Below are 282,583 nucleotides of genomic sequence, written 5' to 3' on the forward strand. Positions count from 1 at the left end.
TGGGGTCAGAGATGACACTGGATGACACATGAAAGGGGTTCTCAATGAAGATGAAAAACTCCTTGTACTCCATGATATCCTTGAATCTTGACTCAAACTCCAACTTCAACTCTTTCAACACATGCACAAATGCATTATAGCTAAAATGTTGCAGTATGTCTGGGTTGGATGTGGTGACTGCTCTGAATTTTGGTAAATTAACAAACTGTCTGTCAGGTATGAACAGTGTGGTGATTTTATTTTGAAATGCTTTGACCACACGCAGCATTTTCCCCGGACTTTTAGCTTTCCCTTGGAGCTGGAGATTCATCGTGTTCACGTGGCAGGTGATGCCAGTTAAAAAAGCCACTGTTGATCATCCAGCTCTGGCTCCTCGCTCCCCTTGCTTGCAAAAAATTCACAGTTTTGAAGGAGGAGAGAAATCTTTCCAAAACTTTGCCACGAGACAGCCATCACATGTCATTGTAAAATATCAAGTCCCTGTATTCTGTCCGGTATTCCGGTGATTCAGTGCCCTTGCAATAATAATGTTCACCACGTACACACCTTGCTGCATCACATTCTGTAAATCACAGTCTGAGTTTAGCCACAAGTGCTTCCTAATGAATGCTACAATGAAACGTAACAAATTCGGGAATATCCTCTCTCTTTCTCATCAGGCCTATGAGTCCTGTCTCCTTCCCTCGCATGTTTGGGGCACTGTCAGTGCACATAGATGCCAGATTTGACCAGTCAATATTATTATCAGCAAAAAAAATTACAAGGGCTTTCAGAATATCCTCTGAAAAACACGGCGTCATTTGTTGTTGTCCTTTGAACTTTCCTTTGATTTGCTCTATGTTGTTGTTTCTGAAGTTGCTTTGTGGCGGATGTTTTTGTCAAAGTGGGCATGATGTTACTGGACATGTCACTCTAAATGTGCTCATTTAACAATTGACTGCCATCTGGCAAATAAGACAAAGTGAGCTAGTCCCATCATGCAGTACAAAACAATTATTGTCTGTCCATTTCTCACCGTAGCTAGGTTAGCTAGCGGCATTTCCCAGCGGCCATCTTCCTGATATTCCTGGTTCTCGTTGGTTGTTCGTTCATAGCTGTCACGTTGTTCTCCAGCTCCAGCACTCATTGTCAACAGATTTACGTTTCTTTTTTTACAGTAAATCGATCCATGTCGACCAGACTGCAAAATTAGCTAATGGCAAATAGATATGTGTAGGTCGCTGTAGCTGAGCAGTTGCGTTCTATTTTGGCTAACATTCTATTTCGGCCTTTCTGTTCAACAGCTGCGTTATACTGCCATATATCTGCTGTCCATGGAACAGTAGATATATTCAATGAAGTGATGCAGGCCTGCATTAAACACATTGAATTTAAATTGTATCATTGTTATGTATTATGAATGGAAAATAGGAAAATCACTGCGAGCTGCAAATTAAGGGCCCGTAGCAGTGGCGGTTCTAGCTTGTATGGTACCCCCCCGCCCCCCTTCAACGGCCCTTCACCCCCCCAAAAAAACACCATTCTCAACTAACAGTAATTTTTATTCAGACATTTGGAACAACACAAATAAATAATCATAACATTTAAAACTATATAAATATAAAAAATATATACCAAAATAAGAAATATTAAAAATAAGAAATATTAAAAAGAAGTAACAAAGACTATTAGAAACAAATTTGTGTTGATTTGGCACTCAAGCATCAATACATTATCCATCCCTCAACACTGTCAACCAAGAGTCAAGACTAAACCAATTCACCTTGGTGGTGTGCAGACTGGTTTTATATTATTCTTAATGATTTCGCACAAACCAGAAAAAAATGCAACAATATGTCTGTGCAACTAAATATTCACAGTATTATGAATGAATTGTGGGTTATTTGGTAGCATTTCGTAGTGTGACTGATTTTACTAATTGCATTAGTACCGTACAAAGTTAAACGTGCGCTATTTGATAGATTCCCCGCTCCCCTTACCTCGGGCTTCTAGTGGGGAGACCTGAGGTCAACCTCCGTCCGCCCCCCTCCCCATCTCGTACTTCTGAGTGAGAGACCTTCCCAGACAGTAGCCTGTCTAGCTCACAAACTATAATCAGGGTGCCCACTCCGTCAAGGTTAATTGACCCACAGTCCCACACGGTGGCATGATATCATTGACATGACGTGCAAATGAGCGATAGAAAACCAATCGTGCAAATGTCACCATTCCAAAAAATTATGGTGCGGGCATCCTGTGTCGCCACCGGCAAGATGCCGCCACCGGACAGCTGCCCATGTCGCCTATACCTAAATCGGCCACTGGCTCGCAGGCCGCATGCAGCCAGAGGGCTGTGCAATGATTACCACTGCTATAGGCCAATGCAACAGTAGGCCTATAACTTCCATCATCAACTAAGTAAAATACATAGGCCTAAAGCCGACAAATAAAAACAGTAGAAAAAATCCTGATGAAAATTCTGTTTCTTTCAATCACCTTAATCTCTCTACTCCACATGTCTGCCTCCCTTTCTACCTGTCTTGAGTTGAGCTATTGCTAGTGAAGTGCAACATTGTATTAAATCATCAGCTGGATCCGGGAAAGCTGTCACTAGCGAACTTGCAACAGTGTACCCTGCACCAGTGAGCTAGGGACAGACAGCTGTTTCTTTTAAATTACATTTCCACTGGATATATCATGATAGTTTACACTTTCACACTGAGGCTTACTGCGAGCCTACTGAGGAACTATCGTTTGCAATGGATGCTAAAAAAAAAACAGACTTCGTTTACAATGTGTGAGGTTAAGAAAAAATGTCTGACAAACTCAGATTATTAGTGGTGGACATGGTGAGTTATGACAATCAGAAATCACACTGCCAAATGGGCACATTCCTACATTTGCATGCAGCAGGCCTGGTAGGGCTACGTCTATGCATGCTCAGGCGTGCGCGCCTCCTTTACGTTATCAGGACATAGAAACCAGACACATACTCATTTCTCAAGGAGCACTCCAATCAAAATACAATACAAATATTGACAAAACTCATAATGTTTCTGAAATAAACCAAAACCAGAGATCTGTATATAATGACGAGATGCCCGCCCTAGCAATGTGAATCGTTGTTTCAAAGGCGGAAACTGTTACGAATTTTGTAGTGTCAATTTGTTGTCTTCTGTATTTACACGGTCAAATAAATGATCAATATTTCTATATTTAATTTGGAAAGGCACAGAGGTACGGTTCCTGCCCATCCATAACGCCGGCCCTGGGTCTGTACCTTTTCAGACAGTAGAATTCTTCTCCTGTATAAAATGTTTGTATTTTTTTACCTGACAACAATAAAAATCGCTATGTTATGGTAGCTACAGTTGAAGTCGGAAGTTTACATACACCTTAGCGAAATACAATTAAACTCAGTTTTTAACAATTCCTGACATTTAATTTTAGTAAAAATTCCCTGTCTTTGGTTAGGATCACCACTTCATTTTAAGAATGTGAAATGTCAGAATAATAATAGATATAATTATTTATTTCATCACATTCCCAGTGGGTCAGAAGTTTACATACAGTCAATTAGTATTTGGTAGCATTTCCTTTAAATTGTTTAACTTGGGTCAAATGTTTCGGGTAGCCTCCCACAAGCTTCCCACAATAAGTTGGGTGAATTTTGGCCCATTCCTCTTGACAGAGCTGGTGTAACTGAGTCAGGTTTGTAGGCCTCCTTGCTAGCACACACTTTTTCAGGTCTGCCCACAAATTTTCTATAGGGTTGAGGTCAGGGCTTTGTGATGGCCACTCCAATACCTTGACTTTGTTGTCTTTCAGCCATTTTGCCACAACTTTCGAAGTGTGCTTGGGGTCATTGTCCATTTGGAAGACCCATTTGAGACCAAGCTTTAACTTCCTGACTGATGTTTTGAGATGTTGCTTCAATATATCCACATAATTGTCCTGCCTCATGATGCCATCTATTTTGTAAAGTGCACCAGTCCTTCCTGCAGCAAAGCACACCCACAACATGATGCTGCCATCCCGTGCTTCACGGTTGGGATGGTGTTCTTCGGCTTGCAAGCCTCCCTCTTTTTCCTCCAAACATAACGATGGTCCATTATTGTTTCATCAGACCAGAGGACATTTCTCAAACAAATACAATAGCCCCAAAACATCACTGCTCTAGAGGAGATCTGCCAAAATACCAGCAACAGTGTGTGAAAACCTTGTGAAGACTCTGTCCACTGTTCAGCAAATGTCCCACAATATCTCTCCCTTGTCCCGCAGTTTTTTTAAAGATGTGGTCACCCTACAGTAATTCCACCAGTGGAAACATCGCGGAAACATGTTAAGTTCACCTTTATTTAACCAGGTAAGTCAGTTAAGAACTAATTCTTATTTTCAATGACAGCCTAGGAACAGTGGGTTAACTGCCTGTTCAGGGGCATAACGACAGAATTGTAAGGTTTGAACTTGCAACCTTCCGGCTACTAGTCCAACGCTCTAACCACTAAGCTACCCTGCCACCCCGATGTTAACCACATCTTTTAACATGTAACGAGAATAACATTATTTCAACCCCACATGTGAATTTGCCATTCCACATATGTGAAAAAGTGAGATTTTCACAGTTGGAGTGTCCTTACATATGAAACTGCACATTTTCTCATGTGATTGTTTTTTATATGTGCACTTGCAATTCCACATGTGAAAAACAGTCGCATGTAAAAAAAAAAATATATGAAAGTGTGGAATTGCAAGTTGTGGAAGTTTTTCGAATATGAAACAGCAAATGTGATTTTCACATGTGAATGTACAGTGAGGGAAAAAAGTATTTGATCCCCTGCTGATTTTGTACGTTTGCCCACTGACAAAGAAATGATCAGTCTATAATTTTAATGGTAGGTTTATTTGATCAGTGAGAGACAGAATAACAACAAAAAAATCCAGAAAAACGCATGTCAGAAATGTTATCAATTGATTTGCATTTTAATGAGGGAAATAAGTATTTGACCCCTCTGCAAAACATTTTTCACGTGCAATTCACATGTGAGGTGGTGTTACCATGGGAACTCTACATTTAATACATGTGAAAATATGGTTTCATGCGTGAAATTTAAGATCAACACCATGTGAAAACATATATTTTTGGAAGGGCAGACAGGAACATGCAATGAGGAGGACGATCATCGACAGGCATGGCTTTGGCGATGGTGCCAGCTGTCCAAGTACCATTCAAAATAAGTTGGAAGGCAGGTCAGCCAGTGGCCTTGGCCCACCAAACATTGCATTACTGAGCCAAAGAAGCCCATTCATCTATAGACTAGGCCTGTTACTCTTCCATTGGTGACATAAAACAATATCTAATAGAAGGTCTATAGTCTTCTAAAAGGGTCCTGTGTCTCCTACTACAGTTTCACGCTCTTGGGTTTCTCTACTCTCACTTATGAACACCACAGTTTGTTTGCTTGCAGCAAATTTCCAAGTGTTATTCTGAGAAAAGGACATCCACGGGTTAAAATCAGAATACGCAGCCACAGAGAAATAATGAGTTAAAGTTCCCCACAGAAACAGGGTTAACGGGTGCAGGTCTTGTGGCAGACAGTCACCCAGGCAGTGGGAGGAAATAAAGGCATCACTGACGTAGAGCATTTTGGCTACATAATGAAAGGAGGCATTTGAAGTGTAACTCAGATAGGCCCAAGCCCAAGCTTCTGCATGTCTCCAGAGAGCGTCTGCCTGCTCCGTTGGAGGAAAAGCCCCAGCAAAGATGCAAGGCACGCTTCTTGTTCTTTGTTTTTCATGGATCAATCTTGTAAGATGCTTTCTATTGTCGCATTTCCGTTGATACAAATCCTTGAAATTCGTCATCCCGGTATGAATCAAAACCAGCTCTCAGTAGCCCTCCTCCTACTCCCTTAGGAAAACAAGGCCTAAGTGAGTATAGCAGAAAGATAAGCCCATCTGCATGTGTTCCACTTCAATTGAAAACATAAAAATATTCAATTCCAGTCAATGAATAAAGGTGAGATGTTACAATAAGTGTAGATGGACATGGACTAGACATGGAAAGAGAAGGCAGATACTTGAAGGTTCTGGACATTGGAGAATGTGTGGCCTTCATTTTTGACAGCCACACATTGTGTGACTGCTGCTTCAGATAACTGATAGGTTCATTCTTATCAACTGCTCATGTGCACATGGCCTTGTTTAAAATTAGAGCATGGGGATGGATGACCATGACTCACCTTCCAGGACTTTCCTTGGATTAGGTCCAAAATGTGGTTGGAGTTTATTTAATGTGAAGTTTAACCACATTCTAAGCCTCGTCGTTTTTAAGACAATAGTGATGGAATAGGGTTCAGCTTAATCGGAGCATTGGGCAATGACGAGAGGGCCATTTAAAGAACACTCAATGAGAACATCTCTGACAAGAGCAACTATTGAGCAATGCATTATTGAGACAACGAGGCTGGTGAATGAGGCTCAGGAGTATATGCATGAGCCCATGTGTAAGAAGTGACGCTGGAGAGGAGAAGCAGGTACGGGGAGTCAAACATTTAATAGGGAACAGACATGGAACAAGACAGGAGTCAGAACACAGGTAACACAGACATATGACAATTAATCCCGAAGCAGGGAACAGAGCTTGGGAACAGACAGATATAGGGAAGGTAATGACACAAGTAATTGAGTCCAATGATCGCTGATGCGCGTGAAGGGGGAAGGCAGGTGTGCCTACTGATGGTGGCTTGAGTGCGTAATGCTGGGGATCCTGGTGCTCGGAGGATCCCCAGCATGACCTAGTAATACATGGAGTAATTGGCTTTTCTTCATCTGTAAATTTGCCCTGCAGCTTTGTGTTCAGAGGTAAAGCAAAGCTATAAGCTCCGAAAACCTATGGAAGAGGTGGGGGGACAACTAAGCTATGAGTCAGGTCATGAGTTTACACATTCTTACTGCAGGTAACATGTTGAATATTTAAATAGGAACCTAACCTGGGCAAATAATGTTATCACTGTGAGTAATTGTAATGTTTTACCATAATCTCACCATGTTATTATAATGTATCCCATTCTGTAATTTGCTTCCATTTCAGAGGACAATGTGACCCTCTAATGACTGGCATCCTTGGTTTTTGATTTAGTGCACAATACAGGACCTTTCATAGTATCCACCCCCTCTTTGTTTAAAGCCATGTCTGTTATTGTTTTTAATAGATTTCAAAGGAAATTCTTAAAAGACAAAAAAAAACAGAATTCCTAAATCTGTCAGTCTTTCCCAGTCTCCCTTCCTTTTCCCATTCCGCTCTCTTGGCTATTTTCTTTCTATTTAAATGACAGGACGCCTCCCCGCCATTTCTAACAAAAGATTGGCACATTGTGTGTGTTGTAATGAAGTGACTCTACACCTTTTCCCTCCTCCCCTCATCCTGTATCTGAGTGCTGCGGACCATGAGGCTCAGAGGATCAGAGAGGAAACACACTTTGACGTCTCAATGCTTCTTTACATGGTCAACTGTACTCTAACATGACCTGAACACTAGCATACTCAATGCAGAACTTTTCAGGTCAGAAATTGTTGCTAGCCTCATGTCAATTAGACACGACCCAGTCTCTTCACACAACCGCTGTGGAGCTCCATGAATCTGGAAAGCAAGACTACTAGACATTACTTGGTCTGTTTGATTCAAGATTAGTGTTTTTTTTACGTATTAATTTTACATAGTAAATTGACTAAGAACACATTATCTGCCAGGTCAACCAGTAATTGGTAAGACTATGCAAATAAATTAAACAGCAACAAGCAACAATCAGGTGTTCTAGCACTGCATTATAACTCCTGAACGTGTATAACACCTTTTGACAATCTTTGATGATCTGTTAATTGCTCAGCCTTGACATTCCTACACCATTCCTTGGTAAATAACCTTATGATTTTGCATCACAAGGTTAGGGTGTGATGAATATAGAAAATAACTAGGCTATTTTTAGTGTCACCAGTGGAACTAGTTTTGAGCGACAATTTTTTATTTCACAAATCAGAACTTAGATTGTTACCTAAAACCCTCACAAACTTTTACAGATGCACAATTGAGAGCATCTGCCTGGTATGGAAAATTCACCACCCACAACGAGAGGGCTCTCCAGGACACCCTATAGCCCCCGATGTCACATCTCATGTGTATATACTGTATTATATACTATCTATTGCATCTTAGCCTATGTCGCTATGAAATTGCTCATCCATATATTTAGATATTATTTTTCTATTCCTGCCTTGTTCAGGAGCAGAACAACAGTTTTACCTTGTCAGCTCTGGGATTTGATCTTGCAACCTTTCGGTTACTAGTCCAACGCTCTTACCACTAGGCCACCTGCCGCCCCTAATGTTCACATATTACTCATCTCATGTGTATATAGTGTATTATATTCTATACTATTCTATACTATCTATTGCATCTTAGCCTATGCCGCTATGAAATTGCTTTTGCTACAATCACAATAACATCTGCTAAGCACGTGTACTGTATGTGACCAATAACATTTGATTTGATTTGAGATTGCCTCATGATTATTCAGACATGACAAACCTCCAGAATATGTGAAATACCATGTTGGTCTTCCTCCACCTCTGTACTGCAGCCTGTTGCTTTAGGACAGGTCGGTCCAAATGGCATACTCACCGGCCTTTGTCTCTGTATTTGCCTGTTTTTGTTTTTTCAAGGTTTCAAAGGGAATAGATGAAACTAAAAGGGAACACATTTCTTCCATTTCTATCATTTTTTATCCTGTTCCGTCTCTTTCATTTCCACTGTATAAACACATGCATTTTCCTTTCTGTTCTAAAGATTATTTTTGTAATTTTTTGCATGCACTCAGACCGGACACTTCCCAGCCATCTCAAACAAAAGGTATTACGCAGTTTCATTTATTCACATGAAAATATTTGTTTTTACACGCCTCTAATAACAAACATCTCCATCACAATATGGTTTTGAATAGAGGGCACCCATGTCACATCACCAGCGTTGGTCAAAGATCAGATGTTGGATGTTTGAAACATTGTTTATGAAGGACTGAACACACAGGGATACAGCAAGATGCTTAGAAACAAAGGATGACTGACTGGATGCTGTCTTGTGTGTGCCTAATAATCAGGACTGTCCTTCAAAGTTATCATTAGAAGGCCTGGGCTACCTGTTCTCTGTTAGTATTGGGATAAAGTACTGATTATTAAGTATTATTAAGTATGGAGATGCTATCCTAATAGTGGGCAAGATCACGTTAGCCTATAAATAGCCTACTTGGGGGTTGCAAATTAGATGAAAAGGTGGCGCATCATCCACTGTCAGTGTCATTTCACGCCATGAACTAAAACTATCAGCAATGGTGGGTAAATTTGCGCCCCCTTGGTGCATGAGTCGGACCAGTATAATAATAACCATGTTATTACATGGCTCGCGCCTCCACCAAATTGTAATAACACCAGAAAATGTATCAGTGCAATTAAACAGATTAAGGAGGATGTGCTTAACACAACTACCTACCCTATTTCTTCAACACAACGACGTGACACTATTCGGAATTAATGTCGGAACCTCGTGAAAGCGGTGCACGTTTAAACCAATAGAAGTTCAGAGATAGAAACCGGCCTCCTACACACCTCCATGGGCCGAACTAAACTCTTGCGTCAGCCAATCACTGTAGTCGGACTAGAGGACATATATTCACGGTTTTATTTCCATAAAGAGCAGTCTGTAGGCTACTCGAAGAACGAACTACTTCAAAAACCCAAGAAAACTTTGGGACATAATTAATCTTAAATTTTGAGCTGGCAGAAATAACACAGGGGGAATAAACAAGATGAACTGAAGTCATTTTGGAAACAAAGAATTACTCTGAAAATAAAGAAGAAGCTACTATTTTTTATGACCTATTGTATCAGTCATACTTTTTTTTACGGGAATCTGTAAAAATGAGACACGTCGTCTGAGCCAAAGGAAGACCCGCGGAAGTTACCCAAACTAAAGTATTGACATTTACAAATTTCCAGCAATAATATCGACAAGCCACGCTGCGGCGATGGATTCAGGCGGCAAGGTAATTGTGACTCTTAAGTGAGGCTAACGACTAGTTAGAAGCATTCTTAGAAACCAATATACAAAACGGTGTGTTTGTGTGTCTGTCTGTGCCTCTGAGAGAGAGAGAGAGAGAGAGAGAGAGAGAGAGAGAGAGAGAGAGAGAGAGAGAGAGAGAGAGAGAGAGAGAGAGAGAGAGAGAGAGAGAGGGGGACAAGCTAGCTTGTCTGAAAAACTGGTTAGGTTAGCTTGTTAATGTCAATGGGTTCAGAATGGTAAGACTTTTTTTCAAGAAGTTACACTAGCTGACTCAGCATTTCATTGTTTCATTCAATTGAAATGTAAATCATGTGCGCTGTGCTGCTCACCAGCATATTTGGACGCAGTGGGATATCCGGCTGCTGGGGAAATGAAGCATGCGCGCCAGCATCAAATCGTATCGTGCGGTATGCCTACGTGTGTGGCCCCTAATTAGCTATTCATAATCCCTTTTTAAAGATGATAAATACCTGTATCCTGGCTAATAAACCTGCATCCCCCTCTGTTGACATCATGCCTGTATCATGTAAACATGATGCCATTACTCACGGGAAGGCAGTACATTAATGTCTAGATTGAGATGATCTGTTTTATCACAGTATATGAGGTCTTCACTTTTTTATTATTTATTTATTTGTCCAATGTAACATTTGCTTATTGTTGGTTTACAGTAGTAAAAGGAAGAGACGTGACTCATCTGGTCTCTGATATGGCTGACTCTTACCGCTGATCCTGTTTGGTTAGTTAACCCCCTAACAATTTCAAAGTCCCTCCCAGTCCTCGCTTACTGTTTACTTCTGGTTGACATGGTGAACATGTCAATTGTTATTTTTCTGTATCCCCTTTTTTGGTTTGGCAGAGCTGTGTGATTTCCTGGCGCTCAGCTGGAAAGCTATGTCATGGACGTGATGGGAATGGTCCTGTTCTGTTCCCACAGATACCAGGACTGCAGATGGCCAGGGGCGGTCCGAAAAGGGGAATACTCACAGTAGGAAAACACCAGGGGGTCAAAGCCATAATTCCCATTAGGCTAGTGTTTTGCTTTCGACAGGCAGCTTGAGCTTTGAGTGTGCGTCCAGGCTAATACCGCGCTGAGCGTGTTATTAATCAGCATCTCGTGGTTGGGATTTTCATACCGGGCTGGTTTTATGATCTTTGGGTGTGTGCAGCAGGGCAGGGAAGGTACAGTCAGCGTGTGGGTGGAAGCAGGTGTTGGTGACCCAGGGTGTGGTTGAAAATGAACAGCCAAAAAGCCATCAAGCTGTCACCAGCCATGGTTCAATCACGTGTGCATAATATTAAGCATTTGTCCTTACTCACCTCTGAGCACACATGATGTTCTGTCCCATCTGTCTGCAAAGTAGTACCTTTTGACCTCACTTTGATACACCTATTCAGATAGACATCTCCCATGTTTGACTGCTCACCTAGTGGCTGTTTAACTTCCTCTCTCCAAATAACAATACAGTCTAACATCTTTGTTCCCTTTATAGACTAGATAACAAGCATTCAACTAATAGCGCTTTTCCCCTCCGGCGCAAAGCGTAACAATCAAAACATGACTGAATTCATGGGCAGTTAGGGCACAAATTGTGAGTCCTCTCAAAGCTCGACTCTAAACAATAGGCTTTGTTTTTAGTTCAGTGGAGGCCTCTTTTTTTCTTGGGTAAGAAACAAGGTAATTGGGATCAAGCATACAGTTGACCTGGTCTGTGTTGAGTGGAATAACTCTCTCAGAAACAGTTACATTTTTGGCAGAGCTGACAGTTTAGGCTTTTGATTAAGCCCAAAGCCGGCATTCAGTTCCTTCCTTCTAAAAGCTTAATTCCACTCAATCCACTGCCTTCCTTCAAGACGGTCCACTAGCTGTATTTCCCTCTGCATGACTGCCCTTTCAGTATGCCCTTTAATGTATGTGTCAGTGTGTTTGTTCTAATGAGGCCTAATGACTCTTTTCTATAAAATATTGGATTAAGAGATCTGGGAATGCTGTAATTGAAACTGGCACAAACGTAGAGCCTAATTAGTTTCCTAGAAGAAGTGGAAGGCATTGTACACACTGTACTGACCTCTCTGCTAATTGCTATTCATGTGAAGGAGAGTTTGGTTACATCTGTAAGGCCTATTCTCTTGTTCTCCTGAGAGCTATACTGTATCTGAGATTGTGTTAGGTTTGAACCAACTCTTGCACCAGAATCAGTGTGAAATGAGATGGATCTTAAATACACACGTATGTCTAGTATCAGACAGTCTGACAACAGTCTGTCTGTATGCTTACCACCCAGTCTATCCATTGACCGCTATGTATGTTTAAGACCAGGACTCAAGCCCAGCTCAGTTAATCCCTACCATTGTGTTGCTGAGTTGTCATAGTGCTTCAGCAAATGTACATTATCCTAGGGGCATTGGAAGACACAATGTAAGTAGCATAATTTATGTCCCTCTAACTGCCCTGAATGGCTCTGCTGATCCCACAGCTATTGCATGCAGTAATCATGGGCCTATGAATCAGAGTTATACTGTTAGCAATGAGGCGATGTGCCTTAGTAGGAAGACCACTGTGTGCAGCTCACCCTGCACTAACATAAATAACATGAGCATGTCTGCCTCTGCCAAGCTTCCCAGTAAAGCAATGAAAACAATCAAGTCTCCCAGAAAGTGCTAAAAATAGCCCACGTTAACATATGTTGTTTAAGAACAAGGTTCAGGAAATCAATCATTTGCAAGTAAAAGATTCTGACAATCTCTGAAACTCACTTAGATAATACCGTTGATGATACAGTGGTAGCAATACATGGTTATAACATCTACAGAAAATACAGAAATGCCAAAGGAGGAGGTGTTGCCATTTATATTCAGAACCACATTCCTGTAAAACTTAAAGAGGATCTCATGTTAAATGCTGTTGAAGTAATATGGCTCCAGGTCCATCTGCCTCACCTAAAGCCCATTCTGGTGGGAAGCAGCTGTAGACCACCAAGTGCTAACAGTATCTGGATAACATGTGTGAAATGCTTGATAATGTATGTGATAGCAACAGAGAGGTATATTTTCTGGTTGATTTAAATATTGACTGGCTTCCATCAGGCTGCCCACTCAAGAAAAAGCTTCAGACTGTAACTAGTACCAGCAACCTGGAAAGCTTCAAACTGTAACCAGTGCCTGCAACCTGGTTCACGTTATCAGTCAACCTACCAGGGTAGTTACAAACAGCACAGGAGAGATGCAGCAGAAATTTGCTTTCAAGCAGTATCCAAATCCATTGGATGTAATGATCACAATATCGTAGCCATATCTAGGAAGACCAAAGTTCCATAGGCTGGGCCTAATATAGTATATAAGAGGTCATACAATACGTTTTGTAGTGATTCCTATGTTGTTGATGTAAAGAATATTTGTTTGTCCGTGGTGTGTCATGAGGAGCAACCAGACGCTGCACTTGACACATTTATGAAATTGCTTATCCCAGTGATTAATAAGCATGCACCCATTAAGAAAATGACTGTAAAAAAATGTTAAGTCCCTGTGGATTGATGAGAAATTGAATAGTTGAGAGTAGAGGTCGACCTATTAATTAGGGGCGATTTCAAGTTTTCATAACAATCGGTAATCAGCATTTTTGGACACCAATCATGGCCGATTACATTGCACTCCACGAGGAGACTGCGTGGCAGGCTGTTATGCGAGTGCAGCAAGGAGCCATGGTAAGGTGCTAGCTAGAATTAAACGTATCTTATAAAAAACAATCAATCTTAACATAATCACGAGTTAACTACACATGGTTGATGATATTACTAGTTTATCTAGGGTGATTTAACAAGCTCATTAGTGAAAAAAGCACTGTCGCTGCACCAATGTGTACCTAACCATAAACATCAACGCCTTTCTTAAAATCAATACACAAGTATATATTTTTAAACCTGCATATTTAGTTAATATTGCCTGCTAATATTAATTTCTTTTAACTAGGGAAATTGTGTCACTTCTCTTGCGTTCTGTGCAAAGGAGTCAGGGTATATTTCTTCCTAACAAAGACAGACAACTTTGGGGATGATTTATTTAACAAAAGCGCATTTGCGAAAAAAGCACAATCATTGCACGAATGTACCTAACCATAAACATCAATGCCTTTCTTAAAATCAATTCACAGAAGTATATATTTTTAAACCTGCATATTTAGTTAATATTGCCTGCTAATATTAATTTCTTTTAACTAGGGAAATTGTGTCACTTCTCTTGCGTTCTGTGCAAAGGAGTCAGGGTATATTTCTTCCTAACAAAGACAGACAACTTTGGGGATGATTTATTTAACAAAAGCGCATTTGCGAAAAAAGCACAATCGTTGCACGAATGTGCCTAACCATAAACATCAATGCATTTCTTAAAATCAATTCACAGAAGTATATATTTTTAAACCTGCATATTTAGTTACAAGAAATCCAGGTTAGCAGGCAATATTAAACTAGGGAAATTGTGTCACTTCTCTTGCGTTCATTGCACGCAGAGTCAGGGTATATGCAGCAGTTTGGGCCGCCTGGCTCGTTGCAAACTAATTTGCCAGAATTTTACGTAATTATGACATAACATTGAAGGTTGTGCAATTTAACAGGAATATTTAGACTTATGGATGCCACCCGTTAGATAAAATACGGAACGGTTCCGTATTTCACTGAAAGAATAAACGTTTTGTTTTTGAAATGATAGTTTCCGGATTTTACCATATTAATGACCTAAGGCTCGTATTTCTGTGTGTTATTATGTTATAATTAAGTACATGATTTGATATTTGATAGAGCAGTCTGACTGAGCGGGGGTAGGCGGAAGCAGGCTCGTAAGCATTCACTCAAACAGCACTTTCGTGCGTTTGCCAGCAGCTCTTCGCTGTGCTTCAAGCATTGAGCTGTTAATGGCTTCAAGCCTATCAACTCCCGAGATTAGGCTGATGTAACCGATGTGAAGTGGCTAGCTAGTTAGCGGGGTGCGCGCTAATAGCGTTTCAATCGGTGACGTCACTCGCTCTGAGACCTTGAAGTAGTTGTTCCCCTTGCTCTGCAAGGGCCGCGGCTTTTGTGGAGCGATGGGTAACGATGCTTCGAGGGTGGCTGTTGTTGATGTGTCCCTGGTTCGAGCCCAGGTAGGGGAAAGGAGAGGAACGGAAGCTATACTGTTACACTGGCATTACTAAAGTGCCTATAAGAACATCCAATAGTCAAAGGTATATGAAATACAAATGGTATAGAGAGAAATAGTCCGATAATTCCTATAATAACTACAACCTAAAACTTCTTACATGGCACATATTGCACTTTTACTTTCTTCTCCAACACTTTGTTTTTGCATTATTTAAACCATATTGAACAGGTCTCATTATTTATTTGAGGCTAAATTGATTTTATTGATGTATTATATATTGATGTATTATATTAAGTTAAAATAGAAGTGTTCATTCACTATTGTTGTAAATGTCATTATTACAAATAAATAAATAAAACCAGCCGATTAATCGGTATCTGCTTTTTTTTGGTCCTCCAATAATCAGATATCGGTATCGGCGTTGAAAAATCATAATCGGTCGACCTCTAGTTGAGAGGGATGAAGCAAAAGGAATGGCAAATAAGTCTGGCTGCACAACTGATGGGCAAATGTACTGCAAATTGAGAAATCATGTGACTAAACTGAAGAAAATGAAGAAAAAACGACACGATGAAACAAAGATAAATTACATAAAGAATGATTTGTCCAAATAACCAGTGATGAAAAAAGCCAAACACAGGAACTACTGCTGCTCATTATCCCAGGCATCCCATTCCTTCCAGACAGATTCTACGATACCAGTTATGTTTACGTAGATCTGTTCACGACAGTTTACTCACAGACTATCACTCAATATGATGCAACGTGTACCAGCAGTAATTTTAGAAGAGGCTAGGGTGTTAGAAGAGAGGGACCACTGACAATTATAGATTATAGACAAAGGTGATTCAATTCACTGGAACTAAACTATTGCGTATTAGGTGTCACTTACAGGCAAGATGTGGCTGTAAACATTACAGAGCAGGAAGTAATTCTATTTCACCAGACATCCTCCAAAAACCAGTAGTGTCTGCTTTAGGGCTTTGGTCACAGACATTAGGCAACAAAGTGCTTATGTGAAAAAAGGTTATATCTTACACTTGGAACTCTACATACAACTTTGGTCCAACCCCTGTTCCTCGTTCCTTTTAAGAACAGTCTCACCATCGTCATTCATCAGTGCAGTATAAACTGGCTACTGCGTCTGGACTGCTTGTGTTGATCTTATGAAGTAGATCTCATTTACCTAACTACCTCCAAGAATTTAACTATTGGACTTTGTTGAGTAAACTGTTGCTCAAGGGACAGGCTGAATGATCAATTTAGATGTTTGCTCAAGCCCAGACGATCTCATGCATCATCACATCGTTGTGAAGAGGTATCACCGATGAGGCATTAGATGAGGCAGGCCTGAAACGTAAACGTTGATTGTAATCATGCAAAACACTTTTTTGGAAAAAGGTTGTATATTTAAATATTCAATTTGTGTTTTTCCAAGTTAGATGAATTCAATTATAACCAACTAAGCCTAAAGCCACAGTCAACAATTCGCCAGCCACATCACCGTGACTGGGCAGAAATTCACAGACTCACTCATGAGGAGAAGGAGATTTATTTGCATGGAGGTTCGGTTGCGCTGACAGAACCAGGAAAATGTTAACATAAACAAGTTCTAAAAATGGTAAGAGATTTTGTATGCTGTCAGTATGCCAGTTAAACTCTCCTGATTTTGTTGTCTCACTGAAAGCTGTTTTCATTGACAATGTTGTTTTATTATATAACCAGTACCTTTAGTTCCTTATTGAACATGGGCATGAGTCATCAGTCATCATGTGATAACAAGGTCTTTTTGTATAGCTTAACTAATCAAAAGACTCAAAGTAAACATTTGAATGCAAATTAATACATCTTTATCCGGAATGTTAACACGGCTGGTGACGCCAGCTGTTTTAAAAAGATGGTGACATTATGTGTTAAAGGGCCAGTATTAGTCTGTAAGGCTGCGACAACCATCTCCGAGCTGAAGGGTGTGACTTCATTGTTTCCTAGGTAAATGATACATGACCATCCCCTTTCAGGAAGGAATGTTTTCTGATAGCATAGAACACAAGATCTGCCCTAACTCTTCCTCCTTGCAGTGTGTGTGTTTGTGTGTGTGTTTAGGCCAGGGGAAGGCATGGTCTCCCTCTACACACTGGTATCTAGTTTAAACGCAATGTCACAGAGGAGTGTTTCATAGTTCCTCACACTCACACGCACGCGCGCGCACACACACACACACACACACACACTCCAGTGAAGTTCCATATTTATGGAGTATTTGCAAACCAGTTTGGCTGTGTTAAAGAGTCCCAGACTCACTCAAGCAGTGGCCATTTAAAACTTGCACATCTTTTGAGTGAACAAGATGGAGGTAGCCTATGAGTGTAGTGTTGAAGGAAGACTGTCTCTCTTGATAATTTCGAAACTGGTGTTTTTACGAAAGTGAGTTATTGTCTATATAAGAATGACATAACTGGTTCACTGAAAGGAAGCATGGCTCCTTTAAGAACCTAGCCAATAGCTTTAAAACCTCTGGATTCCTGAACATGTGTATTTGTGTGTGGTGTGTGTTCACATCCTGTACTTGGGCTGGTTATAACAACCCAGTGATGCACTCGTTGAACCCCATCTACTCATTGATTGTGTGGAACCTTATTGGTCAACATGCTACTGTGGGGTGGGCCCACAAAACTTTCAGGCCTGCCCTTTTTTGGGCTTCTATTACTGAGCTACACTGTACAGAGTGTTTCCAAACTTTCTAGCTTCCTACCCTCTTCATACCCCCAGGCAAGAATCTCAGAATTCACAAAAATGCTATTCCTCCCCTCTGTTTAGAATAGCCTTGAGTATTTCTTCTCAACAAATATTTTAAGGGAGGTAGGGTTATTTCACTAGTGCCCTTAAAAGCTGCCTTATATAACCCCTTTTCCCCTGTCAGATAGTCCTGCTAGTGGGCCTAGTTTAACCCATGAATAAGAAACACATTTAGGCTATAACAACCAATGACGCAACGCTGAAATCATGAAAGTTCAATATCTTAGTTTATATAGTTGAGTGCTTTTTGTAACAATGTGTTAAAGCGTATGTGTCATAGTTTTGGGGTGGTTCACTTTCACACACATTTTACAGACATGTGGGACCTTGTCATAACTACACTGGCTTTAAGTTTGGAATCCCAATATAGTCACATCACAACATGAGTAAGAAAGAGGATCTCAGCTGCCATCACAACTGGTGTGAACCACTAAGGCTAACTTTAACAGAACAGCCATGTCACTATAAAAACATCACCACAGATACAGACAACTCCCAAACAGTGGAAAACTCCCATTACCAGTATAAGCATGCCTCTTCTGTTCACGATTGTAACCAACTCAAAAAATCGACTCATGGGTAGCCTAAACCCCAATATGACTACAAAAAAAAAAAAAAATGACTACAATACTGACTTAGCCACAGACACACTACATGAAATGTGAAAGTGGCATAATGGCTCATCTGAAAAGGATTATGTGTGATGTTAACTTGATGGCATGAGGATAATCTCTGCCTGTCTTGGGGCTCCACTGGGATTAAGCCCATCAAATGTTTTTTAGAACTAACCGGAACAAGAACAATGCCTGGGACTTAACCACCACTCCTCTGAGAGAGTTGGGTGTGGACACATGATCCTAATGCACCAATATTTACATTCAACCACCCGAGGTGGACAGTTTGAGGATGAACTCTCCCCTCCTGTCTGCTTGGACTGAGGTTAGATTGCCTTCTTGCAAGTTGCGTCACTATCACACACATTTGGTGCAGTACAACCACCTATTGCACAATGTCGGATACTAGCCCATTCTACGGAAACTGCAGCTCAAGTTAGGCAAGTTATTTTTACATTTTGGAGGAGGTCGAAAAGCATTTAGGAACTTAAACATTACCAGGGCCACATTCATTAAAGTGATGTGTAGTCAAAACAACACAGAAGGTCCATGCAAAGGACATGAGTCAGGAGAATCAGGGCATTGTGCTTGTCACTCTTCAGGGTGTTCATAGTGAAATGACTTGTCTAACTAGTAGAACAGGATGAAGTCAATGGTTATTGTAAAACTAAGTTGATTAACCCTTACAGTACAGTACCTAGGTTCTCACTCAAATATTCCTAAAGGCCTATCTAGCCTAGGCCTATATGGAATGGCATCAATGGGATAACTTCGCCTACAGATTTGTTATCATAATACAATAAGCCTGTCAACTCTAGGTACCTACAAGATTTGGAGGATAGGTGATTTCTAACTGAGTCTCTCTCCTGTCTCTTTGCAGCAAGTAACCTTCCAGTTGATGCTAACAGTAGGAGCAGCGGTGATTGGCTCACTGCAGTTCGGTTACAACACAGGTGTCATCAACGCCCCTCAGAAGGTGAGTCCATAGGGATGAGATTGGGGGGGGGGGGGGGGGGGCTGATGTGTCTGATCGGAATTGGGCGTGGAAGGCTTGTCTATATTTATCCCAACGACACCGTTTTCAAATCGTCACTGACACCTTTTCCCAGACAGGACTGCCCCTGTGCCTGTCTAGGCCAGACAAGATGTTCCCTGCAACACGTGTAAAGAAGGGGGCTAATAATAACTTGACGTAGGCCTATCTCATCCAAGGCTCTCTCCGTTAGAGGACCTCTGTGATGTGATTCATGTGTAAAGGAGTGTTTCCATGCCCCAGAAGGGCCTGCCAGACTGTAGGTGAGGAGAAAGCCAGGAGAGTGCTACTCACTCCGTTAAAGGAAACATACAGTGCCTTGCGAAAGTATTCGGCCCCTTGAACTTTGCAACCTTTTGCCACATTTCAGGCTTCAAACATAAAGATATAAAACTGTATTTTTTTGTGAAGAATCAACAACAAGTGGGACACAATCATGAAGTGGAACGACATTTATCGGATATTTCAAACTTTTTTAACAAATCAAAAACTGAAAAATTGGGCGTGCAAAATTATTCAGCCCCTTTACTTTCAGTGCAGCAAACTCTCTCCAGAAGTTCAGTGAGGATCTCTGAATGATCCAATGTTGACCTAAATGATTAATGATGATAAATACAATCCACCTGTGTGTAATCAAGTCTCCGTATAAATGCACCTGCACTGTGATAGTCTCAGAGGTCCGTTAAAAGCGCAGAGAGCATCATGAAGAACAAGGCACACACCAGACAGGTCCGAGATACTGTTGTGAAGAAGTTTAAAGCTGGATTTGGATACAAAAATATTTCCCAAGCTTTAAACATCCCAAGGAGCACTGTGCAAGCGATAATATTGAAATGGAAGGAGTATCAGACCACTGCAAATCTACCAAGACCTGGCCGTCCCTCTAAACTTTCAGCTCATACAAGGAGAAGACTCTGGATGAACTGCAGAGATCTACAGCTGAGGTGGGAGACTCTGTCCATAGGACAACAATCAGTCGTATATTGCACAAATCTGGCCTTTATGGAAGAGTGGCAAGAAGAATGCCATTTCTTAAAGATATCCATAAAAAGTGTCGTTTAAAGTTTACCACAAGCCACCTGGGAGACACACCAAACATGTGGAAGAAGGTGCTCTGGTCAGATGAAACCAAAATTGAACTTTTTGGCAACAATGCAAAACGTTATGTTTGGTGTAAAAGCAACACAGCTCATCACCCTGAACACCCCATCCCCACTGTCAAACATGGTGGTGGCAGCATCATGGTTTGGGCCTGCTTTTCTTCAGCAGGGACAGGGAAGATGGTTAAAATTGATGGGAAGATGGATGGAGCCAAATACAGGACCATTCTGGAAGAAAACCTGATGGAGTCTGCAAAAGACCTGAGACTGGGATGGAGATTTGTCTTCCAACAAGACAATGATCCAAAACATAAAGCAAAATCTACAATGGAATGGTTAAAAAATAAACATATCCAGGTGTTAGAATGTCAAAGTCAAAGTCCAGACCTGAATCCAATCGAGAATCTGTGGAAAGAACTGAAAACTGCTGTTCACAAATGCTCTCCATCCAACCGCACTGAGCTCGAGCTGTTTTGCAAGGAGGAATGGGAAAAAAATTCAGTCTCTCGATGTGCAAAACTGATAGAGACATACCCCAAGCGACTTACAGCTGTAATCGCAGCAAAAGGTGGCGCTACAAAGTATTAACTTAAGGGGGCTGAATAATTTTGCACGCCCAATTTTTCAGTTTTTGATTTGTTAAAAAAGTTTGAAATATCCAATAAATGTCGTTCCACTTCATGATTGTGTCCCACTTGTTGTTGATTCTTCACAAAAAAATACAGTTTTATATCTTTATGTTTGAAGCCTGAAATGTGGCAAAAGGTCGCAAAGTTCAAGGGGGCCGAATACTTTCGCAAGGCACTGTAATTTAGGAGCTCTCAGTGAGATGTGACTCCATCAATTAAATGAACCTCTTTTCCATTAACTTAAACACGTTTCTTTGACCCTACTCCTTCAAACTGTTGCATATGTAAGTGTATCCCCTGGACAGCTTTTTACTGTAGGTGCTAATTCTACAGAATGGTTTTGTTTACTGAAAGCTCCATAAGAATCTCTTAGTTCAGGTAAAAGGGCTAAGCCACACAATATTTCTCTTTGTCTGAACAAACCTTGTGGCGCTCAGCTCTGCTCAAAGTTCCAGGTGCCTTGTTGCCAGTATACTAGAGCTCGACCGATATATCGGTTTACCAATAATATCAGATGTTATACCACAGCATTGTTGAATACTTGTTTCTGATTGGCTAGAAGGACATACTAGAATGGACACAAGCCAAAAGAAGTTTGAAAAGATATCAGGACACCTTGCAATCATGACGCAATATCCACCTACACATGCAGACAGTACTTGCTACAAAGTTACAGAAATCTAATCCAACAACCACACAAGCTAAAATTGAATACATTATAAATGCAGGTCCAATGAGGGAAAAAAATAGCTGGCTTACTAGCATTGATTTGTTTTTGCAGAGACATATTTTTTGGGGAGCATCTGTTGACCTGACGTGGTGAGTGATGAACATACATTTCTCCTCTGCCCTCCGCCACGAAAGTTGTCAAATCCTCCCACATGTTTCTAGTTTGACCAGCTGATTTCAGCAACTGATATTTTAGAATTCGGTTGACATTGGCACGTTTACTAGCAACAAACTATTTAGCTAGCTTCAAGCCTAGTGTTTGATATGCAGTGCGATCTCCTTGTAACTTGCAGTCAGTGTCAACAAGTGTCCTGATGAGAAGGCCAACTTTTCTAGCTATGGCAGGCAAAATGGGGGCATCATCAGCTCGTTGTTATGGGTGTATTGAAATGAATGTCAATAGAAAATGGCTTAAATAAACATAAATGCAGCTACTTTGCTGAATGATGAGAGCAACCAAATGATAAGAAAGTATGAATTTGCTTATAAAAAAGGAAAATATATATATATTATTTTACTGGTAAATGTGTGCGTAAGTATTGTTTTCTTTGGCAATTGTGGTATAAGCGGGATAAACACTACCATTCTGTACATTACTTTGGAAAAATGAACTTTGCAAAGGGACTCAGCTCCACTTCGCCCCGCTGTGTTGTCCATTATTTCCAAGGTAATGTATCCCTTACATATTGGCTTTTATTGCTATATCAGTATTGGACAATAATTCCACCGATAACTGATATTCAATAAATAGGATGATAAACACGAATCTAATGCTTACCATTCTCATGATATGTCATTATTGTCACAATGTAAGAAATCAACATTTGAAGCATAGTTCTTGGACAGTTGTTTAGTTTTTAATTTCCCTGGCGTAAAACAGTATATCAGCAGATATCGGTATCAGTAAGTTTTGTCCCCCCCCCAAAAAAAACGTAAATCGTATCGGACCCCTAAAAACATATTGGTCAGCCTCTACTCTAGATACACGGGACACACAGGCCCTCTACCTTAACTTTGTCAAATGAGGGCTCTGTGGACATGTCCCTTCATCCCACTAATCTGCAGTCTGAGCTTACTCCTGTCCTGGTGTTCCTCTCAGGAGACAACTTATTGCTCCATTACACACTCATCTGTCTGTCATTATGTCTTAAGTGGCTACCTTGCGCTGCCATTGTTGTCTGTGATCCAGCACTGTTTTACATTATTTTATAGTACTACTGATATTGATTACTGCATACAGTGCCTTCAGAAAGTATTCAAACCCTTTTAGTTTTTCCACATTTTGTTGAGTTACAAAGTGGGATTCAAATTGATTTAATGGCCATTTTTTGTCAACAGTCTACACAAAAGACTCTACAATGTCAAAGTGAAAGAACAATTCTAATAAAACAAGCACACTGACACATGCTCAGTAATACCACACCATGCCACAGCTGTTTAGGAGCAACATACAGAGTGCAGGGAAGTGTTCACAGAAACGACAGTGTTGCTGAACATAGAGACACATCCAGATTTAGGGTAAATGTGAGAACAGCGTTGCTACTATATATGGAAACCCTAGATTATCCCCAACCTACCTCCCCCTCCCTCTCTCTCTCTCTCTTTCTCTATGATTAGGGATGGAGTGATGCTGGTTGTTGTGACGCAGGCCCTCCGCTCTAAAGAGTGCAGCACTGATTAGATTAGGTGTCTCTCAAGGGCCCTGGGCTGCTGTCCTGTTTGTCCTTCTGCCTCCCTGCCCGCTCCAAATTGGGCACCTTGTAGCACAGACAGACCTGACTGCCTGCCTAGCCAGGAGTCCACAGAGGCATTAACACTTTAATCAGAGCAGGGTCAACGGTCATGAATGAACAGTGTATTTCATTGTGGCCAGGTGCTTGCTAGGTCTTGAGTCAGACACCAGACATTCTCTATCTGTAAGAATGTTGATTTTATTGGACAGTGTTAGGCTGACTAGGCTAGACTATATTAGATTTGTCATCACTTCTTTGCAGAATAATTAGGATAACTTTCTGGGTCTGTATAAAATATGATATACCCTATGCCATATCTTGAACAGCCTACCACTCAGCTGACTTATACATACATTATCAGTTCTATATGACTCACTCAGCGTAATGTAAGTATCGGTAAAGAAGTATATTGTATAATCTATCAGCAAAGCACATGACAGGAGCCAGCGGTGATATTTGGGAGATAAGGACAGGAGGATTCAGGGCTCAGTGCTGAGTGCTAGAAGTGCTAGATAGAGGGCACATTCTTCCCAGCCTGTACAGCTTAACTTCCATCACAAGCTGGGCGGACTTATGTATTTTTGTCAACACTGATAAGTCACTGTGGGGGAAGGGGCTGAAACCCAACACTTCACTCTTTCATAAACTTCCTTGTTGAAGGAAAACGAGGGGCGTGTTCAGCAGGACGCAACTTTTTGGAACGTTCAGATAGAAATATACTATGTAGAACAAACATGCATCTCTAACATGTAGAATAAGAATGCCGGCTCTATTTGTGGCAATTCTATCTACAACGTTCAGAATGTTTTTCGTACGAAACATGGCCCTGAAAACCAATCCTATACCGTCATCTACTGGCCAGACACCAAAACAGCAGTCACCTGGCCAATGGCAATGAGGACAATAATCTTCAATAAAAAAACTAGTGAACAATTGACAGTGATTTCTTTCTTTGGCACTGTTTCGTTTGCCTTCTCTGCTAGGTTATTGAGAGGTTCCTCAATGAGACATGGTTCAACCGCTACCAGGAGCCCATCACCAAGACCTCCCTCACCACCCTGTGGTCCGTCTCCGTCGCCATCTTCTCTGTCGGCGGTATCTTCGGCTCCTTCTCCGTGGGCCTGTTTGTCAACCGCTTTGGCAGGTAAATACGTAATTTTACAATGTTTATTTACAACTGTGTTATGTGAGATTATATGACGTGGATGGCCTATGTACTGTTTAATATGTGTGACATGTAAAGGTTTGTACAGTAATTGTAATTGACTATTTCTGTGGTACCCACAGGAGGAACTCCATGCTCATGGCCAACGTGCTGGCCTTTGTCTCCGCTGCTCTCATGGGCTTTTCTAAGATGAGTGGCTCATGGGAGATGCTGATCATCGGGCGCTTCGTGGTGGGACTTTACTCCGGCCTCTCAACTGGCTTTGTACCCATGTACGTGGGTGAGGTGGCCCCCACTGCCCTTCGAGGAGCCCTGGGTACCCTCCACCAGCTGGGCATTGTCACGGGCATCCTGATGGCACAGGTCAGTGCCAGTGGCCACAGGGATATTATATGGAGAGTAATGGATAATACAGTGCCTTCGGAAAGTATTCAGACCACTTAACTTTTTCCACATTTTGTTATGTTACAGCCTTATTCTAAAATGTATTAAATAAATACAAATCCTCAGTAATTTGCACACACTACCTATAATGACAAAGCAAAAACCTTGTTTACAGTATTCAGACCCTTTGCTAAGAGACTCTATGCATCCTGTTTCCATTGATCATCCTTGAGGTGTTTCTACAACATGATTGAAGTCCACCTGTGGCAAATTCAATTGATTGGACATGATTTGGAAAGGTACAAACGTGTCTATATAAGGTCGCACAGATTACAGTGCATGTCAGAGCAAAAACCAAGCCATGAGGTCGAAGGAATTCTCCGTAGAGTTCTGAGACAGGATTGTGTTGAGGCACAGATTTGGGGAAGGGTGCCAAAACAGTTCTGCAGCATTGAAGGTCCCCAAGAACACAGTGGCCTCCAGCATTCTTAAATGGAAGAAGTTTGGAACCACCAAGACTCTTCCCAGAGCTGGCCGTCCGGCCAAACTGAGCAATCGAGGGAGAAGGGCCTCGGTCAGGGAGGTGACCAAGAACACGATGGTTACTCTGACAGAGCTCTAGAGTTCCTCTGTGGAGATGGGAGAACCTTCCAGAAGGGCAACCATCTCTGCAGCACTCCATCAATCAGGCCTTTATGGTAGAGTGGCCAGACGGTAGCCACTCCTCAGTAAAAGGCACATGACAGCCTGCTTGGAGTTTGCCAAAAGGCACCTTAGACTCTCAGACCATGAGAAACAAGATTCTCTGGTCTGATGAAACCAAGATTGAACTCTGTGGCCTGAATGCCAAGCGCCTGGAGGAAACCTTGCACCATCTCTACGGTGAAGCATGGTGTTGGCAGCATCATGCTGTGGGGACATTTTTCAGGGGCAGGGACCTGGAGACTTGTCAGAATCGAGGGAAAGATGAACGGAGCAAAGTACATAGAGATCCTTGATGAAAACCTGCTCCAAAGCGTTCAGGACCTCAGACTCGGGCGAAGGTTCACCTTCAAACAGTACAACGATTCTAAGCACACAGCCAAGACAATGCAGGAGTGACTTCGGGACAAGTCTCTAAATGTCCTTGAGTGGCCCAGCCAAAGTCCGTACTTGAACTCGATTCGAACATCTCTGTAGAGACCTGAAAATAGCTATGTAGCGACCATCCCCATCCAGCCTGACAGCTTTAGAGGATCTGCAGAGAGGAATGGAAGAAACTCCCCAAATACAGGTGTGCCAAGCTTGTAGTGTCCTACCCAAGAAGACACAAGGCTGTAATCACCGCCAATGGTTCTTCAACAAAGTACTGAGTAAAGGGTCTGAATACTTATGTAAATGCAATATTTCCGTTTTTTTTATAGATTAGAAAACATTTCTAAAAAACTGTTTTTACTTTGTCATTATGGGTTATTGTGTGTAGATTGATGAGGAAAATAAACAACTTTAAACATTTTTGATTAAGGCTGTAAAGTAACAAAATGTTTATTTTGACAGGGAGTCCGGCTGAGACCAGGGTCTCATTTACAGATGAGCCCAGTAATTACAAAAAAATCAATACACTACCAAAGCAAAACAGAAATACAGAACACAATCATAGAAAATAAATATATGTTTTAGTAAATATGTCCTCAATCAGCCGTCTGAATTGCCCTAGAAGCACCAAATCATAAAATGTCTGATTTTGGAGATTATTCCACACGTAACATGCAAAAAAACTAAAAACGGATTTACCGCTCAGTTGATAGAACATGGCGCTTGCAACTTCGGGATAGTGGGTTTGATTGCCCGGATCACATAAAATGTACGCATGCAAGTCTCTACGGATAAAAACGTCTGCTAAATGGAATATATTATTATTATTATAGGTCGAGGGGTCTCCAGAGTTAGCCATCCCTGAGACCGGCTCGGTCTGGCTGCTCATACGTCTTTAGGTTAACAAATAAGTAAGGTATGGCGGTAGTTTGCACAAGAAGGCTTAATCTGATGGTGGTCTAACGATGTGTTTTGGTTCAGGTGTTTGGCATGGAGGCCTTATTGGGGAACGCGTCTCTGTGGCCCTTCCTGCTGGGCTTCACCTTCATCCCAGCCCTGGCGCAGTGTGCCCTGTTGCCCTTCTGCCCTGAGAGCCCCCGCTTCCTCCTCATCAACCGCAACGAGGAGAACAAGGCCAAAACTGGTGAGTAGAGTACATTTACACACAAACACACATTCATATGTCATCAGTTCAGCCAATTTCAGGTCTGTCAGATTGAATGACTTGAAAATATTCTGAATCTAAAATAATGGCTTATTTTCAATTCATTAGTTGAATTTAAACTCATCCCTGAATTGTCTGAATTTACCAGGTATGGAGTGACCCAGCCCTAGCAGACTGTAATGTAACCTCCGTTCTCTCTCTGTCCCTGTCAGTCCTGAAGAAGCTGCGTGGAACCACAGACGTAAGTGCAGACATGCAGGAGATGAAGGAGGAGGCCAGGCAGATGATGAGGGAGAAGAAGGTGACCATCCTAGAGCTGTTCCGTTCGCCACTCTACCGCCAGCCCATCTTCATCGCTATCATGCTCCAGCTCTCCCAGCAGCTTTCTGGCATCAACGCTGTGAGTTACTTCTCATACTTCTCACCACTAACACACACTCCACATATACAAACACCTATACTGCCATGTCTATTTTGTAACTTTAATCTATGCTGTTGGTTTCCTCCAGGTTTTCTACTACTCTACCCGTATCTTTGAGAAGGCCGGAGTTGCTCAGCCTGTTTATGCTACAATTGGTGCCGGTGTGGTCAACACGGCCTTCACTGTGGTGTCGGTGAGTAACTATGGCAGATACGGGTGTGTTTGTGTCATTTTTGGTGCACATGATGCATGATGCACTTAATTTGTGTTTAGACAGTATAATTTAATCCTCTCTCCGTTCCTCAGCTGTTTGTGGTGGAGCGTGCTGGACGCAGGTCTCTCCACCTGCTGGGGCTGATAGGAATGGCAGGCGCTGCCGTCCTGATGACCATCGCTCTGGCTCTGCTGGTACTTAGACTAACTATAACACACTTCACATACTGGTAGCAGCTCTCATAAGGAATCAATGAGGAAAAACACTTGTTTTTTCATACTAGTCCTTGTCAATGTAATATGTAGAATGAATACCAGTAGTTTAACCCCCTGCTGTCTGTTTGTCCTCCATCAGGACAAGCTGCCATGGATGTCCTACGTGAGTATTGTGGCCATCTTTGCCTTTGTGGCGTTCTTTGAGATCGGCCCGGGTCCCATCCCCTGGTTCATTGTGGCTGAGCTATTCTCCCAGGGTCCCCGGCCCTCGGCCTTCGCTGTGGCTGGCTTCTCCAACTGGACTGCCAACTTCATAGTGGGCATGGCCTTCCAGTATGTAGAGGTAAGCACTGAGCACAATCTTGTTAGTCAGATGCTCAACATGGTAAATGTTGTAGAAATACTAATCTTGATATATATGAGCTGGTAGTTTGAATACACGTTTGTTTGGAGCCCACTGCTTAATAAACTGTGTCATCAATGTTCTCTCTTCTTCTCTTCTCCGTCTCACCCTACAGGAGTTGTGTGGCCCTTATGTCTTTGTCATCTTCACCATACTGCTGCTCAGCTTCTTCATCTTCACCTACTTCAAGGTGCCTGAGACCAAGGGCCGGACGTTTGATGAGATCTCGGCCGGGTTCCGCCAGTCGGCTGGCACTGGTGGAGAGAAGCACTCGCCAGAGGAGCTCAACAGCCTGGGGGCTGACTCTCAGCTCTAAGCACCTGTCCCTCCCCTCTCCTCTCGTTCCACTCCCGCTGATGAGGCCCGGCCCTGAACCCTCTCTGGCCACCCCAACCTGAGGGGAACACTCACTAACTGCGTGCAAACTGACTACTAAACTGACACACTGGTTGTCATTACATTTCAGGCATCTTCACCAAGCAGAGAACAGATGCCCCGATCCCCCCTCCCGATCCCCTGTCTCAACGTCTCTAGCTCCTTTCTCTTCTTATCACAACACTAACTTGGTGGGAGCAGGGACATGGGTGGCAGAAGGTGGGTTGGAATGGTAGATGGTTAGTAGAACGAAAAGGGGGGTCTTCAATTATACAACGGTCACCGCCAAGTTACTTTTATTTTATCTTATTTTGTCTGTTGCCTTAATCATTTTGTCAGTTTAGATATCCATGCGTATGTCTCTTATGTAGGTCTCAGTACTTCTCATTGAAGTAAGGGATGATTTTAAAGTTCAGAATTTGTGTTTTTGTTCCCTTTGTTACTTGATGAAACAGAGCATACTGTGTAGCAACACTGTAGCCACAGCAAATTTGAGCAGTTGTTGTGGAATTGAAATATGACATTTGTACTGTTTTCCAACAGGGGGAGCAGTACCCTCAATGAAATGCCTTCTACTGTATCGTACCACAACTTGACTTGCTTTGCCAGTCCAGAGACTAAACCACAGCGAATCGTTATTGTGTTCCACATAGGGGATGTCTGAGGCTACATATAACAATATGTATCTTTGTTACACAGACCCTCTGTTTATGATCTACATTATTTACTGGATCAATCAAGACCCTCAAGACATTGTATGCCATGTAAATATTTTTTTTACCAACTAATTTTTAACTTCTGTCCAGATAGGTTTTTGATTATTTTAGAAATATTTGTTTCTTTTGGAAAAATAAATCAAATCATAAAGAGTCATTTTTTATGAGGTTTATTTCTTAGTGAATTACAGCACTGTTACAAGAATGTTATCAAAGATTGGGTGCATACTTTTTGGCTGTAAAAGTACTGTATGTGTACATGTAATATTTAATTCCCAAGCAATACCCATGAGCATGAATTTTACACTATGAAATCATAGGACTAGTTGAAATATGTTCTACTCTGACACTAGTGATGGTAGTTGGCGCCTTGAATATGACAGTAGATTTGATCATTGGAATCACTCATCCGCTTCTTCATAAGAGCAAACTGTTGAAAAGCAACGTACGCCTGTTTCACTGCATGCTAATATGAGCGTAACCCCCCGCTAAAACTAAACTGAAGTCCCTCACAACAGGCTTCCTTTCAAACAGGGTCTAGTATGTAATGTGGCTTCCAGCCATACCAAGGTCTACTTCATCCTGAAAGTGCTTTTACACCCTTTGGGGTCAGACTCCCAACTAATTATCCATTTTTCTAGAAAAGTTGTGATTTTTGTTATTGTAACTCCACAATGCCTTTGCATAGTTCAGCACTGTAGGGGCTGTTATATTGTTCAGTTATGTTTTGTGACACAGCTGACAACCCTGTATAGTTGGCTGATTCAGGCGACTCCACCTCTTGATGTAGAGGTTCCTGTCTCTGACTGCTGTGCCACTTCAATAAGTTTTCCTTTCATTTTATAAGGCATTTTGAGAAGTGTTTTTAGCGGCATTTTTTCATCCACAATGTTGGTTGTTTTGTCACAAAAAAATCTTACGTAATAGTAGTTGGAGTATGTCTCAAAATGTTCTACAAAATGTGGAACCCCGTTATGTTACTGAAAAGAGATTGGGTTAGATGTCATTGTTTTTTTTTTAACTACATGATTAGCCTAACCTATCCCTACATTCACAGGTCTTTGTTATTTGAAATCAAAAGGTAGGCAGAATATGTTATACAATCTAATATAGGCTAATCCAGCGAGTCTAAAGTGAATATGGTTTTAAAGTGGTTTAAATGGTTTTCGTAATGGCCCTTGACCCAAACAGAACTCCACAAGAAACATCCATTGTAATCATTCCATGATGACTTTGTGTGCATTCGCATGCATGCAAATATATGTATGCGTCTTTGAAATGATATGGGACTCTTTAGTACAGTCTCCTCCACAAACAATCTGTCGGTTAAACACTGCAACCTCCTTGACTGTAAGTCGCCATAAGTCATCAAATGTCAGGATCAATGTTGGCACCGAAGACTTGGCATATGTCGGATTGAACTCCGACCCTGTGATGGAGAGAAAAAGATGCACTTATGGACTGAATTCAAATGCAATGTACTTTGTGTGTTTAGTTTTTGACAATTATGTTTGGGCATTTTATAAACACATTTATTAACACATGATGTATGCATAAAACAGTTGAAGAAATCCATCACTGCACATAATGAGGCCACACGACTTTTAATGTAAATACAATAGATAGTAGAGAATCCAAATATATAAATATTTTATTTTAGTTACTACTCGTATCGGTAGTTGTACATCTATTTTTGCATAATAAACACACCTGCCTTTATTTTCTCTGATTTGCTCTCTGAAGAAATATTTTTTTTGAGATAACTATTAACACAATCTTATTTCAGCTTTGTACATGAACCATTGAATGATATATACTATTTATTAGATGTCTAATTTATTAGATGTTTTTATTTTCTCAATTTAGTGCAGTATTAATTTACATTTTGTAAAAGCACCTGTGTGTATGTTGGGGGGATATGAACCTCCAACAGAACAATCTTTTGTAAAACAGTGTGCTATGATGTCAGTGTCCTGATGGTTTTCTTTTCTTTTGTAAGATGTGTGGTTGGATTTTTTAATCAATAAAATAAAACAAGCATACAGGGAAACATGGAAATTAGCTGGGTTATTTATTTTCACAAGAATTGAGTTCAGATTTTAATCAATGCTTACAGATGCATAATCTATTTTTCAAATAATTTATGTGCTTTCCGATCTAAATCATGTAGTAAATAATTTGATGTATACTACAGTATTTTGATAAGCAAGTAAGAGAAGATCCTTATTGGTTACTGAGTGCCACCATGCTATCGCCAGGGAAACAAAAGTGTCTCGTCCTATGTAAGTGTAGATGTGTGTGAGTCTGTTTGTGTGTACGAGCGTTCCTGGGTGTGTGTGTCTGGGTAAGTGGCCAGACATCAAAGGAAGAAAGCTTTGAAAATCACGCAGTCAGAGACCTCTCTCTCTCTCTCTCTCTCTCTCTCTCTCTCTCTCTCTCTCTCTCTCTCTCTCTCTCTCTCTCTCTCTCTCTCTCTCTCTCTCTCTCTCTCTCTCTCTCTCTCTCTCTCTCTCTCTCTCTCTCTCTCTCTCTCTCTCTCTCTCTCTCTCTCTCCACACTCAAAATTAAAGTGGAAAACCACACTACAGGCTGATCCAACTTTGACATAATGTCCTTAAAACAAGTCAAAATGAGGTTCAGTAGTGTGTGTGGCCTCCACGTGCCTGTATGACCTCCCTACAACGCCTGGGTATGCTCCTGATGAGGTGGAGGATGGTCTCCTGAGGGATCTCCTCCCAGACCTGGACTAAAGCATCCGCCAACTCCTGGAGAATCTGTGGTGCAACGTGGCGTTGGTGGATGGAGCGAGACATGATGTCCCAGGTCTGGGGAACGGGCGGGCCAGTCCATAGCATCAATGCCTTCCTCTTGCAGGAACTGCTGACACACTCCAGCCACATGAGGTCTAGCATTGTCTTGCATTAGGAGGAACCCAGGGCCAACCGCACCAGCATATGGTCTCACAAGGGGTCTGAGGATCTCATCTCGGTACCTAATGGCAGTCAGGCTACCTCTGGCGAGGACATGGAGGCCTGTGCTGCCCCCCAAAGAAATGCCACCCCACACCATGACTGACGCACCGCCAAACCGGTCATGCTGGAGGATGTTGCAGGCAGCAGAACGTTCTCCACGGCGTCTCCAGACTCTGTCACGTCTGGCATGTGCTCAGTGTGAACCTGCTTTCATCTGTGAAGAGCACAGGGCACCAGTGGCGAATTTGCCAATCTTGGTGTTCTCTGGCAAATGCCAAACGTCCTGCACGGTGTTGGGCTGTAAGCACAACCCCCACCTGTGGACGTCGGGCCCTCAGACCACCCTCATGGAGTCTGTTTCTGACCATTTGAGCAGACACATGCACATTTGTGGCCTGCTGGAGGTAATTTTGCAGGGCTCTGGCAGTGCTCCTCCTGCTCCTCCTTGCACAAAGGCGAAGGTAGCGGTCCTGCTGCTGGGTTGTTGCCCTCCTACGGCGTCTTCCACGTCTCCTGATGTACTGGCCTGTCTCCTGGTAGCGCCTCCATGCTCTGGACACTACGCTGACAGACACAGCAAACCTTCTTGCCACAGCTCGCATTGATGTGTCATCCTGGATGAGCTGCACTACCTGAGCCACCTGTGTGGGTTGTAAGACTCCGTCTCATGCTACCACTAGAGTGAAAGCACCGCTAGCATTCAAAAGTGACCAAAACATCAGCCAGGAAGCATAGGAACTGAGAAGTGGTCTGTGGTCACCACCTGCAGAACCACTCCTTTATTGGGGGTGTCTTGCAAATTGCCTATAATTTCCACCTGTTGTCTATTCCATTTGCACAACAGCATGTGAAATTTATTGTCAATCAGTGTTGCTTCCTAAGTGGACAGTTTGATTTCACAGAAGTGTGATTGACTTGGAGTTACATTGTGTCGTTTAAGTGTTCCCTTTATTTTTTTGAGCGGTGTGTATATATATATATATATATTAGAAGAGATTCAGACTGAGTGTACATTCCCCTCACACACATGTAATCACATGGGGACAACAGAAGACAGTAGATTCTGAATGACCCCTATCTACACATAAACTCAGCAAAAAAATAAACATACCTTTTTCAGGACCCTGTCTTTCAAAGATAATTCGTAAAAATCCAAATAACTTCACAGATCTTCATTGTAAAGCATTTAAACACTGTTTCCCATGCTTGTTCAATGAACCATAAACAATTAATGAACGTGCACCTGTGGAACAGTTGTTAAGACACTAACAGCTTACAGACGGCAATTAAGATCACAGTTGTGAAAACTTAGGACACGAAAGAGGCCTTTCTACTGACTCTGAAAAACACCAAAGATGCCCAGGGTCCCTGCTCATCTGCGTGAATATGCCTTAGGCATGCTGCAAGGAGGCATGAGGACTGCAGATGTGGCCAGGGCAATAAATTGCAATGTCCATACTGTGAGATGCCTAAGACAGCGCTAAGACATCCACCTCCCTCATGTGGTACCCTTCCTGCAGGGTGATCCTGACATGACCCTCCAGCATGACAATGCCACCAGCCATACTGCTCGTTCTGTGTGTGATTTCCTGCAAGACAGGAATGTCAGTGTTCTGCCATGGCCAGTGAAGAGCCCGGATCTCATTGAGCACGACTGGGACCTGTTGGATCAGAGGGTGAGGGCTAGGGCCATTCCCCCCAGAAATGTCCGGGAACTTGCAGGTGCCATGGAGGGAGAGTGGGGTAACATCTCACAACAAAACTGGCAAGTCTGGTGCAGTCCATGAGGAGAAGATGCAGCTGGTGGCCACACCAGGTACTGACTGTTACTTTTGATTTTGACCCCCCTTTGTTCAGGGACACATTATTCGATTTCTGTGAGTCACATGTCTGTGGAACTTGTTCAGTTTGTCTCAGTTGTTGAATCTTGTTATGTTCATACAAATATTCACACATGTTAAGTTTGCTGAAACGCAGTTGACAGTGAGAGGATGTTTCTTTTTTTGTTGAGTTTATAATGGGTGAATATACTGACTATACGGTTGGGACTTTATGGCTATGGAGTCTCACCACTCTCTCATGGTTTATTCATAATGCTGGATAGGAAACCTTTAGTGCACCTTTTTATCTGATATATACAGTGCCTCCAGAAAGTATTCACACCCCTTGATTTTTTCCACATTTTGTTGTGTGGATTTAATTGGCATTTTACTAACATTAGTAAAAATAAAACAGTAATATACTGCATCTTGATTAGATAAGTATTCAACCCCCTGAGTCAATACATGTTAGAATCACCTTTGGCAGCAATTACAGCTGTGTCTTTCTGGATTGTGCAACATTTGCCCGTTATTCTTTTCAGAATGATTCAAGCTCTGTCAAATTGGTTATTGATCATTGCTAAACAACCATTTTCCAGTCTTTGCCATAGATCTTCAAGCAGATTTAAGTCAAAACTGTAACTCGGCCACTCAAGAACATTCACTGTCTTCTTGGTAAGCAACTCCCGTGTTGATTTGGCCTTTTGTGTTAGGTTATTGTCCTGCTGAAGGTAAATTCATCTCCTAGTGTCTGGTGGAAAGCAGACTGAGCCAGGTTTTCCTCTAGCATTTTGCCTGTGCTTAGATGCGTTCCATTTATTTTTTATCCTGATTTTTGCATTAGATGCGTCTCAAAGCATTCCAGGTGAAGATGGTTGAGAGAATGACAAGAGTATGCAAAGCTGTCATTAAGGTAAAGGTTGGCTACTTTGACTGGTACTGTATATATATATATATATATTTATTTATTTTTTTATTTTTTTATTTCTACTTTGCCATATTGTATTTACTTTGCCACCATGGCCTTTTTTTTGCCTTTACCTCCCTTATCTCACCTCATTTTTCTCACATCGTATATAGACTTGTTTCTACTGTATTATTGACTGTATGTTTGTTTTACTCCATGTGTAACTCTGTGTCATTGTATGTGTCAAACTGCTTTGCTTTATCTTGGCCAGGTCGCAATTGTAAATGAGAATTTGTTCTCAACTTGCCTACCTGGTTAAATAAAGGTGTTCTCAACCTGCCTACCTGGTTAAATAAAGGTGTTCTCAACTTGCCTACCTGGTTAAATAAAGGTGTTCTCAACTTGCCTACCTGGTTAAATAAAGGTGTTCTCAACTTGCCTACCTGGTTAAATAAAGGTGTTCTCAACTTGCCTACCTGGTTAAATAAAGGTGTTCTCAACCTGCCTACCTGGTTAAATAAAGGTGTTCTCAACTTGCCTACCTGGTTAAATAAAGCCGAAATAAAAATAAAAATACATTTAAAAAATATATAGCATTCTGAAAATATTCAGACCCCTTGACTTATTCCACATTTTGTTTCTTATTATTTTAAAATGGATTAAATAAAAAACATTTCCTCGTCAATCTACACACAATACCCCATAATGACAAAGTAAACACAGGTTTTTAGACATTTTTGACTCAAATATCTCTGGAGAGACCTGAAAATAGCTGTGCAGAGACACTTCCCATCCAACCTGACAGAGCTTGAGAGGATCTACAGAGAAGAATGGGAGCAACTCCCAAATACAGGTGTGCCAAGCTTGTAGCGTCATACCCAAGAAGACTCAAGGCTGTAATTGCTGCCAAAGGTGCTGCCAAAAGTACTGAGCAAAGGGTCTGAATACTTATGTAAATGTAATTTTTCTGTTTTTATTTGTAATACATTTCCCCAAAAATTCTAAAACACTATTTTCACATGTCATATGTGTCATATCGCTGCAGAATTCTGTGGTAGCCATGCTGGTTAAGCGTGCCTTGAATTCAAAATAAATCCCAGACAGTGTCACCAGTAAAGCAACACCACACCAAACAATTCGTATTCAGGACAAAAAGTTGATTGCTTTGACACATTTTTTGAATACATTATTTAGAGCCTTGTTCCAAACAGGATGCATGTTTTGGAATGTTTTTTTTTCTCTACAGGCTTCCTTCTTTTCCCTCTGTCAATTAGGTTAGTATTGTGTAGTAACTACAATCTTGTTGATCCATAATCAGTGGTCTCCTATCACAGTCATTAAACTGGGCTTGAATTTTTCATTGGGTGTTTTGATATCTGTAGCGTTGCGCACCATGTCAACTTTGATACTATGTAGATCATCTGCAGATGGGAGGCAAGCCTTTTCCAGCTGCCATGTCTCTCTCCTGTAGCTTCTTGGTCATGCACTTTCCAGAATGGTGTTTGCAGCTGGGACCTATTTACATAAACACAGGATTGGCCATTGATACACCTTTTGTATCTGCGTAGCCTACAGTACTATAGCAGTAATTTACTAGCAGCATTGAGGACCTTGGTTCAATGCTGATAAATGTTACTCTAACCTGCTGATCTACAAACATGAACCTCTTCCCCTTGCTTTATCATCAAATCTAAAATACCTGGAATATTTTGTTGAAATACTGAACCTCCTAAAAATCATATCTTCGGGTTTTTGTGGACACATTTCTATTTTCACCTTTGTCTTGGCTTTTCTGAAAAATCTCAAATGTGCTTTTGGGTTGTTTACATTAAAACCAGAAGATAAAGCAATCTGAACCCCCACACCATCAAACCTCCTCCTCCATGCTTCACGGTGGGAACCACACATGCGGAGATCATCCGTTCACCTACTCTGCGTCTCACAAAGACACAGCAATTGGAACCAAAAATGTCAAATTTGGTGTCATCAGACCAAAGGACAGATTTCCACTGGTCTAATATCCCTTGCTCATGTTTCTTGGCCCAAGCAAGTCTCTTCTTCTTATTGGTGTCCTTTAGTAGTGGTTTCTTTACAGCAATTTGACCATGAAGGCCTGATTCACACAGTCACCTCTGAACAGTTGATGTTGAGATGTGTCTGTTACATGAACTCTTTGTATTTATTTTGGCTGCAATTTCTGAGGCTGGTAACTCTTATGGACTTATCCTCTACAGCAGAGGTAACTCAGGGTCTTCCTTTCCTGTGGTTAAGCCAGTTTCATCATAGCGCTTGATGGTTTTTGCGACTGCAATTGAAGAAACTTTCCATGTTCTTGAAATGTTCCGTATGGACTGGCCTTCATGTTTTAAAGTAATCATGGACTGTTGTCTCTCTGGCCATGATTTTGGCTTGGTCTTTCACCAGATAGGGCTATCTTCTGTAAACCACCTCTACCGTGTCACAACACAATTGATTGGCTCAAACGCATTAAGAAATTCTACAAATGAACTTTTAACAAAGCACATCTGTTAATTGAAAATCATAGCAGATGACTACCTCATGATGATTACTTTGAAGAATCTCAAATCTCAAATATATTTTGATTTGTTAAACACTTTTTTTCTTACTACACGATTCCATATGTGTTCTTTCCATATGTGTTATTTTATAGTTTTGATGTCTTCACTATTATTCTACAATGTAGAATGCTGTATATATCAGTGGAGGCTGCTGAGGCGAGGACGGCTCATTTATTTTTTTATTTTTGTTATTTCACATTTATTTAACCAGGTAGGCCAGTTGAGAAGAAGTTCTTATTTACAACTGCGACCTGACCAAGATAATGCAAAGCAGTGAGACAAAATCAAACAACACAGAGTTACACATAGACAAACTGTCACGACTTCCGCCGAAGTTGGTGCCTCTCCTTGTTCGGGCGGCGTTCGGAGGTCGTCGTCACCGGCTTTCTATCTGCCACCGATCTACGTTTCTTTTTCTATTTTGTTTTGTCTTGATTGTACACACCTGGTTCCCATTACATTAATATTATTTTCCCTATTTAACCCTCTGGTTCCCAATATGTTTTGTGCGTGTTTGTTCCTTGTTGAGTGTTAGACTGATGTGTTATGGTATGTTTCCCTGCGTGGAATTTATGGTTGTTTCTTTTCGGGTAAAGTACGTTATTTTACTCAGTTCTGTGTCCTGCGCCTGACTCCGTCCTCACCGCTGCACACTGACACTTAACAAAAACGTACAGTCAATAACACAAATGTGCAAATGTAGAAGAGTAAGGAGGTAGGCAATAAACAGGCCATAGCTGCGAAATAATTACAATTTAGCATTAACAATGGAGTGATGGATGTGCAGATGATGATGCTTCAGTCTGGTTTTTAGACCCCATCATAGCACTGAGACGGCACTTGTGAAGGTGGTAAATGACATTTTAATGGCATCGGACCGAGGCTCTGCATCTGTCCTCGTGCTCCTAGACCTTAGTGCTGCTTTTGATACCATCCATCACCACATTCTTTTGGAGAGATTGGAAACCCAAATTGGTCTACACGGACAAGTTCTGGCCTGGTTTAGATCTTATCTGTCGGAAAGATATCAGTTTGTCTCTGTGAATGGTTTGTCCTCTGACAAATCAACTGTAAATTTCGGTGTTCCTCAAGGTTCCTTTTTAGGACCACTATTGTTTTCACTATATATTTTACCTCTTGGGGATGTTATAGGATGGTACGTTGGTGGTTGAAGATATCCCTCGAGTGGTGTGGGGGCTGTGCTTTGGCAAAGTGGGTGGGGTTATATCCTTCCTGTTTGGCCCTGTCCGGGGGTGTCCTCGGATGGGGCCACAGTGTCTCCTGACCCCTCCTGTCTCAGCCTCCAGTATTTATGCTGCAGTAGTTTATGTGTCGGGGGGCTAGGGTCAGTTTGTTATATCTGGAGTACTTCTCCTGTCCTATTCGGAGTCATGTGTGAATCTAAGTGTGCGTTCTCTAATTCTGTCCTTCTCTCTTTCTTTCTCGCTCTCGGAGGACCTGAGCCCTAGGACCATGCCCCAAGACTACCTGACATGATGACTCCTTGCTGTCCCCAGTCCACCTGACCGTGCTGCTTCTCCAGTTTCAACTGTTCTGCCTTATTATTATTCGACCATGCTGGTCATTTATGAACATTTGAACATATTGGCCATGTTCTGTTATAATCTCCACCTGGCACAGCCAGAAGAGGACTGGCCACCCCACATAGCCTGGTTCCTCTCTAGGTTTCTTCCTAGTTTTTGGCCTTTCTAGGGAGTTTTTCCTAGCCACCGTGCTTCTACACCTGCATTGCTTGCTGTTTGGGGTTGTAGGCTGGGTTTCTGTACAGCACTTTGAGATATCAGCTGATGTACGAAGGGCTATATAAATACATTTGATTTGATTTGATGTGCAAGTAGAGATACTGGGGTGCAAAAGCGCAAGAGGGTAAGTAATAATATAGGGTGAGGTAGTTGGGTGGGTGGGCTATTTACAGATTGGCTGTGCACAGGTACAGTGATCTGTAAGCTGCACTGACAGCTGATGCTTAAAGTTAGAGAGGGAGATATAAGACTCCAGCTTTTGCAATTTGTTCCAGTCATTGGCAGCAGAGAACTGGAAGGAAAGGCGGCCAAAGAAAGTATTGGCTTTGGGGATGACCAGTGAAATATACCTTCTGGAGCACGTGTTATGGGTGGGTGTTACTATGGTGAGCTGAGATAAGGTGGGGCATTACCTAGCAAAGACTTATAGATGACCTGGAGCCAGTGGGTTTTGCGACAAATATTTGAGTGAGGGCCAGCCAACGAGAGCATACAGCTCGCAGTGGTGGGTAGTATATGGGGCTTTAGTAACAAAATGGATGGCACTGTGATAGACTGCATCCAATTTGGTGAGTAGAGTGTTGGAGGCTATTTTGTAAATGACATCGCCAAAGTCAAGGATGGGTAGGATAGTTAGTTTTACGATGGTATGTTTGGCAGCATGAGTGAAGGATGCTTTGTTGCGAAATAGGAAGTTGATTCTAGATTTAATTTTGGATTGGAGGCCCATAATGTGAGTCTGGAAGGAGAGTTTACAGTCTTACCAGACACCTAGGTATTTGTAGTTGTCCACATATTCTAGGTCAGAACCGTCCAGAGTAGTGATGCTAGTCGGGAGGGAGGGTTCAGGCAGCAATCGGTTGAAGAGCATGCACTTAGTTTTACTTGCATTTGAAATCAGTTGGAGACCCCGGAAGGAGTGTTGTATGGCATTGAAGCTTGTTTGGAGGTTTGTTAGCACCGTGTCCAAAGAAGGGCCAGATGTATACAGAATGGTGTCATCTGCCTAGAGGTGGATCAGAGACTCACCAGCAGCAAGAGCGACATCATTGATCTATACAGAGAAAAGAGTCGGCCCGAGAATTGAGCCCTGTGGCACCCCCATAGAGACTGCCAGAGGTCCGGACAACAGGCCTTCCGATTTGACACCCTGAACTCTATCTAAGAAGTAGTTGGTGAACCAGGCGAGGCAGTCATTTGAGAAGCCAAGGCTATTGAGTCTGCCGATAAGAGTGCGGTGATTGACAGAGTCGAAAGCCTTGGCCAGGTCGATGAAGATGCCTGCACAGTACTGTCTTTTATCGATGGCGGTTATAATATCGTTTAGGACCGGTGAGGTCACCGCATGTGTGGGAAATGGAACAAAAGGGCTAGCTAAGGCATATTGAGCAGGGCTGAAGGCTCTACAGTGAAATAAGACAATAATAACTAACCAGAACAGCAATGGACAAGGCATAATGATATTAGGGAGAGGCATGCGTAGCCGAGTGATCATAGGGTCCAGTGAGTAGCTAGGTGAGCTGGAGGCACGGAGATTCAGACAGCTAGCAGGCCACGTGTAGCAGGCTAGCAGATAGGCCTTCAGGGGACGTCGCGACAGAGGAGCCTGTTGAAACCCACTTGAGCAGATTACGTCGGTAGACCAGTCATGATGGATCGGAGGGGCTCCGTGTCGGCAGTAAAAGGGGTCCAATTGGCAAAATAGGTATTGTAGCCCAAGAAGTGGCCGATGGACCTCTTCAGCTAGCCAGGAGATGGGCCTAGCTCGAGGCTAGCTCCAGGCTAACTGGTGCTTGCTTCGGGACAGAGACGTTAGCCAGGAGTAGCCACTCAGATAGCTAGCTGCAATGATCCAGGTGAAAAGGTTCAGAGCTTGCGGTAGGAATCTGTAGATGTGGTAGAGAAAAAGCAGTCTGATATGCTCTGGGTTGAATTGCGCTGTGCAGACTGGCAGGAGTTGACCGGGCAGAGGCTAGCTGATGACCGCTAGCAGTGGCTAACTGACTACTAGCTAGTAGCTAGTTAGCTGGCTAGCTACTGTTGGGTGTTCCGGTTCTAAACGTATAAAAAAATAGCAGATTCATACCACATTGTGTGAGGCGGGTTGCAGAAGATGATGTTGAAATTGAGGTTAAAAATAAAAAAAATGTACATGACATATATATACAGTATATATATATATATATATATACGAAGAAAAAATATATATACACGGGACACGACAAGACAAAAGACGTCTGACTGCTACGCAATCTTGGATTCATAATAGTGGCTGGAACAGAGGGAATGTAATGGCATCAAACACATGGAAACCATTTGTTTGATGTATTTGATACCCTTCCACTATTCTCCTCCAGCCATTACCAAGAGCCCGTTCTCCCCAATGAAGGTGCCGCCAACCTCCTGTCATATATATACAGAGGGTGGGCGTGTTGTCGGGGGTGCCGCGAGAGTAATTTAAGATACTCTTCAAACAGGTAGTGTTTCAGACATTTTTGGAAGATGGGCAGGGACACCGCTGTCCTGACTTTAGGGGGAAGCTTGTTCTGCCATTTGGGTGCCTGATCAGAGAAGGGTTTTGACTGGGCTGAGCAGGAGCTGGCCTCCTATAGGGGTGGGAGGGCCAAGAGATCAGAGGTGGCGGAATGGATTGTGTTGGGATGTAAGGTTTGAGCATAGTCTGAAGGTAAGGAGGGGCAGTTTCCCTTGCTGCTCTGTAGGCAAGCACCACTGTTATGAAGATGATGCGAACTTCGAGTGTGGAATGGGTGGAGGAGTGGGATGACATGGGAGAACTTAGGAGCTTGAACAACAGTTTGATGGCACAAGCGGGGAGCCCAGCCAACAGAGAGTTGCAGTAGTCTAGACAAGAGATGATTAGTGCCTGGATTAGTACCTGTGCCCCTTCCTGTGTGAGGCAAGGTCGTACTTTACAGATGTTGTAGAGCATGAATCTGCAGGAGCAAGTTACTCCTTTGATGTTTGCAGAGAATTTTATTTTTATTTTTATTTCACCATTATTTAACCAGATAGGTTCGTTGAGAACAAGTTGTCATTTCAGAACACATACAGACAACTCAACTAAAACATGGTGCTTTTTGGTTTTAGAATGTAAGACAGTCTGACAGTGGTTTGCAAGAGGGTTCATTCAAATTAGTTATTCTTCATTCAAATCCAAGGCATATTCAGTGGGATAGATGTATATGCTTTTATCATTCCAACTGGCATTTTCCTTCTTTTGATGTTCAGTTGTTTCTTCCATGAGGTCTGCAGACACCATACATCAGCTGTGACAAACTGTGGCAGTTTGAAATGCTGAAAGATGTCAGGGAGTGACACAATCCCAGCAGCAACAATTACGTAAACCTTGAAAGAGAGAAAGCGAGGCTACCAGATCTGGCAGCAGCAGCAAGCAGGGCAGCAGCATGGCAGCATTGGGTGGATGCTGAAGAGCTGAAGCAAACATAAAGGGGTGAGGAGGACATGGGGGAGGAGAGAGCTTTACAGGGAACATAATGGAGGACAATATGATGTGTTGAAAGCACTGCAGGGAATACGTCCTAATTATGTCACCAGTGCTGGGATTTGAGTCTTGGGTCGAAAGGGCAATCATAGACAAAAGGTGGTAAAGTGGCACTGAATTAATGTGACCATGATTCCCATTCAAGTGAAAACTGTAGAATGTTTTTTTTTCACTACCGTTCAAAAGTTTGGGGTTACTTAGAAATGTCCTTGTTTTTGAAAGAAAAGCAAATTTTTTGTCCATTAAAATAACATAACATTTATCAGAAATACAGTGTAGACACTGTTAGTGTTGTAAATTACAATTTTAGCTGTAAATGGCAGATTTTTAATGGAATATCTACATAGGCGTACAGAGGCCCATTATCAGCAACTTTCACTCCTGTGTTCCAATGGCATGTTGTGTTAGCTAATCCAAGTTGATCATTTTAAAAGGCTAGTTGATCATTTTAAAAAGGTTAATTTATCATTAGAAAACCCTTTTGCAAATATGTTAGCACAGCTGAAAACTGTTGTCCTGATTAAAGAAGCAATAAAACTGGCCTTTAGACTAGTTGAGTATCTGGAGCATCAGCATCTATGGGTTCAATTACAGGCTAAAAATGGCCAGAAACAAAGAACTTTCTTCTGAAACTAGTCAGTCTATTCTTGCTCTGAGAAATGAAGGCTATTCCATGCGAGAAATTGACAAGAAACTGAAGATCTCGTCCAACACTGTGTACTACTCCCTTCACAGAATAGTGCAAACTGGCTCTAATCAGAATATAAAGAGGAGTGGGAGGCTCCGGTGCACAACTGAGCAAGAGGACAAGTACATTAGAGTGTCTAGTTTGAGAAACAGACGCCTCACATGTCCTCAACTGGCAGCTTCATTAAATAGTACCCGCAAAACATCAGTCTCGACTTCAACAGTGAAGCGGCGACTCCGAGATGCTGGCCTTCTAGGCAGAGTTCCTCTGTCCAGTTTATGTGTTATTTTGCCCATTTTAATCTTTTATTTTTATTGGCCAGTCTGAGATTTGGCTTTTTCTTTGCAACTCTGCCTAGAAGGCCAGCATCCCGGAGTCACTTCTTCACTGTTGACGTTGAGACTGTTGTTTTGCGGGTGCTTTCAATTGTTTTTCTATGGGGAACTAGATTTAGGAGGCTCCTGTTTGAAGTTCCTATGGCTTCCACTAGATGTCAACAGTCTTTAGAAATTGGTTTATGTTTTTCCTTTGAGGAATGAAAAAGTAGCCCTATCCTTTCTGAGTGTCAAGCCAAGTGTACTTTTTTGTTTGGTGTGCGCGACCTGGAACTCGCTCCACTTTCATTTGATCCGCTATTGAACACTGTATATTCCGCCTTAAATTTGATTGATTATTTACGTTTTAAAATACCTAAAGTTGGATTAGGAAAGTTTACAGGTAACTTATTAGATATTTTGTAGTCATGTTGGGCGAGTTGGAACTTGTGTTTTTCTGAATCAAACACGCCAAATAAATTGACATTTTGGGGATATAAAAAAGGAGTTTATCGAACAAAAGGACCATTTGTGATGTTTCTGGGTCCAACAGAAGACGATCTTCAAAGGTAAGGCATGAATTATATTGTTATTTCTGACTTTCGTGTCGCACCTGCTTGGTTGAAATATGATTTTTATGTGTTTGTATGGTGGGGTGCTGTCCTCAGATAATTGCATTGTTTGCTTTCGCCGTAAAGCCATTTTGAAATCTGACACGGTGGATGAATTAACAAGATTAAGCTTTATTTTTAGGTATTACACTTGTAATTTTATGAAAATGAAATATTTATAATTCTATAGTTTGAATTTCGCACTCTGCAATTTCACAGGATGTTGGCCAGGTGGGTTGCTACCATCCTGCCCATAAGAAGTTAATAAAATGGCTATTTGCATTGTCCCCGTCCCCTGAAGGCCCTTCCCCTGTCACGCGCTTCAGCAAATATTGGACTCAATCACCTCTTACATTATCTCTCCTATATTTGTCAGTTCCCCAGCTCTGTTCCCCGCTGCTGCATTGTTTGTCGTCTGTCCTTATGTTACCCGGTGCTGACGCTGTTGCTTGTTTGTTCCATGTCTGTTGCAGTTAAATGTTGACTCCCCGTACCTGCTTCTCAGCTCCAGCATCGGTTCTTTCAACTACATATAATAATCCGATTAAATTATATCTTTACATTAAAAACCAAAGTCTATCAGAATTCCAGTCATTCCAATAAATTTTATACCCCTTGATCTTGAAGAATAGGACTTGGAAATATGGAAGTATAGATTAGCCAAATTGTTTTATCTTAGCATGACCCCAAAACTTTTTATTTTGCGTTATTGAGTGTATGTTTGTTTATTCCATGTGTAACTCTGTGTTGTTGGCCAGGTCGCAGTTGCAAATGAGAACTTGTTCTCAACTAGCCTACCTGGTTAAATAAAGGTTCAATAAAAATAAATGTTTGATTTCTCATCGGAGGTTGTAGCAGGCTTTTTTGTATGTGTCCATGTCCTTGTCTCATTCATTGTAAGCGGCAGCTCTAGCCTTTAGCCCAGCGCAGATATTGCCTGTAATCCATGGTATTTGGTTTGGATACGCTCTTATAGTCACTGTACGGACAACATTGTCTATGCACTTATTGATGAAGCCCATGACTGTTGTGGTAAACTCCTCAATGCCATCGGATGTTTCTAGAAACATATCCCAGTCTGTAATAGCAAATAGTCTTGTAGTCTCGCGACTGCTTCATCTGACCACTTCCGTATTGAGCACATCACTGGTACTTCTGGTTTGAGCTTTTGTTTGTAAACAGGAAGCAGGAGAATCGAGTTATGGTCAGATTTGCCAAAGGGAGGACGAGGGAGGGCCTTGTATGCATTTCTGTGGGTAGAATAAAAGTGGTCAAGAGTTTATGCACTCCAAGTTAAATTCTCCACCCACCAAAAACTATGCCTCTGGGTGAGAAGTTTCTTGTTTGTTTATGGCCCCATGTAGTTTGTTGAGTGCCAGAGTGGTGTTGGCTTGGTGCGGGATGTAGACAGTCATGATAATTACAGATGAGAATTCTCTTGGTAGATAAAAGGGTCTTCAGCTTACCATGAGGTATTCTATATTCAAAGAGATGGCAGCTTCGCTTCAAGTCCTTAGGAAACTGTGCAGTATTTCATTTTTATGTATTATTTCTTGCATTGTTATCCCAGAAAACCTTAAGTGTTACTACATACAGCCGGGAAGAACTATTGGATATCAGAGAGACTTCAAATTACCAGCACAAACAGCACTACGACAAGGAATACGACTTTCTCAAAGAAGATCCTTTGTCTGCACCTCCCAGGGCATTTGAACTGATTTCAGAGGCCGACCCCAAACCAACGCCGTCGGAGGAGAGGGTGCCGGAGCGGACTTCTTATGAGGCTTCGGCTGTGCGCACACCACCCACCACTTTAGAGTAAATTACTCGCTAACGTCCAGTCCCTAGTTAACAAAGTCGATGAAATTAGGGCAAGAGTTGCTTTCCAAAGAGATATCCGGGATTGTAACATACACTGTTTCATGGAGACATGGCTAGCTGGGGACATGCTGAAGGAGTCCGTACAGCCAACGGGATTTTCAGTGCATCGTGCCCGACAGGAACAAACATCTCTCTGGTAAGATGGGTGGGGATGTATGTTTCATTATTAACAACTCATGGTGTAATTGTAAAAACATACAAGTCCTATTGTTCACCTGACCTAGAATTCCTCACAATCAAATGCCGAATGTATTATCTCCCAAGAAAACTGTCCTCGATTATCGCCACAGCCGTGTATATCCCCCTACAAGCGGAAACCAAGACGGCCATCAAGGAACTTTGCTGGGCAAACTGGAAACCATACAGTTGAATTTGGAAGTTTGCATACACATTAGCCAAATACATTTAAACTCAGTTTTTCACAATTCCTGACATTTAATCCTAGTAAAAATTCCATGTCTTAGGTCAGTTAGGATCACTACTTTATTTTAAGAATGTGAAATGTCAGAATAATAGTAGAGAGAATTATTTATTTAAGCTTTTATGTCTTTCACCACATTCCCAGTGTGTCAGAAGTTTACATACAATCAATTAGTATTTGGTAGCAGTGCCTTTAAATTGTTTAACTTGGGTCAAACGTTTCAGGTAGCCTTCCACAAGCTTCCCACAATAAGTTGGGTGAATTTTGGCCCATTCCTCCTGACAGAGCTGGTGTAACTGAAATAGGATTGTAAGCCTCCTTGCTCGCACACACTTTTTCAGTTTTACAAATGTTCTATATGATTGAGGTCAGAGCTTTGTGATGGCCACTCCAATACCTTGACTTTGTTGTCCTTAAGCCATTTTGCCACAACTTTGGAAGTATGCTTGGGGTCATTGTCCATTTGGAAGACCCGTTTGCGACTAAGCTTTAACTTCCTGATTGATTTCTTGAGATGTTGCTTCAAAGGACCTTGTGAAGATGCTGGAGGAAATAGGTACAAAAGTGTCTATATCCACAGTAAAACGAGTCCTATATCCACATAACCTGAAAGGCAGCTCAGCAACGAAGAAGCCACTGCTCCAAAACCACCATAAAAAAAGCCAGACTACAGTTTGCAACTGCACATGAGGACAAAAATCATGTAACGGCTGTTTGAAGAAGTGGACCAAAGCGCAGCGTGGTAAGTGTTCATGATATTTTAATAGAACTGAACACTGAATAACAAAAACAACAAAGAAGAGTGGTGCCAAGGCTGCGCTCCAGTGCTCCCCCACAGCCCGGTTCATCCGGTGCCTCCTCTACGCACCAGGCCTCCTGTGCGTCTCCTCCTTCCAGCGACGCCCTCCAGTCCGGAGCCTCCAGCGACGCCCTCCAGTCCGGAGCCCCCAACAAGGGTGCCCAGTCCGGGGCCCGCAGCGAGGGTGCCCAGTCCGGGGCCCGCTACAAGGGTCCCCAGTCCGGGGTCAGCGGTGAGGGTCCCCGCTCTAGAGGCGCCACCTAAGTGGGCCAAGCCAGAGCGGGGTGTACGTCCCTCACCACAACCACCACCGCGGAGAAATGCCCACCCAGACCGTCCCCTATAGGTTCAGGTTTTGCGGCCAGAGTCCGCACCTTTGGGGGGGGGGGGTACTGCCACGCCTTGGCCTTAGAGCTTTTTATGTCTCTATTTTGGTTTGGTCAGGGTGTGATTTGTGTGGGCATTCTATGTTATTTTTTCAATGTTTTTGTATTTCTTTGTTTTGGCCAGGTGTGGTTCTCAATCAGGGACAGCTGTCTATCATTGTCTCTGATTGGGAACCATACTTCGCTTTTTCCCACATGGTTTTTGTGGGTAGTTATTTTCTGTTTAGTGTTTTGCACCTGACAGGACTGTTTCAGTTTTGGGTTATTCTCTTTGTTATTTTGTTAGTGTGTTCAGTTTCAAAGCATGAACACTTAACACACTGCGATTTGGTCCGATTCCTCTTCTTCAGTTGGCGAAAACTGTTAGACTCTGGTTATTGGTCACCTCCTTGACCTTCTCCCCCAATTGGCCGGGCGGACAGCTCTAGGAAGAGTCAACCTCATGGCTTGGTTTTTGCTCTGACATGCACTGTCAACTGTGGGAACATACAGTGCCTTGCAAAAGTATTCGGCCCCCTTGAGCTTTGCGACCTTTTGCCACATTTCAGGCTTCAAACATAAAGATATAAAAATGTATTTTTTTGTGAAGAATCAACAACAAGTGGGACACAATCATGAAGTTTATTGGATATTTTTTAACAACTTTTTTAACAAAAAATATCCATAAAAAGTGTTGTTTAAAGTTTGCCACAAGCCACCTGGGAGACACACCAAACATGTGGAAGAAGGTGCTTGTTGTTGATTCTTCACAAAAAAAGACAGGTTTATATCTTTATGTTTGAAGCCTGAAATGTGGCAAAAGGTCGCAAAGTTCAAGGGGGCCGAATACTTTCGCAAGGCACTGTATATAGACAAATGTGTGCCTTTCCTAATCATGCCCAATCAATTGAATTAACCACAAGTGGACTCCAATCAATTTATAGAAACATCTTAAGGATGATCAATGGAAAATGGAAGCACCTGAGCTCAATTTTTTGTCTCATAACAAAGGGTCTGAGTACTTATGTAAATAAGGTATTTCTGTTTTTAATGTAATCCTTTTTGAAAAAAGCCTGTAACATAACAAAATGTGGAAAAGGGGAAGGTGTCTGAATACTTACTGAATGTACTGTATGTGGTAAAATTTCACAACTCTGAGTACAAAACTCAAAACAGATTGTCATATTTTCTCAAAACTTCACACACATTTTCAAGTACAACACTCAAAATCTCAAAATCACACAACTCAAAATCACACAGTTACTCTTTCACCAAACCTAAATAGTGTTTCATCTACAAATAGCTTTCATATAAAGTAATTGCCTTTCACAATGAAATGCTCACAATACTTTTCATGTTTTGGGGTCATGCTAAGATAAAACAATTTGGCTAATCTATAGCCCTTCCTGCTACTCATGCCAAGAATATAAGATATGCATATTATTAGTAGATTTGGATTGAAAACACTCGGAAGTTTCTAAAACTGTTTGAATCATGTCTGTGAGTATAACAGAACTTATGTAGCAGACAAAACCCAGAGGACTAACCATTCAGAATTATTTATTTTTGAGGTCACTGTCTGTTCAATGAGTTCTCATGGGGAAACGATATTCATTTGTCACTTGTTTACAGTTCCTACCACTTCCACTGGATGTCACCAGTCTTTGGAATTTGGTTGAGGTTATTCCTTTGTGCAATGAAGAAGTACGGCCATCTTGGAAAAGGGTAACACTGTTGAGAGTTGGGCAAGACTAGAAAAGTAGCGTTAGTTTCCTCTCGTCCTATATTGAAAACAGATAGACCCGTCTTCAATTTGATCGATTATTAACGTTTAAAAATACCTAAAGTTGTATTACAAAAGTATTTTGAAATGTTTTGGCAAAGTTTACAGGTAACTTTTGAGATATTGCTGGTTTTTTCTGGATCAAACTCGCCAAATAAATGGACATTTTGGATATATATGGACGGAATTAATCGAACAAAAGCACCATTTGTGATGTTTATGGGACATATTGGAGTGCCAACAAAAGAAGCTCGTCAAAGGTAAGGCATGATTTATATTTTATTTCTGCGTTTTGTGTAGCCAATGCAGGGCTGAAATATGCTACTCTCTTTGTTTCCTGTTGTGCTATCCTCAGATAGTAGCATCTTATGCTTTTGCCGAAAAGCCTTTTTAAAATCTGACATGTTGGCTGGATTTACAACGAGTGTAGCTTTAATTTAGTATCTTACATGTGTGATTTAACGAAAGTTAGATTTTTATATAATTTTATTTGAATTTGCCACTCTGGATTTTCCCTGGCTTTTGGCCAACTGAGACGAGACTGTCCCCCTATTCTAGAGAGGTTATTAATCCAACTGCCCTTAATGGTTAATCACTTAACCGTTTAGTAAACCTTTAGATTTTAAACTGGTTTGACTGCTATATTTGGATTTTGAGAACTTCAGAAATAAAATGTGTTTGTAAATTGAAAACATCTAAATGACATGTATGATACATGATAACCATACATAATGACCACTCGTTATTGCTAATTGATTTCACATAGTGGTAACCACAATCGGTCACAATATAAAAGGGTGTGTGTGTGAACACCTGCAATTTATTTCAACATGGAGCAGCATAGACAGCAAGGGAGAGGAAGAAATCAAAGAGGTTGTGGACAAGGGGCCCGTCAGTGAGGTCAAAGTGGTGGGTAAATTGCCCCATCAAAGAGGTCAAAGAGGTGGGCATGGGCCTCATTAAAGAGATCGAAGAGGTGGCCATGGGCCCCATCAAAGAGGTCTAAGAGGTGGGCATGGGCCCAGTCAAATAGGTCTAAGAGGTGGGCATGGGCCCAGTCAGAGAGATCTAAGAGGTGGGCATGGGCCCAGTCAAAGAGATCAAAGAGGTGGGCATGGACCACATCAGAGGTCTAAGAGGTGGACATGGGTCTCAAAGAGATCAAAGAGGTGGGCATGGACCCCATCAAAGAGGTCTAAGAGGTGGGCATGGGTCTCAAAGAGATCCTAGAGGTGGGCATGGACCCCATCAAAGAGGTCTAAGAGGTGGGCATGGGCACGGTCAAAGAGGTCAAAGAGGTGGGCATGGGCCTCGTCAAAGAGGTCGAAGAGGTGGGCAAGGGCCTCGTCAAAGAGGTCAAAGAGGTGGGCATGGACCCCGTCAAAGAGGTGGAAATCAGAGAGGGAGGCAGCTGGCAGGGAACTGTTTTGTCTAATGAAGCCCAGGTCATCGTCATTGAACGTTTGTTAAACAGAGTCCTTACCATTTCAGAGACTGTCAAATTAGTTCACCCCAATCTGAAAAGATCAACTGTCTATTCGACCATGAGAACATTTAGCCAAGAAAACCAGTAAGTGTGCAGGATATGCACTATGCTTAACCATTACATTTACAGTAAATGACATATTATAATGCATGTAAATTCACAAAACGTTACAGTAGTCTTACAGTATGATCTATTGACAGCATACTCTGTTCTACCCTCAGAATTGACAGAAAACCCCATGGTGGTGGCCATGGCCGTGTGTTGACCGACCAGCAGGAGTGGACAGTGGTGGAAATGGTGAGGGCCAGGAATGGCTGTCGGCTGTCTGAAATAAAGCAGGCCTTGGAGAACGATGACACCTTTGCCAATGCGGCTTCCATCAGCCTACCAACAATCACCTGCCTTTTGAAGAGGCAGCATGTATTTCTGAAACACATTTACCTGGTGCCACTTGAGAGAAACAACGAACGGGTGAAACAACTCCGGGCCAAGTTTGTTCAGGTACAGCACTATATACTGTATTACTGTTACTATTTGATGCACATGCTACTTCAAAATATCATATTGGAACTATACTGTAAGACTATCTAATCAAAATATATTTTTAGAGGGTGATGGTGCTTGATTCTGCTGTGAACCATCACAAGTATATCTTTGTTGATGAAGCAGGCTTCAACCTGGCCAAAACTTGACGCCGTGGGAAGAACCTCATCAGCCAATGGGCGACCGTCCAAGTTTCTGGACTACATGGGGGAAAAATCTGTCATGATGTTGGCCTGGGGGTAGGTTTATGACAGTCATAAATACCTCTTTCTCCCTTTTTCCTCTCTCTACCCTACTGATGTTACATTTGCAAAACCCTTGGTTAACATAGAGATGCTGGGAACATCAGAAGGTGGGGGTTAATGAACTATATTCTGGTAATCCGACCAATTGAACATATGCGGTGGTACTTAATGAATATGATGTCAGTTCGGTTGTCATCTGAGACATTCTCATCAATGATAAGATGACATAAACTCTACAGTGGAAAGTCTGCACATTGTAGTTATCGGATTCACATGGAATTGTTGTTCAATGTAAATGTTTGAATATTAAATAATTTGTTATGGGATGAAATGTGATTTTAGCTTCTAAAATGTGAGAACTGGGTTTTTATAAGGTTAGGGCTCTGCTCAATCAGTGGCCCGCCCCTGTGAAGGGACATGGGCTATAAAACTTTTCAAACACGCCCTCTTCTCCCTTCATATATAAAGCCTTGACGACAATATAACCTTCTGTGCCGAGTATGTGAGGACGACGGTCCGATGTCAGAATGGTTCAGATAATAACTACAGAAAGAAGCCAACATCAGCGTGAGCTTTGGTTGCGAATGGTATGAACTTTGAACTCTTATTCACTACAGAAGTGATACCTCCTAGCCGTTGAGTTAGCAACCGCTGCTGCAAACGAGGGTTAGGAAGGAACAGACAGAGTATCCCGTCTATCACACAACGACGTTACTACAACGTATCCAATTGACCACCAGAGACATTCTTCAAAGGACAAAGGACTCGGTTTGGCAACAGGGCCTTCCATCTACCACCAACCTACCGAAGCACAGCTCAGAGTAAATATTTATTGTATTTTCCTTTTCCAAATGGGCGGTAATTTAGAATGCATAAGATATTGAATTTACGATAGCACAGCTTCGCCCTTTTTTCCTCAGTCTTCCCGCTCTTTCACTCAAACCCAGCCCCTTTTATTTTGTGTAACAAGCTGTCATATCTGTTCCGCCCGCTAGGGACGTTTTCCTTTATGACGTAATTCGTAATCAAGTTATGATTTCATTATGTGTATGTGTAATTCTGTGTGATTAGTTAGGTATTTAGTAAATAAATAATTAAACCCAATTTTGCATTGCTGATTCAACTTGTTAGCCAGGGTTCGTGCAGATAACCAAGAATTTACAACTTTCAGATGAGACTGAATTAAGATGACGATTAATATTGACTGCTATTGATATAAAATATTACTAGGTCGTTAAGAGTTTATTCGGAAGATAACAGCTCTATAAATATTATTTTGTGGTGCCCCGACTCTCTAGTTAATTACATTTACATGATTAGCTCAATCAGGTAATATTAAGAAATTATTTTATAGAATAGCATGTCACATCACTTAATCCGGCATAGCCAAAGACACGACACATCTCTATGTACTGTACACAGTTATCTCTGAAGATGGTGTGGTAGGACGTAGACCATTATTTGGATCCTACAACGCTGCACACTTCATTGTGTTTCGCTGAAATTGAGCAGGCCTGTCAAGGTGATGGGGTCACCTATGTCATTGAGTGGACAATGTCAGGTTCCACCATGCACAGGTGGTTCAGGCATGGTTTCAGGCCCATCCCCAAATAGTGACCTTATACCTTATACCTGCCCCCATACTCTCCTTTCCACAACCCCATCCCCATGAGCATGCCACTCTCCTTCTGGCCACAGATGAGGCATGCGACGACATCAATGCAGAGTAATGTCAAGCTCGGATTCGCCATGCCAAAAGGTTCTTCCCACGGTGCATGAAAAATGAGGACATTCACTGGGATGTGGATGAGAATTTATGGCCAAATGCTCAAGATGGGCTTGATGCAAATGAATGCGTGCTAAACGTTGTTTTATTTTCATTCAACTTTAATTTCTTACATTTGATTAGACAGTACACCTATGTTGCAATTATATCAGAAAAATAAAATGATTGTTTTTGCACCTTTGATTACATATTGGATAGATATTATGGAAATGATAGATTTTCTCTAAATTCTGTTGGGTAATTTAAGTGTATTGCCTTATGTGAAAACTTTGTAATCTATCTGTTATTACTTTCAGCATTTCTAAGGGTGATTTGAAACACGTACAGTATCTTGCATTGTTTGCTATTGGATTAACTGGTAGCTAAAACGACTCAATTGATAATATATAATTATGTTGTGTGTTCTCATTACATTTCACAATAAATATATTTTGAATCAATGGTTGTGGTGAGAGATAATACAGGAACAAAACTGTACCACATACTTGTGCTCATGATTTTATAGTACTGCATGACCATCATATTCTAATGAATGTTACTAATTAGAATGAAACCCAAAAGTACTCTTAAAGTGTCTTTGCTGATGAGGTCATCCTGTCAATGGTACGATAAAGTAATACCCCTACTAGGAAGGCAAATGTCTAACAGCTGCTGGTTCATTTTCTTGGTGCTAAGAACCTACGCCTCATTTCAATGAATGTGTCCGGATGTCTCTATCGTGTACCTATGTTTTTATTTTACCCTTATTTTAACAGGTAAGTTGACTGAGAACACCTTCTCATTTACAGCAACGACCTGGGGAATAGTTACAGGGGGAGGAGAGGGGACGAATGAACCAATTGGAAGTGTATTTGCAATCCTTTTACAAATGGCTGCACAGAATAAAGAAATGCTTTGCTGAAGTTTCAGTGAGGTGTAGAGAGAGATCAAGGCTGTCACAGTCATGACAACATGGCTGTGTGGTTCTACTGCAGGGAGGAAGGCATCCATAATTCACCAGGGTCTGCCACAGAGAGATGGCTGTTCCGTCCCACAGGAGCCATATTGAGTTTATATGCTGGTGCCTGCTCTCTCTCAGTGCGGAGGAGAAACACCCTGTCCCTCTCTGGCCCGGCCTGTGGCAGACCTAAGGTGACATGCCTGGTGTATATTGTTCCTGAACCCAGCACCCCACAACTGCTGGGACAGGACCTAACTCAGTCACTATGACAACCAGGACAGGACTTTCTGACTCTGAGCCCCAGCTCAGCCATAATGTAGAAGGACATTCAGCATGCTGCAGTGCAACGCACACAAATTAGAAAGGAAAACACAAAGGTGGGGTAAAAGCACTCATGCATTTCACAACCAAAATGGGATCAGTGGCATTTTGACTCTATAGACATGGGTGATTACAAAACATCTTAATCTCATCTCTGGTGTATAGGGATTGTAGTTTCATAGGATGAGTTTTCCTGTGGAACGTGCGTACAGGAAAAATGATCACTGCTCACATTTTAAGAGGGCTCAACACACAGTACGAACAAATCAAAATATACAAGCTAGCTGCAGAAAAAGAGCAGACGCCCAGCTGAATGTGTGTTGCATGGTGCACACTAACTAACCCATTAATTAGCAAACAATGCTTGCATAGTTGAATAGAAATAATCAGAAGTCTCCCAGTAATAGCACATTTCCTGTAAATGAGCTATGCACACATTGGAGTGACTAAGCACTCAATTAAACACCCCCACTGTCTCTTCATGGGCCTGCCTGCTTTTCAATCATGGGGTGCACCAGACAATGAGGCTCTTTACCCAGGGTTGCCCACCACTAATGCACTAGCTGATTATACAAACATACATATTAAATTGGGACATATTGATCCCCTGCTCAACGGACCAAGCAGTCTGTCTCTCCTCTCCAAGTCCCTCCTCCTCTAAGGATTTAAAATGCACTCATCCAGCCCTGGAGAGGAGAGAGGACATCTTCGAAAAAACAACTGATCTACGGCCATTGACTAACATACAATAAACGCTCATTGACTGCAGCACTGTGTGACATTAGGGTTAAATACTGTTGGATAAGCGTGAAGTGGGGAGAGTTATGAGGTGTATTTTCAAAAGTAAATTATAAAGGTTTTTGTTAGAATTGGCTCATTTCTACAGTATGATTCCTCTTTCTTTCCTTAGGTCTTCCCTGAAAGACAAAAAAATCACCGCAGTTTTGGTCGACAGACTGGCTGGAGCTTCCTCACTGCCAAGAGGATTTCACAGCATGTTCATAGAAGTTAACATTGTCAATAATAACAAAAGTATATTATAAACATGAATTACATGTTGATTACAGAGGAATGTTTAAACCATTCCACTTAGGCATTGTGCATAATCACATTTTAGGGAAGACCCAGATGCAGACAGTGTCGAAGTAACAAAAGTTTATTCGTAGAACATGGGGCAGGCAAAACGACAGGAGCAAAAATGTTTTTTTTTAAACTGTTTTTGCTTTGCCATTATGGGGGTACTGTGTAAATATATATTTTTTTATACATTTGAAAATAAAACTAACATAACAAAATATGGAAAAATGCAATAATCCGGCAGCAACAGGAATTTAAAGTTTTATGGTGATTATAATTAATGGACATTTTTGTAGGGGTTGATCAATTTTTTTGTTACAGCAAGTCAAGTCTGAAATTTCAAAGTAGAAATGACAAATTACACTTACAAATACACTACAGGTTTGCATTTCCTGCTGTGCTAGACAATTTGCAGCAACAAAAGAGTAATCAAATTAAGATCCTACATCTAAGCACATCCTGGCTAATCAACAACCTTGATTGGAAGAGAATCTATTAATACTGTACCATGTTCCTGATGGGACGTAATGTTCTGTAATAGTACAGCGGGAGAGTGCTGTGGAAGAAGAGCGTGACTCATGCTCAGATCTTTGTTAGAGGCAAAGGCTATTTTTCCTCATAATCAGATAGAGCTCATGAACATCACAGTGGTGAATTAGGTCAGTGTGAGTGTTAACTTCATTACCCCAGTATTGAGTTGAAGGTATGGAGTGGAAAGACATTATTATAATCAGCCCCTTTGATTTGGCCCAATTAGTCCATTAAGGTGATGGAATACTGAATGCTTCACATCAGGAAGAATGCATATAGTACTATTGTCACGAACGTCGTCAGGGAAATGACCGGACCAAGGTGAGCGTACATTTCTTTTATTTATGAATGTCGCCAACAAAAACAACAAAACGACCATGACGCTTACTAGGTCTATACAGGCCACTAACAAAGTCAACTACCCACAACTAAGGTGGCAAAACAGGCTGCCTAAGTATGATTCCCAATCAGAGACAACGATAGACAGATGTCCCTGAATGAGAACCACACCCGGCCAAAACATAGGAATAGAAAACATAGAAATAAAGAAACTAGAATGCCCACCCTAGTCACAACTATTGTCATGGTTGTTGTAAGAACGGGACCAAGGTGCAGCGTGTGTAGAGTTCCACATATTTATTCCAAAGTGAAACTTAGCAAAACAAAATATATCAATAAACGAACAACGAAACGTGACTACGTGGTGCATGTGCACAAACACAAAACAATATCCCACAAAGCCGGTGGGAACAGGGAACCCTTAAGTGTGATCCCCACCATAGAAAAAACCTAGAACACCCCTAGTCACGCCCTGACCTACTACACCATAGAGAACCAAGGGCTCTATGGTCAGGGCGTGACAAATATATAGGGGAACATCCTGTAGGATCTTTAAAACGCTATGCATTGTCACTGTATAACATATTTTTGAGATCATTGAGACCTTTCTGAGCTTATGGTTGTTTCATTAGGGTTTATATTCACAGTACGCTGTACTTACATAGTACATGTAAAATGTATTCAGAAATAGATTAAAACCAGGAGTGTGTAATAAAGTATGTGAGAAGCCCTCTCCTAATCAAGGCTCTACTACCTCTTGTTTCATAAGCCATGGTTCCAGTGGAGGCTGCTGAGGGGAGGACAAAGCAAATGGAATGGCATCAAACCATGTGTTTGATATATTTGATACCATTCCACTAATTCCGCTCCAAGTCATTACCACGAGCCCATCCTCCAATGAAGGTGCCACCGACCTCCTGTGCATGGTTCTAAATGGGATGAGAATACATCTCATTTCGGGGCAGATGATGATGACATATCACTGCATATCTCTCCACTGTAGCCAGGCAGGGCCTGAATAATGAATCCACAGCCTTGATCCACTTCTGACAGACTGTGTTCTGTCTCAGCTTGTAAAATGCACTTTAATAGCATGTTACATTAATACAGTACATTGTGGTACTGTACATCACAATGCCAGTCAGACTCTCCAATGGTGGCTGACCGCAGTAGCAGAAAAAGAGTGCAGCAAATGTGTTTAATTTCACAATGAAGATGTTACCAAACCAAATCCTCTGATATCCGTATCAGGCTTACAGACACTTACATTCCTGTAGTGGCTCCAGCCACATCAAATTGCTATGAGCCTTTAAAGCAACTTATGGAAGACCATTGAGTGCTGTTCGTCTTACAGAGACATTCAGTAACCTTGGTACCAATACTCAGTGTATGGTAGGCCTACATATTTTGCAGGTCTGCTTCCCAAAGTATGGAATGTACACTAGGTGTGAAATGTACCTTCAGTGAACACTTACGTTTAAAACGTAATGACTTATTTCATGTTGCAAGCAATCAAAGTTTATTCATCAAAGTTAATTGAAATGTAATTTCTTTCACTTGGCAACAACTTTCAAGATGACATTCATCCATAATCTCCATTTGTGTTCTGAATTTCGAGCTTTGATTTCTGAAATAGAATTTGACATAAATAAAATATAAAATCCAATAACAAGAAGGGCAATAACAAAGGGAATAGCAATCAGGTGAGGAAAGAAGATTCATTTGCTTTGAACAAGCAATGGATTGCTGCCTCTCCATTAAGGTTTGGATAATAGCATTGGCCTCAGTCCTAAGGGTTTCAATGTCCAGCCATTGAACAGGTGTTGGGGATAATTTAGTTGAAGTCATCCTATAGGAGCTTAACCCAGGTATTAGTTCTACGAGATAGCCGTCATCTTTACTCAGACAAAATATATAGGATGGAAAGGTCTGCATTCAAAGGTAGTGTATCTGCAGGCAGGTCTGTCAGATACTGATGCAGAGAGAGCAGTGTTGCCATTGTTGCACAGCAGCCACTTATTATGGCACAGCTGTCATCACAGCTCAGTTGCTTTGTTGTGCAGCAGATGGTAGTTATTTATAAGGGTCAAATATTATATTTGTGGGTGGAGGTAAACCTTTTTTAACCAATCCTTTCATGAGCGTCCCAGTCAAACAAATAAATGGTTATTTATTGTAGAAAGCTGGTTACCAGCTATACCTGGCAAGGATTTGTTATTGTAATTTAAAAAAAAGCTTGGTTTCTGAGAAAAGCTGCAAATGATTCATCTGGGTATATATTGATTTGACATGATTGTTGATGATCAGTACCATACCTCAAGCCAAAATCTATTGCTGTGTGGGAGGACTGAGTGGGCCGATAGCCAGAGTCAGTGAGAGAGAGGGCGTGGGTTGGTGCGGGGAGCAAGAGAGAGAGAGAAAGAGAGAAAGGGAGCAGGCTCTGCTCTGGAAGGATTACAAGGACACATCCTGCCTGACCACTTTTACAGAGTTTTCAAAGTCAGGGTGATCAGGCAAGAGGCTGGTCTTTCACTTCACATTTAGATAAAAAGGGACCGGATGTTTCCCAAGTCACAAAGTTGGTTCTGAATGAAGTAAGAAGCTTTTTATGAACTTCCACACATAGCACTGGAATGAAAGAGCTTTCAAAAAGGCCAGTGTGCATTTTGTACATTGAACTGTGCAGTCATTTCCGAGCAACTTGTGCAGGTGTAAGCACCCCTCCAGGCCTCTTCAGTGACAAAAGTGGAACCACACAGAGGGCAAGCAGCAGGTTGCTGTAAATAATTAGCTTTCCATTAAGTTGCCCGTAAACCTTGCACTAATTGATGTCATGACATGTAGAAAGGCTCCAGTGCACGTTTGTGCATGCATTACAGTTAAGACAGTCAGCAAGGCATTTGCCTTTCCGCTTTTTAATGACCTTTAAAATGTTTGGGAGCTAATAAATTGAGTCCTGGAATGGGACAGACTTTATCATACATTAGAGGGACAACAAAAAAGTATTTAATAATAGGTTTAAAAATGTTATATTTAACCAAAAATGAAAAGCTTCAACGGCCTTTAACCTCACTTATACAGTGCCTTCGATTGTGAAAGCATTCAGACCCCTTGACTTTTTTCACATTTTGTTACGTTACAGCCTTATTCTAAAAATGATTACATCAATCTACACAAAAAACCCATAATGACAAAGCAAAAACAGTTTTTTTGCTCATTTATTAAAAATGAAAAACAGCTATTTTCGGGTCTCTACAGAGATGTTCCATTGGGTTCAAGTCCGGGCTCTGGCTGGGCCACTCAAGGACATTCAGAGGCTTGTACCGAAGCAACTCCTGTGTTGTCTTGGCTGTGTGCTTAGGGTTGTTGTCCTGTTGGAAGGTGAACATTCACCCCAGTCTGAGGTCCTGAGAACTCTGGAACAGGTTTTCATCAAGGATCTCTCTGTACTTTGCTCCATTCATCTTTCCCTCGATCCTGACTAGTCTCCCAGTCCCTGCCGCTGAAAAACGTCCCCCCAGTATGATGCTGCCACCACCATGCTTCACCGTAGGGATGGTGCCAGGTTTCCTTCAGACGTGACGCTTGGCATTCAGGCCAAAGAGTTCAATCTTTTTCACAAGACCGGAGAATCTTGTTTCACATGGTCTGAGAGTCTTTAGCTGCCTTTTGGCAAACTCCAAGCAGGCTATCATGTGCCTTTTACTGAGGAGTGGCTTCCGCTTGGCCCCTCTACCATAAACGCCTGGTTGGTGGAGTGCTGCAGATATGGTTTTCCTTCTGGAAGGTTCTCCCATCTCCACAGAAGAACTCTTGGCTGGGCAGACAGCACTAGGAAGGTTCTCCCATCTCCACAGAGGAACTCTTGGCTGGGCAGACAGCTCTAGGAAGAGTCTTGGTGGTTCCAAACTTCTTCTATTTAAGAATGATGGAGGACATTGTGTTCTTGGGGACATTCAATTCCTTCGGCTTGGAGGAATGGCTTGGTTTTTGCTCTAACATGCACTGTCAACTGTGGGACCTTATGTAGACAGGTGTGGGCCTTTCCAAATCATGTCCAATCAATTGAATTTACCACAGTTGGACTCCAATCAAGTTGTAGAAACATCTCAAGGATGATCAATGGAAACAGGATGCACCTGAGCTCAATTTCAAGTCTCATAGCAAAGGGTCTGAATAGTTATGTAAATATGTTACTTCTGTTTTTTTTTTCTTAAAACCTGTCTTCGTTTTGTCAGTATGGGGTATTGTGTGTAGATTGCTGATGGTTTTTATTTAATACATTTTAGAATAAAGCTGTAACTTATCAAAATGTGTAAAAAGTCAAGGGGTCTGAATACTTTCCGAAAGCACTGTTTCTTGAAAGAAAGATTACAAAGGAACTCAATGGTGAGTCACTCAAAGGCCCTCATCTTAGATACATAAATATCTTCTACTAATAGCAGAATATCTGTCTCAAAGCCTTCCATTCATATGATGATAAATATACAAGACACTTGAAAATATATTAAAGGTCTTGAGTAGTTTCAAGAGAGCTAATGTGGCTGTGGAAATGGGACTTTGATATCAGCATGTTTTGTATGTTCACCGGTAGCAGACGAGTTTCACATCTCTCTATGAAAAGCAGAGATCAAATACTCTGATTAAACTGAGGTTGGGATAAAATGATACAGATGTAGGATCTCAATTTGATCACCCTGTTGCAGGAAGACATTTTAAAGTTGTAGGGTATATTGAGGTTGTAAAAGGTGAAGTTAGACATTTCCTCTCTGAAATTTCTGACTTGATTTCCCCTTACGAAAAATGTATAAGCCCCTATAAAAATGTACATTAATTGACATTCACGTAATAATTTACATTTCCTGTTGCTGCAGGATTATTTTCCTGCTGTAGCAAACTGGCTCAATTTAAGATCTTACATCTGTATACACTTTATGAACATTTGTGCTTTTAAGTGTGACACTATCATATGAAACAAGTCCAAGATTCAAATCAAGATTATCATACGTTGTAACACAGCCAGGGAAGTACATTTACTGTTCTTATCTTTGATTGACAGGGAGAGTGGGAGAAAGGAAGATGGATGAGACTTATTTAAGAAAAGTCACGGACAGAGGGGTCATGACATTGAAAATGACTCACTCTGCCTTTCAAGTGTTAAAGGAGAGGGATGTAAAAGAACATAGATATATTTAACAGAGCAGAGGATGGGAGGACTGAATAAAAGTTCTCATCTGTAGATCACCCTGCACATGTCCTGCCAAGTAGTCTACATGATGAGACATATTCCTCACCAACTGAATTTGGAATGAAAGTCAGATCAGAAGAGAGCCAGTATCCCCCTGGGCCAATGGGTGTGTCAAACTGGGCTGTTTTTCTAGGTCTATAGGTATATATATATATTTTTTTGGGGGGGGGGGGGGGGGGGGGGAGTATAGAATATTAGCAGCCTTCTTCTAAAGGGAAAATAACAATTTTGTCTGTCCCTCCCCACTGCTTCTATTCTATCAAGGAGATTAATGATTATCAGCAGGTAGCCTGTATGTTAACATAAACATGACTAATCAATCAAGATTTTAAAAGGCTAAAGCCTACAAACACATCTTACCTTCCACAGAAGTGCTGGTGAGATTGGACAATTGTTTTTTAATTGGCTATAATAAAATATGATAGTCTTTATTCTTCCATTGTAGGGATGTCTTTTTTTCTTGCTGCCTTACCATTTGGCTTGTATCGAACATTGGGTATTGAGGGGTCTGTGGGGATGGGCACGTGACAGTGACAGCATATTTTATAGGATCTCAAGGAAAAACTGTTTATTTTTACTTGCTACGTTAGGTTACACTGTACTACATCTGCGCTGATACGGCGAGAGCGGATTTGTCGAACATCACAACTGCTCTGCTCAGGCTTTCTGAATAGAGAAAATTGGCCAAATTAAACATTGAGAGCTACCCAAACGCTTGAGACATGAAGAAACATCGATGAACTGGTCGGTTTTTTTTTTGAGTAATGCAAGCAGCCTTCCTTCAACGAGTTCACCTGTATTGCGGTTAGTCGCGCGCCAAGCATACAAGAACCGATTCATCCAGTGGATGCAGCCGTACTGGCTCCACCAAAAGGTAAGATATTGTTTTTGTTTATTAAGAGTCGGCATGTTGCATTTTATAGTGTCCATATGGTTGTAGTTTTTATTTATCTGATGATCAAGTCTCATAAAGCGCATAAAGCGCATAAAACGTTCAACCATCTAATTTGTCTTCAATGTTAGGCTATACTTAAATTAGCGTACGATCTGCCGAAACAACCCTTATAGTCACGTGTTTATTTCACTGACCATAACACGCTCCACTGATGTACATAGCACAATACCTTGTTGCGCTCTAGTAGTCTGTCGAGAGAGTAGTAAGGAGTGGCAACTCCTTTATTTATGATGTAGCAGCCTACACAGTTTCTTACTACCTGGTATATCAAGTTGTGTATCACGACTCTGCTCTATGAGTCCCAATGAAACAGAACAGTTGAAATAATGTTATGTAGGCATGTTACCAGGTAGTTAACGTTGTAAGTCTGTAATAATAACATTTAGAAGTATGACCCGCTGTAAAATAAAGCCCATATAGCTGGTGTCACACAGCTCCTTATTATGCACATGTAATAGTACTGTCCATGGCCTCTAGTTGATCATGCATACCTATTACCTTACTATGATGGCAACTACAGTTGATAAATACATGATTTGATTTCCAAATATATCCATTTGCAACAAGGAAGGTCTATTAACTAAGGTTAAAAAAGACAGCACTCTCCAGAAATTCATGGATTGAGATATTTTATATTGAGAGAAAAATGTAACACTGTCAATGTCTCCAAGCCTTAACATCAACATAGTATTCCCCTGTTGCTTATGGCTGGATAGGCTTGCATTGTCCCCTCCTCTCTGTGAAGAAAAACTGACAGCTGCTTGGGTGTAATGTAGTCCAGGGTCCTAAAGCTATTTGCTTTTTGTTTCCTTCTAGACTGACCTTCTGGATGTAATTAATGGGTCTCTACACTTCACAGGAATAAAACAGAAAAATTCCATTATTTTCTGATGAAAGTGTGGGAGCCTACTGACGGCTCAATTTTGCCGCAGGCCAATGCTGATTGTCTGTTGGCCTAGTTCAGTTTTTGGTTTGTTTATGTAAATTCCACTTGATGATGTACCTATGAGGCCGTGTATTTCAGGGACAGGCTGTTGTCATTGGTGATGTTGTCGTCGTTGCTCTTGTTACCATATTAAGACGTTGTCATGAGGTACCTTGAAAACTACAATGCTCCCTCCCTCCAGCAGTTTTCTATGCAATTAAGTAAGTTAAGGTCATCCAGATGATCTGTTGGCAGATATACCAATACTTTTGTAGCCATCCGAGCATCCCTCATTGGTACCAGCCCAACATTTTCCTGAAATAAATCTGCTAAATAAGCAAAGATATAAACTAAGATTCCATTGCCTTGAAATTTCCCAGGTTTGTCTTTAAAAACACTTGAGCTGGCACCCATGTACCCCTCTTTCTATATTCTGGAACATGCCTTTGTTCATTCCTCTATGTAAAATGAAAATTAGAGTGAACTCAAGATTTACCATAAAACATTGTGACCTACTCAACACTCTTAGAATCTACACTCTGTGGTGCACTTGCAGTTTAATCTAATTGATCATTTTATTCCCTGTTGTTTTGCAATTCTAAATTTAGGGAAAGGGAATTTGGAACAATAATCACAATGAGAAGTAGCGTTCGTTCCCCCTGATGCTGCAGCCCATGCCAAACACCTCAGTTCTTTCTCTTCTCCCAGAGTGGTATACTACAAAGCACCTTTTCCTCACTCCTATCGATCCTTCTTCTATCTGTGGAACAGCTTGTTTCATTTTGGCCATAGACATAATCAATGACTGAATATGCATATAATCTATAGAAGGGTTTTGTAACCTCTAAACCTGGAAATTTGACTGTTAAACTCATGGGTACACTATAGAGGTCGACCAATAAATTGGAATGGGGCCGATTTCAAGTTTTCATAACAATCGGAAATCGGTATTTTTGGGCGCCGATTTGCTGATAATAAAAAAAAGTTTATTTTAAATTTTTATTATACCTTTATTTAACTAGGCAAGTCAGTTAAGAACATATTCTTATTTTCAATGACGGCCTAGGAACAGTGGGTTAACTGCCTTGTTCAGGAGCAGAACGACAGATTTTCACCTTGTCAGTTCGGTGGATCCAATCTTGCAACCTTACAGTTAACTAGTCCAACGCAATAACGACCTGCCTCTCTCATGTTGCACTCCACAAGGAGACTGCCTGTTACGTGAATGCAGTAAGCCAAGGTAAGTTGCTAGCTAGCATTAAACTTATCTTATAAAAAACAATCAATCATAATCACTAGTTAACTACACATGGTTGATTATATTACTAGATATTATCTAGCGTGTCCTGCGTTGCATATAATCTGACTGAGCATACAAGTATCTAAGTATCTGACTGAGCGGTGGTAGGCAGAAGCAGGCGCGTAAACATTCATTCAAACAGCACTTTCGTGCGTTTTGCCAGCAGCTCTTCGTTGTGCGTCAAGCATTGCGCTGTTTATGACTTCAAGCCTATCAACTCCCGAGATGAGGCTGGTGTAACCGAAGTGAATGGCTAGCTAGTTAGCGCGTGCTAACTAGAGGTACGGAAGCTATATTGTTTCACTGGCAATACTAAAGTGCCTATAAGAACATCCAATAGTCAAAGGTTGACTATGAAATACAAATGGTATAGAGGGAAATAGTCATATAATGCCTATAATAACTACAACCTAAAACTTCTTACCTGGGATTATTGAAGACTCATGTTAAAAGGAACCACCAGCTTTCATATGTTCTCATGTTCTGAGCAAGGAACTGAAACCTTAGCTTTCTTACATAGCACATATTGCACTCTTACTTTCTTCTCCAACACTTTGTTTTTGCATTATCTAAACTAAATTGAACATGTTTCATTATTTACTTGAGGCTAAATTGATTTTATTTATGTATTATATTAAGTTAAAATAAGTGTTCATTCAGTATTGTTGTAATTGTCATTTTTCCAACACAAAATATCGGTATCGGCTTTTTTGGTCCTCCAATAAATCGGTATCGGCAATCGGCGTTGAAAAATCATAATCGGTCGACCTCTAGTACACTAGCAATGGCTGCCAGTCTTGACTTGAATGGGAACTGCCATTTATGGATTATATGTCTATGATTGGTTGCAGCTGTCATCTTTTTTCAAATTTCTAAATAAAATCACGCAAAAAAAACTGTATAGTTTGGAAAGCAACTGCTTTCATTACTAAATGACTCCTGTGTTTTAACATGACAAAATATTTTACCCCTCCCAAAAACATTTGATTAATAAAATATTTAATCAGTCGTCTTCCTTAAATGAAGGGGATGATGACACAATCTTTGCGAGAGGGAGGATATCTTTTTAATTTTATTTATTTATTTTACCTTTATTTAACCAGGTAGGCAAGTTGAGAACAAGTTCTCATTTACAATTGCGACCTGGCCAAGATAAAGCAAAGCAGTTCGACAGATACAACGACACAGAGTTACACATGGAGTAAAACAAACATACAGTCAATAATACAGTATAAACAAGTCTATATACAATGTGAGCAAATGAGGTGAGAAGGGAGGTAAAGGCAAAAAAGGCCATGATGGCAAAGTAAATACAATATAGCAAGTAAAATACTGGAATGGTAGTTTTGCAATGGAAGAATGTGCAAAGTAGAAATAAAAATAATGGGGTGCAAAGGAGCAAAATAAATAAATAAATTAAATTATCTGATTTTATTGGTCCTCAACTCGTGACTCAGACAATTCAGGATAAATGGAGTTAGCCTACCCTGGAGCAGGTTAGTTCTGAAGGATTCGTTGCCATAGAAATGTACCTGGCTAAAAGATGAGCAACTTTCATATGAGCAGTTATCCCAAGTTGACCTCAGAGTGGATCAAAGTTACCTCGCTAAATCCTCAAACCTAATACGTAGTATACCCCTATGGTGTCTCGAATTTGCTCTTTATGAATGCTGCTTGTGTGAGGGGCGGGCCCACCTGCAGTAGCGCTCTCCCCTGCCATGGTGCTAAAACTCGCTGTCAAGCAGCGCTTTCTACCGCTAGCCACAATCCTGAAATCTCTGGTGCGCTATTGAATAGGCACATTTCTGGGTCCACAGGTTAACATGACACACTTTTTCATTTTAGTTACAACACGCTCCTTTTTGAGGAGTGCACAAACAGTACATAAGCACTCAAGAACAAAATACCCCTAAGAAATAACCTCAGGTAGGCTTATTTGAGGAGTTAGCTAAGTAACTTTGGTCAGCTCTGAGTTCTATCTGAGGTCGTACGAAAGTGACTCACCTTTTAGCCAGGTACATTTCTATGGCAACAAATCCTTCAGAACTAAACTGTTCTGGGGCAGGCTAACTCAGGGCTATTTTTTTGTCTCTGTCTTTTAGCAGGCCTATCATATTTAACCAATTAAAAAAACATATATATTTCACCTTTATTTAACCAGGTAGGCTAGTTGAGAACAAGTTCTCATTTACAACTGCGACCTGGCCAAGATAAAGCAAAGCAGTGCGACACAAACAACAACACAGAGTTACACATGGAATAAACAAAACACAGTCAATAACACAATAGAAAAAACAAATATATACAGTGTGTGCAAATGAGGTAAGATAAGTGAGGTAAGGCAATAAATAGGCCATAGTGGCAAAATAATTACAATTTAGCAATTAAAAACTGGAGTGATAGAGACTGGAGTGATAGATGTGCAGAAGATGAATGTGCAAGTAGGGAGATATGAGTCTCCAGCTTCAGTGATTTTTGCAAATCATTCCAGTCATTGGCAGCAGAGAACTGGAAGGAAAGGCAGTAAATATACCTGCTGGAGCTCGTGCTACGTGTGGGTGCTGCTATGGTGACCAGTGAGCTGAGATAAGGCAGGGCTTTACCTAGCAAAGACTAGATGACCTGGAGGTGGGTTTGGCGACGAATATGAATTGAGGGTCAGCCAGCGAGAGCATACAGGTTGCAGTGGTGCGTAGTATATGTGGCTTTGGTGACAAAATGGATGGCACTGTGATAGATTGCATCCAATTTGCTGAGTAGAGTGTTGAAGGCTATTTTGAAAATGACATCACCGAAGTCAAGGATCGGTAGTCTAGTCAGTTTTATGAGGGTATGTTTGGCAGCATGAGAGAAGGATGATTTGTTGTGAAATAGGAAGCCGATTCTAGATTTAATTTTGGATTGGAGATGCGAGTCTGTGAGTCTGGAAGGAGAGTTTATAATCTAATCAGACACATATGTATCTGTAGATGTCCACATATTCTAAAGTCAGAACCGTCCAGAGTAGTGATGCTGGACGGGCGGGCATTGGACGGGCGGGAATTGAACCCTGTGGCACCCCCATAGAGATTGCCAGAGGTCCGGACAACAGGCTCTCCGATTTGACACACTGAACTGTCTGAGAAGTAGTTGGTGAACCAGGCGAGGCAGTCATTTGAGAAACCAAGGCTGTTGAGTCTGCCGATAAGAATGTGGTGATTGACAGAGTCGAGAGCCTTGGCCAGGTCTATGAATACAGCTGCACAGTATTGTCTCTTATCGATGGAGGTTATGATATCATTTAGGACCTTGAGCATGGCTGAGGTGCACCCAAGACCAGCTCGGAAACCAGATTGCATAGTGGAGAAGGTACGGTGGGAGTCGAAATGGTCGGTGATCTGTTTGTTACCTCGGATTTCAAACACCTTAGAATGGCAGGGTAGGATAGATATAGGTCTGTCGCAGTTTGGGTCTAGATTGTCTCCCCCTTTGAAGAGGGGGGTGACCGCGGCAGCTCTCCAATCTTCGGGGATCTCAGACGATACGAAAGAGAGGTTGAACGTGCTAGTAATAGGGGTTGCAACAATTTTGGCTGATAATTTTAGAAAGAGAGGGTCTAGATTGTCTAGTCTTGCTGATTTGTGGGGGTCCAGATTTTGAAGCTATTTCAGAACATCAGCTATCTGGATTTGGGTGAAGGAGAAATGTGGTAGGCTTGGGCAATTTGCTGTGGGAGGTGAAGTACTGTTGACCAGGGTAGGGGTGGCCAAGTGGAAAGCATGAACAGCCGTAGAAAAATGCTTATTGAAATTCTCAATTATCATGGATTTATTGGTGGTGACAGTGTTTCCTAGCCTCAGTACAGTGGGCAGCTAGGAGGATGTGGTCTTATTCTCCATGGACTTTATAGTGTCCCAGAACTTTTTAGAGTTTGTGCTGCAGGATGAACATTTCTGTTTGAAAAAGCTAGCCTTTGCTTTCCTAACTGCCTGTGTGTATTGGTTCCTAACTTCCCTGAAAAGTTGCCAATCGTGGGGTCTATTCGATGCTAATGCAGAATGCCACAGGATGTTTTTGTGCTGGTCAAGGGCAGTCAATTCTGGGGTGAACCAAGGGCTATATCTGTTCTTAGTTCTACATTTTTTGAATGGGGCATGCTTATTTAGGATTGTGAGGAAAGCACTTTTAAAGAATAACCAGGCATCTTCTACTGACGGACTGAGGTCAATATCCTTCCAGGATTCCCGGGCCAGGTCGATTAGAAAGGCCTACTCGATGAAGTGTTTTAGGGAGCGTTTGACAGTGATGAGGTGTGGTCGTTTGACCACAGACCCATTACGGACACAGGCAATGAGACAGTGATCGCTGAGATCCTGGTTGAAGACAGCAGAGGTGTCTTGCAGTGGCTAGCTGACTACTAGCTAGTAGCTAGTTAGATGGCTAGCTTCTGTTGGGGGTTCCGGTTATAAAGTAAAGAAAATAGCAGATCCATACCACATTGGATGAGGCGGGTTGTAGGAGAGTATGTTGAAGTTGGGGTTAAGAAAAAATATATATACACGGGACACGGCAAGACAAAGTCAAAAGACGCCTGCCTGACTGCTACACCATCTTAGATCTAAATAATAAGAATGATGCATTAATATATTACACATCTCTCTATTCTTCATTGTTCCCTTCTTGCACAATTCACGCATTTCCGCTTGCAACTGCACTGGCCTATCTCTTGTCCTTCTGTCTAGCTCTTGAACGAGTAGCCTAGATAGGCAATGAATAGCAATATAGTTTGAAACATATTTAACTAATAGGCCTAGGCCTATTCGAGGAGAGAAGCATAGATCGATCCTCTTGCTTGCTGAATGGCTATAAAATAGGCTACAGTGTTTGCAATGAACTTGCGGGGAAGTTATAATGGTGAGAGCGATCTGATGCTCTGGTGTGATGTGTTGGCTAAATTGATGCAATGCTGCGCTGATTCATTGCAAATGTAAAATAAAAAGTAGAGAGAAATTCATTAATTCATTCACACAACAAACCCACAGGCCTCTCAGTGGCCGTGTGTGGCCTGTCAGTGTCCCAGATAAAAATGTATATTATTATTTTGCAATTGGTGTGAATGGAGTCATAAACAAGATTTATTTATTCGTCCGAATTATTTGGCTGAAAATAATGGACTTGGTGAGAAAGGGCCTTCTCCCCGAGTCAATGAATGGAGAACGTTTTAAATGTGCTACCACCATGAAAGTCTAATAGTTTGGGAGAAGGACAAATTCATTTGACTGGGACTTAGTGTGATGATATTTTACGCAGAGTTGGCCCTCTGAGTACAAGCTGTTTGTTACAAACTACACTGAACAGAAATATAAATGCAACATGGAAAGTGTTGGTCCCATGTTTCATGAGTTGAAATAAAAGATCCCAGAAATTTTACATACACACAAAAAGTGTATTTCTCTCAAATGTTGTGCACAAATTTGTTTACATCCCTGTCAGTGAGCATTTCTCCTTTGCCAAGCTAATCCACCCACCTGACAGGTGTGACATATCAAGAAGCTGATTAAAAAGTATGATCATTACACAGTTGCACCTTGTGCTGGGGACAATAAAAGACCACTCTAAAATGTGCAGTTTTGCCACACAAAACAATGTCACGTATGTCTCAAGTTTTGAGGGAGTGTGCAATTGGCATGTTGACTCCAGGAATGTCCACCAGAGTTTATGCCAGAGAATTGAATGTTCATTTATTTATCATAGGCCGCATCCAACGTCGCTTTAGAGAATTTGGCACTTCCTCCAATCGGCCTTACAACCACAGACCATGTGTATGGCGACGTGTGTGCAATGGTTTACTGATGTCAATGTTGTGAACAGAGTGTCCCATGGCGGCAGTGGGGTTGTGATATGGGCAGACATAAGCTACGGACAATGAACACAATTGCATTTTATCAACGGCAATTTGAATGCACAGAGATACCGTGACGAGATACTGAGGCCCATTGTCATGCCATTCATCCGCTGCCATTACCTCATGTTTCAGCATGATAATACACAGCCCCATGTCGCAAGGATCTTTACGAAATTCCTGGAAGCAGAACATTTTATACTCACTATTGACCATGTTTGGGATGATCTGGATCGACACATATGACAGAGTGTTCCAGTTCCCACCAATAACCAGCAACCATTGACATGGCTTTGACATTGACATTCCAAAGTAGTGGCTTCCATCTGGCCACTCTACCGTAAAGGCCTGATTGGTGGAGTGCTGCAGAGATGGTTGTCCTTCTGGAAGGTTCTCCCATCTCTACAGAGGAACTCTGGAGCTCTGTCAGAGTGACCACTGGATTCTTGGTCACCTCCCTGACCAAGGCCCTTATCCCCGGATTGCTCAGTTTGGCTGGGCAGCAAGCTCTGGGAAGCTTCTTGATGGTTCCAAACTTCTTCCATTTAAGAATGATGTAGGCCACTGTGTTTTTGGGGACCTTCAATGCTGCAGAACGTTTTTGATACCCTTCCCCAGATCTGTGTCTTGACACAATCCTGTCTCGTAGCTCTACGGACAATTCCTTCGACCTCATCGCTTAGTTTTTGCTCTGACATGCACTGTAATCTGTGCGACCTTATATAGACACGTTTGTACCTTTCCAAATCATGTCCAATCAATTGAATTTGCCACAGGTAGACTTCAATCATGTTGTAAAAACATCTCAAGGATGATCAATGGAAACAGGATACATAGACTCTCATAGCAAAGGGTCTGAATACTGTAAATAAGGTTTTTGCTTTGTCGTTATAGGTAGTGTGTGCAAATTGCTGAGGATTTGTATTTATTTAATACATTTTAGAATAAGGCTGTAACGTAACAAAATGTGGAAAAAGTTAAGTGGTCTGAATACTTTCCGAAGGCACTGTATTATCCATTACTCTCCATATAATATCCCTGTGGCGACTGGCACTGACCTGTGCCATCAGGATGCCCGGGACAATGCCCAGCTGGTGGAGGGTACCCAGGGCTCCTGGAAGGGCAGTCAAGTTGTAGAAACATCACAAGGATGATCAATGGAATCAGGATGCACCTGAGCTCAATTTTGAGTCTCATAGCAAAGGGTCTGAATACTTATGCAAATAAGGTATTTCTGTTTTTTAGTTTTAATATATTTGCAAACATTTCCCAAAAACTTTTTTTTCTTTGTCATTATGGGGTATTGTGTATAAATTGACGAGGGGAAAAATGTATGTAAATTGATGAGGATTTTTTTTTTAAACATAACAAAATGTGGAAAAAGTCAAGAAGACTGAATCATTTACGAATGTGCTGTATTTTCTCTCAGAGCTTTTCCGCCCAACTATTGAGTGAACACAGAATAATTGTATTGTTGGCCTGAAAATAATATCTGAGGTGTTGGAAGTTTCTGGGAATGACATGGTTATCATTCCAGTTAGGTTTTACATGAAAAATCTGCAAAAATGGCTAAATGAGTCGTTTTCAAGTTTCTTTAATGACTTTCAATGGGCGACCCTGCAAATTGAATAACATATTGACCTACTGTAATAAACTTTTAATAAATTTACACCCAAGTGAATGAGTGGGATGTTGCTGAAATATTTGCTCTTATTTGTGGGTTTTGATCAAATGAAAACTGTAATCAGTGAAGGGCTAAAAATAATGATTTTGACTTAGAACGGAATGACTCATTTCTAGACCTACTGTACCTGAAGAGCTGTCACCATAAAACATATGTTGATTATCTTGTCTTTTGACATTTCCAAAAAGGGTTGCTTGTAAGATAGAGGGGCAGAGCTATATAAAGACATGTCTTTGATGGTTGAAGTGCCAGTAGGCACACCATGAGCATCCTTTCCCCATGACTCAGTGTTTGCCCCCTCGATTACAGGATGTATGCTCCAACGAGTCTCTGTTTGTCTGTCTGAGTTGTTTCCTGATGGGTTTATTTTACAATGCATGCATAAGTAAGACAGTCAATTTGTGATTCCCTGTTAGAGACTGTTTCTCTTAGGTTACATTCATCATAAAAGTTTAGCCTTTTGTTTTCTATGCAGACATTCAAATTGAGCATGTTTGAAAGCAATCATGATATTACAATAACAAGAGTGATAATTTTTTTAAATAAAAAAATCTACCAAATATTGACTGTCTACCTGATTGACTGTCTATCTGTATGTTATATAGATTCAGATGAATAAAAACAAAATAATGTCAGCTGTTGAACACTCCAACACTCATCTCTTCAGTTTTCCAGTGGAGCTATGGACTATATTTGTTCTAACATGTGTATCCAACAGTAGCACAATTTACAAACACATTGACAGGCAAGCATTCCCCTAGACATATAACTGAGCTTCCCTGTTGTAAGGTTATTTATTTATTTTCTTAGTCAACCTTGTGTTCTGTTTTGTTGTGTTCTTGAACATAGCTCTGTTTCTTTGTGTGAGGTATTGTTAGTTTTGACTCTACTTAGCCTTTTCCTAGCTCGTTTGTGAGAACCGGTTGTAGCCTTCAGTCCTAGTTTTGCTTTGCTTACTGTACTTTTGTATGACCATTGCCTGCCTGTGAGTACGATTCCTACCTTCTGCGAAGGCTAAATAAACACCTACCATGCTCTGTGTGTGAATCTACACCTTTTTCTCCATGAGTATTTACTACGCCTGTGTTCTGTAAGGTAGAGTAGGCAAACAGGAGGATGGGAATACAAGCTGAAAATGAACTAAACTAGTGACTTTCCTTTAACTAAAATCCTTAGTTGAAACAATAAGCGACACCCCTCTGTTTTAGTACAAAGTTGAGGGATTGGCCTGGAGAAATAAACCACTCATTCATACAGACCTACGGATGCAAGGACTGGCCATCGATGACATCAAAATTATAATTATGGTTTAACCATGTTTTCATGTATGTTAAAAGTTTAACTGTATATTTTGGATTTTGATAGGGTATGACCGTTGAATGGTATTTCTAAGTTCTGATTCTCTAAGAATCAATGGATATGTATCATTAATTATAAGTAAAAAAATTGACATAGCAACTAAGGATTCTACCTGCAGTTTATGACCTTTCAATGGATCCTTTTAGAGTGTCTGGTGCTGAGGGGGGATTGATGGCTTTTTTTACTCAGTGAGAAATCCATTGTTTCCCTTCAGTCAACTGACACAGACATGTATCTGTTATGGCCAATGTACACCACTTCTGTAACACAGGTTTAATTCCATGGCAATTTGGCTTGTCCACCGTGATGGACACATCCATCTGTCCTTAGTAACAGCGCTGGTGTATCTCTATAGCTGCAGGGACCAGTGTCAATGGCCACAGGTAAATGGCTGACAGCTCACACTCTTGATTGTGACCTTTTTAAGAGGAAGGTGGCTTCAGGTGTGGTGTAACCAATGACTTTGATGTAATGCAGGTTAGGTTTGGGGTTATCCTCAGGTGTTAAGATCCTGTTATGAAAATCGATAAAACAGGAGAGCCCAATTCACTCAGCATTTGCATTGGTGCCGACCTGAAATAATTACTGATGATGGAACATCTCAGGTGTTACTATTTGCATGCTTTCAACACAGCATACAACAACATCATATTAGCATACAATTGATTCAGATGCTGAATGTACTCCATGTAAACGGTTGTCTATAATTTTAGTGTTACCCACACAGTTAACAGTGATGCTGTATTTATTGACCGTGTATTACATCTATTTTTTTTACATTAATAAAGAGTCAATTTAAAATGGAATCCACAGGAGGTTGGTGGTACCTTAATTGGGGAGGAGGGCTTGGGGTAATGGCTGGAGCGGAAGAGGTGGAGTGGTATCAAATACATTAAACACATTGTTTCCATCTGTTTGATGCCATTCCATTTGCTCCGTTCTGGCCATTATTATAAGCCGTCCTCCCCTCAGCAGCCTCCAGTCAGTAATAAAATGTAATACTGTGCAATATTCAGAAGATCTGTAAACCACACCATTTATCTGAAATAGAGATGTGATAAAAATATAGATAACCCAAAATTCAAACATCCATGAATGCAGAATTTTTGGGGGGAGAACATACATACTCAGTAGTAGCAAGCTGATTTATCCCTCATTCTGTATGTAAAACAAATCCCTATAGTCGCTGTAATGGTATGTGGAAAGGCAAGTTTAATTGATTCAAATTTAAGGATTCTATAATTGGTTCTCAGATTATTCTCGCTCTGTAGTGGTTTCATATTGTGAGATTATATACTGCTTTTTAGAATACTGATTTGGTCCAGTGTATACAGTACAGTATATTACTCCGGCATCAACTTAAAGATGGTTGAAGTTGTAGAGGGTCTTATGTTATAATGGTTTCCTTTATTTTTCTTTATCTTAATAGCCATTTCAGCTGCTTGATCAATGAATAACTGTCAGTCTTTTACTATTATGGACCTGACCATTGACCTCCTTGCACTCTTATTTGACAACGGTTCCCTAATTGCCAACCTTTTTTCTATCCCCCCTTCCTCTGATTTCCCCCACCCTCTCCAGTTTGTCTTCATTATAGAAACTAATTCACTGTGCTCTAAGTGCAAGGTCACTGCCCATGTTTTGCATTCAAATGGAAACATTTTCTTATGGCCAGAAAGTAATTTGCTGCATCTGTTATGACGGCGAGAGGCAAAGTAAGACATAGTTACTGTGGCTCTCTGCCTTCGAGAAGAGTAGAAACTATGTTCAGTATTCCAGGAAGCCGATTGTTAAGATATGCCTTATCACACAATGGCTCTGGTTATTGCTAGACAGAAGCTCCAGACCAAATTCTTCATTCCTCCTTTTTCAGAATAGTTTAACAGTGTGTCTGATTTGTTTACATGTGTAATGCATGCCTGTCAGCTGTTTTATAGATTCTCTGAGACAAGCCTGAGATATACTGTGCGGAAGCACACTGTTTGTTTTGCACACAGATTTGTTTTTGATTGCCTCACTATTACATTTCATAGAAACATGGAATACATTATCCTTCCAGTAACCACACGCACCGTCGCAGAGACAGAGTAGGTTATCAGAAATGTTATTCGATTTTTGTCTTGTCCTCTCCACCGCTATAAAACACTTTGTCAAAGTGTCCCCCTGATGTTGGTGTGAGATAGATCAATTCTCTGTGTGTACTGTTTACTGTTTGTCTAGAATATGAAATTGCCTACTGTAAATGTTGTTGGAACATCAGACCAACTTGTTTGCCAACAGACAGTAACCCCAGAACAGTCTCAGTGAGGCGCTGACAACAGCAGTGGTCCAACGAAGCAGACAGGAGGCTACAAGACTGTTTTGTTCGTATAGACTGCGATATGTTCCAGGATTCGTCTGATAGCATTGAGTCGTTTACCACATCAGTCATTGGCTTCATCAATAAGTGCATAGATGACGTCGTCCCCACAGTGACTATACGAACGTATCCAAAGCAAAAAACAGGAAATATTTGTGCTAGCCTAAAGGCTAGAGCTACTGTGCTAGCCTAAAGGCTAGAGCTACTGCTTAAAAGGAACAGGACCTGGCATGGATGCATACAAGAAAGCACGCTACGACCTCCGAAGAGGAATCAACCATGCAAAATGACAATATAGGAGAAAGTGGAATCCTATTACACCAGCTCCGACGCTCGTCGTATGTGGAAGGGCTTGCAGACGATAACGGTTTACAAAGGGAAACCCAGCCATGAGTGGCCCAGTGATGCAGAACTCCCAAAACTACACTAAATGCCTTTTATGCTCGCTTCGAGAAATACAACACAGAGTCTTGCGTGAAAGCCCCTGTTGTTCCAGCGTTGCTTACAGGTGTATAAAATCCAGCACACAGTCTTGCAATCTCTATAGACAAATAATGGCAGTAGAATGGCCCATACTGAAGAGCTCAGTGACTTTCAACGTGGCACCGCTTGATATAGAGGTCCTGGATGGCAGAGAATGCGGCCACCGTGATATACTGGGCTGTCCGCACCACCCTCTGTAGCACTTTGCGGTTGAGAGAACTGCATTTGCTATACCAAGGGGTGAGGCAGCCTGTCAAGATGCTCTCAATTGCATGGCTGTGTGCTCAATTTTATACACCTGTCAGCAATGGGTGTGGCTGAAATAGCCAAATCCACTAATTTGAAGGGGTGTCCACATACTTGTATATATAGAGTATATACCTCAAATACCTAATACCCCTGCACATTGATTTGGTACTGGTACTCCCTGTATATCGCTTAATTATTGTGTATTTTATTAATCTTGTGTTACTGTTTTTCTTTGTATTATAATTGTTGTACTCTGCGTCATTGGAAAGGGCTCGTAAGTAAGCATTTCACCGTAAAGTCTACACCGTTGTATTTTGCTCTTTTGACAAATACAAATACATTGTTTAAGGAATTGTGGGGTCATCGGCGTAACATGAAGAGCAATGATTCATCAGTTTAATAGCTAAAGCCTGGAGCCACTGGGGAGCACATCTAACCTGCTGTGAGTGGATTCCACACAGGGCTCAGTCTGGGTGCGACGATGACACTACCGAGGCCACTGCTTTCTTTCTTTCCCCTCTCTCTCCTTGTTCTAGTTGTGTTCTATGAGGCAGATGAGTTTTAATGGAGAAATATTTCAAACCTTTTTCTTTCAGTCTTTCTTTGCAGCCTCCAAATGTCCAGAGATGAATACACGGAGCTTCTAGAAAGTAGATATTTCCTGATAGGGTGTCTTGGAGATTTTCTAAATTTTCCTTTTCTATTCTCTCTGGAATCAGATTTGGTTCTGAATAGGTGTGTAGAATGGTTCATAAAGGTGCAACACTACAGAAGTATGGTTGTGTGCTCAAGAGATGGCAAGGACGGTCGCATACAACTATCCATATTTAATGCATCCTGCTTGCATGGGGGATGACAAATGTGTTTGATATTATGATAATGACCTTCCACTTATTATTCATACATGTCCCTGAGTGATCATATTTTCTCCCCGTTAAAATATGCATAGAAATGAGGAAAATCTGAAATGGGGGTATGCGTGCAGGGTCACTGAAGGTGAATTACAACATGACAAACAGTAGGAACATGGTGCTTTTCGCTAGGGGAGAAGGAAGCCAGCACCCTATACCTCTGTTCATGCTTCAACGAGTGTCACTCTACCAAAGCAAGGAAGGGCTCAATACACTAGTCTATGTTTTGGAGTCTTGTTTTATTGGGAAATGACTGGATCAATATTTTCACCAATCTGAAGTGGGAATTGGGCCACTTTGCTGTATTGACCCATCCCTCTGTCTTTATTACTAGTACCACTCAGTGGCAGGTTGTCCTGGTGTACATCTTTTTGATGTCATTATCTTTTTACTGTACATTTTTTTGTACTTTTCCCCCTTTTCCCCCCCAATTGGTAGTTACAGTCCTGTCCCATCTCTCTAACTCCCATACGGACTCAGGAGAGGTGAAGGTCAAGAGCCATGCGTCCTCTGAAACACAACCCTGCCAAGCCACACTGCTTCTTGAAATTCTGCCCACTTAACCTGGAAGCCAGCTGTACCAATGTGTCAAAGGAAACACCGTCCAGCTGGTGATCGAAGTCAGCTTGCAGGTGCCCGACCCGCCACTTCATTTCTATATCACATGTGCAGTGCACTCTTCCATCACATGTACAGCTGATTCAAGATCTAGCACACTAATGAGATGCTATTGAGCTCACACTACTACATTGTCTGAGCCAAGGACTACATATTTTCTGGTAAGCTTTGATTACATTAATGGGTGGGATGAATATATGTTATATGACTAGTAAATAGTAGCCTACAGCAGTGTGTTTAAAACATTTCTAACTTGTTAACAATTTCTGCTAGTTAGTTTTTGCTACCATGTGGGTTTTAGCTTGCTTGAGCCTGCTAACTGAGGAGTGTTAATTCACCTGTTTCCATACATTTTTCATTTTTTCATTTCCAATACCCTACTCAGCAAATTGGATGCAGTCTATCACAGTGCAATCCGTTTTATCACCAAAGCCCCATATACTACCCACCATTGCGACCTGTACGCTCTCGTTGGCTGGCCCTCGCTTCATACTCGTCGCCAAACCCACTGGCTCCATGTCATCTACAAGACCCTGCTAGGTAAAGTCCCCCCTTATCTCAGCTCGCTGGTCACCATAGCATCTCCCACCTGTAGCACACGCTCCAGCAGGTATATCTCTCTAGTCACCCCCAAAACCAATTCTTTCTTTGGCCGCCTCTCCTTCCAGTTCTCTGCTGCCAATGACTGGAACGAACTACAAAAATCTCTGAAACTGGAAACACTTATCTCCCTCACTAGCTTTAAGCACCAACTGTCAGAGCAGCTCACAGATTACTGCACCTGTACATAGCCCACCTATAATTTAGCCCAAACAACTACCTCTTTCCCAACTGTATTTAATTTTAATTAATTTATTTATTTTGCTCCTTTGCACCCCATTATTTTTTATTTCTACTTTGCACATTCTTCCATTGCAAAACTACCATTCCAGTATTTTACTTGCTATATTGTATTTACTTTGCCATCATGGCCTTTTTTGCCTTTACCTCCCTTCTCACCTCATTTGCTCACATTGTATATAGACTTGTTTATACTGCATTATTGACTGTATGTTTGTTTTTACTCCATGTGTAACTCTGTGTCGTTTTATCTGTCGAACTGCTTTGCTTTATCTTGGCCAGGTCGCAATTGTAAATGAGAACTTGTTCTCAACTTGCCTACCTGGTTAAATAAAGGTAAAATAAATAAAAAAAATAAAAAAAAATTAAAACATTAATCTTACAAAGGAGTTTAACTAATTGTATTTTATTTTTCTCGTCTTTATGTAGTGAACACGAGTAGAGAGAGATCTGGTTTAAAGTGCAGGGCGCAGCAGGTGTTTATTGCAAAGGACAACAGGAGGAGGCAGGTAGCTGGGTCCAGGGGCAGGCAGAAGGTCGTACACAGGAGGTCCGAAAGGGCAATAGTACATGCAGGGAAAAGGCTAGTAACGTAGTACGGGAGATCAGGAAATAGGTAGATAACTGCAAATCCTGTTACCTAAACGGCTACAGTACAGGCAGACAACAGGCAAAAAGGCATCGTTAGTGAGGCAGGCAAAAACTATCATACACAGGAGGAATAAATCACAGGAAAACTCAGCGATCTGAACGACGTGTGTCACAAAACAAACAACACCACAGAGTGATGGGGTGCAAAGAACTAAACTAAATAGTGTGTGATAACATACATATGTGAACAGGTGATTAGAATTCAGATGATTGGGATCTGGAGTGTGAGTTGCGTTCAGGGGATCTACGTGTTTGAGGGTGTGAGTTGGAAGCAGACGTTACACTTTACAGGAAAATGCCACGAGCACTATCTGATGTGTGGAGACATTTCACTTTAGCTAATGTAGAAGGAAAAGATGTCTACATTTGAAAATATTGTGCCAAATCAAATGTGAAGAATGCAACAAAGCTGCAGAAACATCTGGCAAAGTGCATAAAGTTCCCTCAGCGCTCACAACAAGCAAAAGTCCCTCTATCTCTATTCAAGGTGACACCTTATTGATAGCAACAGCTCATGGTCCTCCTGGAATCAGACGTTTTTTTGACTCAATGGAGGAACGTAGTCAGAGAATTGCTGATGAATGTCTTGCTCGAGCTGTGTATGCAACTGGTTCACCTCTGATGCTCACATGCAATGTGTATTGGAAGAGATTTCTGAATGTTCTTCGCCCAGCATACACCCCTCCAACCAGAAATGCTTTATCTACTCATTTGCTGGATGCAGAGTTCAACAATTCAAGTGAAGGTCAAGCAAATCATAGAGAAAGCAGACTGTATTGCAATCATCTCTGGTGGGTGGTTGATTGTTAGTGGGCAAGGAATAATTAACTACACCATCTCCACCCCTCAACTAGTATTCTTCAAGAGCACAGACAGAAGGGACAACAGACACACCGGTCTCTACATTGCAGATGAGCTGATGGCAGTCACCAATGACCTTGGACCACAGAAGGTATTTGCACTGGTGACAGACAATGCTGTGAACATGAAGGCTGCTTGGTCTAAAGTGGAGGAGTCCTACCCTCACATCACACTCATTGGCTGTGCTGCTAATGCATTGAATCTGCTCCTCAAGGACATCATGGCACTGAAAACAATGGATACACTCTACACGAGAGCCAAGGAAATGGTTAGGTATGTGAAGGGTCATCACGTTATAGCAGGATTCTACCTCACCAAGCAAAGTGAGAAGAATAAGAGCACCACATTGAAGCTGCCCAGCAACGTCCATTGGGGTGGTGTTGTCATCATGTTTGAGGGTCGGGAAGGAGTATCTCCAAGAAATGGCCATATCACAGTCTGCTGATATGGACAGCCCCATCAAGAGGATCCTCCTGGATGATGTATTTTGGGAGAGAGTGGTAAGCAGCCTGAAACTCCTGAAACCTATAGCAGTAGTCATTGCACGGATTGAGGGAGACAATGCCATCCTGTCTGATGTTCAGTCTCTGCTTGCAGATGTAAGAGAAGACATCTGTACGCAACTGGTCCTTGTTTGGGAACACACACACCAAAGCACGCAACATGTTGACCAATACAAGAGTTGAGAAATTGGTGGCCACCCAGGAAAATGTTTGGCTTTTGGAGCCTTCAACAAGCCACCCTCAGAGTCTGATGTTCAAGAGATGGACATTGAGGAGGTCCAGGGAGAAGACATGGAAGCCTGAGAGGAAGACATCCAAAGATTTAGTGTCTAGACTATAATTTTACATATGTATGTTGAAAACGTTTTGGGAGATGCGATGGATCATTGGGGATCATTCAATATTCCCTTTCTTTTGTTGTTCAGTGAAATCATCCCATGTGAAGCGTCAACTCATTTCATTAAAGTTCAATTCGCAAATAAATCTTTTCATTTCATTTCTATTGGAAGGATTTAATAATTTGCAATTATGTCTACTTATGATAAGGTAAAATGTTTATGTTTGTGTCTCCATATGATATGTTAAATACATCTAATGCAACATACATCTACATTTAAACGGTATTAATATTAATTTGCATATATTTCTGATAATTTCCATATATTCCAGTTAATTCCCCATATATTCCTGTTAATTCCCACAGAAAGTTTCTGCCTCTGAATATTCCACCAAAATGTGCAATCCTAATGTCAACAGATGTATTAGTTTACGAAATCAGACTTTTTGGATATAATGTTAATGATATGTTCGAGAAAGACCCCAATGTGAATAATCATACTTGTCTTGGTAAAATGTATTTTATCACATAAGGAAGTGAAATTTCATCACCAAAGCACATTTTCACCCACTCTGACCAGAGTGGGTGGACAATATATTACATGTAACTAATGACATGTAATGATTTATTCCCCAACCCTGCTAAAAGGTCAGGAAGGAAGGATGAGCCCAGTATAAGAGTCATTATCCGCTCCAGAGCCCAGTGGGCATCTTGGCAGTGCCACCTCCACCATTACTCAGGCAGTGTGCATGGGGACCTTGGCTGGAACTGCCGCCTCTGTCATTATCTAGACCACAGATGGACTCACCACCACCCTATCACTAGCCACTTAATGGCCAGGGAGACGTATAGAGCTGATGGTTGGTTTCTTGGGTTGCTTCCCTGCTACAAGCATCTTTTCCAAGTCAACATTAAGGACTTACATAAAATTAAGGGCCCTGACTCTGTGCTTTTCTTTGGTCTAATTAATGGACAGAAGAGTGATTATTGGACAGTCAAGTCAGTCAGAAAATTTAAAGTTTTGAAAATAAGTTGATCTCAGTAACGCAAGTGTTTTTTTTTCTGAATGTCACAGTTGTGTAAGCGTGGCTTATTGACTGGAGTGGAATTAGGAGGTGGATACTGCAGTGTGCAGCCAAGGTCCAGACGCTCCTGTGAAGCTCGCCTTCAGCATCATGACATCAGGAGGAAGAGGGAAGGTTAGCTGGGGCTTTCTGCAACGCTTATAGGCCTGCAAGGGTCATGAGTCACTCTTGTGACGAACAGATGATGACCTGTCTGTCTGCTTTCCGCTCTGTCAAATGTCAATCACATCTCAGCTTGTTCCTGTTTCCCCTAGCATTCTGCTTCCTGGAGTGACATTGGTCGTCACGTAACGATGTGTAACTCAGTGGTTTAAAATTCCCAGCTTGAGCTGATATTTGATTGACACATAAGTCTTGCACATAGGGGGAAATTCTGACCTTAGTTAAGCGTGCGTAAATGGAACGTAATTCCTTTTTTATGCACTTTTATATCTATGTGTATTCTGACCTTGAACTTAAGCATGAGAATACCATGCTATCCACCTACTATTCGTTTGGGATGGTGATTGAATAAATGAAGGTGTGTCTACGTATTCTGACCTTGACTTAAATACTTAATAATCCCACTACCTCTACGTGCGAAGAAACCATGAATGCGGTCCATGAATTTCTTTCGTGCATAAAGGCTCTCCAAACATTTTTTTTTTAGGATTCTATCCTTTTCTATCCACACTATCCTGCCGCAAAGCACCCTCACAACATGATGCTGCCACCTACGTGCTTCACGGTTGGGATGGTGTTCTTCGGCTTGCAAGCCTCCCCCTTTTTCCTCCAAACATAACGATGGTCATAATGGCCAAACAGTTCTATTTTTGTTTCGTCAGACCAGAGGACATTTCTCCAAAAAGTATGATCTTTGTCCCGATATGCAGTTGCAAACCGTAGTCTGGCTTTTTTATGACCGTTTTGGAGCAGTGGCTTCTTCCCTGCCTTTCAGGTTATGTCGATATAGGACTGGTTTTACTGTGGGTATAGGTACGTTTGTACCTGTTTCCTCCAGCATCTTCACAAGGTCCTTTGCTGTTGTTCTGGGATTGATTTGCACTTTTCGCACCAAAGTACGTTCATCTCTAGAAGACAGAACGCGTCTCCTTCCTGAGCGGTATGACGGCTGCGTGGTCCCATGGTGTTTCTACTTGCGTACTATTGTTTGTACAGATGAACGTGGTACCTTCAGGCATTTGGAAATTGCTTCCAAGGATGAACACGATTGTGGAGGTCTACAATTATTTTTCTGAGGTCTTGGCTGATTTCTTTTGATTTTCCCATGATGTCAAGCAAATAGGCACTGCATTTGAAGGTAGGCCTTGAAATACATCCACAGGTACACCTCCAATTGACTCAAATGATTTCTATTAGCCTATCAGAAGCTTCCAAGACATCATTTTCTGGAATTTTCCAAGCTGTTTAAAGGCAGAGTAAACTTAGTGTATGTAAACTTCTGACCCACTGGAATTGTGAGTGAAATAATCTGTCTGTAAACAATTGTCGGAAAAATTACTTGTCTCATGCACAAAGTAGATGTCCTGACTTGCCAAAAATATAGTTTGTTAATAAGAAATTTGTGGAGTGGTTGAAAAACGAGTTTTAATGACTCCAACCTAAGTGTATGTAAACTTCCGACTTCAACTGTATATAGATCGCTTTCTTTCATTTATCCCTAATATTCTGAACCTGTTCTCTTGATATTACAGATATTATAGAAATTATAACCTAAAGGTACACTGAATTTAATGGGATGGCTTTTTAAAAATCTTTTAAGATAAAAGGATTAAAAATCATATTGTATGAAAACTCCACGAGAAAATCTGTTGGCCAGTAAGTGGGAGGGTTTTTACTGGTTCAATTACATTTATTCAGAGAAGTGCGCAAGGTAGAGTGTTACGTGACTGAATAAGGTAAGTATGATACCAAATACTGAGAAGTGGTAGGAAAGCCATACATTCCCTAAGTCTGAAACGCCCCATAGTGTGGATGAATAAGCCCAGACACAAGAAACACAAATTATGATTTTTCTTATTAAACTGTAATATGTAGTTTGTTACTGTAGGTAAAAACACACACGCACAAAGAGAGAGAGAGAGAACATCCTCCCACACTGAGAGGCATGCACACCAGTGGAGGCTGCTGAGGGGAGGACGGCTCATAATAATAGCTGGAATCGAGTGAATGGAATGGTATTAAACACATGGTTTTCATGCGTTTTATACCATTTCATTCCCGCCATTACACACCATTCCAGAAATTATTATGAGCTGTCCTCCCCTCAGCAGTCTCCACTGATGCACACAGCACACGCAGTGCACATGCTGAAGTGAAATGCCAAGGAGATAATCTAAATTGTTTTGCAGCTCCCCATGGAGCAGGGAGCAAGGAGCACAGAGATACAATTACCTTAATGAGGCGCTAGTGCTGTCTGCCTTACTACAACACTACTCACAGTGTTCAGGCTTACATCTCAGCCACGTACGTACTTACACACAGACATACCCATCAGTTGGACTACACTGGCTGTTTTCTTCCTGCACTTTATGACTGGAGAAAGTATCGTTTTCTCTCTGTTCTGAGTCTAGGGCTGTGACGGTCATGGAATTTTCAATGACGGTAATCAGCCAGCCAAATGACCGCAGTCACACAAATAATTTTTTCATAGCAACAGTTTTTTTTATTGACTCACATTTTCTCTTCTGCTCCTGACTGCATATGCTAGAAATAGAATGAATAGAACGTGCGGCCCCATTCAAGTCAGTAATGGCATAATGGGTGGACTGGCGGCCATTGCCAGTGTACCCATAGGAGCAAAGCAGGAAGTAAAAGCACGGAGTGTACCCATTTATATGTGTTGTGATTTGTTGATTTACCTCAACTGATATTACAAAAAATACATTCCATTGCATGAGCCACATCAGTTAACATAATTTGAATGAACATTTTACATTTCAGCAAGGAGCAACAAAGTTCTTATCACGTTGTTAATAGTCCATGTTACTGCAGAAATTCCCCACCGTCCCCAGTAAGCTGTTCGTTTCACACACCAAAAATTTACATGAATGGTTATGACGGTTATTTTATTTTCATGACGGTCTTCATCCGTAACCGTCAGTTGAACGTTAATTGTGCCAGCCCTAGTTCTGACTCAATCCATTTTACATGGTGAAGACAGCAGGCAAGCTCCAGAGTTTCTTGTATTGATGTACTGTATATAAATTGTTCTGACTCCAGTCCAGGCTGTAGTTTTATTTTGACGCATATGAGTTATGTGTTGGTCAAGAAAAGGACTAGGGCTAGGATGGACTGTAAGATAGGTTCAGAACTGTTGATGCCACCATGGTGCATCGGTCAGAATGCAAATGAGGTGATGGAGCAGGAATCCAGGTTTAAGGGTATTTATTACACACAGATGGAGTTGAATATGGAGGTTAGGAGTTGAGCTTGTAAAGATAGGAAGAATGTTCTTTAGGATGTGGCTTGTAAGGCCTTGGAGAAAGGATTGGATATGGACTGGATGTGGTGGTCTGGAAGGGAGATACAAAAGGGAAACATTCGGAACACATCAACATAAAAGGTGTAGACATGACAAATGTGACTATTACAGGGAATGGGCTTCACATATAACTACAAACTAAGGAGGCTGCCAGGACTAGAGATAACAAAGGGGAATTATTAGGGTTGCACATTTTGGGGAATATTCAGAGGTGGAAACTTTCTGTGGGAATATATGGGAATTAACTGGAATATATGGGAAATATATGCAAATTAATATTAATACCATTTAAATGTAGATGTTTTTTGAATTGGATATATTTACCATATCATATGGAGACATAAACATAAACCTTTTACCTTATCATAGGTAGACATAATGGCAAATTATGAAAACCTTCCAATAGAAATAAAAACAAAACAATTTAGTTACGAATTGAACTTTAATTAAATGAGTTGACTCTTCACATGGGATGATTTCACTGAACAACAAAAGAAAGGGAATATTGAATGATCCCCAATGATCCATCGCATCTCCCAAAAACGTTTTTAACATACATCTGTAAAATGATAGTCTAGAAACTAAAGCTTTGGATGTCTTCCTCTCAGGCTTCCAAGTCTTCTCCCTGGACCTCCTCAATGCCTACCTCTTGAACATCAGACTCTGAGAATCTTCACTGTCACTTTCCAACCTTGTTGAGGATGACTTGTTGTCAGGCTCAAAAAGCCTCAAAATTTCCCGGATGGCCACCAAGTTTTCAACTCTTGTATTGGTCAACCTGTTGCGTGCTATGGTGTGTGTGTTCCCAAACAAGGACCAGTTGTGTTCTGAGGTGGTTGATGTTGGTGGGATTTGGAGGATGATGGAGGCAACAGGAGAAAGAGCCTCAGATCCACAAAGTCCATTCCACCAGGTGGCTGATGAGATATGTTGGCACAACTGCCATATTGCATTTCCATCCTAAAGCCCTTGCTTGGAAGAGAACCTTTCCCTCATCCAGTCCAAGGTGGCGAGACACGGTAGTGATGACACCATAGGCCTTGTTGGTCTTTGCACCAGACCGGATGCTCTTGCCAGCATACTTGGTGCCCAACATGTACACTGCTGCATGTATGGGCCTCAGGCAGAAGTCTTCACGCTTTTTGATGTATTTTAGAACTGCAGTTTCCTCTGCTTGGAGCAACAGTGAAGTGGGCAGGGCAGTACAGATTTATTCTCTTACATCTGCAAGCAGAGTCTGAACATCAGACAGGATGGCATTGTCTCCCTCAATCCGTGCAATGGCTACTGCTATAGGTTTCAGCAGTTTCAAGCTGCTTACCACTCTCTCCCAAAATACATCATCCAGGAGGATCCTCTTGATGGGGCTGTCCATATTGGCAGGCTGTAATGTGGCCATTTCTTGGAGAGACTCCTTCCCCGCAAGGAGACTGTAATACATGATGACAACACCACCCCAATGTATATTGCTGGGCAGCTTCAATGTGGTGCTCTTATTCTTCTCACTTTGCTTGGTGAGGTAGATTGCTGCTATAACTTGATGACCCTTCACATACCTAACCATTTCCTTGGCTGTGTTGTATCCATTGTTTTCAGTTCCAAGATGTCCTTGAGGAGGAGATTCAATGCATCAGCAGCACAGCCAATGAGTGTGATGTGAGGGTAGGACTCCTCCACTTTAGACCAAGCAGCCTTTATGTTCACAGCATTGTCTGTCACCAGTGCAAATACCTTCTGTGACCCAAGGTCATTGATGACTGCCTTCAGCTCATCTGCAATGTAGAGACTGGTGTGTCTTTTGTCCCTTGTGTCTGTGTTCTTGTAGAATACTGGTTATGGGGTGAAGATGATATAGTTAATTAATCCTTGCCCATGAACATTTGACCACCCATCAGAGATGATTGCAATACAGTCTCCTTTCTCTATGATTTGCTTGATCTTCACTTGAACTCAGTTGAACTCTGCATCCAGCAATTGAGTAAATAAAGCATGTCTGGTTGGAGGGGTGTATGCTGGGCAATGAACATTCAGAAAACTCTTCCAATACACATTGCCTGTGAGCATCAGAGGTGAACCAGTTTCATACACAGCTCGAGCAAGACATTCATCAGCATTTCTCTGACTGCGTTCCTCCAGTGAGTAAAAAAACCTTCTACTTCCAGGAGGACCATGAGCTGTTGCTATCGATAAGGTGTCTGATTCATCATTTTCACAAATAGAGGTAGAGGGACTTTTGTCAGAGGTTGCTTGTTGTGAGCGCTGAGGGAACTTTATGCACTTGGCCAGATGATTCTGCATCTTTGTTGCATTCTTCACACAGTTTTTGCACATGTACACAGCTTTTCCTTCTACACTAGCTACAGTGAAATGTCTCCACATGGCCATGGCATTTTCCTGTAAAGATTAGAAGAATAATGAGTAAAAAAAAATAAAAATAACATTCCATGTACAGACAAATACTTAAGCAGTTAGATTAAATAACTTGTTTGTAAGATAAGTGTTTTAAAATGTATGGAAACAGGTGAATTAACACTCATCAGTTAGCAGGCTCAAGCAAGGTAAAACCCACATGGTAACAAAAACTAATTAGCAGAAATTGTTAACAAGTTAGAAATGTTTTAAACACACTTTGCTGTAGGCTACTATGTACTAGTTAACAAAAAATGATGTATGATATATAAAATATATTCACTATATAAAATATATTCACTAGTGTTAACAAGTTAGAAATGTTTTTAACACACTTTGCTGTAGGCTACTATGTACTAGTTAACAAAAAAATAATGTATGATATATAAAATATATTCACTACAATCAGTATTTTAATCAAAACTTACCAGAAAGCATGTAGTCCTTGGCTCAGCCAGTGTAGTAGTGTGGGCTCAATAGTATCTCATTAGTGTACAAGATCTTGAGAATCAGCTGCAGTCATGGCCAAAAGTTTTGACAATTACACAAATTTAAATTTTCACAAAGTCTGCTGCCTCAGTTTGTATGATAGAAATGCACATATACTCCAGAATGTTATGAAGAGTGATCAGATGAATTGCAGTTAATTGCAAAGTCCCTCTTTGCCATGCAAATGAACTGAATCCCCCCAAAACTTTTCCACTGCATTTCAGCCCTGCCACAAAAGGACCAGCTGACATCATGTCAGTGATTCTCTCGTTGACACAGGTGTGAGTTTTGAAGAGGGGTGGGTGTTGACGATCACTCTGTCATGCTGATTGAGTTCGAATAACAGACTGGAAGCTTCAAAAGGAGGGTGGTGCTTGGAATCATTGTTCTTCCTCTGTCAACCATGGTTACATGCAAGGAAACACATGCCGTCATCATTGCTTTGCACAAAAAGGGCTTCACAGGCAAGGATATTGCTGCCAGTAAGATTGCACCTTAATCAAACATTTATCAGATCATCAAGAACTTCAAGGAGAGCGGTTCAATTGTTGTGAAGAAGGCTTCAGGGCGCCCAAAAAAGTCCAGCAAGCACCAGGACCGTCTCCTAAAGTTGATTCAGCTGCGAGATCAGGGCACCAACAGTACAGAGCTTGCTTAGGAATGGCAGCAGGCAGGTGTGACTGCATCTGCACGCACAGTGAGGCAAAGACTTTTGGAGGATGGCCTGGTGTCAAGAAGGGCAGCAAAGAAGCCACTTCTCTCCAGGAAAAACATCAGGGACAGACTGATATTCTGCAAAAGGTACAGGGATTGGACTGCTGAGGACTGGGGTAAAGTCATTTTCTCTGATGAATCCCCTTTCCGATTGTTTGGGGCATCTGGAAAAAAGCTTGTTCAGAGAAGACAAGGTGAGCGCTACCATCAGTCCTGTGTCATGCCAACAGTAAAGCATCCTGATACCATTCATGTGTGTGGTTGCTTCTCAGCCAAGGGAGTGGGCTCACTCACAAAATTGCCTAAGAACACAGCCATGAATAAAGAATGGTACCAACACATCCTCCGAGAGCAACTTCTCCCAACCATCCAGGAACAGTTTAGCGACGAACAATGTCTTTTCCAGCATGATGGAGCACCTTGCCATAAGGCAAAGGTGATAACTAAGTGGCTCGAGGAACAAAACATGGATATTTTGGGTCCATGGCCAGGAAACTCCCCAGACCTTAATCCCATTGAGAACTTGTGGCCAATCCTCAAGAGGCGGGTGGACAAAAAAATAATAATAATCTGACAAACTCCAAGCATTGATTATGCAATAATGGGCTGCCATCAGTCAGGATGTGGCCCAGAAGTGAATTGACAGCATGCCAGGGCAGATTGCAGAGGTCTTGAAAAAGAAGGGTCAACACTGCAAATATTGACTATTTGCATCAACTTCATGTAATTGTCAATAAAAGCCTTTGACACTTATGAAATGCTTGTAATTATTCTTCAGTATTCCATTGTAACATCTGACAAAATATCTAAAGACACTGAAGCAGCAAACTTTGTGGAAATTGATATTTGTGTCATTCTCAAAACTTTTGGCCACAACAGTACATGTGATGGAAGAATGCACAGTACATGCAGAGGGTTGCAATTCCTTTGAATTTGGGATAGTTTAACCAAAATATGACACAAGACCTAGAACTGCCTTATGTGTATCCCACAAAAAAAGGTTTACTGTTGTAAGCTAACAGTTGTGATGAATTTAAGCAAATTCCCCAAATTCCCGGGCTTAATTTCCCATGAAAAATTTCCGGAAAGTTTCCGACCCTTTGCAACCCTAGGCATTATCAAACTGAAGGCATGGATATACAAAGAGATATAATATAGGGCAAAGTTTAAGGCAGCATACAGTGCATTTGAAAAGTATTCAGACCCCTTTCCCTTTTCCACATTTTGTTACGTTACAGCCTTATTCTAAAATTGATTACATGCTTTTCCTCGTCAGTCTAGACATAATACCCCATAATGACAAAGAAAAAAAAAAGTGTTTTAGAATTTTTTGCAAATGTATTACATTTAAAAACAGAAATACGTTATTTACAGTGGCCCCCAAGATCACAGTGGCCTCCATCATTTTTTAAATGGAATACGTTTAGAAACACCCGATGATCACTCTGATAGAGCTCCAGAGTTCCTCTGTGGAGAATTTAGAACCTTCCAAAAGGCCTGATTGCTGGACTCCACCAATCAGGCCTTTATGGTAGAGTGGCCAGACAGAAGCCACTCCTTAGTAAAAAGGCACATGACGGTGCACTTGGAGTTTGCCAAAAGGCTCCTAAAGACTCTCAGACCATGAGAAACAAGATGCTCTGGTCTGATGAAATCAAGATTAACCTCTTTGGCCTGAATGCCAAGCATCAAGTTTGGAGAAAACCTAGCACCATTCCTTCGCTGAAGCATGGTGGTGGCAGCATCATGCTGTGGGGATGTTTTTCAGTGGCAGGGACAGGGAGACTATTCAGGATTAAGGGAAAGATGAATGGAGCAAAGTAAAGAGAGATCCTTGATGAAAACCTGCTCCAGAGTGCTCAGGACCTCAGACTGGGGCAAAGGTTCACCCTCCAACAGGACAACGACCCTAAGCACACAGCCAAGACAACGCAGGAGTGGCTTCGGGTCAAGCCTCTAAATGTCCTTGAGTGGCCCAGCCAGAGCCCGGACTTCAACCTGATCAAACATCTCTGGAGAGACCTGAAAATAGTTGTGTAGTGACGCTCCCCATCCAACCTGACAGAGCTTGAGAAGATCTGCAGAGAAGAATGGGAGAAACTCCCCAATTACAGATGTGCCAAGCTTGTAGCATCACGCCCAAGAAGACTCTGGCTGTAATCGCTGCTTCAACAAAGTACTGAGTAAAGGGTCTGAATACTTATGTAAATTTAAAATTTCAATATTTTTTTGCTTTGTTGTTATAGGGTATACTGTGTAGATTGATGAGGGGAAAAATACAATTTAATCAATTTTAGAAACAGTCTGTAACGTAGCAAAATGTTGAAACCGTATAAGGGTTTGATCAGAGAGGGAGAGAGAGATATATAAGTCATAGCCTGAAAGGCCATGCCCCAAAACTCCTTGGTGAGGAGGGGACAAAGACTGTGTAGGTGTCTCACCAGTTTAGGTTACGGACAAAAGAGAAAGAGCAATGAATCAAAGAGCCTTTTATAAGCATATGACTGGTTTGGTTACAAAATCTGAGTTGTTTACCAATAGTATTACTGTAAAAGTTAACTTCCAATCACATCGTCAGACCTACAGGATGTAAAGACAACTTGACCTTTGGTGTGACAGAATGGGGGATGTGTAGAGCAACACAGAGAAGGCTGAATTCCTTAGAAGACAGAAATTCCTTACAAAGCATTATTAGATTCATGTCTCAACTGAACAGGTTGAATTATTCAACTGTGGGAAAACTCATTCACTTCAAATCAAACTTTATTTGTCACATGCTCCGAATACAACAAGTGTAGACCTTACCGGGAAATGCTTACTTACAAGCCCTTGACCAACAACCCAGTTCAAGAAAGAGTTAAGAAAATATTTACGAAATAAACAAAGTAAAAAATAATAAAAAGTAACACAATAAAATAACAATAACGAGGCTATATACAGGGGGTACCGGTACCGAGTCAATGTGTGGGAGTACAGGTGAGTCGAGGTAATTTGTACATATAGGTCGGCATAAAGTGACTATGCATAGATAATAAACATCAAGTAGCAGCAGTGTAAAAACTAATGGGGGGGTGTCAATGTACATAAGATGCTTCCAAGATGGCATAGCAGTCGGACATGTGTTTTGTCTTGGGGGGTGGGACAAAAGGGCTATCTAAGGTATATTGTCCCGTGTAAATATCGTTTTCCACATTTCTTTCCACATATATTCCGTATATATTCTCACTTTCCATCTACGGACTGAATATACTCTCCTGCAACCCGGCTCGCCCAATGTGGTACGGATCTGCTATTTTTATACTTCAGAACCGGAACCCCCATCAGAAGCTAGCCAGCTAACTAGATACTAGCTAGTAGTCAGTTAGCCACTGCTAGCAGTCTTCACCGTTAACTCGGACGCCAGCCAGCCTCAGCTCGGTCAATACCTGCCAGTCTGCACAGCGCGATATCAACCCACGGCATACCCACGACAGCTTTTTCTCTACCACATCTCCAGATTCCTACCGCAAGCTCTGAACCTTTACACCGAATCATCGCAGCTAGCTAGCTGCTATCTGAGTGGCTACTCCTGGCTAACGTCTCTGTCCCGAAGCAAGCACCAGTTAGCCTTGAGATAGTCCTTGAGCTAGCCACCAGCTAATTATTGGGCTACAATATCTCTTTTGCCAATTGGCCTGGACCCTTTACTGCCAACACGGAGCCCTGCCGATCCATCACGATTGGTCTGCCGACGTTATCATCCGAAGTGGTTTCAACAGGCCCTTCCGTTGCGACGACGCTGAATGCCCATCTGCTAGCCCCGGCCCGCTAGCTGTCTGAATCGCATGTCTCCAGCTCCCCTAGCATAGTAGCAACTACTGAATCGGCTCCCTGACTCAGCTATTGCTACTCATTGGACCCTATGATCACTCGGCTACACATGCCTCTCCCTAATGTCAAAATGCCTGGTCTATTGCTGTTTTGGTTAGTGATTTATTGTCTTATTTCACTGTAGAGCCCCCAGCCCTGCCCAATATGCCTTAGATATCCCTTTTGTCCCACCCCCCACACATGTGGTGACCTCACCTGGCTTAACTGGTGCCTTGGGACAAAACCACTCTCATCGTCACTCAATGCCTAGGTTTACCTCCACTGTACTCACATCCTACCATACCCTTGTCTGTACATTATGCCTTGAATCTATTCTTCCACGCCCAGAAATCTGCTCCTTTTACTCTCTATCCCGAACACACTAGACGACCAGTTCTTATAGCCTTTAGCCGTACCCTTATCCTACTCCACTTCTGTTCATCTGGTGATGTAGAGGTTAACCCAGGCCCTGCAGCCCCCAGCTCTACTCCCATTCTCCAGGCGCTCTCATTTGTTGGCTTGTGTAACCGCAAAAGCCTTGGTTTCATGCATGTTAACATCTGAAGCCTCCCTAATTTTGTTTTATTCATTGCTTTAGTACACTACGCCAACCCTGATGTGCTAGCCATGTCTGAATCCTGGCTTAGGAAGGCCACCAAAAATCCTGAAATGTCCATCCCCTACTACAACATTTACCAACGAGATATAACTGCCAAAGGGGGCGGAGTTGCAATCTACTGCAGAGATAGAATTTTGCAGGCTGTCATACTATCCAGGTCGGTGCCCAAACTATTTGAGCTTCTACTTTAAAAATTCATCTTTCCAGAAACAAGTCTCTCACCGTTGCCACTTGCTATAGACCCCCCGCAGCCCCAGCTGTGCCCTGGACACCATATGTGAATTGATTGCCCCCCTTCTATCTTCAGAGTTTGTACTGTTAGGTGACCTAAACTGGGATATGCTTAACACCCCGGCCGTTCTACAATCTAAGCTTGATTCCCTCAATCTCACACAAACTATCAAGGAACCTACCAGGTACAACCCTAAATCCGTAACCATGGGCACCCTCTTAGGTATCATCCTGACCAACTTGCCTTCTAAATACACCTCTGCTGTCTTCAACCAGGATCTCAGCGATCACTGACTCATTGCCTGCGTCAGTAATGGGTCCGCGGTCAAACGACCACCCCTCATCATTGTCAAATGCTCCCTTAAACACTTCAGCGAACAGGCCTTTCTAATCGACCTAGCCCGGGTATCCTGGAAGGATGTTGACCTCATCCTGTCAGTAGGATGCCTGTTTGCTCTTTAAAAGTGCTTTCCTCAAGTAAACATGCCCCATTCTAAAAATGTAGAACTAAGAACAGATATAGCCCTTGGTTCACCTCAGACTAGACTGCCCTTGACCAGCAGAAAAACATACTGTGGCGTTTTCAGGGTAGACAGCAACCAATATACACAGTCCGTTAGGAAAGCTTAGGCTAGCTTTTTCAAACAGAAATTTGCATCCAGTAGCACAAATTCCAAAAAGTTTTGGGACACTGTGAAGTCTATGGAGAAAAAGAGCACCACCTCCCAGCTACCCACTGCACTGAGGCTAGGAAACACTGTCACCACCGATAAATCTACGATAATCGATAACTTCAATAACCATTTTTCTACGGCTGGCCATGCCTTCCAGCTGGCTACGCCTACCCCGGCCAACAGCTCTGCACTCCCTGCAGCAACTTGCCCAAGCCCCTCCCCCCCGCTTCTCCTTCAACCAAATCCAGACAGATGATGTTCTGAAAGAGCTACAAAGTCTGGATCCCTACAAATCAGCTGGGCTAGACAATCTGGACCCTCTCTTTCTAAAATTATCAGCCGAAATTGTTGCAACCCTATTACTAGCCTGTTCAGTCTCTCTTTCGTATCGTCTGAGATCCCCAAATATTGGTAAGCTGCTACGGTCATCCCCCTCTTCAAAGGGGTAGACACTCTAGACCAAAACTGTTGTAGATCCATCCTGCCCTCTCTTTTTAAAATCTTTGAAAGCCAAGTTAACAAACAGATCACAGACCATTTCGAATCCCACCATACCTTCTCCACTGTGCAATCTGGTTTCCGAACTGGTCATGGGTGCACCTCATCCATGCTCAAGGTCCTAAACGATATCATAACCGCCATCGATAACAGACAGTACTGTGCATCCGTCTTCCTCGACCTGGCCAACGCTTTCGACTCTGTCAATCACCGCATTCTTATCGGCAGACTCAATAGCCTTGGTTTCTCAAATGACTGACTCGCCTGGTTATTTCAATGATGTCACTCTTGCTGATGATGATTTTCTGATCCACCTCTACTCAGATGACACCATTCTGTATACATCTGGCCCTTCTTTGGACACTGTGTTAACAAACTTCCAAACGAGCTTCAATGCAACACTCTAACTGCTTTCAAATGCTAGTAAAACTAAATGCATGCTCTTCAACCGATTGCTGCCCGCACCCGCCCGCCCGACTAGCATCACTACTCTGGACGGTTCTGACTTAGAATATGTGGACAACTACAAATACCTAGGTGTCTGGTTAGACTCTAAACTCTCCTTCCAAACTCACATTAAGCATCTCCAATCCAAAATGAAATCTAGAATCGGCTTCCTATTTCGCAACAAAGCCTCCTTCACTCATGCTGCCAAACATACCCTCGTAAAATGTACTATTCTACCGATCCTTGACTGTGGCGATGTCATTTACAACATAGCCTCCAACACTCTACTCAGCAAACTGGATGTAGTCTATCACAGTGCCATCCGTTTTGTCACCAAAGCCCCATATACTATCCACCACTGCGACCTGTATGCACTCGTTGGCTGCCCCTCGCGTCATATTCGTCGGCAAATACAGCACTGTTGTCCTGATTAAATAAGTAATAAACTGGTCTTCTTTAGTCTAGTTTAGTATCTGGAGCATCAGCATTTGTGGGTTCGATTACAGGCCCAAAATGGCCAGAAACAAAGTCTTTCTTCAGAAACCCGTCATTCTATTCTTGTTCTGAGAAATGAAAGCTATTCCATGTGAGAAATTTCTAAGAAACTGAAGATCTCGTACAACGCTGTGTAGTACTCTCTTCACAGAACAGCACAAACTGGCTCTAACCTGAATATAAAGAGGAGTGGGAGGCCCCGGCCCCGGTGGACTAATTAGCAAGAGGACATGTGCGTTACAGCGTCTAGTTTGAGAAACACCAGTCTCAATGTCAACAGTGATGAGGCAACTCCGGGATGCTGGCCTTTTAGGCAGAGTTCCTATGTCCAGTGTCTGTGTTCTTTTGCCCATCTTAATCTTTTATTTTTATTGGCCAGTCTGAGATATGGATTTTTCTTTGCAACTCTGCCTAGAAGGCCAGCATCCCGGATATTCCATGAAAAATCTGCCGTTTCCAGCTACAATATTAATTTACAACATTAACAATGTCTACACTGTATTTCTGATCAATTTGATGTTATTTTAATGGACAATTTAATGATATTTCTTAGTGAACTCAAACTTTTGCGTGGTAGTGTAGGTATTACAGACTCAGTCAGGGAGACTCGGCCCCTCAATGTGAGCAAGACAAAGGAGCTGATCGTGGACTATAGGAAAAGCTTGGCTGAAAAGGCCCCGTTAACATTGATGGGGCTGTAGTGGAGCGGGTCGAGAGGCAAAATAGGCTTTTAGCTCATCTAGTAAGCTCGCGTCACTGGGCAGCTCACTGATGGTTTTCCTTTGTAGTTCATAACAGTTTTCAAGCCTTGCCACATCCGACGAACGTCAGAGCCAGTGTAGTAGGATTCAATCGTAATCCTGTATTGACGCTTTGCCTGTTTGATAGTTTTTCTGAGGGAGTAATGGGATTTATTTTAAGCGTCCGGATTAGAGTCCTGCTCCTTGAAAGCGGAAGCTCTAGCCTTTAACTCGATGTGGATGTTGCCTGTAATCCATGGCTTCTGGTTGGGATATGTACGTACAGTCGCTGTGGGGACAACATCGTCGATGCACTTATTGATGAAGCCAATGACTGAGGTGGTGTACACCTCAATGTCATTGGATGAGTCCTGGAACATATTCCTGTCTGTGCTAGCAAAACAGTCCTGTAGCATAGCATCCTCGTCATCTGATCACTTCCGTATTGAGCGAGTCACTGGAACTTCTTGCTATAGTTTTTGCTTGTAAGCAGGATTCAGGAGAAAAGAATTATGGTCAGATTTGCCAAATGGAGGGTGAGGGAGAGCTTTGTATGCGTCTCTGTGTGTAGGTAGGTGGTCTAGATTTTTTTCTCCCCCTGGTTGCACATATGACATGCTGGTACAAAAGAGGTAAAACGGATTTAAGTTTCCCTGCATTGAAGTCTTGTTTGCTTATGGCCTTATACAGCTGGTTGTGTGCAGTCTTAGCATCGGTTTGTGGTGGTACTGTAAGTAGACAGCTACGAATAATAGATGATAACTCTATTGGTAGATGGTGTGGTCTTCAGCTTATCATATGGTACTCTACCTCAGGCAAGCAATGAGTCGAGAAGCAAGTACAGGGGGTGAATTTAATAATTTATTAAACATGGAATAATACACAACAAGAGTAGCTTCTGGACATGAAAAACATAACTAATACTGCCTGGGGAATGAACCAAAGGGAGTGACAGATATAGGGGAGGTAATCATAGAAGTGATGGAGGCCATGGGAGTCTCATGAGGCACAGGTGCGCGAAACGATGGTGGCAGGTGTGTGTAATGATAAGTAAACTAGCGACGTCGAGTGCCGGAGAGGGGGAGCGGGAGTAGACGTGACAGCATACAATCTGTTATTGACAAATAGACATACATCCTCGCCCTTTGTCTTACCAGACGTAACTTCTCTGTCCAGAAGTTATCTTCGGTCATAAGAGACAGTAGCAGCAACATTATGTACAAATTAAGTTACAAAATAAGTTAAAAACAATGCGAGCAAATGAACAAAATAGCACATTTGGAGAGGCGGTAAAACAGCAGCCATCCACTCCGGTGCCATTCTAGTGTTCGCCATTCTTGAGATTGTGTAAACATTTTGTATGCTCTATTTATGAAACATTTAGATAGTTCTACCCATTCACTTTTAAGTTTCTAATTTAATAATTGAATATTAAAGATTGTTTGCATGGCCTACATCAGTTCAATTATTTCGTTCAGTTTTTTTCTGTGAGCTCAATGTGCACATTGCACTGTATATTCTCAAGAGGTAAATCAGATCACAGCCGAACTGTGCAATGTAGTAGGGAGTTGTAGTTTCCAACAGGCCAATGTTCTACCATAATCCATTGCGCGGTTACTTGTCCGGTCTGTGTTTCTTTTATGCCTGCTACGTAAGAGACAGATGAATGTGTGGTCAAGAAGGGATACATAGAGAGCAGTTTCTTCGCGAGGTATCGCTACCTGAAAATACAAGTGATTGATATCTGGTATTCAGCAGTCATAAAAGTATGCCTTATTTACTACTAAAATAGTGATTTTGTCTGACAGCATAGGCAGCAGCTCTAGAGAGATGAGATGATGATTTGGAATTAAATAACAAATTCGTCAAATAAAACAATTGTATTATACACAACAAATGTTTTGTTAAAGTAATGTGAATTAACTGAAGGTTAATACGTGATAAGCGGTCACGGGCAGTCACTACCATCATGGGACTTTTATTCATTGTTTTATTCTGTGTTTTTACAGTATCCAAATTGATTTAAAAAAAATAATAATCGAAACCATAATAGTAAATCTTGATACATTTCTTTATAACTGACCTCAAACTGACCGCACTAATCACTCAGCACTATTGCATGTGTCTGAGAAGCCAAAACCAGATCATTTTTAATAATGTTTAAAACACTAATGTCATGTATGACTACATGTGTAATGTCGAGCCCTATGATGTATTTACCATAGTTAGGAGAACACTGGTCACAGAACTTCATCACAGTCTCTGTGGAGCAAGCTGAATGTGAGATAACAGTAACATCCTCCTCCTCCTCTCTGTTCTGCTTGAAGAGGTGTCTCTGTGTGCTGCAGATGGAGGATCACAGCTATCGTCATCAGGTGGATGTGTGTGGGTTCTGTTGTCCGAGGGGTTCTGTGTAGGTGCTATAGCCCGAGACGTTTTATAGTCAACATTATTTTGGTGAAACGTGTCATGGTATTATACAAAGACACCTGGTGGTGAACATGCTGCCTAGCTACTGCACTCTTGAGATGTGGAGCTTGAGCATTTTTCCCAGTTTCTCTTCGTTATTCTCTGCATTTTCTGAACTTCAGCTAAAATGAGGGTCAGTTTGCTGTGGCCTCCCTTTTGGCATACAACAACAGCCTTGGTAACAGGCAAATAGATTCAAGAAGAAGAAGGCTTTCTTTACCACATTATAAGGGTATTAGGTATTATCTCTGTATTCTCTGGCAATGTATTTCTGGGTTGCTGATGTATTGATTTCCAAAAGAAAAGCCCTTGTCAACCTTTATAAACCCTGTATTTTACTGCCGTTTCTCCTGTCTCTCACTTGGAGATAAATCCAATACGTCCATGCTATTTTACCATCCTGAGGAAGTGGGCTAGTTATACAGTCTTTGGCTGTGCAGCTGACACAACTATGTGCAGAGGTGCAGATACATTGGCAGACAAATTATTGTTACGAACACATTTTCTCAAACTACAGTGGCAAGAAAAAGTTTGTGAACCCTTTGGAATTACCTGGATTTCTGCATAAATTGGTCATCAAATTTGATCTGATCTTCATCAAAGTCACAACAATAGACAAACATTGTGTGCTTAAACTAATAACACACAAATTATTGTATTTTCTTGTCTATATTGAATGCATAATTTAAACATTCACAGTGTTGGTTGGAAAAAGTATGTGAACCCCTTAGCTAATGACTTCTCCAAAAGCTAATTGGAGTCATGTGTCAGCTAACCTGGAGTCCAATCAATGAGACAAGATTGGAGATGTTGGTTAGAGCTGCCTTGCCTTATAACAACACTCACAAAATTTGAGTTCGCTATTCACAAGAAGCATTGCCTGATGTGAACCATGACTCAAACAAAAGAGATCTCAGAAGACTTACAATTAAGAATTGTTGACTTGCATAAAGCTGGAAAGGGTTACAGAAGTGTCTCTAAAAGCCTTGATGTTCATAAGTCCACAGTAAGACAAATTGTCTATAAATAAAGTTCAGTACTGTTGCTACTCTCCCTAGGAGTGTCCGTCCTGCAAAGATGACTGCAAGAGCACAGCATGCTCAATGAGGTTAAGAAGAATCCTAGAGTGTCAGCTAAAGACTTACAGAAATCATTGGAACATGCTAACATCCCTATTGACAAGTGTACGATACGTAAAACACTAAACAAGAATGGTGTTCATGGGAGGACACCCCGTAAGAAGCCACTGCTGTCCAAAGAAAAATGTTGCTGCACGTCTGAAGTTTGCTAAAGTGGACCTGGATGTTCCACAGCGCTACTGGCTAAATAGTCTGTGGACAGATGAAAGTACAGTTGAGTTGTTTGGAAGGAAGGAATACACAATACTGTGTGGACAAAAACGGCCCAGCACACCAACATCATAACCTCATCCCAACTGTAAAGTACGGTAGAGGGAGCATCATGGTTTGGAGCTGCTTTGCTGCCTCAGGGCCTGGACAGCTTGCTATCGTTGACAGAAAAATGTATTCCCAAGTTTATCAAGATATTTTGCTGGAGAATGTAAGGCTATCTGTCCGCCAATTGAAGCTCAACAGAAGTTGGGTGATGTAAGAGGACAACGACCCAAAACACAGAAGTAAATCAACAACAGAAGAAAATACGCCTTCTGGAGTGGCCCAGTCAGAGTCCTGACCTCAACCCGATTTGAGATGCTGTGGCATAACCTCAAGAGAGCAGTTCACACCAGGCATCCCAATAATATTGCTGACCTGAAACAGTTTTGTAAAGAGGACTGGTCCATAATTCCTCATGACCTTTGTGCAGGTCTGATCCGCAACTACAGAAAATGTTTGGTTGAGATTATAGCTGCCAAAGGAGGGTCAACCAGTTATTAAATCCAAGGGTTCACATACTTTTCCCACCCTGTACTGTCAATGTTTACACGGTGTGTTCAATAAAGACAAGAAAACATATTGTTTGTGTTATTAGTTTAAGCAGACTGTGTTTGTCTATTGTTGTGACCTAGATGAAAATCAGATCAAATTTGATGACCAATTTATGCAGAAATCCATATTTCCAAAGGGTTCACATACTTTTTCTTGCCACTGTACATCATGGAAAATCATATTGTCTGCTGCTGCCATCATTTGGCTGGATATGATTAAACATCATGATGGAAGATAAGCAGAGAATGTTAGTCTGCTTAAAGTGGAAGTGACAGCATTTGAACTACTTTGAAGATATGAAACAAACATATCAGTGAAAAATGTACAATTTCCAGTTTATGCTACCACACCAACTTTATAAGAGGTTGAAATATTTATATGACGTAGACTAAGGCATTGTTGGCAGAATAGATGGATGCAGTAAATCACTTTGCTTGCTAGCTATGCTGGACTTGAATGTCTGTTAACTACAGTTGGCATATCTCCTAGTTGTCAATCAAATTTATTTGGCATCAATCAAATGGGTGGGCAGGCAGGCAAGTTCCTATTCAGTTGTCAAAACGTGGGTTGGGACAAGAATGCATTGGCAGGCAAGCTGCAGAACGGCGAGCAGGCTACTATTCCCCGTTGTTTATCTATGTAATTCTGACGGCCAGCTCTGGCTATCATTAGTTGTTGATCTTGTTGATGTGCATAGGCAACTGAGGAAGAGAGCCTACTGAAAGGGAAATGGGGATACCTAGTCAGTTGTCCAACTGAAATGTGTCTTCCGCATTTAACCCAGCCCCTCTGAATCAGAGAGTTGTGGGGGACTGCCTTAATTGACATCCAGCTTTTCATGGTTGTTTGATCAATAGGACTGTAACGTTCCCAAATGTAAGAGGCATACCGTGGTATTTACATATTTACAGAATCCATTAAGGTGTATTTTGGCGAATACATTCTAATGATCTAAAGTCCTGCTGCTTTTACAGCCTGGTCTCATAAACTAGATGTAACATGGTAAATGTATATCCAGGACACTCAAATTAGAATTATATTTTACATTTGGTATGATTAGATTTTATTTGAACTTTATTTAACTAGACAAATTGGTTAAGAACAAATTCTTATTTACAATGATGGTGTAGGAACAGTGGGTTAACTGCCTTTTTCAGGGGCAGAACAACATATTTTTATCTTGTCAGCTTGGGGATTCGATCTAGCAACCTTTCAGTTACTGGCCCAGCACGCTAACCACTAGGCTACCAGCCATCCCAATTTTGGGGTTAGACAGATGCTTAAGGCAAAAACAATTGTAGTGTGTTTGGTCAGGGTGGATGGCTGGGCGTATAATGCGAACGTCTAGCAACTCAAAGGTTGTGAGTTCAAATCTCATCATGGACAACTTTAGCATTTTAGCTAATTAGCACTTTTCTACTTAGCATGTCAGCTAACCCTTCCCCTGAACCTTTTACCTAACCCTAACATTAACCCTTTTAGCTAACCCTTCCCTTAACGTTAACCCCTTTAACCTTACTCCTAAACTTAACCCTAACCTTAACCCAGACGCCAGCTAGCCAATGTTAGCCACCTAGCTAGAATTCGTAACATCATAGGTATATCAAATTCTTAACATATTGTAAGTTTCACAAATTTCTAACATATTGTAGGTTTGCAAATGTTTAACATATAGTAAGAATTGTAATTCATGATTGTCATTCACAAATTAATACATAGCATACTAAATGAAGTGTCTCGAGTTTACGTACATAATAATACGAAATGCTCTGGTACCAGGTTACCTGTACCAGAGCACAACCTAGTTCAAAGTGAATGTTGGCAGGCCCATGTGGCAAATGCCTTATTTGCATATAGGCCTACTGAAGCTCTGATTGGCTATGGTCCGGTCCTGGACAAGACATGTTTTTATTAGGTTTTATTTATAGCAGTATTTATTATTTATCCAAACACAAGGCCGCTTTTCCACTCTATATTGTTGTAGAACTTTCACAAATGCCTTACTCTACATCGCTCCCAAACATTCTATGAATATATGAAAACTTGAAAATGACCATATCTAAGTATACACGTGTCCCCCAAAAATAAAAATAAATAAGTCTTCATATTCGTCCTGGGGGTGTTTCGGACCAGATTTTTATTAAGCTTTCATGTTGCTAAAAGTACTGTACCAGTCAAAAGTTTGGACACACCTACTCAAGCAAGTCTCTTCTTCTTATTGGTGTCCTTTACTAGTGGTTTCTTTGCAGCAATTCGACCATGAAGGCCTGATTCACGCTGTCTCCTCTGAACAGTTGTTGATAAGTGTCTATTACTTGAACTCTATGAAGCATTTATTGGGGCTGGTAACTCTAATGATCTCATCCTCTGCAGCAGAGGTAACTCTGGGTCTTCCTTTCCTGTGACGGTCCTTATGAGAGCCAGTTTCATCATAGAGCTTGATGGTTTTTGCAAAAGCACTTGAGGAAACGTTCAAAGTTCTTGAAATGTTCCGTATTGACTGACCTTCATGTCTTAAAGAAATGATGGACTGTCTTATCTATTTTCTTATTTGAGCTATTATTGGCATAATATGAACTTGGTCTTTCACCAAATAGGGCTGTCCTCTGTATACCACCCCTACCTTATCACAACACAACTGATTGGCTCAAACGCATTAAGAAGGAAATAAATTCCACAAATTAACTTTTAACAAGGCACACCTGTTAATTGAAATGCATTCCAGGTGACTACCTCATGAAGCTGGTTGAGAGAATGCCAAGAGTGTGCAAAAGGGTGGCTACTTCGAAGAATCTACGTGATTCCATAGGTGTTATTTTATAGTTTTGATGTCTTCACTATTATTCTACATTGTAGAAAATTGTAAAAATAAAGAAAAACCCTTGAATGAGTAGTACCGTGGTACCGTTGGACTGGTACCGTGTCTAAGAAGCCTCTCATCGTAATCAAGGTTGCAGAGATATCACCGTATCACTGCATTGATAGTATATCATCTACATTCAAATCAAATCAAATCAAATCAAATTTATTTATATAGCCCTTCGTACATCAGCTGATATCTCAAAGTGCTGTACAGAAACCCAGCCTAAAACCCCAAACAGCAAGCAATGCAGGTGGAGAAGCACAGTGGCTAGGAAAAACTCCCTAGAAAGGCCAATACCTAGGAAGAAACCTAGAGAGGAACCAGGCTATGTGGGGTGGCCAGTCCTCTTCTGGCTGTGCCGGGTGGAGATTATAACAGAACATGGTCAAGATGTTCAATGTTCATAAATGACCAGCATGGTCGAATAATAATAAGGCAGAACAGTTGAAACTAGAGCAGCAGCACAGTCAGGTGGAAGTTGAAACTGGAGCAGCAGCATGGCCAGGTAGACTGGGGACAGCAAGGAGTCATCATGTCAGGTAGTCCTGGGGCATGGTCCTAGGGCTCAGGTCAGTTGAAACTGGAACAGCAGCATGGCCAGGTGGACTGGGGACAGCAAGGAGTCATCATGTCAGGTAGTCCTGGGGCATGGTCCTAGGGCTCAGGTCCTCCGAGAGAGAGAAAGAAAGAGAGAAGGAGAGAATTAGAGAACGCACACTTAGATTCACACAGGACACCGAATAGGACAGGAGAAGTACTCCAGATATAACAAACTGACCCCAGCCCCCCGACACATAAACTACTGCAGCATAAATACTGGAGGCTGAGACAGGAGGGGTCAGGAGACACTGTGGCCCCATCCGAGGACACCCCCGGACAGGGCCAAACAGGAAGGATATAACCCCACCCACATTCATGTTGCGTCATTATACCTTAAAAAATATTGATTTGTGAAAGGTCAGTGGTACTTTTTCTATTACTTCTGTATCAGTATTTCTCTATATTTTTACAATACAATTTGCCCCATGGCTATTGACATTCTAGTTCCACCTGGAAAGCAGGATATGTAGGAGGTATTCATTTAAAAACTATGATATTGTAACGATCGTCGTATGAAGGAGTGGACCAAAATGCAGCGTGGTAAGTGTTCATGATAAATGTAATACTCAAAACACTCGAACCAAATAACAAAGAGGGACTACCCACAAAACCCTAACGAAAAAGGACAACTTATATATGATCCCCAATTAAAGACAACGATAGACAGCTGCCTCTGATTGGGAACCACACCAACATAGAAATAAAGAAACTAGAATGCCTAACCAAAATAGAGAATAAAAACCTCTCTATGGCCAGGGCGTGACAGATATAAATAAATATGTTTGAGTATTGTTGTCCTTGGTCTCTCCCTCCAGCTCCTCATTACCAATGAGTTAATGAGTGTAGCCTGCCCAGGCCTCCATCTTGATAACAAACGAACTAATTACTTACTGTATTTCCCACTAATTAGACATAGTGGCTGACAGATTACAGGATAACTGGTGATACTGGTACAGTCATAATGATAATTGTCTTACTTAGTACTTTGTTTATTACTTGTTCAACACTTGACTGTCTGAGCTAAATACAGCATCGTCAGATTCAATAAACTCATCTCTGCAGCAAATATTTACTTTGAGAAAAACACACTGCAGTTTTTATCAACACTATATAGCCATCTTAAATAAGCATGCCCCATTCAAGAAATTTAGAACCAGGAACAGATATAGCCCTTGGTTCTCCCCAGACCTGACTGCCCTTAACCAACACAAAAACATCCTATGGCGTTCTGCATTAGCATCGAACAGCCCCCGTGATATGCAGCTGTTCAGGGAAGCTAGAAACCATTATACACAGGCAATTAGAAAAGCCAAGGCTAGCTTTTTCAACCAGAAATTTGCTTCCTGCAACACTAACTCAAAAAAGTTCTGGGACACTGTAAAATCCATGGAGAATAAGAACACCTCCTCCCAGCTGCCCACTGCACTGAAGATAGGAAACACTGTCACCACTGATAAATCCACGATAATTGAGAATTTCAATAAGCATTTTTCTACGGCTGGCCATGCTTTCCACCTGGCTACTCCTACCCCGGTCAACAGCACTGCACCCCCCACTGCAACTCGCCCAAGCCTTCCCCATTTCTCCTTCTCCCAAGTCCAGTCAGCTGATGTTCTGAAAGAGCTGCAAAATCTGGACCCCTACAAATCAGCCGGGCTAGACAATCTGGACCCTTTCTTTCTAAAATTATCTGCCGAAATTGTTGCCACCCCTATTACTAGCCTGTTCAATCTCTCTTTCGTGTCGTCTGAGATTCCCAAAGATTGGAAAGCAGCTGCGATCATCCCCCTCTTCAAAGGGGGGGACACTCTTGACCCAAACTGCTACAGACCTATATCTATCCTACCCTGCCTTTGTAAGGTCTTCGAAAGCCAAGTCAACAAACAGATTACCGACCATTTCGAATCTCACCATACCTTCTCTGCTTTGCAATCTGGTTTCAGAGCTGATCATGGGTGCACCTCAGCCACACTCAAGGTCCTAAACGATATCTTAAAAGCCATCGATAAGAAACATTACTGTGCAGCCGTATTCATTGATCTGGCCAAGGATTTCGACTCTGTCAATCATCACATCCTCATCAGCAGACCTGACAGCCTTGGTTTCTCAAATGATTGCCTTGCCTGGTTCACCAACTACTTCTCTGATAGAGTTCAGTGTGTCAAATCTGATGGTCTGCTTTCCGGACCTCCGGCAGTCTCTATGGGGGTGCCACAGGGTTCAATTCTTGGACCGACTCTCTTCTCTGTATACATCAATGATGTCGCTCTTGCTGCTGGTGAGTCTCTGATCCACCTCTACGCAGACGACACCATTCTGTATACTTCTGGCCCTTCTTTGGACCCTCCAGGCAAGCTTCAATGCCATACAACTCTCCTTCCTCGGCCTCCAATTGCTCTTAAATACAAGTAAAACTAAATGCATGCTCTTCCACCGATCACTGCCTGCACCTGCCCGCCTGTCCAACATCACTACTCTGGACGGCTCTGACTTAGAATATGTGGACAACTACAAATACCTAGGTGTCTGGTTAGACTGTAAACTCTCCTTCCAGACCCACATCAAACATCTCCAATCCAAAGTTAAATCTAGAATTGGCTTCCTATTTCGCAACAAAGCATCCTTCACTCATGCTGCCAAACATACCCTTGTAAAACTGACCATCCTACCAATCCTCAACTTCGGCGATGTCATTACAAAATAGCCTCCAATACCCTACTCAACTAATTGGATGCAGTCTATCACAGTGCAATCCGTTTTGTCACCAAAGCCCCATATATTACCCACCATTGCGACCTGTACGCTCTCGTTGGCTGGCCCTCGCTTCATACTCGTCGCCAAACCCACTGGCTCCATGTCATCTACAAGACCCTGCTAGGTAAAGTCCCCCCTTATCTCAGCTCGCTGGTCACGATAGCATCACCCACCTGTAGCACGTGCTCCAGCAGGTATATCTCTCTGGTCACCCCCAAAACCATTTCTTTCTTTGCTGCCAATGACTGGAACGAACTACAAAAATCTCTGAAACTGGAAACACTTATCTCCCTTTGTCAATATTGCGACCTGTATGCTCTAGCCGGCTGGCCCTCACTACATATTCGTTGCCAGACCCACTGGCTCCAGGTCATCTACAAGTCCACATGCTAGGTAAAGCTCCGCCTTATCTCAGTTCACTGATCACGATGCCACACCCACCCGTAGCACGCGCTCCAGCAGGTGTATCTCACTGATCATCCCTAAAGCCAACACCTCATTTGGCCGCCTTTCGTTCCAGTTCTCTGCTGCCTGTGACTGGAACGAATTGCAAAAATCGCTGATGTTGGAGACTTTTATCTCCCTCACCAACTTCAAACATCTGCTATCTGAGCAGCTAACCGATCGCTGCAGCTGTACATAGTCTATCGATAAATAGCCCACCCAATTTACCTGCCTCATCCCCATACTGTTTATATTTATTTACTTTTCTCCTCTTTTGCACACCAGTATCTCTACCTGTACATGACCATCTGATCATTTATCACTCCAGTGTTAATCTGCAAAATTGTAATTATTCACCTACCTCCTCATGCCTTTTGCACACAATGTATATAGACAAGAGACAATTTTTTTCTACTGTGTTATTGACTTGTTAATTGTTTACTCCATGTGTAACTCTGTGTTGTTGTCTGTTCACACTGCTATGCTTTATCTTGGCCAGTTCGCAGTTGTAAATGAGAACTTGTTCTCAACTAGCCTACCTGGTTAAATAAAGGTGAAATTAAACATTTAAAAAATTTAAAAAATCAACCAGGTTGTCACCGAAATGCTTAAGCCATATCTGTCACGCATTCCCCCGGTACTGCTGCTCATTCCGTTCAACAGCTCCGGAGGTCTACGTCACCGGCCTTCTAGGTGTCACTGAACTAGATCATTACCACCAACCCCGGACTGTCTTGTCTCATTATGCACACCTGGTTCCCATTCCCCCTAGTATGTGTATATATGTGCCCTCTGTTCCCCATTGTCCTTGTGGATTATTGTTCCATGTCCATTGGCCTTGTGAGTATCTGTGCTCTGTTTTATCGGCTTTCTTGTTACCCTGTTAGTGTGCACTTGTTATTACGTGGCTCGTCCCATGTATTGTTATTATGTGTCTCTTCCCATGTATTTTTTAGGCTTACACCTCACTCTTTGCTTCGGTTACAGCCCTGTATTATATACATATACCTGTTTTGGGCTTCATCCCTGTCATGTTCATGACGTACTCAATTTTGGGTAGAGAAATAAAAAAACGTATTTTGTATTTCTCCACCTGTCTCCTATCATTATACAATGTTACAATATCAATGCAGTTAAACAGGTTCATGTAAAATAATGAATTATGTTGGCTTACACTTCTGGCACTTCCAAGGTCGTTTCATGATGATTATTATGGTCGTGTCATTCATGTTATACAGTGCATTCGAAAGTATTCAGACCCCTTCCCTTTTTCCACAGGATCTTGCAGCCTTATTCTAAAATTGATTAAATATATGTTATTCCTCATCAATCTACACACAATACCCCATAATGACAAAGCGAAAACAGGTAAACAAACAGAAATACCTTATTTACATAGTTATTCAGACCCTTTGCTATGAGACTTGAAATTGAGCTCATGTGCATCCTGTTTGCATTAATCATCCTTGAGATGTTTCTACAACTTCAAATCTAATTTTATTGGTCACATACATGTAATTAGCAGATGTTATTGCAGGTGTAGCGAAATGCTTGTGCTTCTAGCTCTGACAGTGCAGTAATATCTAACAAGTAATATCTAGCAAATTACACAACACATACCCAATACACACACATCTAAGTAGGAATGAATTAAGACTATAAACATATGGACGAGCGATGTCAGAGCAGAACGGACTAAGATATAGTATAGAAAAACATTATATACTGTATTTGCACAAATTGAGTGTGATATTGTGTTGCTTATATATATATATATGTAGATTTTTAGCATGCTATATGAATTATGTTGAAATTTGTGTGCATACTATGTGTGTGACTATTTACACTGAGTGTACAAAACATAAAGAATACCTTCCTAATATTGAGTTGCACCCCCTTTTGCCATCAGAACAGTCTCAATTTGTCAGGGCATGGACTCTACAAGGTGTCGAAAGAGTTCCATGGTGTTGGATTCGTCATTTTGAACATTGAGATATGAAATAAATAATAGGAAAGAAGCATAGAATCCAAGGCGAAAGAAACTGGGCCTCTGTAGAAAGACAGATAGCTGTGGAATGTGTTGGAATGTGTTGGGGGACGGGAGCAGAGCACCGTGTTGATACAGGAGAGACAGATGGACATCTGTGGATTAGATGAAGGAGGGGTTGAGGTCAGCAGGTGAGGACAGATTCCCTTAAGAGAGTAATAAGGGTTTGGTATCCTGTTGCCCTCTTTCTGTTGAACCATAAGATGTAAGGATTGGAGAGAAGGCGTGTCTTAAGTAGGATGTATATAACTGTGACGGAGAGAAATGTTTTGGTGTCTGAATACAGCTGTACAGAACCTTTGGGAAGAATTAAATTTGGTTAAAGCTTCTCTGGTGTCCGTGAGTTATTTACTCTGAAAAATAAGAGCCTAACAACAGGGATGCTGGCCCATGTTGACTCAATGCTTTCCACAGTTGTGTCACGTTGCCTGGATGTCCTTAGGGTGGTGGACCATTCTTGATACACACAGGAAACGTTTGTGAGAAAACCCAGCAGTGTTGAAGCACCTGGCACCTAGTACCATTCACTGTTCAAAGGCACTTCAATTTTTCATCTTGCCCATTCACCCTCTGAATGGCGCAAATACACAATCCATGTCTCAACTGTCTCAAGGCTTAAAAATCCTTCTTTAATCTGTCTCCTTCCCTTCCCCTTGATTGAAGTAGATTTAACAAGTGCCATTAATAAGTGATCATAGCTGTCACCTGGATTAACCTGGTCAGTCTATGTCATGGAAAGAGCAGGTGTCCCTTATATTTTCTACATTCAGTGTATGTTGCCATACATCTCAATTCACCCAGCCCCCAAAGTAAGTATTTTCCTGGTGGCTTTGTTCTGGCATTAACCTGTGATGTTAACCGCCCATGTGCGTTTCCATCAGCCCACACAATGGAACTGCCTGCACATTTCCACAGCTCCACTTTAGGAATAATTGATATTCATGATGCATACTCATGCAGCTGAAAGTTTAATTCAGTTTACTTATGCAGAAAGATGGCATTCACAGCACTACGCAGTTTAGTATGCCAGTGACTATGACAAGTTTCAAGTAAAAAAATATATATTTTGTTTCAAATCCTGAAATGGGTAGGGTGTTAATTAGGATGTTTACATTTTCTTTGTAATTTTAAAGATCCTTTCCTCTTTTTCAGGAGGAGAATACACAGACATAGAACAGGTAAGACAATGGACATGTGTATCACACTGAGAGCTAAATGAAATCAAGCTGTTTGCTGAACCTGTAGTGTGTTTGTTGGTGAACTGACGGACACAACATTGCCAGTCATCATTGTCTGTCAGCCAGAACAAGCAGAGCACTTGCAGCACTATTCCCTGCTGTTGATGCGAGCAGCAGCAGCAGAAGCAGCAGTGAGAATGGCTCCAGGTTATGAATGTGGCATTTGAAATGGGACTGGCCAGTCTGGTGACTCCATGGGCTCAGATTATTGCCCCAGCATGGAGGCAGCAGCAGGAGGAGTATGCATGGCTTCAGCCCTTTCTGTCTGTTACGTGCCTCAGTACTGAATCGATTCGGAGAGGGATGGATGGTTGTGTTTTGATGTTAGTGTTTCAGCTGCCCGGAGGCAGCATGCGTTCTGCGCTCTGCCTGTTTTATGTTTTAAAGCACGCTAATGCCTCCTGTATTTTCAACTGACATGAGTACTCTGACCTGCCGTGCCTCTCTTCTCAGGAGTTTTATAGATACAGTTGAAGTTGGAAGTTTACATACACCTTAGCCAAATACATTTAAACTCAGTTTTTCACAATTCCTGACATTTAATCCTAGTAAAAATTCCCTGTCTTAGGTCAGTTAGGATCACCACTTTATTTTCAGAATGTGAAATGTCAGAATAATAGTAGAGAGAATAATTTATTTCAGCTTTTATTTCTTTCATCACATTTCCAGTGGGTCAGAAGTTTACATACACTCAATTAGTATTTGGTAGCATTGCCTTCAAATTGTTTATCTTGGGTCAAACGTTTCGGGTAGCTTTCCACAAGCATCCTACAATAAGTTGGGTGAATTTCTGCCCATTCCCCCTGAACGAGCTGGTGTAACTGAGTCAGATTTGTAGTCCTCCTTGCTCACACACGCATTTTCAGTTCTTCCCACAAATCATTCATATATCTTTATGTACATATTATTTATCTCTTTACACTTGTGTGTATAAGGTAGTAGTTTTGGAATTGTTAGGTTAGATTAGTCGTTGGTTATTACTGCATTGTTGGAACTAGAAGCACAAGCATTTCGCTACATTCGCATTAACATCTGCTAACCATATGTATGTTACAAATATATTTGATTTGATTTGATTTGATTGAAGTCAGGGCTTTGTGATGGCCACTCCAATACCTTGACTTTATTGTTCTTAAGCCATTTTACCACAACTTTGGAAGTATGCTTGGGGTCATTGTCCATTTGGAAGACCCATTTGCGACTAAGCTTTAACTTCCTGACTGATGTCTTGAGATGTTGCTTCAATATATGAAGTGCACCAGTCCCTCCTGCAGCAAAGCACCCCCACAATATGATGCTGCCACCCCCGGGCTTCACGGTTGGGATGGTGTTCTTCGGCTTGCAAGCCTTCCCCTTTTTCCTCCAAACATAACGATGGTCATTATGGCCAAACTGTTCTATTTTTATTTCATCAGACCAGAGGACATTTCTCCAAAAAGTATGATCTTTGTCCCCATGTGCAGTTGCAAACCGTAGTCTGGCATTTGAACCCGAAATGTTTGAATGTGGTTCCTTCAGGCGTTTGGAAATTGCTCCCCAGGATGAACCAGACTTGTGGAGATCTACAAAAACAATTCTGAGGTCTTGGCTGATTTATTTGGATTTTCCCATGATGTCAAGCAAAGAGGCACTGAATTTGAAGGTAGGCTTTGAACTACATCCACAGGTACACCTCTAATTGAGTTAAATGATGTCAATTAGCCTATCAGAAGCTTCTAAAGCCTTGACATCCCTTTCTGGAATTTTCCAAGCTGTTTAAAGGCACAGTGTATGTAAACTTCTGACCCACTATAATTGTGATACAGTGAGTTATAAGTGAAGTAATCTGTCTGTAAACAATTGTTGGAAAAATGTATTGTGTTGTTCTTACCGACTTGCCAAAACTGTAGTTTGTTAATCTACTGCCTGTTACTCAGGCCCAGAAGCCAGGATATGCATATAATTGGTAGCATTGGATAGAAAACACTTTTAATTTTGTGGAAATGTTAAATAATGTATTAGACTATAATACAATATATGTGGTAGGCGAAAATCCAAAGAAAAACCAACCAGAATTATTATTTTTTACGTCCCAGACTCTTATATTGGAAAGCTATGCAATTCTAGCTTCCAGATTGCAATTCCTATGGCTTCCAATAAATGTCAACAGTCTATGTTCAAGGTTTCAGGCTTGTTTCTTCCAAAACGAGGAAGAATTTAGAGATTTGGTACAAAGAGTCACAGTGGAAAATCAGTCTGTCTAAAAATCAGTCTGCTCATTTTTGTTTTCTATCGAACATACTTCTTTCCGTATGAAATATTACAGTTTATTTACATTTGAGGGTACCTGAGGATTAACTAGAAACAAAGTTTGACTTGTTTGAACAAAGTTTAGCGGTATCTTTTTGGATTCCTTTGTCTGCATGTTGAACGAGTGGATTACTGAAATCGATGGTGCCAACTAAACAGACTTTTGTGGATATATAGAAGGATTTTTTCTAACAAAATTACCATTCATGTTGTAGCTGAGAACCTTGTGATTGCAAACTGAGGAAGATTTTTAAAAGTAAGTGATTTATTTAATCGCTATTTGTGATTTTATGAAGCCTGTGCTGGTTGAAAAATATGTTTTTGTGGGGCGCCGTCCTCAAACAATCGGATGGGATGCTTTCGCTGTAAAGCCTATTGTAAATCGGACAATGCAGTTAGATTTACAAGAATGTAAGCTTTTAACCTCTAGCGTCGAGCAATCCTGTATCCGGGAGCATAATCATAGCCTCAAGCTCATTACCATAACGCAATGTTTCCTATTCATGAAAATCGCAAATGAAATGAAATAAATATATTGGAACACAAGCTTAGCCTTTTGTTAACAACACTGTCATCTCAGATTTTCAAAATATGCTTTTCAACCAAAGCTACATAAGCATTTGTGTAAGAGTATTGATAGCCTAGCATAGCATTAAGCCTAGCATTCAGCAGGCAACATTTTCACAAAAACAAGAAAAGCATTCAAATAAAATAATTTACCTTTGAAGAACTTCGGATGTTTTCAATGACGAGACTCTTAGTTAGATAGCAAATGTTCATTTTCTCCAAAAATATTATTTGTGTAGACGAAATAGCTCCGTTTTGTTCATCACGTTTGGCGAAGAAAAATACCGGAAAATGCAGTCACTTACAACGCCAAACTTTTTTCCAAATTAGCTCCATAATATCGACAGAAACATGGCAAACGTTGTTTAGAATCAATCCTCAAGGTGTTTTTCACATATCTATTTGATAATCTATCAGTGGTGGCAGTTGGCTTCTCATCAGAAGCAAACGGAAAAATACTGCAGCTGGAGATTACGCAATAATTGCAACGGAGGACACCAAGCGACCACCTGGTAGATGTAGTCTCTTATGGTCAATCTTCCAATGATATGTCTACAAATACGTCACAATGCTGTAGACACCTTGGGGAAAACGTGGAAAACGTAAGCTGACTCCTAGCTCCTTCACAGCCATATAAGGAGTCATTGGAATGGGGCGGTTTAAAAAAATGCGGCACTTCCTGATTGGATTTTTATCTGGGTTTCGCCTGTAACATCAGTTCTGTGGCACTCACAGACAATATCTTTGCAGTTTTGGAAACGTCAGAGTGATTTCTTTCCAAAGCTGTCAATTATATGCATAGTCGAGCATCTTTTCGTGACAAAATATCTTGTTTAAAACGGGAACGTTTTTCATCCAAAAATTAAAAGAGCGCCCCCTATATCGAAGAAGTTAACCAATATAATATACTTGTATGTTCATAAATGTTTAATATTACGATTATTTATTTGAATTGCGCGGCCTCCAATTTCACTGGATGTTGTTAATTAATAGGGATAGGTGTCCCGTCAGCGGGACACCTATCCCTATTATATTTGTTATTGCAGGTGCGGCGAAATGCTTATGTTTCTACCACCAACAGTGCAGTAACACCTAACAATACAAATAATTCACACAAATCCCCCAAAATGTTAATTAAGAAATATCAGAACAAGCAATGTCCGAGTCTGGAATATGTAGTGAGCTGCAAAAAGTATTGGGACTGTGACATATTTGTTCTGTACTCCAACACTTTGGATTTGATACAATGACTATGTGGACAATGAAGTGTGGACTGACAGCTTTAATTTGATGGTATTTTCATCCATTTGTTTCGAAATTACAGAACTTTTTGTATATAGTCCCCCCATTTTAGGAGACCAAAAGTACTGGGGACAAATTAATATGTGTGTTAAAGTTAAGAATTTGGTCCCATATTCATAGCACGTAATGACTACATCAAGCATGTGACTTTACAAATGTGTTGGATGCATTTGCTGTTTGTTTTGGTTGTTTCATATTATTCTATTCCTTATAGAAATGAATGGTAAATATTGTATACACCATGAAGACCAAGGAACTCTCCAAACAGGTCAGGGACAAAGTTGTGGAGAAGTACAGATCAGGGTTGGGTTATAAAAGAATATTGGAAACTTTGAACATCCCACGGAGCATCATTAAATCCATTATTAATAAATGGAAAGAATATGTCACCACAACAAACATTCCAAGAGAGAGCCACCCACTAAAACTCACTGACCAGGCAATGAGGGCATTAATCAGAGAGGCAACAAAGAGCCCAAAGATAACCCTGAAGGAGCTGCAAAGCTCCACAGCGGAGATTGGAGTCTGTCCATACGACCACTTTAAGCCCCACACTCCAAAGAGCTGGGCTTTATGGAAGAGTGGCCAGAAAAAAGCCATTGCTTAAAGAAAAAAATAAGCAAACACATTTGGTGTTCGCCAAAAGGGCGAGACTCCTCAAACATATGGATGAAGGTTTTGGGCCATCAAGGAAAACGCTATGTCTGGCACAAACCCAACACCTCGCATCACCCCGAGAACAGCATCCCAGCATCCATGTTTTTTTCTGCAGGGACTGGGAAACTGGTCAGAATTGAAGGAATGATGGATGACCCTAAATACAGGTAAATTCTTGAGGGGAAACCTGTTTCAGTCTTCCAGAGATTTGAAACTGGGACAGAGGTTCACCTTCCAGCAGGACAATGACCCTAAGCATACTGCTAAAGCAACACTCAAGTGGTTTAAGGGGAAACATTTAAATGTCTTTGAATGGCCTAGTCAAAGCCCAGACCTCAATCCAATTGAGAATCTGTGGTATGACTTAAATATTGCTGTACACCAGCGGAACCCATCCAACTTGAAGGAGATGGAGCAGTTTTGCCTTGAAGAATGGGCAAAAATCCCAGTGGCTAGATGTACCAAGCTTATAGAGACATACCCCAAGAGACTTGCAGCTATAATTGCTGCAAAAGGTGGCTCTACAAATTATTGACTTTGAAGATGCACAAAAAATATTAAGCATCTTCAAAGTGATAGGCATGTTGTGTAAATCAAATGATACACCCCCTCCCAAAAAACAATTTGAATTCCAGGTTGTAAGGCAACAAAATAGGAAAAATGCCAAGAGGGGTGAATACTTTTGCAAGTCACTGTATGTAATTTTCGAGTAACTTTTTTTGTAAATAAGCATAGAATATGTTTCTAAACACTTCTACATTAATGTGGATGCTACCACGATTACGGATAATCCTGAATGAATCGTGAATAATGATGAGTTAGAAGATTACAGAGACATAAATATCCTACTATTTGTTGTGTAGCGGGAATAATTTAAATGAGTTACAGTATGTCAGAAAAGGAGAGACCTGACCTGTCCTGCAATATGATTATGATTTAGGCCTATATAATAAAAGTTAAATAAACATATTAGATGACCAAAGGCAAATGCATCTGTTTTATCATTAGACGTATGTTTTAATGTTTTTATTAGCCTACCGTTATTATAATTCCTGTGCATCAAACACCCCAAAATGAACACCCCATAATTTCCCCAAAATTAACAATAAGCCTATTTACTTGCAATAAGTTTATCAAATTCTAGAAGTTGTGCGCATGCATGGTTTGAGATCTTTGTGGAGAGGGGCACACTTGGATAAATACCAATCTCTGCAGGAAAACTGGCACATGCAAGGAGTATTTTTTTGTGCACATGTACCTTTGATAAATGCAGCCCAAGTACCTCTTCTCCTCTCTCTATGTGTGTCTCCCTCTGTTTGGCCATGTGTATGAAGAGTCTTATTGGTCTGGAGAGGAGACTTGGCTGTGACTGGAATGTAATTGTCACTGTGACTCTGAATACTGATCACTCACCATACCTGACTTAGTCTGGAAAGCATATTAAACTGGCTTTCTTTACATTTATTTAACTTGTATTTATTCAGGGGAGCCCGATGAAAGAACCATCCAATGCATAAATGGTTAAACCATCTGAAATATTTCTATGAGAATTAGAAAACAACATACTGTACATGTAGTTTTTCCCACATTATGTACCAATATTAAATCAACAAGGGCTTTCTGCAAGGCAACAAAATCAGATTGCAGCTGTAACAGCCTGGTCAACAGTGAGGATAGTAGCATACATAACAGATTACTGTTGCAGGTTTTTTCAGATAGTACTTTACACCACTGTAAATAATATTGGTCTAGTAAAAATACTTGAATGTACTGATTCAATAGTTTTTTTGGGGGGTATCTGTCCTTTACTTTACTACATTCCTGAAGAAAATTATGTACTTTTTAATCCATACATTTTCCCTGACACCCAAAAGTACTCGTTACATTTTGAATGCTTAGCAGGACAGGAAAATGGTTCAATTCACGCACTTATCAAGAGAACATCCCTGGTCATCTCTACTGCATCTGCTCTGGTGGACTCTGATCTGGTGTTGGAGTGTGCCCCTGGTTGTCTGTAAATAAAAAAAAACAAGGAAATGGTGCCTTCTGGTTTTTTGGAATTTGAAATTATTTATACTTTACTTTTGATACTTAAGTATATTTTAGCAAGTACATTTACTTTTGATACTTAAGTATATTTAGAACCAAATACTTTTAGACTTTTGCTCAAGTAGTATTTTACTGGGTGACTTTCACTTTTACTTGTCATTTTCTATTAAGGTGTCTTTACTTTTACTCAAGAATGACAATTACTTACATTTTCCACCACTTATTTATAGAAATAGAGGACAGGTCCCAAAATCCACCCCCAAAATTGCAGGTCCCAAATTGACATGGTTTGATTCTGCAGGAAATCACAGTTTAGGGCCTCTTTACACAACACTACTTTGACGACAGAAAGAGATACTTGTGTAGTGCAAAGAGATGGATCCAGTTTCAAATCTCTCTTCAAATCTCTCTTTTAGATTGAAATCTCTTGTGTGGGAAACATCTACACCACATATTTGTTATTTATTGAAAGTAACTCCAAACACAGTATCAGTCAAACGTTTAGGCAGACCTATTTCCCTGAGCCTTCATTTGCCATATTTACATACACAGCCCTGAATGGCGGATAGGATCGTCTAGACTCTAGTGACTACCCCGTTTACCCCTTAAAAATAGGAGGATAAAAGATAAAAGATGACTGGGCATTGGTCAAAATAATCAGATGAGATTGTGATGTCATGCTGTGGGCTAAAAAGCTCTTACACTAAAAGGGCATTATCATTTTCCAAAATTCATAGTGTTTTTTTGACCTCATAGTGTAATTTTTTTATTTTATAAAAATGAAAATCATGTGTTTGACTGCACAGCCCCTTTAATACCAATAGACTATTAGCCAAATTGAAATTTAAAGGCTTTTATTGCATTAATCAAGTGTGCAACACTATGTGCAATATGGTTTAGATGAGAAGCTCCTGTACAGTTTGAATTGCTGTCCTTATTTTGTTTGTCTATATAGTATGGTATTTATAGTATGCTAATAGCTGCACTCACATGAAGCAGGAATGTGGTTTTGGCCACACCATTGAATTGAATGTATTTATAAAGCCCTTTTTACATCAACAAATGTCACAAAGTGCTTATACAGAAACCCAGCCTAAAACCCCAATGAGCAAGCAATGCAGATGTAGAAGCACGGTGACTAGGAAAAACTCCCTTGAAAGTCAGGAACCTAGGAAGAAACCTAGAGAGGAACCAGGCTCTGAGGGGTGGCCAGTCCTCTTCTTGCTGTGCACAGTGGAGATTATAAGAGTACATGGCCATTAAGGCCAGGTTATTCTTCAAGATGTTTAAGCGTTCATAGATGACCAGCAGTCAATAATCAACAACAGGTCAGCACCTCAGGTCAGGGTTCCATAGCCACAGGCAGAACAGCAGAAACTTGATCAGCAGCACTACCAGGTGACCTGGGGACAGTCAGGAGTTGTCAGGCCAGAGAGAGAGAGAGAGAGAACTTAAGATCACCAGATAGGAGAATTACACCAGATAGAACCGACTTTAGCCCCGGCATATAGACTATTGCAGCATAGATACTGGAGACTGAGACATGAAAGAAAAAAGCTTGCCAGAGAGAGATCAGGGTCAAGAGTAACGCCAAGGTCCTTCACGGTTTTATTTGAGATGACTGTACAACCATTGAGATGAATTGTCTTTGTTTTGTCTGAGTTTAAAAATAAAAAATGTCCAACCTTTCACTTCCTTATGTCTGAAACACAGGCTTCTAAGGTAGACAATTTTGGGGCTTCACCAAGTTTAAACGAAATGTACAGCTGTGGGTCGTCTGCATAGCAGTGAAAGTTGACAGTGTGTTTCTGAATGACATCACCAAGCGGTAGCCTGTATAGTGAAAACAATAGTGGTCCTTAATCGGAACCTTGAAGCTTGAACCTTGAAACTTTAATTTATCAAGGGACAAACCATACACAGATACAAACTTATATCTTTCCGACAGATAAGATCTAAACCAAGCAAGAACTTGTCCGTGTAGACCAATTAGGGTTTCCAATCTCCAAAATAATGTGGCAATCACCTTGTTTCCTTTGTGACAGTGGAATAATTTTGTGAGGGATTTCGAGGTTCTGATTTGAAAAGTGTTTGAGCCGAATAGATTCATCATCATACAGAGCAGCTGAAGATTTCCCCCTGTTATTTCTGCTGAACGTAGGCTGTGCATACCCACATCCAATCAATCAGAAGCGGCAGTATGAATAGGGAAAGGGGGATACCTAGTCAGTTGTCCAACTGAATGTATTCAACTGAAATGTGTCTTCCGCAATTAACCCAACCACTCTGAATTAGAGAGGTGCAGGGAGCTGTCTTAGTTGACATCCACAACGCCCAGGGAACAGTGGGTTAACTGCCTTGCTCAGGGGCAAAACAACAGATTTTTGTCAGCTCAGGGATTTGATCCAACAACCTTTGAGTTACTGGCCCAACGCTCTAACCACTAGGCTACCTGCCAAATACTAATGTTACTGAAGAACCTTCTATATCATCTCTAATGCAGTTTGACTATGCATGTTCAGAGACTTTCCATAAACATAAATTGGCATAAAATAAAAAAGCAAGAGAAAAACTCTCATCTTGCTTTATTGCACTATAGCCTAATATATTTTGAGTTTAGTACTTGGCTAGAACTAGCAGATAAAGAGCTTATGGATGTTATGTTATGTGATGAATGGTCTTGCCCTCAAAGCAGTTTAAGTTTAGTGTGTGTCAGCAAAAGAGGAATGGGAATGTATTCAGCAAAGATGATTTTTCTCCTCTCCTTTTTGTTTATCTTGCACTCATAAGCAGAGAAGAACTCACTATAACTATAGGGTAATATAACAGCTACCACCTGCCTCATTTTCATTAGACACAAACATCCTCACATCCTTCATGATACTATTCCCCAAAAACATGTGATACACAACTGTTGTTATGTCTGTAACTGTGAAGGTATACTAGTCATGTCAACCTGTCAAACATGTTCTCACCAGGATCTACCTAAAACCCAGTCTATTTGTATTTGTATGAAAAACCTTTGGGACAATTGTAAGGCTACTGTTGAGTTGCCATGTTTTGGTCTGTGAGTTTCATCTCCATGGATGATTCCTCCCCTCCCCCCTCGTAGACTGGAGGATGGCATCATGAGCCTTTAGAGTTACAGTTATGACTCACTCTCTCTCTCCCCCTCTCTCTCTGTGAGCATTATCTCATCAATCTAAAGAAAACTCCACCTCTTGAGTCATGATTTGTTAACGCTATATCTTGTGTGTTTCATAGTGTATAAGTTAGTGCTGTAGTGACAAGCAGATAGCATACCATTGGGATCTAGTGGGGTAGCCATCAGAGGTGATGATTTAAATTAAAAGGGAAGCAAGGCACATACTCACTCTCTGATGGCTACTAGCTTTTGTTGAGTGGCTGATGTAGAGGCATCTATCACTAAAGCCTTGGGCTAGGCCAAGAGGCTAACATCTCCATCAATGCAAGCCTCCTCTATTGGCTCATACGGTATAGTAAAATGATCACAACAGAAAAATATACATTCAGTGCCTAAGTACCTTTCATGGGTAGCCTATGCTCATTCAGCATCCTTTATGCAACCTTGGCTTCAACTGGAGGAAGCTTGACCTGTTGACCATGATGTAAACTTCACTTGATCAGCCTAATGCAGTTCAGGATAAACACATGCAGATGGCAGAAAAACCCCAACCCCAAAGACAACATCCAGAGTGTCAGTAGAGTTGCTGCAAGTGGTTGTTAATGCTGGTACCAACCTTTTATTGATCGTCACATTACTGTGCTGCAACCTATCCTTCTTGTGGAACCTCTGTCATCAGTTAGGCCTGAAAGACAACCTTTTTAGAGATACCTACAGTAGCAACATAAGCGTAGGAACAGAAACTTGAATGATGGGGGTAACAGTTCTGTTGGTGATCTGCTCGCACCATGTGTCCTCGGTTCCTCACTGTCTTGATGAGCCTTATGGTGGACAGCAGGAGATGGGCCAGGTCTTGGCCGGGTTTTGGGCTCACCATGACCACCACAGGGCTGATGCCGGTCCTAACCATGACCAGAGGCTGGCCCAGGGAGAAGTAGAGGAAATAAATCCTGCCCCTGACAAGAGAGAGAAACACAGGGAACAAGGATATTAGACAAGTACTGTCTGTACCTAATATATAGTCTAGACAGAAACACAGAGCAGAAACTATAATATTCTGATCACTATACAACATTTTAAATACCTATGCCTAGGTTTCTGCTATTGTTTGAGCCAAGACAGTTGGCATTCATTGGGGTTGCAAATAAATAGTTTGTATATACTGCATCGTACTGTATATGCTAGGCCTTAACTGTTCAGTGCCACCTCGTGAGGATAGGTGGGCAGGTAATAATGGTTTGGATTTATATAGCACCTTTAGGGATGGGTGATATGGCCAAAATATCATATCACAGTATTTTATGTTTTTGATACGGTATTTGACAGTATTTTATGTTTTTGAATAATTCTAAGTAGTTCTAAATTTGCTTTATGGTCTTATGATGGCAATATATACATTATAAGTGATTTCAATGGGTCTTTCTCCATTCTGATTGGTTTATTCTGTTCATTTCAACCCAAAAAATGTTTGTGCATTTGAGATCATTTCTCATTTGAAATCATTTTCACAATGCCACGTAGGTATGGGCAAAAAAACTAGGTCTTATTTCTAACCAAATGTTGCAATTATGATTTGACTTGCGATGTAGATGAAAACATTTGGGTGAACTGTTAGAATCATGGAAATAGAATGATTATTATAATTCTATAGTTAGAATATAATAGTGGGCACATTGAATACAGTGTTGACATGACAACAAATTAAAATGCTAGGGAGGAGTTATTGTGACAGTTTAGGATCCAAAGTGTTGGTCATTGTTTCTTAGGTGAACCTATAATCTTTGGCTACATTAAATGTTTCTTACTTGTAGCCAACATATTCATGTTTTGTCTATTCGTCTTTGAATCAGAAGATACTGTTGCACAAGCACCATGCTGATTAAGGCCTACACCAACACTGGCATCAGGCTGTGTTAGCTAGCTGACTCAGTACATTTATTAGCTAGCCAGCTAATAGCAATTAGCATTAGCGGATGTTCTCAGTTTGCTGGGACTAGCCAGATTGCCTTCAGAATATAGCCACAGAAGATCTGGGTTTCCAATCATACAAGACAACAGTAATAAAGCACAGTTTCTCTGATTAAAACAGATAAAAACTCCATTCCAATTATTGTGTTTTTTAAGGCGTGTAAAAACCCACTTTAGACAGTGACCTTAGGATTTGATTCAATGTAATTATTCACCATTAGGTACCTATTTTCTAACATAATAAAGGTCTTAGGAACATTTTTACCAATGCTAAAGTTTAGTTTATTGTATCCAACTGGTAGTAAAAACAGCACTACTGTGTGAATTCTTGGCTTTAGTTTAAGTATTACAAACTACTCTACGGTTGTTGTTTTTTACCATAGCTCTAATGGGTCTTAAAAAAGTGTTCATCTCAAGGTGCTACATTACACTGCATTAAAACATCAAACTCCATTTGAATAACACTTTGTTTTTTGACATTTTATTAAACACTAGTAGAAATAGCGCTAGGTTATCAAGGGGCCAAATCGCTGTCTGGACAAGTTGGATTCCTACAAGTGTAGATGCCATAAAGGCAAATCCAAACTCGTATTTCACCCTTAGCATCTCTCAGCGCCTCAAGTCATCCATCATTCCCAACACACCCATGGTGATTGGGTTTGGTGTGAAAGGAAGACCGGGGGAGAGGCAGTTTTTCATCCCTTAGCAGAATACTATTATGATGATGAAATGGGATGTTGCTGTTGACCTACACCTCTGTCACTCTGCTTTAGTCATCCCCTCACTCTCCAACACTATTTATGGCTTTTAAAGACACTGTCCTCCCAAATTCCCAAATGGTTTGTGCAGTACTATGCACTGTACCATATACTAAAAGGAAGACTGCAGCAAGAGTAATGGAGTGTGTGTGTGTGTTTATTTTTGGAAATAGGCACACACAGAGGTCAAATAAAATTAGTAATAATAAATAAATAAAAAGTTTATCTAAAATGTTCTAAGTGATTCCATACATTGAAACCAGTTTGCCTTCTCCCACTCTCTCTCCCTACAGTCTAGACCTGGAAATCTGCACAAAAAAAATGGGCTTAGCTCCATTGTCAGTCAAAGAGCGATTGAGAAATCCGCATTTTGTTGACACATTTTTAGTTGTATTGAAAGCGTACGGCCGAATTAGCTGTTTTTATCGCACATACTCGGAGTCAGGAAATGTGTACTTTTCCACCTAAAACGATTGCGATTATTTTGTTATCATTATTTTATGTGGCCGACTGTAACAACAGCAGAAATAGGTGACAACTGTGCATGTGTGTCACGAACCCCGCTTCCTGAGTCTGTGTTTGCCTGTGTTTCTGTCCTGGAGTGTGTTTCCGGTGTCCTGGAACGCACCCTGTCTGGTTGCCGGGCAGATTAGCTTGTTGGGAGATCGATGTTCACCCGCACCTGTATCCCATCAGTAATCTGCACACCTGTCCTGATCATCACCTCTCCCCTTCAAAAGCTCTGACCTGACATCCATTCCCTGCCGGATCGTTAGCCATGAACATTACTCACCCGGATCATTTACCCCATTCCCGCCTGGTCATCGGAGGATTCCGCTTCCCCATTGGATCCACCTATTTACTCCCATCAACTCACCACCGCTGCCCGCTACGCCACCTGGATGTATCTACCCACTCACATTCACTTGTAAATAAATACTCACCTTCTTCCTACTCTCCTTGTCCTGGTCTGCTTCTGGGTTCGATTTTGAAGAAACGTGACAGAACGATCCGGCCAAGGATGAACCCAGCGGACCTGGATTCCGTTTGCCATGCCATTCTCAGCAGGGGAAGACACTGGGACAACACAAGACGGCGCTACAGGAGATAGCGGGTGCAATCCAGAATTTATCTGCTAGCTTGACACAGATCCAGGATCAGCTCAGTTTGCCGGCGATTCATTCACCACCTGTTTCACCCATCTCACCTGCCGTGTCTGATGCGGTTTCCTTCCGTGAACCCAAGGTACCGACGCCTGATAAATATGAAGGGGATTTGGGAAGATGCCGTTCGTTTCTTATGCAGTGTGGGTTAGTGTTTGATCTGCAGCCCCATTCTTACGCCACTGACAAGGCTAGGATAGCCTTTGTTATTGAACTGATGCGTGGAAGAGCTCTGGAATGGGCTTCAGCCGTTTGGGAACGACAGGAGACCTGCATGGCTTCATACCAGGAATTCACGGGAGAGATGAGAAGGCTTTTTGACCATCCAGTCCGAGGTAAGGACGCAGCTAAACGTTTGTTCACTCTTCGCCAAGGAGCTTGCAGTGTGGCAGACTTTGTGATAGAATTCAGGACATTGGCTGTGGAGAGTGGTTGGAATGAGGAATCACTACAAGCGGTTTTTTACCAGGGGTTGTCGGAGCAACTCAAGGACGAGCTGATCTCCTATCCAGAGCCTAGTGACCTAGATAGTTTGGTTACCTTAGCTATTCCGGTAGATAATAGAGTCCGAGAGAGAAGGAGGGAGAAGCAGTGGGGTCCATCTAATCAATCTGAGACTCGGTTACCATTCGGGTCAGGAAGTGGACCAGAACGGGTTGATCATTTTCCCTCACACGGGATTAGTGGAGGCGTCCTGCCGCCAGATCCTGAACCTATGCAAGTGGGGCGGTACGGGTTAACTAAGGACGAGCGCCAACGTAGACGTGAGACCAACAGCTGCCTCTACTGTGGTAGCTCGGGACATTACATCTCCGTTTGTCCTCAGCGCCCGTTAAACTGCTCGGCTCGTTAAGTTTGGGAGGTTTGTTAGCGAGCCAGTTTCAACCTCTCAAGAGCCCTGTCACCCTGACTGGTAAGGTGACTAGTTGGAGCATTGAGTGCCATGCTAACTGCCTCAGGACTGCCTGTTCTCATGCTGTCCCCAGTCGGGTCAGTGAGTCTGCTCCTCCTGATTTGTCCCTGGTTCCTGAAACATATCATGAGTTGGGTGAGGTGTTCAGTAAGCAGAAAGCTCAGTCACTTCCTCCCCACCGACCTTATGATTGTACAATTAAGCTGTTCCCTGGAGCTGCCTTTCCCAAGGGACGGTTATACAGTATTTCTCGACCTGAGCGGGAAGCCCTGGAGACCTACATAAAGGAGTCTCTTGCTGCAGGTCTCATTCGTCCCTCATCATCACCCCTGGGAGCTGGATTTATTTTTGTGAGTAAGAAGGATGGCTCTCTTCGACCGTGTATTGATTATCGCGGGTTGAATGATATTACGGTCAAAAACAAGTACCCCTTGCCCTTGATGAGCTCCGCTTTCGATTCTTTACAGGGTGCTACTATGTTTACGAAGCTTGATCTACGCAATGCGTATCATCTGGTTCGGATCAAAGAGGGGGACGAGTGGTTGACTGGATTCAATACACCTATGGGACATTTCGAGTACCAGGTGATGCCGTTTGGACTTTCCAACGCTCCAGCAGTGTTCCAAAGTTTGGTGAATGACGTGCTGAGGGATATGATCGGTCTTTTTGTGTTCGTTTACCTGGATGACATCCTGATTTTCTCCAAGGAGCTTTCCAGCCACATCCAGCATGTTAAACAGGTTCTGCAGCGGTTATTGGAGAACCGTCTGTTTGTGAAGGCAGAGAAGTGTGATTTTCACGCCCACACTACATCCTTCCTCGGGTACATCATCTCCAGGGGTGAGATCAAGATGGACCAAGAGAAGGTTCGGGCGGTTCGGGATTGGGCCCGTCCCGGTAAGAGATTGCAGCTCCAGAGATTCCTGGGATTTGCGAACTTCTATCGGAGGTTCATCCGTGATTACAGCCGGGTGGCCGCCCCTTTAACTGCTCTGACGTCTTGCACCAGAATATTCTGTTGGACTCCTGAGGCAGACCGAGCATTTCTGAACTTGAAGAGCCGATTCACCAACGCGCCGATTCTATCTCAACCTGACACTTCCCGTCAGTTTGTTGTTGAGGTGGACGCGTCTGATGTGGGGGTGGGCGCCATCCTGTCCCAGCGTAGCTCCACTGACGGGAAACTCCATCCCTGCGCCTTCTACTCTTGTCGTCTTTCACCAGCTGAGAGAAACTACGATGTGGGTAACCGGGAGCTTCTCGCTGTGAAGCTTGCCTTGGAGGAGTGGCGTCACTGGTTGGAGGGAGCGGAGCAACCGTTTGTGGTCTGGACTGACCACAAGAATCTGGCTTACGTGCAATCGGCTAAACGTCTCAACTCCCGTCAGGCCAGGTGGGCTTTGTTTTTTGGACGCTTCAATTTTTCCCTGACGTTCCGACCTGGGTCGAAGAACGGCAAAGCGGATGCCTTGTCCCGGATGTTCTCCAAGACGGATGAGAGTGGGGCCAAGATTGAGACGATTCTTCCCCAGAACCTTGTCGTGGGAGCCGTTACATGGAGGATTGAGGAGGATGTGATGGCGGCCCTTCGGACGCAGCCCGGCCCCGGTAACGGTCCACCCGGTCGGTTGTTCGTGCCTGAGTCGGTCCGTTCTGCTGTTCTTCAGTGGTCCCACGCCAGCAAGATAGCTTGTCACCCTGGCGTTGCTCGGACTATGGCGCCACTGCGCAGACGATTTTGGTGGCCTGCCATGGGAGAAGATACCCGGAGGTTTGTTGCCGCATGTCCTGTTTGTGCTCAGAACAAAAGTACCAATCGGCCCAGCTCTGGGCTTCTTCACCCCCTACCTATTCCTCGGCGACCTTGGTCGCATCTGGCCCTGGATTTTGTCACGGGATTGCCCCCTTCTGTTGGGAACACGGTCATTCTGACCATTGTGGACAGATTCAGCAAGTTTGCTCATTTTGTCCCTCTCTCCAAGCTTCCATCTGCCACGGAGACGTCCGAGATCCTTGTTAGGGAGGTTTTCAGGGTCCACGGATTGCCCAGTGACATTGTTTCTGACCGTGGTCCTCAATTTACCTCTGCTGTCTGGAAATCCTTCTGTTTGGCCATTGGAGCTACAGTCAGTCTCACTTCTGGATTTCACCCACAATCTAATGGTCAGGCGGAGAGAGCCAACCAGAAGATGGAGTCCACGCTGCGTTGTCTTGTCTCCTCTGATCCCACCTCTTGGTCATCTCAATTACCCTGGGTCGAGTATGCCCATAATACCCTTCCTTCATCTGCCACTGGGATGTCCCCCTTCCAATGCCTGTACGGATACCAACCTCCCTTGTTTCCTTCTCAGGAGAGGGATCTTTCGGTTCCTTCTGTCCAGGCCCACATTCGTCGTTGCCACCGGACCTGGCATCGGGCCAGGAAGGTTCTCCTTAGAGTTTCTGACCGGTATCAGATCCAGGCGAATCGTCGCCGTATTCCTGCTCCCGCTTACACCATCGGAGATAAGGTTTGGTTGGCTACACGGGATCTTCCTCTACGGACTGAGTCGAGGAAACTGTCACCGAAGTTCATTGGTCCGTTTGTGGTGGAGAGAATCATTAACCCTGTTGTGGTTCGACTCAAATTGCCGGCAACGCTTCGAGTACACCCCACTTTTCATGTCTCCTGCCTCAAGCCGGTTCTCATCAGTCCTCTGTTGCCCCCTCCTCCTCGTCCTCCTCCTCCTCGGATGATCGTGGTTTATGCCTACACGGTGCGCCGCATAATGGATTCCAGACGGCGGGGTCGAGGTTTCCAATATCTCGTGGATTGGGAAGGATATGGTCCAGAGGAGAGGAGTTGGATTCCTCGGCGTCAGATCCTTGATGACGACCTGCTTCGTGACTTCTACCGCCTCCACCCTGGCGCTCTAGGTAGTCCGCCCGGTGGCGTTCGTCGGAGGGGGGGTACTGTCACGAACCCCGCTTCCTGAGTCTGTGTTTGCCTGTGTTTCTGTCCTGGAGTGTGTTTCCGGTGTCCTGGAACGCACCCTGTCTGGTTGCCGGGCAGATTAGCTTGTTGGGAGATCGATGTTCACCCGCACCTGTATCCCATCAGTAATCTGCACACCTGTCCTGATCATCACCTCTCCCCTTCAAAAGCTCTGACCTGACATCCATTCCCTGCCGGATCGTTAGCCATGAACATTACTCACCCGGATCATTTACCCCATTCCCGCCTGGTCATCGGAGGATTCCGCTTCCCCATTGGATCCACCTATTTACTCCCATCAACTCACCACTGCTGCCCGCTACGCCACCTGGATGTATCTACCCACTCACATTCACTTGTAAATAAATACTCACCTTCTTCCTACTCTCCTTGTCCTGGTCTGCTTCTGGGTTCGATTTTGAAGAAACGTGACAATGTGTGCTCTCGTGGGGGAATCATAAGGCCCTTATTCACAGATTGTGAAGCGCATGCAGTAGCCTAGCATTACAGATTAGTTATACAAAGTAAACAGAAATTTACAAACATGTCTGGCAATGAAATACTAGCGAGTGATGAAGAAAGCTACTGGAGGGCCGCTGTTGTTTATAATCTGTAATACATTTTTTATGGCTATGGGGCTAAAAGTAATTATATTGTTAGGATACTCATGGCCTCTATTGACAGTTGGGGTGGGGGGGACTACATGCAACCAAATAGACCAGACTACATGCAACCAAATAGTGTCTCACACAAGGCTATATAGTTGCTATAAGCATGCGAGGCTGGAGCCTGGTTCCCATCTGAGGGTGAGGCACAGCAGGGGCTGGCCATGGCGCTACAATAAAGTAAATGCCACTGCCGCCCACTACAAAGGAAAATGAAAGAGGGCAGTGGCACTTTGATGGTGTGACTGAAGACGAAGGCTATTGGAGGGGGCAGGGTGGAAGGACTACAGACCTATTACAGGGATCACACTACGCACAGGGGCCATTCCACTAATGTACTGTCTATACTTTCAGCAATACAGCTGTCATTGAAAAGCATCAGGTTCATGATCTGGGAAATAGTCAGGGATAATCCCTACCACTAGACTAACGTGTGTTTTGTTTGTGAGTGCGTGTGTGCGTGTGTGTGTGTGTGTGTGTGTGTGTGTGTGTGTGTGTGTGTGTGTGTGTGTGTGTGTGTGTGTGTGATTTAAAGAGACGTACACAGTCCTTGGTGCTGAAACACACTCCGGCCATAGAAACAATAGAGGCCATTGTTTAGCAAAACCCAAAGAGTGGTGTGTTGCCAGGGAACAGCACCTGTCATTCTTCCAAAAGCTCACAGTGAGATCAGTCCTTTTGAAGCAGTATTATTTTCAGCCTCTCCTTTTCTGTGTGGTCTGATCCACTATTGCTAGTGTAAGTCGCTCTAGATAAGAGCATCTGCTAAGTGACTAAAATGTTTCCAGGGATTCAGTTGGCATTTTGTGGAAGTTCTGTAGTTGATTGCTTTTTCATTATGATGTTCAAAATGTATGTGAGGCTGTTGCATTAGGTATAAGCAGCTCAAGGTTGTAAAAATATCTTAATTCATTAATAACGCAGTGAGAGCTAGTAGGCAAGCCTGTGTTATTTCAATAAAGCAGTGTGATGAGACATCCCCACTGTGTCTGTCCCTCTCTGTGTCTGTCCCTCGCCTCTGGATAAATGAAAATAGGTCTCAAACTGTGTCCTTCAAGTCTCTGTGTTTGCACAGCCATTAACCCAGGCTTGTGGTTGCTCTCCCTAGTTGAGCTGAAAGAAAAATCAGCTCTGGTCTTTTCTCTCCCTATTCCTCCCTTCATATCTCTCTGTTGTTTATCCTAGAGGCCTCTGCCTCTCAGTATTCACCTCAAAGAATGTGTTGCGTGTGGTGTGTATGTGTTATACTGTAGTGTCTGTGTGGGTTGGTCCAGTTGAGAGACAGGCAGGCGGGGATTCTGTCCATGTCTCTCTGCAGTATTGCTATAAAAGATTATGCCATATTCCACGTGCCCTGCTGGTGAGAGGTGAGAGGAGGAGAGAGCATGGATGCGAGAAGGAATACAAAGTGGCTGTGTGTTTACACGTGATTAGGGTTTATTAATTCCGCCAATTTTGTTAAAAAACGTTTCTTAAATGGAACAAAACAGGCGTAAACATACTTGAATTTCTCCAATAGAACTTTTGTTTGCAACTGTTGGACTAATGGCTACATCCTATATCAGCTAGATGCAGGCAAGAGTGTGCAAGGTGTTATTGAATGTTACTGTCTATCCAAACTTGTCTCTCGACCTGAGTGCACCTACACCTACAACTTTCATTCACAGGCTATGTTGTAGCAACCTCATGATGGGTATAGGGAAAATTTGAGTATCATGTAGTAGCCTAAACCTATCGATGTTGCATTGAACTGGGTGAATGGAATATGAATGACAGTCATCCAATATGCTGTAATAGAAAGAAAAAGGAAAGAAAAAGGAAATAAATCGTCCTTTCTCATCTTAAACGGCACTGACCGCCACTGATTTCTTCCTACTGGAAACTGTCTGCTTTGATGACAGTATTATTCAATATCTTTCTGTTAATCTGTGTTTTACAATTTGAGACAGGCAATAATAAAATAGCTACTATTTGAATATCATTTTTTCTGAAGATGTTTTCCTTCACCTGGCTCATTATTCTAATTCTCCTCTTGTCACGTTCGTTATAATGAGTGGACCAAAGCGCAGCGTGAGTAGAGTTCCACATATTTATTGAGGTGAAACTTCAAACAACAAATAAATAAACGAACGTGCAGTTCGTAGCGCACATAGCACTAAACAAAAACAATATCCCACAACGCAGGTTGGAAAAGGACCACATGAAGTATGATCCCCAATTAGAGGCAACGATTATCAGCTGCCTCCAATTGGGAACCACACTCACACCAACATAGAAATTAAAGACTAGAACACCCCCTAGTCAGGCCCTGACCTAAAACACCATAGAGAACCCTAAGGGCTCTCATGGCGTGACAGTACACCCCCCCCCCCCCCCTTAAGGTGCGGACTGCGACCGCAAAACCTGAACCTGGATGGGGAGGGTTAGGGTGGGCAACTAGCGTTGGTGGCAGCTCCGGTGCGGGACGTAGCACCCACTCAGACTGCGGATCCGGCCATGAAGTTGGGCTGAACGCCGTGCCTGGACTGGGCACCGGAGCAGAGGAAGGCTCCGGCCATGGAGCGGGACTAGACGCCGTGCCTGCACTGGGCACCGCTGCAGAGGAAGGCTCCGGCCATGTAGCGGGACTAGACGCAGTGCCTGGACTGGGCACCGGCGCAGAGGAAGACTCTGGCCATGGAGCGGGACTGGACGCCGTGCCTGGACTGGGCACCGGCGCAGAGGAAGGCTCAGGCCATGGAGCGGGACTGGTGACACACTCTTCAGGCCTGGTGCGTGGAGCCGGCACAGGTTTCACCGGACTGATGACACGCTCTTCAGGGTGAGTGCGGGGAGCCGGGCACAGGACGTACCAGGCTGGGGAGGCGCACTGGAGGACTGGCGCGTGGAGCCTGCACAGGTTTCACTGGACTGATGACACGCTCTTCAGGGCGAGTGCGGGGAGCTGGCACAAGACGTACCGGGCTGAGAAGGCGAACTGGAGGCCTGGCGTGTGGAGCCGGCACAGGTTTCACCGGACTGATGACACGCTCTTCAGAGCAAGTGTGGGGAGCCGGCACAGAACGTACCGGGCTGGGAAGGCGCACTGAAGGCCTGGTGCGTGGAGCCAGCACAGGGTTCACCGGACTGATGACATGCTCTTCGTGGAGGGACTGGTGCACTTCACAAAATAGATGGCATCATGAGGAAAGAAAATTATGTAGATATATTGGAGCAGCATCTCAAGACATCAGTCAAGAAGTTAAATCTTGGTCACAAATGGGTCTTCTAAATGGACAATGACCCCAAGCATACTTCCAAAGTTGTGGCAAAATGGCTTAAGGACAACAAAGTCAAGGTGTTGGAGTGGCCATCACAAAGCCCTGACCTCAATCCTATAGAAAATTTGTGGGCAGAACTGAAAATGAGTGTGCGAGCAAGGATGCCTTACAACCTGTCTCAGTTACACCAGCTCTGTCAGGAGGAATGGGCTAAAATTCACCCAACTTATTGTTGGAAGCTTGTGGAAGGCTACCCAAAACGTTTGACCCAAGTTAAACAATTTAAGACATAAGCTTTTGACCCAACTGGCTTTTCAAAGGCAGCTTGAAATGTAGCCTAAACACTTTGTGCTCTTGTAGGAAGCTGTAATTCCCCATTGCTGACCTATACTTATCTATAACTTGGCTAATAACAAATGTGCACGTGTCGCACTGCGCGCATTCACTCGCAGGTCATTTTAAGAACGCTAGTGGGCTACCTCCACCAATAGAATTCTGCTCCATTGTGGTCTGTCTCTGCCTACATCAAAATCACAGACTCAATCTTGCAAAGTTAGATTTGTTTTAGTTTGTTGTATAGAAAAAGGGCTAATATAATGAAGCAATAAGGCCCGAGGATGCGTTGCGTCGTGCCTAAGAACAGCCATTAGACGTGGTATATTGGCCATTCACAAAACCCTAAGGAGCCTTATTGCTATTATCAACTGGTTAGCAATGTAATTAGAGCAGTAAAAATACATGTTTACGGTCTGATATACCATGGCTGTCAGCCAATCAGCATTCAATGCTCGAACCACCCAGTTTATAATGTTGATTCGTTCACACAAAAAACGTTGATCTATATAGTGCAAACTAATGGGTCGAACCTAGTGAAGTTCAATCTCTTGCGTCTTTGCGCAGCATGGCATGTCTTCTGCACCGCAGTCCTGGAGGAAGTGGGCAGCTTAGAGAGAACATTGGTCCCATACAATAAGGGGATATGTTATAACTATGTTATGTCGGAAAAAGTCTGTTTTAAATGTATCTGTCCTGGTTAAAAACAAGTTGTCATCCAATAGGCTTTGATTACATCTCTAATATCCTCGCCCACCTGGAAATTCTGTAAGAGTACTGCATATGCCAATAATTTATTGGTCTGACGGCATTCTGTCTCCTATCAACACTTTTTTTGCCAGCGAGAATGACATAAGAAAGTAGTCAAGACGACTAGCTTGATTTAGCCTCCGCCATGTTTATCTCACTAGGTCAGGATATTTAAGCCTCCATATATTCACTAGTTCCAATATATCCCATGATATTTGTGATTTCCTTAAGTGCATGAGGGTGATAGTTTGTAGTGTGATTTCCTTTACAGTCCATTGAGGTATTTAAAACCATATTATAGTCTCCCACTATAATAATCGAGTCTTGCATTGCTTGTAGGCTTGATCAATTATTGTACATATTTTCAAAGAATCATCCTTGTTTGGACCATATAGATTAATGAGCCAAATCGGTTTATGGTCCAATAACATATTTAAAAGAATCCATCTACCTTGTGGACCTGTTTGGACAATTTTCATATTCAGATCAAAATGATTGTTTATTAATATCATTACCCCTTTTGAGTTTCTTTACCCATGGTAGAAGTATATATGCTCCCCACCTCCCCTCCAGTAATTTTTCCACACAACCTCATCTAAAATTTTGAACGAGTTTCCTGAATACAATAGATATTATATTCCTTCTCTTTTAGCCAGGTAAATACTGATCTTCTTTTCTTATTATCTGCTAAGACATTACAATTACAACTGGCTATACTTATTTCACCATTTACCATAATGAGATACAAGTTTCAATTATATTTATCATAATATATGTTTATAAATGTACCATTTAAAAGTACTATAATGATTGAGTGTCCATAAAGCTGTACAATGATATTTACACTGCTACTGAGTAAACCTCCAATTGTTCTCCACTATTCCACCCACTAAAACCTCCCCCCATCCCAAGTTGGGTTGTCACTGGACTGGCCAACTGGATCTTAGGGCCTTTGAGTGATTGGGACCCATCCTTTAAAAAGAACACACAGTGCCACCCATAGATCAAAAGCAGATTAACTGCCAAAAGCATTTCCAACACCCTCACCTTGATTGTATTGTATACAATTATTAAAAAATATATAAAGAAATCTTGCATATCTTAATTTATTTCCACAATTAACTAATAATATGCGCAATAATGTTGGCAGTTCATACGAAGGGAATTATTATTTTGGCAAACAATTATTATGATTCATCCTATTGTCCCTAACATCATTACCCTATAGCAACAGATGTGACACACACACACACACACACACACACACACACACACACACACACACACACACACACACACACACACACACACACAGACATACTGTACACACTCCCCACCCTTCCACCACAAACAACCACAAGCTCAGATGTTCAACAGTTGTTCCATCCCTGAGCCCAACTCAAGAGAAGACTTGTTGTGCAAGTTTATATACAGTTGGAGCTGTTTGAGAAGGCATGCAAAATTCAGCAAGATTAGGGAGATTTGATTAACCAATGTCAAGTCCTAGCTGATGGAGCTCAGATACACCCCTTTCCCCTGAACCACACACACGCTGGTCCCCCGTTGTGACCATTTTGCCTAGCATCTCTGTGCAGTCAGACCTTTTGATTATTTTGTGCCACCAGGGCCACAATAATTTCCCCCCTCTCTGATTCTCTGTGTGACCCCCTCCCAATGGGTTACTGCACCTTGTGTTGCCAGTACTGCCACTACCTGGGTGGGGGCACCCCACCGGAATTCCCACTGGCTAGGTACAATGTATTCAAGGTTCTCATTAGCAGCTTTGAAAAATTCATTGACTTGTTGTGCAAGTTTATATACAGTTGGAGCTGTACACCTAGGTGTCTGTAAAGTCCATGGAGAATAAGAGCACCTCCTCCCAGCTGCCCACTGCACTGAGGCTAGGAAACACTGTCACCACTGATAAATATATGATAATCAAGAATTTCAATTAGCATTTTTCTATGGCTGGCCATGCTTTCCACCTGGCTACCCCTACCCCGTTCAACAGCTCTGCACCCCCCACAGCAACTTGCCCAAGCCTCCCCCATTTCTCCTTCACCCATATCCAGACAGCTGATGTTCTGAAATAGCTGCAAAATCTTGACCCTTACAAATCAGCTGGGCTAGACAATCTGGACCCTCTCTTTCTAAAATTATCCGCCTTAATTGTTGCAACCCCTTTTTCTAGCCTGTTTAACCTCTCTTTTGTATCGTCTGAGACCCCCAAAGATTGGAAGGCAGACGCGGTCATCTCCCTCTTCAAAGGGGGAGACACTCTAGACCCTAACTGTTACAGACCTATATCTATCCTACCCTGCCTTTCCAAGGTCTTTGAAAGCCAAGTTAACAAACAGATCACCGACCATTTTGAATCCCACCGTACCTTCTCCACTGTGCAATCGGTTTCCGAGCTGGTCATGGGTGCACCTCAGCCACGCTCAAGGTCCTAAACGATATTATAACTGCCATCGATAGAAGACAATTCTGTGCAGCCGTATTCATCGACCTTGCCAAGGATTTTGACTGTCAATCACCACATTCGGCAGACTCAACAGCCTTGTTTTCTAAAATGACTGCCGTGCCTGGTTCACCATCTACTTCTCATACAGAGTTCAGTGTTTCAAATCGGAGGGCCTGTTGTCTGAACCTCTGGCAGTCTCTATGGGGATGCCACAGGGTTCAATTCTCGGGCCAACTCTTTTCTCTGTATACTTCAATGATGTCGCTCTTGCTGTAGGTGATTATCTGATCTACCTCTACGCAGACGACACCATTCTGCATATTTCTGTCTCTTCTTTGGACACTGTGTCAACAAACCTCCAGACGAGCTTCAATACCATACAACTTTCCTTCCGTGGCCTCCAACTGCTCTTAAATGCAAGTCAAACTAAATGCATGCTCTTCACCTGATTGCTGCCCGCACCTGCCCGCCCATCTAGCATCACTACTCTGGACGGTTCTGACTTAGAATATGTGGACAACTACAAATACCTAGGTGTCTGGTAAGCCTGTAAACTCTCCTTCCAGACTCACATTAAGTCAAAATTAAATCTAGAATCAGCTTCCTATTTTGCAACAAAACATCCTTCACTCATGCTGCCAAACATAACCTAAAACTGACTATCCTACTGATCCTTGACTTTGGCGGCGATGTCATTTACAAAATAGCCTCCAACACTTTACTCAGCAAATTGGATGCAGTCTATCACAGTGCCATCCGTTTTGTCACCAAATCCCCATACACTACCCACCACTGCAACCTGTATGCTCTTGTTGGCTGGCCCTCACTTCGTATTCGTCGCCAAAACCACTGGCTCCAGGTCATCTATAAGTCTTTGCTATGCAAAGCCTCGCCTTATCTCAGCTCACTGGTCACCATAGCAACACCCACCCGTAGCACGCGCTCCAGCAGGTATATTTCACTGGTCACCTCCAAAGACAACTTCTCCTTTGAACTCCTTTCTTTCCAGGTCTCTGCTGCCAATGACTGGAACGAATTGCAAAAATCACTGAATCTGGAGACTTATATCTCCCTCTCTAACTTTAAGCATCAGCTGTCACAGCAGCTTACAGATCATTGCACCTATACATAGCCCATCTGTAAATAGCCCACCCAACTACCTCATCCCCATATTGTTTTTTTTTGTTGCTCCTTTGTACCCCAGTATCTCTACTTGCACATTCATCTTCTGCACATCTATCACTCCAGTGTTTAATTGCTAAATTGTAGTTATTTTGCCACTATGGCCTATTTATTGCCTTACCTCCCTAATCTTACTTCATTTGCACACACTGTATATAGACTTTTCTTGTCACGTTCTGACCTTTATTTCCTTTGTTTTATATTTATTTAGGATGGTCAGGGCGTGAGTTGGGGTGGGCAGTCTATGTTTGTTTTTCTATGATTTGGGGATTTGTATGTTTCGGCCTAGTATGGTTCTCAATCAGAGGCAGGTGTCATCAGTTGTCTCTGATTGAGAATCATACTTAGGTAGCCTGGGTTGCACTGTTTGTTTGTGGGTGATTGTCTATGTTAGTTGCTTGTGTCAGCACAGGTCTCATTTATAGCTTCACGGTCGTTATTTGTTTATTGTTTTTGTATTCAGTGTTCAGTACTTTCTTTAATTAAATATTCATCATGAACACATACCACGCCACATTTTGGTCCTCCGATACTTCTCGCCTCTCCTGTTCAGATGAAGAGGAGGACGACCGTGACATTTCTACTGTGTTATTGACTGTATGTTTGTTTATTCCATGTGTAAGTCTGTGTTGTTTGTGTCGCACTGCTTTGCTTTATATTGGCCAGGTTGCAGTTGTAAATGAGAACTTATTCTCAACTGGCCTACCTGGTTAAATAAAGGTGAAATAAATCAAATCAAATAAAAAAGAGGACTGGGACAACATTCCACAGACAACAATCAACATGTATTTCCATTGACTGCTTTCCTTCTAGAAACTGTAACTCAGTAAAATCTTTGAAATTGTTTCATTTTGCATTTATATTTTTAAGGCTTTTCTCTCGGCATGTCCAGCCACTCCATTATCTCAGCCAATCATGACTAGCCAGGGACGATCCTGTCTTTTTCCTTGTTTAGCTCGTTGCTTTCTCCTTGGCTAAACTAGGCTACTAATTCAAAATGTTTATTCATATTTACGGATCCCATGCAATTTTTTTATAGATTTTTTTATCAAACGAACCTACTGTGGAGTAGGAACTAGCATCAAATGCCTCATATCATGTAACCGGTCACAAATTACATTTCACTAGCAATGGTTATCAGACACAGCACACAGACAGCATAGCTGGAATCAAGGCTATATTCCCCTAGAGCAACATGTGTTTTTTTTATCAGTTTAATCTTGTAAATATGATCGATTATGCAAATACTTTATCATGTTTTTCTGTCTTTAGCTAGTTCATACAGGGCATATTAACACTGGTCAAGTTAGATGAAGACAAAGAGGATAATCATCAGTTGTCAAATGAAATACTTTTTTTATTCCCCATTTTTCACCCCAATTTAATGGTATCCAATTGGTAGTTACTGTCTTGTCCAATCGCTGCAACTCCCATACGGACTTGGAGGAGGCAAAGGTCGAGAGCCGTGCGTCCTCCGAAACACAACCCAACCAAGCTGCACTGCTTCTTGACACAATGCCCACTTAACCTGGAAAAACTGTACACCTGGCGACCGTGTCAGCGTGCGCTGTGCCCGGCCCGCCACAGGAGTTGCTAGTGCGCGATGGGACAAGGTAATCCCTGCCGGCAATAAAATACTTTCTAACATGGCTAACTAAAATCCAACACAGCGCCTGGGTATTCTTCTTTTTATCACCTCAGCCCACTTTAGATAGAGACTACTGAATACGGCCCATTGCTCTGTGGCCCAGCTGTGGAGAAGACACGTCCTAAAGTCATATCTCCCTTGGAGGTTGTCTGATGAATCTCCACTCAATGACAAGAGCAAGCAATTGCAAGCATCAGGCAGGCGAGTGGAGGGGAGCAGACTGGTGCGGGCAGAACACTCCTATTCTGTGCATGTTTGTGATTTGATTAAGAGCCTATGTCTAGCCTCAGTCCATTCTGGCCTAATTGAATAAGAGAAGGTGCGACAGGCACCAGGGCACCCCAACACCACAGCTGATAGATGGAGAACAGAGGAGTAGAGGTCACCCTGTACCACTAGATGTTCCTGGACAGGACACTTTGACCATGGTACAGAGGGCAGGTAGGAGGGGAATCCACTTATATAGAGGGCAGAGCAGAGGAAGGGAGAGGAAAAACGTGGGGTGGCCCATCCTTCATCCTTGGTTGACCTTAGGACAGGCTTAGGACCCACTCTGTCAGCAGATCAACTGACATACTCCACCAGCACCACACCCTTTTCCAGCTTTCTGCATGATCAACATTTCTGCAAGAGATGCAAGTCTGTTTGTTTGGTTTTGACCTCTTTAACCTTTTGGTGTACTGGGTTACTTTTACATAGACTCATCTGACTTGACTGTAGGATAGGAAAAAGGTAATGGGATTCCAATAGGGGTAAGCTGATAAGTACAAGGTCAATACAGGTCATTATCTTACTTACACTGTTCAAACTTTTTGTCAGTGCCTTGAATCTGTCTGCTCCTGCTAAGGAATACAACATTTCCCTTGTGCAATATTAAGACTACTTGAGTAAAGGACATATTCTATTGAATAACTCAGTGATAATACAACTGAGGATTTAAGCTGGCACAATAAGTTACCTATTTAGGTTGAGGATTGAAATTGAGGACATCCCACTGGGCACAAACTGGTTGAATGAATGTTGTTTCCACGTAATTTCAATAAAATTACATTGAACCAACATGGAATAGACGTTGAATTGACGTCTGTGCCCAGTGGGATGTGGGTTCTTTCTTTCTGATAGCCTGGAAATTAATTTAGAATCAGTATAAGTGAGGAAGAGGAGCACCTGCTCGTTACCTGGGCAACGGAATGGTCAGACGCACCTTTCTCTTAATCTGAGGGAGATGTGACGTACTGAGAGAGCGGAGTAGAGAAGTGAGGAGGAAAGGAAGGAGAGAGGGAGGTGGAGGGCAGGGATGTTTACAGATGGAAATGTACTCTTGCAAAACACATGCACCCTCCGTCAGCCTAGAGGGTTTAAAGAAAATAACTGAGGGAGGGAGGGAGGAAGAGAAAGGAAGGGAGGGAGGTAGGGGAGATGACTGCTCCCATTTCTTACTTGCTGTTGAACTCCGCTGATGTGGACAGTCTCCCCAGAAAGCCTCAGCAGCCCCTAGCTAGCAGGATGTCACAGAGAAAGAGGAGCTTCACTTTCGGAGCATATGGAGGGTAAGGTTGAAGCCCATTCGGACAAAAGATAACATTTACTCATGTCTGTCTCTCTGCATGCTAGAAATAGCCGGTGGGGGATAGTAATGGGGAGATGTTACAGACAGTAATACCTGGTATGGAATTCACTCCATCACTGAAGAATTGATGAGTACTTAGGCCTGAGATCTAATGAGATCCCCTGTGGAATCATGCTTTACATCTTCAGCAGGCTAGCAGTGAAAGGATAATACCAAGGTCAGACAACAGTGTCTGCTCTAAACTACAGCTTGTTGGCATCTATAGCTTGTTAGCGTCTATGATAAGTGCTGGAAGTTAATGAAGTGGTCTCATAAGGAGGTCAATGAAACCGAAACATCATTAGCTCATCATTAGACAAGGTCAACTTTACCAAAACAAAATAGTCATGTGTAGAAGAATCTGTTTAATTTATGACCAACTAGTGAGTTTTATTGTTTTTATTCTCAGCACCACAAAGATAGGAATGGTGGGGTGTGTATGTTTATTAGTTTGCCTTTGAGAGGTTCATGATAGGTTTTAGATTTGATTGTTTATTTGGAGAAATAAGTGCACTTCAACCTGTTGCTTTGGCTCTTTGGGGTAGAAGGATGCTTGGAATTTGTTGCATTGATGAGGTCAAGAGTTCAAAGGACGCTGTAAAATGGGTCTATATGTTATGTACGGTTTCTGTGTAAAATACACTCTGATGTTACAATTAATTCAATGTTATTGTGGTCTGTGGATAGGAAACAGTATGGTGTATGAAGAGGTTAGCTAGACAGTGAATGTGGCTCATGCATTATACGGGTCTATTTCTACTGTAGATGTGTAAATGATACACTTCAGCACAGCACTGATGTGCATTCAATGATGTATGATGCTGTGTAGACTAGTTGCATCGAAAACCCCTTGGGACTGGAATAACTATAACTTCCATCATTATGTTGACCCTGGCCTTGGGCACTAACAGCTACACTCAGGAAAACATCTCACTCACGAGACAGAGTACAACCTCACCACCTTGGCTGGCCCTTAGGCACTGTGTGAATAGAACAGTACAGTGTGCGTCGAGTTCCATGGACACTGTTTGATTCAGAGTTGGATCATCAAGGCTGATAATCCTCCAAACCAGCATCAACCGATTGTTCAGGCTCTACGTGCTATGGTTGGCACTGTAGTGAATTCTATGGAGAGAGGGAGATTCTTAGGATGTTTAGTTTATACAGCTATAGACGTGGGGGAGGAACCACATTCACATGATGTGTTCGCCCACATACACACACACACACACCACACACACACACACACACACACACACACACACACACACACACACACACACACACACACACACACACACACACACACACACACACACACACACACACACACAGTGAGGATGTGCTCTGAACTGTGGAGCACATTAGATAGTCCCCTGACCGCCATATGCACTCTGAGAAATGGACCTTGTCTCCTCCAAATTAACATTTTATTCTTCTATTTAATTTTTCTGTCACATCTTTATAACTGTATGCATCTTTTCATACACAGCATCCCCGAGCACATAAATGTTTAATGGAACTCAGGACATAGGAGAAGAACAATACATAGGGACATAATACTAATACAAAGACATGTTGTCTATAAACAAGACATAAAACACAACAACACTGTTTAGGGCCTCTTTTCTCAGAGCCTTCGAAGCGTTAAGATCATCATTAGAACCTTACGATGTATCTTTAGTAGCCAAGGTGTTTTCCAGAGCCTTGTTTAGTAATGTGGCTCTTAAAAACCTTTGCAGTCTACAAGTGATCCAGACCACTCGAAGAGCAGCCAAACGGCATCATTAGATGCCTTTTTTCTCTTCCGCATCACTTTATTCAGATCTCCGCTAAATATAGAGTCAAGATGTTTAGGCTTTCTGTCTGACTGTGACTGCCGATCTCCTCAGAATGAGGTTTACTCCAAATACAAAGTTGACAAATTATTTGCAATTGTTACAAACAAGTGAAGCATAAAATGATGCTTCAAATGAAAACAGAGATGACGGCATTAAAAGATGCAAAGGCTACGTGGGTCTATATAGGCCATTTCAATTATATTTAAATCGATGTCATGTTCAATCAATTGAGTTATATTTTTGGGATTTTTGCAGCAATATGTTTCAACGCATGCGCAATGATGTATCCAATCAATGATTTAGTGCATTATTATTGGGTAAGCATAATAAACCGCCTCAATAACCTATTTCAGCCATAGGTGGTAATATCTCTCTAGGGGCTGATCCGTCATCAGTATTGTGGACAGTATTACAGTATTACCTTAATGTTAAGGTACGATTTGAATGGAGAAAGCTGATCCGAGAGCTGCGCTGCTTTTCTTACGATCCTATGGGTATGGACACATGGTTTAACAATGCACCTGGCGAACGTTCTCTATGCGTGTTTCTTTGGGAAACACTCTTAAAAAGTTGGTGGGTAAATAACGATGCATCTGATACGACGATCATTGTACTGCTTAAGTTACATCGCAACTGGTAAACGAGACCCAGTTCAGTTTCATGGTTCAAAAGCCTATACTCCAACCTTTTGCGTACACAGTGTGGGCCTCAGGTAAAAATAAGGAATACTGTATGTCATGGTGAAAAGCCATGCTGTCATAACTGTATTGTATGTACTTGTTCAGGCTGGACAAGGTTTTCTGTTTGTTTTCTTTGACTGTATGCTTTTAGTATCAAGAGAAATCCTTGAGAGGAGAAAGGCCCTGAAAATTCAACCACGGACATCTCACCCTTCAGTTTAGCCAATAGCTGTATTGGACTCCATTCTACAGAGAAGTGAAAAGACCTGCAGGGATTGTTTTTTATTCATTAGAAATCCTTTGAACATCACTTAATTGACACTTAATATTGAGAAACTATATGAAGTAATAAGCTTAGTCACTTTGCTTTAGGGATTGTCCATTCCTAACATAGACATAGGCTACACATTGAAAGGTTTGTTTGTGTCTTTGTTTGTGACTGCACATATTTCAATTAGATCTTTAGTTTTATTCAAGGAGAAAATAGGAAGACTGTTGCCGTGACAATGCCCCAACTTTCAAAAGAAGCTGTGAAAGGAAATTACAACAAATAGCCTAGGCGACAAATGCATTGCTGTCAGGAATAGAATTCATGCCACAAAATCATTTATCTTTATGTGTTCTGTCTTTGCGGAAATTACTTTGTCACACGTACACAAAAAATAGAAATTGCCATTAGTAGATAATGCTTCCTACAGCATGTTCAAAACTATAATACATGCCGTAATTTCAAACCGGAAGATTTAATCAATGAGAAACTAGAAATGCATGACATCTATTTGGGCCACGCAAAATAAAAATTTTCGTATGGCATTTTATGCTCTGTTTTGAGGGTATAATTTAGCACAGGCAATAATTTTGAGTAGATGAAGATGTAAAAGAAAATGATCCATATTTTAAATGGGAGGAACCGCATAAACACCTAGTATATTTAAGGAGTGGTTAAAGATTCAGCACAGGGGATGTCAAAAAAACTCATCTTACCGAAAACTATCCTTTCATCTCTGACATTTGAATGTTATTGTCGGTTTACACTTTATAGTACCACACCCTCTCAACACAGAGAGGTTAGAGGGGAGAAGATGAGGACATTGACCTCTTGCACATACAGAAAATAGCTATTTGATGCAGGTTAGGTGTGTATTCTCCATTCAGTGAATAGGGCTGGAGTTGTGTTTGTAAACTGAACATTTGGACAAGTACACTAAATACTGGTGTGTGTTGACATCACTGTGTAAGCTGTTGGCTACTGAAAACGGTCATTGAATAGCCAAGTGCAAGTACACACACACACACACACATACATGCATAAACACGCATGCACGGACGCATTTTCAGATCTGCCCACAAATTTTCTATGGGATTGAGGTCAGAGCTTTGTGATGGCCACTCCAATACCTTCACTTTGTTGTCCTTAAGCCATTTTGCCACAACTTTGGAAGTATGCTTGGGGTCCATTTGGAAGACCCGTTTGTGACCAAGCTTTAACTTCCTGACTGATATCTTGAGATGTTGCTTCAATATATCCACATAATTTTCCTGCCTCGTGATGCAAATCTATTTTGTGAAGTGCACCAGTCCCTCCTGCAGCAAAGTACACCCACAACATGATGCTGCCACCCCCATGCTTCGCGGTTGGTATGTTGTTCTTCAGCTTGCAAGCCTCCCCCTTTTTCCTCCAAACATAACGATGGTCATTATGGCCAAACAGTTCTATTTTCATTTCATCAGACCAGAGGATATTTATCCAAAAAGTACGATCTTTGTCCCCATGTGCAGTTGCAAACCGTAGTCCGGCCTTTTTATGGCGGTTTTGGGGGCAGTGGCTTCTTCCTTACTGAGCGGCATTTCAGGTTATGTCGATATAGGACTCGTTTTACTGTGGATATAGATACTTTGTAGCTGTTACCTCCAGCATCTTCACAAGGTCCTTTGCTGTTGTTCTGGGATTGATTTGCACTTTTCGCACCAAAGTACATTCATCTCTAGGAAACAGAACATGTCTCCTTCCTGAGCAGTATGATGGCTGCGTGGTTCCATGGTGTTTATACTTGCGTACTATTGTTTGTACAGATGAACGTGGTACTTTCAGGCGTTTGGAAATTGCTCCCAAAGATGAACCAGACTTATGGAGATCTACCATTGTTTTTTCTGAGGTCTTGGCTGATTTCTTTTGATTTTCCCATTATGTCAAGCAAAGAGGCAATGAGTTTGAAGGTAGGCCTTGAAATACATCCACAGGTACATCTCCAATTGACTCAAATGAGGTCAATTAGCCTATCAGAAGCTTCTGAAGCCATGACATCGTTTTCTGGAATTTTCCAAGCTGTTAAAAGGCACAGTCAACTTAGTGTATGTAAACTTCTGACCCACTGGAATTGTGATACAGTGAATTATACGTGAAATAATCTGTCTGTAAACAATTGTTGGAAAAATAACTTGTGTCATGCACAAAGTAGATGTCCTAACCGACTTGCCCAAACTATCGTTTGTTAACAAGAAATGTGTGGAGTGGTTGAAAAACGTGTTTTAATGACTCCAACCTAAATGTATGTAAACATTTCCGACTTCAACTATATACTGTTTACATGCAATTTTGCACACGCTCACGTTTTATCCATACATTTACAGACAACAACACACTAACATTTAAACAAGGTTATTTGCATAGAAATACATGCTCCCAATGCCAACATATACAGCAGTCAGACACAAGAGAGTGAACACACACACACACACTCACACACACACACACACACACACACACACACACACACACACACACACACACACACACACACACACACACACACACACACAGACACACACACACACACACAGACACACACAGACACACACACACACACACACACACACACACACACACACACACACACACACACACACACACACACACACACACACACACACACACACAGACACACACACACACACACGAAAGATAAAAGTGTCATGCAAGACACAGTTTGATTCCCTAGACGATCCTCTAGGCTTTGCAGGCTTTAGATATTACTGTCTAAGATATGCTCGTTGCCATTTATTTGATGAGACATAAATAAATATGTTTTTTACTCTTATGGTTGGTTTGATACCAATGTTCTGCATTTTTTATTGTTGTTTAGATCTTTTATTGTTATGGTGCCTGCCCGGTAACATTTACAGCCAGTGTGTTATGGTTTATTATTTTGCCATTCAGTAATTGTAGTGTATTTAAAAAGGGTTGACTCTTCATAGTATATGAGTAGGCCTACATGACATTGTTTTTGTGTAGGCGTGTTTTCCACTGTGGAATGTTAACACCAAAACAGGTTCTTCCTCAATCAGCAGAAAGTAGAGCAGAGAGACCCCTGAAAGACAACCTGATATTTTTATTCCTATAAGTCAAACACAAAACGGGAGAAAGAGCATGGCCATTTCCTGTTGTCACACACGACGAGGTGGGACGACTTGTTTGTATGATCAACTAATGGTACGATCCTGCGAGGTTTGTTTAAGAAATTACACAGTTGGTTCTGGTTTTTGGATTGCTAAGCAAATGTTGAATTTTTTCACATTACTTATCTCATACTACAAGTAGTAAGTCTCTCAGTAGTTCCTCTTCTCCTCAGCCATAGTTACTCATATCTTCAGCCATTTAGAGACCAACAAGAGATCCCAAGGGAAACCATGGCTCTTCTCTACAGACTGAACCTTCAGCTCTACTGAGCCATCCAGTAGCACCAATACATCTAAAGCATGTTGCACCACTCAGAATTTCTCTGATTCTTTCCGTCAGAGACTGCTGGGTATTTGATTGCCTGTTTGTTATTTTCCATGATGGATGGCTTTCATTTGAGTTTGATTTGCTATGAATAACAATGTAATTTGTTTGATTGGCTTAGTATTCAGGGGGGCAGGGATAAGTGGTGATTAGCAGTTGATCGATTGACCCATTTTTAGCATTTATTCAGCATCAACCCCACGACGGCTCCTGTGATTGATCCAGGCAGAGCATTTGCCAGTTTGATTTGTATGCAGCGCTGTAAATGTAGTCAGAATTTAAACCGCTCTTTTCCTACGTGCAAACACCACAAACAAATCCATGGAAAATTTGCCAAGATGATAAAACGGGATGTTGCTCCCTCTATCTCATCAACCCTATTCACTATGGCTTTTCTCATATCTTGGCTGGGTGGGCTACAGCTGAAAACACTTTCATTTGAAGTGTGCCGGTATTACTGAGTGGGTTTGTGTAATGATGTGCCATTCTTCTCAGGGTATTACAGTGGGCTCTGACTGTCTGACTGGCACCTCAACCAGTCTGCCTACTCACCTAGGAGACTGTGTCAGCCTTGGCCTTAGAGCGTGCCCATCGGCTGGTTGGCAGGCAGAGGAGGGAGGGAGGGAGGGAGGGAGGGAGGAGTGGTGAGAGGAAATTATAGACTCATTCATCTGGTGCCATAGGGGTCCATGGAGGTTGATTCTGTTTTAAATACACACTATGATTAAAAGTCAATTCTGAATTATGATTTTTACAGGTATATTAATGTCGTAGATTTTATTTTCAGCCAAAATTGTCCCAGATGCTTTCACCTCATAGTTTCACCTAAAACTCTGTTTTGATATTGTAGTCTTTGGTTAATGCGGTGTTCTAGACACTTCATCAGTCTTAGATGACCTTACACACTCAGTGGGACCCCGTTGATAAAATCAAATCAAATCAAATGTATTAATATAGCCCTTCGTACATCAGCTGATATCTCAAAGTGCTGTACAGAAACCCAGCCTAAACACCCAAACATCAAGCAATGCAGGTGTAGAAGCACAGTGGCTAGGAAAAACTCCCTAGAAAGGCCAAAACCTAGGAAGAAACCTAGAGAGGAACCAGGCTATGTGGGGTGGCCAGTCCTCTTCTGGCTGTGCCGGGTGGAGATTATAACAGAACATGGCCAAGATGTTCAAATGTTCATAAATGACCAGCATGGTCGCATAATAATAAGGCAGAACAGGTGAAACTGGAGCAGCAGCACGGTCAGATGGACTGGGGACAGCAAGGAGTCATCATGTCAGGTAGTCCTGGGGCATGGTCCTAGGGCTCAGGTCCTCCGAGAGAGAGAAAAAAAGAGAGAATTAGAGAGCGCATATGTGGGGTGGCCAGTCCTCTTCTGGCTGTGCCGGGTGGAGATTATAACAGAACATGGCCAAGATGTTCAAATGTTCATAAATGATCAGCATGTTCGAATAATAAGAAGGCAGAACAGTTGAAACTGGAGCAGCAGCACGGCCAGGTGGACTGGGGACAGCAAGGAGTCATCATGTCAGGTAATCCTGGGGCATGGTCCTAGGGCTCAGGTCCTCCGAGAGAGAGAAGGAGAGAATTAGAGAACGCACACTTTGATTCACACAGGACACCGAATAGGACAGGAGAACATTAAACCAGAACAGGTGAAGTGGGAGTGGGACAGAAGTCTGATCTACTATCTCCCTTTGTTCTCTCTCTTTCTAGTGTCGACAAGACCTTTTCCAGGACCAGAAGTCTATGGTGAGTTTACTCTCCTCCTTGACATTAAGAAATTCAGTTAATGTTGTGTGGGATAACTTAATTTTATGCATAGTTGGTTCTAGATCACTCTTAAAAGTACTGTAGATTACCTTAGAGTTTTTAAAGATAGAGGTCACCTCATAGCTTCCGTTTTCCAGTGATGCTGTCCGCCCCTGGTTAAGTACTGATTTCAGTCAGAATAACAGGGCATGAAATGGGGATGGGGCGGCAGCGTAGCCTAGTGGTTAGAGCGTTGGACTAGTAACCGGAAGGTTGCAAGTTCAAACCCCCGAGCTGACAAGGTACAAATCTGTTGTTCTGCCCCTGAACAGGCAGTTAACCCACTATTCCTAGGCTGTCATTGAAAATAAGATGTTGTTCTTAACTGACTTGCCTAGTTAAATAAAGGTAAAAAATGTCCTTATTTACTGTTTATATTGTACCAAATATGTCTATGCTCAATGTTCCATCCTGCTGTTGTAGCCACGCTTGGGTTTCCTTAGTAAAGTGCTACATCAGACAGTTACATACACTGAGAGTATACAACATTATGAACACCTTCCTAATATTGAGTTGCACCCCTTTCTGCCCTCATAACAGCCTCAATTTGTCGGGGCATGGACTCTACAAGGTGTCGAAAGCGTTCCACAGGGATGCTGGCCCATGTGGACTCCAAAACAGTTGTGTCAAGATGGCTAGATGTACTTTGGGTTGTGGTCCATTCTTGATACACACGGGAAACTGTTGTGCATGACCCAGCAGCTTTGCAGTTCTTGACACAAACAAGCTGGTGCACCTGGAACCTACTACCATACCCCTTTCAAATGCACTTCAATCTTTTGTTATGGCCATTTACCCTCTGAATACACAATCTATGTCTCAATTGTCTCAAGGTATAAAAATTCTTATTTAACCTGTCTCCTCCCCTTCATCTGCAAAGATTTTAGGTGGATTTGACAAATGACATCACTAAGGGATCATATTTCTCACTTGGATTCACCTGGTCAGTCTATGTCATGGAATGTTTTGTATACTCGCTGTATATTGACAGTGAGGAAGTCTAATGTCATGGCTGTGGATCAGGGCATCTGGTAATATCTGGTAATATTGAGAAGGAGGGCCATGTAATATTCCGTCCTTGGCAGTATGACGTGTGAATGCAGCAGGAGAGGGGTGTAGATGGGGGGGGGGGGGGGGGGGGGGGGGGGGTGGAAAACGCGAATAGACGAGCAGAATGATTCTGCAGAATCATCAGACGGTAAAATTTGGCCCGTACTTCTGCTGAACTGAATTAAGAGGGGATTGGGGGTTAATTCTGTGCCGTGTTCCAAACAGGTCTGTAGCGCATGCTAATGTAGCGGGAGACCAAAGGGAAGGAACGCCTTCTAGCCACTGAACAGTGCAGCTCTGAACAGGGCTCTCGCTGCACTCAGTAAGTCATTATGTACTGGTGAATACTATCAGCCTCTAGGTACAGGCAGATGAAAATCCCCAAGTCATGAAAGCCTTGTTTTTTTAGGTTTGTGTGTGAGAATTTCTCTTATTTATTAAAAATGAAACTAACATTGATCTGTATTTATTAAATTCATTCATCACTACTATCAATCATTTAGAAGGGCATGTATGACTTACTAAGAAGGGGTTTAATCCTCAAGTCATAGGAAGGATATCCAGACTCCATCTACATTATACAGGTCTGATAGGTGTTACTGTGTAAGACTAGCAGCTTTTCGGTCAGATTTACGATAGCAGGTCTAAATCAGACACAGTATGCCATCGCATCCCTCTTGAATCCATCATAGCCTCAGTCATCCTCTCTCTCAGCAGCCAGCGAGGTGTGTGTGTGTGTGTGTGTGTGTGTGTGTGTGTGTGTGTGTGTGTGTGTGTGTGTGTGTGTGTGTGTGTGTGTGTGTGTGTGTGTGTGTGTGTGTGTGTGTGTGTGTGTGTGTGTGTGTACACGTGACAAGGGGACTATGTCCAAACACTCAGTCACTGTCTCTCTTGCTTTTGTTATTATGGCAGCAGTGATATTGGTGGATCATTCCGCAAAATGAGTGCCTTTTTGCGTCCCTTTGATATTGTACGGAGAAATTGTGCACAAATTTTGCACTTTAAAAGCCTGTTATATTAAAAGAAGTGCCCTTTAATATTAAATGAAGTGCCCTTTAATATACCACATGAAAATTCAATCAATCAGATTTATTTATATGAATAAAGACTTGCTAAAGTGCCAAAGAAAATTATCCAAATGTAGATTTTGCTATAGCCTTGTTCTGTTCAATGTCCTCTACATACACTACAATGTCCAAAAGTATGTGGACACCTGCTTGTCAAACATCTCATTCCAAAATCATGAGCATTAGCAGAGGTGTTCAACCCCTCTTTACTGCTATAACAGCCCCACTCTTCTGGGAAGGCTTTCCACTAGATGTTGGTGTCCATTCAGCCACAAGCACATCACCCTGAACACACCATCCCCACTGTCAAACATGGTGGTGGCAGCATCATGGTTTGGGCCTGCTTTTCTTCAGCAGGGACAGGGAAGATGGTTAAAATTGATGGGAAGATGGATGGAGCCAAGTACAGGACCATTCTGGAAGAAAGCCTGATGGAGTCTGCAAAAGACCTGAGACTGGGATGGAGATTTGTCTTCCAACAAGACAATGATCCAAAACATAAAGCAAAATCTACAATGGAATGGTTCAAAAATAAACATATCCAGGTGTTAGAATGGCCAAGTCAAAGTCCAGACCTGAATCCAATCGAGAATCTGTGGAAAGAACTGAAAACTGCTGTTCACAAATGCTCTCCATCCAACCTCACTGAGCTCGAGCTGTTTTACAAGGAGGAATGGGAAAGAATTTCAGTCTCTCGATGTGCAAAACCGATAGAGACATACCCCAAGCTACTTACAGCTGTAATCGCAGCAAAAGGTGGCACTACAAAGTATTAACTTAACTTAAGGGGGCTGAATAATTTTGCACGCCCAATTTTTCAGTTTTTGATTTGTTAAAAAAGTTTGAAATATCCAATAAATGTCGTTCCACTTCATGATTGTGTCCCACTTGTTGTTGATTCTTCACAAAAAAATACAGTTTTATATCTTTATGTTTGAAGCCTGAAATGTGGCAAAAGGTCGCAAAGTTCAAGGGGGCTGAATACTTTCGCAAGGCACTGTATTTTTGGGGTAAATATGTATATCCATATACATACATACGCATGACCATAAACAGTTCAAGTTGGAAGTTTACATACACCTTAGCCAAATTCATTTAAACTCTGTTTTTCACAACTCCTGAAATTTAATCCATGAAATTCCCTGTTTTAGGTCAGTTAGGATCACCACTTTATTTTAAGAATGTGAAATGTCAGAATAATAGTAGAGAGAATTATTTATTTCAGCTTTTATTTATTTATTCACATTCCCAGTGGGTCAGAAGTTTACATACACTCAATTAGTATTTGGTAGCATTGCCTTTAAATTGTTTAACTTGGGTCAAACGTTTCAGGTAGCCTTCCACAAGCTTCCCACAATAAGTTGGGTGAATTTTGGCCCATTCCTGACAGAGCTGGTGTAACTGAGTCATGTTTGTAGGCCTCTTGCTCGCGCACACTTTTTCAGTTCTGCCCACACATTTTCTATGGGATTGAGGTCTGGGCTTTGTGATGGCCACTCCAATACATTGACTTTGTTGTCCTTAAGCCATTTTGCCACAACTTTTGAAGTATGCTTGGGGTCATTATTCATTTGGAAGACCCATTTGTGACCAAGCTTTAACTTCTTGACTGATGTCTTGAGATGTTGCTTCAATATATCCACATAATTTTCCTGCCTCATGATGCCATATATTCTGTGAAGTGCACCAGTCCCCCCCACAACATGATGCTGCCACCCCTGTGCTTCACGGTTGGGATGTTGTTCTTCAGCTTGCAAGCCTCCCCCTTTTTCCTCCAAACATAACGATGGTCATTATGACCAAACAGTTCTATTTTTGTTTCATCAGACCAGAGGACATTTCTCCAAAAAGTACGATCTTTGTCCCCATGTGCAGTTGCAAACCGTAGTCTGGCTTTTTTATGGCGGTTTTGGAGCAGTGGCTTCTTCCTTGCTGAGCGGCATTTCAGGTTATGTCCATATAGGACTTGTTTTACTGTGGATATAAATACTTTTGTACCTGTTTCCTCTAGCATCTTCAGAAGGTCCTTTGCTGTTGTTCTGGGATTGATTTGCACTTTTCGCACCAAAGTACGTTCATCTCTAGGAGACAGAACGCGTCTCCTTTCTGAATGGTATGACAGCTGCGTGGTCCCATGGTGTTTATACTTGCATACTATTGTTTGTACAGATGAACGTGGTACCTTCAGGCGTTTGGATATTGCTCCCAAAGATGAACCAGACTTGTGGAGGTCTACAATTTGTTTTTCTGAGGTCTTGGCTGATTTCTTTTGATCTTCCCATGATTTCAAGCAAAAAGGCACTGCGTTTGATGGTAGGCATTGAAATACATCCACAGGTACCACTCCAATTGACTCAAAATGTCAATTAGCCTATCAGAAGCTTCTAAAGCTGTGACATAATTTTCGGAAATTTTCCAAGCTGTTATTAAAAGGCAAGTCAACTTAGTGTATGTAAACTTCTGACCCACTGGAATTGTGATACAATGAATTAGAAGTGAAATAATCTGTCTGTAAACAATTGTTGGTACCAAAGTAAATGATCCAATGACTCTGCCTCCTCCTCGTAGAAAAATCTGCAGAGCTGGAAGATTGTTTCCCTCATATAAATAAAATTATATTGGTTGCAAGAATTTTACATAATCATTTTCATTGAAAATTTGAAGTTTTGAATACGGCGTCGTTTTGCTTTTCAATTCACAAAAATCTCTTGGCAACTATTTTGCTATTTATTTGGCTCAGCTGTCAGTTTTTTGGTCCTTAAATGAAACTGGTATATATTTTTATTTATCACAATTTTCTTTAACCATTTTTGGTCTTTAATGCAGGGCCGACAGACAAGTTCCTTACTTTTCCCACCTTCCACCTTCCACTTCCATTTTTCTGGTATTGCTTTAATTAGTTAGTTGTAATTTTGGGTAGAGCAGACATTTCCACATGTCTGAGTTAGCTGCATGTGTGACATAACTCCACCAGTTCGATTTATGATACAATTTCCAAAGATTATTCCTTTTATTTCTTTTTTTTATCGAAAAAATTATGTCAGAGGTTCAAAAGTTCAAAAGAATACTAGATAAAAAATAGCTATCACCCTTCAAACCAATTAGGGTTCAGAACTTAAAAGTATAATTATCTCAGAATCATCTTTTTGCAGGTAAAACCTTATAGTCCCAAGCTCTCAATGTCCTCCTGTGGATCCTCTGTGACTTCTAGGAAGATTTGAACCCTCAAAAATTTCTCCAAGTTTTCCCCATCACCGTAAAGCCATAGTTATTTTGTTGCTTTGACAATGTCATTTCTGAAGATTATTATTTATTTCATGTTAATAGTGATTATTTTTAATCAAAAAAATACACTCTCCCTTATTTTAAGGTCAACCCGGTTCATCTGACACTTTGCAAGTAAAATATCCCGAAGTATCCCTTTAATATGGTGAAACTATTCTCTTTCAAATATTGTTTTCAAACGAGACATTGGACATCTAATAGTCAAATCATAGCATAAAAGCAGTTGAGCTGGTTCCAGACTTTATGGCCATTTTCTGGTGTTTTGTGGTAGAAAACTGAGTGGGTCAAGCATAACATGTCAAACCTGTTACCCATAGATAGACAGGCTAGAAATGTTTTAACAATTGAAATATGTTTGTGAAGCTTGCATTCAAATGCTCATCACTATTGCACATAACAAGCTTACATTCCCTCTGTCACAAGAGGATGTATGTCTGATTTAAGATGAAGTCGTCAACCCTGGTACTTTATTTGGCACTTAATAAACACTATAGGTTTTTCACAAAGTTACACAACTCAAAAGGCACCTAATTGGTGGAATGACCCTGGTAACCTGACACTCACTACCCACTTACATTTAATTGAGTTGTCAACTAATGTGAATTCAACCCAAAATCATTGGATTTAGGTTTAAAGTTGTGGGGGGAAAAAGTTCCTTTACGTTGATATGATATATACCATTTAGCAGATGCTTTTATCCAAAGCGACTTACAGTCATGTGTGCATACCTTTTACATATGGGTCCCTGGCGGAAATCAAACCCACGAGCCCTGGCGTTGCAAGCACGATGCTCAACCGACTGAGCCACACAGTACACGTTGATGACTTTTTGCATATCCTGTCAGTTTTCCACATCGATTCAACATCACATAAATGTTTTTTGTTGAATTGAAATGCAAACAATGTTGATTCAACCAGTTTGTTCCCAGTGGGTACAAAGTAAACCCCATCCACCTCGGTTCATCCCTCAGTGTATGTGTGGCAAGTGCCCTCTAGTGGTTCATTATCAATCATCTCCATCTCAGACCGTCTACCCCTCAATAACTGTTTTGGGGTAAGCCAACATACTGTATATCTTACAAAATCCTTTCAAGATGTTGAAATTCTAACAACATAATTTTCTGTAGTGAAACAGTTGTAAACTTTATTACTCTTGATTATGGAACCACTTACCCTCTAAATCTTTTTCACTGCCATGCTGAAAATATAACCATCTCGACTCTTCTGAATGTCATGACATTTTTAGAGTTAGTCTTAGCTGTGCTTTTGGAAATAACACTTCCCCAAGGACATAACCCAGCTATAAGCAATGGCAAGAACTTTGTCCTCAGTGTGTGTGTGTGTGTGTGTGTGTGTGTGTGTGTGTGTGTGTGTGTGTGTGTGTGTGTGTGTGTGTGTGTGCGTGCGTGCGTGCGTGCGTGCGTGCGTGCGTGCGTGTGTGTGTGCATGTTTGTGCGTATTTGCAAGTCAATGAGCCCGATGGGTATCACCTCTGACTGCTGCCAAAGCCTTGTTCCCGTTCAGACCCCAGAGCGCTGTGTCATGAAGTCAAGAAGTACTTGTCAGTGGTGAGTGATGAGGAGGACTTCATTAACAGGATGTTCCTCCACTCCACCCTAACGCATGCAGGTAGTAGCAGCAGCATGTTGTGAGGGAAAAGCTGAACTGTGTCACAGTGTGTCTCACCTGTTAAACTGCTCTCTGTAGTCCCCTTGGCATCTCTAATGGCACAGCATGAAGAGGAGGACGGAATTTGCTCATTCAATTGCTAATGGGAGTGCTTAGGATCCTGATTACTTGACTGATTCTGATTATGCATTGGAATGGGGTCTGGTTATTTTGGGTACTGTAACTCACTGAGCATGTACTCTTGGCCTCATGAGGACAACAGAGAAAGCTAAACATTCACTAAGCATTCAGTTTGTCTAAGTGGTGATCCAGACGGGTGTCGTGTCTACACAAGTTAGATCGAACCCATTCTACTGTATGACCTCCATTACCACGAGGGGACACTGGTGGAGATTGTACACGCTTAGAAAAAAAGGTTTCCAAAAGGCTCATTTGCCTCGCCCCATAGGAGAACCCTTTTTGGTTCCAGGGAGAACTTATTTTAGTTCTAGATAGCACCTTTTTTACTAAGAGTGTGTAGATGTCTTTACACTTCACTTTTAGTCAAAGTGCCTTTTCTGTTTAATGCATAGTAGAGAGCAGGCAGCTGGAGGCACACACACACATCCACCCATTTCCAGATTTGTAATTTACACCAATCATACCCTGTTAAAATAATGTCCCACCCCCACAGTACCACTCAAGTATGAAATATTATATGACCAACTTGATATCCCCCATCTTCCCTGCTATAGTTGTATAGGCTAATGTAGATACTATAGGGGAGAACTCCCCTGTCCTCAGTCTCCACCGTAACACTTACCTTAATCATTGCAATAAGAGAAATTAGAATTGAATTGAAATCATCATCTACTTACATCATCACATCTTTAGGAAGATGATGTGTTGAAGGGTGACAAAGCAAGGGAGCTGTCTAATGCGATTTCCCTCCCCATTCCTTTTAATGACTCAATGCCAATCCATCACATTACCTCTCCAGTTTCCCCCTCATATCTGATGACATGATAATGCATGGGACTGTGAATACCATCCAATCATGCAGGTAAATGTTTCTCAGTGATACCACATACACCACATGGCCAAAAGTATGTGGAAACCCCTTCACATTTGGATTTGGCTATTTCAGCCACAGCCGTTGCTGACAGGTGTATAAAATCCAGCACACAGCCACGAAATCTCCATAGACATTGGCAGTGACTTTCAATGTGGCATAGGATGCCACCTTTCCAACGAGTCACTTTGTCCTGCTAGAGCTTCCCCTGTCAACTGTAAGTGCTGTTATTGGGAAGTGGAACTTCTAGGGGCAACAACGGCTCAGCCACAAAGTGGTAGGCCACACAGTGGTAGGCCACACAAGCTTGAAAATAAAAGAGAGCCGCACACTCTAGGAGCTCAGATGCAAAAATGTAATTACCAACGTTTCGACAGCCAAGCTGTCTTCATCAGAATGGGACTCACAGAATGGGACCACTGAATGCCAAGCGTCCGCTGGAGTGGTGTAAAGCTCGCCGCCATTGGACATTAGAAACGCGTTCTCTGGAGTGATGAATCACACTTCAACATCTAGCAAGCCAACTGATGAATCTGTTTTTTAATTTTTTTATTTAACTAGGCAAGTCAGAACAAATTCTCAATGACGGCCTAGGACCAGTGGGTAAACTGCCTGTTCAGGGGCAGAACGACAGATTTGTACCTTGTCAGCTCAGGGGTTTGAACTTCCAACCTTCCGGTTACTAGTCCAACGCTCCAACGCTCCAACCACTAGGCTACCCTGCCGCCCCAGTTTAGCAGATGCCAGGAGAACACTACCTGCCCAAATGCACAGTGCCAACTGGAAAGTTTAGTGAAGGAGGAATAATGGTCTGGGGCTGTATTTCATGGTTCGGGCTAGGCCCCTTAGTTCCAGTGAGCCAGGCCTAATCGCCCAACATCAGTGCCCGACCTCACTAGTGCTCTTGTGCCCGCAGCGATGTTCCAACATCTAGTGGAAAGCCTTCCCAGAAGAGAGTAGGCTGTTATAGCAGCAAAGGGGTGACCAACTCCATATTAATGCCAATGATTTTGGAATGAGATGTTCGACTAGCAGGTGTCCACATACTTTTGGCCATGCAGTGTATGACTAAGAAATGCTTCCTTCGCGTGTCTAGTTGAGTGGATTGAAGAGGAAACTCATTTCGCGCATCAGTGTGTTCTGTCCTCTTCACCACCTCCCTTCCATCCGTAGAGGCTTGTTATGAATTGTGTTGATTTGCGGCATCTTTCTGCATTAGCATGTGAGAGTGCATTCACTTAGCTGTGATCTAGTTAATCAGTCAGAGTCCCTCCACTAAGGTTCCATACATTCATGCAATTAATCGATTAGATGAAACTCATTGAGGGAGTAATGTCCCCTGCAGTTGTGAGCCTTCCCTATAGTCATTCTCATCTAATCAAGGGTTGTTGTAATCTGTTTAGTATGAGCTCAGGGGATTGGCTAAAGGAGCTGCCGCTAGATGAATTGAAGTGTGTAGGCTACCTCAATGAAGATACAAAGGGAATGTCAATTTCAACTTGTTATTGGTGCGTTGTCATGCCTTTGTCATTCACAGACTAATTAATGCGTCAGTCAGAAGGATCTGGCCTGGTTTGACGCAGTTTGAAGAATGTTGTCCACCCACTTATAAGTGGAACAATGAAATTAAACTATTCACAGTTCTTATATTGTTCTTATTCAAATCCCAGTGCTTTGGGCATTGTGTGCATAAGCATAACAATAACCTGAATGATTCAGATCCATCTCCAACAGTTCTTTTGAAGCCAGTTTCTATATTTAACTCTGCTGCTTTCATTTGGTGGTAGATTCATGGTAGAATAGCGTATGGCTGGCCTTGCTGTTTGCTGCTGCTCTTGGAGTTTAATGCACTTTAGTTAGCCACTGAGGTCCACCTGGAGCACCTGCTGAGACCACTGGCTGTCCACTTAATAACAGTAATCACCCAATTAGTCACCTTGTCAGCAGAGGAAAAGCCACATAGCGAAACGTCTGAGCGTAGCTCCCCCTGGACCAAGACCAGTGAAGAGCAGAGCAGAACAGTACACTGAAGCACACGGACAAAGGATCACCTGGGTTGGGCTGGGGCTCATTATGGAGCAGAGCAGCCTCGCTTCATCCCCAGAGGTCCGGGTGACTGGAGCTGACACTGTGAAATGAACCAGGATGCTGCTGCCTGCCTGTGTGTAATCACGTTGAGCTGCAGGGAACTGGGAAAAGGGGCAGCATTCTGGTCTGACTCCACACTGTGTTTCCAGCACAGGGCTGCCAAAATCAATGGAGGTAGAGTTCCAAACACAATGTAATTATGAGAAGCAGAGGAGGGAGGCAGGGTTGACAGGGTTCTTGTTTGCTGTGCGGCAAGCCATATGTAGTCCTAGTCCCAGCAGACTCAGAGGGAACGATGAGTCAGAATCCCACAGCCCCAGGACAGGCCAGACAGGACTTACTTATTCTGATGAAGTTACTCCTTCAGTCACACTCAGTGAGGAGGCCATTGCCCCTCTCCTCACCCCTCTCTGCAACATACTCAATATAGTGTCTGTGCCTCCGGTAACAATTTATTTGAATAAATCAAATAAAATTGTATTTGTCACATGCTTTGTAAACAACATTTGTAGACTAACAGTGAAATACTTACTTATGGGCCCTTCCCAACAATGCAGTGTGAAAGAAAATAGAGAAATAGTAAAAAAGTAAAACATGTAATAATAAATACTCAATGAGTAACAACAACTTGGCAATATACACGGGGTACCAGTACAAAGTTGATGTGCAGGGGTCATCTGGAGATGCTTCTACAGACTATCAGTAACATTTCAACTAACTATCAACTAACCCAAGCCCCTTATCCTAACCGTAAATTAAACCTACCTTAACCCCTACCCTAAACCTTATTCTCACCCTTTTGTAGGATCAATCCCCCACAATCTTTTTTTAAAGATTTATAAAATTGCTAAATCTTCTCTCCGTCCCATGGGAAAATGTGTAGAATTGCAGGAAAATGTACTCTAAAACATCAATTGTTTTCTTTCCGCTGTCAAATTATTTTGCTTGCAAGGTAGAGTAGCAACAAATTTTCTGTCATGCCAAAAAAAACACTCCCAAAAAAACATTGGTGACAGAATATGACCTGCAGTTGAAGTCGGAAATTTACATACACCTTAGCCAAGTACATTTAAACTCAATTCCTGACATTTAATCCTAGTAGAAATTCCCTGTCTTAGGTCAGTTAGGATCGCTACTTTATTTTAAGAATGTGAAATATCAGAATAATAGCAGAGGGAATGCTTTTATTTCTTTCACCACATTCCCAGTGTCAGAAGTTTACATACATACACTCAATTAGTATTTGGTAGCATTGCCTTTAAATTGTTTAACTTGGGTCAAACGTTTCGGGTAGCCTTCCACAAGCTTCCCACAATAAGTTGGGTGAATTTTGGCTCGTTCCTCCTGACAGAGCTGGTGTAACTGAGTCGGGTTTGTAGGCCTCCTTGCTCGCACACGCTTTTTCAGTTCTGTCCATACATTTTCTATGGGATTGAGGTCAGGGCTTTGTGATGGCCACTCCAATACCTTGACTTTGTTGGAACTTTGGAAGCATGCTTGGGGTCCTAGTCCATTTGGAAGACCCATTTGCGACTAAGCTTTAACTTCCTGACTGATGTCTTGAGATGTTGCTTCAATATATCCACATACTGTTCCTGCCTCATGATGCCATCTATTTTCTGAAGCACACAAGTCCCTACTGCAGCAAAGCACCCCCGCAACATGATGCTGCCACCCCCGTGCTTCACGGTTGGGATGGTATTTTTCAGCTTGCATGCCTCCCCCTTTTTCCTCCAAACATAACGATGGTCATTATGGCCAAACAGTTCTATTTTTGTTTCATCAGACCAGAGGACATGTCTCCAAAAAGTACTATCTTTGTCCCCATGTGCAGTTGCAAACCGTAGTCTGGATTTTTTCTTGCCGTTTTGGAGCAGTGGCTTCTTCCTAGCTGAGCGGCCTTTCAGGTTATGTAGATATAGGACTTGTTTTACTGTGGATATAGATACTTTTGTACCTGTTTCCTCATCTCCACAAGGTCCTTTGCCATTACATAATTTTTGGGAATTTTCCAAGCTGTTTAAAGGCACAGTCAACTTAGTGCATGTAAACCTCTGACCCATTGGAATTGTGATACAGTGAATTATAAGTGAAATAATCTGTCTGTAAACAATTGTTGGAAAAATTACTTGTGTCATGCAAAAGGTAGATGTCCTAACGGACTTTCCAAAACTATAATTGTTAACAAGAAATGTGTGGAGTGGTTGAAAAACGAGTTTTAATAATTCCAACATAAGTTTATGTAAACTTCCGACTTCAAATGTATAACATCCGTACCTTGTTCTAGAGTTCACGACATCGGTCACTCAAGATGACCTCAGCTTCAACCGTGGGTGTTGAAGATGTCCATCATCACCTTGAAGGTGGCCTCGCCAGTCTTGTCCTTGATGGGTATTACAAAATGAAGATACATTTTTTGTTCCAAGCACCTTTTCAATGGGTTACAGAATGGAATTTCAGAGTTAAGCGTACTGACCTTAATGGATATTGCCTCCACCCACTTGGTAAAGTAATGGGTCGCCGTCAGACACCAGCTGTTGTCATTCCTGGATTTCGTGAAGGGTCCGATGAGGTCCACTCCTAACATTTAAAGTTTTAGAGAGAAGATTTCTTCATTCTTATCCGTATCTGTCATATAGTATGCTGATTTTCATATTTGTAAGGATACTGACACACACACACACACACACACACACACACACACACACACACACAAAAGCAAAACAAAATCTAGTCCTTAGGAAACTATGCAGTACTTCATTTTTTTTATGTATTATTTCTTACATTGTTATCCAAGAAAATCTTAAGTGTTATTACATACATTCGGGAAGAACTATTGGCTATCAGAGCGACGTCAACTTACCAGCACTATGACCAGGAATATGACTTTCCCAAAAGTGAATTTTCCTTTGTTCAAACCACCCAAGGCAATCAAACTGTTTCCAGAGGCTTCTAGGCAGATTTTGGAGGCGCACACACCACCCACCACTTCCAAGTATTTTACTCGCTAATGTCCAGTCTCTAGTTAACCAGGTAGACAAAATTAGGGCTAGGGTTGCTTTCCAGAGAGACATCCGGGATTGTAACATACTTTGTTTCATGGAAACATAACTCTCTGGGGACATGCTGTCAGAGTTTGTACAGTCACCTGGATTCTTTGTGCGTCACGCCAACAAGAATAAACATCTCTCAGGGAAGAAGAAAGGCGGGGGTGTATGTTTCATGATTAAGGACTCATGGTGTAATTGTAACAACATACAGGAACTCAAGTCCTTCTGTTCACCGGACCTAGAATTCCTCACAATCAAATGCCGTCATTATTATCTCCCAAGAGAGTTCTCGTCGGTTATTGTCACTGCGGTGTATATCCCCCCCTAGCTGACACCACGACGGCCCTCAAGGAACTCCACTAGACTCTATGCAAACTGGAAACCATATATCCGAAGGCTGCATTTATTGTATTTGGGGATTTTAACAAAGCAAATTTGAGAACAAGGCTACCTAAATTCTATCAGCATATCAATTGAAGTACTCGGGCTGGCAAAACTCTGGATCACTGCTACTCTAACTTTCACGATGCATACAAGGCCCTCCCCCGCCCTCCATTCGGGGAATCCGACCACAACTCCATTTTTCTTCTCCCCCACATAGGCAGAAACTCAAACAGGACGTACCCATGACTAGGACCATTCAACGCTGGTCTGACCAATCAGAAGGCTTCAAGATTGTTTTGTTCACGCGGACTTGGGTGTGTTCCAGGTAGCCTCAGAGAATAATATAGATTTGTACACTGATTCAGTGAGTGAGTTTATAAGGAAGTGCACAGGAGAAGTTGTTCCCACTGTGACTATTAAAACCTACCCTAACCAGAAACCGTGGATAGATGGCGGCAGTCGAGCAAAACTGAAAGCGCGAACCACCGCATTTAACCACGGAAAGATAACCAGGAATATGGCAGAATACAAACAGTGTAGTTATTCCCTCCGCAAGGCAATCAAACAAGCGAAACGTCAGTATAGGGACAAAGTGGAGTCACAATTCAACGGCTCAGACACGAGACGTATGTGGCAGGGTCTACAGGCAATCACAGACTACAAAAAGAAAACCAGCCACATTAAAGACACCGACATCTTGCTTCCAGACAAACTAAACACCTTCTTTGCCCGCTTTGAGAATTATACAGTGCCACCGACACGGCCTGCTACCAAGGACTGCATACCTCCCCCTCCTTGTCCCTGACCGACGTGAGTAAGACATTTAAACGTGTTAACCCTCGCAAGGCTGCCGGCCCAGACGGCATCTGGCTGGTGTGTTTACGGACATATTCAATCTCTCCCTATCCCAGTCTGCTGTCCCCACATGCTTCAAGATGGCCATTGTTCCTGTACCCAAGAAGGAAAAGGTAACTGAACTTAATGACTATCGCCCCATAGCATTCACTTCTGTCATCATTAAGTGCTTTGAGAGACTAGTCAAGGATCATATCACCTCCACCTTAGCTGTCACCCTAGACCCACTGCAACTTGCATAACGCCCCAATAGGTCCACAGATGATACACAATCGCCATCACACTGCACACTGCTCTATCCCATCTGGACAAGAGGAATACCTATGTAAGAATGCTGTTCATTGAATACAGCTCAGCATTCAACACCATAGTGTCCTCCAAGCTCATCATTAAGCTTGAGGCCCTGGGTCTCAACCCCGCCCTGTGCGATTGAGTCCTGGGCTTCCTGACGGGTCGCCTCCAGGTGGTGAAGGTAGGAAAAAACATCTCCACTTCGCTGATCCTCCACACTGGGGCCCCACAAGGATGCGTGCTTAGCCCCCTCCTGTACTGAAGAAATGTAGCTTGTCACCTAAAACCCTCACAAAGTTCTACAGATGCACAATTGAGAGCATCCTGTTGGGCTGTTGCCTGGTACGGCAACTGCACCGCCCAGCACCCGATGTCACAGGAAGGCCAAAATTATCATCAAGGACAACAACCAACTGAGCCACTGCCTGTTCACCCCGCTACCATCCAGAAGGCAAGGTCCGTACATGTGCATCAAAGCTGGGACCGAGAGACTGAAAAATAGCTTTTATCTCAAAGCCATCAGACTGTGAAACAGCCATCACTAACACAGAGTGGTTGCTGCCTACATACAGACTTGAAATCATTGGCCACTCTAACAAAATTATCACTAGCTAACCTGCTAAATATGTGTATGTAACCAATAAAATATGATTTGATTTGACATTCTATAATATTTAAATCTGCTGTGGTCAAATAAAGCAACCATTACAAAAAAAAATGTATTAGGGCGAAATATGAATTGTGACACTTTTTGATTGGCTTCAACTACAGCGCCACAGTCTTCACTCACTCAAACTTCTAGCAGGCTAGAGAGGTACCGACCTTTAGCCACAGTGACAAATTTAAACATTGTGTGCTCTCTGATATGACATTCATTGAAATCAAATCATTTCAGATATAATGCAATGTGATTGATAAACAAAAGGCTATTTCACTTGCCCAGCTATCCACATCCTTGACAATCCCACGCCAGAAGATGCGTAGGTTGATTTTGGCAGTCATGTGCTTCACTCCCAAATGGCCAGCATGCTTCTCGGTCAGCACGGCCTCCTTCTCTTCAGTGAAAATCACCCTCCTGTGTGGCTAGGTATCCTTTCCAAGGTAGATGTGATTTCCTAACAAGTTCAAAGACAAGCGTTTTCTAAATACTCAAGTCTAAGTACATTTGCACGGATTTTTCTCTCTGTTTCTCTCTCTCTATCTTTCACTCTTCACACACCTCTCTCTCCCTCTCATCCTTTCTTTCTCACTTTCTTCCTCCCCCCCCTCTCTCTGTCGGTGTCTGTCTAGCCAATATACCTAGTTAAACAATGTTGGAATTACCATAATTGCATACACCTATCCATTTGATTGATCGGGGTTAACTTATAGCTAGATACCAGTACCTCAATATGACATACATATAACTAAATGCAGAGCTAGCAACATGTAGATGTTGGGTGGTGAGTGGTGGGACACAATGCAGATAGTCCGGGTAGCCAATGTGCGGGGGCACCGGTTAGTCAGGCTAATTGAGGTATTATGTACAATGTATTATGTACATGAATGTATATTTAAAGTGACCATGCATATATGATAAACAGAGAGTAGCAGCAACATAAAAGAGGGTTTGACCCAATGCAAATGGTCCAGGTAGCCATATGATTACCTTTTCAGGAATCTTATTGCTTGGGGGTTAAAGCTGTAGAGAAGCCTTTTGGTCCTAGACTTGGCGCTCCGGTACCACTTGCCATGCGGTAGTAGAGAGAACAGTCTATGACTGGGGTGGGTGGGGTCCTTTACAATTTTTAGGGCCTTCCTCTGACACCACCTGGTGTAGAGATCCTGGATAGCAGGCAGCTGAGCCCCAGTGATGTACTGGACCGTACGCACTATCCTCTGTAGTGCCTTACGGTCGAAGGCCAAGCAGTTGCCATACTAGGCAGTGATGCAACAAGTCGGAATGCTCTCGATGTTGCAGCTGTAGGACCTTTTGAGGATCTGAGGACACATGCCAAATCTTTTTAGTTTCCTGAGAAGGGAATAGACTTTGTCGTGCCCTCTTCACTAGTGTCTTGGTGTGTTTGGACCATTCTAATTTGTTGGTGATGTTGACACCAAGGAACTTAAAACTCTCAACCTGCTCCACTACAGCCCCATCGATGAGAATGGGAACGTGCTCGGTCCTCCTTTTCCTGTAGTCCACAATCATCTCCTTAGTCTTGGTTACGTTGAGGGATATGTTGTTATTCTGGCACCACCCGGCCAGGTCTCTGACCTCCTCCCTATAGGCTGTCTCGTCGTTGTCGGTGATCAGGCCTACCACTGTTGTGTCGTCTGCACACTTAATGATGGTGTTGGAGTTGTATGGGTATGGTGGTCTGCTTGAAACATGTTGGTATTACAGACTCAATCAGGGACATGTTGAAAATGCCAGTGAAGACTCCTGCCAGGTGATCAACACATGCCCATAGCACACGTCCCGGTAATCCGTCTGGCCCCACGGCCTTGTGAATGTTGACCTGTTTAAAGGTCTTACTCACATCGACTATGGAGAGCGTCATGCATGCCTTAGTGTTGCTTGCCTCGAAGCAAGCATTGAAGTGATTTAGCTCGTCTGGTAGGCTCTTGTCACTGGGCAGCTTGCGGCTGTGCTTCCCTTTGTAGTCTGTAATAGCTTGCAAGCCCTGCCACATAAGATGAGCATCGGAGCGGGTGTAGTACAATTCAATCTTAGCCCTGTATTGGCGCTTTGGCTGTTTGATGGTTCTTCAGAGGGCATAGCAGGATTTCTTATAAGCTTCCGGGTTAGATTCCTGCACCTTGAAATCGGCAGCTCTACCCTTTAGCTCAGTGCGAATGTTGCCTGTAATCCATGGCTTCTGGTTGGGGTATGTACATACAGTCATTGTGGGGACAACGTCCTAGAGGCACTTATTGATAAAGCCAGTGACTGATGTAGTGTACTCCACAATGCAATCGGAAGAATCCCGGAACATGTTCCAGTCTGTGATAGCAAAACAGGCCTGTAGTTTAGCATCTGCTTCATCTGACCACTTTTTTATAGACCGAGTCACTGGTGCTTCCTGTTTTAATTTTTGCTTGTAAGCAGGAATTAGTAGGATAGAATTATGGTCAGATTTGCCAAATGGAGGGCGAGAGAGAGCTTTGTATGCGGCTCTGTGTGTGGATTAAAGGTGATCTTTTTTTTGCGCATTTAACATAGAAATAAGGTTAAACGGATTTAAGTTTCCCTGCATTAAAGTCTCCGTGCCACGAGGAGCGCCACCTCTGGGTGAGCGGTTTCCTGTTAGCTTTCCCACTCGCCTTCTCCGGATCCTTACGAGGCACCCCACTCTTTCTCTTGCCAATAACGGGGATGTCGACCTTGTCGGGTGTTCGCAGTGTATCCTGTGCTTCCTGCTTGTTGAAGAAAAGATCTTTGTCTAATTCGAGGTGAGTGATCGCTGTCCTGATATCCAAAAGCTCTTTTTTTGCTGTAAGATACGGTGGCAGAAACATTGTGTACAAAATAAGTTACAAATAACTCGCAAAAAAAAGACATAATAACACAATTGGTTAGGCACCCGTAAAACTGCCTAAATGACAATCGACCCGTAGCACTCATGCCTGTAGCCATGAAGTGCTTTGAAAGTCTTGACATGGCTCACATCAACACCATTTTCCTAGAAAACCTAGACCCACTCAAATTTGAATTCGCCCCAACAGATCCACAGATGATGCAATCTCTATTACACTGCCCTTTCCCACCTGGACACCTATGTGAGAATGCAATTAATTGACTACAGCGGAGCATTCAACACCATAGTGCCTTCAAAGCTCATAAGTTAAGGACCCTGGGACTATACACCTCCCTCTGCAACTGGATCCTGGACTTCCTGACGGGCTGCCCCCAGGTGGTGAGGGTAGGTAACAACAAATCCTCCACTCTGATCCTCTGACTGCATGGCCAATGACTGCATGGCCAAGGACGCCTCCAACTCATTCATCAAGTTTACCGATGACACAACAGTAGTAGGCTTGAATACCAACAGTAAAGAGACAGCCTACAGGGAGGAGGTGAGGGCTCTGGGAGTGTTGTGCCAAAAAAATTACCTCTCACTCAAAGTCATCAAAACAAAGGAGATCATTGTGGACTTGAGGAAACAGCAGAGGAAGCACCCCCTTATCCACATCGCCATCAGTGGAGAAGGTGGAAAGCTTCAAGTTCCTTGGCGTACACATCACTGGCAACCTGAAATTGTCCACCCACACAGACAGTGTGGTAAAAAAGGCATAACAGAAATGTTGCTTGTCACCTAAACCCTCACAAACTTTTACTGATGCACAATTGAGCATCCCGTCAGGCTGTATCACTGCCTGCTATGACAACTGCACCACCCGCAACCACAGGGCTCTCCAGAGGGTGGTGCGGTATGGTCAACGTATCACCGGGGGCAAACTACCTGCCCTCCAGGAAACCTACATCGCCCGATGTCACAGAAAGGCCAAAAAGATCATCAAGGATAACAACCACCCGAGCCCTTACCTGGTCACTCTGATATCATCCAGTAGGCGAGGTCAGTACAGGTACATCAAAGCTGAGAGACTGAAAAACATCTTCTATCTCAAGGCCATCAGACTGTTAAATTACCATAACTAGCACATTAGAGGCTGCTGCCAATATAAATAGACTTGAAATCACTGGCCACTTTAATAATGTTTACATATCTTGCATTACTCATCTCATATGTACAGTTGAAGTCGGAAGTTTACATACATTTAGGTTGGAGTCATTAAAACACGTTTTTCAACCACTCCACACATTTCTTGTTAACAAACTATAGTTTGGGCAAGTCGGTTAGGACATCTACTTTGTGCATGACACAGTTAAAGTTATTTTTCCAACAATTGTTTACAGACAGATTATTTCACGTATAATTCACTGTATCACAATTCCAGTGGGTCAGAAGTTTACATACACTAAGTTGACTGTGCCTTTAAACAGCTTGAAAATTATAGAAAATGATGTCATGGCTTTAGAAGCTTCTAATAGGCTAATTGACATCATCAGTCAATTGGAGGTGTACCTGTGGATGTATTTCAAGGCCTACCTTCAAATTCAGTGCCTCTTTGCTTGACATCATGGGAAAATCCAAAGAAATCAGCCAAGACCTCAGAAAAACAATGGTAGACCTCCACAAGTCTGGTTCATCCTTGGGACATTTTCCAAACGCCTGAACGTACCACGTTCATCTGTACAAACAATAGTACGCAAGTATAAACACCATGGGACCATGCAGCTGTCATATTGCTCAGGAAGGAGACACGTTCTGTCTCCTAAAGATGAATGTACTTTGGTGCGAAAAGTGCAAATCAATCCCAGAACAACAGCAAAGGACCTTGTGAAGATGCTGGAGGTAACAGGTACAACATTTCTAGATCCACAGTAAAATGAGTCCTATATCAACATAACCTGAAATGCCGCTCAGCAAGGTAGAAGCCACTGCTCCAAAACTCCATAAAAAAGCCAGACTACGGTCTGGGACTGCACAGATCGTACTTTTGTTTTCAGACAACGGTCTGGAAAAAGATCGTACTTTTCGGAGAAATGTCCTTTGGTCTGATGAAACAAAAATAGAACAGTTTGGCCATAATGGCCATCGTTATGTTTGGAGGAAAAATTTGGAGGCTTGCAAGCCGAAGAACACCATTCCAAGCGTGAAGCACAGGGGTGGCAGCATCATGTTGTGTGGGTGCTTTGCTGCAGTAGGGACTGGTGCACTTCACAAAATAGATGGCATCATGTGGAAAGAAAATGATGTGGCTATATTGAAGCAACATGTCAAGACATCAGTCAGGAAGTTAAAGCTTGGTCGCAAATCGTTCTGGACAAATGGACAATGACCCCAAGCATACTTCCAAAGTTGTGGCAAAATGGCTTAAGGACAACAAAAGTCAAGGTATTGGAGTGGCCATCACAAAGCCCTGACCTCAATCCTATAGAACATTTGTGGGCAGAACTGAAAAAGCGTGTGCGAGAAAGGAGGCCTACAAACCTGACTCAGTTACACCAGCTCTGTCAGGAGGAATGGGCCAAAATTCCCCCAACGTATTGTGGGAAGCTTGTGGAAGGCTACACGAAACGTTTGACCCAAGTTTAACAATTTAAAGGCAATGCTACCAAATACTAATTGAGTGTATGTAAACTTCTGACCCACTGGGAATGTGTTGAAAGAAATAAAAGCTGAAATAAATTATTTTCTATACTATTATTCTGACTTTTCACATTCTTAAAATAAAGTGGTGATGCTATCTGACCTAAAACAGGGAATTGTTACTGGGATTAAATGTCAGGAATTGTGAAAACTGAGTTTAAATGTTTTTGACTAAGGTGTATGTAAACTTCCGATTTCAACTGTATATACTGTCTTCTACAGTATCTTAGTCTATGCCACTCTGAAATTGCTCATTCATATATTTATATATTGTTAATTTCATTCCTTAACTTAGATTTGTGTGTATTTTGTATATGTTGTAAAATTGTTAGATATTACTACACTGTCAGAGCTAGAAACACAACCATTTCGCCACACCACCAATAACATTTGCTAAACACAAACTTTGAAAGTTACTTCATGTGAAGTCGTAAAAACCATTAAGCGCTATGATGAAAAGTGCTATGATCATGAGGACCGCCACAGGAAAGGAAGAACCAGAGGATAAGTTCAATTGAGTTTCCAGACTCAGAAATTACAGCCCAAAAACACTCCTTCACCGAGTTCAAGTAACAGACACATCTCAACCTCAACTGTTCAGAGGAGATTGTGTGAATTAGGCCTTCATGGTCCAATTGCTGCAAAGAAACCACTACTAAAGGACACAAATAATAAGAAGAGACTTGCTTGGGCCAAGAAACACGAGAAATGGACATTAGACCGGTAAAACTATATCCTTTGTTCTGATGAGTCCAAATTAGAGATTTTGGGTTCCAACTGCCGTGCCTTTGTGTGACACAGAGTAGGTGAACGGGTAATCTCTGCATGTGTGGTTCCCACCATGAAGCATGGAGAAGGAGGTGTGATAACACTGTCAGTGATTAATTTAGAATTCAAGGCACACTTAACAAGCATGGCTACCACAGCATTCTGTAGCGATATGCCATCCCATCTGGTTTTCACTTAGTGGAACTATAATTTGTTTTTCAACAGGACAATGACCCAACACACATCCATGCTGTGTAATGGCTATATAATCAAGAAGGAGAGTGATGGAGTGCTGCATCAGATGACCTGGCCTCCACATTCACCCGACCTCAACCCAATTGAGATGATGGTTTGGGATGAGTTGGACCGCAGGGTGATGGAAAAGCAGCCAACAAGTACTCAGCGTATGTGGGAACTCCTTCAAGACTGTTGGAAAATAATTCCAGGTGAAGCTGGTTGAGAGAATGCCAAGACTGTGCAAATTTGTCATCAAGGCAAAGGGTGGCTACTTTGAAGAATCTAAAATCTAGTTTGATTTGTTTAACACTTTTTGTGGTTACTACATAATTCCATATGTGTTATTTCATCGTTTTGATGTCTTCACTATTATTCTACAATGTAGAAAATAGTTTTTAAAAATTAAGAAAAACCCTAACTGTAGGTGTGGTAACTTTTGACTGGTACTGTAACTAAATCCTTCCAGTTATCTAATGTAAGTTAACTGCTTAATGTTAACCTGAATTGTGAATTTCTCGGCCCTCTTTGAATGTTGCGCCTCTTGTCGAGATCAGTGGTGGCTTCATAGTACTTTGTCTAGTTGGAAGATAGAAGAAAATCTTCTCAAGGTATGCCATTGAAGTGCAAGCTACATACAAACAGAAAGCTACAATAACAGTTAGCTAGCTAGCTAACGTTAGCTAAATACAACTGTCTGGCTAGCTAGCTGACAAGGCAGACTGAGGTAAATAAGTACAGTAGCTAGCAATGTCAATCTAAAAACAGCTTAAATGATTTATTCCTATTTTACAATGTTTTCTTATGTAAATACCGATATATGGTAAAGAAAGAGTGTTCTCTTTCCAGTCTTTTTGGTCATCTGAAGCATTAGGTAGTCAGAAATTTGTCACGTCAAAAATGCTGTCCTTGGATAGCGATTATGAGGTAATAATTTTGTGACAACTAAGTGGGCGCTTATGTAGTGATATAGAACTAAAACTGCTAGGTAAAATAAAGGCAAGCAACCAGAATAGCAATGTACGCTTTACTTCATTACGTAGGCCGGTCAGAAATTTCTGAAGTTCTAGCAACTACCCTAGCAGCGGAAGCTAGAATTCATCAAATCCCATTGTGAGGCAGGGAAGGACACTTTTTGGCAGGGGGACACTATTTGACATGACAGCCCCCAAAAGGCTAGGCCTGGCTCTGAGTGCATGTGTGGGGATGGATGTGGGTACGCTGACCCGAAAGCCACTGCAACCTCTCATGATGAGTTCAGATTTTTTGTGGCCCTCGACCCCATCAAAGTTGCCCATACTTGTTCTAAATCTAACCCTAACCATAACCTTAGTGAGCAGTTGTTTATCAACAGATAGTTTGTTGATATGACCATCTGTAGAGATTCTACAGATGGACTATCCAGACTATCCAAATAAAGTGTGACTGTGCTTCCTCCTACATAGTCATTGTTAGTCTCTCAGCATGGAGTGAATTATCTGCAGTATGACAGTGTGTAAATGTAGAGTTTAGCCTAGCTGCCTCCACAGTTGACTGCAGGGACTGAAAAGACAGTGACAAAGGGATAGGGAGTGAACGGAAAGGGAAAACATGAACAGAGGGATGAAAATAGAAACTGACGGGAGAGAGAGGAAGACAGTAATCTCCAGTTTAATCTCCAGTCAAATGGGGGTATTGTACATTCCTTTAATTACAGCACAGTCCAAAGAACATACGTTTTCTAAATGTTCCTCAAATACATTTTGTGGATCCCTGCCTGGGCTGACAATGAGAGTGATTTGGGATATTGACTCCCCATGAGCTGGTTTGACTCACTCATTCCCTCTGTTTGGAAACAATGATCTCCTGCTAATCCTATTGCAGCCATGCCAAAATCTGAGAGGCCCAGATTGAGATGTGTGTCTAGCCTCACACACCACGTGCCTCATCAGCCCATCCAGGCTGCCTGAGAATTGGTCTGGTCATTGTCTCCTGAGAGGAATCGTTATCTGAGGTAAAAGGATCTTTGTTTGCGTGCCAAAGTAGTTCATCTGGGAGAGAGACAGGGGGAAACCACCGGCTGTTAAAAGCAAATTGTAAAAACGTTTTGAGAGGGGTGTTCTGGATGGGCTTTAGGGAGTTCTGGACTGACTTGTAAGACTACACTCTGAACTTGGTGTGGGCCGCAGGACTAAGACCTAGATTCAATCAGATCAAGAATCAACTGCCGATAGCAGACACCCACATAGTGGATGTTTTGCCGGTGTCAGGACTGCATTTGAGCCGTCAAATCAACCGAGCAGCTGCTCTTGCAATCATTTTCAAGAAGCCACACCTACCCCACTCGTGTTAGAATTTAAAAACGAGACAGTGTAGGCTATATATAAGAATAATTATGCTCAAATTGAAAAATCATTCAATGAAATAATGACGATTTCTATCATCCTAATCGAAGTGTAGATTAGTTCTCACATTCCAGTGTTTGAACTTGTAAACAAGGCTGCATGGAATTTCTGTTAATGTGACTCCATGCAGCCAATGGCAATGTCCACTTTAGTTATAATGCCAGGAACAGCTTGTGGATTGGCAGCTTCAATGCAGTTCCACATCTGACACCCCCAAAACAACCGCTATGCGGATGTCAGCTAAAGTGGATCTGATTGAAAAGTGTCTTCTTTCCGTCAATGTCCTTTGGTTTCCTTTGGCATCCACCATGGTCCTTTGTCTAGCTGAGTTTCAGTGGTCCAGGCAGGTCCAGGTGGACCCTCCTCCAGTGTAGAGCTGCAGCAGGCAGCAGCCAGAGAACATGCCTCAGAGCAAGAGGACAGGAGCAGGCACCATGGGCCTTGGAACCAGGAGAGGGAGCTTCTCTGATACTATCCTCTGTAAATTACAGCCCATCTGGTAAGGACTGATAGGGGAGGTGGAAAGAGACATCAGTCTGGCTCAGTGGGGGATGAGATAGGTTTCTAGACCTGGTAAACATAGTAGTTTAATGATGATGCGATAGAGTGAAAGAGAAAGAATATGGCGGGAGAGTGAGAGAGAGAAAGAGAGAGAGAATCTGGAGGGTCCTTTGACCTTGAGAAAGAGGAGAGAGATATAGAAAGGAGAGAGGGGAGAGAGTGAGAAAAAGAAGAAAGAGAGAGGGAAAAGAAAGTGAGCAGCTCAATGCAGAGCTGTTCAAAATTGATCCAGTATTGGCTGCAAACATCCTTTTCCCACTCTTCACTAAGATCTGGATGAAGGGAAAGATACCTTCAGACACCAAGGGTACCTAAGAAGGGCACACTATCCGATTGCAACAACTGGAGGGGCATCACACTGTTATCTGTTCCCACCAAGATCTTTTGCAAGATTATCGTACAACAGATGTCTTCCTCTGTAGACAAAATGCTTAGGAATGAACAAGCTAGTTTTAGGGGAGGTAGGAGCTGTACAAACCGGATCTTTGCCCCTCAGGAACATAATTTAGCAATGTAGTGAGTGGCAATGGAAACTCTACATCAACTTCATTGACTTGCAGAAGGCTTTTGACAGCATCCACCGGAAAGGTTTATGGAAGATCTTGAAAATGTATGGATGTTGTTAAAATCATGAAACTGTTCTACAGCAACTTTTCATGCAATGTGGGAACGAGCGACATGAGCTTTGCTGTGAAGTCTGGAGTTCGTCAAGGTTGTGTTTTGTCAGCTGTACTCTTGTGGCGAACAGAAGATCAGGCAAGAGGAGAACGATGGACCTTGTATTCTACTCTAGAACACCTTGACTTCGCAGATTACCTGGCTCTTTTATCACATACCAACGTCTACAAGACTAAACTGACAGAATCCAGTCCTTTGGCTAGCAAGCCAGCCTGGTTATCAACTGCAGCAAGACAAAGGTCATATCCATCAACATCAACACAGCAAAAGCAGTCAAAATCAAGGAACAGGACCTGGAGTTCACCCGCAGTTTTACTTACCGTGTTAGCACAATATGCAATAATGGAGGCACCAGCAAGGACATTTGCACCAGAATCAATAAAACAAAAGCAATTTTTATGAAGTTTTGGAAATCTGGACCATACAGCACAAATAAAACCACAAAATATACCAGAGCTGTGTACTGGCAACTCTACTTTATGGTTCAGAATGCTGGAAAATAACAGAAGCAGACCTGAAAAAACAATCTTTCACACAACTTGTCTCTGGAGAATCATGCACATCTTCCGGCCAAACACAATATCAAAAATACTTAGACAAATGAAGCAGGAAGCCATGGATTCCATACTCAAGAGATGCTGCTGGAGCTAGATTGGACACTTCATGAGAAAGAGTACAGACTCTATCCCAAGAATAGCTGTCCTTTGGACTCCAGAGGGCAGACGTAAGAGTGGGAGGCCCAAGACAATGTGGTGGAGAATAATCAAGATCGAGTTTCAACAACATCAGCAGAGCTAGAGAAGATGGCCAGAGACAGACAGAAATGGAGTGGCTTTTTTGCTGCCCTATGCGCCAGCTGGCACAGCAGGGATGAGTGAGTGAGTTAGCACTTCACATCATGAGTCTCCTCCACTCCATACACCCACTGCACTCTCGTCACTCATATGAACATTGCCCTTTTATCGAGGAGTCAAAGTGAGAGGAATGCTAAACGAACCAATAACTAACAGCTTGGATGGACATGCTTCTCCGTCTCCCTTGTTGTAGTTAGAGAAAGGAGAGAGAGGGGGGGGAGGGGGAGAGAGGGAAAGAGAGAATATGTGCATGTGGTGTGTGTGTACATGTGAGAGAGCGTGAGGAAAGAGAGAGAGAGGGATGGAGAGGAACAAAGAGAGATAGGGAGTATATGTGTGAGAGGAAGGTAAGGGGAGCTTTCCACAGTATCATCTGACAGGAGAGGCTGAGCTCTGACAGCAGGTGTCAGAGCACTACGACTGAGTCAGACAGAGAGGTAGAGTCACAGAAGGAAAGAGAGAAAGTGGGAAGACATTTGGTGGTGAGGGATAGTGAAAGACCACTCTGTGAAGGAAGTGAGTAAAAGAGGGAAGGAGAAACTAAAAGCAGGTGAAATACGGAGAGAGCGAGAAGGAGAGAATATAGGTGTCTCCAGCACTTTCCATCAACGGTCTCCTGGCTAGGTTTTGCTGCATAGAGCAGTGCTGATCTTCAGCTGATTTCTTCATCCGATGCTGGACCCTGCCTCTGCGCTCTGCTCTCTGCTCACACACTGATGCCTAGAGTAAGTAACTCTGCTTTCATTGTGCATTAGCTGCTGCAGTTGATTTGATTGCCTCCTGTCTGTTTGTGTCCTGGCTGGCTGGATTGGTTGGATAAGCTCCGGTAACTATAATGTGTGTGTGGGTAGATGACCAGTGGAGTGGGGCAGAAGGAAAGGAAGACAGCAACATTAACTCTAGCTGTTGTTAGCTTTAAGATGGCAGGGGATTACTGAACATGTTGGCGTAGTAGAGTGGTTGTATACATGATAACGATCCAATAATCTGATGATAGTGCTTGGATTCATGGTTTTATGTCTGTAGGCTACGTTTGCAATCCAGATGAGATAACAATTTGTGTCAGTGACACATTCAATACCTTTGAATGTAAATGTTTTATACTCTGTGTCTTGATTATGCTTTTACTATTATGCTTTGATACCTCATTCATTAAGTACATGTTGGTATCAAACTTTATAATATAAGCACTCCTCAACAGACTTGATTTTGCTGCTGAAGTTAATCACTAGATCAAATTGAATTTTTACTGCATCTTGAACCATGGTATCCATCTCTTGGTTGCACCAATAATGAGTGAGAATTTGCCAACGACATTGCAGGCGTATCAATGGACTGCAGGATATGTTTATACAGTATGACTGGTATGGATTATACCCAACTGCGAGCATTGGACTGAGGATATTGAGCTATTGTCTTGGCGCAAACATGTTCTCGCTCACTTTCTTTTCCCTCTCTCTTTCTTCTTTTCCTCACTCTCTCCTCTCTCCTTTCTATCTCTCTCTCTCCTCTTTCTCAAGGTCAAAGGACACTCCAGATTCTCTCTCTCACTCTCCCGCTCTCTCGCTATCTTCTTTCTCTTTCACTCTATCGCTGCAGCTCAGGGACCAAAGAAATGAATGTCGTTCCATTTTGTTGTAATACATGCAAACCTGTCTAGTTAATTTGTATTTCCAGGTGTACTCCACACCCATCAGGGGAGGAGAGCGAGCTAATTTGCATTTTCTTATCAGAGCCCATGACCCAGCAGTACTGTGAGGAGGAAGGCTGTCCAGGTTTAAAATGCTCTCCCTGACTGGAAGTTTCTACGGTCGGTGTGGGACACACAAACAAACACCAACACATAGCATTCATGGTAGTAGTGGCATCTTAATCAGTTGTGATTGAAGGTTGGTGACCTCTTGTCCTCTTCGCCTGGGGATATTTTTGGACAGCTGTATTATGTAATGGTTGCATGACTCATTCTCTGTTTCAGTTCCCCAGATTAGCCCTGGACCAGGACATTCCCTCTGTCTGCCAATCACTCCTCCGTTAGAGAATGTTAACTGAGGCACGCATGGATGACCCCCAGCACCAATCTGTCAGTTAGGCCAGTGTCACTATTAAATAAAAATAGATGACAAAAACCATTGATCTGGACTTGGTGTATCAGTGTATTCTTTAGAACATTCATCGTATGGTAGGTGTCCCGGTAATTGGTATTGTGATGTGACACATATAGGATAGTATTGGTGCTGTTAAAACTCACCCTTAGTGAAATGATGATGATACACTCCCTGTATGTGTGCGTTGTTAGGTGGCTTTTAAGCTGCCATTGATAGGCACGCGCACGCACACATTCTGCTCCCGTGATCAGAGCCATTAAGCAGGCTTTGTGTGTTCCTGGGGTGAGGTGACAGGTTTCAGGCTGATCCTTCTAATCCCTCCGTACCTGTAGTGACTCCCTGTGTATTAGTGCCTGGGCTTTACCCAGCCTCTATCTAAACCAGACTAATACCTGATGCCAACGTGTTGCGCTGTTGTTGGTTGGCAATAAGCGCAGCAAGACCCTGCTTTTTAATGGGACAGTATTATGACGGCCATGTTTTTGGTTTAGAAAAGCTTTTGACATGAGCTCTCTGTCTTTCTACTGTGTTTTCATATTGAATCTATGAAATAATTATAGAAAAGGAGCATTTCTGTCTAGGCCTGCCTAGGGTGACATAGAAACTGACAACCACTTTCAGCCATCTGAAAATACTATAGAGCCTAAATGAAAGAAGCAGGCAAACAAAGAGAATCATAATTGCTGTAATAGGGTCATCCTATGTTATAAGAACTACTGTTCATGAAATCTCTTGAATGTCCTCTGTTTACATAGGACAATGTGAATAACCAATGCATTCTAGCCAACTACTACTATACTACCCATGTTCACTTCTGCAAGTTTCTTCCCTGCCCCCTAATTTTGGCAATGAATGAAATGGCCTAGACATTAGTAGATCATATTCTATCCCAAAAAGATCAGACTACAGCAAGTATGCCAATAAAACCAAAAGAGATATGCATAATTTTTCATCAAGTGGTGATTGAATCCATTATACGATTGATTGGCATTATCTAATGCAACATTTACTAATGTAATGTTAAAGAAAACAGAGTATAGTTAACTTTATTTACAGGATGATCTATAATGATGCATAAACCAAACATGGGATGACTTTATGAAATGTGAAGGTGTAGAGCGAAGATGTAAAGTGAAGATGTCTCTGTTTCCACCCTTCTCTCTACCCTGGTGCACTGGAACAATGATGTATTCTGGATAGCTGAACTCCTGTAAATAGTGAAAGGACATTTAGATGTCTATGGAACAGTTTTCCAACCATAAAACTGTAAAACTATGAGTTTTTCTAATCAGGTCACTACATTTTAAAAATCTTCTGGACCCTAGGGAGGATGAATAGGGACACAGAGATAACAACTGCAATTGGACAATAGAGAACAAATAGGGCTGAGCTTGCTTTATGCAGGGTTGCAACGTCTATGCACCTATAATTAAAAAGTTATTCACATAGTCTATGTCATCACTATGTTGATAAATTAATTTCAGTCAATAATTTGGAATGAAAAGGTCTAGGTAGCCTAACCAGCCGAAGCTGGTAAAATTGATCACATTCACAATTTGTACCGAAATCAATGGGCTTATATAGCTAAATGCGTGATGTAGCGGCTTTGTTTTCTCGAGGCAGAGGGGACAGGGCGCATAGGCTGTAGGCTACCTGTTGTTAATCAGTAGCCTACAGTTTGTCAGACTGAAAAGGATTTCTCCATTGTGCCCATGTTGGGCAGAGGTGTGAATGGTATCAAGGAAAGACATAAAGGAAAGGGTTGCATTAGCTTGTGCAAGCCGGAACGGCTCATAGGATCTACTCCTGTTTCTGTAGCGTCAGGCAGCTTGATGTACAAGTATAACCCCTGGATAGGACAATAGTCTATCGCAGGGCCTCACCCCCAATCTATCTTCTTAATACTGAGTGCCAAGCAGAGACGCACCAGGTCCCATTTTCAGTCTTTAGTATGAATCAGCATACTGAGAACCACAGCTAGCTATCTATATCATAATGTATCTAGCAAACACTTTGCATAAAAAGCAGTTCATTTAGAAAGCCAATCAAAAAGATGCATTGATATCTACCAAGGTCGCACCTAACCTTCTGATCTTTGCAGCAGCTTGCTCTAATGTCATCTTGGCACACCACAGATAGCTGTACCACAGATTATCCATTATATTGATCAGATACTCAAGTGGCCTCTCATACAATTAAAATAGCAAGGCAGTCAGGAAGAAGCAAGGCAGGTGGGACCATTCTAGCCAATGAGAGGGCAGATACGCATGTGAACAAGAGGAACAACTCTGATTTAATGTGTTTTTTTCGGAAAGTTGCCGGGATGTCACGTCCTACTTACGTACACTTGTAACAACCTTAGCATTACGAAACTTCTATTCTGTCAAATAAGCTAATGTTGACCAAATTCGACACTCTATCATTGACCTCCATACAAAAACTTTTTTTTAAACTAAACAAACGCCACCTGCTGGAGAAGATGATTTTGGGCACAGTTATCCCTCTCGCTTTGCCTATCCTCTCTCGCTGTACACATCCCATCTTACATATTTCCCTCATCTTGATTCCTAGACAAGACCAAGCTAATGTTAGACATACTAGCCCCCAAAAAAAGCTAGTTAGCAAGTTACTTGAGTAGAGACTTCAGCCACGGTTTCTAAATCAGCTATAACTAGCTAGATACAAAAAAATATATATCCAGTAGTTTAATAGCTAGCTAGCTAGCAGAATAACATGAATGGCTAAAGCTAATTCACTAGCTAGCTAACAATCGCTAACTAGCTAGCTAAATAATGGATTTGAGCTGTCCAATTAATTAATTCACTCTGGCGGCTAACATGTTATTGATGTGTTCAATAACATTAGCTAAATAGTAATTACATCTTCAAAGCTGACATCAAATTATTATTACTATTATTTATTTATTTATTGTGGAATTTTTACCCCCTTTTTCTCCCCAATTTTGTGGTATCCAATTGTTTTAGTAGCTACTATCTTGTCTCATCGCTACAACTCCCGTACGGGCTCGGGAGAGACGAAGTTTGGAAGTCATGCGTCCTCCGATACACAACCCAACCAAGCCGCACTGCTTCTTAACACAGCACGCATCCAACCCGGAAGCCAGCCGCACCAATGTGTCGGAGGAAACACCGTGCACCTGGCAACCTTGATTAGCGCGCACTGCGCCCGGCCCGCCACAGGAGTCGCTGGTGCGCGATGAGACAAGGACATCCCTACCGGCCAAGCCCTCCCTAACCCGGACGACGCTAGGCCAATAGTGCGTCGCCCCACGGACCTCCCAGTCGCGGCCGGTTACGACAGAGTCTCTGATGGCACAGCTGGCGCGGCAGTACAGCGCCCTTAACCACTGCACCACCTTGGAGGCCCCCCTGACATCACATTTTGATAATATGCACCGAGTGTAGAACAACTTTGTGACAGACAAGTAGATAGCTATTTTCCAGTGTCACAGGAAGTAGGCAGACTGGCTAATCGGAATGTGGAATTGCTGCCAAAAGTGGGCGTAGCTAAAGGCTATAGAGGAGATTAAGAAATGTATTCACACACCTCTGCTCCAGGTCAACAGTGTATTGTCAGTGATGTTCAGTGGTGTGCACTGAGGGATGCAACAGGGTTAATGGACAGGGAAACCTTCAGAGTAGAGCTGTAATTTGCAGATAAAGTATTTCTGAGAAACAAGACCGCTTGGTAAATTGGCTTATTGAACCTCCAAACCACCCCCTGTGCCATGTGATGGAAATGTGTGTGTGTCTGTGTGTGCGTTCGTTCGTGTGTGTGTGTGTGTGTGTGTGTGTGTGTGTGTGTGTGTGTGTGTGTGTGTGTGTGTGTGTGTGTGTGTGTGCGTGCGTGCGTGCGAACGGAGTGTGTTCATGCATGTGACCGTATGTGCTGTGAGTGTGTGTGTGTGTATTTGTGTGTAAGTGCGGGGGATTTATATATTAGCAGCTCACCTTCCCATGCTAACCAGAGATTGGTTGTTGTGACAATCCTTATTCCTTAACTTTAACCCTTTTCTCAACCGGCTGGTAGAGCATGTTTTGACAATGGATTTAGAAGTGGATATGAAAAGAATCTTCACTTGATTCGTCAATTGATTCGTCAACTCCCCCAGCACTCCTGCATCAATGTATATATAATTTGTATCCTTTTGGGTTGTTGTAGTTCAGTGTTGTGGCACTCTAACTTTGCCCACTCAGAGGTCTGAACATGTGGGAAACATGGTTTAAGAACATGGATCATTTGAAATTTAAGAAAAGCATTTTGAGGGACATTCCATTTGGGATGTGACAAATGGACAATTTTGCTTAACGTTTAAACAGCCATTTTTTGTATTGTTTTCCTTCCTATTACGTATGTATGACCGCGAAAAGTTATATTTAACACAGTCATATAACCCTGAAAACACCTTGGCTACAACATGTTTGTCTATAAGGGTACACTACGGCTTTTTAAATGCAGACACATAACCTTTTCTGGAGATACAATGCATTCGGAAAGTATTCAGACCCCTTGACGTTTTCCACATTTTGTTATGTTACAGCCTTATTCTAAAATAGATTAAGTAGTTTTTCCCCCCTCATCAGTCTACACACAATACCTCATAATGACAAAGCAAAATCAGGTATTTAGAAATGTTTGCAAATGTATAAGTAAATAAAAACTGAAATGTCACATTTACGTAACTATTCAGACCATTTACTCAGTACTTTGTTGAGGCACTTTTGGCAGAGATTACAGCCTCGAGTCTTCTTTGGTATGACACTACAAGCTTGTCACACCTGTATTTGGGGAATTTCTCCCATTCTTCTCTTCAGATCCTCTCAAGATTTTTCAAGTTGGATGGGGAGCATCGCTGCACAGCTATTTTCAGGTCTCTCCAGAGATGTTCAATCGGGTTCAAGTCGGGGCTCTGGCTGGGCAACTCAAGGACATTCAGAGATTTGTCCCGAAGCCACTCCTGTGTTATGTTGGCTGTGTGTCGTTGTCCTGTTAGAAGGTGAACCTTCGCCCCAGTCTGAGGTCCTGAGAGCTATGGAGCACGTTTTCATCAAGGATCTCTCTGTACTTTGCTCCGTTCTTCTTTCCCTTGATCCTGACTAGTCTCCCTGTCCCTGCCACTGAAAAACATCCCCACAGCATGATGCTGCCGCCACCATGCTTCACCGTAGGGATGGTGCCAGGTTTCCTCCATACGTGACACTTGACATTCAGTCCGAAGACTTCAATCTTGGTTTCATCAGACCAGAGAATGGTGTTTCTCATGGTCAGAGTCCTTTAGGTGCCTTTTGTCAAACTCCAAGCGGGTTGCCTGGTGGATTCCAATGAAGTCGTAGAATCATCTCAAGGATGCACCTGAGCTCAATTTCAAGTGTCATAGCAAAGGATCTGACTACTTATGTAAATAAGGTATTTCTGTTTTTTATAACCCTAACCCTAACCCAATATATTTTTTCTTTGTCATTATGGGGTATTGTGTGTACATTGATGAGGGGGGCAAAATAATTGAATCAATTTTAGAATAAGGCTGTAACGTACCAAAATGTGGAAAAGTCAAGGGGTATGAATACTTTCCAAATATACCGTAGTTTTGAAGTGCCACTGAACTGGCATTTTACTTTTCTGTAAAAGAATGCTGCTTCTGAAGCAGGACTAACATCCATCACTAGGCAACCAGAAGTCAAGCAAATAATCTTGAGCTGCCTACACTCTCCTAAAAACGTACTTTAAAATGTGTTAAATACCGTGACTTACCAAGCTTTTTAGTAGAAAAATAACACGTCTTCCGCTAAGAATCGACTCCTAAGATTCAGTATTTTTGGAATGGAGGAGACTGATTAGTACTTCAGAGAACACAAGCACTTGCATCTTTCATAGTGAGCTAGCGAGGGACGGAGAGAGTGGGGAGGGACACACTATAAGCATGTCAGCCACCAGGCAGATGGATTCAGAACCGTGCAGTAGGCCTATCTTCTGGCAATCTTGCAATGGAATGCTTTTTTTCATAATTTCTTGGCTTACAATGTCTCGCAACTTCAGTAAAGCAGGGCCTGTTATCAAAGAATAGGCTAGGATATTCTACACGCAACAGACCGAAGACTGAACACACACTCGCATCATTAGCAAAGAGAAAAAGCAGGCGAGCCAGCTTCACTGTGATTCAAATTTTGTGGGGAAAAAAATAAAATATATATTAACGTTAAAGATCCCAATTTCATTTAAACGTTCTAACGTTAAAACATTTGTACCTCTACATTGCACTATACACCACCTGATAGCATTGCTGGTGTGACCTTCTTCTAACTGCTTAACTGCCTGATAGAACTTTGTTATTGCACCAAAAAAACATCAAGATGCAAAAAATAAATGTTGGAAATTCTTATTTGAGTTGTTAGAAAAAGAAATTTAAGGTGAAATCATTTTTTCGACATGCTTTTCAAGAAGAGACAGCTAAAGTTAATAGAGCGCTTCCAGCTTAAAGGCTCAGTAATGGTGCCCTCTGCTCAAGGTTTGTGTGCAGAATGCAGAGAGGCTCATTAATTGATTGTATATGGGCCGTTGAAAGCCTGACTGCCAGTCAATCCAGCAGTTGACTGTTTTGTGAGACGTTGTGTGAAGTAACATGTTTTGACTCAGTATACAGCTCTGGCCAGGATGCTAATAAGATCCTGTCACCAGAGAAAACGTGCACAGACAGAGGGAGGGAGTAGGAGATCTTAACCTCCCTTTTCCCTCTGTGTTGTTCAGAAAATAGAATAGAATTAGAATTACTTAATAGTTATTTTTCAATGGTTCAGACATCCCAGTTTCCTGACAGCCCTAGTTATAGCCTGTCCTCACCACTTCACAGGCTCAGGAAACAATACTGTAGGCTAGTGGAACAAGGCAGAAAAACAAGTCTGGTTTAACCCCAAGTATTTACTGTTGAGAGACTGGAAAGACATTCCGCTCAGTCACATGATCCACAGTGTTAGCATGTTCCTCTCTCTAATGTGGTGAGGGCAAAACTTGGAACTCTATAATGGCCAGAATTCACACTACTATATATGTGATCTCTACCAGAGATTTTCCACTCAAAAGCAACCTAACCTGATTTTTCAACTGTAATAGACTCTAATCGTACCCACATAAAGTCATGATATATAAATGTCAATGACTCTGACTTTTCCTCTGTGCCCCACAGGAAAGAGGATGGAAGGATTCCTCGTATCTCTAACACACTAGAGCCCTCGCTGTCTCACTCCCACCCTTCGTATCACACTCGCTCGTTATCAAAGGTAAGAGGGGGGTACAAACCGCCCACTGCACCCACCCTGTCCGCTCTTCTATTCAGCCATGACTTCTTACCTCTCTTCACAAGCCTCTCTCTTACCTGTCTCTTTCTCTCCTGTTTTCTATTCATCCCCACTCCTCTCTGTGTTGTGTTCCCTTGTGCTGCTCTGTGTGCAGGTGAAAGGTGTCACCAATCAGATCGCTCCAGATCCAGTCTCATGGACAGTCTGCTCTGATATTTTTTTTCTTTCTTTTTTTGTTGTTGTTTCTTTAACCTTTATTTAACTAGGCAAGTCAGTTAAGAACAAATTCTGATTTACAATGACGGCCTACACTCACATTGAGTGATGGCCTATATGCCACAAGCTCCTGGGGTTGGGTCCGGTATTCATTGAAGTCAAAATCAAAAGTTATTATCAAGGCTATTGTTTGTGGGGGCCTTTGATCTATTACTTTTGATAAAATAATACACAGGTTATTCCAATAGCCAAGGACAAAGCTTTTGTTTTATAGTCCTGAAGTTGTTAGTGGGTGCACCAACAAAACACCTGAAATACCTTTATGATGCTGGGGGCTGAGAGATTTACAGAATACTATAAATTGGGCCTCCCGAGTGGCACAGTGGTCTAAGGCACTGCATTACAGTGCTAGCTCTGCCACTAGAGATCCTGGTTTGATTCCAGGCTCTGTCACAGCTGGTTGCGACTGGGAGACCCATAGGGCAGCCCACAATTGGCCCAGCATCGTCCGGGTTTGATGCCGGTTTGGCCGGCATCACGCTCTAGCAACTCCTGTGGCAGGCTGGGTGCATGCATGCTGACACGGTCGGCAGGTGTACGGTGTTTCCTCTGACACATTGGTGTGGCTAGCTTCCGGGTTAAGCGGGCATTGTGTCAAGAAGCAGTGCGGGGGGTCATGTTTCAGGGGGCTCACGGCTCTCGACCTTCGCCTCTCCCAAGTCCGTACAGGAGTTGCAGCGATGGTACAAGACTGTAACTACCAATTGGATCCCACGAAATTGGTAACATTTTTTAAATAAAAAATAAATGAAAAAGTATACTATAAATTGTACATATAGAAATACATATTTCATAGCATACTGTTTTGGCTCTCGGATCCCAGCTCTTCACAGGCACATAGCTAGAGTCTCATAAAGAATATCTGTCTCTCAAAGACCCACACATTACAGAACTGGAGTGTTAGAGTGAGGTAAACAGTTCCAGTGGTCTAGATTCTAGTGGTCCTTCCTCAACCTCTGCAAACCCGCTGTCACTCACTCTCATGGTGATTCATTTATGCTGCTCTATGAACACAGGTGCTGTGACTCATTTGGACATGAGGAACACTCAATGATTAGGTCTGCAGTAATGCGCACGTTTATAGGTGAGTGACCTCGTCAAGAAGCTGTCCATTATAGTCATGCATAATGTCCATGATTATGCATTGCATCCTTATATAAAACATATTCGGCAGAATATGAATCACAGAGTACTTCAGTAGAACTGTATCCGGTAAATGCTCTTGGTCCAGACTGTATTGCCATAGTGTCTATCGGTCCATATTCCCACTGCTGTGTGCTGGGGCACAATGCCTCAGCCTGCAGATGTCTCTCTGGTGGTGTTGGTGGTCCTGGAGACACTGCTACCCTCTGCATCAGTCAAGCCCTCTGATGGATGGATTTGTGAAGAGCAGAGGAGAGCAGACCAGAGCAGATGCTGCAGTGGAGACTGAGGCCTCTTTGTGCTCCTCAGCTCGGCTAGCCAGAGGAAGGTCATGTGGGAGTCTGCTGCTGACAGCCACAATGAATGGATCCTGATGCATTTTCTCCGGCCCGTGCCAATTGGCTTTTGTGCACACTGAATACTCCTTTAGTCAATCAGAGAGCATGATTGCAGAGAAGTGGACGGAAGAGTAGCGTGGCCAAAGCATTGTCAGGTCTCTCCACAGGTCTGGGATGGGAAGTTCAGGGATCTGGTGTTGGAATAAGTGGTGGGAGTGAGCTAAAAGTTGTGATGTGAGCTATGGGTTACAGTGGTGATGGGGGATTCAGGTCCATCTTCCTCAGCCCAGTTTGTCTGATCTTACCAACATCCCTGTTCATGTCCTTGTATGCAAAAGCCTTGTAGCGATTGTAGTCATTGATTCATGGTCAATAGGGTCAATGTTATTGCTGTGTAACTCATTGGTATCAGATGAGCCACAGCGAATCGTCTCTCCCTCAGGCCCTGGGCCTATCAGGCGCCTTCTAACTGAAGCTTTGCCACACTGTTATATTTAGGGTTGGAGGGAACATCATTGCACTCACACAGAGTAGCTCTGGTAATCAAGTCAGAAAACAAAAATGGGTAGCGTGTAGACCCCCAGGCAAGGGAGGGCAGTGAGAGTGCATCAGTGGGAGAGAGGCTCCTTATTGCATCTATCCTAGGGCACTAACCTGGAGTGCTTAAAGGACTTGTAAAGGGAAATAAAGGTAAAGTGTACTTGGACTCTCAATATAATGTTGCGGCTTGAGAAAGAGAGCTCTTATCTATTCACTATGCTGGTTATTACGTTTCTACACTATTTCCCTTTTATCATTCAGCCCACATCCCTTCTCTGTGTGTATGCATGGTTTCCACATGGTTTCCATTGAATGCTACTTGTATTTGTCAATGAGCTAAGATTTTAACAGTTTTGACAGTTTTGTTTATTACATTCACTTCCCACATCCAGTGTGAATTCTAACTTCCACTTGAGTTTAATTTGTACTTATAATTGATGTAAATGGAAAAGGAAAGTGTTATGCAATGACCACATACAGTGCATTCGGAAAGTATTTCCACATTTTGGTACGTTACAGCCTTATTCTAAAATTGATAAAATAATTTTTTCCCCCTCGTCAATCTACACCCAATACCCCATAATGACAAAGTGAAAACAGGTTTTTAGAAATGTTTTCAAATGTATTAAAAATACATAAGTATTCAGACCCTTTCCTATGCGACTCAGAATTGGGCTCAGGTGCACCCTGTTTCCATTGATTATCCTTGAGATGTTTCTACAACTTGATTGGAGTCCACCTGTGGTAAATTCAATTGATTGGACATGATTTGGAAAGGCACACACCTGTCTATATAAGGTCCCACAGTTGACAGTGCATGTCAGATTAAAAACCAAGCCAAGAGGTCGTATTACAGAGGGTAGTGCGTAGGGGGGGGGTAGTGTGCACTACAGAGGGTAGTGCCAGCGGCACAGTACATCAATGGGGCTAAGCTGCCTGCCATCCAGGACATCTATACCAGGCGTTGTCAGAGGAATGCCCTAAAAATTGTCAAAGACCCCAGCCACCCCAGGCATAGACTGGGGTGGAGACATTCACAAAGACAGGTGAAACAGAGTCAATAATAATTCAACCCCTTTGTTATGGCAAGCCTAAATGAGTACAGGAATAAACATTTGCTTAACAAGTCACATAATAAGTTGCATGGACTCATTCTGTGTGCAATAATAGTGGTTAACATGACAACTCCATCTCTGTACCACACACATACAATTATCAGTAAGGTCCCTCAGTAGAGAAGTGAATTTCAAGGACAGATTCAACCACAAAGGCCAGGGAGGTTTTCCAATGCCTCGAAAAGAAGGGATGGGTGAAAATACAAAAAAGCAGACACTAAATGTCCTTTTGAGCCTGGTGAAGTTGTCAGTTACGCTTTGGATGGTGTATCAATACACCCAGTCACTACAAAATGCAGGCGTCCTTCCTAACTCGTTTGCCGGAAAGCAAGGAAACCGCTCAGGGATTTCAACATGAGGCCAATGGTGATTTTATACAGTTACAGAGTTTAATGGCTGTGATAAGAGAACATTTAGGATGGATAGTTACTCCGTAATACTAACCTAAATGACGGAGTGAAAGGAAGGAAAAATATTCAAAAACATGCATCCGGTTTGCAATAAGAGGAATAAGAGGACAATCTGGTTCAGTCTTGCTTACCAAGAAGACATTGAATCGGTTTGAAAATCTATGGTAAGACTTGAAAATGGCTGTCTAGCAATGATCAACAACCAACTTGACAGAGCTTGAATTTTAAAAAGAATAATGGGCAAATATTGTACAATCCAGGTATGTAAAGCTCTTAGAGATATACCCCAAAACCCTCACTGCTGTAATCAATGTCAAATGGGATTCTAACATGTATTGACTCTGGGGGTTGAATACTTAGCTAACCAAGATATATTAGTGTTTTATCTTTCATAATACATTTTTTTTTAAATCTTCCACTTTTACATTACAGAGTATTGTGTGTGAATCATTGACAAAAAAGGACAATTAAATAAATTTTAATCCCACTTTGTTACGTAACAAAATGTGTAAAAAGTCAAGGGATGTCAACACTTTCTGAAGGCACTGTATTACCCTGTAGCCTTGCGTCTAATAATAATACACTGATATGTTCTCAGACATTTGCACACATCTTTACAATATCGACAGGGTTTACCTTTTTTAGGATATTACTGCTGAACCCAAGTTTGGTTATTTAATATAAAGTCTGAGTATACAGACTGACAAATGAAATGTAATACATTCTAAAGAGCCTATACCAGGGATGGGCAACTTCATTAGTTGTGGGGCCCACAAAAAGACTGCATTTTAGAACTAATTTCATGCAATGCAATAGCTGACATGGGTTAATTGAATGACTGCTTATGCACAACGAAATGTTGAAATTGCATCTGATGTATTCTACTACTCTAACTCCCAACAGTAAGTAGATACCCAGTCAGATTTTTTAAAATTGTATTTATAGGTCCGCGGGCCGCCAGTTGCCCATCCCTGGCCTGTACAGTGTGTTCTCCTACAAAATCGAACTTTATCTGCTGCCATTAATGCAAATGTATGCTTCGCTCAAAGCTCTTCCTACAGTACAACAGTCCTTCACAGTAAAGTGTCTCCATTTTATATAAAGACATCAATCGGTATTAGAGGTTTAATGCTGCATACATAGCCTCCTCATCATAGAAACTCAGAACTCTCCCCTCTAGTGTTTTGTCCATTGATTTTCTCTCTGCAGAAATGTATTTTGGTGGATGAACTGACAGTGTTCATATTCTTGTACAACTGCAGCGCCATTAGAAACTTAACCCAATCAGTTTTCATTGAGAGGTTTCTGAAATGTGTTTCCCTGTGGCAGGAAGTAGGTCAGTATTGGTTGTAAATGTGATAGTGGGAGAGTACCAGAGAGGAGGAGTAAAATACACAAGTGTACACTTTCACATAATAATACAACTAGACTCTTCCCCTTTCTCTCCTCCCTCTTTCTCTTTATCTTCCTCTTCCTTACTCACACATACAACCCAATATACTACAGAATGTTTACCCTTCTTGTTGTTCTGAAAGTTGAAGAGATGAGATGTTGATACCCTGATCTCAGACCCTGGACCTTGCAGAATCAGCAGACCCTCTTTGGGCTCATGCAGCCTGCTGAGTCATCTGAGACCAGGCCCATTAAAACTTTCACAGGGTCAGTAAAGGCCCCTGGAGAAAAGGGCTGTGTGTCAATACAGGAAGAAGGAGGGTCTTACTGTAACATCAAGAACCATGGTCTTTACAGAGCACACCAATAAATTGAGCATTTGCTTCTTCAGTTCATGGAAGGCAGTTTATACACGTTATTCAGACTGGAAGGTAGACTTACTTTACAGTGTAAATACAGACTACTGTATGTACAGAATGTATATTTATGATATGTGTTTAGCTCAGAGGATGTGTGGACTATGGCACTCGTGGACTGTATGTTTGCATAGTTTGACAGCCGTGTGTATGATAGTTTAGACAATGTGTATTCTTGTTATATTCAATATAGTGTTTATTTTACCTTTATTTGAACACGGAAGACATATTGATACCTATGTCTCAATTCCAAATGCGCTCTGTATAATACTATATAAATATACGATATGCATACACATTTAAATACAAAAACACAGTCATTGTTAGCACAAATAAAACATCACAAATCACCAGTGTGATAATTCATTTAGCTAGACCATTTGACTTTGTAGTTGTTTGTAGTGTGTGGTGGAGAAACAAGCTTTATTTGAAGTGCATTTATTGGGGAAATGCTGTAGAGTGGGAAAGGCCTCTGATGATTGTTTATGAGTTCATGGTGCTTTTGTCCTCAGATGAGAGAGAGGGAGAGAGAGAGAGACAAAGAGAAAGAGAGAGAGAGAGAGAGAGAGAGAGAGGACATTTGAAATGGCTCTATTCAAAGGAACTTTTGTGAGTGTAATGTTTACTGTACATTTTTTATTGTTTATTTCACTTTTATTTATGATCTATTTCACTTGCTTTGGCAGTGTAAACATATATGTTTACCATGCCAATAAAGCCCTTTGGATTGAGAGAGGGGGGGGGGAGAACAGAAAGAGGAAGACAGTATTTTCACCATATGAAAGGGTAAAAAAGAGAACTGTACAAAGCAAGAGAGGCAGGGCAAATAAGCCAGAGAGAGGCATAGTTATTCACAGTGGGAGGTGGAGAAACGCAGTGCCTCTCTCTCTCTCTCTACTTCCTCGAGAACAGACAGAGTGTGTGAAAAGAGGAAGAGAAGGGGAGGATCTTTACAGTCAGGCACATGCTCACACAAATATAGTACATACAGATCTATACCCACAGACACACCCATGCATTCTAATGGGCATGCAGAGCTATTTAGACATGAGACACAGCAGCAGTTCCTGTAGTGTTTTTAGAGGCAGTAGAATGCAGAGTGTAAAGTGACAGTAGTAATCAGGCCTCTGACCATCTGGTCACTACACACACAGAGAGACAAATATACCAGTACACTGTTTTTTGGAGTCTGAGTTTTGAAGTTATGACTGACTTCAGGATGACTAAGAGTGGCCATGTGTTCCTCAGTCCTGCGGTTATTACACGGGGCCAGAGGAGACGACACAGCGATGTAAGTATTTATTCTTACTGTTGTAAATGAGTAAGAGACTGAGTGATACTGTAGTGCAGATCAGTGTGATTTTAGATATATTTCAGTGTAGTGTTACTCTAAATGCATATCTGATCGACATTACTCTGTAGCAGTCAGAACAGCTGTTCTCACTTGAAGGCACAGCTGTGTCTTATCATTCATATTAATTTGTTGATTTCTCATGTGCACAGAGATTGGTTGAACATGACAGATGTGTGATCAACTCATTTGGTTTGCTTGGTTTTGATAGGACAGTTTACAGTAGCCACAGAGACAATTGAGAGACTAGTATAGGAGGCCATTAGGTCAGGGTTGGTCTTTAGTGCAGTTTCCAGTCCCATCACTGTTACTCATTATCATGTCAGCACCTCTCAATGGTCTGTTTTTGTCTGGCAGATAGTTCAGTCATCCTGCACGTGCAGGCTAGGTTATTATTGCACAGTCACAGATTTTGAGGTGAATATTTGTGTATGAAAAACAGTAATATCTTAGTTTTGGGTTCCGATACACACTGGCAATTTGGTCCATGTTGGTTTGCACTTATGTTTGTTTTCAAGGCGGCAGTAGGATCTGCCAGCGTATCATATGACACTGTTTGTTCACACAGGGAACAATGGGTTGCACCCATGGCTTTATTGAGACAAGCCAATGTTGGTCAGTATGTGTGTATGTGAGTAGTGTGTGTATGCACCCTTTTAGTAAGTCCTGGTGTGACCATAGTAAATGTATGTTGTCATGTGGAAACATCAGCTTGACACCTCATTCCACGTTTGTTACATGGTACAGAGAGGGCCTCTCTGCACAACAATCTGGGCTATCATTGGCTATGTGACGCTCATCATTGGCTATGTAGCTCACAAAGTGTTTCATTGGTAACTCCCCTAGCCGATGCGTTGTGGTCAGGGTGGAGCTGCCCAGCATCAGGGTAGCAGGTTCTGTGGAGAACAACTGCCTGGCTGTGGGTATTACTTCTCTTACTCTATATCAATGTCTCTTATCTGGGATAGAATGGATCCTGCAGTTAATGGGAGCTGATAGTGAATGGAGTTTGTAATGAGGTTACAGTATTGGTGTTGATTTTTGGTTAGAGGAGTATGAATCTGATGGATCTCTGCCTCACTTCTTGCAGGAGTTGTACAGTAGACTTCTATTGATTAGAAATGAACAGGGCTGGCAGACGGAAGGTAATATTAGAACCAGTTTGTAAAGCCAGGTATCTTATTTGTTTTCATTTGCTGACTTATATCTACTCTCCCCATTCCATGTTGATCTAATGGGCTAAGTGTATTACGGTCACTCATCAACACACCTTGAGTGTCCAGAGTTAACACACAGTGCCAGGAAGTCAGCTGAGGTAGTTAGTGGCTGTTTGCAGCCTTAATATTCCTCCACTGCCTTTAGAGGCACTGGGCTGCACTCCTTCAGAGGAATATATATGTGTTTCCAGGAGATTGTTTTCCAGTGTGGAGGAGCAATTCAGTGAATACTGAATGGTGTCTCAGTTGGGCTGATGTTGTGCTGGGGTGGTGTGACAGGCCTGGGAAAGAAGTGCAGCACATCGATGCCATGGAGGAGTCAGAGGCCGGTTGTAAATAAAATAGGACTTGGATCAACAGAACTCCCAGCTCCAAATCCACAAATGGGTTGGGATGAACACAAGAGAAATCTCATGTGAAGAACACTGCAGAGCCAGCATATTTTACCAGTCAGTAAACCACTCTCCCTCTTCGATTTGTCTCTCCCTCAGACCTCGGACCTATTTGCAATGATCGAGAGGATGCAGGTACAGTAAAGTGGTCTGAGAGCTCTGCTGTATACTATCCTCACTGCTTTGTCTTCTTTGTAGTTTCTCCTCTGTGCTCTGAGAGGCCGAGATGGAAAGTATCTTCGTCCTGTTTCCTGTTTACAACATTTGTGATTTATTTGTTGTGTAACACTGTTAGGGTTTAGGAGACAAAACCAGCTCATATTCTTATTCATTTGATGAGCACAGCGTAGTAGAGTATATAAGTGACACAGATCTTAGATGGTTTGATGAATTATGAGTGCTACTACTATACTGCATACTGGGTCTTTGTATTGGAATATTCCCTCTTTATCTACGTTATCAGCTCAAAGAGCTATCAGCCTTTGAGAGCCTATCAATATCTCTATCTCTATGTGTAGCAAAACTCATTCTAAGCTATAAACTGTCCCTGTTGGAACAGTGACCAATTAGCTTCTTGTGTGAAGCACTGGGCCTTTTAACTGCTTCTGTTTCAGTTACTTTACTCACTCTGATTATCTCAATGCTGTGTGTTTATATGTATCTCCATTAGCTGTCCACAAACATAAAAACATAAAAAATAATACACTATAAAAGACAAATATGAAAAGATAATAGAACATAAACAATTACATATCATACATATTATGCAAATCCAAAACTAACTATATACAGAAAATGCGGGAAGTTAAGGTAGTTTGCTGTGAGGTGCTGCTTGATTTGTCTTTTAAAGCTCATCTTGCTGTTCGCTTGAGCAAGCTGCGATGGAAAAGTGTTGCATGCCACCACTGCTCTATATAGTACTGTTCGATGCCCCAAACATGTTCTGAACATGGGTACTGTGAATAGACCCCTGGTCTGTGTAGTCTGGGATCTGGCTGTTGATGACACCTTAACTGTTGTCCCCTGTCTTTCACACTGTCACTCCTCTGCTTCAGTTGCTACACACCTCTCTTTTCTCTTCCACTTACATTTGAAATTTCTCTGCCTTTGCTTCCTAGTGATGCTATGTATGTCTACTTGATATGTTGAAACAATGTATTGCCCTTCATCTGAACGCTTCTCATGTCTCTCTTTTCCTTTGTACCTGTAATGCCAAGGTTCGTTATAGAGGAATATTTGATACATTATGAACTTGAATATTACATTTTTTTTAAAGTGAAATTGGAGTAAGAAGTCTAATATTTTGTGCAGATGTGTGAGTGTGTGTGTACTGTGTATATCACCTGTCCCCTGGCATGCCTCTATCTCCCTCCACAGGGCAGTAGAATGGACGAGCAGAGATGCATCCTCCCTCCACCCCTCAAAGTGAGTCTAGGAATGGTAGACTTTGTAACATATCCTCAGCGGGTTGACAGTCTGTATCCAAACAAAGGGATGCTTGCCAAGGCGGCAGGGTAGCCTAGTGGTTAAAGTGTTGGACTAGTAACCGGAAGGTTGCAAGTTCAAACCCCCGAGCTGACAAGGTACAAATCTGTTGTTCTGCTCCTGAACAGGCAGTTAACCCACTGTTCCTAGGCTGTCATTGAAAATAAGAATTTGTTCTTAACTGACTTGCCTTGTTAAATAAATTTAAAAAATAAAGGCCCTGAGTGTCACAATAGGGGATAATTCAGATGTAAATACATTGTTAGGTTTATTGTGTTGGCCACTCTAAAAATGGTGTTGTTTTAGTTGGGTTGCCCACTCAGAGTTAAAGTGGTTTCAGTCTCTGATGTAATGTAGGTTCCTTTCATTTAAGTAATGGGCATTGTAGATTGAGCATTTGTATATTGATTGATTGTGCTTTGAACACATAAGTCACATGCTGCAATTATGAGGGCACTATGATGGGAAATAGAACAATGTTGTTCATAAGTATGACATGTGATTTTCTCTGCAGACAGAGGAGGACTATATCCCTTACCCCAGCGTTCACGAGGTACAAACAATCTGAAACTGAAATCTGTCTCGCATATAGAGCTTTGTGATACGTCATAAACATTCTGTGTGAACCCACAGTGTGGTAACCCTTTATCTGCTGTTGAATTGAATTCCATGTATGGTGTTTATTTTCATGTAACCATTAACCTGTGTCATCATGGTTGATATCAGGTCCTGGGCCGTAGGAGCCCCTTCCCCCTTATCCTGCTGCCTCAGTTTGGAGGCTACTGGATCGAGGGGACCAATCACAAATCCAGTGCCACACCTGGGCCGGAGCAGCAGCCATGTGCTTCCTCCCACATCAAGCTGGAGACCAACAGCATTGCCAAGATCTACAGGAAACAGTTCATGGGCAAGGTGAGCATAGTCTTATAGGCAGTATTCTGCTACCCGTGTTTTTCTGGAGTATTCATTCCAGCTGAAATTGGAATAGATTGAAACTGAAATGGGAATAGAAAGAAGTATTGTTTTTTGCTAGCTCAGATTCCCTCAGGTTGCTTACATCACAGGGTGAGCCTACATCCATTCATTTTCCTGGGGGGAGACTGTGTTTCTAACAAATGAAAGTATTTTCTGTATTTACCACTGTTAGGTTAGCTGGAGGAGCTTCTGTCTGTTTGAGCAGTGGAGCTGAGGGGGACTAGGCCAGTCAGAGAATTAATGAACAAGTGCCTGAGGCATGGATGAGTTGTAATCTGAGGGGATCTCCTGGTAATGTCTCTATAGGAACACTTTAACTACTACTCCATGGACACTGCCCTGGGCCACCTGGTCTTCTCCATGAAGTATGACGTCATCGGGGACCAGGAGCACCTCCGCTTGCTGCTAAGGTACCAATTATCTTTATCTCTCCCCTGCCACCTCACTCTCTACACATTACCTCCTCTCCTGTTTCTTTTCTCTATTGCCCACTGCCGTTCTCCCCCATTCTCTTCTGTCTCCAGCACTCTCTTTATTTCTCTCCCCATGTGCCGCTCTTTTCCTCCCTCTCTCTCTCTCTCTCTCTCTCTCTCTCTCTGTATCTCTCTCTCTCTGTGTATCTCTCTCCCTTTGTGGCCTCCTCTCAGGCTCTCTTCACCTAGTGTGCAGTACAAATACTGTTCCAGGACAGTATAGTCAATAATGGACTGCAGGCGCTTGACCACCATGTAGTGCTCAATAACACCTGACCCAGAGTAGAGGAGAGGGCATCGGTCTGCTTCAGCCTCTAAGCAGTCCTGTCCACATTTCCATCCCTATCGAGGTCCACTATGTGGTCAGAGAGAGGTTAATTTAGCTCAGGGTTAGCACTCTAGCCTTAAACACAGGCCACTGAAATTCTCAACTCCTCCCCGTTATAACACTAATGATAAAGTAGCAAGGCGGGAGGCAGCACTCAACGCTCCATAAAAGCTGTGAATTAATTTTACGACCCTAGAGAGAGGACTCCAGCAGTAGCGGCTGTTTATCCTCCTCCCACTTGATGTAAGAAAGAAGCTGGCGAGCGGGTGGCCCACCTGCTGTCTAATAATCAGCTGGGCAGTTTCCATGCTTCTGGTACAGTCACCACCTCAGTTACGTCAAATACCAACATTCACTGAGTTGGCTCAAGACCTATACTGAGAAATGACCCATGAAGACAGAAAATATTGAGACAAGGCTCTCTATTCCAATGTGGCCTGAGTTTGCAGGTGGTGTATGGCTGAGAGTAGTTGTGTTAGTTAGTGTGCTCGGTTTGCAGGTGGTGTATGGCTGAGAGTAGTTGTGTTAGTTAGTGTGCTCAGTTTGCAGGTGGTGTATGGCTGAGAGTAGTTGTGTTAGTTAGTGTGCTCGGTTTGCAGGTGGTGTATGGCTGAGAGTAGTTGTGTTAGTTAGTGTGCTCGGTTTGCAGGTGGTGTATGGCTGAGAGTAGTTGTGTTAGTTAGTGTGCTCGGTTTGCAGGTGGTGTATGGCTGAGAGTAGTTGTGTTAGTTAGTGTGCTCAGTTTGCAGGTGGTGTATGGCTGAGAGTAGTTGTGTTAGTTAGTGTGCTCGGTTTGCAGGTGGTGTATGGCTGAGAGTAGTTGTGTTAGTTAGTGTGCTCGGTTTGCAGGTGGTGTATGGCTGAGAGTAGTTGTGTTAGTTAGTGTGCTCAGTTTGCAGGTGGTGTATGGCTGAGAGTAGTTGTGTTAGTTAGTGTGCTCGGTTTGCAGGTGGTGTATGGCTGAGAGTAGTTGTGTTAGTTAGTGTGCTCAGTTTGCAGGGGGTGGTGTTTCACAAACACTAATATATTAAGTCCAGCATAAGAAAATGGCGAAGATCAACCTAATTTTATCAAATCTCGAACTGATATTGTACATTGGATCTACTTAATATTTCTGATGAGATCCTTTTATTGATCGTGTCTTAGTGTTAAACATGGCTTTACATATTTAATCACTTTACATTTGTATCCAGGAATTGTTGAGCACAGTGCTCATTCCACTAACACTAATTGGAGGTAAAGCTGAACGCATTGTAGCTTGATGTAGTTTCCTATGTCAAAAGTGGCTCGCATGATGTTACTAATTGTGAGAATGGGTGGTCATCATTGATTGTCAATTTCCCCAACGGTTTTGATATCCGTTCATCATGATCCATTACACCTCAAAGCATATCAAATTGTTTGATACTAATATAGAAATGTGCTTTTCATTCTTCAAACATGCATACAACATTGTGTAAAAGTATCGTAAAGTTGAACAAAACAAAATGACCCACAATCCTCTGAAAACAGAGCCACATGGCAAGTTGTTAGAAGAACTTACAATTCCTAAGATGAAAGGAAATATTATGAAAATTGAGTAAGTTAAACACAATTTCCCTTGTAGTTGTTTTTACACACAAATAGTTATTTATATTATGCGTTTATCTTATGTTGAAATCATTTTTTTTTTAGGTTGGTTGAACAAATGACGTAGAGTAAATTACTAATTATATTCAAGTAAATGTTTTTATGGCAAAATAATGATATTTTCAAGAATAATTTACTAACCACCTGAATAGTTTTGTACAGTGCCGGTCTGAACAGTTTGTGTTGCTCATAATTTGCTGTGGCAAGGCAGGCTATGCAAATCACCATTGTGTCTCCACAGCAGTCAAGGGAAGATTCTCTACAATAGTTCTGCATCACATTTGCATCAGCAGGGATGTCAACAAAATGGGAAGGAAACAGATTTGAAATGGCACCAAAGTGTTGAAGGTTCTTTACATGGAAAACAAATATAATCCCCTCTATAGAAACAGAATGGTGAATATCTATGTGACTGTTCTAACATTTTGTCTTTTAGGACCAAATTAAAAACCCACCATGATGTGATTCCTATCTCCTGCCTGACTGAGTTCCCCAACGTGGTCCAGATGGCCAAGGTAGGATGACAGAGCCCAGAGGGCATGTTGTGGACAATGGTTGGAAAGGGACTTCTTAGATGTGGAGTTGAAACAAAATATATTGTATAAAGTTGCAATGGCCGGAGGAAAAGTTTAAAGTACATTTTATTTTGCAGCTGTTGTTTGAAGAGGTAAACGTGGACAGATTTTACCCAGTCCTCTACCCGAAGGTAGGCTCTGTATTCATCGTGAAATGTTCAATGGAGTAGCAAACTATTTTATTACTTTTTTATTATACACTAATATTTTGGTCCAGCAAGGAGCATTTATTAATGTTGTATTTCTCATCTATTTATCTTTATCTATTTATCACTGCTCTACATTGATGCTACACTATTAGAAAAAGAAAAGGTGCTACAGTATCTAGAAGCTAAAAGGGTTCTTCGGTTGTCCCCATAGGAGAACCCCTTTGTAGAACCCTTTTTGGTACTAGGTAGAACTATTTTTGCTTCCATGTGGAACCCTTTCCACAGAGGGAACCCTTTTTTCTAAGAGGTAGTCACCTTCACCTTGACTCTGCTAAATGTACTATCATTTTCCAGGCCTCAAGGCTCATTGTCACCTTTGATGAGCATGTCATCAGCAACAACTTCAAGTTTGGAGTCATTTATCAGAAGTTTGGCCAGGTGAGTGGTATATACCCTGTGGTAGTAAAATCATATAAAGTCATATATACTGTATTTATAACAGTTGATGGGTTCCTGAATTTGGAGTATTATTATGACTGTGCTACTCATCATTGCATGGCAGCTTGGCCACTTTTAATAGACTATAGGTGTCTGAGCTTCTCCCTCCCCAAACTAAGAGGACTTTCTGTGCTTCCTCCTGTGGAACTGTTGAGTTCAGATGTCTTACTTCCTCTTCGTGGCCTTGTATTTCTCCCTGCAGACCACTGAGGAGGAGCTCTTTGGGAACAGCGACGAGAGTCCTGCTTTTGTGGAGTTCTTGGAGTTTCTGGGCGACAAGATTGAGCTCCATGACTTTAAAGGGTAAGAGTGGGCTTGCAAAGGCATTGGCATGGCAGACGATAGACTGGTCATGTCTCTTATTGATTACAATTTACTTTGACATGACTCCCTGGGTGATGACGCTGCAGTCTTTCAGCCCTGGAAATAATACATCTATGTTTATTACTGTAGTTCTGCTCTTATTCTCTCAATTTAGAGCAATATAATATTCTTAGTGATACTGACATTATGATTAAGTGGAAGAGAATAAATGCCCTTCGCATTCACTGCATGATGGATGAGACAGAGTGGTGTGGATGGGCTGTCTGGTTGCACAAAGACTGAGATTACCTGTGCTGCTGCTGTAACAGTCTGGTTCACACTCTGGCTCTGCAGGTTCAGAGGGGGACTGGACGTCACCCATGGCCAGACAGGAACAGAGTCAGTCTACACTAACTTTCACAACAAGGAGATCATGTTCCATGTGTCCACCAAGCTGCCATACACAGAAGGAGACACCCAGCAGGTAACTGTCTCAGTCAACTCACAGGCCCTATCCTGTCTGTCATTATGTCAGTCAGTAGCTGTAGATTGACTGTAGATTATATCTACTTAATTTCTATTGAGTAACATAACTGGGTAATAAGTACCGGTTTGTAAAATCTGTGTAAAATATTTTTTGCCCGAGGGACTAGCCACCATGAATTATTATGCTTTTTTACTGTTATTCTTTTCTCCTGTTGGTGTCCTCAGTGACCCTGTCTGCTTTGACCTGAAAGGGTTATTTTTCATGACAAGTTGTAACTTCCGTGAAGATGGGTGTGGAGTAGCTAGGCATGAGCAACATGTAGTTTCCAATTTGATGACAGTCTGGTGGCTTAATGCTTTATCCTACTGTTTTGAGTGATTTTAGCTACCTCACCTGCCCCCCTGGGAGAATATTCCCAAGGAGAGTCCATATTCTCAGCAGACGAATGAGCAACAGAGCTGAGCCATGTGGGCACACAGAAGATAGCCTTGTAGGCAAAGATGAGCAGGGATTCAGTGTGACACCAAAGAGATACAGGCAAAGATGAACAGACACAATGTGTTGAGAGGAAGAGGAAGGAAAACAACTAGCAGTCCAAAGTGGAGGTTTACTTGGCGTTGAGCCTGTGTTGAGATCATTATTGAGTGTCTGTGTTTCACCATGGTTATACATGACAGCGCTCACTCCCTTGTTGTCCATCTGCCCTCATGCATAGTAGCTGTTCTGGTACCATCTGGCCCCTGTGTGTGTGTGTGCGTGTGATTATTGAATAGATATATAGCCTCTATGATAATAACAACAACATCGTCCTTATTTCTTTAGAGCTTGAAACAGATGGTTGATTGTTCTCATGTGTAAAACACAGTGTCAAAACACAGGACTATAAAGCAATTCAGCAGCTAAAGCCCTAAAAATAAATATTTGCCTTACTGTTTTATGCATACAATCAATATGCTCTGTGCTATTTTATGGCAGAGCTTAGCTCTGCAGTGAATGTCATTAATCAACAGGTGTCATGAATATCTCCCCAATGTTCACAGGGGTGTGCAGAATAACATGTCAAACTGGTGACTGATCAGTGAGTCAACACATGTTAGAGAGCAAGTGCTAAGCTGTAGAGGCCTATAATCACAGTGCAGGGAAATATGATCTCCCAGTGACCAAAATGAGGTTGAAAAGAGGCCCAAAAAATTGTCAAAGATTCCAGTCACCCTAGTGACCCAAGTCATAGACTGTTCTCTCTGCTACCGTATGGCAAGTGGTACCGGACCGGCTCCTTAACAGCTTCTACCGCCAAGCCATAAGGCTGCTGAACAATGAATCAACAAAAGACTGCTGAACAATGAATCAAATATTTTTTACTTTAGTTTATTTAGTAAATATTTTCTTAACTCTATTTCTTGAACTGCATTGTTTGTTAAGGGCTTGTAGTAAGAACTTTCACACAACGCTTTGTGGATAGGCACTGTTTTAGATAATGAATTGTCTCTAAATGATTTTACGTTGATTTTAATTTCTGTGGTAATTGGCGCATGTGACAACTCAAATTTGATTTGATTCAATTTTCCAGACGTTGAAATTAGGTTCATTTTTGGTTCTGAATTACAGTTGAAAATAAGTATTTTACAGAAGTTGAAAATAGTTTTTTTTACGGACTTTGAAAAGATGTATTTTACAGATGTTAAAAATAGTTTTTTTTACGGACATTGAAAATACGTCTTTTACATTTTTTCTTATTATTGTAATGAGTTCCACTCCCAAACAAGACCAATTTTGGTCAGTCCGGACCGGAAGTCTATGTGTCACAAGTTTGTACAGCACAGCACAGTACCGCACAGTACAGTACAGCAGAACACAGTAGAGTTTAATTCAGTAGAGTATAGTACATTAGAGAACAGTACAGTAGAGTTTAGTTCAGTAGAGTATAGTACATTAGAGAACAGTACAGTAGAGTTTCGTTCAGTAGAGTATAGTACATTAGAGAACAGTACAGTAGAGTTTAGTTCAGTAGAGTATAGTACATTAGAGAACAGTACAGTATAGTTTAGTTCAGTAGAGTATAATACATTAGAGAACAGTACAGTAGAGTTTCGTTCAGTAGAGTATAGTACATTAGAGAACAGTACAGTAAGGGACAGTAGTGCTGAGAGATGACTACTTTTTAAGGTCGGTTCAGTTTCGGAAAATTATCACCGTTTTCAATTTTGGTTTCGCAAATATTGTTTTAACATTAAATGTACTATGCATTATGTGGGTTGAATACTGTAACAACACAGAATAAAACAATTAATAAAAGTCCCATGATGGTAGTGACTGCCCATTACTGCTTATCACTTATTAAGCATAATTTATTCACATTACTTTAAAATGTTCAATTGTTGTTTAGATTACATTTATATTATTTGATGAATTTATATTTTCATTCCAAATCATCATCATCTCTCTATAGAGCTGCTGCCTATGCTGTCTGACAAAATCACTATTTTAGTTGTTCTTCGAAGTAAATAAGGCATACTTTTATGACTGCTAAGAACCAACTATTAATAATTTAGATCATGTATTTTCAGGTAGAGATACCTTGTGAAGCAACTGCTCTCTATCCCTCTCCATCACACATTCTTCTGTCTCTTCTCTCCCTCTCCATGTCTGCCCCACACTAACGTAGCAGGCTTAAAATAAACATACAGACCGGACAAGTAGGCGTGCAATGGATTATGGTCATTGAAGTTAATTACCACATTTTCCGCAACAGATTATGTAGAATATGTGCCTGTTGGAATCTACAACTCCGTACTACATGGCACAGTTCGAGCTTGATCTAATTTACCTCTATACGCAATGCGCGCATTGAACTCATAGAAAAAAAACTGAACGAAATGGAATTCAAATAATTCATCAATTAGTTGTTTAAAATAACCGAAATGTTAGTAATCGTACTCTGCTGTGCTGTACTGTACTGTACTGTGGTGTACTGACTGTCTAAACTTAGAAACTGAAACCTAGACATCTATGATTTGTTCAAATTTGGTCCGGTTCAGATTTGAAGGGACATCTGTGGACATTGAAATCAAGGCCAGTCAAGGTCTTTTCAAAGTCCATGGACACCAGACATTGCTCACTGGGCTGTCCCTTTTAGTCTCCACTCACTGAATGGGCTATAGGCTGCCCTATGCCTTTCAATAAGCATTACATGACTGCAATTGTTACTTGAAAACTGCATTTAGAGAGATGTTTCATACTTACAATTAGTAAGCACAAATTGTTTCTGTACTATGCATTTATTGGAGTTTTTACCTGTTTAATTAATCAAGGTGTTCTTTGCTGATCTTAATGCAGTGGTAAAGTTTATGTCCATAATGGTGACACTGTTGTTTGTGCTGTTGTGTTTGCAGCTGCAGAGGAAAAGGCACATAGGCAACGACATCGTGGCCATCTTGTTTCAGGAGGAAAACACGCCCTTTGTGCCAGACATGATAGCCTCCAACTTCCTGCATGCCTATGTGGTGGTGCAGGTGGAGAATGCCTGCTCAGACACCGTCACGTACAAGGTACTATAAGCCTAGGGACACTCCTCACAGTCTATAACCCTGCTCAAGCCTGCTATTTCAATACATAGAGACTCGGCCCAAGGCAACCTACATATGCCTTACTAGAAATCAATCAGTAATCAGTAATCAGACTGCCCATTATCTTCCTCATAAAGGTTTTTAGGGGCTAGCCAGTGTTATGTGATTTAGTGGTAGCATAATGGGCTGTTGTCATTTGGATACATTTCACCGCTCTTCTTCCCCTCCAGGTGTCTGTGACAGCGAGAGACGATGTGCCTTTCTTTGGACCCGCTCTACCGGACCCGGCCATCTTTAAAAAGGTGAGAAGTCATGAATCTAAGTAATGCATAAACTAGGTGAGCCCATGAGAGGGACAACATTCATGTAGCCCTTCCTCCTCCCCTTCCTCTCTAGGGACATGAGTTCCATGAGTTCCTGTTCACTAAGCTGATAAATGCGGAGTACGCCTGTTACAAGGCTGAGAAGTTTGCCAAGCTGGAGGTGAGAGCATGAGCGTGCCACGGCATGCTGTGCAGTGTGGGGGCGGAGTCACGCGGCTCTCGCTGCACCACTTTACTATGACGTCTGTTTGTGTGTTTGTAGATGCTTTATGTGATGATGAATGACTGGATCGTGTCGGTTCACATACTCATTACGTGTGTGTGTGTGTGTGTGTGTGTGTGTGTGTGTGTGTGTGTGTGTGTGTGTGTGTGTGTGTGTGTGTGTGTGTGTGTGTGTGTGTGTGTGTGTGTGTGTGTGTGTTGAACAAGTGCACAAGTTTTTACATACGATTGATTTCTATAGTTCTGACTGGCGTAATGTGTGTTGTTGTCAGGAGCGCACACGGTCGGCCCTGTTGGAGACACTGTATGAGGAGCTACACATCAACAGCCAGTCCATGATGGGCCTGGGAGGGGACGAGGACAAACTGGAGAATGGGGGTGGAGGCGGGGGGGGCTTCTTTGAGTCCTTTAAGGTAACCCTCCACTATACGAGGTGCAAGCTTAATCGGGCACATGATATGCATGAGAGAGGTTGAATATTATTTCCTGGAAGGGATTCTGGGTATTCAAACATGAAAAATAATGCACAGAAAAGAAAGTGCTCTCTGGCAGTGCCCTGATGCTGTTGAAGATTCCATAATTAGCTGTTACCGTATCACATCCCACTTTTAGTGTCATGTGACCAGGGAGTTGGGAGCATCCCTGTCAATGTGCATCCTGCAATCTGACTCTATGTCCTTCATCAATGACCATTAGGGTGGCTGAGCGTGGAGTGTGGGCAGGACAGTGTGCCATGGCAGTGGAGGAGCTGTGATTATGTGTCTCTGAAGAACACTGTAATGGACTCTCATTAGCGAGCTGATGACGCTGCTCGCATGGCAACCCATGTTCCACTATGCTCTTTTCTTCTCTGGCTCTGTCTTGTCTGTCTCTCTCTCTCTTTCTTTTCTCTCTCTCTATCCAGCGCCGCACATTTTATTTAACTAGGCAAGTCAGTTAAGAACAAATTCTTATTTACAATGACAGCCTAGGAACAGTGTGTTAACTGCCTTGTTCAGGGGCAGAACGACAGATTTTTACCTTGTCAGCTCAGGGATTCGATCTAGCAACCTTTCTGTTACTGGCCCAAGGCTTTAACCACTAGGCTACCTGCCACCCCACATCATTCATGGATGAGTCTACTGAGCACCTGCAAGACATTGAAGGATTATATCACTCTCCTCTGAACACCCACTCTCAGACCTCAGACTTATTTTACACTTTCCTGTCAGTGTGAAGCACTGGAACTGTCTTACACTAATAGACATCTTCTCTCTTTTGGCCTCTCTTTCCCTCTCACTTATCTACACTGCTCCCAAGTGTTCAAATACGGTCCTGCATGATCTCCATCACTGGTTATCATTAGAATCAGGGTTAGTGTTGTTAAGGCGAGGGTTAGGGTCCATACACACTTACCGACCGTGTCTCCTCGTCTTTCTCTGTACTCTGTAGCGGGTGATCCGCAGCAGAAGCCAGTCTATGGATGCCATGGGCCTCAGTAACAAGAAGCCACACACTGTCTCCACTAGTCTCAGCGGCAGCTTTACCGAGACCCCCAAAACCCCAGGGATAGTAAGTAACCCTTTTGGTTTTACCAGAGGCCCACGTGGGCCTAAGTACTGACTCCCCTGTAGTAAACACTGACCCTCCCCTAACAACACTCAATACATTCATACCCTATCCTCTCAGCCCTGTGGGATTGGCCTAGACTGTCTGTAGCAAACGCCTTATTCCTCCCATCCTTGTCTATCCTACCTGTGCTCAAACCCCTTTATTTAACACACTGTTTCATATATGTGCCCCCCACTTTAAACCTCATATCCGTCACCTCTACAGTTTGCCATTTTCCATGACTTTTTCCATGGCCTTTTTAAATGAACCACGGTTAATTCCACAATAATGATTGTCATTTTCATATCATGATAATGTTATACAGTCATGCTTAATCTCAAACCATATTTATTTTCATATTGTGAAACCCAGTTCCCAGATTTGTTGAGGCATAAAAATAGGTGCTAGTGCACCTTTTAAACAGTTTTTCTTATGTGAATGATCCCTTTCTGCCCTTTTACAGACTTAGTGGGCTTTTGACTCAGACTCTCATAACATTTTGAATCCAGATTTGCTTTCTCTGACAACCTGAGAGCCAGTTGAGAAGAGATGAGTTGAGCTGTCTGACTACCCAGAGTCCCTCCCTTGTTACCTTGCTGGCATGTGTGTTGCATGTGCTGCTGTAGCCTCTTTATGCAGCCTAGCATTGTCGCTGCATGAAGCCTATCCTGTATGGAGCTGTGCCTGGTGGCCAGTTGTGAAGACGAGAAGTTAGTACACAGTCTCTTGTATGAATGCACCCACCTATTTCCACTTTGTGACACACACTGTTGCAGAATACTCTGACTGGCAATCCAAAGAAACAGCTGCCGTTTTTCAATTAGTTCGCCAAAATAAATCTGCCCTTTCACATACTAACTTTTTGGATTGTGACAGACCCTTCTGTATCTCTCTCTATCTGTCATATTTTATTTTTAAAAGCCACAATCACGATAAATTGACTAAAGGATCACGATAACTAGAAATTGAAGGATACGTTTATAGCATTGTGCACCACAATGTTTCCCTTAAAACTAGTACTTTGAATGTTGTTCCATTAACGATCGGCCATATTAGCAAACTGATTTGATTTTAAACATAACACTTCTCTAGTTAAGGCTACTTATCGTAGTGAACAATATCTACAAAATGTCCACGATAAGCTGTCGGTATGGTCGGTGTCGATACCTTTTGGTTTATCATCCCAGCTCTACAAAATACAGTACGTTATGCCCCTCTGTGGTCTCGGACTCTAGTCGAGCTTTCAATATGAATGGCCTTCCAATGTGTGTTCAATATGTCGCCTGTCTTCTCTGTCCTATGGTATACTGTGAGCTCATGTTCTAATTTGCAACTTGCTGTTCCAATGCTACATGCTGCATGAAATCTCATGGTGACTTCGTTTCTCTGCAACTCTCAATCTCTTTCTATTTATCCCTCTTTCTCTTTCTCTGCTTTCTACTGCCCTGTGTGATTCAGTCATTACTTGTCCCAGGGAAAAGTCCCAGTAGGTATCATGGACGTCGCGGCAGTGCCATAGGGATAGGAACAATAGAAGAGGTTCATGTATAATTCTCACTTCTAATTCGCTGTTTCTCTGCTGTTTTCTTTGCTTATTTGTCTGGTTATCTGTCTCTTTGCATAACTCAATTACTGTTGCTTTCTGCCTCAACCAATATTTTTAGTTTCATTTATGAAGCAATCATTTTCAACATCTCAAGTGTGGGGTAAAACCACTGGGTTATAATAAAGCTATCATTTAGGTAATAAAGGGTTTATGAAGAATATCCATTGCAAAAATGTAAAGGTTTGTGAGAATACTTACTGGTTTATTACCTTACTCCGTGTATCAATTCCTCTCTTTCACTCATGATGAAGTGATTGACTATCTCAAATTGTCTTTCACCAACATGCTGCTGTCACTTCATTTTAGTCCCCCCATAACGTTTATCATGTGTTGTAGATAGCAAGTATCATATACTGAAGGCATTTGAGTCATTGTGCAGACTCTCAATGACATTTAACAAATGCCTTTCACTCATATTTGAATGGAATTCACGTTTTCACTGGCTGTAAAACAGGCCAAGTAATATCTCAGACAGTGTACTACAGCCACCATGTTTTACTATAAGTCATGCTTGAGTAATATAGTACTGTGGCTGACTAACCTATCCACTACTCCCCAGTCTCTGATCATTCCTGGGAAGAGCCCCACCAGGAAGAAGTCTGGGCCTTTTGGCACCCGACGGAGCAGTGCCATCGGGATCGAGAACATCCAGGAGGTGCAGGAGAGGAGGTAAGAGGAGGGCTTGGGCTACCTGGAGATAAAAGAGGAAAATGGGAGTGTCAGAGAAAATGGATAGAAAGAGGTGGAGAAATGAAACATATCAGAAGTGTGGGCCAATACCACAAGTCACTATAAATGGCTGTCAGTTGTTACGTGGTTGCATTTTACAGAAGTGTCTCAGTTGCGTTAGCATTAGTGGCTAACGGTAGATTAGAGTTAGGGATAGGTTAAGGTTAGGGTTGGGTTCATGTTAGGGTAGGGTTAGCTAACAAGTAGTTGCAAAATGCTATGGTTGTGTTTAGCTACATTTTATAATTAGCTAAGATGCTAAAGTTGTCCCTGAGATGATTCAAACATGCAACGTTTAGGTTGCAAAACATTCGCATTTTACGCCTACCTATCCTCCTCAACAACCTCCTTACTTTTGTTTCTGTCTAAAGTACCTCCCACATCATCAGATTGCCTAGTGTTTTTTTTGCCAATGGTATGACGGTTACAAACTAGTGGTTTTGTCCTGCGAATTGGCACGGTTTTATGCCTCAAGAGATGGGAGACAACAGGTAAAGAGAGAGATAAGGCATTCAAAGATACAGGGCTGCCAACTTTTGAATAAATCTTGGAGTGAGATTTGTTATGTGAATTTCATTGCCCCCTGGCCCTAGAAGGGGGACTGGGAAAATTGTTCTGTTTTAAAGCTAATTTCCTGAAAATCTATGTATTTTGACAAGGCTTAGGTTTATGACCAGAGTGGAAAATAACAAAATAAAAACCACAGGTCAGGTGTATTCAGGATGCTTTGAACATTAAATGAACACTCAATATTCGACAACTTTGTTACTTTGAGATTTTGGGGGGATCAATTTGAAAGTTTGCTAATATTTTTTTGGGGGAAGATATTTTTTAGGTGGTTTGGCACTTCATTCAGATAGTAATGAAATGAAATAGGTGACAGGCAAATGCTAGAACCAGTGGGAAGGTTGGATTGATCCCTGTTCTCAGCTAGAAAGTTATATGCAACATGTGCCAGGGAGTGTTACCACTACACCAAGACTCTGCACAGCAATTGTGTTATATTAATGGTTGATGGCAGAAGGTAACCAAATCATAGATTACAATCTCTGTCACGTTCGTGTGGAGAGACGGACCAAGGCGCAGCGTGATTGGAGTTCCACATCTTTATTTTTAGTGAAATTTAAAACAAACCAAGAAACAAACAATGACCGTGCAGTACTGAGGTGACATGAATCTGCCCCTACACCCTAACCAAATTATTAATCCATTTTCTCCCCACTCTAGAATCAAATGTACACTTTTGGGATCACAACCTGTTTGACAAAGTTATTTTCACAGTTACGAATCAGGTCACCCTTCCCTGCTAAAACATAACGTAGGTCTGCTGCATTTTTGTTGCAAGTGTGGATTACATCGATTTTAGTACATGCTGTCAAAAGGCTGCATTCTGCAATAGATTTATGGACGGGAGTAACAGCAACCTAATTTTGTTCACAACATTTTACATAAAATAATGCTACCATGCTACTCTTTTTACAGGTAAAATATCTTGAAATAATATAATTTATTTGTATTTAGCCTGTTTTAGGTTAAAATAAGACAAATATAAAATCAGCGGAGAACGTCCTCTCTCCATTCAGCGCCACCCTATTCTGAGAGGCATTTCTGTAAAACATGCATCCAATCCCCTTGATCTCTCACATAACTAGACCAATCATGTGCTTTAATGTGCCGCTTTTCAGAGTGCTGTGAATCGCAGGAGCAGATGGTTTGATTTCAAAATGATTTGGAGCACAGTTGAAAAGTAAATGCGCTAATGGACTAATTAGAAAAATAAAAGCAGTAGTTTTTAATAAGTGACATTTAAGGTGTGTTGTGAGAGCGTGAGGGTCAAGTGCCTGTGTCTCACGGCCAATGTGTGAGAGTTGGCAGCTCTGAAGATATGTGAGGTCACTGGAGAGACATGTTGGTGTTTGACTCTTCCAATCAACAAACCGATAGGCTTTAGCATCCTGATCTCAATTCAAGGGGCTTTATTAGCATGGGAAACATATGTTAACATTGCCTTAGCAAGTGAAGTAGATAATAAACAAAAGTGGAATAAACAATTAAAATGAACAGTAAACATTACACTCACAGACATTCCAAAAGAATAAAGACATGTCAAGTGTTGTAGTATGTATATACACTGCTCAAAAAAATAAAGGGAACACTTAAACAACACAATGTAACTCCAAGTCAATCACACTTCTGTGAAATCAAACTGTCCACTTAGGAAGCAACACTGATTGACAATAAATTTCACATGCTGTTGTGCAAATGGAATAGACAACAGGTGGAAATTATAGGCAATTAGCAAGACATCCCCAATAAAGGAGTGGTTCTGCAGGTGGTGACCAGACCACTTCTCAGTTCCTATGCTTCCTGGCTGATGTTTTGGTCACTTTTGAATGCTGGCGGTGCTTTCACTCTAGTGGTAGCATGAGACGGAGTCTACAACCCACACAAGTGGCTCAGGGAGTGCAGCTCATCCAGGATGGCACATCAATGCGAGCTGTGGCAAGAAGGTTTGCTGTGTCTGTCAGCGTAGTGTCCAGAGCATGGAGGCGCTACCAGGAGACAGGCCAGTACATCAGGAGACGTGGAGGAGGCCGTAGGAGGGCAACAACCCAGCAGCAGGACCGCTATCTCCGCCTTTGTGCAAGGAGGAGCAGGAGGAGCACTGCCAGAGCCCTGCAAAAGGACCTCCAGCAGGCCACAAATGTGCATGTGTCTGCTCAAATGGTCAGAAACAGACTCCAGAGAACACCAAGATTGCCAAATTCGCCACTGGCGCCCTGTGCTCTTCACAGATGAAAGCAGGTTCACACTGAGCACATGTGACAGACGTGACAGTCTGGAGACGCCGGGGAGAACGTTCTTCTGCCTGCAACATCCTCCAGCATGACCGGTTTGGCGGTGGGTCAGTCATGGTGTGGGGTGGTATTTCTTTGGGGGGCCGCACAGCCCTCCATGTGCTCGCCAGAGGTAGCCTGACTGCCATTAGGTACCGAGATGAGATCCTCAGACCCCTTGTGAGACCATATACTGGTGCAGTTGGCCCTGGGTTCCTCCTAATGCAAGACAATGCTAGACCTCATGTGGCTGGAGTGTGTCAGCAGTTCCTGCAAGAGGAAGGCATTGAGACTATGGACTGGCCCGCCCGTTCCCCAGACCTGAATCCAATTGAGCACATCTGGGACATCATGTCTCGCTCCCATCCACCAACGCCACGTTGCACCACAGACTGTCCAGGAGTTGGCGGATGCTTTAGTCCAGGTCTGGGAGGAGATCCCTCAGGAGACCATCCGCCACCTCATCAGGAGCATGCCCAGGCGTTGTAGGGAGGTCATACAGGCACGTGGAGGCCACACACACTACTGAGCCTCATTTTGACTTGTTTTAAGAACATTACATCAAAGTTGGATCAGCCTGTAGTGTGGTTTTCCACTTTAATTTTGAGTGTGACTCCAAATCCAGACCTCCATGGGTTGATACATTTTATTTCCATTGATAATTTTTGTGTGATTTTGTTGTCAGCACATTCAACTATGTAAAGAAAAAAGTATTTAATAAGAATATTTCATTCATTCAGATCTAGGATGTGTTATTTTAGTGTTCCCTTTATTTTTTTGAGCAGTGTATATGCACAGTGTTGTAACGATGTGCAAATGGTTCAAGTACAAATGGGAAAATAAATACACATAAATATGGTTGTATTTACAATGGTGTTTGATCTTCACTGGTTGCCCTTTTCTTGTTGCAACATGTCACAAATCTTGCTGCTGTGACTGCACACTCTGATCTCTCTCTATCTCCCTCAGTCGGGAAGTGTCCCCCAGCACACAGAGGACCCCAGACAGTGGACACATCTCCCAGGACCCCAAATCAGAGAACTCATCCAATCAGAGCTCACCAGAGATGCCCACCACAAGGACCAGGTGAATAGACAGCACTCAAAAGGGCTCAGTTGAACCCAGGCTGAAGAATGTGTGTGTGTGTGCACAGCAAAAAATAATTTATAATATTTCAAGATATTTTTCAAGATAATTTATCTTCATATAATGATTAAGGTCAAATATCTTGAAATAATATAATTTATTTGTATTTAGCCTGTTTTAGGTATAAAAAAAAAGATTATATGACAATGACGATAGATAATTTAGCTTGATAAGAAACAATTAGAAAAGGGAAAAAAGTGAATTATCACTCAATATAAGATTTTTTGGCTTGTTTAGTTTGTACTTTTTGCAATGTGTATGAGAGTGGTCATTTACATTTTAGTCATTTAAGCAGACTCTCTTATTCAGGAACAATTTGGGTTAAGTGCTTTGGTCAAGGGCACATCGACAGATTCTTTTTTACCTTGTCGGCTCGTGGATTTAAACCAGCGACTTTTCAGTTACTGGCCCAACGTGCTTAACCGGTAGGCTACCTGTCACCCCAGAGTGACCCAGGTGTGTAGTTCCGCCATCTGTTGCAGGGCTCCATACATCCCTGAGGCCCAGGACCTGTCCCGCTCCTCATCCAATGCTAGCAGCTTTGCCAGTGTGGTGGAGGAACACGATAATGTGTGCATCGAGGAATACAACACTGGACTGGTAGGTGCCACTGTTTTCCCACCCACCCACCCTCGTTCACTAACATACAACACACCGTAACATAGAGGTTCATGTCTATATAATTGTGACACACACTCGAAAAAGATCCTGACTGACATTTGCTCTTGTGTTTTTGTTTGTTGCAGGAGAGTCTATGCTCTTCTGGAACACCACACAAGAAGGACTCATTTGGGTACGTCTCCTGGGTAGAGGATAGTATGAGCAATACTAGTGCAACCAGCCAGGTCAGCTCTCCAGGTGAGCTTTTTAATAGTGTTTTCAATACTGCCATAAGGCTTCAAAAGTTTAGTTTGTCATGATGGCCCATCGTCTGCCCCTCCCTGACAGCACCTGCACTGCCCCATCAGACTGAGGGGGGCAAAAGGGTAGAGCTCAAAAGGGCAGAGAGCCGAGACAAGACAGAGAGGTCACAGGATAAGTCATCATCGGTAAGATTTGTTATACTATTTTAATAATCAGATCCACTGTAACATCTACGCTCGTTCACTGTACTAGATGTGTACAATGGAATACAATCAAATACAGATTTCATTCTGCTAACATACAGCACAGGAGGTTGGTGGCACCTTAATTGGGTTTGTGGTAATGGCTGGAGTGGAAAAAGTGAAATGGTATCAAACCCAAACACATGGTTTGATGCCATTCCATTCAGTCCTTTCAGGCCATTATTATGAGCCGTCCTCCCCTCAGCAGCCTCCACTGACATACCGGTATATATTGGTGTTAATAAATGGGCTTATAAATTTATAAACTTACCCTTCATTGTTGTTCAGTAATTGTGGTCTTTGTTAACCTTGTCATTCTCTTTCTGTGTCTGTCTGTGTGTCCAGAATTGTTAGCCTCTCCCCATTGATCACTACATGGGTGTCCATTAGCAGGTACCTGGAGTTTTCCAAGTCAGTAGATGTAACTAACCATGTGTTACCCATGTCTGTTTTTGGATTGGTTATGTGTGATGACCAGATAGGGTCTGACCCCAGTCTCTCTCTCCTTTCACAGCATTCCCATAAGAGGCACCCCCTGCAGGAGATGAAGCAAGCACACGTGTTTTCCACCACAGACGCAGAGGAGGATCAGAGCTAGTTGCTGGGACAGGCAGACCTGGTGTAGGCTGGTCTAGTCTGTACAGCCAGGTCCATGGACATGCACTTACAGCCCTCTCTCATTCCAACTCCATGTGGCTGACTCCCAGCATGCCTAGAGGGGTGAAGGAGAGGAGTGTCCCGCACCCCACCCAAAAGGAATGCCACTCACACAGCATCGCCTCTGGCTGTCGTCTGTTGGCTCGCTTAGCCTCCATCTGTTCATGTGGTTTCTCATTGTATACACTCCCTTGTCTTCTCAATGGCATTGTTGATTGTTTTGAAGGTCGAAGCATGGGTGGATCTTATGCGTTCAATAGATTGGTTTTGCAGGAGAGCCGTTGACCATGTGTGAGGTACAACAGGACATTCTGTTAGGCTAAGGAGGAATGCATGAGGAGGATATAAGGGTGTTGTCCTGTTGCCATTGTGGGAAGAAATTACATTATTGCACCCATCAACCTCACATTCCACCATGATACTGTACATGTGTTACTCTTGGTGTCCTGGATCCTTTTTTGTCACATCAATCCTTGTGTTTCAATTATGAGTGTAATGGTGGGTGTTGACTAGAAACTTTTAGTAAATGTTACATGTTTTTAATAGAAGGTACTTTTGTCATCATGCTGCTGCTGGTTTCAATTTCACTAATTCCCCTGACAAACTGTACAATCACAGTTGATGTTGGAAAATCTTTTACTGACTCAACAATTATGCTCATCCTATTTCATGCCATTTAAGCTGAGCAAAAAACATGAAGTATTGAATTACTGGATAAGGTCCAGTGTCCAAACTAAATGAGTCATCAGTCTTCATCCCTGTTCCATACTGTAGATAATACCGCACAGACATTCCACCAAGATGACCTAACCAAAGCAGACAGCCTCCAAAGTCAAGCTACTGTCCAGTGACTATAGTCTTCAGCTTTTCTTTAAATCAAGCTTGTGGTTTGGAATAAAGTATGTGTTTGGATGTATATACAACTGTGCATGGTGTAAATCTGCTTGCAACCCCCAGTCAACTGGTGCCATGCTCGAAATAGGTGTTGTCCCTGGACTGTTCCTGTGATGTGTTACTCCAAACCAGTCAAATCAGTCAACTTCTCCAAATTCAGTGCACAATGCAGATATACAAATCACTTTATCAGTTTCATATAGGTTTTGATTGAAAAAGACGGGGCTACATTGTGTAGATGTGGAAACCGGCACTACGTTTTCAGATTGCTGATAGTTTGAAAATCGGACTTATTTCTAAAAAGAATTACACTGTGACAAGTCTTGAAGTTGCCTTTTTGATGATTGTGTTAAGCTGCTTTGTAGGAGGGTAACCCCTTCATATAAAGAATCTATCCAACGGTGGACTTTGCCAACTGGAATCTATCACCAACTGGTTTGAATGTAAAACTAAAACAGATGTCTATGAATTTGTACATATCTACTCTCTATGAATGGAACCTGGGTCTCGTGAAACATCTAGACATTTTCCCTATGATGTATGTGATGAAAATAACTGATATGAAGGCATGGTTTTCATTACTTTTTATTTCAATGCAATGAAGGGCCAATGTGGAATTTAGTTGTGCTTTCTCTGTTGTGACATTAGTACATTCGGTTTTCATACAATCTTTTTGAAATCTTTCAGTTGAATCTTAAGGATCCCTGTCTAAGTAACACTGCACCAAAATACAGTTAGTCTTGCATTTAATCGTAAAAACACCATTCTGAAGATTACGATGAAACACTATTAATTGGAAAGATGATAAGGTTTCATCATGTTAACAGAGCCTTTGGAGTCAGTGTGTATTGCACACAAACTCAAAATATATTTAAAAAAAACTATCACAAAGGTCTCACTGGTCTTTGTAAAATGCTTGAATACCAGTAGTTGGATTACACCCTCCGGTGGCTCCAGATTATATTTGCACATTTCTCTGTGGTCCTGTTGTTCTGTTTGTACATGCAAGACATTTGGATTGAGCCCCCAGCCAATTCAAACAACAGATCTAATTTGCAATGTGCTTTATTCAGGTGATTGTATTGCTCTTCTCGTTGACAGTCCTCTTAAGCCCTTGTTCAAGTTCCAAAGTCTTGTTTGTAAATATTGCTTTTCACCCTTTTGTAAATTAAGCCAAATATGTTTAATAAAGACAAAGGTGTAATACCATTGGAGGACTACTGTGGTTGTTTGAAGGCAACTGCTGCTGGTGATTGTTACTGCTGTTCATTTTAAGCGTGATTCCCTCTTTCTAACTACAACCGTTCCTTCCCCCCAAATCCTTCACATCTCCAGGTTCCACCACTTGAAGGAGAACGGTTCCCTGCGGACGTTGGAGCCACAGTGAACCTCTCCCAGCAGTTTGTGGTAGGAGGCAAAGTCATCAATGTATGTGCAGCTGAGTCCCAGGCCCCCCATGAGGGAGGTCATCTCTGCCTCCAGGGCACAGCGGCCATCCACCTTGGGCCCAAATGGCTTAGGGATGCCCAGGTTCTTTCCCAACACAATCATGTTTACCTGGAGGTAGAGACATACGCCTCATTTAGGAACTGCCTCTTGGGTAGTAGATGACTTGAACATACTCCTTAATCACATGTAGAAAATCATCAAAAATAACTACAAAGCTGATTTGGCAGCATTTTTGAGAGGTTTGCCATTCTGTAAGAATAATAGGTCCCAAAAATAAAGTAAGAAGTACTTTGGGTCTGGGTTAGGGGTCAGCATGAGGTGTTCTAGTGTAGAACCAATGTATTCTCACCATGTCTGGGTAGTAGGCCACTGCCCTGTTCTCCATCACACGGAAAAGGATGGGCAGGTCAATGATGTCATCGTCGTCTAGACCCAGCTCCCTCTTCAGGACATCCCTGTTCCAGTCTATACAGCTCTGTAGGGTGGCAGCATGGTTATTATACCAAGCCATGCGAAGCTCTGCTTGCTTCTGAGTAACTAGTCATTCTGGCCTCACCTGGACATAGTTGTTTTCTGCCTTGAGTTTCTCGTCACTCAAAATCTCATCTACTGTAATCTCTTCTGCTCCAAGACCTGTGGGATCGAAAAGCTCAAGTTGGTGTTGATGAGTGACAAATACAATTATTAATACAGTGAAACACACACAGACATGCTGAAATGAGTCCCCTAACACAGTGGTTCCCAAACTTTTTATAGTCCCATACCCCTTCAAACATTCAACCTCCAGCTGTGTACACCATCTAGCCCCAGGGTCAGCGCACTCTCAAATATTGTTTTTTGACATCATTGTAAGCCTGCCACACACACTATACGATACATTTATTAAACATAAGAATGAGTGCTCGTCACAACCCGGCTCGTGGGAAGTGACAAAGAGCTCTTATAGGACCAGGGCACAAATAATAATATAATAATCAATCATTTTGCTCTTTATTTAGACATCTTATTTATAAAAACATATTTGTTCATCGAAAAATGTGAATAACTCACCAAAGGTTAATGAGAAGGGTGTGCTTGAAAGGATGCATATAATCTGCAATGTTGGGTTGTATTGGAGAGTCTCAGACTTCAATCATTATCCACACACAGTCTGTACCTGTATTTAGTTTTAATGCTAGTGAGGGCCGAGAATCTACACTCCCATAGGTAGGTGGCTGCAAAGGGCATCAGTGTCTTAACAGCACGATTTGCCAAGGCAGAATAGTCTGAGCGCAGCCCAATCCAGAAATCTGTCAGTAGCTTCTGATTAAATACAATTTTCACAGAGCCGCTTGTTGCAATTTTGATGAGACTTTATTGTTCAGATATCGGTAATTGGACTGGAGGCAGGGCATGAAAGGGATAACGAATCCAGTTGTTAGTGTCATCCGTTTTGGGAAAGTACCTGAGTAATTGCGCACCCAACTCACTCAGGTGCTTCGCTAGATCACATTTGACATTGTCCGTAACCTTGAGTTCATCTACACACAAAATATCATACAGCGATGGAAAGACCTGTGTGTTGTCCTTGTTAATGCAAACAGAAGAGCTCCGACTTCTTAATCAGAACCTCAGTTTTGTCCTGCACATTGAATATAGATGCGGAGAGTCCCTGTAATCATAGATTCAGATCAGGTTTGCCTGTCCTAGCCACTCGGTAGCTCACCATATAAAACGCTTCTAGCTCCTTCTTATTAATGGTATCTGTTGCTTTTATACATGTCTTACTACTTGAAATTCATCTTAATTCTTGCTCAAAAAACTCCTGTTGCTTATTTTTCAAAATGGCATGTTTTGTTTCTAAATGTCTGTGCAAGAGTGAAGGTTTGTGAGATAGCACTTCTGCACATATAACACACTGTGGCTGAGGAAATACACTACTCCCAATATAAGTGGACACCAAATCAATGTAGTTATCATCATATTTGCGCCTCTTCGTTGGTCCAACGTCCCGGTCTGTTGTTCGGTGCTTTCCTGGGTAAGGGGGCAGTAGCTCTTCGGCTACATCAGATTCACAACTGTCAGTGTCCATGCTAGCTGGGCTAACAACAAATGTTGAATTACTGATGATAGCATTGGATGTGCTCGTGGAAGCAGAGCAACTTGTGTCGTCGACAGGTGCTTGTAGTAGCAGTACTGCTCGTAATAGCAGTACTACCAGTAGAGCTGGTATGTGTCTCTATGGACACAGGCCTTACTTTTTTTAACCATTTATCCATTTTTGAGCAAACGGAATGAGCAGCATCTACGTTTGGCTACATACGGACCGTTAGTGGAATTCCCGCAAGAGAGTAACGGTTAATGTGATTGGATGTTAATTATTTGACTAGGCTACCTGTATTTGACATTGTGGTGTTATTTCTCTGAACACTAGATGGTTTAATTTTATTTTTGGCAGTGAAATGTGGCTACTCAAGCGAGAAAAAAACCTCACCCAAATGTTTAGCCCTGTTGGAAAATCTAAATGGACTGTTTGAAAATGTCGGCATACCCCAGACGGCATTGCGCGTACGTACCCCAGTTTGGGAATACCCGCCCTAACGGAAGGCCTACCATCAAACATTTTGGCTTGTCCATGCCCGCCATTCTGTAAGCCCCTGAATAGTTTGTAGCTTGCATCGGGGCTGGCGAGCAGAAGCCGGAATCCCTGCAAAGAAAAGGGAGACAAAGACAACATTGGCAGTGCCCTTCCTTTGACAGCCTGAGAGCTTTACACTATCACATAACCACAGGGCAGCCAAAGTCTGTGTCATGTCCAAGTGCAAATAGATGGGATGAACAATTCTGGTGCTCAAAGGATCCCACTAATGTCTACTCTAGATTACAGAGCAATGTCATTTTACTAGAATTTACTAGAGTGAAAAAAAAAAAAAATCTTCAGAAGATTTGTACCTTTTTGTCCGGAGCTGGGACGAAGGTCATGAATTCATCCACATGCCCAACCAGGAGCCAATCAGAGAACAACGCAATGGGCTCCTGGACTTTCTGGGCCCACAGGAAGTCTTGCACTACTTTGGTCATGTTGCGGCCCTCAGTAGCCCTGAAAAGTCAAACAGCCTTATCACCACTGGCCACAGACTTATTTGAATGTTCCACATACTCACCATTACAATGAAATCCATTATTAATTCATCTTAGGTCCTAAGAAACATAAGTAATAAAATGTATTTTCAAAAGAATAGAACGGCAAATTTTGAGTTTAATTATGTTATACTGATCTGTGTAGCCTATATACTACATGGCTACGCCATGCATGAAATCAATATTTATTTTGTTAATTAAAACAGACAAGACACTCTTAGGCTACCCTAATCACAGTCATCACACATAGGCGATTGTATAGTAAGCTAAGAATATAATGAAATACAACACAATAAAATACAAATAAGATTTTTCCCACAACTTGCTTCAAGGCAACATGTGGAACTGCTGTCATAAAAATAAAAAATAAAGATATTTTGAAACAGAGCCCAAGGCAAGCCAGTGCTTTTTAAGCCATGCTTCATCTGTCCTACCCTCATTCTGCTTTGTTAGAGAGCAGGCGTAGGATCTTACATTGAAAGTAGGCCATCTTCATATGATACTGATAGAAAATAATAGCAATCTGGATTTTCAAAAGCATGAGAGCCTCAGGATCCTATTTTCACAACATCTGCGGTACTGAAATAGTTGACCACATGCAAGTAGGCTTTTGCTTCAAATGTAGGCCTATTATAACAATTGGATTACTTTGGGAGTTTCAGTAACCAACAATTTGATGCCTTCAATTGCATTAGCGTATTTTATCCCAGAATTTTCATCATTTAGGAATATTTATTCCCACAGTAATTCTTTATGAATCCATCCAGTGGTGGTTAAGAAAACACTCCATGTGGTGAGCTATGCATAGAGATGGGTGAAGTGACATGCCTTAGTACATTTCAAGCTAAGCCATAGGCAGAACTTTACCACAATCATGGCTAGGTCATTTGGCAGAAATAAAAGTAGAGGCTTTGTCACCGGCAATACCTTTATATATAAATAAAAGTAGAGGCTTTGTCACCGGCAATACCTTTATATATAGAAATAAAAGTAGAGGCTTTGTCACCGGCAATACCTTTATATATAGAAATAAAAGTAGAGGCTTTGTCACCGGCAATACCTTTATATATAGAAATAAAAGTAGAGGCTTTGTCACCGGCAATACCTTTATATATAAATAAAAGTAGAGGCTTTGTCACCGGCAATACCTTTATATATAGAAATAAAAGTAGAGGCTTTGTCACCGGCAATACCTTTATATATAGAAATAAAAGTAGAGGCTTTGTCACCGGCAATACCTTTATATATAGAAATAAAAGTAGAGGCTTTGTCACCGGCAATACCTTTATATATAGAAATAAAAGTAGAGGCTTTGTCACCGGCAATACCTTTATATATAGAAATAAAAGTAGAGGCTTTGTCACCGGCAATACCTTTATATATAGAAATAAAAGTAGAGGCTTTGTCACCGGCAATACCTTTATATATAGAAATAAAAGTAGAGGCTTTGTCACCGGCAATACCTTTATATATAGAAATAAAAGTAGAGGCTTTGTCACCGGCAATACCTTTATATATAGAAATAAAAGTAGAGGCTTTGTCACCGGCAATACCTTTATATATAGAAATAAAAGTAGAGGCTTTGTCACCGGCAATACCTTTATATATAAATAAAAGTAGAGGCTTTGTCACCGGCAATACCTTTATATATAGAAATAAAAGTAGAGGCTTTGTCACCGGCAATACCTTTATATATAGAAATAAAAGTAGAGGCTTTGTCACCGGCAATACCTTTATATATAGAAATAAAAGTAGAGGCTTTGTCACCGGCAATACCTTTATATATAAATAAAAGTAGAGGCTTTGTCACCGGCAATACCTTTATATATAGAAATAAAAGTAGAGGCTTTGTCACCGGCAATACCTTTATATATAAATAAAAGTAGAGGCTTTGTCACCGGCAATACCTTTATATATAGAAATAAAAGTAGAGGCTTTGTCACCGGCAATACCTTTATATAGAAATAAAAGTAGAGGCTTTGTCACCGGCAATACCTTTATATATAAATAAAAGTAGAGGCTTTGTCACCGGCAATACCTTTATATAGAAATAAAAGTAGAGGCTTTGTCACCGGCAATACCTTTATATAGAAATAAAAGTAGAGGCTTTGTCACCGGCAATACCTTTATATATAGAAATAAAAGTAGAGGCTTTGTCACCGGCAATACCTTTATATATAGAAATAAAAGTAGAGGCTTTGTCACCGGCAATACCTTTATATATAGAAATAAAAGTAGAGGCTTTGTCACCGGCAATACCTTTATATATAGAAATAAAAGTAGAGGCTTTGTCACCGGCAATACCTTTATATATAGAAATAAAAGTAGAGGCTTTGTCACCGGCAATACCTTTATATATAGAAATAAAAGTAGAGGCTTTGTCACCGGCAATACCTTTATATATAGAAATAAAAGTAGAGGCTTTGTCACCGGCAATACCTTTATATATAGAAATAAAAGTAGAGGCTTTGTCACCGGCAATACCTTTATATATAGAAATAAAAGTAGAGGCTTTGTCACCGGCAATACCTTTATATATAGAAATAAAAGTAGAGGCTTTGTCACCGGCAATACCTTTATATATAGAAATAAAAGTATGCAAAAAGTTGGTAGGATGCTGATGTTGGTAGGATGCTGATGTTGGTAGGATGCTGATGTTGGCGGGAAAATGTCTTGGTTACACTCACGTAGGGAAGGCCACTCCAATGATGATCCTACCCAGAGGGTAGTTCTTTCCATTTACAGTGACTGGAGGGCTAACCTCCAGGTTACCAAACGAGTCCAGGCTGCTCACTTCTTTGCCATATGCTGTCCTAGTCACATAGCCAAAGTCTTGGCCCTGAGGGCACCAGGTAGAGAGAGCGGTTAAGACACAGGTCCACCACACCGCTCACATTTCAGAGATAAGAACATTTTAACTCTAGGTGTTGTGAATGCCTTTTCTTACCAGTAGCACATCATAAGGGAAGTCCTGTAGGTCTCCGTCTCGGGGGGAGTCCAGAACAACAGGGAAACGTTGGTGAGGGGAATCAATGTAGCCAAACTCAATCTCATCCTGAGAGAGAAACCTCCATTACATTTATATACCTTTTTTTAGTGCAGTTAGAAACAAGACACTGGTCTTTGTTCTGATGTCTTTCATTTAAAGAGGGTATCTAGAATTTAAATTGACAATGGTTAGCAAACATATGGAAGAAATTTAGTTTTGATTGAAAACAGGTTGTAATTGTAAAGTGTTCAAATGACAAAGATTTCAAGCACAAAATGGCTTGAAAGATTACAAGCTGAATCACACGGCTTACAGTACCTGCATCCAACGGTCTCCTCTGTTCATATCCTCAGGGCAAATCTTCAGTTTGCACCCACTGTTCTCCACCAGCCTCCTCATTCTCTTTAAGAACTGGTCATTATCAGTTGTGCTGGGTTACCAATGCACAAAAACACTTGTCTCAGTACGTTTACAGCTGGCATCATTATTTCCATCAACATCAATGCCATCATTAGAAATGTATTCTTCATCATCATCATCATTGCCTCTCACCTGCAGACAAAAACCTCTACAGGGTCGAGTGTGTTGGGTGTCATGATCCAGGGAGCCACTCGGAACACCACCCTGTCTGTAAAGATGGGCGTCTCAGGAAAGCCCTGGCAAAAGAAAAGAAAAAAACAAGAGTCCAGGATAGAGATATATAACCTTGGAAGTTTTAAACTAGAAAATTACATTTATTGAAGTAAATGTGGTGTACTTGCTAGTCAAAGTATTTATGGTTGTGAAATGGTAGTAATAGTGGTAGTGATGGCAGTAGTAATAGGCTGTGTTAGTTATAGTGACCTATTTTGGGGTGGTTTGTAAATGTGGAATTATTATAGTAGGTTATAGTGGGCTAATATAGTTGGCTAGGGTAAGTACTATATCATCACACACCAGTTTGAATATTCTGAGAGTTTTGTGGCAGTGATTTCAGTTTAGAATATTGAAGCCTGCATTCTGCCATTTAAATGAATGGGGTTACAACAAGCCTTTTAGTTTATAAAGTAGGAATGGTAGCAAAAAGCTGTGTTGAAGAAATCTAAGTTCAGTCAGTCTACTCATGCTAACATTGGGGTTGTGTTTGTATCTTTAACGGTTAAAGAGCAGAGGCGAATCCAAATACTTCCTATTCAAGCCTATGGAGCTTTTAAGTACATATAAAATGGTTATAGTTCAAAGGCATAAATGGTGTCAAAAAGCTGTATACAAGCACACTATTCCAGATCGGTCTGCACCTTTTAAAGTTTGAATGGTGTTCCTAGGTTAAACGGTAAAGACTAGTTATGACCTGAATTTTTCCCATTCAAGACTATGGCCATTAGATAAGAAGTATGAACAGTTTCAAATGTTGTGCTTTGCTTTCAGCAAGCACACCTAACAAACAAACAATAAAAGTGTTCAATTTGTACCTGAGAGCTCGGCTCCAGCATGCTGAGGTTGATGCTGATTAGGCCCTCAAAGTCTTTGTCAGGGAACCTCAGGCCTTCAACGTAAAAGTTCATCTCAGCGTTTCCCCAGAGGCAAGGTACCTCCTTGGACAGATCCTCACCTCCCACCACTAGTGGGTAGTCCTTCACAAAGCTCTTGTAAAACAGGTTTTCTGCTGCAGTAAATAATGTTTTAAATGTAAATAATAGGGCTGGCATAAAGCTGCAATATGTAACACTTTGTATGAACTGACAAAATTAACATAGAAATGTGAGTTAAAGATCTGTCATTCTCATTAAAAGCAAGTATAATAAGCTGTAGATCAGGTCTATGTGTGTTATTTCTATGCTTCACGTTTTAAAGCTTAGTTTTTGAATTTTTTTCTTTCAGTTTTGTACACCAGCTTCAAACAGCTGAAACAACAATATTTTTGGTTATGGAAAATATATTTCACAGTTGTTTAGATGGTACAAGGATTCTCTACACTATACTTACTTGTTTTGCCACATAAACTGAAATTAACTATTAGAATATTAGCAACCAGGATATGGCATAGTGATCTTTACAAATGCTATCAAGTTAATCACAGGGCGGCATGTAGCCTAGCGGTTAGAGAGGCGAAGCAGCAACCGTAAGTTTGAATCTTGGGTCTGACAGGGATGTGAGCTGGCAACCAGAGGGTTGCTGGTATCAAAACCTAGATACTGTTGAGCCTGTGAGCATGGCACTTAACCCCCCACAACACCTGCTACACAGGCACCCAGTGTGGTTCCAACATGTATGTGTCTCTTTCAGAGACAGAGGGATCAACAAAGAAAAATAGGTTGGACCTGAACTCGATCGCAAATTCAGAATTTGCTCCAATTAATCTGTAATTTAAAAATGTTTATACAAAAAACATTGCAAGAATATTGACATCTTGATTTTGTCTTAATTGTCTTAAGTAGCGTTTAGCAAATTGGGGTAAAATGATAAAGCACACTTTCTTTAACCTCTAACCTCAGATTAATATAATATTCAGCCATAAAATTGTAATTGTACATCACGTGTCCAACTCATTCCACGGAGGGCCGAGTGTCTGCGGGTTTTCGTTCCTGCCTTGTACTTGAATTATGAATTAAGGTCACTAATTAGTTAGGAACTCCCCTCACCTGGTTGTCTAGTTCTTAATTAAGGAAAAAAATAAAAGCAGCAAACAACAGGCCCTCCATGGAATGTGTTTAACACTCCTGTTGTACATGCATGGACAGCCACACACACCATATACAAGATCTGAACAGACTGGACTCATTACAGAATTTATTTGACTCACTCAGGGTTTGGTGCATGCCTGCTGTGGACCTGGTCCTGAAGACCCTCACACACTCTGCATCACCCTGGGAGATGTGCATGGTCAGCTTGTAGCCTTCTGGGAGCTTGGCAGGGCCACTGGTCCGCAGCACCATGGGGGACATATCTTTAAGATCTGACATATCGAAATATTGGAATTATTGTACATCAATTGTCAACCCATCAACCACACAAGACACAGGGATCCATCTAATCAAACAAGACACTCCTAGCTCAGGAATGTTGTATTTAGCCAACACAAACATAACTGCTGCTGCTCCTCTAATGAATCCACACAAGAGACCTGCAGCCTTTAAATGTTTATTTACTGCAATGCCTGCAGCACTGTCAGCAAGGCTGTCAGCTCAGTAGACCAGGATGACTTGGATGTTGTTATACCTGAGACTCTGGTGACCTCAGCATGCTCACTGTCCAGACTCTTCCGACAGGTGTGTTCTGAGTCACAGTTGACCAGTAGGATGGCACCGTGGCCATTAGGCCCCCACATCCAGGATCCCTGAAGAGAGATGAACAATCTCATTCAGGGACAGACAAACAAACACTTCCCTGTCAAATGAGCTTTTCCCAATTTGTTTGCAAGAGGTTAGATTACATTTACAGCTGAGTGGAAAAGTACAACGTTTTAATTTCCTATGAATACATTGACAATCTTCCAGGATTATAGCATGAACACTAGTCTTCTGACATGCCTATTCATGTTAGAGCGTCTCCTGTATCCTGCTGTGTTAGGAGACAGAGATAGTGACATCTGTGCTGAAAGCGACTAGCCTGGACAAGCCCTGCAGATATAACTAACCTTGTTGGGGTTGTTCCTCTCCACCTGGCCATCTCGATCAGCATCAACATCCAGGGAGATCTCTGTAAGATAGACAGGGCCTCTGTGCCATTGAAGCTCATAAGCTGCTTTGGGTCTAGAATAGACCAATGAAATATACCTTAAAGGGGCCATCTGCAGTTCAAACAAGGCCACTGGTAAAAAGGTGAGGGATGGGGCTAAATAAATGTAACCACTAGAGAAATGTAACCACAAATTCATAGAGATGACCATCCATTATATAAAATTATAGTTTTAACCATGTTTTGAGACCATACAGTGTTCATGTACGTAGCTTACAAACACTGGAGCAAAACAAGCTTATATGTTGGGTTCTGATGTAGTACGATAGACCTACGCTAATGAGGTTCTATTCTTCAAGAATCGATGGATATACAGTATATCATTATTTTAAAAGATCCATAAATGGATGTAGCAATTGAAGATTTTCTCTAACATGAAAATGTACACCAGACAGATTTACAGTACAAAAGGTATGGTATTAATGGGGTCAGAGTAGTTTATATGTGTTTGCTCTCCGGTCATCAGCATGACATACCAAAAGCAGTGAGGTGAACGACAGCTTTACCCAACACCTCCGTCTTCTTTCCATAATACATGACCGATAGCTGCAACAAAGGAGAACATTTACAAAGTCACAGGTAAAGTAATAACATCTCTAGACCAAAGCAGTGGTTGTGTTTTGATGGGGGTCTTCAATGTTATATTCCTGTCCAGATATGTACAGTACATTACTTCAGTGGAGAATCTGGACACCCGGCCCATTTTGGAACTGGCACTGGCTTAACATAACCCTGGAGTCCCTTATCACCCTCTGAACCTTTCACCTATTACTACCTGTCAGGGCAAGTAAATTGAGGTTGTAACCTCATATAAATATCTTGGAATTTTAATTGATGATGGCCTCTTTTAAAATTGCATATTCAACAACTTACAAAAAAATTGAAGCTGAAATTGGCATTTTATTTTAGGAATAAGGCCTGTTTTTCTTTTGAAGCCAGAAGGAGGCTAGTAATCAGCTTCATTTATGCCTTTACTAGACTATGGGGATATTTTATATATGAATGCTTCCACTCAGTGTTTGAGATCAATTGACACTCTTTACCATGGCACTTTGAGATTTATTTTAAACTGCAAAACCCTTACGCACCACTGCACTTTGTATACCAGGGTTGGCTGGCCTTCTCTAGTCACTCGTAGGCTCAGTCACTGGTATACTTTTATTTACAAAGCTATTTTGCGTTTACTACCTTTTTATTTGTGCATTTTTATTGTTCAGAAATGTGTTGGGTACTCTCTTCGTTCACTGGACTTTATCCTGCTAACTGTTCCAAATGTCCGAACTGAATTTGGTAAAAGGGCTTTTATGTACTCTGCGCCATCGTCTTGGAACACCTTACAAAATACTTTTAAACTGGAAGAACTTGTGCCGATTGGTGTTTTTAAATCGCTGATGAAGGATTTTGAGGCTGATTCCTTAACCTGTCAATGTTTTTAATTAGCTGTTTTATACCCTTGTGAATTCAATAGTTTTTACTAGATTACTTGTAGTTTTTCATGTTGTCTGTCTGTAATTTTTTTGTAATGACTTGATGCTGCCTATCTTGGCCAGGGCGCTCTTGAAAAATAGATTTTAATCTCAATGAGCCCTTCCTGGTTAAATAAAGGCTAAATAAAAAATCAATAGGACTGGCACTGTGGTGTACCACTTCACTTTCCAACGTTTGACATTTTCTGGTATCAGGTTGAGACAGGGCCATATTGGCATTATTTCCATGTGGTTTGCACGCCACTCTTGAGGAGCTGTGGATACTTGTCTTAATTAAATACTTCCCTGCAGCGTGTTCAGTCACAAGAGGGAATAGTCAACTCGGGATTCTTTTAATATGATTTCACATACTGACGTCTCAGGGTAGTTTTCATGGCTGTGCCTGTGGCCTACTTTACCTTGCTATCATTTTCCACTTCGCTAGCAGTGTCCATGGTGAGAAGAAGCACTGTATTCCCATTGAAAGGGGTGGGGATTGGTCCACTCTTCGCTGGGGGTGGGGTAATCCTGTATTGCACGTTGGGGCTGCATTTCACAGAGAAGTACGTGGAGCTGGGAGGGGCACTCCTAGGGGAAAAACAAATACACGTGACAGTTACATGTCACATCCTGATGCTTTGCTTGCACAAATCTATAGCAATAACAGAGACAACACAATTTATTTATTTTTATTTCACCTTTATTTAACCAGGTAGGCCAGTTGAGAACAAGTTCTCATTTACAACTGCGACCTGGCCAAGTTAAAGCAAAGCAGTGCGACAAAAACAACAGTTACACATAAACAAATGTACAGTCAACAACACAAAAGAAAAGAAAAAGAATATAAGAGAACAAGTGCAGTGGACCACCAGCAGTGAGTACAGTTCATAATCTCCTATTTCCAGAGACAACGGGTGGTAGTGCTAGTTCGACAGTCATCGTAGAGGTATGATGGCATCTACATCCCTCTAAAATTAGTAACATACCAAAGGGGGAGAAATACTGGACTGTCAACCTACACTAGTATAATTTCACAAGAATACTGGCAATAAGGATGTACTTACAGTATATATATCTATGTATCAAACTACATCTCAAGGTGTTTATACTAAGTATACACCTGTTTATAAACATTAAGCTTGGGCTGTAAAACCTAATACCTGAAGTCCAGGGCTCCAGGCTGGACCAGGGAGTTGGTCCATGCTAGAGGTCGACCGATTAATCGGAATGGCCAATTAATTAGGGCCGATTTCAAGTTTTTATAACAATCGGAAATTGGTATTTTTGGACACCGATTTGCCCGTTTAAATTATTATTATTTTTTTTTACACCTTTATTTAACTAGGCAAGTCAGTTAAGAACACATTCTTATTTTCAATGGCGGCCTAGGAACGGTGGGTTAACTGCCTCGTTCAGGGGCAGAACGACAGATTTTCTCATTGTCAGCTCGGGGGATCCAATCTTGCAAACTTACAGTTAACTCTTCCAAAGCTCTAACCACCTGCCTTTCATTGCACTCCACGAGGAGACTGCCTGTTACGCGAATGCAGTAAGCCAAGGTAAGTTGCTAGCTAGCATTAAACTTATCTTATAAAAAAACAATCAATCAATCATAATCACTAGTTAACTACACATGGCTGATGATATTACTAGTTTATCTAGCGTGTCCTGCGTTGCATATAATCTGACTGAGCATACAAGCATACAAGTATCTGAGCGGTGGTAGGCAGCAGCAGGCTCGTAAGCATTCATTCAAACAGCACTTTTGTGCGTTTTGCCAGCCGCTCTTCGTTGTGCGTCAAGCATTGCGCTGTTTATGACTTCAAGCCTATCAACTCCCGAGATTAGGCTGGTGTAAACTATGTGAAATGGCTAGCTAGTTAGCGGGTTGCACGCTAATAGCATTTCAAATGTTACTCGCTCTGAGACTTGGAGTGGTTGTTCCCCTTGCTCTGCATGGGTAACACTGCTTCGAGGGTGGCTGTTGTCGTCGTGTTCCTGGTTCGAGCCCAGGGAGGAGCGAGGAGAGGGACGGAAGCTATACTGTTACACTGGCAATACTAAAGTGACTATAAGAACATCCAATAGTCAAGGTTAATGAAATACAAGTGGTATAGAGGGAAATAGTCCTATAATAACTACAACCTAAAACATCTTACCTGGGAATATTGAAGACTCATGTTAAAAGGAACCACCAGCTTTCATATGTTCTCATGTTCTGAGCAAGGAACTTAAATGTTAGCTTTCTTACATGGCACATATTGCACTTTTACTTTCTTCTCCAATACTTTTTTTGCAATATTTAAACCAAATTGAACGTTTCAGGCTAAACTGATTTAAAAAAAAAAAAACACCGATGAATTGGCCAATTTTTATTTTATTTTTTACATGTATTTGTAATAATGGCAATTACAACAATACTGAATTAACAATTATTTATTTGAGGCTAAACTGATTTAAAAAAAATATATTTTTCAACGCCGACACCGATGAATTGGCCGATTTTTATTTTATTTTTGGCAATTACAACAATACTGAATTAACAATTATTTTAACTTAATATAATAAGTTAAAATAATTGTTCATTCAGTATTGTTGTAATTGCCATTATTACAAATACATGTAAAAATAAAAAATAAAATAAAAATCGGCCAATTCATCGGTGTCGGCGTTGAAAAATATCTATTTTTTAAATCTAATAGAAATGTCCCTTGAGAGGAAGCATTTCGTTTTTACACACACCGTTGTTATGAAACCATCTGTATCTGCTGTGTAATAATATATTGTGGAGTCTCCGATATACTACGATAGGTTTATTTCTTCAGAATGGTGGTTTGTGTTGGGCTTAACACTCTTTTCTATCCTGTTAACGTCAAAATCATAGGCCATAATTGTTCAGATTTTTTTACCTTTATTTAACTAGGCAAGTCAGTTAAGAACAAATTCTTATTTTCAATAACAGCCTAGGAACTGCCTGTTCAGGGGCAGAATGACAGATCTGTACCTTGTCAGCTTGGGGATTTGAACTTGCAGCCTTTCGGTTACTAGTCCAACGCTCTAACCACTAGGCTACCCTGCCGCCCCTCAGTTGCACTGTGATTGGCAAGACTGGTGTCATATGAATTGGCAGCTTGTAAGAATAACAAAAGAGTCTGTTGACTAGCAGAAAGACATCACTAATGCAGACTCCCTCTTAAGAACATGTGGTCCGACTCCTCCACTGAATATAAATGCCATCCACAAACAGTACTTTCAGTGCAATGAATGATCCAACTATTCATGCAGTTGGAATATCCCAAATATATGACAACAAAATCAGTTGATCATGTCGCCTAATTAGTCATTTGAAATCATATCATCATTTGATATAACTTCTCAGGCTAATGAAATGTAATGGCACCACCACTTTACATGAGACTAATTTCCTATAGTAACTATTACAATCTTGTGTGCCATCTTAATTTTACTCATAGCTGAATAATAAAACAAATGGGATACATTTTTCCACAAACAATAACAGAGATTATTGTATATTAGCCTCAAATCAACCATTTTTACCAACGCATGACATTAGTAAATATTTTTAATCCAATTCAAATGAATGAATAAATAAAACACGACAACCCATATTTGAGCACATGGGCAGTTCGGTGCAAGACGACCGTTAGAGCCGATGACGTGTTAGACCCGAAGACGTGCTTCTACGCATGAGTTTAACTAGCCAAAGTCACCATGACATTACCTATAAATGTGATCAGGGATTTCTATTGGAGAAGCAGTTTTAGCCCACATTCATACTGTACTGTCTTTGATTGTGTCTTAAAGCTACAATACGTAACTTTTTGGGTGTCCCGAACAAATTCACATAGAAATATGAGCTATAGATCTGTCATTCTCATTGAAAGCAAGTCTAAGAAGTCGTAGAGCTTGCTCACGAGCTTCAAAAACAGCTGAAAATAAAATATTTTTGGTTATGGAAAATATATTTCACAGCTGTTTAGATGGTACAATGATTCTCTACACTACCCATATGGGAAAGTAATATGGCAATATATGTATATTACTTATACTGTATGTTTTATATTGGCATATATTGTGGAAACATATGCCCATATATGCTTATATACTGTATGTATTGTGGCAGATGGCAGTGAGAGGAAAGGAGAGTGGTTATTGAGGGGAGATATTTTGCAGCCCGCTAGCTCCACCCCCTGAGCCTTATATGGACATCCTGCCCCAACAAGGCAAGGATGTCGTTCGTTAAGCCAGGGAGTGCTTGGGGATAAAGGACGAATCAGCCTGAACAAAGTGCTATATGAAGAGAGGGAGTAGAGAGAACAATATCTGTGGGATTACCTGTTGTGACCTGGACTGTCTGACTATTTGGACTGCAATCTGAGGCTGGTAACTAATGAACTTATCCTCTGCAGCAGAGTTAACTCTGTCTTTCCTGTGGCGATCCTCATGCGAGCCAGTTTCATCATAGTGCTTGATGGGTTTTTGTGACTGCACTTGAAGAAACTTTCAAAGTTATTGACATGTTCCGTATTGACTGACCTCCAACTCAATCATCAAGTTTGCGGACGACACAACAGTGGTAGGCTTGATTACCAACAACGACGAGACTGCCTACAGGGAGGAGGTGAGGGCCCTCTGAGTGTGGTGTCAGGAAAATAACCTCACACGCAACGTCAACAAAACTAAGGAGATGATTGTGGACTTCAGGAAACAGCAGAGGGAACACCCCCCTAACCACATTGATGGAACAGTAGTGAAGAGAGTAGTAAGTTTTTTTAAGTTCCTCGGCATACACATCACAGACAAACTGAATTGGTCCACCCACACAGACAGCATCGTGAAGAAGGCGCAGCAGCGCCTCTTCAACCTCCAGGAGGCTGAAGAAATTTGGCTTGTCACCAAAAGCACTCACAAACTTCTACAGATGCACAATCGAGAGCATCCTGTCGGGCTGTATCACCGCCTGGTACGGCAACTGCTCCGCCCACAACCTTAAAGCTCTCCAGAGGGTAGTGAGGTCTGCACAACGCATCACCGGGGGCAAACTACCTGCCCTCCAGGACACCTACACCACCCAATGTCACAGGAAGGCCATAAAGATCATCAAGGACAGCAACCACCCGAGCCACTGCCTGTTCACCCCGCTATCATCCAGAAGGTGAGGTCAGTACAGGTGCATCAAAGCTGGGACCGAGAGACTGAAAAACAGCTTCTATCTCAAGGCCATCAGACTGTTAAACAGCCAACACTAACATTGAGTGGCTGCTGCCAACACACTGACTCAACTCCAGCCACTTTAATAATGGGAATTGATGGGAAATGATGTAAAATATATCACTAGCCACTTTAAACAATGCTACCTAATATGTTTATATACTCCATTATTCATCTCATATGTATATACTGTACTCTATCATCTACTGCATCTTTATGTAATACATGTATCACTAGCCACTAACTATGCCACTTTGTTTACATACTCATCTCATATGTATATCCTGCACTCAATACCATCTACTGTATCTTGCCTATGCTGCTCTGTACCATCACTCACTCATATCTTTATGTACATATTCTTTATCCCCTTACACTTGTGTCTATAAGGTAGTAGTTTTGGAATTGTTAGCTAGATTACTTGTTGGCTATTACTGCATTGTCAGAACTAGAAGCACAAGCATTTCGCTACACTCGCATTAACATCTGCTAACCATGTGTATGTGACAAATAAAATTTGATTTGATTTTGACCTTCATGTTTCAAGTAATGGACAAATTTATTTGAGCTGTTCTTGCCATAATATGGACTTGGTATTTTACCAAATAGGGCTATCTTCTGTGTAATACCCCTACCTTGTCACAACTGATTGGCTCAAATGCATTATGGAAAGAAATTCCACAATTTAACTTTGAACACCTGTTAATTGAAATGCATTCCAGATTGACGCTGGTTGAGAGAATGCCAAGAGTGTGCAAAGCTGTCAAGGCAAAGGGTGGCTACTTTGAAGAATCTCTGTTTTGCTATAACACTTCGGTTACTACATGATTCCATGTGTTTTCTATTCTACAATGTAGAAAATAGTACAAATAAAGAAACCCTTAAATGAGGTTAACTTGACTGGTAATTTTTTTATTTTTTGTATGAGTGTAAGATGTGTTAAAATACACCACATTTAAAATATTTCACGTTCATATGGTTTATAATTAAATCACATGGCCACGTTACTTTTCCGTATGGGTATACTTGCTTGTCACATTTTCAATGTCTGAACTAAAACCATTTTAGCAACGAGGAAATGGCGGCACGATCTCTGTATAGTGCACCTTTTAATTGCATCGTAGCATAGCCATATAGCCTACAATTTCGTTAACGAAATAAGGCAATACGGATTTATGCCGCGTTCATGTGATAGTCGGAACAAGGAAACCGGGGATAAACTGGGCTACTGTTAATTCAAAGGTAATCAAATTGTTTGTCACATGCGCCGAATACAACTGGTGTAGACTATACTGTGAAATACTTGCTTACCAGCCCTTAAAAATAGGGCTACCCAGCTACTACCGCCTGAAGAGACAATTCTGGGTCGGGTAGCATGGACACATACCTGTTCAGGTTCACTTTCAACACTGTGCCGACGACGTAAAGAGCCCTCAAAGTTTTCTCAGTGTCGAGGCGAAATGTCCGTTGGTACATCTGGTCTACTGGCTTGTTGGTGGCTATTCTATTAAAGTGCTGAAAGAGATTAGGGTGCCCGGTCAAAGAAACTTGCTCCTGGGAAACATTCATGGTGATAGGCTACGTTGCAGTGAATCCGAATTATGGAATGAGACATGGCGGTGTAGTGTATACAGGTCTAAGGATTGGCCCTATTGTTGAGGGGGTGTTTTCCTGCATGTAATTTGAGGCAGATGAGGCTGCAATTACCCAGCAAACCAAACGTATGCCAATTTGCATGCATCTTCTAGAGTATGATGGCGTACGCAACAATTGGATGTGCATTCCACCACCTACTGTGCGGGTGGATAATAAGGATCCCAAAAAGGAAATTCATGTGGCTAAAATTGCATTTGTCACATGTGCCGAATACAACAGGTGTAGACCTTACAGGGAAATGATTACTTACAAGCCCTTAACCAACAATGCAGTTGTTTATTTATGTATTTTTTATTTCACCTTTATTTAGCCAGGTAGGCAAGTTGAGAACAGGTTTGTTTACAACTGCGACCTGGCCAAGATTAAACAAAGCAGTGTGACACAGAGTTACACATGGAATGGAATAAACAAAAAATACAGTCAACAAAATAGAAAAAAATAAGTCTATATACAGTGTGTGCAAATGAGGTGAGATAAGGGAGGTAAAGGCAATAAATAGGCCATAGTGGCAAAATTATTACAATTTAGCAATTAAGCACTGGCGTGATAGATGTGCAGAAGGTGAATGTGCAAGTAGAGATACTGGGGTGCAAAGGAGCAAAAAAAAATTGTATGGGGATGAGGTAGTTGGATGGGCTATTTACTGATGGGCTATGTACTGGTGCAGTGATCTGTGAGCTGCTCTGATAGTTGGTGCTAGTTAGTGAGGGAGATATGTCTCCAGCTTCAGCGATTTTTTTTTGTGTTGCAATTCATTCCCGCAATTGGCAAGCAGAGAACTGGAAGGGAAAGCGGCCAAAGGAGAAACTGGCTTTGGGGGTGACCAGTGAAATATGACTGCTGGAGCGGGTGCTACGGGTGGGTGCTGCTTTCCTTTAATTTCTTAAGGTATGTATAGACTCTTTTCCTTTTAATCGGACTGTTAAGACCTTTTATGTTGAATGTGACATATTTTTGTGGATTAAGCATAGGTTGGGTTTCAAATATGTACCCGAATGGAAATCTCTCATATGTAAATAGTCAGGAAATGTTTCAGCTTTGGTTTGAACACAGAAGTGACCTATGTGTCTCTTTAGGAAGGAAACAACAATAAACATAAAAAAAGAAAAAAAATCCCGCCCACCCCGATTGTCAGACTAAAACAACAATCCCAACAATCAAACATAAATACACTTGTAGAGATACATTGGTGCTCACTTTCCACCTTGCTCTTACTAGCTAAACCTTGGCGTAAACTAAAACCTGCGAGCTCTCTAAGTTGAAAACAAAAGTTGTGAATAGACATTTATGGCTGAATATTTACTGCCCACGGTAAGGGCTGCTTAAGTCTCTTTTCAGAAGATAAACATAAATGGCGGGGAAAGCAGACATATCCGGGAAAAAGCTGACCCTCTTGCCATCGATGGTTATGTTCCCTTTGGCTCTTGCGAGTTGCAGTATCTTCTCTCTGTCTTGGAAACGGAGGAACTCGATCAGGACGGCCCGTGGGGGCTCATCTGGCCGGGGGTTTCGGCACTGATGTTCTGTGGGCGCATTCGATTTCCAGCGGCTTAGTGAAGTTGATTATGCCTAGGACATCAGGGATCCATTGAGTGAAGAAACGGACAGGGTCACGGCCCTCGCTGTCCTCTTTCAATCCAACCACACGGATATTACTACGTCTGCTCTGGTTTTCCAGCTGGTCTACCTTGTTTTGAGGTAGGCATTGTCCTTCTGCAGTTGTATCAGAACCTGGTCATGTCGAGCGATGGTATCTTCAACTGTGCTAATGCGCAACTCAGCCTCAGTCGTTCTCAAAAGGAGATCATTCATTGAGGATTTTTGGGTCGTCAATGGAAGAATGGAGTTCAGCCGATTTCTTGTCAATTTTAATAGAAATACCTTTGTTACCATCCTGAATTTCCCGGAGGAGAGTAGCCAGCATGTCGGCAGGCTCGCAAGAGTCTGGAACTGTCGTCTGAGTTATGAGGGCTAATGCTAATCTTGCTAGCTGTAGCGTTATCGTTATCTTAGGAATCAACAATGTTGTTGTCCAAAATTTGGTTGTCCTTCTTGCCTCACGGTAGGAGGTCCATGGCTCTTTGGGAAGGTAAGTACTTGACAATTTATCAGCCGATGTTAGAATATTGTTTCAAAGTTGTTATTTAGGTAATAATAGAATAACTTTGAAGAGCTCGGTTTGTCAACGTCTGCTCAGCGGCATCACGTGCTCCCGATGTCCACATATTCTAAGTCAGTACTGTCCAGAGTAGTGATAATGGACGGGCAGACGGGTGCTGGTAGCGATCAGTTGAAGAGCATGCATTTAATTCTACTTGAATTTAAGTTAAGTTGGAGGCCACAGAAGGAAAGTTGTATTTATTTTTATCTTCATTTAACTAGGCAAGTCAGTTAAGAACAAATTCTTGTTTTCTATGACGGCCTAGGAACAGTGGGTTAAATGCCTTGTTCAGGGGCAGAACGACAGATTTTTACCTTGTCAGCTCGGGGATTCAATATTGCAACCTTTCGGTTATTAGTCCAACGCTCTAACCACTAGGCTACCTGCCGCCCCAAATGGCATTGAAGCTCGTCTGGAGGTTAGTCAACACAGTGTCCAAAAAAGGGCCAGAAGTATACAGAATGGTATCGTCTGCGTAGAGGTGGATCAGAGAATCACCAGCAGCAATAGCGACATCATTGACTTATACAGAGAAAAGTGTCGGTCCGGGAATTTAACCCTGTGGCAAACCCATAGACTGCCAGAGATCCGGACAACAAGCCCTCCGATTTGACACATAGAACTCTGTCTGAGAAGTAGTTGGTGAACCAGGTAGTTATTAAGTTATTAAGAAAATACCAAAAAAGTAAGAGGTAAGAATAACAAATAATTAAAGAGCAGCAGTAAATAACAACAGTGGGGCTATATACAGTGCCTTGCGAAAGTATTCGGCCCCCTTGAACTTTGCGACCTTTTGCCACATTTCAGGCTTCAAACATAAAGATATAAAACTGTATTTTTTTTGTGAAGAATCAACAACAAGTGGGACACAATCATGAAGTGGAACGACATTTATTGGATATTTCAAACTTTTTTAACAAATCAAAAACAGAAAAATTGGGCGTGCAAAATTATTCAGTCGGTAGTCATTTAGGCAGTGTTCTTGGTCTGCTTGAAACATGTTGGTATTACAGACTCAGACAGGGAGAGGTTGAAAATGTCAGTGAAGACACTTGCCAGTTGGTCAGTGCATGCTCGGAGTACACATCCTGGTAATCCGTCTGGGCCAGTGGCCTTGTGAATATTGACCTGTTTAAAGGTCTTACTCACATCGTCTGCGGAGAGGGTGATCCCACAGTCGTCCGGAACAGCTGATGCTCTCATGCACGCTTCAGTGTAAATTGCCTCGAAGCGAGCATAGAAGTTATTTAGCTTGTCTGGTAGGCTCATGTCACTGAGCAGCTCTCGGCTGTGCTTCCCTTTGTAGTCTGTAATAGTTTGCAAGCCCTGCCACATCCAGTGTAATACGATTCGATCTTAGTCCTGTATTGACGCCTTGCTTGTTTGATGGTTCATCGGAGGGCATAGCGGGATTTCTTATAAGCTTCCGGGTTAGAGTCCCGCTCCTTGAAAGAGGCAGCTCTACCCTTTAGCTCAGTGCGAATGTTGCCTGTAATCCATGGCTTCTGGTTGGGGTATGTACGTACAGTCACTGTGGGGATGACGTCCTCGATGCACTTATTGATAAAGTCAGTGACTGATGTGGGGTACTCCTCAATGCCATTGGAAGAATCCTGGAACATATTCCAGTCTGTGCTAGCAAAACAGTCCTGTAGTTTAGCATCTGCTTCATCTGACCACTTTTTTATAGACCGAGTCACTGGTGCTTCCTGTTTTAATTTCTGCTTGTAAGCAGGAGTCAGGAGGATAGAATTATGGTCAGATTTGCCAAATGGAGGGTGAGGGACAGCTTTGAACATGTCTCTGTGTGTGGAGTAAAGGTGGAATGATGACTTTTCCTAGATTGACCCAAACATTTTGGGTTTGATAACCGTGAGTAAAGACCTGCAAAATGTTTGAGAGACAAACTGGAGGCCATAAGAGAGGTCTGGGAGAAGTGGGTAGAGCATCTGCCATACCTCTACAACCCTGTGCTTGAACTAACAGTGGATGAGCAACTGGTTCCATTCGGAGGAACATTTTTATTTTTCATATCTGTAATGTAAGTGATTTGCACTGTTAATTGTATTATATATTTTTATTTTTATTTTATTTTATTTCACCTTTATTTAACCAGGTAGGCTAGTTGAGAACAAGTTCTCATTTGCAACTGCGACCTGGCCAAGATAAAGCATAGCAGTGTGAGCAGACAACACAGAGTTACACATGGAGTAAACAATTAACAAGTCAATAACACAGTAGAAAACAAAGGGGGAGTCTATATACAATGTGTGCAAAAGGCATGAGGAGGTAGGCGAATAATTACAATTTTGCAGATTAACACTGGAGTGATAAATGATCAGATGGTCATGTACAGGTAGAGATATTGGTGTGCAAAAGAGCAGAAAAGTAAATAAATAAAAACAGTATGGGGATGAGGTAGGTGAAAATGGGTGGGCTATTTACCAATAGACTATGTACAGCTGCAGCGATCGGTTAGCTGCTCAGATAGCTGATGTTTGAAGTTGGTGAGGGAGATAAAAGTCTCCAACTTCAGCGATTTTTGCAATTCGTTCCAGTCACAGGCAGCAGAGTACTGGAACGAAAGGCGGCCAAATGAGGTGTTGGCTTTAGGGATGATCAGTGAGATACACCTGCTGGAGCGCGTGCTACGGATGGGTGTTGCCATCGTGACCAGTGAACTGAGATAAGGCGGAGCTTTACCTAGCATGGACTTGTAGATGACCTGGAGCCAGTGGGTCTGGCGACGAATATGTAGCGAGGGCCAGCCGACTAGAGCATACAAGTCGCAGTGGTGGGTGGTATAAGGTGCTTTAGTGACGAAACGGATTGCACTGTGATAGACTGCATCCAGTTTGCTGAGTAGGGTGTTGGATGCCATTTTGTAGATGACATCGCCGAAGTCGAGGATCGGTAGGATAGTCAGTTTTACTAGGGTAAGCTTGGCGGCGTGAGTGAAGGAGGCTTTGTTGCGGAATAGAAAGCCGACTCTTGATTTGATTTTCGATTGGAGATGTTTGATATGAGTCTGGAAGGAGAGTTTGCAGTCTAGCCAGACACCTAGGTACTTATAGATGTCCACATATTCCAGGTCGGAACCATCCAGGGTGGTGATGCTAGTCGGGCATGCGGGTGCAGGCAGCGATCGGTTGAAAAGCATGCATTTGGTTTTACTAGCGTTTAAGAGCAGTTGGAGGCCACGGAAGGAGTGTTGTATGGCATTGAAGCTTGTTTGGAGGTTAGATAGCACAGTGTCCAATGACGGGCCGAAAGTATATAGAATGGTGTCGTCTACGTATAGGTGGATCAGGGAATCGCCCGCAGCAAGAGCAACATCATTGATATATACAGAGAAAAGAGTCGGCCCGAGAATTGAACCCTGTGGCACCCCCATAGAGACTGCCAGAGGACCGGACAGCATGCCCTCCGATTTGACACACTGAACTCTGTCTGCAAAGTAATTGGTGAACCAGGTAAGGCAGTCATCCGAAAAACCGAGGCTACTGAGTCTGCCGATAAGAATATGGTGATTGACAGAGTCGAAAGCCTTGGCAAGGTCGATGAAGACGGCTGCACAGTACTGTCTTTTATCGATGGCGGTTATGATATCGTTTAGTACCTTGAGTGTGGCTGAGGTGCACCCGTGACCGGCTCGGAAACCAGATTGCACAGCGGAGAAGGTACGGTGGGATTCGAGATGGTCAGTGACCTGTTTGTTGACTTGGCTTTCGAAGACCTTAGATAGGCAGGGAAGGATTGATATGGGTCTGTAACAGTTTGGGTCCAGGGTGTCTCTCCCTTTGAAGAGGGGGATGACTGCGGCAGCTTTCCAATCCTTGGGGATCTCAGATAATATGAAAGAGAGGTTGAACAGGCTGTTAATAGGGGTTGCGACAATGGTGGCGGATAGTTTCAGAAATAGAGGGCCCAGATTGTCAAGCCCAGCTGATTTGTACGGGTCCAGGTTTTTGCAGCTCTTTCAGAACATCTGCTATCTGGATTTGGGTAAAGGAGAACCTGGAGAGGCTTGGGCGAGGAGCTGCGGGGGGGGGCGGAGCTGTTGGCCGAGGTTGGAGTAGCCAGGCGGAAGGCATGGCCAGCCGTTGAGAAATGCTTATTGAAGTTTTCGATAATCATGGATTTATCGGTGGTGACCGTGTTACCTAGCCTCAGTGCAGTGGGCAGCTGGGAGGAGGTGCTCTTGTTCTCCATGGACTTCAATGTCCCAGAACTTTTTGGAGTTGGAGCTACAGGATGCAAACTTCTGCCTGAAGAAGCTGGCCTTAGCTTTCCTGACTGACTGCGTGTATTGGTTCCGGACTTCCCTGAACAGTTGCATATCACGGGGACTATTCGATGCTATTGCAGTCCGCCACAGGATGTTTTTGTGCTGGTCGAGGGCAGTCAGGTCTGGGGTGAACCAAGGGCTGTATCTGTTCTTAGTTCTGCATTTTTTGAACGGAGCATGCTTATCTAAAATGGTGAGGAAGTTACTTTTAAAGAATGACCAGGCATCCTCAACTGAAGGGATGAGGTCAATGTCCTTCCAGGATACCCGGGCCAGGTCGATTAGAAAGGCCTGCTCACAGAAGTATTTTAGGGAGCGTTTGACAGTGATGAGGGGTGGTCGTTTGACTGCGGCTCCGTAGGGGATACAGGCAATGAGGCAGTGATCGCTGAGATCCTGGTTGAAGACAGCAGAGGTGTATTTGGAGGGCCAGTTGGTCAGGATGACGTCTATGAGGGTGCCTTTGTTTACAGAGTTAGGGTTGTACCTGGTGGGTTCCTTGATGATTTGTGTGAGATTGAGGGCATCTAGCTTAGATTGTAGGACTGGCGGGGTGTTAAGCATATCCCAGTTTAGGTCACCTAACAGAACAAACTCTGAAGCTAGATGGGGGGCGATCAATGGTGTCCAGGGCACAGCTGGGAGCTGAGGGGGGTCGGTAGCAGGCGGCAACAGTGAGAGACTTATTTCTGGAGAGAGTAATTTTCAAAATTAGTAGTTCGAACTGTTTGGGTATGGACCTGGAAAGTATGACATTACTTTGCAGGCTCTCTCTGCAATAGACTGCAACTCCTCCCCCTTTGGCAGTTCTATCTTGATGGAAGATGTTATAGTTGGGTATGGAAATCTCTGAATTTTTGGTGGCCTTCCTGAGCCAGGATTCAGACACAGCAAGGACATCAGGGTTAGCAGAGTGTGCTAAAGCAGTGAGTAAAACAAACTTAGGGAGGAGGCTTCTGATGTTGACATGCATGAAACCAAGTCAACAAATGAGGGTGCCTGGGGACATGCAGGGCCTGGGTTTACCTCCACATCACCCGCGGAACAGAGAAGGAGTAGTATGAGGGTGCGGCTAAAGGCTATCAAAACTGGTCGCCTAGAGCGTTGGGGACAGAGAATAAGAGGAGCAGGTTTCTGGGCATGGTAGAATATATTCAGGGCATAATGCGCAGACAGGGGTATGGTGGGGTGCGGGTACAGTGGAGGTAAGCCCAGGCCATGGGTGATGATGAGAGAGGTTGTATCTCTGGACATGCTGGTTGTAATGGGTGACGTCACCGCATGTGTGGGAGGTGGGACAAAGGAGTTATCAGGGGTATGAAGAGTGGAACTAGGGGCTCCATTGTGAACTAAAACAATGTATTGCTGTAATATCATTGATTTATGTGATTGTTTTCTGTGAGACTGATACTAATTACTGATAGCAATCTCTTTTGTCAAAAGGTCGCTGTCCTTTCCGGCAGTATATGCCCAGCAAGCCATTAAAGTATGGCATCAAGATATGGGTGGCCTGTGACACACAATCCAGCTACGCTTGTAAGATGCAAGTCTACACAGGGAAGCCGGCCAGTGGAGGCCCGGAGAAGAACCAGGGGATGCGGGTTGTGCTTGATGTGACAGATGGACTGAGGGAGCACAATGTCACGTGTGACAATTTCTTCATCTCTTATGAACTCGTCTAGCATCTCCTGAAGAGGAATATCACCATGGTTGGTACAGTTAGAAAGATCAAGCCTGAGCTCCCCCTGCACTCCTCGCAACAAGGGGTAGAGAGGCCTTCTCATCAAAGTTTGCCTTCACCCCCACCACCAATCTAGTTTCTTACCTCCCAAAGAGGAACAAGAATGTGGTCCTCCTGAGCACACTGCACAAAATGGCTGAGATCAGTGATCGTGAGGACAGGAAGCCAGCCATCATCCTGGACTACAACCACAACAAAGGAGGAGTGGACAACCTGGACAAGGTGATTGGAACTTGAACTTGATGAATGGCTGGTTGTTCCTTCATGCTAAATAGATTTGGAGTTTAAAATTCAATTAGGCTGCTTTATGTTAGGGGTTTAGTGAAGGAGGGTATTTTTTTACCATTGGGACAAGGGGAGTATACAGAATGTTAGAATGTCAGAATGTCCCTGGCCACTAGGAGCGCTGCCTCTGGATGAGCATTTTCCTGTTTGCTTATGGCGGTATACAGCTCATTGACTGCAGTTTTAGTGCCAGCTTCGTCTGTGGTGGTATGTAGACAGCTTCGAAAAATACAGATGAACACTAGGTAGATAGTGTGGTCTACAGCTTATCATGAGATCTCTACTCTACCTCAGGCGAGCAAAACCTTGAGACTTCTTTAGATATCGTGCACCAGCTGTTGTTTGCATATATGCATAGGCCCCTGTCCCGTGTCACCAGAGGCTGCTGTACTATCCTGCCGATAGAGTGTATAACCCGTCAGCTGTATGTTTTTAATGTTGTTGTTCAGCCACTACTCGGTGAAACATAAGATATTACAGTTTTTAATGACCCTTTCGTATGATATACCTGATTTCAGTTTGTCCCATTTATTTTCCAGCGATTGAACGTTAGCTAGCAGGACGGAAGGCAAAGGCAGATTAGCCACTCGTCGTCTGATCCTCACAAGGCACCCTGATCTTTTCCCGCTAAATCTCAGTTTCCTTCTCCAGGGAATGACGGGGATCTGGGCCTGGTCGGGTGTCTGTAGTATATCCCTCCCGTCCAACTCATTGAAGAAACACTCTTAGTCTAATCTGAGGTGAGTAATCGTAGTTCTGATGTCCAGAAGCTCTTTTCGGTCATAAGAGACGATAGCAGCAACATTATTTACAAAACAAGTTATGAACCATGCAAAAAAAAAAAAAAAATAGCATAGTTGGTTAAGAGCCAATACGACGGCAGCCATCCCCTCCGGCGCCATCTTGCAACAGGACTATACTAGGCCTATACATTTAGTTGTCACACTGACTGCCCATACTGAAATAATATTTTTTTTTTAGAATAATATTATACACAGTGGGGCAAAAAAGTATTGTGCAAGTTATCCTACTTAAAAAGATGAGAGAGGCCTGTAATTTTCATCATAGGTACACTTCAACTATGACAGACAAAATGAGAGAGAAAAAATTCCAGAAAATCACATTGTAGGATTTTTTATTAATTTATTTGCAAATTATGGTGGAAAATAAGTATTTGGTCACCTACAAACAAGCAAGATTTCTGGCTCTCACAGACCTGTAACTTCTTCTTTAAGAGGCTCCTCTGTCATCCACTCATTACCTATATTAATGGCACCTGTTTGAACTTGTTATCAGTATAAAAGACACCTGTCCACAACCTCAAACAGTCACACTCCAAACTCCACTACGGCCAAGACTAAAGAGCTGTCAAAGGACACCAGAAACAAAATTGTAGACCTGCACCAGGCTGGGAAGACTGAATCTGCAATAGGTAAGCAGCTTGGTTTGAAGAAATCAACTGTGGGAGCAATTATTAGGAAATGGAAGACATACAAGACCACTGATAATCTCCCTCGATCTGGGGCTCCACGCAAGATCTCACCCCGTGGGGTCAAAATGATCACAAGAACGGTGAACAAAAATCCCAGAACCACTCGGGGGGGACCTTGTGAATGACCTGCAGAGAGCTGGGACCAAAGTAACAAAGCCTACCATCAGTAACACACTACGCCGCCAGGGACTCAAATCCTGCAGTGCCAGACATGTCCCCCTGCTTAATTCAGTACATGTCCAGGCCCATCTGAAGTTTGCTAAAGAGCATTTGGATGATCCAGAAGAAGATTGATGGTCAGATGAAACCAAAATATAACTTTTTTTTTTTGGTAAAAACTCAACTCGTCGTGTTTGGAGGACAAAGAATGCTGAGTTGCATCCAAAGAACACCATACCTACTGTGAAGCATGGGGGTGGAAACATCATGCTTTGGGGCTGATTTTCTGCAAAAGGACTAGGACGACTGATCCGTGTAAAGGAAAGAAGGAATGTGGCCATGTATCGTGAGATTTTGAGTGAAACCTCCTTCCATCAGCAAGGGCATTGAAGATGAAACGTGGCTGTGTCTTTCAGCATGACAATGATCCCAAACACGAAGGAGTGGCTTCGTAAGAAGCATTTCAAGGTCCTGGAGTGGCCTACCAATCTCCAGATCTCAACCCCATAGAAAATCTTTGGAGGGAGTTGAAAGTCCATGTTGCCCAGCAACAGCCCCAAAACATCACTGCTCTAGAGGAGATCTGCATGGAGGAATGGGCCAAAATACCAGCAACAGTGTGTGAAATCCTTGTGAAGACTTACAGAAAACGTTTGACCTCTGTCATTGCCAACAAAGGGTAAATAACAAAGTATTGAGATAAACTTTTGTTTTTGACCAAATACTTATTTTCCACCATAATTTGCAAATAAATTCATTAAAAATCCTACAATGTTATTTTCTGGATTTCTTTCCCTCATTATGTCTGTCATAGTTGAAGTGTACCTATGATGAAAATTACAGGCCTCTCTCATATTTTTAAGTAGGAGAACTTGCACAATTGGTGGCTGACTAAATACTTTTCTGCCCCACTGTATATACAGTACCAGTCAAAAGTTTGGATACACCTAGGCATTGAAGGGTTTTTCTTAATTTTCAAATAGGGTTATCTTCTGGTCTTTTACCAAATAGGGCTATCTTCTGTACACCACCCCTACCTTGTCACAACACAACTGATTGGCGCAAACACATTAAGAAGGAAAGACATTCCACAAATTAACCTTTTAACAAGGCACACCTGTTAATTGAAATACCTTCCAGGTGACTACCTCATGAAGCTGGTTGAGAGAATGCCAGGAGTGTGCAAGGCTGTCATCAAGGCAAAGGGTGGCTACTTTGAAGAATCTAAAATATATTTCTTTTTTTGCTTTTTTGGTTACTACATGATTCCAAATGTGTTATTTCATAGTTGATGTCTCACTATTATTCTTCAATGTAGAAAATAGTAAAAAAAATAAAGAAAAACCCTTGAATGAGTAGGTGTGTCCAAACTTTTGACTGGTACTGTATATATATTTAAATATATTGGGGATACCCTCAAGTAATCCTGGCCCAGGTAAACAGTGTCCAACGGACAGGATTACTGTATTCTGGATCACATTTCATAAAATGTGGGAAACGGATCCTAGATTATAACTCCTACTCTGCTGTGATGTGCTGTATGTTTGTTAGGAGAAAACATGAAAGCTGCTCCAGGAATAGGAGATCATCATAAAATAAACTGCATTTAAGTGCAGGCACAGCAGGCACACATGCCACCTGTGGTTTCACAGAAACACTCTACACTAGGAGGTGCAGGAGTTGATAAATATTGTCCTCATGGGTAAGTAGGGTGAAGAAGCATCCCATCATAAAAGCATCTCAGAGAAGGAGCGCTGATCCAAGATAAGTGTTGCCATCCATGAATCTCCCTCTGGCCTCCTTTCCCCATAGAAACCCCAGCAGCAGATCTGCAGCTAGAGTGTGGAATGCAGTATTGTTATGTGTCTTCAAAGTCTGATCGTTTCCCTATCTGAATATTACAGAAATTCCCCAAATCACATGGGAGTTGGAAGAAATAAAGTCTGTACTCCAAATCAGGCCCCAAAATGGTCCATGGGAGTCTGCTAACCAGATTGACATAAAAAAAAGCAGACTACGGTTTGCAACTGCACATGGGGACAAAGATCATACTTTTTGGAGAAATGTCCTCTGGTCTAATGAAACAAAAATAGAAGAGTTTGGCCATAATGACCATTGTTATGTTTGGAGGAAAAAGGGGGAGGCTTGCAAGCCGAAGAACACCATCCCAACCGTGAAGCACGGGGGTGGCAGCATCATGTTGTGGGGGTAATTTGCTGCAGGAGGGACTGGTGCACTTCACAAAATAGATGGCATCATGAGGGAGGAAAATATGTGGATATATTGAAGCAAAATCTCAAGACATCAGTCAGGAAGTTAAAGCTTGGTCGCAAATGGGTCTTCCAAATGGACAATGACCCAAAGCATACTTCCAAAGTTGTGGCAAAAGGGCTTAATGGTCGCAAATGGGTCTTCCAAATGGACAATGACCCAAAGCATACTTCCAAAGTTGTGGCAAAAGGGCTTAAGGACAACAAAGTCAAGGTATTGGAGTGGCCATCACAAAGCCCTGACCTCAATCATATAGAAAATTTGTGGGCAGAACTGAAAAAGTGTGTGCGAGCAAGAAGGCCTACAAATTTGACTCAGTTACACCAGCTCTGTCAGGAGGAATGAGCCAAAATTCACCCAACTTATTGTGGGAAGCTTGTTGAAGGCTATCCAAAACGTTTGACCCAAGTTAAACAATTTAAAGGCAACGCTACCAAATACTAATTGAGTATATGTAAACTTCTGACCCACTGGGAATGTGATGAAAGATATAAAAGCTTAAATAACTCATTCTCTCTACTATTATTCAGACTTTTCACATTCTTGAAATAAAGTGGTGATCCTAACTAACCTAAGACAGGGAATTTTTACAAGGATTAAATGTCAGGAATTGTGAATAACTGAGTTTAAATGTAGTTGGCTAAGGTGTATGTAAACCTCCGACATCAACTGTAGCAATAACTTCTGCTGTTAATTCCTATACATTTTTTTAAGTTAAATGGGTTTCCATCGCATTTTTAAATCTACTGATGGTTTTGTCAACATTCAAATAAAGAACTAAATAGCTAATATGCCTACTCTGGCATCTGCGCTCTAGTCAACAGTTTGCATATTCAGTGCGGGTATAGCCTACATGATGATATTATTATGGACAAAAGAGCAAGATTCATTTTATTTGTCAAATGGCAATCAAGCACTGATCATAATATCACCAGAATAAAAACCTTGGAAAGGGCATTGGAAAGGAGCATCAAGCTCATCAAATTGTACTTTCACCACCCTGTGAAGTACATCATAACTTATTTCATGTGTAGGCTAATAAACTACATGCTTTCTCGAAGTTGTTGTGGGAGGACCCATTTCTCGCATAATACAGACACCAAAATATCCCACCTCGTCTAGCGTATTTTTGTTGTTGTAGACAGTTGGAAAGTTTACCGACAAATGTGCTTTTCTCATCAGGCCTGTCATGACATTTCTTATCAGATATGTACTTTACGGCTTCCCGAGTGGCACAGTGGTCTAAGGCTGATGGAGATTCTGGGTTCGAGTCCAGGCTCTGTCGCGGACGGCCGGGATCGGGAGATCCATGGGGCGGCGCACAATTGGCCCAGCGTCGTCCGGGTTAGGGGAGGGTTTAGCCGGCAGGGATGTCCTTGTCTCATCGTGCACTAGCGACTCCTGTGGCGGGCTGGGCGCAGTGCACGCTGACACGGTCGCCAGGTGTACGGTGTTTCCTCCGACACATTGGTGCGGCTGGCTTCCGGGTTAAGTGGGCATTGAGTCAAGAAGCATTGCGGCTTGGTTGGGTTGTGTTTCGGAGGATGCACGGGCTTCGCCTCTCCGGAGTCCGTACGGGAGTTGCAGCGATGTGACAAGATTGTAACTACCAACTGGATACCACAAAATTGCGGAGAAAAAGGGGTAAAAAAATGATAAATAAAGACGTACTTTACTTGCATAGAGAGGTTGGATTTTAATGTGGTTAGTGTTTGGAATAAATTGTGACCCATCTGGCTGGCCGGGAAGATTGACAGGTCCGGCCAGCCGGGTTGGTCAAATAGGCAGGTCCGGCCTCCAAATATGCAGGTCCGGCCGGCCGGCCCTCCAAATAGGCAGGTCCGGCTGGCCAGATAGGCAAGTCCTGCTGTTCACATAGGCAGGTCCGGCCAACCAGTTAGACAGGTCCAGCTGGCAGGCCGGATAGACAGGCCCGGCCGGCAAGCCAGACAGACAGGCATAGCCGGCAGACCAGATAGGTAGGTCCGGCCCGGGCGGCAATATAGGCAGGTCCGGACGATCAGATATTTGGATCTTGCTTGCCGGTCAGATAGGTTCTTTGCTGTTATACAGATGAAAACTACTCATTTCTGATGGCTTGAAAATGAAACCCTTTTCAAAGTATCTTTATTTTGAAATGAAGCTACAATTCCAATTTTATCTTCCAGAAGAGGTAGAATCTATATTACAGCAAATAATATGGCTAAACGCCAAAATACTGGTCAAATCAAATCAAATGTAGTTATATAGCCTTTCGTACATCAGCTGATATCTCAAAGTGCTGTACAGAAACTGAGCCTAAAACCCCAAACAGCAAGCAATGCAGGTGTAGAAGCACGTGGCTAGGAAAAACTCCCTAGAAAGGCCAAAACCTAGGAAGAAACATAGGTACTGGTAGAGGATTAAATATATTTTCTTGGAAAACATTTATAAGAAAGCCATCATGTTTATGAATGACATTGTAAACAATGACAGTATAATTATATCTTACAACCAATTCATCCAGGTGTATGGAGATGTATGCTCAATACAAAATTATAACCAACTCATCACAACTCGAAGGCAATTACTTAAAACAGAAAGGAATTTATTAGTTTGTCTGCAACAAATAAAACATCATAAATGGCTTAAAATTACGAATATAAATCATAAAATGTATCAGTTTCACTTACGGTCAAGATGTTTTACAACAATGCCGCATAAAATTCAAGATAGCGGGGAACAGGTTTTTTTTATGTCCCAATAGCATTACATCAGGTTTATGAGCTGATTCACAAAACAACAATTGATGCATCAATGTGTTCTTTTCAATTTAAGCTATTATATAAAATTCCCACAAAAAAAAGAATGCTCAATATATGGAGTATTCAACAGTCAGACCGGTACAGACTCTGTAATGCGGAAATCAATAGAGCATCTCTTTTGGTACTGTCCATTGGTGGCTTGTTTTTGGAGTCAGATCCAGGAATGGTTGTTATGTCATAATATCAGGGGGCGGTTGGACCTGCAAACTGTATTGCCGGCGTCTCGGGGCAGATGGGGGTAAGCGCACTCTCAGTCCTGAGAATCCACTGTGGGAGCGGCCATTTGTATTGTATTGTTACCCTGCCGCCCCAGATGCACTCGTGAATAAAACCATTTGTGTTTTATATGGGAAAACATTGAGACCACAAGTCCTCTGTGAGCTAGCTAACCAACTTTAGCTAATGCAGCTAACTAGCCAACCAGGCAATATTTAGCTTTTTTTTAACAATACAATACAAATGGCCGCTACCCTGCCGCCCCAGATGCACTCGTGAATAAAACCATTTGTGTTTTATATGGGAAAACATTGAGACCACAAGTCCCTAGTCCAATGCTCTAGTGGTTAGAGCATTGGACTAGTAACCGAAAGGTTGTAAGTTCAAATCCCCGAGCTGACAAGGTACAAAATCTGTCGTTCTGCCCCTGAACAGGCAGTTAACCCACTGTTCCTAGGCCGTCATTGAAAATAAGAATTTGTTCTTAACTGACTTGCCTATAAAGGTAAAATTGAAGAAAAAATAATAATAATCTGATGTACATGACAAATCATGTCTGTGAAGTCAGTTATACCTGTCAGCAGGAAATTAAATGTAGTACTTTACAGACTGGGCTAGTAGACAATGTGCCAAACTAGCCTGAGACACCAGTGAAAAGTCTAGTAGAACATTTTCCAAAATGGCCTTTAAAGCAGTGAAATTTTGCCTTTACAAACATTGCATGCCACAGATTTAGGACCTGAATGTAGAAATTCATGGTCTGCTGGCCAGTTCCCCCGAATCCTTGTTACATTCCTGCATGTCAGTCCTTTCAGAGAAACCCCCTATCACTGTTGGACCTCCTCAGTGACCTCAGGGCTCGGTTTTAACTTTCCTCTTGAGGATTAGAATCAGAAGTACAGTTGTATAGCTCGTCTAGTTGAGCATTCCAGATCATTTCTCCATCCCAGCAGAAATGTCCCTTTCACATAGTAGGATTTTATATATGTCGATAGACCATTTGCACAGTCTATTTTACCATTACTATGGTCAAGTCTGTGGGTTATGGTATTAAAATATAGATGTTAGCATTTTAGTAATCAACCTAGCTAGCTAGTAAAATTAACTGTTTTTGTTGTCTTTCAGATGGGTGGACCGAAAACCCAGTGACAACGCTTGGGTCTGCAGCTGTCATTTTCCGTTGAGCAAGAGAAATGGCCCTGTATTTACCAGAAAATGTAGCTCATCCGCCATGGCAGAAGAGGAAGATCCAGACCTATCCACCATGGCAGACAATGAAGTTCGAGGCCCCTCGGCCACTGGAGAATGGCTGCTGTCTGCACATTTGCAGAATGTTCTCATTGAGGTACACTACCGGTCAAAAGTTTTAGAACACCTACTCATTCAAGGGTTTTTCTTTATTTTGACTATTTTCTACATTGTATAATAATAGTGAAGACGTGACAACTATGAAATAACACATATGGAATCATGTAGTAACCAAAAAAGTGTTAAACAAATCCAAATATATTTTAAATTTGAGATTCTTCAAAATAGCCATCCTTTGCCTTGATGACAGCTTTGCACACTCTTTTTGCACACTCTTCATGATTCCATATGTGTCACGTTTGAATAAATGATTGGAGACAGGAGCAGGAATACTTAATGCCATGAAAAGGCAAGGGGACAAAGCCCAAACGAACACATATACAAAAACACATGGATGTAACCCAAACAAAGAGCGAGGTTAAACCTCTAAAAAATACCCGGGACGAGACCCAAAATAACAATACAAGGGATGAGACCCGTAATAACAGTAAATGCAGCACGAAAGCCGAAACAACAAAGCACGGGTACTCAAAACCAACGGACATGAGAAAAATAACCGACCAAGTTAATGGTGAACAGAGGGCACATATATACAATTACTAATCAGGGGGAATGGGAACCAGGTGTGCGTAATGGAACAGTTCAGTAACGCCTAGAGTCCGGTGATGTTGACCTCCGGTACTGGTGTATGGAATTAGGGATCCGTGACAATGTGTTATTTCATAGTTTTGATGTCTTCACAATTACTCTATAATGTAAAAAAATAGTTAAAATAAAAACCCTTGAATGAGTAGGTGTTCTAAAACTTTTGAACTGTAGTGTACATCTTGAGGAAACATTGGGGCAGTTGAAGGTTCTTCAGGAGACTCAGCTGTATACTTGCAACAGGTATTCAGCATCACAGTTGTCTGATGAAGTACTTAGGATGGAAACAGGACTTCCAGACAAAGACATGTTCAACACTTTGCTAAGTGGAGGGTCGAGATGCTGTCATTTGAGGATCAAGTGTTTATGTCACTTATGAAGTTATGTCACAGCTACACCAACTTGCACCTGGCTCAACTACTCCGTTGTAGTGCAAGCACTGTCAGCAATGTTACAATCACTTTCATTCATGTGATCCACAACCTTTTTTTCATTAGCATCATGAAGACTTCCAAGACGGGAGAAACTGCAGGATGGTCATGGACTGTACCGACATAGAAGTTGCTACTCCAAGTCAGTTAGATCTATTATGTATACCATTCAATGCACTCCTTAAAGCTACTCCTGGGTGTTGCACCTAATGTGGTGATAACATACTTCAGTGATCTGTATCCAGGATCTGAGTCAGACAAAGCCATTGTCAAGAAGTTAGGGTTTTAGAAGATCTTCACACCTGGAGACATGATTTTGGCAAACAAAGGCTTCTTGACCCAGAGCTTGATGCTTGCAGGAGTCACTATGAACATTCCTCCATTCCTGAACCATGAAAGATTTGCAGAGAGTGATATACATGTCACAAAAGACATAGCGGGGAACAGGATCCATGATGAGAGAAGAACAAAACAATGAGGGTTGAGGATTGGGTGTTGAGGGAACTCTTGTCACATTGTCCAAGGTGGGTTTGTGTTATAATAAACTATTCATTTTCTGTCCAGATAAAGATGTTGACACAGCATTGAAAAAGACCCACCACTGACTAAATGTCTCTTTGTTTTTCAGTCCAACAGGAGTGTGCCCATCCTGTGCTAGTGTAATCTGGTTGTGGAGACTACAGCACATTGAGCCTGTGGACAAACAGGTCAGTAACTCATCAAATATGATCCTGGATATACAAATCCTTCGACTTCACTGCCTCTTCAATGGTATGGTATTGGTAATGGTATGGTATGGTATTCAATGGTATTGCACCATATGGGCTCCTGAGTGGCACAGCTGTCTAAGGCACTGCATCTCAGTGCTAGAAGCATCACTATAGACTCTGGTTCGATTCCAGGCTGTATCACAACCGGCCATGATTAGGAGTGACTTGCCTAGTTAAATAAAGGTTAAATATAAAATGTTTAAATAAATATGGACACTTGACCTCCACCACTGCTGTGGTGCCCACCAGGCCATCCGGTGAGGCACCCAGGATCCCAGACCCCATGACCCAAAGCCCTGACTCCTGCACATCCATCCCTGTAGCCATTTTGAATTCCTTGATGTCCTCCTCTTTGTTATCTGTGCCCCACTTTACAGACAACACTCCTTCCAACGACTGTGAACACCTTGAAATGCATTCTTTGTAAGAAATGTGCTTTATAAATTAAGTTTGATTTGATTGATGACATTACAGCTGTAGAATATTTAATAAACTCTGCAGTTTTTCCATGAAGTTCAAATTGATAACTTGGGATTTTATCACTTGACATACAGTATCAATCATATAGTGGGAAGGATCCGATAAATCAAAACTGTGTGAATGCATGTACCACAACAAATAAATATATACTGTGCCTTTGAAGATATGTCTCTGGTCATGAAACTATAATACAGGCTGGATGTCTAAACAAAGGCAAATTTGAATGTCAATAGATTTTTAGGGTGCGTTCGTAAATTCACTCTGGCTGTCTACTCCGATTTCAGAGCACTCTCGTCTGAGTGTGCCAGAGAGCAGAATAACTGCTAAATTTACTAACGCTCAACACCAGTTGAATATGGCCGGTGTCAGTAAAATTCAGCAACAAAAACATAATTAAATTGCCACCAGCAGCACAGTTGCAGTCACCAACTCTCTAGATAACATGAACAGACTAACCAGCTCTGCTAGGGGAGTAAATTGGTAAGTGAGGTGTTCTCTCATTTGTGTCTAGAAGTAGCTTGGAAGCTCTGAGGGCACTCTGGCACTCCAGAAAAAATTTAAATTTACGAGCACACCCTTAGATTCATTCTCATCAATGACAACATTCTAGATCTGGTTATCACTCATCGAAGTCTGGTATCTGGAGTAATCTGGTTCATGATTATAAAATTGATTAAGTGGCTCTTTCCTTGTAGAGTGTTGACAGCTGTACAGAACACATTGAATTGCTAAGATGCTCAGACTTAACTTAATAGCTATGTTTACCGACATAGGATAAACGTTATCCCTCATGCTGGCTCTGCCCAAACTGATAAATTGCCCCTCACTATAGATGCACTTCTCCACATGGCCAGACTTATAGTGTTCTTCTCCACTTTTAATGCTCTTATACTCATCCCTGAAAAATGCCATAAGGTCTGAAATAGGCACCAAAGTTGACATCCTGTACAAACAATTATCTAGGCTCAGTAAAACATTAAAAAAGTATGTCGTCAGTGGCTAGCTAAGACAGAGAAAGGGGACATAAGTTCATGGATTGGGCACAGAAGATCCTAGGGCTCAAGTCCTCTGGAGAGAGAGAGGTGGGAGAATTAGAGGGAGCATACGTAAGTTCACACAGGACACCAGATAAGATAGGATAATTACATGAGATAGGACAGACTGACCCTTGTCCCCATGGCACATAGACTATTGCAGCATAGATACTGGAGACTGAGACGGTGGGGTTGGGGGAAACTGTGGCCCCGGACAGGGCCAAACAGGCAGGATATGACCCCACCCACTTTGCCAAAGCACAGCGCCCACACCACCAAAGGTATATCAACAGACCATTAGCTTACTACCTTGAGACAAGGCCGAGTATAGCCCACAAAGATCTCCCCCACCACAAAGCCCGAGGGGGCGCAAAATCGGACAGGATGATCACGTAAGTGACTCAACCCACTCAAGTCGAGTAAAAATCCTGGCACAACCTGATGCACCCCTCCTAGGGACGGCATGGGAGAGTTTGTTGTTGGTTTGTTACTCCAGTTCCTTGCCGTTTACCTTTCACACCCCTGGGCTAGACTACACTCAATCATGGGACCTACTGAAGAGAAAAGTCTTCATTAAATACTTAAAGGTTAAGATCAAGTCTGTCTCTCTCACATGGATCAGCAGACCATTTCATAAAAATGGATCCTCCAGCTGTTTGCTTTGAAATTCTAGGAACAATAAGGAGGCCTGCGTCTTGTGACCGTAGCGTACGTGTAGGTATGTACGGCAACACCAAATAGGAGAGACAGATAGGAACAAGTCCATGTAATGTTTGTAGATAGCAGTAAAACCTTGACTAGCCTAAACAGGAAGCCAGTGTAGAGAGGCTAGCACTGGATGCTATGATACATTTTTTGGGTTCTAGTCAAGATTCTAGCAGCCGTATTTAGCACTAACTGAAGTCTATTTAGTGCCTTATCCGGGTAGCCAGAGAGTAGAGCATTGCAGTAGAAGTGACAGAGCATGGATGAGCTTTTCTGCATCATTTTTTAACAAAAGATTATGAATTTTTCAATGTTATGAAGATGAAAAAAGCTGCTCTTAAAATATTTTTTATACATTTGTCAAAAGACAGATCAGCGTCCAGAATAACAACAAAGTGCTTCATAGTTTTATTTGAGAAGACTGTACAACCATCAAGATTAATTGTCAGATCCGACAGCAGATCTCTTTGTTTCTTGGGACCTAGAACTAGCATCTCTGTTTTATCAGAGTTTAAAAGTTTAAAAGTAAACCATGAGCCACCACCCACTTCCTTATGTCTGAAACACAGGTTTGGGGGCTTCAGAAGGTTTCATCGAAATGTACAACTGTGTGTCGTCTGCATAGCAGTGAAAGTTTACATTGTGTTTCTGAATGACATCACCAAGAGGTAGCCTATATAGTGAAAACATCACGGTATCTCTGCACATTCAAATTGCAATCAATGAAATGCAATTGTGTTCGTAGCTTATGACTGCCCATACCATAACCCAACCACCACCATGGGGCACTCTGTTCACAACGTTGACATCAGCAAACCACTCGCGCACACACAACGCCATACATGATGTCTGCCATCTGTTGTCACAGTTGAAATCTTTGGTGACTTTAATATTCACATGGAAAAGTCCACAGACCCACTCCAAAAGGCTTTCAGAGCCATCATCGACTCAGTGGGTTTTGTCCAACATGTCTCTGGACCCACTCACTGTCACAGTCATACTCTGGACCTAGTTTTGGCCCATGGAATAAATGTTGTGGATCTTCATGTTTTTCCTCATAATCCTGGACTATCGGACCACCATTTTATTACGTTTGCAATTGCAACAAATAATCTGCTCAGACCCCAACCAAGGAACATCAAAAGTCGTGCTATAAATTCACAGACAACACAAAGATTCCTTGATGTCCTTCCAGATTCCCTCTGTCTACCCAAGGACGCCAGAGGACAAAAATCAGTTAACCACCTAACTGAGGAACTCAATTTAACCTTGCGCAATACCCTAGATGCAGTTGCACCCCTAAAAACTAAAAACATTTCTCATAAGAAACTAGCTCCCTGGTACATAGAAAATACCCGAGCTCTGAAGCAAGCTTCCAGAAAATTGGAACGGAAATGGTGCCACACCAAACTGGAAGTCTTCCGACTAGCTTGGAAAGACAGTACCGTGCAGTACCGAAGAGCCCTTACTGCTGCTTGATCATCCTATTTTTCTAACTTAATTGAGGAAAATAAGAACAATCTGAAATTCCTTTTTGATACTGTCGCAAAGCTAACTAAAAAGCAGCATTCCCCAAGAGAGGATGGCTTTCACTTTAGCAGTGATAAATTCATGAACTTCTTTGAGGAAAAGATCATGACTATTAGAAAGAAAATTACAGACTCCTCTTTAAATCGGCGTATTCCTTCAAAGCTCAGTTGTCCTGAGTCTGCACAACTCTGCCAGGACCTAGGATCAAGAGAGACGCTCAAGTGTAAGTGGCCTCTAAACCTTCAAGCTGCATACTGGACCCTATTCCAACTAAACTACTGAAAGAGCTGATTCCTGTGCTTGGCCCTCCTATGTTGAACATAATAAACGTCTCTCTATCCACCGGATGTGTACCAAACTCATTAAAAGTGACAGTAATAAAGCCTCTCTTGAAAAAGCCAAACCTTGACCCAGAAAATATAAAAAACTATCGGCCTATATCGAATCTTCCATTCCTCTCAAAATGTTTAGAAAAGGCTGTTGCGCAGCAACTCACTGCCTTCCTGAAGACAAACAATGTATACGAAATGCTTCAGTCTGGTTTTAGACCCCATCATAGCACTGAGACTGCACTTGTGAAGGTGGTAAATAACCTTTTAATGGCATCAGACCGAGGCTCTGCATCTGTCCTCGTGCTCCTAGACCTTAGTGCTGCTTTTGATACCATCGATCACCACATTCTTTTGGAGAGATTGAAAATCCAAATTGGTCTACACGGACAAGTTCTGGCCTGGTTTAGATCTTATCTGTCGGAAAGATATCAGTTTGTCTCTGTGAATGGTTTGTCCTCTGACAAATCAACTGTAAATTTCGGTGTTCCTCAAGGTTCCGTTTTAGGACCACTATTGTTTTCACCATATATTTTACCTCTTGGGGATGTCATTCGAAAACATAATGTCAACTTTCACTGCTATGCGGATGACACACAGCTGTACATTTCAATGAAACATGGTGAAGGCCCAAAATTGCCCTCGCTAGAAGCATGTGTTTCAGACATAAGGAAGTGGATGGCTGCAAACATTCTACTTTTAAACTCGGACAAAACAGAGATGCTTGTTCTAGGTCCCAAGAAACAAAGAGATCTTCTGTTGAATCTGACAATTAATCGTAATGGTTGTACAGTCGTCTCAAATGAAACTGTGAAGGACCTCAGCGTTTCTCTGGACCCTGATCTCTCTTTTGAAGAACATATCAAGACCATTTCAAAGACAGCTTTTTTCCATCTACGTAACATTGCAAAAATCAGAAACTTTCTGTCCAAAAATGATGCAGAAAAATTAATCCATGCTTTTGTCACTTCTAGGTTAGACTACTGCAATGCTCTACTTTCCGGCTACCCGGATAAAGCACTAAATAAACTTCAGTTAGTGCTAAATACGGCTGCTAGAATCCTGACTAGAACCCAAAAATGTGATCATATTACTCCAGTGCTAGCCTCCCTACACTGGCTTCCTGTCAAAGCAAGGGCTGATTTCAAGGTTTTACTGCTAACCTACAAAGCATTATATGGGCCTGCTCATACCTATCTCTCTGATTTGGTCCTGCCGTACATACCTACACGTACGCTACGGTCACAAGACGCAGGCCTCCTAATTGTCCCTAGAATTTCTAAGCAAACAGCTGGAGGCAGGGCTTTCTCCTATAGAGCTCCATTTTTATGGACCGGTCTGCCTACCCATGTCAGAGACGCAAACTCGGTCTCAACCTTTAAGTCTTTACTGAAGACTCATCTCTTCAGTGGGTCATATGATTGAGTGTAGTCTGGCCCAGGAGTGGGAAGGTGAACGGAAAGGCTCTGGAGCAACGAACCGCCCTTGCTGTCTCTGCCTGGCCGGTTCCCCTCTTTCCACTGGGATTCTCTGCCTCTAACCCTATTACAGGGGCTGAGTCACTGGCTTACTGGGGCTCTTTCATACCGTCCCTGGGAGGGGTGCGTCACCTGAGTGGGTTGAGTCACTGATGTGATCATCCTGTCTGGGTTTGCGCCCCCCCCCTTGGGTTGTGCCGTGGCGGAGATCTTTGTGGGCTATACTCAGCCTTGTCTCAGGATGGTAGTTTGGTGGTTGAAGATATCCCTCTAGTGGTGTGGGGGCTGTGCTTTGGCAAAGTGGGTGGGGTTATATCCTTCCTATTTGGCCCTGTCCGGGGGTGTCCTCGGATGGGGCCACAGTGTCTCCTGACCCCTCCTGTCTCAGCCTCCAGTATTTATGCTGCAGTAGTTTATGTGTCGGGGGGCTAGGGTCAGTTTGTTATATCTGGAGTACTTCTCCTGTCCTATTCGGTGTCCTGTGTGAATTTAAGTGTGCTCTCTCTAATTCTCTCTTTCTCTCTTTCTTTCTCTCTCTCGGAGGACCTGAGCCCTAGGACCATGCCTCAGGATTTCCTGACATGATGACTCCTTGCTGTCCCCAGTCCACCTGGCTGTGCTGCTGCTCCAGTTTCAACTGTTCTGCCTTATTATTATTGGACCATGCTGGTCATTTATGAACATTTGAACATCTTGGCCATGTTCTGTTATAATCTCCACCCGGGCACAGCCAGAAGAGGACTGGCCACCCCACATAGCCTGGTTCCTCTCTAGGTTTCTTCCTAGGTTTTGGCCTTTCTAGGGAGTTTTTCCTAGCCACCATGCTTCTACACTTGCATTGCTTGCTGTTTGGGGTTTTAGGCTGGGTTTCTGTACAGCACTTTGAGATATCAGCTGATGTACGAAGGGCTATATAAATAAATTTGATTTGATTTGAAACCGTAATCCATCTGTGATGGGGACACTTCTCCACTTCTTCTCAGGCCAAGACCCTGGTGAGGACGATGAGCATGCAGATGAGCTTCCCTGGGATGGCTTCTGACAGTTTGTGCAGAAATTCTTCGGTTGTGCAAACCCACAGTTTTATCAGCTGTACGGGTGGCTCGTCTTAGACCATTCCACAGGTAAAGAAGCCTTATGTGGAGGTCCTGGGCTGGTGTGGTTACACAAGGTTTGCGGTTGTGAGGCCAGTTGGACGTACTGCCAAAGTCTCTAAAACGACCTTGGAGGCGGCGTATGGTAGAGAAATTAACATCAATTCTCTGGCAATAGCTCTGGTGGACATTCCTGCAATTAGCATACCAACTGCATGCTCCCTCAAATCAGCTTCTTGATATGCCAAATCTGTCAAGTGGATGGATTATCTTGGCAAAAGAGAAATGCTTACTAACAGGGATGTAAACACATTTGTGCACAACATTTGAGAGAAATAAGCTTTTTTGTGTAAAGAACATGGGATCTTTATTTTCAGCTAATGAAACATAGGACCAACACTTTACATGTTGCGTTCATATTTTTGTTCAGTAAACTTACAAAAAGTGTGCTTCTAATGAAGAGCTACAAAGGTAAATAGCCATATTAGACTGAAAGATATAAGGTCATTTCGGCAAATGTGTGAGGCTCTCCATGCTCATTAGTTGCTCATTCAACATATTTGCTGCTACTTCACTCAATCCCATATTAAGTCTCCCTTCTTAACTGTTTTACATTCTAGACCAACCAGAAATGTTTCCTTGGCTAAATATTCCCAGATTTCCCAGATATTCATAAAACTTAATTTAACGTTAGGTATAAGGTTATCAGTGTGGTTAAGATTGGGGATAAGGTTAGGTTTTAAATATTGTAGAAATAGGTGGGGTTTAGCCATAGTTATGACCTTGCCCTAGAGAAAGAGGTAGGTGAGAGGAAATTAGCTTGGTTAATTGGAAATGGTAGATTGTTCATATTTTGTGGTAGCCAGGCTCAGCAAGAGAAGATTCTGAAAATGGAAAAGCTTAATGGGAAGAAGATTTAAAGCCATGTCCCTGGTGCTTATGCTAGATTGGGGGGAGTCATTGCTGGGGTCCAAATATCTATGTAAATAGATGATATTAAAAGAAAATGTGAAGGGGGGGAAGAGGGATGAGGCCAAAAGGTTGATCAGTCGAAAATAAGGTCAAAGAAGTGAAAGCGTATCAGTGCTTCTGAGGTTTGAGAAGGTTATGCCTGGGAAAGTACATATAGAATTCCTTAGTTTCAATGTCAGAGAATTTGTCCCATCCTCATTGCAGGGTTTTAAATGCCAAAGCATGGGACATGTAGCTGTTCAATGTAAAGGAAGGAAAAGATGAGCCAAGTGTGGAGGGGAACATGATTACGGTGAATGTGTTGTAATTGTGGGGGGAACACCGTGCATAATTTGGTGGATGCCAGGAGCAGAGAGAGGCTCAGCGATATAGAATTAGTCATGATGTATCGTATCTAGAGGCTGTAAGACAGATCGGTGGAACTACAGTGTGGAATGATGGTGCTTCTATGGCTACTCCTGTGGTAAGTGGGCTTAATGTCTGGGATGATGTTTCTGCTGGTCCTGGCATGGTTTGGAGGCCTGCTCAGAAATATTGAACTCATGAATGTGTGGTGTCAAAGGACACTTAATAAAGTGGACTTCATCAAATCAAATCAAATCAAATCAAATCAAATTTATTTATATAGCCCTTCGTACATCAGCTGATATCTCAAAGTGCTGTACAGAAACCCAGCCTAAAACCCCAAACAGCAAGCAATGCAGGTGGAGAAGCACGGTGGCTAGGAAAAACTCCCTAGAAAGGCCAATACCTAGGAAGAAACCTAGAGAGGAACCAGGCTATGTGGGGTGGCCAGTCCTCTTCTGGCTGTGCCGGGTGGAGATTATAACAGAACATGGTCAAGATGTTCAATGTTCATAAATGACCAGCATGGTCGAATAATAATAAGGCAGAACAGTTGAAACTAGAGCAGCAGCACAGTCAGGTGGAAGTTGAAACTGGAGCAGCAGCATGGCCAGGTAGACTGGGGACAGCAAGGAGTCATCATGTCAGGTAGTCCTGGGGCATGGTCCTAGGGCTCAGGTCAGTTGAAACTGGAACAGCAGCATGGCCAGGTGGACTGGGGACAGCAAGGAGTCATCATGTCAGGTAGTCCTGGGGCATGGTCCTAGGGCTCAGGTCCTCCGAGAGAGAGAAAGAAAGAGAGAAGGAGAGAATTAGAGAACGCACACTTAGATTCACACAGGACACCGAATAGGACAGGAGAAGTACTCCAGATATAACAAACTGACCCCAGCCCCCCGACACATAAACTACTGCAGCATAAATACTGGAGGCTGAGACAGGAGTGGTCAGGAGACACTGTGGCCCCATCCGAGGACACCCCCGGACAGGGCCAAACAGGAAGGATATAACCCCACCCACTTTGCCAAAGCACAGCCCCCACACCACTTCATAGCTTTTATTGGTAAGGTTATCAATACTACTCGGGTTGTGGTAAGCAGAAATGGCAGGTTGAAGGTTATTGTAGAGATGGCAAAAGAGATATTGGGGGTATCAGATGCTACTGTTGAAATGGTTGTTGATATGCTGAACAATCCTAAGGGTGGATTGTTTGAGCATGATATAGACTACGTTTAATTAATGGGGTAGGTGGGGATGGGTGGTAGAAGTTAGTAGGGATTTATTCGTTTTTTATTTTATTTTCATGGTAGTACAGAATTGGGCAGATGATGATTGATCGTACATTCCAGCACAGTAGGTGGCGGCATGCACTTAAACGATTGTTTGCGGACCATAATATCATAGAAGAAGAAGACGATAGTTATGACTTTGTGGCTGTGGTAACTAGTGACGACGGAACGCAAGACGCCTTTGTTGTTCCTTCGATTAAACAGAAGTCGGGGAAATCATGTCTACTTGGTAGCTAGCGATTAAATGTGGTAAATTAGCTAGAACACTATGGACGATCTAAATACGTTTGATACGAAGTAAAAATTAAAACTTGGTCCGTGGAAACATCGACGGTCTTAGTTACTTGACGAAAGCTAGCTAGGAGTTGTGTTGAGATTGGAAGCGGAAGGAAATTCGAAGGGGAAAGAAGGGAAAAATCGGTGGTAGGACGTGGGATGCATTGCGCAAGTTGGAAGAAAGACTTTCCCGATGTTATGCGACAAATGGGTTTCCCAAGTCGTGAAAGCGGGGGGTTATTTTATTAATATCAAGTTATAGGAATCGGTTGGTATTGTTGTTGAGACATATTTCATAATTGTCAGAAGCGAGCCACGTAAAGTAGCTAGCTACAGTACTGTAGGCATTGATAGTTAGCTAGCTAGACTTTTAAAATGGCGGAAGCCTGGCCCAGACCCCCGGCCCTCTTTTTGTTGTTGAGTTTGAGTGCCTGCTGGGAAGTGGATTCCTGCCCTGCTCCGTGTTCTTGTATGAGGGGATCAGACGAAATCCAAATCCTGGATTGCAATAGGAAAAGGTTGTCCTCGGCCCCTCTGGATCCACCTCACGGGATTACTCATCTGTAAGTAGCTAGCCTAGTTAGCTACTACGGCTAGCTAACGCCTTAGCTAACACATTTGTTGACAAGCAACAGTGGGTTTCCCATGTTCTCTGTGGTGGCTCCTTACCTTAGCAAGCCACCTGGCCTTGTTAGCTTGCGAGCTAAGTCTATGTCAGTTGTTTTAACTCACTAGATACTAGTATCTGGATGTGATCATTTTAGTTTTTCTTGTAAAGATGCAAAAACAAATGCTACATCCACTGTAGTGGACTACCTGAAAGGTGGCAATGGAATTCTCCTGTAACTTTATGTAATAAATAATGCTATCTCCTTTTCAGCACCATGAATCACAATGATCTGACAACTGTGCCATACCTTGGAGAAGTTACCTCAAACATCACAACACTCTTATTGTAAGTCAAAACAAATGTATCCTCTAAGTCTTGCATGTTGTGCAATAACCAATGTGATTCCTAGATGTTCTGTAGTATGATAGAGAAGTGTTAAAGAAAATAATCACTTGTCTTCCCGGCCTTAGTCATAGCTAAGGTTTATTTGGGTCATCACATGTTCACATTGATGGTGTCATATAGATCCATGTTGATAATTATGTACATTACTGATCATTGTGCACAGGGTCCACAACCTGATCTCAGAACTGTGGATGCATCAGCTGCAGCTGTACATCTCCCTGGAGACACTTGATCTGTCATCTAACTCTATCTCAGAGATCAAGGCTGGAGCCTTCCCACCAATGCAGCTGAAATACTTGTGGGTCCTGTCTGTAGCATTGTTTTCCAACTATAGTAAACTAGTTCTAATGAGGGAAGAGCTGGTCATTAAAGTCATAACCCAGTCTTTGGCCATTACCCAGAAGGGCATTCTACTGTACTTGTTGTCATTGGGTTGTTAATTTTGTGTTTCTGCATCTCCCAGGAATTTAAGCAATAACAAGATCAGTGTCCTTGAACCTGGCTGCTTTGACAACATCTCTAGTTCCCTACTGGTCCTGAAGCTGAACAGGAACAGAATAACACTGCTGCCATGCAAAGTATTCAGGCTTCCCCAGCTGCAGTTTCTGTAAGTTAATTTTTATCTTTAGTCAATCCATTACCGTAGTAATTATGAGCAGTTAAATATTTATTTTCAAAAGTTTGCATTCATGACTGAATTTTTAGATTTCACAGATTCGATGTTGCACTACTTTCAAGTAGTTAAAACAAATGGTTCTAAACTGCCTGTCTGACTACCCTAGGGAATTAAAGCGCAACAAGATCAAGATAGTGGACAGTCTGACCTTCAAAGGGATGGACTTACTGAAATCACTGAAGATGCAGCGGAATGGCATAACTAAGCTGATGGATGGTGCTTTCTTTGGGCTCAACAACATGGAGGAGCTGTGAGTTATTTTTCGTGATGGTCTATTAGAATGATCATTACAGTATGTGTTTATATGCATCTAGGAGTTGTGATACTCTGTCTTTTTAATACCCCATCCTTTGTTTTCTAATGTATTCAGAGAGCTGGAGCACAACAATTTGACGGAGGTCAACAAAGGCTGGCTGTATGGCCTGCACATGCTGCGTGTGCTGCGGTTCAGCCAGAACGCCATCGGCATCATCCGACCAGACGCCTGGGAGTTCTGCCAAAAGCTGGAGGAATTGTGGGTGTATTGCAGATCATTTTATGTTTCACATGTATTCATGCTGATTCTTAAGGGTCCAGGATGTTTTGGTAAAGTGTGATTGCACAAGACCATTGTCCAAGCTTGTCTCCTGTGGATGTCCTCCTTAGAGATCTGTCCTTCAACCACCTGACCCGGCTGGAGGAGACAGCGTTCAGTGGACTGGGTCTTCTGGAGAACCTAAATCTGGGAGATAACTCAGTCAGCCACCTGGGAGAGGGAGTCTTCAGCAGCCTGGCCAATCTGCGCTCACTGTAAGGATGTCACACCCCACTCTTAGAAACCTGTGCCTTTCATTCACTCATTATGCATTCACATAACACAATAAACACTAACATGTTTTTGGCACCTCTGCATTCTGATGAAGGCTGCAAACAGTAGGTTTGTGTATTTAAAAAAAAACATTTGTTGATTTGTCCTGGCTTTGTTTTGTTTATTAGACTGTTGTATGGTAGACCACTAAACTGTAGTATAGTAACTAGCACCTTTATGTTCTCATCGTCATGTAGTATAGAACCACTCTCTCCATTGCTTAGTTGGACTGTGTAGTGAATAATGCAATAATGACAAACATAGACAACTCAATTGTTTTTAAAGACCTCTGAGACAAGAAGAATAATGTTGAGTACAAAATAAATAGTGAATGTAGCCTCCAGCCAGTAGATTGGCTCAATTAACCAAATACTTTGCAAAATCGCTCTGGGAAGAGAAGGGGCACTAACACAATTGATGTGCTGAGTTCCAAGAAGGCATTGAGCTGCAAAGAGAGGGAGGTCAGGGCTCGGGTTCAGCACACCTCCCAGGGCCCTATGTGGCAGGGGGAATTAGAGGGTTAAGGCCCTTTTGAGAGCCACCCAGGCATGAGGAAGGAGAAACAAAAGCGCCCATGACCTGTCCTGTAAACACAAGCCCTCTGCGGGTTTTTAGAAGGACCTGTGAACCGTTAAATGCTAAACGCAGCCAATTAAGCCCCTCATCAGAACTGCAGGAGCACTGAGCTATGACACTCTGTAAAGTATGCCGCTTCACATTTGCCAAATTAATCAAATTGGCTTAGACGCACAGAGCAGAAATGAACTTATTTTCTCTCACCAAGCAAAGAGGCTCAGTGAGCTTTGTGCTTCTGATTCTGGGGAAAGTTATTTTTTTTCTTACATACTGTATTTCTGTTTGCATTTCAGAGACATACGGGATAATGAGATCTCTTGGGCCATTGAGGACTCCATTGGTGTGTTTGTTGGAATGAAGAAGCTGAACACCTTGTAAGGGCAAGGGCATTCTGCAATATATATATTCATTTTGTTGCTATGGATACTGATATCAGCAGAATATTTGTAGGCAAATTTAATCTGAGCGTTTATCCCCCAGGATTCTCCAGCAGAACAAGATCAAATCTATCACAAAGAAGGCCTTTGAGGGTCTGGAGGCGCTTGAGCACCTGTAAGTACCACTACAGCAAACCCACTCTGAGATGGTTGGTCTCCATTAACAGACGATTCAGCAGCTATCACTTCAAGCCCGAGACAGGAGATGGTTCTGATTACCCCAGTGCAGCGGTTTTATTGTGCTAGTATCATAGGAAACCAATGATAATGTCATGATGCTAGCGCAGCACTTCATTCATATTTATTTTTGCCAACAGAGACCTGAGCAAGAATGGGATCATGTCCATCCACCCTGATTCTTTGTCTCACATGAAGCTGAAAGTGTTGTAAGTAGGACCTACTAATGTCTGAGGTGGTGGTCTTGAGTCCTTGTAGCAGAGGCTACAATATTTAGAAATTGAAGAATGCTTGAATCATTTCATAATATTGTGGCTGTATGTCCTGTCCTCAGTGTCCTGAACACTAGCAGCCTGCTTTGTGACTGCCAGCTGCAGTGGCTGGGCCCGTGGTTGACTGACAACCACTTCCTGCAGTCTGTCTCAGTCATGTGTGCCCACCCTGCCAGCCTGCTGGGCCGCAACGTTGTGTCTGTCAGCCTGGAGGAGCTCGTCTGTGGTTAGTCACCTAGCTACCTACCCTGCTGTATTTAGTCTGGACCAGATCTCACTAACCAGGTTTCCATCCAACCTTTCTATGTGAGTAAAGTACATGTCAGATAAAACATTTCACAACAGGCCTGATGGAAACAGCAAATTAGTGGGATCTTTTTTGCCAAAACCAGAGTGGGCACATTCCCTTTATAAAACCATCAGGAGAGTTTAACCGTAAATGTTATTGTATGGGCACTACGTTATCGCGCACAGCCTTTTATCTGCAATTTGATGAAAACACGTTGTCTTGTGGGAGAATGCGCATATAGTTTTTAATCAGGCAAATATTCTAAAATCGGCATAATCTGTCGCCAATTGGATGGAAACCTAGCTACTGACTGGGACAATTATCACACAACCTTTCTTGAAGTTTTTTAATTAAATCATGGGCCTCTCTCTCCACTCTCCCACAGATGACTTTCCGAAACCCCGGATCACAGAGCACCCTGAGACTGCCACCGCCCTGCGTGGGACCAATGTGACTCTGAGCTGCCTGGCGTCCAGCAGCAGTGACTCCCCCATGACCACGGCCTGGAGGAAGGACGGGGAGGTGCTGTACGATGCAGAGGTGCAGAACTACGCCCGCTACCAGGAGGGAGAGTTGGTCTACACCACCGTGCTGCACCTGCTCAACGTCAACTTCACAGACGAGGGACGCTACCAGTGTGTAGTTTCCAACCATTTTGGTGCAAACTACTCCAACCGGGCCAAGCTCACAGTCAATGGTGAGGAGGCTTTAAATTTTTCTCCCCAAAGTTTAAAAAAAAATGACTTGACTTGTTTCTTGGTAGGCAGTGAGCTGTTAATCTAAGTTTGAGCTGGCATGGTTGGGCTTCCATATCAAGGCATTGCCATCTTCAATCTTTTTTTCTTACTTTCCTCTCTCAGAGCTACCATCCTTCCTGAAGACTCCCATGGATCTGACCATCCGTACAGGCACCATGGCTAGACTGGAATGTGCCGCCGAGGGTCACCCCTCACCCCAGATTGCCTGGCAGAAAGACGGGGGCACAGACTTCCCTGCTGCCCGGGAGAGAAGGATGCACGTCATGCCTGACGATGACATCTTCTTCATTGCCAATGTAAAGACGGAGGACATGGGTGTGTACAGCTGCACAGCCCAGAATGTTGCAGGAAGCCTGTCAGCCAACGCTACACTCACTGTGCTAGGTAAATTGCCATCTCATGATCAATTATCTGGTCAAAACATACATTTTATATCATGTGTTCATCATTTGATTGGTAATTTATAATGTAAATCTCTGCTCCCAGAAACGCCGTCCTTAATGCGTCCCATGGAGGACAGGACAGTAGCTCGTGGGGAGACGGCGGTGCTCCAGTGTATCGCAGGGGGCAGCCCTGCGCCCCGTCTCAACTGGACCAAGGACGATGGGCCCCTGGTCCTTACCGAGCGCCACTTCTTTGCTGCTGCCAACCAGTTGCTCATCATTGTGGACACGGGGCCGGCGGACACCGGGAAGTACACATGTATCATGTCCAACACGCTGGGCACGGAGCGCGGCCACATCTACCTCAGCGTGTCGCCATCGCCCAACTGTGACATGGCTGGCAGCTACGACCAAGACGGCTGGACCACGGTGGGCATCGTGGTGATCGTAGTGGTCTGCTGCGTGGTGGGCACCTCGCTGGTCTGGGTCATCGTCATCTACCACATGCGTCGGAAGAGTGAGGACTACAGCATCACCAACACAGATGAGCTGAACCTGCCGGCAGACATCCCCAGCTACCTGTCCTCTCAGCGCACACTGTCAGAGCCTCAAGAGGGATACAGCAACTCTGAAGCAGGGAGCCACCAACAGCTCATGCCACCACTGTCCAACGGCTACGTCCACAAGGGCACTGACGGTAACCTTACTATACTGACTCCCTAGATTCAATCTCATTCACCTGAGGCCCTTTGACATGAATGTTTTTTCTGTTTTTGCACTTTGTCACTAAAGACAGTTTGCTCAAATTTTGATTGACTGACCCCTGACTGGTGAGCAGAAAGATGAGTCCCCATCCTGTTTGTGTGTTGTCCAGGTGTGTGTTATGGTGACACAGGCAGCGAGGTGGACACTGAGGCCAACGGGATGCTACACTGTCGCGTGGGCTCTCTGTTCACGGGACGGAGCAGCTTCCATCCTGGGGAGCCTCGCGAGGGACTGGCTGGGGTGCCTACAGGTGGGTTTAGTCATTAGAACCAACCAACCAACCAACCAACCAACCAACCAACAAAACTCGATCTCCTAAACAACACTTTTACAGCACAGTTTGTTGAAAGGCCTGTCTGTCACAATCAGATTGTGTGGATTTGTTTCAGAGTAAGAGTTTATAGTTGACTGTCCTCAACAGGTGGTGCAGGGCCGCTGGTCATCTGCTCGGACTGCTACGACAACGCTAACATCTACTCTCGAACCCGGGAGTACTGCCCTTATGCCTACCTGGCTGAGGATGACTCCCTTGACAAGAGTCTGTCAGGCATCATGGCCCACTTTCCCAAGGAGTCCTACAGGGAGCAGCACACCCAGCATGAGGACACAGCCCTGGAGAGCCTCATCAACAACCAGGACTCCTCGGTCTTCCTCGCCAGCCACGACCTCACCAAGAGGCTGAGCACAGCCCTCAGCCCCCCAGAACAACACTACAGCACCGGTGAGAGACCAGCTACAGACAGGCTCTGACCTCCGTGGCATGTCAACAATGAGTTCACAGAGATGTGTTTAGACAGTGATTTCACAGATGGGTTATCTTAACAGTGACCTCAGACATTAATTTTAAGTCAGATTAGACTGTGCCAGAAAACTATGAGCTCCTATGGAGGCAAACCCTTTTTGTTGAGTAATAATGTATGTTTGTATGTCTGCAGATGTTCCCTCCAGGTTGTTTTGGGGCAAAGGAGAGGACCTGTCTACAGTGCCCCAACCAGGTCTGTCTCAGCAGCCAGTGAATGTGCACAAGACTCCCCACGTGTCCTCAGTTGGCATGGGTGGAGAGGAGAGGAGTGGAAAGGAGGATGCCTCCCTTTCTCAGAGCACACAGGACCACATAAGTGCCTCTTATAGGACTAAGCCTCAAGAGCACACCCACTCACCCACATAAAGCCTCTTCCCTATACACCCAGTCATCCTCTCCCACTTTGTCCTCTGCTCCAGCCACTACCTCCAAAGAGACGTATCACTTTCTGCCAAAAATGCTTTCTTGTATGTTTACATTACTTTCAATCATGCAGAGACAATTTGTTCCTATGAATTTGAAAAGGGACTGAACAGGTGACTAACACCCCCCCCCCCCCCCCCCAGATTCCCTCCACCTCCCTTCCCTCCCACTCCCTCTAGAGGAAACTGAATGTATCCATCAAAGAGCCATTTTGGATGCTTCCTTTTTGATTTTTAAGACATCAGAAGTTTGAAACGTGCTAACATTGTCCTCTGTACGGAAGTAGGGAATGGCAGCCGTGTTGGTAGATCTCCAGAGCGTTGTGCTTTACACTTGCAGTTGCCACATTATTTCTACAGTCACTTGTTGGAGCAGCCTTCGTGATTTAAGGTACAAGTCCAGGACCACCTCTGCTCTCTCGTCCAGGACTAGAGGGGCCAGAGACCCCAGTCGTTGCTTGTTCAGCAGTGAGTGGTACGTACCTAACAGGGCCTATAGGTCAAGAAGGACCCTCACTGAATGGATCCCACCTCTAGCCATCTGTATTGACTAACAGTCTGCTATTATACAAACTCAGAGACTGACACCAGACATGGTGTGTCTATATGCAATATTATTTTCCCCTATTCTCATCAATGTATCTTACGCGAAGATTGTTTTCCCGTGTGTCAAATGGAGACAGTCGTACTAACTATTTTTTTTCTATTTTTTTTATGAAAGCGCACTGTACAAGCAAAGAGAGTATTCGGTATTGCACATTTGACAATCATGGTTTCGGTGGCCTCTTTGTGATGGTTCTATCAGAGGGTTTTCAACAGGCATTCTCAGAAACACTCCATCAGGTATGGTTTCTCGTCACCTATATGCACTGATCATATTTTCCTCAAAATATTATTTTGCAGGCACTTACCTCTCATGGTGGTATGTTTTATTATGCAGTGTGCATGCCATTTTAGATTCATAGAAGGATAATATGCCTTTACCCCCAATTTCATCAACCCTAGATACTGACCAGATTTTACCTTTGGACTGTGAAGAATGTATTATATGTGTACATATGGTCATTAATCTATTCAATACTATGTTCTTCAAGACCTAAGCAGAATCATTTTATTCCTAAACTGCAGTAAGTTTTTATTTTATTTGTTGCATGTATATGTGTCTGTCAGTATTATTTTTGTAGTTACTCTTGTGTGAATCCTAACTTGGTATGGGAGGTTTCCACAACATTGCTGAAAGATTTGGCCATAAATGTTGGTACTAATTTCAACAAGCTTAAACAAAGGCTTTTAATACTAGTTCTCTTTATATCAAGTCTACCTGTTTCCTTTGCTCAAATAAAATCACTGAATCATTTTGGCAATGGAGCATGGCTACTTCAGAGTAAAATGTAGGCTATAAAAACGCATTGCGTAAACATAAGTGTTTCTTGTCACATGCTCTTTAGTTAACTGTTACATAACGCATTCCCGCTTGAATCAAAACTTTTAGACATTCCATGGGGCATTGCTTGATAAAGCATCTGGTACAAAACCATTCCAAGCCCATGCCACTGCATTCAATATTAGCTTAAATAGGGGTCACAGATTACGCTCTCTGCTGGGTAATTAAGGCAGGTAGTTATTGTACCTGATCGCTTAACCATCACACATTTATGACCCCCTTTTTACCAACACATCTTAGTGTCTGCTTTGTGTTGCTTTCAGAACATCTTGTTTTTGTCATTCTACCAAAGTTCAGCAGTAATGCTCTGGCAATATTTACAATGCTGCTTGTTTTCTGACTTGTTGAAGTTTTGCATCTTGACTTAATTGTACATTCTGTAAAGCATGTATAAAAAACATTTTGTTTCTTGAAATGTAGCTGTAATTAAAATAATCACATTCTGATAATTCTGACCAGATGTGGTTTAAAATGCATTTTGTGTAAATAGGCTTTAAAGAAGTTTTGATCACGCGCCCTGTTCCAGGTTGCCTCTGAGAAAAACATTGACATATACATGGACTGTGACTGAGTTCATCAGGAAGTGTATAGGGAATGTTGTTCCCACTGACAATTTTAAAGCCTAACAAAACGTGGATGGATTGCAGACGAACCACCGCATTTAACCACGGCAAGGTGACTGCGAATACAAGCAATCCGTTTATGCTATCCGTAAGGCAATCAAACAGGCAAAACATCAGTATAGAGAAAGTTGTCGCAATTCAATGGCTCAGGCGAGATGTAGGTGGCAGGGACTCCAGACAATCATGTATTATAAAAGGAAAACCAACCACGTCGCGAACACCGTCTTGTTCCCAGACAAGCTAAACTTCAACTTCGCCCACTATGAGGATCACACAGTGCCGCCAACACGGGCCGCTCCCGAGGTCTGAGCTTTCGTTCTCCGTTGCCGACTTGAGTAAGACATTAAAGCGTGTTAACCTTCAAGGATGCCGGCCCAGGACGCGGCTAAGGATGCCGTCTCAGAGCATGCGCAGACCAGCTGGCTGGAGTGTTTATGGACATATTCATTCTCTGCCTATCCCATTCTGCTGTCCCCACTTGCTTAAAGACATCCACCATTGTTCCTGTACCCAAGAAAGCAAAGGGAACTGAACTAAATTACTATTGCCCTGTAGCACTCACTTCTCTCATGAAGTGCTTTGAGGCTAGTTAAGGATCATTTCACCTTACACCCTAGACCCATTGCAATTTTCATACCTCCCCAGTATATCCACAGATGATGCCATCGCATTTGACCCTGCCCTATCCCAACTGGACAAGATAAATAACTGTAAGAATGCTGTTCATTGATTGCAGCTCAGCCTTCAACACCATGTACCCTCCAAGCTCATCATTATGCTTGGGGCCCTCTGTCTGAACTCCGCTCTGTGCAACTAAGTCGTGGACTTCCTGACAGGGCTCCCCCAGGCAACAACACCACTACGCTGATCCTCAACACGTGCCCCAAATGGGTGTGTGCTCAGCCCCCTCCTGTATTCCCTGTTTACCCATGACTGTGGCCATGCACGCCTCCAACTCAATCATCAAGTTTGCAGATGACAACAGTGGTAGGCCTGATTACCAACAATGACGAGACAGCCTAAAGGGAGGTGAGGGCCCTGGCAGAGTGGTGCCAGGAAAATAACCTCAACAACACTAAGGAGCTTCAGGAGACAGCAGAGGGAGCACGCCCCCATCCACATCAACGGGGTCGCAGTGGAGAAGGTGTAAAGCTTCAAGTTCCTCTGCATACACATCACTGACAATCTGAAATGGTCCACCCACACAGACAGTGTGGTGAAGGGGCGACAGCGCCTCGACAACCTCAGGAGGCTGAAGAAATTTGGCTTGGCATCTAAGACCCTCAAACTTTTACAGACGAACAATTGAGAGCCTCCTGACAGGCTGTATCACCATCTGGTTTGGCAACCGGGAGCACACTGCCTGCCCTTCATGATGTCTACAGCACCCGGTGTCAAAGGACGGCCAAGAAGATCATCAAGGACCTCAACCACTCAAGCCACGGACTGTTCACCCGCTAAAATCCAGAAGGCGAGGTCAGTACAGGTGCATCAAAGCTGGGACCGAGACTGAAAAACAGCTTCAATCTCAAGGCAGTCAGACTGCTAAATAGCCATCACTAGCCGGCCTCCACCCAGTACACTGCCCTGCTTAGTCACTGTCACTAGCCGCCTACCACCTGGTTACTCGCTCCTGCACCTTAGAGGTTAATGCCCTATTTACAGTTGAAGTCGGAAGTTTCCATACACTTAGGATGGAGTCATTAAAACTTGTTTATCAACAAGAAATTTGAGGAGTGGTTAAACTATAGTTTAGGCAAATCGGTTAGGACATCTACTTTGTGCATGACAAGTCATTTTCCCCCCCAAAAAAATTCAGACAGATATTTTCACTGTATTACAATTCCAGTGGGTCAGAAGTTTAAATGCACTAAGTTGACTGTGCCTTTAAACAGCTTGGAAAATTCCATAAAGTGATGTCATGGCTTTAGAAGCTTCTGATAGGCTAATTTACATCATTTGAGTCATTTGGAGGTGTACTTGTGGATGTATTTCAAGGCCTACCTTCAAAATCAGTGCCTCTTTGCTTGACATGGGAAAATCAAAATCAGCCAAGACCTCAAATTGTAGACCTCCACAAGTCTGGTTCATCCTTGGGAGCAATTTCCAAACGCCTGAAGGTACCAGGTCCATCTGTACAAACAATAGTACGCAAGTATTAACACCATGGGACCACGTAGCCATCATATTGCACAGAAGACTTGTTCCGTCTCCTAGAGATGAACGTACTTTGGTGTGAAAAGTGCAAATCAATCCCAGAACAACAGCAAAAGACCTTGTGAAGATGCTGGAGGAAACGGGTACAAAAGTATCAATAACCACAGTAAAACTAGCCATATCGACATAACCTGTAAGGCCGCTCAGCAAGGAAGAAGCCACTGCTCCAAAACCACCATAAAAAAGCCAGACTACGGTTTGCAACTGAACACTGGGACAAAGATTGTACTTTTTGGACAAATGTCCTCTGGTCTGATGAAACAAAAATAGATCTGTTTGGTCATAATGACCATTGTTATGGTTGGAGGAAAAAGGGGGATGCTTACAGGCTGAAGAAAACCATCTCGACCGTGAAGCACGAGGGTGGCAGCAACCTATCGTGGGGGTGCTTTGCTGCAGAAAGTGCACTTCACAAAATAGATGGCATCATGAGGCAGGATAATTATGTCGATATATTGAAGCAACAGCTCAAGACATCAGTCAGGAAGTTAAAGCTTGGTCGCAAATGGACAATGACCAACAAAGTCAACATATTGGAGTGGCCATCACAAAGCCCTGACTTCAATCCCATAGACAATTTGTGGGCAGAACTGAAAAAGCGTGTGCGAGCAAGGAGTCCTACAAACCTGACTCAGTTACACCAGCTCTGTCAGGAGGAATGGGCCAAAACTCACCCAACCTTTTGTGAGAAGCGTGTGGAAGGCTATCTGCAATGTTTGACCCAAGTTAAACAATTTAAAGGCAATGCTACCGAATACTAATTGAGTGTATGTAAGCTTCTGACCCACTGGGAATGTGATGAAAGAAATAAAAGCTGAAATAAATCATTCTCTACTATTATTCTGACATTTCACATTCTTAAAATAAAGTGGTGATCCTAACTGACGTAAGACAGGGAATTTTTACTAGGACTAAATGTCAGGAATTGTGAAAAACTGAGTTTAAATGTATTTGGCTAAGGTGTATGTAAACTTCCGGCTTGAGGTTATTGTTTATAGGGGTGCAAGGTAGGTTGTGCCTACCAGAGAAAATATTTGTTTCTCCTTTTGGTTTGGGAGTCCCATCTGGTCCGTCAAGTCTACACCAATTCAAAGAACTCATGTAAAAGTCAGGATGGAAATACACTTTTCATGAACCCTTAAAAAAATTGGAAAGAACTTCAAAATCAACTATTCTTTTGCGTGGGTTGTATTACCAACATAAGTGATCACACACATAATATAACAAATAATGAGCTCTGGTTCCTCCAGGAATGTCCTGTACCTCGGGCCTAAAAAAAAAAAAAGAGTCCAGCCCGGTAAAGGAGTTCAGGGAACTCAAGTGACCTTTGTCACGCAATGTTTGTCTGTTAATTCAAGTGTAGCGTAAACCCAGTTTTAATCATACAATCAAAATAATAAGAATTTTACCACACAACTATAAACCGTATTAAATACTAATACGTCCTCACAACTAACTACATAAATCATCATGGTATACATCACATCAAAACAAGTGAAATACTGTATACAAAAATGTGGTGGTCAGTCAGACAATCCAATCCGCCAACAGATCTCCAGCGGAGAAAGGAAACGAAGAACAACGGAGAGGCGTAGTCCAACTGAAGCAAAGAGTGGATCCGATCCTGGGTAAAACTTGCTATTAGGCTACAAAAGCACACTTTTAAATGCAACAAAACAAACGGAAGAGCGCCGCTTCAGAACTGAGGGTTGACCACATCCTCATTCACGTCTCTATCACAACCCCACCTTTGCGCAGCTGATGCTGGCTATTTAATTGGGAATTAAAGGGGATGCCCCCTATTGGAAGGAGAAGCACTATTTAATTGGGAATTAAAGGGGAAGCAACCTATTAGAAGGAGAAGCACTATTTAATTGGGAATTAAAGGGGAAGCACCATATTGGAAGGAGAAGCACTGAGACGGTTCAGAAAAATTCAAGGCCGTCACAACATAGAACACTGGTCACTTTAATAATGTTTACATACTGTTTTACCGATTCATAAGTACCGTGGCGATTTTAACATGTAAATCTTGAGTCAAGATAAAAATAATTTGATGCATGCCAGCAAAGCCACTACACAACACAACACTAAACAATACATACTCATGAATTGCACTATAACAGTGACAAACGTAGAATGGAGACGAAGAGGATGGCTGATGTTTTACATGCTCCTAACCAGCTGTGCTATTTTGTTCACTTTTTTGCATTGTTTGTAACTTCTTTTTTTTAAAACTTATTTTGTACTTAATGTTGCTGCTACCTTCTCTTATGACCGAAAATGTCTTCTGGACATCAGAACAGCAATTACCCACCTCGAACTGGAAGACGCTTTTTCCGGTAACTAGTCCGACGTGAACGATATACTCCTTTCTCGGGAACAGGCCCAAATCCCCGTCATTTGCGTGAACAAAAGACGGAGAAAATAGGGGCAGAGGTCGACCTTCCTTCTGAGAATTCGTAGGCGAGGGAGTAAAGTCCCACTACCATCTGTTCTATTGGCCAACGTGCAATCATTGGACAATAAAATCGATGACCTACGATCAAGATTATCTTACCAACGGGATATTAAAAACGGTAATATCTTACATTTCACCGAGTCGTGCCTGAACGACAACACGGATAATATAGAGCTGAGGGGATTTTCCACGCACTGGCAGGACAGAGAAGCTACGTCTGGTAAGATGAGGGGTGGGGGGGGGTGTCTTTTTGTCAATAACAGCTGGTGCAAGATGTCTAATATTGAAGAAGTCTTGAGGTATTGCTCGCCTGAGGTAGAGTACCTTATGATAAGCTGTAGGACACACTATCTACCAAGAGAGTTCTCATCTATATTATTTGTAGCCATCTATTTACCACCACAAACTGATGCTGGCACCAATACCGCACTCAACCAACTCAGTAAGGCCATAAGCAAACAAGAAAATGCTCATCCAGAAGCGGTGCTCCTAGTGGCCGTGGACTTTAATGCATGCAAACTTAAATCCGTTTCACCTCATTTCTACCAGCATGTCACGTGCAAACAGAGGAAAAATAACTCTAGAGCGCCTTTACTCCACACACAGAGATGCATACAAAGCTCTCCCCAGCCCTCCATTTGGCAAATCTGACCATAATTCTATCCTGATTCCTGCTTACAAGCAAAACCTAAAGCAGGAAGTACCAGTGACACTTTCAATACGGAAATGGTCAGATGTCGTGGATGCTACGCTACAGGACTGTTTTGCAAGCAATAACGGGAATACCTTCCGGGATTCATCCAATGGCATTGAACAGTATACCACCTCAGTCACTGGCTTCATCAATAAGTGCATCGACGACGTTGTCCCCACAGTGGCCGTACGTACATATCCCAACCAGAAGCCATGGATTACAGGCAACATCCGCATTGAGCTAAAGGCTAGAGCTGCCTCTTTCAAGGAGCGGGACACTAATCCGGATGCTTATAAGGAATCCTGCTATGCTCTCAGACGAACTATCAAACAAGCAAAGCATCAATAAAGGATTAAGATTTAATCCTACTATACCGGCTCTGACGCTCGTCGGATGTGGCAATTATTACGGACTACAAAGGGAAACCCAGACTCAAGCTGCCCAGTGACGCGAGCATACCAGACGAGCTAAATGCCTTTTATGCTCGCTTCGAGGCAAGCAACACAGAAGCATGCACGAGCGCACCAGCTGTTCTGGACGACTGTGGGATAACGCTCTCGGTAGCCGATGTGAGCAAGACCTTTAAACAGGTCAACATTCAGAAAGCCGAGGGGCCAGACGGATTACCAGGACGTGTATTCAAAGCATTCATGGACCAACTGGCAAGTGTCTTCACTGACATGTTCAACCTCTCCCTAACCGAGTCTGTAATAATATGTTTCAAGCAGACCACCATAGTCCCTGTGCCCAAGGAAGTGAAGGTACCCTAACTAAATTATTATCGCCCTATAGCACTAACGTCAGTAGCCATGAAGGGCTTTGAAAGGCTGGTCATGGCTCACATCAACAGCATCCTCCCAGATACCCGAGACCCACTCCAATTCTCATACCGCCCCAACAGATCCACAGATGACGCAATCTCAATCGCACTCCACACTGCCCTTTCCCACCTGGACGAAAGGAACACCTATGTGAGAATGCTGTTCATTGACTACAGCTCATCGTTCAACACCATAGTGCCCACGAAGCTCATCACTAAGCTAAGGACCCTGCGACTAAACACCTCCCTCTGCAACTGGATCCTTGACTTCCTGACGGGCTGCCCCTAGGTGTTAATAGTAGGCAACAACACGTCTGCCACGCTGATCCTCAACACTGGGGCCCCTCAGGGGTGTGTACTTAGTCCCCTCCTGTGCTCCGTTCACCCACGACTCCAATACCATCATTAAGTTTGCTGCCGACACAACAGTGGTAGGCCTGATCACCGACAATGATGAGACAGCCTATAGAGAGGAAGTCAGAGACCTGGCAGTGTGGTGGAAGGACAACAAACTCTCCCTCAATGTGAGCAAGACAAAGAAGTAAATCATAGACTACAGGAAAAGGCAGACTGAACAGGCCCCCATTAACATCGATGGGGATGTAGTGGAGCGGGTCGAGAGTTTCAAGTTCTTTGGTGTCCACATCACCAACGAACTATCATGATCCAAACACACCAAGACAGTCGTGAAGAGGGCATGACAACGCCTTTCCTCCTCAGGACACTGAAAACATTTTGCATCACCCCCCCCCATTTGTTTTGTACACTGCTGCTACTCGCTGTTTATTATCTATGCAGTCACTTCACCACTACCTATATGTACAAATTACCTCGACTAACCTGTACCCCCGCACATAGACTCGGTATCGGTACCCCCTGTATATAGCCTCGTTATTTTATTGTTACTTTTGATAATTTCTTACTTTAGTTTATTTGGTAAATATTTTCTTAACTCTTTCTTTCTTGAACTGCACTGCTGGTTAAGGACTCGTAAATAAGCATTTCACGGTAAGGTCTACACTTGTTGTATTTGGGGCATGTGACAAATGTTTGATTTGATTTGAAACTGTGCCCACAAACTGTTAGTGCATACACAAAACTGTCCCAACAGCATAGCTTTCTTTTAAGCACCATGGAGTGAATCCTTACCACTGCTACATCTGGCTATCAACGGAGTCTTGTCTGGCATCGAAAACAGTTCATTCAGCCTCATTTACTGCCTTTTAAAAACAGCTGATACGCTGATACAGCTGACTTCTTTAAACAAATGTGGTTTCTACTGACAATTGAGATGTACAAATTATGGCATAAGGGAACGATGAGCAGAGAGGCAATGTGCCATTTAGATTGACATTAATGAGCGAGCTTGGACGGACGTAGTCAATATAACTATTTGTTCAGCACTTTTGAATTTTACAGAAACAGAATTCAGAACATTGGCCGTTTTTACAGTATTCTCCTTGTACACCAAGTCAGAACTGTAGGATAAATAAAGGGGGAATATAAGCAGACAATGAAAGCCCTTATAATATTTGATTATTACATTTTTCTAAAACAGGCTATAGGCTACATGTGCACCACTAAGTCAGAACAGTAGGCTGAGTTATGAGAGGGAAAGGGACCAAATTATTAGGGCGACTAACAGCTTACACAACTACACTACATACACTTCGTATTTCTTTCTTAGCTACAGTATTTTTTATTTAACCTTTGATTTAATATTTAAAAGTATACATATCTCCCTGGCATATTACATCATTTATGCAGCAGCATACAAGCCATTTTTGGACACACCTTGTGCTGTGCTCACTTGAACATGAATGTGGCACGGTGGTCCTTGTGGAAAAATGTTGTCATCAACCTTTGTCATCAAAGTCTGGTATTCTCTGGTTTTATGGTGCTTTCAAGACAACTGTGCACTGAAAAAAATAAGGTCAAATCACGACATCAGTGATCTTCAGGTCAGAGCTCTAGAAAGAGGCCCGAGTTCCCGACTTAGAATTCCGAGTTGGATGACCATTGAAAATATATTTTCCCAGTCTGAGCTTATTTTCTTCCGAGTTCCCAGTTGTCTTGAACTCACTGAATTCTGATATTTCCCAGTTCCAAGTTTCCAGTTGTTTTGAATGCAGCAGAAGTCATGCTAGATTGACAGCATGGCCAATGTTTTCAACCTTTTCTGGCCCATGGCATGTGAATGTTTATCCTTTTAAGCTTGGAAAAGAGACCAGACTTGGACCACACACCCACTCCACTGAATAGCAGGCTAGTGATTGCTTTGCAACGCTTGCAGTTAGCCACTGATTCCTTCCAAACCACTCATTGTTGAATTTGCAATTTCCAACTTGTTGTGTAATGTTTATGTTCAATGGCTGATGAACACTGATATGTTTTATC

At 42.2% G+C, this 282,583-nt stretch overlaps 4 protein-coding genes across 18 annotated transcripts; 3 read left to right on the plus strand and 1 right to left on the minus strand.

Annotated features, from left to right (window-relative positions):
* Nucleotides 1–9,701: 9,701 nt before the first annotated feature.
* On the plus strand, nucleotides 9,702–32,042 carry LOC109891028 (solute carrier family 2, facilitated glucose transporter member 1-like). 2 transcript variants are annotated; one of them, XM_031825042.1, is made up of 12 exons: nucleotides 9,719–10,076; nucleotides 10,765–10,832; nucleotides 10,953–11,081; nucleotides 19,517–19,612; nucleotides 24,844–25,004; nucleotides 25,148–25,388; nucleotides 27,465–27,627; nucleotides 27,861–28,048; nucleotides 28,158–28,262; nucleotides 28,376–28,477; nucleotides 28,638–28,841; nucleotides 29,017–32,042. In XM_031825042.1, the coding sequence occupies exons 3-12, from the start codon at nucleotides 11,046–11,048 to the stop codon at nucleotides 29,215–29,217; spliced, it is 1,497 nt and encodes a 498-aa protein (XP_031680902.1). In that variant the 5' UTR covers nucleotides 9,719–10,076; nucleotides 10,765–10,832; nucleotides 10,953–11,045; the 3' UTR covers nucleotides 29,218–32,042. The 2 variants fall into 2 exon arrangements, with proteins under 2 accessions (XP_031680903.1, XP_031680902.1); XM_031825043.1 differs by lacking the exons at nucleotides 10,765–10,832; nucleotides 10,953–11,081 and having other exon boundaries at nucleotides 9,702–10,076.
* A 31,435-nt stretch (nucleotides 32,043–63,477) lies between these two features.
* LOC109891029 (rap1 GTPase-activating protein 1-like) lies at nucleotides 63,478–217,987 on the plus strand. Of its 13 annotated transcripts, XM_020483289.2 has the most exons (24): nucleotides 63,478–63,808; nucleotides 112,860–112,885; nucleotides 150,669–150,704; nucleotides 186,497–186,590; nucleotides 196,576–196,623; nucleotides 197,198–197,236; nucleotides 197,410–197,595; nucleotides 197,965–198,068; nucleotides 200,525–200,603; nucleotides 200,741–200,794; nucleotides 201,167–201,250; nucleotides 201,513–201,613; nucleotides 201,968–202,097; nucleotides 205,493–205,648; nucleotides 205,897–205,968; nucleotides 206,063–206,149; nucleotides 206,484–206,624; nucleotides 207,643–207,762; nucleotides 209,967–210,076; nucleotides 213,943–214,059; nucleotides 214,584–214,719; nucleotides 214,866–214,977; nucleotides 215,068–215,168; nucleotides 215,740–217,355. In XM_020483289.2, the coding sequence occupies exons 5-24, from the start codon at nucleotides 196,585–196,587 to the stop codon at nucleotides 215,821–215,823; spliced, it is 2,052 nt and encodes a 683-aa protein (XP_020338878.1). In that variant the 5' UTR covers nucleotides 63,478–63,808; nucleotides 112,860–112,885; nucleotides 150,669–150,704; nucleotides 186,497–186,590; nucleotides 196,576–196,584; the 3' UTR covers nucleotides 215,824–217,355. The 13 variants fall into 13 exon arrangements, 12 of the variants coding, with proteins under 12 accessions (XP_020338878.1, XP_031680908.1, XP_031680910.1 ...); XM_031825048.1 differs by lacking the exons at nucleotides 63,478–63,808; nucleotides 112,860–112,885; nucleotides 150,669–150,704 and adding exons at nucleotides 177,485–177,915; nucleotides 215,571–215,618 and having other exon boundaries at nucleotides 215,740–217,986; XM_031825050.1 differs by lacking the exons at nucleotides 63,478–63,808; nucleotides 112,860–112,885; nucleotides 150,669–150,704; nucleotides 207,643–207,762 and adding exons at nucleotides 177,489–177,915; nucleotides 209,260–209,340; nucleotides 215,571–215,618 and having other exon boundaries at nucleotides 215,740–217,987.
* Nucleotides 217,344–236,529, minus strand: LOC109891030 (protein-arginine deiminase type-2). 2 transcript variants are annotated; one of them, XM_031825052.1, is made up of 16 exons: nucleotides 236,137–236,529; nucleotides 229,937–230,105; nucleotides 228,528–228,597; nucleotides 227,951–228,012; nucleotides 227,533–227,650; nucleotides 227,117–227,269; nucleotides 225,786–225,976; nucleotides 224,887–224,990; nucleotides 224,653–224,764; nucleotides 224,293–224,400; nucleotides 224,033–224,184; nucleotides 221,157–221,304; nucleotides 220,818–220,911; nucleotides 218,782–218,858; nucleotides 218,575–218,700; nucleotides 217,344–218,333 (listed from the first exon to the last, which is right to left on the minus strand). In XM_031825052.1, exons 1-16 carry the CDS (start codon nucleotides 236,316–236,318, stop codon nucleotides 218,100–218,102), a joined length of 2,100 nt encoding a protein of 699 aa, XP_031680912.1. In that variant the 5' UTR covers nucleotides 236,319–236,529; the 3' UTR covers nucleotides 217,344–218,099. The 2 variants fall into 2 exon arrangements, with proteins under 2 accessions (XP_031680912.1, XP_020338881.2); XM_020483292.2 differs by having other exon boundaries at nucleotides 217,346–218,333; nucleotides 225,786–225,979; nucleotides 236,137–236,528.
* A 27,838-nt stretch (nucleotides 236,530–264,367) lies between these two features.
* lrig2 (leucine-rich repeats and immunoglobulin-like domains 2) lies at nucleotides 264,368–273,829 on the plus strand. Its single transcript, XM_020483293.2, has 17 exons — nucleotides 264,368–265,071; nucleotides 265,389–265,463; nucleotides 265,687–265,821; nucleotides 265,987–266,130; nucleotides 266,306–266,449; nucleotides 266,570–266,713; nucleotides 266,845–266,988; nucleotides 267,916–267,996; nucleotides 268,103–268,174; nucleotides 268,377–268,445; nucleotides 268,571–268,734; nucleotides 269,183–269,494; nucleotides 269,658–269,939; nucleotides 270,042–270,635; nucleotides 270,813–270,953; nucleotides 271,125–271,424; nucleotides 271,639–273,829. The coding sequence occupies exons 1-17, from the start codon at nucleotides 264,884–264,886 to the stop codon at nucleotides 271,869–271,871; spliced, it is 3,222 nt and encodes a 1,073-aa protein (XP_020338882.1). The 5' UTR covers nucleotides 264,368–264,883; the 3' UTR covers nucleotides 271,872–273,829.
* Nucleotides 273,830–282,583: the final 8,754 nt, after the last annotated feature.

This window comes from Oncorhynchus kisutch, linkage group LG5 (assembly GCF_002021735.2).
Source record: "Oncorhynchus kisutch isolate 150728-3 linkage group LG5, Okis_V2, whole genome shotgun sequence".
Lineage (NCBI taxonomy): Eukaryota > Metazoa > Chordata > Actinopteri > Salmoniformes > Salmonidae > Oncorhynchus > Oncorhynchus kisutch.

What these genes read in the sequence shown, in the direction of transcription:
- LOC109891028 (XM_031825042.1), top strand. Translation starts at nt 11,046, where the DNA reads ATGGCCAGGGGCGGTCCGAAAAGGGGAATACTCACA. An exon ending in AGCTTTCTGGCATCAACGCT is followed by an intron (nt 28,049 to 28,157) that starts GTGAGTTACTTC and finishes GGTTTCCTCCAG; the next exon opens with GTTTTCTACTACTCTACCCG. An exon ending in CCATCGCTCTGGCTCTGCTG is followed by an intron (nt 28,478 to 28,637) that starts GTACTTAGACTA and finishes GTCCTCCATCAG; the next exon opens with GACAAGCTGCCATGGATGTC.
- LOC109891029 (XM_020483283.2), top strand. Translation starts at nt 193,443, where the DNA reads ATGACTGACTTCAGGATGACTAAGAGTGGCCATGTGTTCCTCAGTCCT. An exon ending in ACCCGGCCATCTTTAAAAAG is followed by an intron (nt 205,969 to 206,062) that starts GTGAGAAGTCAT and finishes CTTCCTCTCTAG; the next exon opens with GGACATGAGTTCCATGAGTT. An exon ending in AGGAATACAACACTGGACTG is followed by an intron (nt 214,720 to 214,865) that starts GTAGGTGCCACT and finishes TGTTTGTTGCAG; the next exon opens with GAGAGTCTATGCTCTTCTGG.
- LOC109891030 (XM_020483292.2), bottom strand. Translation starts at nt 236,318, where the DNA reads ATGAATGTTTCCCAGGAGCAAGTTTCTTTGACCGGGCACCCTAATCTC. An exon ending in TGAGGTCACCAGAGTCTCAG is followed by an intron (nt 227,270 to 227,532) that starts GTATAACAACAT and finishes TCGATATGTCAG; the next exon opens with ATCTTAAAGATATGTCCCCC. An exon ending in TCCCAGCTCCGGACAAAAAG is followed by an intron (nt 220,912 to 221,156) that starts GTACAAATCTTC and finishes TTTTCTTTGCAG; the next exon opens with GGATTCCGGCTTCTGCTCGC.
- lrig2 (XM_020483293.2), top strand. Translation starts at nt 264,884, where the DNA reads ATGGCGGAAGCCTGGCCCAGACCCCCGGCCCTCTTTTTGTTGTTGAGT. An exon ending in AACATCACAACACTCTTATT is followed by an intron (nt 265,464 to 265,686) that starts GTAAGTCAAAAC and finishes CATTGTGCACAG; the next exon opens with GGTCCACAACCTGATCTCAG. An exon ending in ACTGGCTGGGGTGCCTACAG is followed by an intron (nt 270,954 to 271,124) that starts GTGGGTTTAGTC and finishes TGTCCTCAACAG; the next exon opens with GTGGTGCAGGGCCGCTGGTC.